This window comes from Ptychodera flava, chromosome 15, assembly GCF_041260155.1.
Source record: "Ptychodera flava strain L36383 chromosome 15, AS_Pfla_20210202, whole genome shotgun sequence".
NCBI lineage: Eukaryota > Metazoa > Hemichordata > Enteropneusta > Ptychoderidae > Ptychodera > Ptychodera flava.
In genome coordinates, this window is record NC_091942.1 from 12,735,306 (window position 1) to 12,975,598 (window position 240,293).

At 39.1% G+C, this 240,293-nt stretch overlaps 8 protein-coding genes across 16 annotated transcripts; 2 read left to right on the plus strand and 6 right to left on the minus strand.

Moving 5' to 3' along the window:
* Positions 1-9,988: 9,988 nt before the first annotated feature.
* LOC139151185 (cytochrome P450 1A1-like) lies at positions 9,989-12,973 on the minus strand. Its single transcript, XM_070723782.1, is given in 2 exon segments — positions 9,989-11,291; positions 11,294-12,973. Coding segments are annotated over 2 exon segments (1,557 nt in total). The 5' UTR covers positions 12,504-12,973; the 3' UTR covers positions 9,989-10,944.
* Positions 12,974-39,947: 26,974 nt separating this feature from the next.
* On the minus strand, positions 39,948-99,133 carry LOC139151241 (voltage-gated inwardly rectifying potassium channel KCNH2-like). 5 transcript variants are annotated; one of them, XM_070723895.1, is made up of 12 exons: positions 99,018-99,133; positions 75,181-75,284; positions 67,253-67,296; positions 59,236-59,583; positions 59,087-59,200; positions 57,178-57,577; positions 55,771-55,970; positions 54,285-54,537; positions 53,765-53,958; positions 43,366-43,486; positions 41,965-42,207; positions 39,948-40,908 (listed from the first exon to the last, which is right to left on the minus strand). In XM_070723895.1, the coding sequence occupies exons 3-12, from the start codon at positions 67,274-67,276 to the stop codon at positions 40,223-40,225; spliced, it is 2,583 nt and encodes an 860-aa protein (XP_070579996.1). In that variant the 5' UTR covers positions 67,277-67,296; positions 75,181-75,284; positions 99,018-99,133; the 3' UTR covers positions 39,948-40,222. The 5 variants fall into 5 exon arrangements, with proteins under 5 accessions (XP_070579996.1, XP_070579993.1, XP_070579994.1 ...); XM_070723892.1 differs by having other exon boundaries at positions 39,956-40,935; XM_070723893.1 differs by lacking the exon at positions 99,018-99,133 and adding an exon at positions 76,458-76,594 and having other exon boundaries at positions 39,956-40,935.
* Positions 90,679-134,739, plus strand: LOC139151240 (WD repeat-containing protein 90-like). Of its 2 annotated transcripts, none has more exons than XM_070723891.1 (39): positions 90,679-90,863; positions 91,560-91,651; positions 92,346-92,661; positions 93,593-93,887; positions 102,840-102,966; positions 104,867-104,926; positions 107,265-107,420; positions 108,486-108,545; positions 108,960-109,028; positions 109,569-109,679; positions 110,280-110,425; positions 110,824-110,881; positions 111,424-111,542; positions 112,219-112,380; positions 113,235-113,356; positions 113,917-114,033; positions 114,456-114,691; positions 115,052-115,191; positions 115,669-115,927; positions 116,404-116,571; positions 116,849-116,977; positions 117,892-118,025; positions 119,966-120,009; positions 120,768-120,905; positions 121,871-121,959; positions 122,479-122,664; positions 123,239-123,416; positions 123,984-124,187; positions 125,026-125,267; positions 126,144-126,288; positions 127,363-127,486; positions 128,217-128,394; positions 128,917-129,039; positions 129,491-129,716; positions 130,271-130,401; positions 131,209-131,385; positions 131,729-131,851; positions 132,313-132,397; positions 132,632-134,739. In XM_070723891.1, the coding sequence occupies exons 1-39, from the start codon at positions 90,851-90,853 to the stop codon at positions 132,784-132,786; spliced, it is 5,637 nt and encodes a 1,878-aa protein (XP_070579992.1). In that variant the 5' UTR covers positions 90,679-90,850; the 3' UTR covers positions 132,787-134,739. The 2 variants fall into 2 exon arrangements, with proteins under 2 accessions (XP_070579992.1, XP_070579991.1); XM_070723890.1 differs by lacking the exon at positions 90,679-90,863 and adding an exon at positions 90,981-91,041.
* Positions 134,740-136,998: 2,259 nt separating this feature from the next.
* On the minus strand, positions 136,999-165,780 carry LOC139151186 (transmembrane protein 114-like). Of its 2 annotated transcripts, XR_011556362.1 has the most exons (5): positions 165,370-165,770; positions 159,697-159,765; positions 143,897-144,034; positions 139,604-141,087; positions 136,999-139,511 (listed from the first exon to the last, which is right to left on the minus strand). XR_011556362.1 is itself a non-coding variant. In XM_070723784.1 (4 exons), the coding sequence occupies exons 1-4, from the start codon at positions 165,593-165,595 to the stop codon at positions 140,819-140,821; spliced, it is 702 nt and encodes a 233-aa protein (XP_070579885.1). In that variant the 5' UTR covers positions 165,596-165,780; the 3' UTR covers positions 136,999-140,818. The 2 variants fall into 2 exon arrangements, 1 of the variants encoding a protein (XP_070579885.1); XM_070723784.1 differs by having other exon boundaries at positions 136,999-141,087; positions 165,370-165,780.
* A 2,626-nt stretch (positions 165,781-168,406) lies between these two features.
* LOC139151187 (FAD-dependent oxidoreductase domain-containing protein 2-like) lies at positions 168,407-174,072 on the minus strand. 2 transcript variants are annotated; one of them, XM_070723785.1, is made up of 10 exons: positions 173,972-174,072; positions 173,537-173,589; positions 172,945-173,236; positions 172,251-172,551; positions 171,389-171,731; positions 170,749-170,994; positions 170,372-170,461; positions 170,008-170,137; positions 169,314-169,545; positions 168,407-168,969 (listed from the first exon to the last, which is right to left on the minus strand). In XM_070723785.1, exons 2-10 carry the CDS (start codon positions 173,547-173,549, stop codon positions 168,805-168,807), a joined length of 1,812 nt encoding a protein of 603 aa, XP_070579886.1. In that variant the 5' UTR covers positions 173,550-173,589; positions 173,972-174,072; the 3' UTR covers positions 168,407-168,804. The 2 variants fall into 2 exon arrangements, with proteins under 2 accessions (XP_070579886.1, XP_070579887.1); XM_070723786.1 differs by lacking the exon at positions 173,972-174,072 and adding an exon at positions 173,832-173,954.
* Positions 174,073-178,761: 4,689 nt separating this feature from the next.
* LOC139151188 (FAD-dependent oxidoreductase domain-containing protein 2-like) lies at positions 178,762-183,747 on the plus strand. Its single transcript, XM_070723787.1, has 9 exons — positions 178,762-178,850; positions 179,075-179,113; positions 179,336-179,631; positions 180,214-180,517; positions 180,691-181,033; positions 181,422-181,667; positions 181,938-182,127; positions 182,519-182,750; positions 183,244-183,747. The coding sequence occupies exons 3-9, from the start codon at positions 179,561-179,563 to the stop codon at positions 183,433-183,435; spliced, it is 1,578 nt and encodes a 525-aa protein (XP_070579888.1). The 5' UTR covers positions 178,762-178,850; positions 179,075-179,113; positions 179,336-179,560; the 3' UTR covers positions 183,436-183,747.
* A 2,628-nt stretch (positions 183,748-186,375) lies between these two features.
* On the minus strand, positions 186,376-215,350 carry LOC139151189 (voltage-dependent calcium channel gamma-7 subunit-like). Of its 2 annotated transcripts, XM_070723788.1 has the most exons (5): positions 215,182-215,350; positions 204,648-204,838; positions 192,849-192,938; positions 189,023-189,163; positions 186,376-188,546 (listed from the first exon to the last, which is right to left on the minus strand). In XM_070723788.1, the coding sequence occupies exons 1-5, from the start codon at positions 215,184-215,186 to the stop codon at positions 188,035-188,037; spliced, it is 939 nt and encodes a 312-aa protein (XP_070579889.1). In that variant the 5' UTR covers positions 215,187-215,350; the 3' UTR covers positions 186,376-188,034. The 2 variants fall into 2 exon arrangements, with proteins under 2 accessions (XP_070579889.1, XP_070579890.1); XM_070723789.1 differs by lacking the exon at positions 215,182-215,350 and having other exon boundaries at positions 204,648-205,783.
* A 4,036-nt stretch (positions 215,351-219,386) lies between these two features.
* On the minus strand, positions 219,387-232,418 carry LOC139152350 (voltage-dependent calcium channel gamma-5 subunit-like). The gene is made up of 6 exons (XM_070725487.1): positions 232,352-232,418; positions 230,862-231,092; positions 223,711-223,785; positions 222,694-222,774; positions 221,286-221,426; positions 219,387-219,848 (listed from the first exon to the last, which is right to left on the minus strand). The coding sequence occupies exons 1-6, from the start codon at positions 232,356-232,358 to the stop codon at positions 219,529-219,531; spliced, it is 855 nt and encodes a 284-aa protein (XP_070581588.1). The 5' UTR covers positions 232,359-232,418; the 3' UTR covers positions 219,387-219,528.
* Between the last annotated feature and the right edge of the window lie 7,875 nt (positions 232,419-240,293).

The window sequence follows — 240,293 nt, forward strand, 5'->3', positions numbered from 1 at the left end:
GCAATTAGACAATCTTTATTGACCTGACTTAAAACATTGTCTGATCAAGTGACAGGAGGTTGCACTTGAAAGTGTTAAGTACATTGAGATGAGACCCTTGACAGAAAATACAGGAAATATCTCAGGTTACAAAAGGAGGAATGACTTATATACCTTTCCCTGTGCCTTGAGTTAAAATGCCCCTGGAAAGCCAAATTAGATAGCGCCCTCAATCTTCTGACACAACATTTACTGGATTAACTGGTTTTATGCAGCACACTATTTCCAGGTATGGCCGCCGCACATTATTGTCAAACAACGTTCTGCCATGTGAAAATTTGAATTGTCAAAAGTTTTAGCTCCGAAGTGTTTTATCTTCGTTAGCCTCTCAATAAAAAGAGTAGCGATAAAATTATTTTACACCATTGCTAGATTGCTGTAGAGTTGCCAGTGGTACATATGGCAACGTAAAAGATCGGAAAATAATTATACAATACTGGATTCTACACTGCGACTTTGAAGGCATTTGTTGCGTATTAATTTCTAAGGAGTGATTTGTACGTCTGAATGTCAGAAATCGATCAACTTCCTGGGATATCAGGGAGCGAGAAATGACCCCCACGCTAATTCGCAAATTTTAGAGCTATCAATTTCTTTTTTCATTCTTGTTTGTACAGACACACCAGCTTTACCTGTCTCTTTGAAATCATCGCTAGGATTCCCCCAGCCCCAAGACACTCCGGTAATCACATTGTTTGCAAGATATATGGACAGATCGTTGAAGTTCATAGTGCAAAATGTATGAAGTGGTACAATTTTTGCGCCTTGTTTGCCACAAAAAGCCGAATACGGGGAAATTTACATTGGAGGATGAAGTTAAGCAGCGTCTAGTGTGAAAGTCTTGTAAATCTAAAATTGGTCCCAGTGGGCTTTACTAAAAGTCGCCTCTCGGTGGCGCCAATTACCTCCATGGCGTGCGTTATGATCTGTCACAGATGTTCGCACACTTTCAGAGTTTCTGCTTTCATATAAACGAGAAAAAAAACGCATGATGATACCCACGTTGATAAAATGATCGCCTCATTACAAGTGGCAATCATTCACGATGTAATTACATTTTTATGCTACCAAATTATTGTTTGAAAGTGGTGAACAGCAAAACAAGAGTGGATTTATGTAAGGGTAATAAGTGCAAATAAAATCGTCTGCAGGTCTGTTAAAAGTCAAGTTACAGTCTATACATAGTACGAATAGAATTTCAAATTAACGCCTCTTGTATTTTCTAGTGCAGTAAAACAGCTGTTATCTCTAATTCTCCAATTTTTGTTTTATTTAATGAGTCATAAAACAGGTGCGCTGCAGATGAAATAATGATAAAAGGTGAAATTCGGCAGCCTCCGGCGGGTCATAGTGTTCGTAAGACTTAAGAGTAAAATTGGTCCCAGTAGGCGTTATTAAAAGATGTTGCACTTCAAAGTGGTCAAACAAGTAGAGATTTAGCTATGGACAAACCCTCCTCCAGCCGTAGAACTATAATTTCTCATAAACGCAGAGGAGGGGCTCTCATCCAGGCCCAACTTTGGTACATGTGTACCGCGACAGTTACTACAAAGCACAAACTCAATGAATTCCCTTTAAATCTGGGATTAAAAGGTTTTTTCTACAAAACGATGGTTTAAAGTCGTGCCTTGGCAAAAACAGGGATCAAAAGTCTACATTTTATAATTTCCTCAGTCAAAAATCTACAAGGCGAAAAAGTCAAAACCGCAGTAGGGATGTTTACCCTTCCTAAAGCATCCCCCCAACGGGGACCACAGCACATCGGGAGTATAAATAAATTTTAAAAAAGTAAATAAAAAAGTATATCAGAAAAAAATAACAAATACATATATAAAAGATGTATAAGATCTTTAAGAGTGAACTTTCATTCTCCCTACTGTTGCACAAAGTCACGGATTTGGGAATTGAGTGGCTCACAGACGATCTCACGAGCCTGCTGCGGGACGGAGGATACAGGTGTGAATATTGCAAACGCCCTCCATCGGACAGATGTGATGGTCATCTAGGGTGAGTCGTATGTTTAACAAATGGTACCCGACAATTAACGATTATAATTGAAAGAATAAATCACAAATACTGGTAAGTGAATTCTGTTGTGCAGATTCCAAAGGCCTAAACGTTTTGTAATAAATGTCATAATGAGAAATAAAGACCCAAGATAATTCCTGTCATGCCAGCGTTGCACTAAATCTGCCTGCTCAAACTGTATTGTTGACTTACGAGCCTGAAAGCAATAGAAACTCGCAACTTTTACCAGTTCAACCATTTTACACTTGGTTAAAGGTGCGTAGTTTTACTGCACTTCTTTTCGTTAGAACTCAATATCGATTTCCCGATTCACGGTGTTCAAGTTGAATACACCAACCCTCGAAGCATGACGGAGACTGTTCTTGTGAATGCTAGTGCGCATGTACATATACACACCATCAGCGACCGCGTGAACCTCACATAACAAGTTATAGAGCACGTCTAGAAGTCGAGAAAATATCATTCAGCAGATCGCGATACAATTTAGACGTTTGATTGTGAAGTAGATTTTTTATTAAAGATTTGTCTCAACTTTTACTTGAAGTGGTAGAAGATGACGCAAGAGCGAGAGGAAAGTCCGAAGGCGGAAGAGAACATGTTATTTTGCTTTGAATGTAAACACTCCGTTCTATTTGCAACGGCTTTCAGTTTGATGGATCCTATGGTCAGTTTATCATGTGTGTGGTAGATACTGAAAGTGTGTCGTTGCTTTCTTTGTTTTACCCGTTAGCATTGCTGAAAGACATATTTTGTTGATACATCTTACAGCATGTTATAAATAATGGACCTTTAAATGATTTTTCGTGATATGATTCAAAACTCACCAAAATGTCATGTTCAAAGACGGTAAATTTGTCCGTTTTAAACGTCATATTGCAAACGGCAAAGGTACCGGGTTTTTTGTCAGCTCTGGTGTACACTAACATCTACTTTCCGATGCAAAATTTAGAGGGCGTGTATGATGTTATCAAAGATGGTTTTTTTAACTTGATGTCGGTTTCATGACGATACGTGTCAGTCATGTATGATAGAGGTTGCTACTACATGTAGGCTTTCTTAAAGGGAGGGAGTCGTCGGAACTGCGCCTGTGCGACTTTCTTGTTCATAATGTATTTCAGGCGCCATATCTAGATGCATCACGTCAACATAGATGCAACATTTAAATTTTAGGATGTAATCATTACAAACACGTTTTAATATTCATCATTTGCCAAGGTACCTTGGATACAGTACCTATATTGGTCGCCTGGGTCCCATACGACCTTATGAGCGCAGTTCCGACGAAGCCCCTCCCTTTAAGGTACGTGGTGCCTCGGAACAGACAATCAGACTCTCAAACTTTCACAATACTTTTTAGTCTACCACTTGTTAGGGCTCATTTTGAAGCTCGTAGAGTAACTAAAATTTTCAGCGGGCTTATTTTTCGAAAATCGAAAATTTAATTTTCCCCCGCATAGTTAACACAGAGAAAGCCGCCATTTTGAATTTTGAGAGTCGGTAGGTATTGGGTAAATTGTTTCTCTGGAACCAAATTTTGCATGGTGAAACTTGATTTTTGTTCATGGTTTTGAAATGAATGATCCAAAGTTTGGTCAGGGAAATTCTGAGCAAAAGTTGAAGGTTTTCGATTTCGATTTCTACCTTAAACCAGGGTATTGCTTTATTTAACACCGTAACAGACCACTAACCACCGTGTACCTTGGAAGATTAAGAAAGGTTTACCAGTTGAGTGATCTTGATAGAATCCATCAGATATCGGATTGTAAATTTTCTTCAACTTTTACCCCATGTCCTCTACTGCAGCCATCAACTAAGTTGCATACCGGGAACTTACAAGACGTGAGTGGAGGTTTGAGTGAAGACACAGACAGACAGACAGAGACGGAGAGAGAATTAGCATGTTCTCTCGCCATACTCACTGCTGTACCCAGTACGTGTTAGTCGGAAGATTCCTATTGCCGCCTCACCTGGCGCAGTCAGAAACCTGTAAACTGAGCAGGTCATGTCTCATGTCGCACTGTCATGTGCCGAAATTCTGTTATTCAATAATTGTTCAACCTAACTTTGATATTGTACTCGTCGTACATCTAATAGCAGTTACAGCATTGAAATGAAACCAAATACTTGTCGATATACTGAAGATGTGCCGCGATTATAACTATTTGCTGGGTTTTGACGTTGACTTCCACCTTCCATGCGCCGTTGACAAAGCTTTGAGAGTTCAAACAAGTTATGAAATTGGTCACGGCGCAAATCTAACTTCAGTGAGGGAGACCGTGATGTTGACAGAAACTGATAGACAAAGATAGAGGGCGCAATAGCAAGTTCTGTCTCTGATAAGGGGGAGAACCATTTGATTTCTGGGGAGGGGTATGGAGGAAGTGGGTATGGGAGCAATTTTTTTTTTTCCAGTCAGAGTGAAAGCAATTTTTTTTCTACTGTCAGACCTGCATCATTTTTTTTTCAAATGGAGTATCAGTGCAATTTTTTTTTATTTGTCATCAAGTTTGTAATGTGTTATACCACGTCACTGGTTCACAACTGTACCTATAAATAACTTGTTCTGTGCAAGTAGAAAGAACTAGCAGTTTGTATGAACGATGTCTTCCAACCATACTTCTGCTACTTAGTTTTTTTATGTACAAGAGGTAACTGGGAAAATATCCCTGAGGAGCTAAATTATCTGGGGAGTGCTGTACTCCTGACCCCTGTGAATTGCTTTCCTTTAAGCCATCAGAGTAGTACTAGGAACCAGAAGATTTCATAGCTGTACTTTAAAACTCATTATTTTATTTATGTTGTTCAACTGATATTCATCAATGTCTTGATGAGAAAGCCAGTGTTTCACATATCACAGGATGTACTATATATTCATTTTAAATTGCAACACACGAAAATAAAATGGAAATTCTAGTATATATTTACAACTTATATTATAGAACACTTTTCTGGCAAAATCAACTCTGATCAGTACTATACCTGGTTTTCTTTAAAACAGTCAATTCCTTTTAAGTTCTCAGGGAAGATGTTATCTTTTGTGGTCAGAGAAACAAGGCTCACACATTGTATTTCATTATATTTGTTGTTCCTCAAATTTTCATTGTCAACTTGTACATCTATCTAACATATTTATATGGAGAGAATAATATATTGGTTTTAACACTAGTTTATTGACTCCTGTCTTGTGGTTTTACATAAGTCAAATAGTCCCTTTAGATAGTGCCTATGCCATTGAGATATTGCAACAGAAATCGTGAAACATTTCTTGGGTCAGAAAAGGGAAGGAAAACATTGAGTGCACTGAGGTGTAAAGTAGACCTATGTAGTGCATGCTTTATATCATCAGTACTGGATTAAAAAAAAACATCAGAATAGCTTGCGGTAAAAACATTTGCGCCGCCTATGGCGGCGCGCCGGCAAAGAATACATGAGAATAAAGTTTCCAAATTTTGCTCATTTCAGGTGCATTGTGACAATTTTTTTTCACTTCTGTCAGTTATGACAATTTTTTTTCTCAAGCCATTACAGGATCATTTTTATTTCTTCCATTTCACCTGGTGACAATTTTTTTTCTCGAAATCCTCCATATCCCCCCGAAATCAAATGGTTCTCTCGAAATCCTCCATATCCCCCCGAAATCAAATGGTTCTCCCCTAACGTATATTAAATAGTTGGCAGGTTGGCATTTTCACATTAGCTCGACCTACAGACCGTGATTCAAGTCTAGTAACATATAAACTATTTAAGTCATGTGTTCTTCCAACATAGTCACGTGTCACGAGTCAACATAGTTGCGATCTGTTGAACAATAATTGGGGTGCCCTAACTTTTGTGCCGCAAGCAGCAGTATCGTAATTGTTTTGTATGTCTGTAGTGTTATCAATGTATGTCTAAGGTACATTCTAATCTCAGTGATCTTGAAGAGATATTACGACTACGTGCAATAATAATTATTGCGGCTTATGCCGGCCTGGTTAGTAAGGTACCTGGTACAGCTCCATTACCATAACTTCGCTGTGTTGTTCAAGGTCATTAACTCCACGGGAAATATCGGCATGCAATGTGGCTTCGCTTCTGGTTTACTCTCATGCCTGCGAACTCAAAATTTCAAGGTCTTGCCCGCAATCGTGTTCTAACCGTGGATTGGGCTATTTATCCGGTCGGTTGTCAAATGGTCGCAATTGAATCACGATAACGATTAAAACTAAGTCGCCCGGGCCCATTTTGTCGTTCAGAGGCAGTTTTCGAGAGTTTCCGTCAAACCGGAAGACTCCGTGAAAAGCCCTAATGTCTTTAAACATAGAATCTTCACGTTCAGTCATAACACACATTCTTATCAGTGGAGTCTGTCTATTTATGACTAAGATAGCTCTACTTTCTTGCAGAATTCAGTGAAATACTCGTGTAAGATCTGGGCAGTATTTCTTCATTGAAATATTTGTCCTTGTTGTCAGCACCACCATCGCAACAACCATCATTATTATCATCGTCGTCGTCGTCGTTATCATCATCATCATCATCATCATCATCATCACAAACACCACCACCGCCACCATCTTCAGTTATCGCCATAATACAATGACTGAAATAAATTTCCATCCCATGTCTCTATGTACTTGATCAGAAACGAGAGTCGAATTTAGTATACTACTAATTTATACCGCCTGCACAGTCGAGTACCCAGTACTGTGTTCAGTTCACAAATGCACTTGCAATATGTTTGTAGCTGTACGAGACATATAACACTGAAATCACCCAGGCCGTTTTGTAGAAAAGTTGCGATCATTTGATTTGCAACGGATATGTTTTCTTTCCAAACAATTTCTAGCGATGACTATTTGACGAAGATACGAAGACTGGGTACAAAGTCCAGTACGAGCATGCGTGGTGCAATCCAAACTCCTGGAGTCGTCAGGTCGACCAAAAAACCTTCGGCCAATTATGTCGGTGTCTGCTGTCTGACAGAAACCTTACTCGATGAAATTTACTCTTCGGTGAGAATGATGTTGTTTGCTACGGACGAAATGCGACCTCTGATGTGACCCTTTGACTGGAGAGCATTTATTAAACAGCACAAAGAGGATTGCGTGCGAACTAAACCTACTCTGGCAGGACATGGCGTGCGAAAAGATGTAAATTAAGCAAACTGCCAAAGAAGGCGCGACTCTTTCATGTGGGACCAAATCTACCGAATTTATGACTATTATTTACAGTGAACAAAAAGGTCCTGTGTTTACCCGGGGTGATGAATTCGGTGGCGGCTTAAAGGCACCATTCCGCCGGTGTGTAGATGTCAGAACTACTACCTTTTAACCATGTCAACGATGTATCTGCTGACTTCAAAGAACTGCACCACAGCCACCTGTGGGTCCATGCCTATATCTTGGTAAAATCAACGAAGTAAAGCCCTGAAGCGTGGAGCTATGTAAGGTTTGAAATATCAAAGCCTGTTTTAGAGGCGGTCTGGTTACCTGCAACTTTTAACCTGATCACTGTTGTGTATACGTAGTTAAACTACAGAGAATGACGGCTGTATGAGATGTGATATCAATTGTCTCCTGCATTTAGTCATACGAAGGCTTTTCTACCGTGGTGCGTCACTTTCAAGCACGTTAGCGACGTACATCTCATTTAATGTGACGATGGAGCTTTCGAGTTTGAAACGCAAAAATGAGATTCTAACTGTAATCCTGATTCGGCGAGAATTTATTCAAATGTCATCTACTGCGTACTTTACGTTGTTCCTCTCTTTGCCAAGCAACCAATGGCTGATTCTGTTATTTTGACTTTCAAGGTGTCGGTACACATTCAGTCTGGTCAGTGACCATGGTACCAGTGTGCTCAGCAGGCTGTGCCGTGAACGCAGAACTTGAATATTCAATAATAACGTTCAGTTACATTGCAAATACTAACAGGCCGAGTATTACATGCAGAAAATTGGACAATCCGACGTGTGTGCCTTGCCAAACAGAAGAAGGTACCTCAGCTGGTACATACACCAAAAAAGTAATCACTTTATCAAAGCCTTTGGTCAGCCTTTGGCAGCTTTTCTCATGTTAGTCAACAAACAATTGCCGGTGTCTGCCGTCGTAATGTGAGTTCACTATCTGACGTACGTAGAATAGGAGAGATTAGAGCGACCTTCGAACAAAGTTGAATTCAGAAAGTCTAGTGTATTGAAGAGTTCGATATGAGTAAAATAAATATCTTGGCATAAGCAGAGTGGTTCTGTAAGCTAATTTACACGAATGGAAATAAAGGCGAATATAAAATGAATAAATAAACAAACAAATAAATATCGGCGCGAATAAGATACTGGAAAACACACACGCAGTGTATTGTCATGTAAAAAAAATATCTGAATTGACGTGAAAAGTATAAACAGCCAGTAACTTTATACTGAAATATTACATTTTACCGACCCTGCACTTCATACAAGTCTTCACTTGTTCCGCTGACAACGTCGCCGTTGAGTCGGGAACAACGAATTAGCGTACCATAGCAGCATGACTTGAAAATTACTATTATCGCCTAAAGAGCAAGTTTGGAGCGGCAAACGTCTTTATACCGCGACACTCTGAACGAACGCTTGGTTTTGAGGGCAGGAAACAGTTGAAGGGCCGGACATGGGAAGGTTGCTTTATCGTGTTGCGATTCAGTCAGTGTGCAAAGATATGTCTACTTCGACCGTTGTCGTATGAAGTATTGAGAATGTGCTTATAGCAATGTAGGGTATCCGGTGTGTATTCTAAATAAGTGAAGTGTTTTAAGATAATTTTTATTGTTCCCCCAAATAATCGCAAGGTTAGCACTCGAGAGTAAGCAATTTCCTAAGTTACGAGATTCATTTGACAAACAAAAACTACGAGATATGTTGAAGTATGACTTTGCTCTATTCTCAAAACAGAATCTGGTCTAAAACAGTCGTGAATTTTCGTAGTTTCTTTGACCTGCCATGGGCCGCCAAAAAAAACTCTTTTGGTTTAAAGCGACATCCGCGTCTGAAACGAATCGAAGGAAGGTTACAATGTGCTACAAAACATCGTAATCTGAATCGGAAAGACTTTCTCTAAATCCAGTCACTGCAAGATCGTCAATTTTTACAAACATTTGGTTTAACTATATTTTGACTTTTGCTGATACTCGCTGATTTTGTCAGTGAACCAAGTTAACCAAGTTGATTCAACTATCAGCGAAAACAGTGAGATAAATGCCTTCATGGTACGTTTTCGAAGTTAATGCCCGTTCAATTTACAGTTCAAAGCAGTGGTGACTGTTTTGAAATCAGAACTTGTCCAATCAACAGTGTTCTTCTCACAACGGAGGTACGAGTAGGTTACTGAGGAGAGAGTTCGATGACAGCATTCGGGCGGAGATTGTTTTTTCTTCAAAGTAGGCTACAACTGAGTATCTCCACCAGTTCTTCTACAAACCAGCATTTTTAACCAGGGATTTATCACGAAGGTTTAGTTCAAGGTAGTATGCACCTCGAAAGTGAAAGACTTAAACTTTTGTTCAAACTTTCCTTAAGGAATCTTTTATCCATTCTCTTTCAAAATCAAGAATAAAAATCAGGGGTCACCTTGCAAAGTTTGGTACAAGAGAAACAAATAACCCAAGATTTACCGATATTTACAAAATGGCCGCCATCCCTGTGTTAACTCTGTGAAGAAAAATAAAGTTTTCGAATTCCGAAAAACTAAGCCGGTAAAAAGCTTTCTTACACCAAGAGCTTTAAAATGACACTCCACAAGTGGTTGATCAGAAAAGAATTGTAAAAGTTTGAGAGTCCTAATATCTGTCCCCGAGTTGCGTTCTACCTTAAAACGAATATTCAGACATTAAGATGGTCTCTTACTTCAGTATAGCAGAACCCTGTGTGTGTGTGCAGTGCCGGACAAGCAAGATCGTCACGGTATGCTACCAACCACATCAACAATAGCGAAGTTTCCCTGTTTTATTTCACTGTACAAATGGAAAGGTTAATTCAAAATTTTCATGATAAAAGAAATAAAAAATACCAACTATCATTAATATTTTATAAAATACACGATGGATGTAACTACGATATAAAAGTGAAACACAAACGTTATGTTGCCTGGCAACTTTTTTATGTGTAAAAAACTGAAAACAGCAAAAAACTGAATTTGTACCGAGCAAATGAAAAAAACTGATTCCTTACAAACGTCGGCATCGAGCACCCGACGGAGCGTCATCATGATGAACACGACGGGGCCGTGCGATCTTGGTAAAACTATCATTGCGCCATGTAAAGGCATATGAAATGTCATTTTCGAGTTAACCAAGAGTTCATTATATTCGGCAACATCAAAATAGCAGTAACGTTGAAAGATATGTCCATACGTATGAGATAGTGACAATCTAATAAGCTAAGTGTAAGGCTCCATATCTAAAGATTGTCTGCGAAAGATACGACATTCTCTTAAGGTTGTACACCCCCCGAAAATTAAAGACTTCAACTTTTGCTCAAACTTTTTTAAGCAAACTTTCAACTGATTTCATTCAAAATCACGAATAAATATCGGAGGTCACGATGCAAATTTGGTACCAGGGAAACAAATGACCCTTTATTTGAGATTCAAAATGGCCACCATCCCTTTATCTCTATGCGGGAGAATATAACGCTCGATTAAAAAAAAACTAAGCCGATCAAAACTTAATTTACTCAATAAGCTTCAGAATTGTAAAAGTGAGAGAATCCGAATATTTATCCTCAATGCGCATGCTCCCTTAAATGGGAATAATGGCATCGTTTAGAGAAGAGTTTAGTTTAACAGAAATCAAAATCCTCGGATTCTGTCAGCTTTCTCGTATTATCCAGGTAGTTTTAAAGAACCTGTGAAATGTTGTTCACGATTAACTCGCAATTTCTCGTCGCTTGACGTATACTTTGAACGGGCGTGGTCTCAGGGATAATCCAAAGCGACTGCCTTCCGCCACACCTTCCGATGTCTCTTTGAATTCACACTGGTGAATTAAAATGGCAAGCAAAAGAAATAATTCTAGTTTTGCCAGGTATTCACCGAGGCACTTGCGTCGCCCGACCGAGAATGTGGCGATATCAGCGGCAGCGTTCCTGTCAAAGTGTCCCTCGGGTGTCAAAAACCTCTCCGGGCGAAACTGCTCCGGCTTCGGCCACTTGGATGGGTCATGGTTGGCCGACCACAGGTTGAAGTATACGACAGTGCCTTTGGGAATATTAACCCTGCCAATTTTGTGTCATTCACAGTCGCATGCGGAAGACCAAACGGAGCGACAGTACTGTGGCGCAAAACCTCATACACGAACGCATCTGTATACGGCAACTTGCTTCGATCGGCCAACGTGGGGAGCCGATCTCTGCCGATAACCTCATCTAACTCCTTTTGAAGATCTCTCTGAATGTGCGCGTTTTTCACGAGATATTGTAACGCCCAGTGAATGCACGTTGCCAGAGTGTCGAAACCGGCACCAAAAATGTCTTGCACGGTGTATAGAACTCGTTTCTCGGTGATTCCCAATCGTTCGATCTCCCCCGGGTCCATCTCCTGGCTGACACGGAGAAGATTGTCCATGATGTCGCGTTGCACATTCGGTTGGTAAGTTGCACGGTGATCATGCACTCGTTTCTTTATCCAACCGGACAGTTGTTTTTGCATGTCGGCCAGGGCCTTCGATTTGGGATTCGGCAAAAGTCGGAGCCATGGCATGAAGTCTACGGGGTTTGCAAACCCGCCGACACTGTCGTTGAATCGATCAGCGAGTGTGACGACAGTTTTAATGTCTTCGTCGGAGTGGACCCGCCCCTTGCCAAATGCTATCGAACATATGATGTTCGCAGTTGATATTCTCGCGGCATCTTGCGGGTCTGAGGTATGCCCATCTTCATTGTTGTTGTCTGTGAGTGTATTTATCAACCGTTGCATCTCCACTGTCACCTTCGCTTCGAGATTTTTCAGTTGGTTGCCGCTTGTGTAACGCTTTAGGGCATTCTCTCCGATCCTGCGGTGAGCTTTCCATGTTTCGCCGTAACGACCAAAGGACAGGCTGACTCCATCGCTAATTCCCTTGAAGGAATCGAAATCTGGTCTGTCGGCAAAATCAGAAGACTGCTTCCCCAAGGCTTCCTTGATTCGTTTTAAACCGTTGACGATGACCACTGGTTGATTGCCGAGGTAAATTCGAAAGACATCGCCGTACGTTTGACGTAAGTCTGTCAGGGTGAGGTGCGGGCTGTCGCCAAGGCGAGGAAAATGTCCAATGAGTGGCATGGCCCAGGGACCTGGTAGTTTCCTGATTTGAGGGTTTTCCTCGTAGATGTACTTCCATACCGTCTTCAAGACAAGCGTCAACGTCACAAAAAGAAGAAAAGTGGTGATGTTGGCGTATAGCGTAGCCATCAGTCCAGGTGATGCGCGGTCGGTTATACCCAGCATGGTGTCTGTGCCGTCGTGACCAAGTGTACAGTTGTCTTTTGCTACCCGTATGGGCTAAATGATGGTTCGGATGAGACGATTGGCAACCGAAATGCACAACGGCTGAAGGTTCGTGTCTACTTGGAGCTGGTGGTACGTGGGCCGGAGCACTTTGACCCCTGGCGACAGCTTTGCGTGCAAAAGTCCCGAGCATCTATTGTTCCTCGAGGAGAATTGCGTGAGGGGTATCGCCCAGGACAGAATAGTTGTAGCGTGTGTTTACCGTGGGGTTGTAAAGCCATGCACAAAGCGGCCAACTTGATTGGCTATTGTGAATCGTCAGAGATACAATGACTTGGCCACGGAGTGTGCTTTTTATCAACTTTTTGGGCCCTCCGATTGTAACCGGACAAATGGTATTATACCATTCGGCTAGAACTGGTGCATTGTGGGAGATAATTGGCCTTATATTCGCCCCATCCGTTTTTTGTCTGCAGTTAAATGATCTAAGGTCGTCCTTTTCTCTACTGTGTTTAGGATCATACAATTACCATGCAGAGCGGTACAATCGGAGTATACGGGGGTTCTCACGTGAATTTTGACCCTTGACCTTGCGGTAACGGCAAGCTAAATAACTCTATTGAAACGCCTGGAGATGATTTATTTTTTCGGGCGCCGACCACAAAAGCCGACAGTGGCACTTACGGGATAGATATGCGGAGATTAATATCGCTCGGGCTTTGCTATGCAAGAGTGGTACTTTGCGTGTTAACGAATGTAAATTACCTGGCCCGGCTCCATACAAGACCAGCAAAGGGTTACCCGGCCAAGAATGTTTGAGGCGGTGTGGATAACGAGTACGGAGCAGTTTTCGAACTGGTTAAATCTCCGCGACAGCGAAACACTCCCTTTGCTCACAACTATCCGGCTGTCTACCCATTGTCGTCCTTCATTCGATGACAAAAAAAAATCGGCCAAAACTGCAGGACATGCAATGTTCCGTACCAACAACAAACCGAAAGTCCCTGTGCTAGGAGACTGAGAACAAGAACTTCACAATGTACCGCGACTTTTTTCATCACTTAACCATTAAGTCGGAAAAAGACCTTTTCTTCAGCTGACAGCTTCATACAGAACTCAGCACTTTAACCACTTCGGTGGTGACTTAAAATTGAAACTGCTGAATGTAAGAGTATAGGCGTGGCTTGGGAAAGAATCGATTGTTTAACGAACCTCGACGGCTTCAAATGAACTTTGGCATATATTCTAAGTTCATATTATCTTCACTCTACTGATACAATGTAATATTTTTTTTCTCTGACATACACATTGATTGAACGAAATTTTGCGATCTTTATTTATTTGAGTGACCAGTGATGGATAGTTCTCCTTGGATTTTTTCGACAATCATGACTTCAGTGAAAGAAACCGACCATTCATCTTCAAGTTGTTAACCTCTCAAGCAGTTTGCAATGAAACGAAACATTTTGACAGCTTTTGAAAAAGTCGGCAAAAGTGGTTAGTTTGCCGATCGTCCAGCGTTTTTGGTTTGTCCGGCATCGTTAATTCATCGGTTAAGTTTCAACTTATATTTTATGGAAAATTAGACAGGCTGTTCCTCCATCTCGTGACTCTACCTGTAGAAAAGACCAGACAAATGACTGTCATACACAATTAATTCCCTCGCCTTCAAGGCGCAGTCAGGACGACAGTGCTTACAGCGGTGGTACCGTTCGCACCGCTGACTGGAAAATGGCCACGGTCCCTGTCATCACATTGGACAAAATTTCTAATAGAAATGAGCTGAAAGAGACTTTCGACTCGACGCTATCAAGTAAATGTGTATGGACCTCGAACGATAGAAAACGTGCGTGGCATACATAATGTCGCGGAGAGCAAACTTGCCAGACTGTTCTGGGTGGATACCAACTTATCAATACGTCTTTTGTATATTTCTCTCACATTTTGGAGGATTCTCACTGACAGCAGTTGCGCATGACACAAGCCGGACAAAACTATATTCTTAACACTAAATGGACATAGAGAAAAAATCGTTCGTCTCATTTTTTATTTTACACTTGAAAGCAAATGGGTTTTCACATATAGGAATATGTGTTGGTGCGAAAGAGTGGGGAAATGATACAATCTTAGAGCTGTAATATTGTTCGTCGCATTTAAGCAAAGCCGATATTTCGTAGGGAGGGGGTAAGGGTACGGAGAGTTTCATGTCAAACGCAATAGTCTCGTCATTAAAGTGCTGTTGATTCACAACCCATTGGCCCTCTGATTGATAAAATGACCAGACTCATATCGTGAAGTAGGCGAGAGTAAATTTCCCAAGCAAATTATGTCACCAACACCACTCTGTTCGTGTAGTCTCACACCCATTCCTGACACAAGCTTCACTTTTCAAGAATCGGTCCGAATGAATCGCTTCAATGGAGAAGACCCTGAACTGTGGCATTTTTTCGCCGAGTTTTTCGTTTTAATTCTCCGTGTTTGCCGTAGTTTGACCCGGGGCTGAAACTTTGAGACAAGGTTATTGATGCTGACTCCTTTATGGGACGTTTCCGTGCCACGGGGCTATTAGCATGTCTTTACATACAGCCTATAATAACGTGTTGTGCGTATAGAGCCACAACACGTACGTTCTTTTAATATGTTGCCCCTAAAACCACTCCAAATAAATTGTGTCTGAGCAAATACATTTAACCCGCCAACAACAAGCCTGGTGCAGCAATGTTAGCAAACGAGGACTGACCTAGTTTTGGTTGACATCTTGCCTCTGACGACGTTATGATCGTCATAAAGTGGTTCGATCTTTATTCTGGAGATATGAAGTGATAACTCGAAGAAATGAATGTTTGTGCGTGTGTCGGTTTTTTGTACGTTCAATATTGAAGAGAAGTTTGCTGTCGGGGTGCCGTATCCCCGACTAAGGAGGCATACTGTGTTGGTAGATTGAAATGCCTGTTTGTGCATGTGTGTGAAGGGGGGAGTGGTTGAAATCAGCGAAATACAGAAACAGTAAGTTGAATGTCGGGAACGAGCAACCTGACAATGCCATAGCAAAAGATGGAAAGTTGGTAGTGAGCGCCAATTTTGCCAGCCTATTTCGGTCGTATTTTGATCTTTGCAATAAAGTTAGATATCAAGGTAGAACGCGCCTCGGGGACAGATATTCGGACTCTCAAACGTTTTTCAATTCTTTTCTGATCAACCACTTGCGGGGGTTCATTTTCAAGCCCTTTGAGTCAAACTTTCACCGTCTTACTTTTTTGAAAATCGAAAATTTTGTTTTTCTCCTTAGAGTTAACACAGGGATGGCGGCCATTTTGAATTTCAAATATCGGTAAATCTTGGGTAATTTGTTTCTCTAGTACCAAAATTTGCAGGTGACCCTGAATTTTATTCTTGATTTCGAAAGTGAAATGGTTGAAAGATTCCTTCAGCACACTTTAAGGGCGAAAGTTTCACTTTTACTTTCTAGGCGCATACTACCTTAACTGAGGTGTTTTAAATGTGTTTATCAAGAAAACGTATTATGATGATTTAACAAATTTCGCCAAAATATAGGACCTATCAAGTTATAATATGAAATCCAAACTTTGCGATCACAACATAATAAGGAAGACATACGCTTTCCAACATGTGCATGTATTGGAGTACAACTACATCTCCAAAGACATTGTAAATACAAATCGCAAAAATATCATACGGCAAAAAACAAGAGATGAAGGTTATTCTAAGGGACAACTTACGGAGCGGAATGACCGGCTTAGGTAGACGGGATATAAAGGATAATGTAAATGGCCAGCATATAAAGCACACTGATTGGTTCTGTGTGGGTGTGTGTACATAATCCACGAGTGATCAAAAGTACAGTCGAACCACATTCTATCGTCTTCGAGGACGAGGGCGCGACCCATATTCTCCATGGCAAGCCGATCCTTGCTCTGAACGGGTAGCACCTTCTCTCAAAGTTCATCGACACTCAAATCTGATGACATTCATCGTATATACTGTACTGAGTGTGTGTTTTTTTCGTCTTCCGTATCTCTAAACATGCGACGAAACATTAAGAGTCACCAACCTCGACAGAAACATGCATGATCAATATTTTGAAATAAAATCTGTCAATTTCCAGTTTTCTTCAAAGTTCAGTTTTCGCTATTAATACGATTTTTACAGGAAAGTGGAGATCACGTATCCATCAAAGAAAGTGATAATTAAATTTAACCAGCATTAGTTTATCGTAGGTCAACAAAGCTGTCATAATTCAAGTGCAAACACAGTTAACAGTGTCATTTAATAAATTGAATACTTAATCGTCAAGTCTTGTGTTCTAGACTTTAAAATTGACACATCATTTATGATCTAGAATTATAGTTGTGCCCGAAAAAATTCCACAAGTAAAAAAACGCGTCGTTTTGCTTCAATTTATTGGAGCGATGGTAGCATTGTTATGTTTTACATGTTCATTGGCCGACATATCTTTCTGTACCCTGAAAGTCATAACGTGGTCAAATTAGCCGGTAGGTCACTATCAGCATTTTGAAAACGCTATTTTTCTTGAAGTAACACGACAAATGTCTTTGCGTACAACTCCTCACACTCCGAACGGTGGCGTCGCTCTCAGTACTGATCACGATTACGAAGTTTGCAAAGCGCCACCATGACGGAACCGTGGACCCATTACTGGACATATAATCATCACCATCACAATATGTTCATCAAAACATCTGAGTTATTTGCTGTCGCTTTTCTTGTTGTGTACACGGATATTGAGTGACTTCGAGTAGGAACAATACCAAGCTGTACCATTGTTAAAAGATATTATTAATCCAGTCCAAAAACTAAGAGTGTTACGTTTTGTTGCTTTGTTTTTTGTGGCCTGTCTGAACTTTTTCAAATATCGGCGGATCCTTTGTGGATATGAGTTAGTTGAATGTCATGCGGAATGCTTTCGTTACCGACATGCAGAAATTCTTCTTTAACTTCAGTTTAACATGTGAAAGATACGTAATAAAACCGTCTCATACTCATACAGATGTGTAAAGTGATGTTAGGAGTTAGCGTCAGAAAATGTTGTCTCTCTCAATGAAGCAGAGGGGAGTACTCGGCCATGTAATGGCGTTTCTGGGTACTCCTAGCAAAAAAATACAAGGTGCACAGATGCGGACAAAAGATGCCAAAATGGCTGAATTTTCCTGGGTTTTTTTTACTGTCGAAATTCAAATAGGTAAAGTTACTTTGCAGATTTAGCTTCTATTCAAGTATGTAATTGAACTCGTTTTGACATATACAGCCAGCTAGCAGGTCAATTTTTGGATGGAAAGCCTCCACAGGTAGGTAAGCTTTATTCCAGTCCAAAAACTAAGTGTGTTACGTTTTTGTTGTTTTGTTTTCGTGGCCGTGTCTAAACTTTTACCAACATCGGTGGATCCTTTGTGGAGATGAGTTAGTTGACTGTCACACGGAGTGCTTTGGTTAACCAGGAAGATAGTCCGTAAAGAAAGTGGTACCCAATTTCGAGTTTTCTAACCTGAGCAAACCTTACCTCACTTGAGCTTCAGATTTTAAAGGTTCATGAATAATCGGTTTTAGCTCCCAGTATGTTATTCAATGTCGGTGGAAACTTTGTGGAGACTAGTTGGTTCACTATCATACGGAGAATTTTGATTATCCATAGTCCGCAAGGAAATTAATACCTGAGTTTGAGTTTTCCGACATACAGAAATTCCTGTTTAACTTGAGTTTAACATTTGAAAGATACGTGATAAAATCCGTTTCACACTCCTATAGATGTGCAAACTGAGGTGAGGAGTTGGCGTCAAAAATGTTGTCTCTCTCAGAAGCAGAGGAGAGTACTCGGCCATGTAAGGACGTTTTTTGTTACTGCCAGCAATAAAGAAGATCCGCCGGAGCGGACAAAAGTTACCAAAATGGCCGCATTTTCCTGGTTTTTTTCCCTCGAAATTCAAACAAATAAAGTTGCTTTGTAAATTAAGCTTTTGTTCAAGCATGTAATTGGCCTTTTTCGACATACAGCCAGCTAGCAGGTCAATTTTTGGATGGAAAGCCTCCACAGGTAGGTAAGCTTTATTCCAGTCCAAAAACTAAGTGAGTTACAATTTGTTGTTTTGTTTTCGTGAGTAGTAAAGTAAACGTGGTCAACTGGGATTAAGTAAGAATTTTACACCCATTTTATTCATTTATCTACATGAAGCGAAGGAAAAATTAACCATCCATGTAACTAAAGTGTGACCCTGACCTATATACGAACTCACGCATGCGCAACAGGGGTTTGGCGCAGCAGTGCATTGTCCTGAACTAAGCGGGCCTGCTGAGCATGTTTATACACGTTCCGAAGGTGGGAAGGTGGGAAATTCCGTGTGAGTCATCACCATCAAACTAGCCTATATAAAGGGAGTTTTACCCCCGTTGTCAGTCCGGCCGGACGCGGAGTCTAGCTGATGTTGAACTCGGAGTTCCTATCGGTGCGAACTAAATTTCATATCCATTCAATCCATAATGTCTTAAATATCTTTCCAGAGGTGGACTAAATCCTTCTTGTTTTTGAATTTCTAGCGCCTGATGAAATATGTCCTGAATAAGTTCTGACTCCGGTGCCTCCTCGTTCCGAAGGGTTGCGCCTTTTTCTTGTATTTGTGTAAGCAGCTGTTTATATGAACATAATAATGTTTATATTTCTCTCGTCTCTTTGCTACACCCGTTTTCCCTGTATTACATCAATAACAACACCTGGTATAGGAGTTAAGGCTAACAGTACCGGAACTGTTGGAATTGCCGCTATTACAGCAGAGCTTACAAGAATTCCCTTAGTAATATTAAGAGCCATATCAATTCGACCCATTAATTTATAACTTCGTCGATATGCAGCACTTGTTCTTTCTATGTAATCAGCCAATTGTTCAACGCTTTCAACAACTGAGATGTGCATTTTTACTGTATATGTAAGGCATGATAAAAAATAATTGTAGTAATATAGAAATACAATATGGCAGAAGGAGGAGAAGATATACCACTCAAGGATTTCGATGATACAAATTTGAATGATGATGATGACGCTACTGCTGAAACATACTTCATAGACGATGATAATGCCCTTGCAGAAGCTGATCCTTTCCTTGCTAGCCCAAAGGTCGATCGTTTGACTGAACTTAGAGCAGATGAAAAATTAAGAATGGTTAATAAATTCTTAAAGGAGAATAAAATTACTGATCCGGATGCACTAAATGTATTGGCTATGGAATCTGAGATTAGGGATGGAAAGCTGTATTATAAAAACCTCAAGCTGTCTAAAGATAGAGGAGGTGGATTTTATAAGCTCACCACACTAATGAGAGAAAAAGGAGGACATGAATTTATTAGAGATGTACTCGGAGGTCGCTCTAGCGCAGAGCCCGAATATGTGAAACGTACATTGCATTCTGAAGATGTGAAAAAGGATAAAATACCGGCTGAGAAGATGTCACCAAAAGACATGGGTATATACAAAGATAAACTGACAGAGTTACGGCAAGATGCTTCTGGTAATGCAGACAAAATACAAGCTTTTGAAAATAAAATCGAACAATGGAACAATCTAAACCCAGAATATAGAGCTTTTGTTGATGAATTAAAGATAGCAAATATGCGTCTTGATGAGCTTACAGTGAAAGAGAAAATCTGTTAGAGCAGACAGAACTTACACCCGAACTCAGAACAAGACTAGCTAAAATTGATGATCGAATTGAAGTACAACTTGATATGATCAGTGGGGCACGTGAAAGACTGGCGTCGACTAGGTCTCTTCGTGATGTAATTTCTGATCCAGAATTGTCACTCAGGCTGAAGCTGACAGAGTTATTTAAACGAAATGGTATTACAATAGCTGCAATACTGACTGCCCTTGGAATGACAATATCAACAATTGCCCTGGCTGTAACTAAAGGAGGAGGAGGAGGAGCGGGAGCAGGAACTGGCGGGTCTGGTTCAGGTCCACCCAAAGTATACACAAAAGCGAAAGAAATTGTAAAGCAATTTGGCGAATGGTTAAAAACATTGGCCACAAAAAGTGCTGCTGCAATACCAGGTTTAATCGGTTCACTTGTCAGTTTTCTATTAAAAACAGCAGGATCGGTGGTTGGATTTGTCGGAGAACAGCTATGGATATTTTTAACTGGATTAACATTAGTCATTATAAATAAAATTATGTATTAATATATGACACCCCTACGGTATCAACATGTTTGGTGAAAAGAATATTGCAAAGTTTCTTTCCAAAATAAAGACCTGTTTGGTTTCTCTGTCGAATTGGAATGGTGCAAACTCCGGCGGGTAAATCGACATATCCTTCGAGCAAATCCAGGTGTCCGACTCAAAGATGATAATCTATATCATAACATTTTAGCTTCGTGAAGGAATGTCAGAAGACTAACTTCTTTAAGCGACTAGAATTCATAGCTGTATTCCAGGATACTGAGGATGACCAAGAGGCTCATCATCTCCAAGAATATTGGGTCCTTCGATTGATTCGCGACACAGGCAATCGATTTATCTTTCAGTCAGACGGAAATATTTACGTAAAGATGTGATTTTTTTCTTCTAAGTCATTATATACACGAAGTGAAATGTAAGATGTGATTTATTTTCTTTTTTCTTCTACTATATACATTACACGAAAAATGGGGTACGATAGAACATTATCACCGACTTTCACCAACCGAATACCGAATGGAACAAAGTCAGAAAGAACTCATCACGTGATTGCTCATAATCCAAGTGAGGCAGATCCAGGCCAGACACTTATCATACGATGTCCGAAGTTAGAAAGCGGAGTAGTCCTAGTTCCAGATACTTTCAACCTGGTTTTTGATCTTGAAGTAATGGGATATGAAAATAACCGAGTAGTACAAAATGTTGCAAAAAATTTGGTGGAGCGTATGAAACTCACATTTGAGGGTCAGACACTTTTCGATTTGAATAAATATTACCTTATTGAATGTTATCGCGATCTCTTCAAACATAAAAAGGAGAGATCGAACATGACACTGTACGGAATTCAGAACGAAAATCTAAGAAAATTAGAAGCGGTTCGACCGATGCAGCTCAAAACGTCGTGGGTGATAATTTACTTTTCGACACATATAAAACAAAATATGCTATTCGTCTCACTCATCCCCTAATAACAGGTCATGGAGTTGCATATCCAAAAGCGTTAGGGAGTCATATTGAATGGGAAATTACGTTGGCACCCATCTTCCAATTAATTATCATGTATAATATTGCTATTTTTCCAGCCAATTATAAATTAAAAAACATTCAAATGGAATACGAAACAATTTCTGATCCCGAACTCGCGAGGTCAACTGCTGGTTATTACAACAGTGGAAAAAGTTACCTTTACGAGCATATACATTATTTTAGAACAATCCCATTCAAAGAATCGGACACAGTTATCAATGAAAATATAAATGTACCACGACGTAGCATTAGAGGTATTGCAATACTCTTCACTAAAAAACTGTATAATGAAGAACTGAACACTGAATTTTTCTTTAACCCATCCATTGAATCTGTGTCTGTATCAATCGAAGGCATTGCAAATAAAGTGTACGCTCAGAAGATGATACCAAGACAATTTTGGCGAGAGGTGCGACGGTATTTTGCTGAAGATAAAGATTGGTGTGAAATTGATATAGATGAAGTTGATTATTTGAAGAATAAATTCTGTCTGTTTATCGATCTGCGTAGTTTTAAAGATATTGAGTTTCATGGAAATGGTCTTAAAGTAATGAACACAAAGGACGGAATTCAACTTGAAATTCTGAAGAAAGACACCACAATTAGGGTTGGCGATGACGCTCGCGATGAAATATATTTGCCCACATTTATGTTATCAGTGATGCCCAGGTCACTGTTGAAAATAGTAGATTAATGTCTTTACAATTTTAAACCCGTCGTCCGTCCTATCGGCCATGTTTCTGCCAGCCATTCGCCCGTGTCTGGATTATATAACTGCACACGTTTGATATCATTTGGCGCCATCATGATTTTACTTCGCTTTTCACTACGAATTTCTCCAGCCTTTTTCCGTACAAACTGTACAAACTGTGCCGGCTCCGGCTCCTTCCCAGTTTCAAACAGATCCTTATAGTCTTCAAAGTTCAAATGTTTTCTTACACAAACATCTTTTATCCCTTTATTTTTTTCGTCTCCGAAGTTGGAGTTCGAAAAGCATACACTTTCGAGCGTATGCCGACAAAATCAAGAATAGGTTCACCATTCAACTCATCTTTAAATTTACCTATCACTTTTTTATTAATCTTCGGAAAGTTGGGGCCTATTGCGGAGCTCATCCCACTAGTATCATATATAGACTTCTCACCATTCTTTTCCACATCTTCCCGAACTATATCATTGAAAGTGCTGACGCGTGAGCCGTCCGGGTTCGGGAGGCGTTCGGGATCGGTACACTGTAAACAAAACTGTCAGTATCCATGTAGGCTAATCGTATTCCAGGGAACTGTTTTCGAAAGTAATTGTAATGCGTCTCATACATAAGCAGCTTAGAAAGTTCCAGTACTTCCCCTTACGAAAATAGTCTGTAGATATTCTATTGAACTCTGATATTCTATAGAAATTCTGTATATTTTATGGAAATCTGATGGAAATATGCTTCCATTGAAATTCAATTGAAAATTTTCAATACAATTCTGTAGAAAAATTTAAATTTTATAGAATTTTAATGTGTATAGAAACTTTAAATTCTATTGAAGTTTGCTGATAATTTTCTGTAGAAAATCTGCAGAAATTAAACATATTTTTTATGGAATTTTTCAGTTCCATAGCTTTTGTGGAAATTTTTTTTCTGTTTTTTTTTTTCCCACAGTTTACACTGTTTCAGACTTAAGTTCATGTTATTGCATGTTGGCATGAGCTTTGATAAGAACTCAGTGACATATATATAGCTGGTTTCAATATGGAAAAGGTAGTGACATATACCTATGGAGAGTTCTAAGCACATTCTCGTGTACCCTTTAATTCTGAAAAGTTTATTTTCATTTACACACACGTGCCAGGAAAATGTATACAGTTTCAATTGTACCATTGCTTTTGTACATTTCATGACTGTACACAGACCAACCTGACTCTCTTTGTTAGATCCTAGGTCAAGTGAGCTGGCCTGTGCCTTTGCTTTGTTATGCAAATAGTTTCCTGCCTTTACAATGGGCTGATTACATAATAGTGTAGCCACGCATTATTCATTTGAACTTGAGGCAGTCCACAGTGCACATGGCTCTTATGAAAAGTACTAAAGTTCAACTCCAAATTCCATGGAAAATTATGATCCAAGGTCCATTAGCAAGATTCTAACAGTGTTATGGAGAAGGGAGCTCACTAATATGTCACAACTGTAAGGATCCACATTGCAGCATCAACTGAAAATTACGTGAGTTAAGATACACAACACTTTAATTATGCACTTGGCTGAGTTGACAACTCAAAACTGCTAGACTGGAGAGGTAGGCCTTGCATTCATATGTGTAGTTGCTTTATATTTTGTAGTCCCTGTATGTTTCATCAAGTTTCGAACGATTGTTAATCATAATTCTTTTAGAAATAAACTACATGTTTATAATTTACTTGCTGCCTGATTTTTTGTGAGTTTTGCAGTAATTCATTGCATTGGTATCTATGGCAATATCATAAGGTGGTACTCCTTACTTAATAAAAGTTTAACACATATTGTTGTCATACTTTCTAAGAGATTGAACTCGTATAAGACAAACAAACTTCTGTAAAAGAGTGCAGAAATTAAATATAGTTCTACAGAAATTCTACATAAAAATTCTGTAGAATGTGGTATAAATTCAATATAGTGCTACAGATATTCTGTAGAACGTGTATCGAATTTACATAGAAATTCTGTAAATTCTACAGAAATGATACAGAAATTCTGTTGAATTTCTACAGAAAAAGGGGGCCAAAACTCCATTAAACTCTGTTAATTTCCATAAAGGTTCAGTAGAATTTCTGTAGAAATTCTGTATCACTTTAATTGAATTTTGTCATCAATTTCAATGAATTTCTACAGAAGATTTTCATAAGGGGCGGCGCCGATGAAAACTGGTTTTACATATCTATGCTCATCCGTTTTCAGTTCCAGTAGGGCACTGTCGCAGGAATCACCATCCTCTTCGGAAGTTATGAAAGTTATATGTTTCATCTTTGGATTATACTTCTGAATCTTTTTACGTCCACTATCCGTGCCGTTCCAGTCCGAAACAAATTTAAAGTCTCTGTACTTTCGAACATCCTCTATTGTCTTACCGAACATTGCATTATTCATCAGCTTATAGAAATTCTTTTCGAAATCTGTCCTCCCCTTTGTCCTCATTTTAGTGTTAAAGTCAATATATTTCGCGAGACATGGAGCTTCATCGAAAGCAAGCACCCGATAAATCTTTTTCAATCTCATTCCCATCCGAAGATAGAATTCCAGCAACTTGTAGTGTAAGACATAGGACTCTCTATCCATCACACTTGTAATCAGTCGACCGCCCTGCCTCGGAAATTCATAGTGATGCGGTGCTAATGGCAAATCGCTGTGTTCTTCATGTAATTCGGCTGGATATTCTAAGTCTACTTCTAGAAAACTTGGTGGAAAGGTGGAACCAGGTCCCCACCCTCCGGAACCCGCTCCCCATTCCTCCCACTCTTCCATCGTCATCCAATGAAGTCCGCCCGTAGGCATTGCCTGACTCATTGCCCAGCCGTAGAGATTGTTTGCATCGAGATATTTTATTTCGGTCACCGGCTTCTCTGGATCGTAACTAACGTAAGTATTCCCGCCGGCGGGGCCAGCGTAAGCCGGATGATTTGTCTGTAAATAATGAATATTACACTGGCTGATACCTCCTCGTATTCCCCGTTGTACGAAATTCATCTGCTCAGCATCTTGAATGAGCCCAAACTTATTACCCGTGTAAAGTAACATAGCATCCCATGTCAAGCCGGGCGCTGACATGTAATGGGCCGGATCTAACTTATATGCTTCTAAACATGTGTCACGGAAATTTTCAAATATATTTGCAAGAAGTAGAACGTCAGTCTCACAATAGAATTCCATATAATCACGAATCGTCTTACATCCAACTTCGTCCCATACTCGCAAAGCATGTTCGTAATCAGACTCAGAAATCCCCTCTTCCGTCAATTCGCTATAAAATTTCCCCTCTCCGGGAGCTCACCCTCTTCTAATCTGTCAACCGAGTCTAAATATTCGTAGGGGAAGAAACCTTTCGCCCTTTGAATGTCCGGGTATGAAAGTGGCGCCGCCGTCCACCCGTGGGTCTCCGGCACAGTTTTTGCCAACTTCGCCAATGACCCCATCATCAACTGAGCACTGTCCATAAACTTTATAGAAAATAAACGTCTCTTTATCTCCCTCTTCCCATCGACAACAATTGAGCACTAAAAATAAATGTTTTCGAGAGACCCATAATTCCACCATTGCTCGTCTTAGCTATTAAATTTGGCTCTTGTCCGGGGCCATCATCTATTTCATGTAACTTTTTCAAAATAAAAGAACCATCGTATCCCTTGAGGTTGTGAAAGTAGATAGGAATGGTTCTCGACGGGCGACATCCCTCGCAATAAAAAGTCACCTCCTCCTTCACTACTCGGTATCCTGCCGGCTCTCCACATGCAATACAGACTGGATCACATCCGTCGCGCCGGTAATTAGAAGGATCCCTCATCGGTATTATTTTCCAATAATACGATTTCGAATAATACTCGGCCCGTTCTTTCATATCCTTTAGAAATTCTGTAACACAGGAGAGACCTGTGAATGTTCTTTTACCATAAACAGTGGGTCGGCCTCGTTCCGAAGGGGTCCGCGATCCTCCCCACCCCCGTTCCACCATAACATACGAAAGACAAATTGGAATGTGCCGGCCGGTCCCCTTCTCAATAATTGCCTCAGTATCTGCATAGACGACGTAGGGGGCGGGGACCTTCTTCCGATGTCCTTCGAATTGACACACTTCCTTAGGAAAAACTGGCTGGGAGTCGTCTGTTCCACAGTACACCTGATGTATTTCTAATTCTTCTGTTGACTTAAAACCTCTTTTACAAACCAGGCAAATACACTTCCTTCTGCGCTCATTCTTTCGATTAGTACGAGAATTACGAAGGCGATTTAACGCAGTAATTGGTATGAAGTGGCACCTTCGGGCTTCGCCAACTATCAGTAAGATATTTGCTATTTGATTCCTATCACCTTCGGAACGGGCTCCGCCTTCCCCTATCGGAACGGTTCCGTCAGGGGCTCCGCTACAGCTACTATATAACACATTTATGCCGGACGGATCGGGATCATTTTCGTAGATCTGAAATACTTGAAGTTTGATGCCTGGATTTTGCTGCTCGAAGCGCCTGAATACAGTCAGATCGGCGGGCGTAGGAAAGGGAATACCTTCCCAACAGTAGTCAGCCATAAATGGGGCGTACGTATTCCATTTTCTCCTTACCTGACCACATTTCTTTTCACGAAACTCCGGATCGCTCAACTTTAAACTTGCTACGATGGCGTATTGAAAACAATTCTCGCTGCCCGAAGGTAGCACCAGATCGCTAACACAATGCTTATTTTTTAACCATCTGGGAAGTTGGACTGCGCCAGCCCCAGCCCCGAGTAAAACTTCTACTAGAATTACTTCAAAATTAAGTATCTCCTCGAGAACGAGACCAGAACCCTCAACATTTTCAATTGTATCAAGCATACGATCGTAGCGATCTATTAATTGTTGCCCCACATCCGATCCCGATCCTCTTACATCTTTTGTGTATGTATCATTTAATTTAACATACAATGAACGCGGTTGTGTATTACCAGTTTTCGGATCCGATAATTTGACTTCCATTTCGGTATAAACAGAGTACATCTTTCGTTCCGTTTCTTTGACCATACCTTCAATATCCACCAGCTCCCCGATATCCTTGACTCGCTTGACTTCAGGAAATTCTTTTCGTAAAACTGCTCCCTTGAATGCTGTATGTAATCGACGGGCCATAATAATCTTTATGATATATACTATCCTAAAAATTTTTAAAATGAAAAATAATTATTCTATGATAGGTCATCAAAATCCACTATAATATTTTTGTCAGCATTTATTTGTTTATATATCTCACCTAATCTTTCTAAGTCGACTAGTTCTTCCACATCTTGAATTTCTGGTTTATTAGGCGCAGCACAAAATATTAATCTCTCAACAGTGAAAGAAAGGCCACGCTTACTTAAGCGCGGTTTAAATGCTAAGAATTCTATCTTACTACCTTTTCGGATATTACGAGGTACAATAGCAGGATTTTCTCGGACTGGTAGTAACGGACTCACTGTTTTAAAACCGCAGTCAATTTCTTGAACCATATCAATACATGTAGCGAAATCGTGAGCCCCTCTCCCTCTCCCTCTTTTAAACTGAAATTTAAAATACCTCATGCCCGGCTGTGCCTCGCTCCCTCGCTTCTGATACACTTTAGATGGATTGTAAAATCCAGTAGTATTCTTGGAGTGAGCGGCCAGGCTTGCAGCATAACTTTTAGCAGTGCTTGCATCGAAACTTTCACCTAGGGTACGGAATATTATTAAATCAGTAAACTTTTGAAGACTCAGTTGCCAACTGACACACACCCCATCACATGTAGCTGGATCTCCTCCCGAACCATATTTAGGTCCGATGTTGAAAACTACTTCTAGCTCACTGTCTACGTATATGAAAGGATCTACATATTCACCAAATACTAATTTGCCTCCATCATCAATTTTGATGTTTTCTCCGGTTTCAAGTATTTTTATTGCATCTGAAATAGAAAGGATTGTCATTGTCTTATCGTATATATCTTAATAAAAAAAAAAAAAAAATTTTTTTCTATGATATAGTATCCTAAAATGTCATACATATTCATAAATGGACCAACTGGAAGTGGTAAGAGTTACGATGCAATAAATTTGGATCCGTATCACGTACCAGAATTTGACACTAGTTTTTCCAGCAACATTGCCGACTTTTATAATGGGCGCCACGTTTCGATTGTCGATTTTCAGAACCAGTTTATAGAACATACGCTTAGTTTACAATGTCAGGCTGGGAGGAGGAGGGAGGAGGAAACCTCCCCCCTCCCTTCAGAACAATACATTATTTGTGACTCTTCCATAATTCAACATCTGACTTTTTCTCGAATCCGGGGCGTTTCCACGGAGTCGGAAGAAAAAAAGATTGTTTCTAGAGCATTTGACCATTTACCCAGTTTCATTATCATATTCAAAGATATGCCTTGGGATTATTGCAGGCGGAATGTGTTGACTCGAGCCAGGTCGTACGAAATAGCCGCCTTAGAAGAACTAGAAGAGATTCACAATAAGTTCAAACAGACTTTCTTAGAAATTTGCCACGACTACAGACTTCCATGTTTGGTAATTCGGAACGCTCTTACCCCCCTCGTTCTCAAGAATATACTTAATCAACAATTGATACCGAGACAGTCGGACCAGTAGAATATCCACGAGCTTTGACTTTGGAATTGCATGGGGCAGCTCACGCGATAGCGGCAGCCAGGGATTTTTAATAGACGGTTTCAAGGAGGAGGAACTTGAAAAGCGTACTTCCCACCTGGTCAAGAACAACTAGAACAACCTCGAGTCTCACTAAAGAACCTACACAAACTTCTTAACGCTTGTGAATCTGTGTGTGCTTATAATGCTTCGTTTGACCTACGAGCACTTGACATTATGAAACCCTACGGTTCTGTAACACCGGACTTTGAAGTTACTTGTCTATGGCTTATGTCAGTTGTGTACATTATACTTCAACCAGAACTTATCGATAAAGCTGAACAAGGGGACTCGAAAGAACGGACTGTGGTAACATGAGAAGTCGTTTTGAAGATCTTGCAAACTTAATATGTTCAGGAACTGAGGGGGTACCACCTCATCCACATACGGCCGAAAAAGATGCAGTAAGTGAACATTACTTACGACAGTACATGATAAATACTTGGCCAGGTGGGGGGTGGAAGTGGGGTGGTAAACTGACACTTTCGGCTTTCAAGAAATTAAGACTTTTTCCATGGTACTTATTGAATAACTTTCGTAAATACTTACGTTAGTACTTACGTAGTACTTGACAAGTACCATGGACAGGAACTTACGAAGTACTTACGTAGTACCAGCACAGGAACTTACGAAGTACTTACGTTAGTACTAATAACATTTTCCTCCGGCTCCCAACTATTGAAACTTTCTGGATAACCGCGCCATTTTATCAGATAATATTTCTTTCCTCTAATTTTTTTCGTCTTCAAAATTCGTTCTACTCTGTACAGCTCGTCGGCTCCCCGGCACTCTGAAGTTCATCAGAATAGAAAGTGCCAAGTATTTCCTCTCCATTCAGATCTTTTATTTTGTAAACTGGTGGCGTTCCTAGTCCAGCTGCGTACACAACTTTTGAAACTACGAAAATCTCCTCTGTCCAATTGGTAAATATCCTTTCTTAAAAGTGGTCTTGTATTTTGTAATTCGAACCCGTTCTCCCGGCTTGAATTCAGGGTTAACTCCCCCGGCTGCCAACTCAGGACCGAATAGTGTATAAAATGCCTGCCAATCGTTCTCCTCTGTTACGTCCCTGGGTTTCATTTTGATACTTCCGTGAACGGTGTTATTGTAATTCTCGAGAAGTTGGGTAGAATAGAAAGCCATTCACGTGTCTGTCTGTATGTAAAGTATTTCCACATCATCGTCTTAAGAGTCCGATTAAAACGTTCAACGACGCTAGCTTTTTTGTCACTGTAGGTGTGAAACCAATGAATGCCTGACTCCTGGAGCCACCCCTGCATTTTCTGATTAGTAAATTCCCGCCCCTCATCTGTCTGAAGTTTGTCGGGCCTTCTCCCAGATTTCTTAATCACATCTTGTAGTGCCTTCAGAGTGTCATCGGCCGTTTTTGACTGTATTGGCCTAGCCCAGGCATATTTACTGAGTACATCGATTACTGTTAGCATGTATCGAATGTTATGATTCTCTTTTGCGAACGGGGGAGGGAATTCCACAAGGTCTGCTGCCACTGTGAGTCTATCGATGTTACAAAAAACGCGTCGGCCGCCCGTAGCATGAGAACGAGGTACCGGTTTATGTAGATTATAAGTTAGCTGAGTTTTTAACCAGTCCTTCACCTCTTTCTTGTGACGTGGAGTCCGCTGGCCCGTGCTGCGTCATACAATTTTTGTACACCTCCAAAACCAGTTTTCGGGTTGTAATATAATTCTCTAAGAGTACCTTCGGGGGTGAAACCTTCAGCTTCCATAATTGTTATATTATACGAATAATTTTATGTCGTACGGTTGCCGTAAACGAAATACTAGTTTACTGAATGGCCTACTTTTCAATTGCTTGATTAGGCCCACGGCTTCCCGTTCTGACACCTCCATTCCATATTCTTTTATAATAGTTTTGTTGTCTGTTTTGCTCGGTGTGTAAAATAGTACTAACATCTGTATGTTTTCCCTGAATGGTTTACTAATACTAGTATATTGTTGAGTCAGAACCCAGACAGATAATCCGTCGTGTCTTGCGCTGAAACCAAGTTGGACTAAAACATTACTGCGCTTCTTCATATCTTTGGACGAGGCGCAGTCGTCGAGTACTATTAAAGTGTTCGTGCCGGCCCATTCTTTATGCACGTAGGTTAATGTATCATCCACTGCATCGAGTCCGACTGGAAATATAAACACATTATCATCGGTGAAAATGAATCTTCTATTATACGCTTTATTATTCATGAATGTTGGGCAAATGAATATCACATATTCGAATTTCCTTAAGTACGGACCGTGAGGAGTCCAACATAAATTCTGTTTTGCCAGAATATGTCGGTCCAGTTATAATCATGTTGAATGGTGGGGTTACGTATATTGACATTTCCTCTGGATCTATATAGTTAGTGACTTTATTCCAGTACCTACAATAGTAATGAATATTGCTAAAGATAACAAACCAATTTTACCATATTCGTGAATAGGGTCTGCAGATGCTGCCCGTTCCGGGGAGGGGAGGGAGGGGACCGAATCCGAGTCGTGTCATTGTGAGGTGACTCTCCGGGCTCGTCCTGCCACTTCACAGGATCTCCCCCCTCCATCTCGTGTACAGCACTTTCTCGAACTTCCGTGTTTATATCACCGTTCACCCGAAGGACATAGATTCTGTAGCGTATTGCAATTCATTATTATAACCTGAGATTGCCGGGCCCGAAAGAATGACCATCTCAGACGGTAAGAGAAGTAAATTGGGCGAAACGGCCATATCAAGTTTGACACCAGTATTCATTATTGTGTCTTGATATCGCCTATAACTGATTACTTTGTCGGTATTACGAATTTCATCTTCGAGGAGAACGCCGAATTCTTTTCGGACTTGCTCTGCACTGCCAGTATCGCCCACAATGGTACTGCGAATATTTGCTTGTGCACCGAGTATGCAATATACGTAGGCTTCAAGGCTTTCATTGAGGCGGGCGAGACCGGCCTTTGTTAGTCCCGAGTCTCCCTTCAGAGGGATGAAACTATTATATTGTCCCTCCGATCCATCATTTCGGAAGAAATAGTAGTGTGGTCGGTCTTTGTCAGGCAGTACATGTTTTTTCTTTCCAAAAATGGTATGTGTATAGAAAACGCCTCCGTCGGCGGAGAGGAAAAAGTCCCGACCGTTGTATATCGCTTTTGGCTGTCGAACGGGACCACGATTAGTGTAATATTCATAACCATAACCAAGACCTTTATTTTGACCTTTTCGATAACGAAAGTCGGACTTCGTTGGACTTATATTTCCAAATTCTGTACATAGAAGTTCATATTGGACGAGATTGTACGGATTGTCGCCGGCTTTGAAGGTGGGGAGAGGGTCGTCTGGAAGTGCAACCTGCATTTCGTGAAGGATACGACGTATTGTAAAATATACATGGAAACGGCAGAATGATCGTATTTGGGGCGGAAATTTCTTATCGACGAGATGGGCGAATGATATACCGCAACCAGTAGTGCTGCACCATACGGCGAAATTTAATTGCTGGTCCCAGTATTCATTTGCGGACCGCCCAGCCAGACATTACTTTCTTTAGCTGATCGATGAGTGATTACGTTATCTTTGAACACATCCCTTGGATGAAAAGTAAATTTTTCTGTCGGCGTTACATATATTTCTAAGTCCATGAGAATAGGTTTTATTCCCCCGTCCGGTTTGGAAGGAATATCAGAATGCTGTACTGTTGGTATGCTCGTCTTATTTAATTGAAAAGCAACTGGGAATAAGTCTGTACTCATTATTCGTGTTTCTATATACAGATAGATTTTAATGGAGGAGAATTTTCCCGGATACCCTGTCGGAATCCCTACCGGTACGGTTCTGTTAGGGGTACTAACATTCCAGACCATGTTAATATTATATTTCGGATTCAGGTTTAAACGAATTTTTTATTTTTACTAAGAATAGATAACATACTGCAAACAATGGAGAATTTAATAAATCATCAGCAGCGGCAAATATGGCAGCGCATTCCGAAGGGGCTTCGGCGCCTTCGGACAATAATCAATCCATAATAGAGACAAACGTGAAAAAATACTCTGTGTCATCGCAAGTGGTCAAAGCAAGTTATTTTTTGGTAAGGAGATTACAGTTGCTGACGTAGAAAAATGGAAAGATGAAACGGTGGTTAAAGCCTTCAAAATGTACGAAGCGAATACAGTTCTCTTATAAGTGATACCATCACTCAAAGTTTCATAGATCTAGGAGCCCGTGCAATAAGTCAGGTAGTTCCAATCGATGATCGAGATAACTATGCCACTGATCTTAAAAAGGATTTTATTCTAAACAGTGAAATAAAACGATTATCAGGACGGATAGCGTACACGTGGGGGCCCCTGATTGCTCTAATTTCCACCGGTTTAATTACGGGTAAACATTTAAATTTTAAAAAAATCGGGCTTAATATAGTACCTGAAATAAATGGATTCAACTTCGCAAACGGTTCCGACTCAGCAAACGGAAACGACGACGGGGCCCACACCGCAAACGGAAACAACGACTCTACCACCGACACAGCGCAACATAGAGAAAGTGTCGTTACCGACGAAGCATCCAGGGAGAGTTGCTGCAGGGAAGAAATTAGTAGAATGGAACAGGCAAAACAGAGAGAAGAAACGCCAAGCAATGATTAATGATAGCGATGCGGTAGCGACAAACTGTATAAGCCTACCTCCTACAATGAAAGAACAGTGTGATAGCTCACGCGATAATAAATGGTATAATAAATGTTATCTTGTTTTAGGAATTGTGGGAGTTTCATTGACTGCATTAGGACTATATTGGGGGCGTGCTCGGCATAATTGTCCCGTTAATCGATCGAGTCCAGATCGTAAAGATCCTCCCCAAAATAAGAAAGCGGAAAAAACAGAGCCAGTAGCGGCTCCGGGGGCCAGCTCCTCTACATTGTATGAGATGGATTAACTCCCCATATTTTTTATTTTTATTTTTATTTTATATACTAGTCAGCAATCATGGATACTAAAACAGTTGTAAACACAATGTACGATGGTATTGTAATCGCAGGACTTACGATGGGATATCTTATGATCTCCAGCAAATTTCTAAAAATAGAGGTTGGCGATCCAAGTCGACCAAATTTGACTCGATTGGCAAAATTAGGCGGTGCGACTGCTGCCGCGGTAGCAACCAAAGATCTCCTTGAACAGAAAAATATTATTCCTGCAGAACCTTATACTTCGTAATGGGCACCTTCGGAATAATATTCATCGAACATTTATACTTAGTAATATATACATACAACGTACAACGATGATCATTTGGATTGAAAGCAAAACAGGTGAACCTGTTACTGTTAATTTTTACCCTTGTATTGACACGACACAGTTTACGAAGATAAGACTGCTAGAGTGCGGACTATATAATTCATGGCATAACATAACATCAACGAATAATGTAATAAAATATCAAGAAGGTGACCAACCGAAGAAGACTAAATCAATACGTCCAGGTAACTACAATATCGATACGTTAAACAAAGCAATCGGGTTGAAGCAAAAAATTAATTTTGAAAAACATCTGCCGACAAACCACGTTCTTCTAACTTTGGCTAAAGATGTTAAAGTTTATTTCAATGCTACAGGTAGCTTCGCCAACGTCGTTGGCTTTTCAGATAAGCCAGAGGACAACCCAGTTATAAAAAGTACTATGAGTCCGAAGAAAGTGGATTTCTTAACAGTCACTAAATATATAGTTCATTCAGATGTAGTCGATGTTACTGGAAATTATGTTTCATTTGGTTCGGGTGCCTCCGGAGGATACATACAGGGGAAAGTATCGAACTGTTTACAAATACTTCCCATCCGGGATACGAGAGAAATAAGTGAAAAGGTTACTTACGATTTTAAAAACGGAGCAATTTCTATGCCATTGAGAAAAGGGGAGATTACATGAATTCAATGCGTATCTGGATAACAGATCAGGATGGGAACATGATCGATTTCAATAACTGGCCAATTAGCTTTTGTATTGAATTATTGTAGTCCCGAAGCGGGCCCCTACCGGTGTAACCCTATCGGAAGATAAACCATCCCACGACTAATCCTCCAGCAATATAGATCATCTCATATTTCTTTTGCTCAGGGCTGGGTTGATAATAATCTGAGAATTGCGCTAACGCTTGCGCTGGACTTGACGTAGAGTTGCTTTGCACCGCTTCTGCTTCTTCCAGGATTTCTGCATCTGTATCTCTTAATTCTGCCGCAGCATGTGCGTCCTTTGCCTGATTTTCTCTTTCCCAGTCAGCCTGTAGTAATCTTTTTTCTGACCAGACGTTGCGATCATGTTCAAATTTTTCTAATGCTTTATCATGTCGGACTTTCTCTTCAATAAGAGCCTCACCATTCCCAGAAAGCTTTGTCCGATAATATTTCCTCCTGTGAATGCCGTTGCATTTAATACAGCACCGAGAACTGTCATTCCTATAGCTGAAGCCATGACTGTGTATTGTATATTACAAGGTATTATTTAATTTTCACTGTATATAGGTCCCTACGGAGTATGTCTGATCCAAGTGGCTTCGGTCTAGGTACAATTCGTATGCAAAATCTTGAGCTTGAAGATCTGAGTGATGTTAAAGTTAACAATAATACTAAAATGGCTGCTAATCATAATAAGGATTACGTCCTTCGTTATAAGACCGCGAAAAATTTTCGTTTTAGCCAATGCCGCGGTGCAATCCCACGAGCATGCTGTAGAATTTTCCGAACTTAAAGACATTGATGAAACTGTAATTGACGCCACAAAGGCTTTGAATGATTCTACTCCTTTTGCTCTGACATGGGATTCGGCTAGTCAGAAATTCATGCCTTATAATGTGCCGCGTAACATCTTAGATATATTGGATAGTGAAATTGCAGGAGGTGTTGCTGAACCACCAGGAACTCCGAATGTGATTTATTTTGATAGCAATGTAAACAAATACAAGTGCTAGATTTTCGTAGTTGGCTTACTCCTACGAATCCATACATTGCACTTCTTGGTATACCGATTCACCTTAAAATTAGTCCTCTTAATACAATAATGAAGGCAGATAATACACTAAGAAGGTGGATAAACGAGGGGGAGAATTATTGCTCGTATACAGCTAGCGGAGTTCCAGTTAGATTATTTTGGGACACAACTTTAAAGAAACTGGGTCTTAAAAGTGTCGGTGATGAGGCAGCTGAATTAACTTTACAGACTGTAAATCAACAGATGACTGATAATATGAAAATACTTCAACATGGTACAGTTCTCATTAGATGTGTAAAGTTAGCTACTGGAGATGAATTTGACGATTTGGTTGGATATTATGCTATGAAAACAGATAACAGAACAACTTGTGATATTATCATAAGTATTGATAAAGATCGGGGAGGGGAAATGAGTATTGAATGTTTTGTTGGTGGGAATAGAATAGAGAACGACTTAGGAACTACATTTGTACGTAGAGATAAAAGAGTGAACACTTTAGATATCAGTACCATTCATCTGAAACGTCTCATATTATTTGAAGTAATGGTCTTTCGTCATATTTTAAGTTCAGAGGAAATTACTAAAATTTTATCTATCGGGTGAACAAGTTCGCACCGATAGGAACTCCGAGTTCAACATCAGCTAGACTCCGCGTCCGGCCGGACTGACAACGGGTGTAAAACTCCTTTATATAGGCTAGTTTGATGGTGATGACTCACACGGAATTTCCACCTTCCCACCTTCGGAACGTGTATAAACATGCACAGCAGGCCGCTTAGTTCAGTACAATGCACTGCTGCGCCAAACCCCTGTTGCGCATGCGTGAGTTCGTATATAGGTCAGGGTCATACTTTAGTTACATGGATGGTTAATTTTTCCTTCGCTTCATGTAGATAAATGAATAAAATGGGTGTAAAATTCTTACTTAATCCCAGTTGACCACGTTTACTTTACTACTTTCGTGGCCGTGTCTAAACTTTTACCAACATCGGTGGATCCTTTGTGGAGATGAGTTAGTTGACTGTCACACGGAGTGCTTTGGTTAACCAGGAAGGTAGTCCGTAAAGAAAGTGGTCCCTAATTTTGAGATTTTTAACCTGAGCAATGCTTGCCAAACTTGAGCTTCAGATTTGAGCGGTTCGTGATATCTGCATGTCGGAACTCAACTCAAAGTACAGCAGTCGAACGCCTGTATGGCTTGTGCGAGAACAAGAAAGGTTTTTGCCAATGTCCGTAGCTTAGCTCCTGCAAATAGTCAATATTGCAAATTAACCATAAAAACAAGTGTATTATGTAAAAAGGAAAGCAGATGAGATTACTTTTGTAGATTTAATCGACATTACTTCACCATCCAATTATCCCAAATTAATTCCCATCGTGTTGATTACTTGTTAAAAAAATATTACGATCAAAATATTTACAAAGTTACAGGTTTTTCGTGTCCAGCGGCGATAACGATGTTATCACGAATCCTAAAAATAACACTTTGAGATAGCTTTGTAGTGAACCTTACAAGTTCTACCGAAAAGAGTTCGTTAGTCGAAAGGCAAGTAGTGAGTCCGCCTATTGGAGGCGCTGTTGATAAGTGTGTTTCCTGACGAAAGTCGATAAATGGGACAAATGCGCAGGTGTACGTTTGGGGCTATTTCTTGGTTAAATCACATAGACAGTCGACTGTCTATGGTTAATTGGACTAAGTATCTTCTGTTGGCTTTGAGATTTCATTGAGATCATGTCATATGACCTATATTCTAATTGTCCATTTGCTGGCTGGCATTTTGACTGTAAACAGCTGGTTCGTCGAATGTCGACTCCACATCCACGTTTCTCAGACTTACTGGCGACAACCTGAGGTTCCTTATCACGCTATTTGAGACGAAAAGAATGAAGGAAGGCTCGTTTTGAAAAAATATATATGTTCAGAAAAAACTTTGTGTCATGATATCGAAAATTAAAGCTACCTTTTTGAGAAACGTTGACACAGTACAGTTGAATTTATCACTCACCTATTTACCGTGATTGTTTCACAAGAAAGTCCTGAGTGTTGGTGATGGCAAAATACTGTTTGTACAAGATTTGATTGCATTATTCGAATCAGAGTAATTTAATTGGAGGCCTATTGCGAATGTTCGCACTCAGTCCGATGAAACTCCCAAGGACAATTCATTGGCTGTCCACCAGAATCGCCGTTGTTGGTCTTTGAAGTCGTAGTAAATTTTCAGTCGATCGTTTGACGATGTAGGCCAACGTACCTTTTTGGCAGAATTTTTTTTCTTCCAAGGGTTACGACAACAAATGATCTGCACTCCTAGGGAAAACAATCGATGGAATCACCGAGATAAACTTTGAAATTAACGGACTTTTCAGTGCGCGACATCACAAGCTGCTGCTACCACAATTAAACTACATACAAGTCATAGATCTAGCTCTAGCCCTTATCTTGTCACATCATAGAGAGAGCAGTTGGTGTTTCGCTCCACTGTCCATTATGGTCACATACATTATTTAGATATTGTTGCTATTCTCGACCGAATTTCCGTGGCGTCAGATAGATGAAATTATGATGTCCCTTTTATATTGTCTGTCAGTTGTCTTATTAATAGGTCAGACTAAAGTTTTATAACTCAATTCTATTTTAGCTAATTTTTTTCTTGAAGAAATCGTGAAATTATACAACTAAATCAACATAGAGGCCGCCAGGGAAAAAACTTGGTCAGTCACATACATAAACAAAGTAACGTTCACTATTGTACAAAGAGGGCACTCTTTTTCAGCAGATGATGTGCAGCTGGCTCGGAAGGTTATATCTGATTGGTCAATTGTCACTATTCACAACAACATAGGGAGTTCTATTGTGAATAATTCAACGATAACGGTAACATTCAGCTAACCAACTTAATAACGGCTTCCAAGATGCTGCACATTGGCCCGATATTTATGGCCGTACTAATGTACAATATGTTAAATAGGTGCACAGAGTACATGTGTGATATTGGTGTTTATTTTACTCAGAAATTCAGTTCAGGTAAATAAAGTTTCATGAAAGTTGAAGAATACTTACACATAGTAAGGAATTAATTCTAGAAAGCTCTCAAGTGTTCTTAGCTAAATATAGAGTAACCAAATGTCTTGATGATACTAGCATATGATCATGACATCCCATATGAAATTGATTTATTTATACCGTCCATGAAAATGACTGGAAACAATACGGAATTATCCAGTTAAGAAGGTCGGTCATGCACACGACCATAATCAAAATAGAAATCATGATAACCTGAAAGCAGATACTTTACAACCCGAAAGCAGATACTTTACAACCCGAAAGCAGATACTTTAAAGCCCTAATATCTGCCCAATGTCATAATACTTTCATTAATTTATTTCAAAACTAATGGTATGTCATTTTGCTGTACCTATTTCAGCCGGTAAGTATGACTTCTTGTGAAACAAAAATGAACGACGCAAACGCTGGGTCTCTAACAATCAAATAATGTCACGGTTATGGAAGCTGTAGCAATTCAATTACATCTCCATAGGACTTTGGGTACAGCTTTATAGAAAAGCTGAAATTGCTCCAACCCTTTTAAAATATTGAGGGTAAACTTGCTGAAGCACAGGTCAAAAATTACTAGCCTTACCTCAGCATTACATGTTGGATTGACCAGACTGGACAATTGGTCTCTTCTTCATTCAAGCATTTTTTGTATTTATGTGGCCGGAAAACTACTCTTATTGACAAACATCGGATCATTTTTTTTCGATGAATCAATCAATCATCAATCAATCAATCAATCTCTCTCTCTCTCCTCTCTCTCTCTCTCTCTCCTCTCTCTCTCTCTCTCTCTCTCTCTCTCTCTCTCTCTCTCTCTCTCTCTCTCTCTCTCTCCACATACAAAAGTTTATTCTCAATTATCTATACAATGGTCCGTAATCAGAGTATTAAATTGATTTGCATCGCTATCTTTCTGGTGTGTATACACAGTAATATTACTTTCTCCAACTAGTAAAGTGTTCGGATTGCATAGCAACGAATCCTATAGACACACATAACCGTTTCGATTCGAGACAGTGTTATTCGGTATCTCCAACGATAATTTGTCACACGTGAACCATTTCAAGTGGTCGTGTCTTCATTTAGACTGTCAGACGATACAGAGTCACTGACCTCCAATATTTCATGGTGAGGTTTCCTATCAACAATTCTTTTCCATATTTTTCCTTTATCGGGTCCTGGTCGCGTCGATAACGACGTAGTTTTCATCCTGGACGTATCCAGGGATAGTGACCCAGGTCTGTCCCTGCCCGATGCTTGCTGTTTGAGGCTTGCAAGTTGCTGTTGCTGCTGGCGTACTAGTTCAAAAATTTCCGCCATACTCGATCGCATTTTGCATTCGAAATTGCTCATTCTGTCGTTGAAATCGTCAAAGCGACGTTCAATATCAGGATTTGACACGAAATCGCTGACATCTTCGACAATGACGTCAGCTAATCGCGGGGCCCTGCCAACATTGGGGTCATCACTGTCGTGTACTCTCGCTGAGCTCGATAACGAGATGTTTGTCAATGACGTAGTTTCCGTTTCCGGTGCGCTGCTCGAGAACACTTTCGACGACGGGCGTCCTCCCGACGGCCCGGCCTGACTGCTGTCCGACTCCAATATGGTGTAATGGTGGTATTTTCTCTTCATAATGGATGGTCCCTCAGAGTCATCGGCGTCAGAAATTTGTTGATATCCACGTTTATTCTTCATCAGTGGGGACGTTTCCTCCGGGTCACTTCTCTCTTCATGGTGATACACGTCTGCCGTTTTTGCGCAAGAGAAAGTTCCTGGTAAATACAACAACGCAAATAAAAAACCAAACGTTGATTCTGAAAAACTTAAATGCCACAAACAGAAAAGCTTGATCGGCAAAATTCAAAGATTTAAACAAAAGTAGTCGTTTTCAGATATATTTTGAAGTAAGGCATTGAAGCGATTGTGATATGTATCATATGTATGTATGATTCGGGCAGAGACCATATATATATATATATATATATATATATATAATATATATATATATATATATATATATATATATATAGATATATATACTTAGAGTAAAAGACGGATATAATAATGGTAACGGCAATAAGAAACGCCAAACAGTGAATAATGTACGTTAATCCTGCTTGCGAAATACTTCAATTACTATGGAAACAGTATTACGCGCCTACATCAGTATTCATCTCTTTCCGTCCCTTAGGGGATCATCCAATAATCAAGCAATCAATCAAATTTGTCTTCATGACCTTGAACTTATCCCGGGAAGGTTGAGAAGATGAGGCTTCACTCCGCGGATGGAAACTTGATCACAAACAGTGGCATGTATTGACAATTCCTCGGGGTTATTAAAAGTAATATCAATTGCAACGGTATGGCAACATCGCTATACAGTACGGTAATTATTTGACCCCTGTTCAAGGAAAAGGTCACCCAGAACTGTCTGCGATCCCGCTAAACATATTTGCAAATAGGACAATGTAACCGATATCGGGGCATATTTCCTATTTTATTCCTTGAAAAGAATGCAACACTTGATGCATTCTCCAGATTTACAACTGAGATCAGGCTGAGAAGTTGACCTAAGATGAAAAAGGATTTATGATGAAGACTCAATCTTCGCAAACAAGTTACTACTTGTAAACCTGTCGAAAACGGGGTACAGAGTTTTATTCGGGAAGAGCAAACAAGGCCGTTGACATGTGTTAAAAATCTCCTGTAGAATATTTAAACACACTTGGTCAACTGAAGAGACTATTTGGTTTACAACTGAATAAGCAAAAAGAACGAAAGAACAGTGTGACAGAACGTACCCAGACCAGCAAGCGCCCCCAACGGTCCTGAAATACATTTTGGACTAATGTTCATTTTCAAGGGAGTGATGTCGCGCCCAGCTTTATCCGGTGAGAATTCCAAGATGCCAACACCGCTTTCTCGCCGCCTGTCCTTGCTTGCAGCTGATGATAAAGTTTCCTCCCTTGTAGCGGCACTTGCGACGTCGGGTACATTTGATTTTCGGAACGGTCGAGTTCGTTCGCTCCTGTCGTCATGTTCATCTGCAAGATAAACATTAAAGAACTCAAAATAGAAAGTAGTTCAAGAAGTAAAGAAAGATAAATGATTGTGGTGAAAATCTTGCTCTTCTGAAATCAGCCATGTGTTTGTGTGTATGGAAGCAGGGCCAGGAAAAGTTATGTGTCTGTCCATACGTAGTTACGTATGTATGCACGCACGCACTTACTTGTATGTGCAAGTACGCGCACATACATACAAGTGCGTGCGTGCGTGCATACATACGTACGTACGTATGGACAGACACATAACTTTTCCTGGCCTTGCCTCCATACACACAATGTTTTCACGTATGAGTATGTATGTATGTATGTATGTATGTATGTATGTATGTATGTATGTATGTATGTATGTATGTATGTATGTATGTATGTTTGTATTATGTAGTCATCGTCCGGTACGCCCAGCTTGGTTAGGTCGGCGTAGTCTAGTGTTGTTTCGAGGGAGGGTCTCTGCCTAAATAAACACTCTTGAATTGACCAACAAAATTGTTATCTACGTACGTGTTCGTGCATGCATGAGCACGGAGTAATATAGTTAATTTTTTGTATTCTTTGTTTGTCTATTAAGTTTATTATGTGTTTGTTTTTGTTTTTGTTGTTTGTTTGTTTGTTTGTTTGGGGTTTTTTGGGGGGTGCGTTTCCATTTGAGTCTTGTAGGATGTAAGATGTGGTGTCTTCGATTGAATCGACAATGCATCACCTTACAAACAACTGTAGTTATCTCAAAAGCCATCGGTTGTCGTAGCAATGACGATCACTTATGACGCAAGTCCGCGTTTGACACTGTAAGTCCGCTCACTGGAAATTCGATATATTCCAGCAGCAAATATATATGCACTCTTGAATTTTATTTGCCGGCAGATTAAATTGTGCGGAACAGCTCACTTCAGTTGATTCAGGAATCAATATGATTACCATATGTTGCATGTCAAGTGATATTCTAGACTGATCTGTCCTGTCCTCTACACTTTTCTCTGGTAATGTACGAGCCACAACTGCTCAAATTGACATGACGCCATCGAAAGCCCGGCGCCAATCAACATCAACGTTACAGATGTCTCGACCCCCTTTGTAAAGTGACGAGGCATTGGATAAAACAAAGTGAAACCAGCATGCACATAATTTGCAATGATAACTTGCCATGTCTCCAACCCATATGATGTTGTTCGGGGAGCTCTTCTATTAATGACACCCGCTTACCGACTGACTCGTCCCGGTAGTCGTGACGCTTCGAGTCGGCTCCCATCGATGGCATTTCCCGCTGTACACAAGAACAAAAGATACACAATTTCGTCATAAATGAAGCGAGCATGCTAAATTTCAACGATTCGAATACATATTTTTTTTGTAAAAATATAGTCGTGACTGCATACATAACGCGCATATCTTCACCAACGCCGCTTGGCAATGTCCTAGTAGCCAGCAGTATACGCGCCAGATTGCAAAACTCGCTCAGAAAAAAACCAGAAATTTTCACACATTCAAGAGGAAATTCTCCTCGTATGTGTAATGCAGTGTGTGACAACGATGACAGCGACTGTCCACGCTCAACGGGCATTCACTTCATTTATCGTCCACATCACGGTGGAGGGACCGTGTCCACATATATGTCGGTCAGTTTGATAAATAATGAATTGCTTGCCAACTTTCATCGCTTCACGATTGCTCATACACAATTAACGAACTCTATTGGGCAATCAAAGTTGTTCCGTTCAATACTGAATTCAACACACGCATGTGAGCTTATTATAGCTTACGACTATACTAAAAGAAACCCCGAGGGTTCGATGAATTCTAATTTTTTCAGTACATGGCCTCGGCCTCAACAATTGTGACTGATCCATCCGGTCCCTAGCATACAACAAGAGTAAGTTTATTGCACTATTTAGCTTAACAATTCAAACAAAGAGATGAGACAATGGAGAAAGCCTATGACGTCATTTCAAAAATTCGCATATTAACCCGCCAATCGTTTTACCCATCGGCTTATGCAAATTGCTCATTTGCATGATATTATGGATTACCGTAAAGTACAGGGCAGCCACTCTCTTTTGCAAATAATGATAAATAAGACAGGAGTGGTAAATTTATTATAAATGCAAAATATACTTGTTGTTTATTTGTCATTGTTCTACTATCGTCTTTCCTGACATCACGGTGCCTAACGACGTGCGTCATGTCAATCCGGAAGAATATAATTGAATAAATCAGTCGGCACGTAAGTGTGAATAATTAATGAAATACACGAATACATAATTAAATACATCATATTCATTACATATGTTCAAGTGTGTTACGCAACCATCAAACCCTTTTCATTTCTATCTCTGTATTTTATTTATTTAGATATACACTTATTTGTTATTTATTTATTATTTCTTTATTTGTTTGTTATGTTTTGCCCTTTCACTGCTCCGAAATTTCCGAGAATTAGACTGTTGCGTTTCTTTAGCGCCATGTTGTTGTCTGTTTGTCGCCAATAGCTCTATAGTTCACTTAGTTAATCATGGTCGGAATATAGAGTCAACGTCATCGAAGGTTTCTAACGCACGTCTGTATTCATCATATGTCGGCACGTTTCTCCTTCTGGTGACAAGTTTTGCAATGTTATCAGATTCACAGAAACAAAAACTTATCGTGACATTATACCTGCAACGCGAACTCCGATATGTGCCCCCGTAGCAAAATTGAAAGATTCATATCTGACTCAAGTAGCACAATATACGATACCACAGTCCGTCGAGACTTGTATTCGCTTGACATTTAAGCTCACATGGTTTCCTATAGACGAGGTTGATTTAAAATTACATCAATTTCACCGCCGAGCCAGTGTCAGTCCAACTTAATTCAAAATGGCGGGTTCATTTGATTTCAATATTCTGTAAAATCAGTAGGCTCTCAACCTGTCATGTTATGGTATTTATGACATGTAGATCGGAGAGGAAGGAAAAACGTCATTTGTCTTTCAGATTTCGAGAAGACAGGTATGAGATTAGTGATGGAATGTCCCGAACGTTACAGTAAATCACCGGCGCCATTGTGTCTGAATCAGTGACACTGAGATGGCATCGTTTGTAAAGCTGCGACGTCCACGTGCGACGGCGCCTCGCGTGTCTGGCAGATCGATTGTGTCATTAAATTATTTCAAGAACGCTACACTTTAGGACAAATTAAATGAATGATGGCGTGACACTAAGGTGTGCTATCCGTCACAGACACAGCTGTCATGAAACCTGTCGAAGATGCTGGGTTTATATAGATAGTATACGATAAATGTTTAATGGTTACAACCAATTCCCTTAAATTACGTTTGGTAAGACCCTGTGAGCCAAATATTTACCTGATCCTCAAATCGATTATTTTATTCATTAATTTGTCATTTGTTTGTTTTTTTTTGTTGTGTTATATTAAAGGGACATTAGCTGTAACTTTTGACTAATTTTTCACTACTCTGTTTCAATGTATCAACTACAGAATTTTACTATAATCCGATCATCATGACCAATGCCCGGTGTCTTGCTTGCCAACACAGCCTGTATATGTGAAATGACCATTGTTATTGTTGATAAATGTATTCTAGTCCGGACCTGAATACAAAATTTAAACAATAACAATGCAGATTATACTCATATAGGGTATATTTATGAGCTAAATATTAGGAATTTCTCCATGGTTCAGGGATTCAAACCAGAAACTGCAGATGATACCCAGAACAAACAAAATTTAAAAAATGACAAAAGTTACAGCTAATGGATCTTTAATTTTTTGCATATATTCATCTCCCGAGAGAAATTTCAATCCCAAATACAGCCAACCTTCGAGTGAACTCGTAAATACGCACAAAACCTGAACTTAAAACGTTGTCAGGGATAAGCGGGTAAATGAGATTGACGTTGCGGTATATCTTAAATATTTGAACTGCGATGAGTGAATGACCGAAATCCACTGTTTTTTGTTGATAGCAACTTTACCTGTATGCAAAACGATCGAATTGTTAGGTATACACCATATGGTGAACGTCACGAGTTTCACTACGCGCGGTGTGCGTTTAACCCTGCTACGACGCGGCGGATCCAGGATTCGGCTGTTTACCTACCCGAATTCACGTGCTGAACGCACAACTGAAGGCCTAACCGGGGGGATAACTTATTGGATATACAGGCTTTTGCGAGGGGCAATGTTTGAACAATGATCAAAAATCTAGGCCACTTTTCAATTAAAGAACATCACAGCAAAAGAAATTCATATTCCAGCGACCGTTGAGAGAACCAAGCTGTAAACGCGAGGTAACGGTAGAATATAAATTATTATGCTAAATTTATTTTTTTTTGGTTGACTACACACTTTCTCCACTTGGGATCTTGCACCTATCGTTAATCGCACATTGGTATGCAAGCTCTTCGGAAAACGATCAGAATTACAGAGGGCGGCTTCCTGTCCACTCACATAATTCCACCATTAAAGTAAATACAGGACTTACTTGCACGTTAAAACGGAGAGCGAAAAATCCGACAGAGAAGCGCTTCTGATTTACAACGCAGAGGGCGACACAATCTATCATTATTTTATCGCTTCTCTTAAGATCACAAGGAGTTGTGAATTCCAGTTGCAGAAGTCTGATTAAAACTATCGCAAAGGTACGGGACGCGGTTTGGGTGACCGATGGCGCATTGGTTGCGCCAGTTGGACGAACCATCCATTGCGACACACCATCGAGCGTCGGGAAGAGAAACGCGGAATGCAATATCGAAGACGTGATGATGCACCACGCTAAACATCATCTTAATTTCAAAAGACCACGCAGTATCTTCCCCATCAAGTCTTGGCACAGTCAAGAATCGCTAACCTTTAAAAAAACTTTTAAAAGGTAGGGTATCGAGTTCTCCGGAATCTAGATCGAGGAATTTTTATTTCAGCATTCGCGTTTTAATTGAACACGAAGTATGTAATTGTATCTGTTAGTCGTTAACGGATAGTAATGTATAGTTGTACTGGCAGTGCCATGACAAAGGGCGTGATTCGTGAAAATCGAGTAAATATCGACGTATGACTTGGGTTTCTTTTGATTAAAAAAACAGGACGAAATGAATTCTTCGAAATGCGGGAGGTAATATGATCGAAGTGAGAACCCTTTGACGGTACAACTCCGGGAAATACTGGCGGTAACTTAATCAAATGCAAAACGTTTCTGCATTTCTACCCCCACTGTGTGATCTTTTGGAAGTGGAGGTGAGAGGACGTGATCACAGCAACTGTTGCACCAATGATGAAATACATTTTCTTGCAGTTTACAGGTACCCTGGGTCAGAGCATGGTAATCTCCTAGCTCCTTAGAAATGCATCATTTGTATCCCGATGTTTGATTGGTTCGATGATGATCGGTCCAGGAGAATTGCAGTTTTATTGGCGTGTTTGTTTTGCCGCGTTGCTCGCCAAGGGAATGCGTCAACGGATGTCGGATTTGCGACAGGCGTACGCTGTAATCCCGCTTCGGCTAGCATTCATCGTGTGTACGTCCTGTCGCTTTCAGCAATGGTTCAATCTCATTTCATTCGGCGGCATTATCTTGTCAACGACTGCAGTTTTGCGATATGTAGATTTCAAGTAGATTTCTTTTCAGTCTTACGATTACTTTAGATAATGATCTAAACATGTATCTATGCCTCTAAGACTGCACAGACACTTAAGGTACCGTTCAGTTTTTACGGCCAGGGGGGGGCCGGCAAAATCCGGGGGGGGGGTCATCAGAATTTTGGAATCCGCAAAGGGGGGGTCATCGCTTTTTCACTGGTAGGAAAGGGGGGTCACCACATTTTCAAAAACATAATACAACAATAAAGTTCACTTTATGCCATTGCCATGATCGACCCTCTTTACCGGCGGGCCGCCTTCGGCGGCCCACTACAATAAATATACATTATGTATTACCCATGACCCTCTTAACGGGCAGACGCCTTTGGCGGCCCACTCCAATTAGGTTTACTTCATGCAATGGCCATGATCGACCCTCTTTACCGGCGGGCCGTCTGCTGCGGCCCACTACAATAAATATACATTATGTATTACCCATGACCCTCTTAACGGGCAGACGCCTTTGGCGGCCCACTCCAATTAGGTTTACTTCATGCAATGGCCATGATCGACCCTCTTTACCGGCGGGCCGTCTTGGCGGCCCACTACAATAAATATACATTATGTATTACCCATGACCCTCTTAACAGGCAGACGCCTTTGGCGGCCCACTCCAATTAGGTTTACTTCATGCAATGGCCATGATCGACCCTCTTTACCGGCGGGCCGCCTGCGGCGGCCCACTCCAATAAATTGACTTTATGTAATACCCCACGGCAATCTTAATGGCCGTGCGCCTTCAGCAGCCCTGTCCAGTAAAGTCTACTTTATGCAATAGCCATGATCGACCCTCTTTACCGGTGGTACCGGTGGCCCACTAGAATAAAGTTGACTTTACGTAATGGCCCATGACCCTCTTAACCGGAGGGCTGCCTTTGGCGAACCACTCCAATAAAGTTCACTTTATACAATGTCCATGGACATGAGTTGTCTATGGAAATGAAGTTAAAAATTGCCTTACAGTCGTCCTAATTAACAGACGTTTGCATGGATGTGGCTGAGAAGTTTGTGCACTGGCATCTCTGCTACACGAATAAAGTGCGCCGCGTACTGGAGTTCAAATCCAAACCGTGCGGGTAAATTTGACGTATGGGTTTTAGTTATTTTTAAGCGGGGGGGGGGGGGTCATCAATTTTTTTCGTCTGACAAAGGGGGGGGTCATCTTTTTTCACGAAAAATGCAGGGGGGTCTATATTTTTTTGAACACCGGCGACAAGATTTTGCCGGCCCCCCCCCCAGCCGTAAAAACTGAACGCTCCCTAAGAGCTTTTTTTAAATTTCGAACTTCGAAGCGCATATACTGTAGCAGTGATGATGTTCGGTGCTCAGCACTTTCCGGGGTTATCCTGAGGGACTGGACATAAATTACAGGGGGGGTGGGCCGGTGTTTTTCGAAAAACCGCTGCGTAAAAAATAGTGACCCTTCAAAAGTTCATGCACAAAAATTAGTGACCCTCCCCCTTATCCGTGCATGAAAATAAGTGACCCTCCCCTGTTACTCAATACCCCCCAAAAAACCGCAATGTGTTAAAGACCCCCTTCTGACTTGCTATACTTTTTAAGTCGCCCTCCCGAAAGGAAGGCAAAATGTGGCCGATAGAACGCGTTGTCCAAAAAATATCAAATCATATGTGTGTTATTCATGTAAATGTACTTTGCTTGAAGTGGCAGGTAAAAAGTGCATGCCTGTACAAAAAATGTAATTTTTAGATTTTATCAATAATGTTGATTCACTATACATGTAGTCGACTACAAGCAAACTACGAACGTGTATTTTCCAGTATAAAACTAGCTATATCTGTTCATATACAGATGTTTAATAACTGATATAGATATACTTGATTAGCATGGGTTGTTTACAAGTGCACATGTGAACAAGATATTTGATTTTGGAATTTCTGTCAAAATGTTGATCCACTATACATGGGAGTCTATGACAAAACTATACATGGGAGTCTATGACAAAACTGTCAAAAAATTTTCAGAATTAAAAATTTGCACTATTTGTGCATATATGGACCCTGAATAATTAACATAATTGTGCTTGATTAGAAGAGGGTGGTAAAATGTGCATCTGTGTACAATAACTTTGTTTTTGGAATTTCGCATAAAATGTTGATCCACTATACATGGGAGTCTATGACAAAACTGTAAAAAAAATTTTCAGAATTAAAAATATGCACTATTTGTGTATATATGACCCTGAATAATTGACATAATTGTGCTTGATTAGAAGAGGGTGGTAACACGTGCATCTGTGTGCAAAAACTTTGTTTTTGGAATTTTGCATAAAATGTTGATCCATTATACATTGTAGTCTATGAAGAAACTATGAATAATTTTTTTAAATACAAAACTTGGCAAATCTGTGTATTTATGTATGCTTGATTATTGATATTTATGTTCTTGATTAGACTAGAGTGGTTACAAGTCCATGTGTGTGCAAGAAATTTGATTTTGGAATTTCACCGAAATGTTGATTCACTATACATGACAGTCTATAGTGAAACCCTATGAATAATTTTTTTCCAATACAAAAATAGGTAAATCTGTGCATTTATGTACACTTAATTATGGTATTAATGTTCATGATTAGACTAGAGTGGTTTCAAGTCAATGGTTGTGCAAGAAATTTGATTTTGGCATATCACTTAAATGTCGATTTACTATACATGGCAGTCTATGATGAAACTATGAATAATTTTTTTCCAATACAAAAATAGGAAAATCTGTGCATTCATGTACACTTAATTATTGGTATTAATGTTCATGATTAGACTAGAGTGGTTTCAAGTCCATGGTTGTGCAAGAAATTTGATTTTGGAATTTCACCAAAATATTGATTCACTATACATTGTAGGCTATGAGGAAACTACAAATAACTCATAGGTTATCTGATCCTAAATTGTTATTCAAAAGTTGTTCGACCTGAAGCTTCCAGTTGTTATTGATGACACTATGCACTATTCTGAACAGTTTGTATTCTGTCAATGTCCTCAAAAAATTAAAAAATGTACATACAGCGACATGAACGTTTGACACCGACCTATACCCAATGTATTGTCAATGGGAGAATGATGTCAAATAAGTAATCTCCCAAATTGTTATTGAAAGAGTCATTATAGGGGACAGTTATGCACAATAGTGTTGAATAAGTAGAAATCATGACAACTTAAATCAATGTGGCTGCTTGGATCATCAATACATTGTTTATTATACCTGAAATTTGCGCCCGAAGGGCGCGCCGAAAATGGTAATGGCAGAAAACGAAAGTGCCAGGAGGTATTTTTCTTTTTTCAGTATTCCATAACGTGCACATGCAATTTCAGCTTTGATGCATGAAAAAAGGTGACCTCCCCATAGGCTTGCACAAAATTTTATGACCCTTCAAAAATGCTTGCGCGAAAAATGGCGACCCACCCCCAAAAACACCGGCCCACCCCCCCTGTAATTTGTGTCCAGTCCCTGAAAGACATGGAGACGCGTATTTATCTGATTGTGTATTGCAACTCTTCAAAATGTATGTTTCATGATGACTTTTAATGATGAAATGATGTAACCATGGCGAACAGTCGTCACCATGGAGATCGATATCCTGCGTATCCCGGCTGGAAATTTCCAGCCAGACAGGAATTTGACGCGTCGGTGTCATTTGATAAATTGCTCCTTTGTTGCTTGCGCAGTGTCTCTGAGACGATGGTTGTTTGAGAATGTAGGAAGATTAAGAAGACATCACGCCTTGAGCCTTGAGCCTAGGTATATGTCAAACAAAACAAACTCTCCGAGGCTTAGGGGAAAGACTCTTGATGCCCGATGGGAAGGAAAGATTTTGCTAATTTTCTCTCGTCAGCTTTCATTCCTATGATATGAATTTTCAACATAACACAGTCAGCAATACGGTCTTTGCTACAGTAAGAAATATTTCACTCCTCCGCTGTGTTGTCCGAAAACGGCTTTTCGTGGCGAAGTATCCACATTGTGAGGACTCTTAAACTTCCACAAATCATTACTGATGAGGAGAAATTTTCATTTATTGCATACATCTTGTTATTAATACAAGGACAGGACTTACTATACATACATCTTGCTCCATGGATTTCGTACAGCGTGATTGTTTGTTTGAAATTTGAATACTCAAATAAGCTTGTCACACAATATCAAGTGTTTTCGTTTAGATTCTTCCATTTCTAATAGTTTGAGAATTATTTTGTGAAGAGCTGACGAATGTTTTCGGTTTCTATTAAAATCTCACTTCGATAAAACAGCTTGAAATCACATGTGAATTTGTGATTGAATGAGGCTCGCTAATATATTTTCTTGAGGAAAATGTCAATCCACAGCAAGAGATCATAACGCCGATAAATGTATATATTCGATATTGTCGCAAACTAACAAAAACTTAAAGGGAGGCAGACATCGGAACTCTGCCCAAAGGTTTCCAGGGACTCCAACGACCGATTTAAATGCTGTATCTAGGGTACGTTGGCGATTGATAAAAGTTGAAACATGTTTTCTAACAATGAATATCATAAAATTTAAATGTTGCAATGATGTTGAAGTGATGCAGATATCATGCATGAAATACATTGTTTGTAAACAAGTTCCGACGACCGCCTCACTTTAATCATTTTATGTTTTCCTTTGTATAGCTGGATATTTAGGGCTTTTTGAATTCATTAACGAGACAAACTTTGCCCATTTAGCATTTTTTTATTATTTACCGAAACAAAACTGTGCGATGTATCAAATAAATATTCGGCAAGACTGAAAAAAGACATAACCCATAGGTGTTCAGTTGTTTTAGTTGTAGATACAGGATGGCCCCTGAGGAAACACCATTGTTCACATAATGGGGATTGGGCCCAGTGATGTGCAGGTGCGCCGAATATTCATGATAACACTGGAAACTAGAATTCTCATCGGAGCTGTACGCAGAAGGTGACCCGTCTGAGCATGATTTCAATGCTTACATCGCAAGCTTCACTTAATACCTGTATTTTCCCTTCAAACGCAACACGATTGGCAACTGTGTTTCGATGCCATTGGGCACGTATTTGACCTCATAGAGCACTTTGCGTACCGAGACAACATTCCACCCACGCTTCGTACATTTAATGCAGGCCTCAATGCGCTTATTAGGCTCTTAATTTCTGAAAACAATACTAATTCTATTATCTTTGCTAATTGTCTTGAATCTATACAAGCTAAATTTTGTTGCCAGCAAGGTAATATCTTACATTCCCTCCATGTGCAAGGTTATCTGCATGGAGGGCATGGTTGCATCATAAAGGTAATAAAACTAACTTTTTTTCGGTAAAATTATTTGTGGCCAGCAAAGTTGTCTACAGGGGTGTATCTAGCATCAACACCGTCAAAATACTTTCAATCTATAAAGTTGTCGATTTCCTTTAGTCTACGCGACTCTCTGAGCCGCAGAGATGATGCTAGACTTTCGGGTAATTCGCCGATTGATTTAGTTTCGACCCGGCAGTGGCATGGATTTCAAAACACGGCACATATTTCACAGAAATGTAGCTATGGTTACGCAAAATGGAAAATGGAAGTTCGATGTAACCATGGTTACCTGCATACTATGACCTACGCCCACTTAGTATTCCGCAGCATTTTAGTCTCAAATGCCACGTGTCGAATGGGATATTTTTAATGGCGTTCAGGTTCCTAATAGCAGCTTTAGTAAACTTTACCTAAGCTATGCTATCGGCGAGGAAATGTAATTAAAGAGAAGCAGATAAATTTTCGAGAGAAAAGCATTTCAGGGAACATTTCCAGACCCTAAATGAGGCCGCGCTTCCATATCAACTTTCTGAAAAGAAAATGCTTCACAGAAATTTGATTTTCGTATATCTGAGCAAACGCAATAACTATACTTTAATTGAATGCTACTCACATCCCTCAGGTCGAAGGTAATTTGCAGCCTGGATCCAAATTGCTGTTTAAACTCTGGGTACAGGGTAAATACCTCCAGCAGGTCCTCCCGCAGGATCTTGTGTAAATCGCAATAGGTTAATGCTCTGACGGTCGAGTTGGAACGGCCGGCCGTGTCGTGGATGCATACGTTTTCACCAAACACATCACTTTTACCTGCAGAGAGGGGGAGGGGGGTTAAAGGGATAACAGTTTTAGCATGTGCTGTTTTCATAATTGTCGTACCATGAATGAGTTACATTTTCTAATACTTGCGAAGCACTGTGAAATGCAAAGATGTTTGCGTTGTCACCATAACGCATTATGTACAATGTATAATATAATTGTTGACAAAGGAATACTACCCGGAATACTACAGTGTCAACATAAACATGACATAACTCATTACAGGCTGTGTTGATGCAAAATGCAAATTATATAATACAGAGTTTGTTTTTCTTCAATTGAATATTCCAACTTTTGCGTATTTTAAAAAAAATTACCTAGTATGGCCATGACCACATCATCGCGCAGAATTTCGATGGAACCCCGGGAGACAAAGTAGAGCGCCGTGAGTCCATCCCCTCTGTGTATCAGAGTATCGCCAGGACCGGCGTGTGTTGTACGGAATTGCATAGATAGGGCTTTCAAGCAGCCCTGGCTGGCTCCTTTGAAGGCCTTGCAACTGTTCAGCAAGTTACGGTTTAAGTGAAGGCATATCTCCGCTTGGAGAAATTCAGGCAAGTCTTTCATCAGCTGTTGTCCAGGAAAAATATAAGACGAAAAGGAACATAAACAATGCAGAATTGTCGATATATCACTGTACGATAATTTAAGGTAGTTAGCGCCTCGGAAGTGAAAGGCTGAAACTTTCGCTCAAGCTTTCATCAAGCGAACTTTCAACCATTCTCTTTCAAAATCAATAATAAAAATCGGGAGTCATTGTCCAATTTGGTACTAGAGACACAAATTACCAAATATTTGAAAAATCAAAATGTCTGCCATCCCAGTGCCAAAACGAAATTCCCGATTTTTACAAAAATAAGCCTGTGAAAGCCTTTAATTACTTCATAAACTTCAAAATTAGCCCCTACAAGTGGTAGGTCAAAAGCATATTATAAAATTTTGAGTGTCCGAACTCCGTCCCCGAGGCGCAATCTACCTTTAAAGGTATTCTCGACCGAGGGTCATCCGGGTACTTGCGGATTTTTGCGTCATTTTTACGTCACAGCACCGTGAAGGGGTTCGGATTTTTCAACCACCAAAACAATATTCAAAGTTTCAGTATACTTATATGACATAACTTTTAGTTCTGCTTTTTCTACACAATTTCTGTGTCACCTCGCTCGTATGCGTTTCACCTACTGACGTCACTCCACGGTCGAGAATAGTGACGCCATCTATGTTTGACCGCTGCCATATTGTTAGCGAGATATAGAAACTTTTCTACGGTATGAACTTAGCCCTCATACGGTTAGAACGCACCAACAGCATATATGTCACGAAGCAATCATACCTAAGCATGGGTAATTGCATGTACTACGGCTGTCAGGAAAGGCTTAATGGGGTTTCACTCTCGACACTTAAACAGCGGTGTTAAAATGTGCGACAAGTCTGCCTGGCTGCGTCTTCACCTGATTTCCTAGTGATGACGGAAGTTGTTGTCGACATAAACGACGCGAAAATAGGGTATTGAAGGCCAATATTGGCCTTTTTCCTGTTTACTAGTGAATTTTTCAGTCAATGCCAAGATCCTGCTTAATTTTTTCTTGTTCTGCTCATAGAATGAACAAGTTTGTGAAAATGAAATATATTTAATCAGGCGCAAAATGTCACCAGCCGAGCCCCTTCAAAATCCAGTTTGTTACTACTGTTACGAATTAGCTATGGTGCATGTCTAGTGGGACTACACGTAGTATCGGTCCCAAATTGGCTAAATCTAATAGTGATGTTTACTCAAATTGATCAGATTGAGACAAAACTATTTACCTCTGTCATGTCCATTCCATTAGTGTACGACCATGCATGCTCGAAGTATTCCTTCAGTCTCTGTCTCAGAGGGCTCGGTATCTGGTGAAATCTGATGAACTCTTTAACCAATCCCACCTCTTCCTGGTAGCGAGCCATGCCACGGTACAGCCTCTCGATGATGGCTGTCACGTTGCCAAAGATGGACGCGTACATCAATGCTGCAGTTGCCGGAGAAATGGTAAAAAACGTTGATTAGCCGTCGATCTTTTGTAGTAACGTCAAATGGCAGAACTTTTGTGTCTTACTTTGTTTACGTCTAGTGAGGTGTGCTTGTTTTGTTGTGCAATGAATCAACAAACAACTCTCTCAGTCTCGCCATATCGGAATTCAAAAAAGATATCCCTTATTGCCATGCAAAGGTGTTCACGAATATTCAAAATGTGAATTAAAAAATTATAATTTATGCAAAATAAAATGTGAGCTTGGCCAATCAAATGAAGCAACGAACATCAAAATAAGGGCCTGCATTGTTGACTTGATTACTCTCCATAGCCTCATGATAGAGTAAACATTGTTCGATGTTAAAGGTATACAGTCACCTGTAATCTAAATATGCCCATATATGGTCAAAGGGGCGTTCCTTGGTATTCAACATGCCCATGTGAGGGCGCTGTTTTTAAAAAGCGGCCTCCCGCTTAAAATGTGTGATTGGTTAGATTTTCCTTTTCCATGGTAACTGTGGCAAAATTGGAACAGGTGAGAGTATACCTTTAACAGCCTAACATTCAATATCTCAGATGGTTTGCCTTGCAAATACCACTCAGACCCTGTCGTAAAAGGATTCCATGCCATTGGTGGCAGCACGAGGAAAGACATTCCAAGTCGCGCAGCATTTGTAGAGTTGCAGGAATGGCGAATGTATTATTGTAAGCCTTAGGATAGGCGATGAAACGTATTTTATTAAAATTGTGAAGCAAAGTAGTTTCCTTTGTTTTCCACTGTCTTTTAGACTCTTTTGAATAACAACGAATAAGATGAGAACTCGCATTTCACCAACTTCATCATATGCACGCGTTTCAATATTATCTCGGTATACCTGGCGGCGTAACACATTTTTTCATGGAAGGACGATCTTTATTTCACACCACGAAGATACAGGCCCTATAGGTGTGAACACGGTGAATCCAATCACTCGAGGCAAACCGGAGTCTTGAGTATAAGCATCATGCTTGAGTTAAAAAGGGACTGCATCAAATGATAATATAGAGCCGCAGGGCGGGAAAATTGTAAACCGGGGTATTTCAGAGAGGATACATTATCCTACCTTTTTCATCAGAAACTGTGAACATTTAAAGAGACAGAATTTGAGCTTTTCCCTCGTAAACTTTTTTTCGTACGGCAGTATATAAATAGGAATATACTTACAACCTACAAGCATTGTTAAAATTGAGAAGAGTTTCTCCGCGTCCGTCGTCGGCGCGATGTTTCCGAATCCAACGGTGGTTAGCGTCGTAAGGACAAAATACAGGGACGAGACGTATTTATTCGTGATTGAAGGGCCGCTGGTCGAGCCGTTTTTATAAAACTCCGCGGTGCTGTCCGCCAGCTTTCCCAGCCATCCGATATCCGGGTCGTGCAGCGTGGCTCGTTCCATGCTACCGATGGCGTGCCACACACAGGCCAGCCAGTGAGAGATCAGCGTGAATGTGCACATGAGTAACATCAGCACGGCAGGGGCATACTGGGAATAGTTGCCGAGTTTTCGGATGACGCGGAGCAATCGAAGCAGGCGGGCTGTTTTCAGTAATCCCATCGTGGTTGTTGCCTGCAGATCAGAATGACAAAATGACCATAACATTACACAGTGTTTTAAGAACACAGAACACTAGTATGCGCCTCGAAAGTGAAAGACTTAAACTTTTTCTCAAACTTTCCTTAAAGAATCTTTCAACCATTCTCTTTCAAAATCAAGAATAAAGCTCAGGGTCATCGTACAAATTTTGGCCCCAGAGAAACGAATTGCCCAAGATTTACCAATGTTTGAAATTTAAAATGGCCTGTGTTAACTCTATGGGGAAAAATAAAATTTTCGATTTTCAAAAAAGTCAGACGGTGAAAGTTTTTCTTACTCAAAGAGCTTCAAAATGAACTCCTAAAAGTGGTAGATCAGAAAAGAATTGTAAAAGTTTGAGAATCAGAATATCCGTCCCCAGAGGCGCATTCTACCTTAAAGAAAAACATACAAATCAACTTACAAAAAATTTTCTACGCAAACTTATGATGTTTGGTTACAAATAGGCTTTGCACTGGAGGATGATTTTAAGATATACCTTGGCAATGGTGGGAGATCGACTGAAGTTATACTGATACAAGACAGTTTGTATTTGTATGTAAACTGTCAAGGATTTGTCTATTGATAGACGTAAGGGAGTAGCTATAGGCCTACGTGGAAAGATAAAACGGGAAAGGGTCTTTTAGTATACGTAAGGAAGTAGGCATATGTGGAAAGACAAAACATTGTTCGGAAGGATGAGGGGCAGGGTTCTGTGGGTGAAGCTAGTGGATGAGTGGCTTGGATGGATGGATGGATGAGTTGGTGGAAGAACGGATGATTGGCTAGCTTGCTGGCTGGATTGATGAATGTATAAATCGATGAATAGGTGATTGGATTGATTACAATTTGGTCTATCGATCGATAGATAGGATTAGATTGCCCAAGTAGTAGATAACCACGTCCCCCGACTTGCGAACGTGACATATCATTAGATTGAAACGATTTCGAATGAATCAATATACTCCATTCCGCAAGATCTACAGAACCAGCGCAACAAAAGGCACTTTTCAATCTACATTTTGTTATTCGTAGTAAGTACACTGTATGCACCGATAATCTAAAGCCGTGCGCTGTTCTTGAGCTCTACGATCGATCGCTGTTATCGAACCTCTTTTAATTGCTAAAAACCAACCTACACGGAAAGAGACGCAGCGCTGATGAACACACTCTCTAGCTGTAACTGTTGATGTTTTTCCGTTATTTTTATTCCGTTTGTAAAATTCTGATGTCTGTTTTTCTATTTCCTAAATCATGTCGAAATTCCTTGTGTTCAACTTGTCAACACAGTTTGCATGTACGTGACGTCATTGTTGACAATTGAATTTAGCCCGGACTAGAATTCACTTGTCAGCAATGTGATGTGTTGGGAATATCAGTACTTTGTATTACAATATAATCTAAGGAGTAGACAAAAATGTACATGTTTTGCGGAATAAAAATATGAAGATATTCACAAAAACTACAGCTGTAATTATCGTTCTGAGTTGTAAATGAACTTACTCCCTCTGTCGATGATCCAAACAGCAGCAAATCGAACGGTATGGCTGCCAGGGCGTCGATGGCAAACCAGCCTTTCAGGTAATGAGTGGCTATCTTCTTCGGATGTGAGATAACCTCGTGGTGTTTATCTTCTTCGGATGTGAGATAACCTCGTGGTGTTTATTGACGTAAGTCGTCCTGAAGTTGATGAAGATATCGACAATGAACATGCAGTCCACGATGAGGTCGATGATGACAAGCGGGTCGCCATAGCGATTCGAGACGCCCCCTCCTCCGCGGGTCTCCGGGTCCTTGTTCAAGATGGCCTGCACTTGGTCGTTCTGGATCAGGAAGGCCGCGGCGTACGGCGTGAATATCGCCGTGTAGATCACCAGCAGAAGCACGATCCAATCCCACACGGCTTTGAAGGGCGAATAGTGCAGGATTGTCAATTTATGTATCCTAGGCCGCGGTGGTTTGTATTCCGGTACGCCAACAATGTCAGCGATAACTGATGGCTGAGGATTAAGAGACACAGATAAAACAAGTATTATTTAAAAGATTATCATTCTGTAAAACTGAGATGTGTATATCGAAATGAATATTATGATTGGCAAAAAACATTGAAAAGGAATCATTACCGTACGTAACTCTGAAGAAATTGTATACATAGATACATAGATACATAGATACATACATAGATAGATACATCGATACATACATAGATACATACATAGATACATAGATACATAAATAATACATACATAGATAGATAAATAGATACATACATATATACATACATACATAGATACATCACATACATACATACATACATACATACATACATACATACATACATACATACATACATACATACATACATACATACATACATACATACATACATACATATACAGACATCCTTCGCTCGCTTTGCAAATCTGTGTCAGGCGAATACTATGAAAAATGTACGACTTTATATAGCTAATAAAGTGAAACCCTGGATGCAGAGATCCTCAGAGGTGTTATTACTTTGTGAAATGTGACCCGTGGTCTCTCTTAAAAGGCGCCTTTTAATATACCCTTCGTCATAAGCATTTTTACGGCGTAACTTCATCTCGGCGTGTATTTCTTGCCGTTACTTTATCTACTGGAAGATTAAACGCCGTCGATATACATCCGTGCCTGCATACCACCATCGGAACATTAATGATGTCTATCTTGCACGTGTCGTTACGAATTTAGCACTTGTGTTCATAACCTCGCCGGCAGTATAACAGAGATATTACAGACAGGGTATTTCTGGACAATAAGATCGAACTGTGAATTTTTGTCGGCAGAACAGAAGGTTTTAAACACCGACAGGAGGGTTGACTTAGTTTGTGTAATTAGTTCGTGTAACTCGAGTAATAGGTACCAAACATACTTGATGTGTTTTCATCTTTATTGTAATATATCCTGCATCGAGCACTGATAATATACAAGATATATGTATATATATATATATATATATATATATATATATATATATATATATATATATATATATAAAAACACAAGTTACTTCAAGTACAAAGTAAAAAAATCTGTTACTTACGTTTCATGCGTCCCGAAATCTTCAGAATCTTCTGTCTGAAGATTGCAGGATGCATGAAACTTAAGCAACAGATTTCATTACTTTGTATTTGAAGTGATTTGCGTTATTATCTATAACGTCAAGGTGTCTCTTCCCAGTTTATTGTACATTTAATTTTGACGGCCATGAACGCTCAAGTACACGCCGTGAAATTCATTTCAATTCGTAAAGGAGCATCTTCGGCAAGGGGTGAAAATTTCGACTACTCGCTAAATGCCACTAAACCGAAATGAGTTGAGCGCAACCAGTGAAGTAAAAGTTGGTCGGCTACGCGAATGAAACGGTTGCAACTTTGAGCATTTAAGCAACTTCGAGTATTTATGAGATATAAAAACAAGAGATGAACAAACAAATGTTAAATGAACGAATCGATCTGAAATCCAGTTGTGGAGAAAGTGGCGACGAGGCATGCATGCTTGAAATAGAAAACAATGACAGTGCAAGACGGTGCAATTAATGATTAACTTCAACAAATACACAAAGAAATTGAGTCATAAAATTTAGTAGCCTAGTTTTAACCCTGAACATTTCGGATAGTCTATCAAATACACACAGACGTTACACTGATTGAATGTATATGATAGTTGCAGCGAGAGGATCGTCTATAGCACGCTTTGAGAAACGTGCGCACGTTATTTGCTGCAAGCAAATGTGCGTACAAGGACTGTTATAGGAGACACGCGTATCAACTGCACGCTAATAAAATTATGTATATTGAGTGCGGGGCTCATGGTACATGCAAATTTACATATCTTGTTTTAACAATCATGTTTTCTTTCAAATACCATTGAATAGCTGTGCGTGAACAAGTACCAGAAATCCCAGTCGGTCAGCCAATTGTATACTTTTTGGGAAACATTTATGCCAAAGCATGCTTCAAGTTCACATGCGACTAATGCGAGTTTTTTGCAAAAGAATTCTAAATGGCCAGATTTGAGTTTCTCTTAAACACGATATCCATAGTGTCCTGTGCAAGTCTACGAATGCGAAAACAAGAAAGAGGCCTTACTGCATACGACGAAGCTAACATGGTGAAATGATGCGCCTGTTAATAGTAACCAGACTTGTGTACTAAGTTAGGTACCTAAGGAGTAACAAAATACCTAAGGAGTAACAAAACATATTCGGAGGAGATTCACATACATACATACATACATACATACATACATACATACATACATACATACATACATACATACATACATACATACATACATACATACATACATACATACATACATACATACATACATACATGCATGCATGCATGCATGCATGCATGCAAGCATGCATACATACATACATACATACATACATACATACATACATACATACATACATACATACATACATACATACATACATACACACACACACACACACACACACATATATATATATATATATATATATATATATATATACATATATACATATTCAAGAAGGAAGTAATTATATCATTTTATCATATTATAATAGTAAATATATATATGTGTGTGTGTGTGTGTGTGTGTGTGTGTGTGTGTGTGTCATGAATAATAGATAAACTGAACAAAGATGTCGACGGTGATCTTAGTGTATTTCTCAGATACATCATTTGTAGACATTGTAACAAATATATTCTGAAATTTTCTTTATACTTTCAGAGCAAAATTATTGATGGCGATATGGTCCTATTATTGTAAGTGTTGCGTATCTTCTATTGCTATGACTTGAAAATATACAGCTTCTCAAAGTCTGAAAAATACATATTCTCGGATCATCCAAGTGCCCATCAAGACGCCCCAGAAAGCCAGGGCACTCATTCATATTTCTCGGAATGAGAGCTCTTCAAAGGGTTCGGAGATTTTATAAATTAATATTTCGCAATATTTCTAAAGCGTCAGATGCAATAGCGGATATTACAGGCACCCATCTCGAGCGCCACTAAAATTATCAACTTCTTGTTTGTCCGCAAGGTATTGGGAATGGGAACACAATCTGCCGGATTGGGTTTCCGATGAGCAAAGCCGACACGTGGAGACAGCGGCGTGAATTTACGTTGTCTCGGCGTGAAGGCTTTGGAAGTACCAAGCAGTGTGGGTGTGTAGCGCAGTAGCGTTGAAATGTATTTGCAAAACAAACAGGTAGCTAGTGAATCGATATCCGCGTGAATTTTGAAAGTTTATTTTCGGAAAGACATAACGAGGTTTCAAGCAGAGTGAGTGATGCATTCTGTACAAGGCTGAGAGATTTAAACGCCGCAATACAGAAATTAACGTATAAATTGAAAATACTTCCATTGTTGACACTGATTAGAACAGCCGTGTTGATCGAATCAGCTGGGTACTTTAGGTGAAGTTTTTGGGTCACGGATCTATTTTGCAACCGATTCGAGGTTGAGTGATTCCCTCGCTCTGATCAAAGTGCACGCACAACTCGGATATTAATTATTGTTTCGTTCCTATCTTTTTTATTTAAGACTACGGAACAAAGCTTAAGTTACAATTTGCTGAAAACCCTTCAATCAATTTGCACAAAGTCGACTGTCTTTCCTGGGTTCAAGCCAAACCGCTGTGTGGCGTCGTCCCCTGGGTTCAGACGTAGAGAGATTGCAAATATATTCCTTATGTTTCCCCCATTGAGATTCAGAACAGCTCCTTCAAATAAGGGCCTGAAAATGGAGATCGAGTTTTACTAATCGAGTGGGATTTTCAAACCCCCGAGGCGGTCAAAGGTCACTTCCCTGGGAAGCTCACAGTAATCCCAGAAAACAATTTAGCTCGGCAAATGGGATACTTTAATTTATTGCAAACAACACATCGTGCTTGATTAAGCAGCGAGTCTACATCCGCATTAAAAGCAAATATTACTGTAAACCAACCCCTGCGAGTTGAGAAGCATGCTAAATATTCCGTTTGTAACCACTTGTGGCGAGTGGAAATATCTTTAGCATGAAGCCGGGGCATATTGCTCATACTGACGTATAGCTTTCGGCCGTCCGATAAAAACGCGCCACCTCCTAGATGACTAAATCAAATTTTTGCGGATAAGCAACAGCTTCTGTAATTTGCCAAGTTACATTTCCGGCTTAAGTCACAATCAACGAGGCGGGTATTATCTTGACGATAATTACAAGGCTAGTTATTGGAAACTTGGCAGTCTGGGCTTGTTCGCGATGACGTCATAGTTCGATAATCAAAATGGCAAAGTAAATATTTGTCCACACGCTTTACAAGACTTTCTGTTCTTCGCGAATAGGAATACCGAAAGTAACACTTTTTTTCAATAATATTGTGATTGAATCCATGAACTACATCATTAAGGGCTCTGACTGCTTTCTGCGATAATAGGCGCACGCGCAAAAGAGACAAAAGTTGCCCGAATTTGTCAGCAGCTGCGAATGTTCCCCAACGCGACACTAAATTGAGTGATAATCTTAAGCAATCGCAATTTGCTCTATGAAATTAATGTTATGGACGCATTACGTCCCGTGATTATATCCAGAGAGGCACAGGCAATTTCTTTAATTCATCAGCTGTCACGTGACTTTCTGTCGTCCGAGCAAGTGTCTCAAGATCCGTATGACGTCATCGCTGTCTGTGGACTCTAGACAACATGGAGTAATTAAGTTAAATTAATATTGATTTCTTTCTTTCTACAGGACATTGTAGTGCCAGAGTGATTAAATATTAGTTTATACATCGATACTTCAACGATCTGATCTATTTTGAAATATACTCATTATTTTATCTTAAAAAAAACACAAGAAATCTTGGAAACAAACTTTCAAAGACGTACTCGTGTTGTATGCGCGGGCTCCGATAAAATACCTCTTCGGGGCTCTCTTGGGTTCTCAATGAAAAGACGGGAAAAAAATCGCGTATTTTTTCGTGAAATATCTCTTCATAATCTGGCTTCCCAAATACGAAATAACGGATAATTGAATTTGTGTTTGCGTCCCTGTAGAAAATATGGCCTAATCATCTTTTATGGTAATAAGCTGATTCTTTCAATATCTTCCACGAGAAAAAAAAATTAGGAACATACCCTCAGGAATACATTGAACTGTAAGGTGGCCTAGTTTGATCGCATAATGACGTACGGCCCTTGCCTGAATGATCCTGGTCAATATTGAGAACTTGAGTCTTTGTCATTACACAGCGAGGAGAGTGGACACGCTTCACTGTTGAAGGGCGGCGCCGGCTTTCAAGACACATGCACGATTGAGGTATCGATTCTATACTCTTAATCGTTCTTCAGGTCCCTTCACATTGCATCGCTAATATCAATTTGTGACAAGTGGAGTGATATTCGTACCCTGGGCACCGTTTCAAGATCAATTCAGTTTCGATCGTGTCGCAAGATTGCCTGTCTCTTTTGTACGATTTGTATTTCTGACAATATTAATTCCCTCAGCCAAGAAGAAAAGAAGAAATCCCCGCAGTTGGCCAGGGATGAATAAACCGAGACTATTTTGATTTCATGAAGGAGGGACGTGATTGTCTCTCATATGCTTACTCTGGCAATCTTTATGCCTTCTTCCCTCTGCGGATATTTCTGACTCCGTTCGTTTGTCTATATCTTAAAGAATCTGACTGTGTCTGCAGGCTGTCTAAAGTCAAGGGTCACGATCATTACGTCCAATCGCAAAATGATGTCACTCATGGAAATTGGCCAAACATTGTTCAGCAAGAGAGCGTATTACTCCCACTGGGGCCACAAAAATAGAATATTCATCACAAAGTAATTTAATACTAGAATTCTCATCAATTTGCGATTATCCTAATGATGCGCGAATGCTTCTATTGTTTTACGACAGCGACCCGCCATGACACAAATCACGTGATCTCGCGTATTAACGTTGCCTTCATTCATAATTTTAACACGCAATTCTAATGTTTCTGATGTTGAACACGACCTTCGAAACAATTAAAGTCGCAGTCTGTACAAATAATGCCACTGAAATCACTGTCGCGTTTCGTGTCTATCTTGCTGTGGGGAAAATTTCTGTCACGGAACAAGAATCGTGCTTGGTGAAAGCGGACGCATTTTAAAATGCCATTGCCGCGTTGCTACATGCCACCACTCACACCATTTCAATTTATACGTTCAGCGTCCAACTATCATTACGTTTAAAATAGAAACACCCAATATAAGTCCGGCTCAGGATGGAATGCGAAAAATCTAACTATATTAAAAGAAACGGCACCACAGCCTGTCTGTCCTTGATTACGGGCAAAATGAGACGAATCTCGGCACGGGAACAGTCGCGGCGGGCCAAGCAGTTCAGAGATGTATTTAAAAAACTAGAAATGCTCACAGAAAGAACGGTTCGTGATTGACGTAGCGAGGAGGAGCCCTACTCCGTGGATGAACCCGAGTTTAAGTCTAATGTAGTTACGACGCGAGGTCAATACTTTTGCTGAGGACATTGTTCGCTAATTGGTCGTACTTTCATCCACCGTTATTGAAGTTTTTTCCCTCACAGTAAATGGGCAAATTCTAGCAATTCACAGTTTTGGATAATGACAAATGATTCTAAACAGTCCACTTTCGTGCAATCAGCGTAACCTGGTGAGAATGGCGCAATTACGAGCGAAACTTTCCGACTCGCAGACTCTCCAAGGGGTTTCTTGAAAACTTCACCGTAATCCAATCAAGACTATATCTCTTAACAGCGTTTTCAGTAATCACCGATTCCACCATACACGAATATACTAGTACCACTCAAAAACAGTAAAACACTTGAAATCTGCCAAGCTTCATTTCGTTCGTACCTTGGTGACAAGGCTGAACGAATTCAACGCCGTGATAAGCATTCCGCTGGTTAAAGCCATTGCCGTACACCCTCATTAAAATCATAACAGGAAAGCTGAGGTTACATTAATTTTTTACGCTTGATTTAATTCGCGACGGAACTTACTCGCTCAATGTCGACAAACATCACCTTTACATTATGCCACTTCTTGCACGGATGTTATCTTTTAATGCAGTATGTTGTACATCTGATTTTTTTCAGTGAGAAATTTTCGGATACTCGGTACTGTGTAAAGAGAAATGTCTGGCGACAGAGAGATTCTTCCAGTGACAGTTACGGGTTAAGTTTTGGATCAAAGGTCATGTAATCCGTCAGTGTATACAGAGTTCTACTCGATTTGTGCTTAGCGTTGATGGAAATCAAGTCCCACCAACGATATATCTCGTCGTCTTTTTATCATTAAACACAACACACCAAAAGCCTCGGCCAAAGCCCGGATCATTTTGTACAGCGAGCAAAAATGCACACTCCAATGCCGCCTTCTTCGCGTACGAAATCGTTCCATGCGATAGTGCTCATTTCCATGGCGACATCTTAGAAGTAGGAGCAATGTCATCGCTGGTTGTGTGCTGTGCAACGGTGATAAACGGCTACATGGGCAGAGACGGCAGCGAACACCGTGGAATGTTGACATTTTCATGTTTTCATCGCTCACAATAATTGTCGTCCCACGCTGCCTTTGTTAAACCGGGATACACGGACCTTTATCAATACTTAAAACAAGACAGGCAGGAAAGGGACATTTACTCACCTCCTTGATTTCAGAGATCGTCATTCTCAATTATTGACGGTAGTCTGCAATGAATAAGTAAACGAAAAGGTCAGATCAGCGCTGCAGGGAGTGTCACTTTTATCGGAGTTATGTGTTATTTCCAGGCTCTTTCCAGCACCACGTCCATTCGCCATGTCAACGAATACCGGCACATGCTCGCATTGCTAGATTTTTATCTTCTGTGTTGGCTCGCGATCGCGCACTGAGCATGCGCAGTGGTCGAGCTCTCTTTCCCTACTATTGACGTGTCATCAGTGTAAACCGAAAACCACTGGAATTTTCACCGCTTAAATGTTTCGAGCTACTCGACCTAATTATTGCTACTCAAGAACCCGTTTCTTCAAGAATTATTTTGAATAATTGATAACAGGAGAATGGGCAGAAGGGGGTCTAGCTGTCTTTTTCAGAATACACCTGATATGTTACACAGCTCTCAGTGGCGTATAAATTCATTTCAAAATCATTTGGAAATCGATTTCGATATTTATTTGTGTGTTCTCTTCGTCATCGCCGGGTACAAATTACCTAATCGATTTCATTGACGTGAAACAAAAGATTGTTTAACGTTGGCATGAAATTCAACATTTGAGGAAAAAACAAAGTCACCATTAATCAGTTTCATCGTAACTTTTCCACAACGAAACAAAAGCCGGTGACTGATTTTCTGGCCCATTTGTATTTGCACCACTTTCAAACCTCGCATGATTGATAGATGTACCTGATGAGTTGTTTATCTGTGATGAGGAGGGCAATGTCAAGTGTACAAACAACTGAGCTAATGAAAGCGTTTGCTAAATCACAAATTGAATGAATTCGGCTTGGAATATTTGTCACTGAGTGGCGTTAACTGACATCGTTGTAGTCATGGTAACATTCAAAGAGGTCGTTAAACTTGTGGCTTTCAAATATTGAAAGCCTTGTGACGTTGGGCGATAAACGGACAGTGACGTCGATTTACATCAAAGGTTTTGAGTTTTGGCTTCTTGTCTCTGTGCTTCAGAATGTAATCCTACAAGTGGTATTTCAAAGTTTCACAATCCATCCATCCATCCATCCATGCGCCTGCTAACATTCCATCCATGTGTCTACCAGCGATCCATTCGCCAATTTATACATCCATCAGTTCATCCTCCAATCCGTCCGCATATCGATTCATGCATCCACCCAACCCATATGTTGGACATACATACATACATACATACATACATACATACATACATACATACATACATACATACATACATACATACATACATACATACATACATACATACATACATACATACATACATACATACATACATACATACATACATACATACATACATACATACATACATACATACATACATACATACATACATACATACATACATACATACATACATACATACATACATACATACATACATACATACATACATACATAGTTTTGTACATATAAAATACACATACCATTTCTCTTTAAATTGTTGATACCTATTATCATTTTGTAGTTCATTTGCTTGACATTATACCTGTGCCTATCACGAAAAATATTAAATCGCCCGAAGCAACGACTTATTGATGTTGCATCTATATGCAAATTTAAGGTTCTTCTAATTGGGCATGAATATTGCATAATTGATTAATTTCTCACGGGACAAGGTCACGCTGACGAGTCTCGGGGTGAGCTAAATGCTAAGCAAATAACTCAAAGAGGAGATATGTGGAACGTAAAGGACAGAAGACTCATGCACACTAATTTATATCGTGTAAATGTCAAAAGTGATGAACCTCTAGGAAAAATAAATGCCTTTTGTCTTAAAAAAAACAAGGTTTTCAAGAGAAAGGTCAAACCGAATCATTGCGCGAGATGATATTCATCGAAGAGAATCTTTAAAGGGGCAGTCTTCAATCCCTGGTTCTCGCAGTAGTGGTTGTTGACATTGACTGTTTATGTGATTTTAGTCCCTTTGTTCTTCTTTGAAATTTGTACACAGTCAATTTGCTCAGAGATGAAGCTGATAAAAAACCTGCCCCTTTATAGAAAAATAGTTATATAGGTGGGATGTGTGCACGAAAATGGAGGAAAAACGCAGAATTATTGTTACATTGTGCGCCTGGTTTGAAAGTTTTGCTTTTTTAGTTTTGTTCGTTTTTGTTTCTTCGCTTTGTCGTATTCTAAGATAGCCTGGGCATCACGTGCCTCATCGAAAACTGAAAAAAACCGCATGAATTTGTAGAGAGCGGTATAGTGTCCCCGTAAATTTTAAATGACTAAAGTTCGTTTTTGAATTTCATTCTGGACGCGGAAAGCATAAAACGCCCGCGGAGGAATGGTGTCAATGCGAACGCGTTACACTGAACAACACCGTGAAACCGCTTTGTGTTTTGGGGATTGTGATGTTTTATGTGAAGTGAGAACATTTTTTATGTATAAAACATGAAACATGAGCTGTTCAGCTACCTACCCCAGCCCTTCAATTCACTTCACTCGTCCATTGCATCGATAAGAGGTTCTGAGATAATCAATACAGTATACTTTGCGGTACAGGTTTCTGTGAAAAATGAAGCGCGTTGCACCTTTTTGTCGGCATCCCTGTTAAGCGTTCTGATCGGCGTCTACAATTAATTGCAGAATTGATCGAAAAAGGGTTCGAATTTCAACCGCGCCGAGGGTCGAGCCAATTCGGTGGCGGAGAAACCCTGGACTCCTCAACTCAATTTCTCCATTTCGAGATGAAATCTGGAAATCTATCGCTGTGGAGTCGACGTCGACGCTTTAAAAAATAACAATATTCCTAGCGCCAAACATACATACCGAATACAGCCATTGGTAGGCGGTTCAAAACTGTTCTGCTTGTAGATTCGACGGACGCTTTGCATAAATTTAATAGATGGGGAACCACTCCCCCCCCAAACATTTAGTCAAACAAAAACCATTCCTGCGGGCTAGTCTATATTTGCTAGTTTCTAATCGAATAAAACAGTAACAGCTGCTCTATCTGCATCACTATTTTCTTTATTTTAATACGATTGATATTAAAAGCAGGTGACTGTTTTCACAAGTTAAATCGATGCGGTATTGAACATTGTAATAAAGTGGACCGCACGCTGCTGTTTACAGAAGTGATATTGGTTCTTAGCAGAATCGACAGCATTAACACGTAAAACGAATTATTTCAACAGAACCGTAAAATGGCTTCGTCCTCGCGTGCCCATGTCTAAGTTTCCACAACGTTTCGCTGGTTTATTTCGTTCGGCTAAATAGCCCTTCTTCTTCCAATAAACAGAAATTTGATTAGAATTTTGGTAACTAACGGTAATTGAGTTAACAGTTAGCCTAATCGAGTTAAAATGTTCTATTGAAACTACTCGCCGTATATTCTATCATTGAAATGGGATATCCATTTCAATGGCGCCGAAAAAAAACCTGCGCAAACTACAGGCAGGGGTGCACCAACAGAGAGAATTCACGCACGGTGTTGAAAAACTGACTACGCATGCGTGTGTGTGAATCGCTTGCGGAGCTCAATTATGGTTACCATTTTTTGCCATTCAACTCTGCTGTTGAGAGTGAGCCAAACCTCTTGCGAAAATGAAGCCTTTCAATTTGGATTGTAAAAAAAAGGGAATTTATATATATACTTGCGCGATTATAATAAAAATTTCCATTTTACTACTTGCGATTCGGGCTACGTTAAACGCGGTCTATTAGATATATTGAAGAGTCTAGTATCGACGGACGCTGTTCTCCGATCTAATAGACTCTCTTGCGCGAATAAATGAGAGTTAACACTATTCGCATGTTTTCAAATTTTCCGGCGGAAATGTTAGGAATGGGTATAAATAGACCAACCTCGCCATTTTTAAATGTAAACTGACGACCCATGACCGAATATTGCTATTTCATCTCGAGCAACACACGCAGGTAGTACGGCTTGATTGAAAGCTTAGATTGTTGAATTTTGTGCGTAAAGCTAAAACGAACTCGTCTGTTTAATGATAGAGTCAGGCACAGACGTAGGGAGCTACAGTGACTTTTTGGAGCCATTCTAATTCTGCCAAAACTCATTTTCATTCCCCATCTCTCTTTTAAGGAGAAAGAAATTACATCGGGAGACCAAGGGACGTGACCCATAATGAAACAAAAATACAATTTTTCAACATGTCGAGACTGAACCCACAAAATTCCCTTGTTCATCAATTTTTAACTCGTTCCTTATGATTTTTTTTATTCAAAGCTAGGACATTAAATCTAGAACATCCTTGTCTTCAGATATCGTAAACTGTTCATTTCGGCTAAAAATCGTGTATGTTTCCAGCTGCCAGTCAGAAACGAACACCAATCGAGGGAGCTGTCAATCACTGTGTGCGCATATGCGGTTGTCATGTTGCATTCGTTTCGGGTCAAACGCATGCTATTGTTGATTCAACCGAACGGAATATTGAAGTCAAACGTCATCGACTAGAAGTTCGTGGAGTGACATGTTCATGCGTATCGCTGTGCACTGATAAAGGTCGCTGATATTGCACGTGACATCGACTAATCTCAGAAAGCAGAGGGCCCATGAAATTGCCTTAAGGTGGAACGCGCCTAGGGGTCAGCTAGCCGGACTCTCAAAGTTCTACAATTCTTTTCTGATCTACCACTTGTGAGGAATCATTTTAAAGCTCTTGGAGAAAGAAAAACTTGAACTGGCTTAGTTTTTCGAAAACGCAAACCCTAACCCCCCTATTGAGTAAACACCGTGACAGGAATGCCGGCCATTTTGAATTTCAAATATCCTAAAATACTGGGTAATTTGTTTCGCTAGTTCCAAACTTTGCACGGTAACCACCGATTTTATTGTTGATTGTGTAAGAAAATGATTGAAACTTTCATCCAGGAAAGTTTGAGCAAAAGTTTACGTCTTTCACTTTCGAGGCGCATACTACCTTAAAGCTACATAAGTTTTTTGGCTATTTTTTCAGAACTTTTGTTTTGTGATTTCCCTACACTTTCTGCATTGAATCCCTAAACTGTAATTTAATGCCAAGTATTTAGCATATCAACACAGCCTATATGAGTATAATCTACATTGTTCTTGTTGAAAATTGTATTCAAGTCCGGACTGGAATTCATTTGTAAACAATAAATAATGATCACTACACACATACAAGCTGTGTTGACAAAAAGAATACTCGAAATTTTAGCATGACAAACGGATTAGGGTTAGACAAGGTAGTTGATATATATACACAGAAGCAGAATACTGAAAAAACTTGCCGCAAGTTACAGCTTATGTCGCTTTAAACACAAACTTTATGTAGGATCGCTCCTGAACACAATGCATTTATTTGCACGGTCACTTATGGCGCGCGTTCGCTGGTGACGAATTAAGATGTGTAATTTGCATTTCCTAAAAGTTGGACCAGTCGACTGTTTCGCCTTTCCGAGGCCGCATTGCAGTCAATAATCCCTGGTTCTCGAATAGTGGTTGTCGATATGACTGTTCATGTGATTTTAGTCCTTTGTTCTCCAATGAAAGTTGTGCACAGTTCATCAATTATTAGTCAGTTAGCACGGATGTAAAGCTGACAAAAAACCTGACCCTCAACGTATATACATATATGGAATAAAGTATTTTACCCCTCCGCTGATGGTGACAATGAGACAGGGCCTCCGTTTTGTTTCGCCTCCTCCCCTCTCTCTCTCTCTCTCTCTCTCTCTCTCTCTCTCTCTCTCTCTCTCTCTCTCTCTCTCTCTCTCTCTCTCTCTCTCTCTCTCTCTCTCTCTCTCTCTCACACACACACACACACACCAACCTATATTTCCTTCTGTGAAAATTTAAGAAGACGAAAAAGTTTACTTTCCTCCGAGCTGTCCCTGAGGGTACATCATTCTTTATGATCAACGAACGTGCTCTCGCTCCGTTACATTTGATCAATGTCACAGCTCACTAGTCGATGAAATTATCAGAAAAAAATCATTGAAGGATGTCACATTCCATCACTGAAACATCGATAATTTATGTCGAAAAAGTGCTGACTAGAACCCCTCCTGTAATTAACTTCCTATCAGGGATTTCTCCTAATGGTGTCATTATGTTTCGGATGAATAAATTCCTGTCAGCGTCCACAGAGTGGAAAATCGACTTAATTCTGCTTGAAAACACTCTGAGGCCGCCGCTCAATGTAATTTTCCACCGCTAGATCTGACGCAGGGGAGTCTCTCCTCGATATTCCGACATGTTTGTCTGGCGGTAATGAGATTTCGGATGAAATCAGCTGATCACGTGATCGAGTGCCCAATTTCCCCCCACCGCTTCGAAATCACCTGGCTTATCGTCGTCTGAAGTAATTTGACATTCCTTAAGATGTTGGCTTAATATGTTTGTAACGTCTGAATCACACGAGACGAAAGAGATGCGCGCATTAAGACAATGTTTACTCGTCAGAGAGTGAGTACTCAACGTCTTCCTTCTCATCCTAACGAGAAATGAACATCAGGGTAATGTAAACTGCGCACAGTGACATCAACGTATTCTATAGTCTAGCAATAAACGCAAAACTAACGTCAGACGCAGCTAACGAGCCAATCAAAATAATACACATCTCAGCATTTCGTTAAAAGTTGGTCGGGGTGATTCAATCTGATCGTCACTTCCCTCCTACAATGTGTTTGAATATTGCTTTCCCCTCCCGCTGACTTTCAATTGCGTGTTCCTCTTCCCCCATGTGCGCTTTCTACAATAGAAAAAACTTCCCCCGGTGCTTTCTATTTACCTCACAGTTAATCATCACTCCTGTGAATGTGTGGTGCGTTTTTCGGTTCAGATATTTTTTCCAGCTTCATCATCGCATCTTCTTAATGAACTCTTACGCTACACAAATCATCCAATTTTCCATGTCCTTGTCATTATTTGACAATCTCCTATGTAACCAACGTCCACCGTCTAATTTGGAATGTCATCTCTCCAACATTAAATGAATACTCTTCTCCACTTCTCCTCTCTCTCTCTCTCTCTCTCTCTCTCTCTCTTCTCTCTCTCTCTCTCTCTCTCTCTCTCTCTCTCTCTCTCTCTCTCTCTCTCTCTCTCTCTCTCTCTCTCTCTCCCCCCCCCCAAGAACCTCAACTTCATTCACTGGACACAGTTTTGAAGGTAGAAAAATGTTTCCAATACGACGGCAACCTGATGACAAAATTTACGGTGGAAGAGTACAAAGTCCACGGAGAATATTGTCCTGCTTTACCAGTGAATGTGACGAGAAGATTCCAATGATTTATCCAATTTCGTATCGTGGACTCCATACGCAATTCAATGACGTGTATGTTTATTTCTGTGAAATGTGACATGTTGCCGATGCGAGTTCGTAGATAACAAAAAAAGAAGTGTACATAAAGATTCTCAGCTGAGCATTTTATGATACCCTCGTTTCTACACGACGAGAAGAAAACGTAGAAGAGTTGATTAACGCCCGGACGTGTTTCTATAATCTGAGCGATCACTTCAAGTGCATACAAGGTGTTGTAAGCAGAGGAGATGGGCGTTAGTTGATATAATTTGTTAAATTCATGCGTGTACTGTAATAAACTTGCTTGTACTTTTGTCAATGAAGATATTGATTTTATTACAACCCATAAAATGCTCAGTTTGCACACTATCACCATTTTATTGCTGGGTGTGAATGTTTTGTCTCGTAAGCATATAAGCAACTGCGCCACGCTATGAAATTCGTCAGTTTGGATTTTTTTTCATTTCTCGGACCAAAAAACAATGTTTGCAAATGTAAAGGCAATTTATCTCCATTGAAATTAGATTGTGTATATTTTTAATCGCAATACCATAATACCGCAGCAGCACTGAGCAGGAGCATTACTATCAAGTTCACGTTTTGATATCTGATTGATCAAGAGATTAATGTAGGAATCTGATACTTACACCGCTATGACTATGGTTAGTTTATCTCGCCGCTGTCATCACTGTCACCGTTATATCCATTAGAGCATTGCCTTGTGAGAGTAAATCCGGAGTGGTTTTGAAATCTGAAATCAAAGAAATCACGCATTTACATTAGTTTGTGATCATATCAGCGCGTCGTGCGCTCCGACCATGCATCCGTCGATGATGATGATGATGATGATGATGATGATGATGATGATGATGAAATTTTACTATCATCGGCGCCGGCGATCGCTCAACGTATCGGGGAAAAGATATAATGTCATCTCGCGGTGGTGGACAGATCTTAGAGGAGTGCACACCTTAGCTTCCAATTAATCTAGCGACTGTGAATTGAATAGAGGCCGACTTGAGCAGACGTGCCTGCCACCATGTCGGGCCGCCGGTGCAGTCTCTTGATACGACACGTACGAAGACTCTAATGTGGGTTTTTTAAACAGATACATCTACTGTCAATTTAAATTCTAGAAACGTAGGCCCGCTTTTGTAAAAGATTCATCTCTTTTTATTCCGTCTCGGAGTGCGGCATGCAGTAACCAAGGTGCCCAACGCCTCAATCAAAGACTCGGAGCCGTGCGGTCGTTTATTTCAGCGGTATATATTACCACAAAGCACAGCGAATAAGATTTATTGTCCCGTTAGCTAAACTGCGCGAACTCCACCAGAATGAAATTGGCCGAATTGCTGCGTTTTTCTCATTCAAATCGGTGTGTGATGATACGTACACAATACTTTGCGAAGGACTCTCGTGGCGAGGTAAGTGGCCGCCAACGTGAGATCGTGTGTAGCAGGGAATTGTCATTGGAGTAAAACGAAATTGTTTTCAACGTTGAGAGAATACGGTGGTTCTCTTGAACAAAACGGGGAGTTCTATTAACACACTAAATTTTTCTCTTAATATCAGCTGCATCGGTGATTGAAAAGTACTATTGAGCTTCGAATGGACTTGAGACAGAAATATTTATTAATTTGAAAGCAGAATTTGTTCTGAGAGAAATCTCGCGAGGCATGGAAGCACTGCTGTTTATTATTTTCTCTCCTGATAAATTTGATAAATCAAATAAAAATATCAATCTAAATATAGGTACTTGCAGTGATAAATATCTCGATGTGGAATGTTGACATTTTCATTTTTATGAAGGCGCCTCATTTCAGAAATCACTCGAATGTCGAGACCGACCGTTATACACTACACATGCCGTGCGTTATAGAATGGACAGAGAAGTTACGATCATGTTCAAGTGTGTGCAACTCACCGCTTTCTGTACACAGGGCTGTCACCAACGAGGCGTAGACTCCGTCGAGAGCATTTTCAGCCCCAAGCTTGCTCTGAAAACGCGGAGAAACGGCTCAATATAGGTACTCATTGTTCGCAGTTACCGCACGAAACGAGGATCGCCCGATGTACGAAGTGGAACGAACCATTTTTCAAGTAGGTGAGGACATAATAAGCTATAGGCTGGTACCTTTTTTACCGATGGCAACATTAGCCTGGAGACATCCACGGAACAAATTGTCTTATTCACGAGCGCTGTTTAACGGTTAAGTGAATTTGATTGGTGTCGGTTTGACCTCTGACCTCTGAGTGTTTGGTTTAATGCGTTTTTAAAGTAGATGGTACATTTCCTGAAAACCAAAAAAGTGCACTGCACCACCAGAATAACGATGTTACCAGTTTCCTGATTTTTGTCAACGTCGTGCAAGTATTAAGCACCGGTTACGACAAACCACACTTGTTCTAACGTTAAATACAGTGTGTAAGTACTCACTATATATTTGCCATCAACATTCGAGGCAACATTCAATCAATACTAACAAAGATAAAAACCCCGTTACCCGGGAACAGGAAATTGTCATGGAAACGAGCTAAATTGAAGTTGAAACAAGGGCTCATTCGGGCATTAGTATCGATGGTTGCGATCAGTCCAGACTTCAAAATGTGCACTTGGTGGAGTGCGACATACAGACACTCTGAGTTTGGGTTGCTCAGCATTCCACATGCACGTATACAACAATTATAGATAGATTCTGTAGAGCGAAAAAAGTCGCTCTGTCCAAATAATTTCGCTAATTTTTGTTTCATCTGAAAAATATTTGTGTTGTTGTACTTACTGAAACATGTTGAATTATCAACCATCAGAGCTCTACCATCACCTCGCGTATATACATAACATGTTAATATGTTGATGTAAATAGACGATAACATAATTTCTGGTACGTACTTTGAATTATGTCATCAAAGCATTTATTTTTACACCTACAGGCTAAGCAGAGAAGGGGTAGGATCTAATGACTGTCAGTTTAACATGTTTTACTTAGCAGAGCAATATGAACAGTTGCTCGCATGAAAAATAAAATAAGCAAGACGATGTTACAAGGTAGTGAAATAATAAGCGGGTATTCGGAGAATTTCACATGGTCTAAAATTATCGTGTCTTCCGTCCTGTGAGAGTTCCATGATTTGGTGTGTATTGTGGGGAAATGCAGATTTATAAATCACTCAGTGCCATTTCGCATCAAGCGTTATCTTTCAGGGTATCACAGGTTGTGGATTACTCAGAAAATGCTTGCACCATCCGTTACTTGATTGCAATGGAAATCTCAAAAATCAACAACTCTATTTGAAACACTTGGCTCTTCCTTTTTTCAGCATTTCAGAAAAGAATGCGTGAATTAGCCAAGTTTTGCTGTGTGTCGTTTGTTTGTTTGTTGGAAGGTCACAGAAAACATTTCAAATTATAGATATATAAAAAGTTACCGACCGATTTGCACTGTTTGCTGGCAGCGTGTCATGGGGAAAAAAACACTTACTTTTTTCACATTTTTGACCCTGTGATTCCTGGTAATATTGCACGAATATTATCCTTTAATAAATACAGGATTATGTAAATAGGACTGATAAAAATCACTGATGATAAAGTAAAATTCATGGAAAAGGATCACCAAACAGTCAATTATGCATAAGTTAATATGTTAATATTAATATGTGAACAAGGAGGAATAAAGCATGGATTAGTGTGCGAATTTGTTAACGTTCTCGAAGCCTGTCTTAATAGTATCCCTAAATTTCGATGTGTTCAACGTCTCATAATTTAAATGTTGCTCGTCAGTTCTTTCTTAATACCTGTCAAAATTATGAAAGTGTCACTCTGCAAATATAAAAAGTGAATTGAACAAAATTTGAATCTTTTCACACAATTTAATGACCTGGGCTGTTGTAAGTAACAGCTAGACTGCCAATGTGACAAAAAGTTAGTATACAACAGCGTTATTAACGATAGGCAGGGTACACGGATTGGTTCTCGATCCATCCATCTTGCGCTTCTCACAGCGATGATAACGTAACACAGTCGCACATTCCGGTACAATGATATAATGACTAGATCCTCATATGGTTTCAACATGATTCCGGAACCTGACGCACTTGAAAAAAAAAACGACGGTTAGATTGCGCTGATCTGATTTCCAGACGCGAGTGCCAACACACAACTCAGAGGAGACAATAATAGACGAGTGCAGTTGACGCGTGTCGCCATGGTAACAATGTCATCCGTGCGGTGACCATGCGTGTCTGACGCTGTCATACTCTTCCTTCCGGTCATCGATTTGGATTCATTGCCACGTAGTAAATAGTCATGCTTCATTAATTTCTCTGGTAGTGTGTGTGTGCGGTGTAGCGACATTGATTGGTAATCATTTGTCGACATTCGCATTATTACATAGTGGGTTAATTTCCAATATCACATTTTACGCTTGACTGATCACAGCACCGCGTTAAAGTGGTAGAGTTTTAAACATTTTTTCCTGCGAAACCGATTTTGCTGATCTTGAACGCTTTATAAAACTTTCGAATTTCGAAATTTATGATCTGTTCTAATGTGCAGGCTCTTACGAATGTCGCAACGGTGAGGTTGTCATGGTGATGATGGTGCTGATGCTGATGCCGATGATGATGATGATGATGATGATGATGATGATGATGATGAAAATGACGATTTTTGCCAACGGAGTGCGGTCACATCTCTTACCTGAGGGGGATTGACAGTTTCGAAATATACGGGAGTTGTAGTCCACATTTAATCGCAGCTGCCATCGAACGGACCGGTGAGCAATCGGATGGTCGGTTCGACGTGTGATGCAAGCAAAGTTGCACGGCGATTACAAGAAAAATCTACCGATGTTTTGAGAGCTCGACGCCGTTTGCATTAGTCATCTAGGTAACCAATACACTTCAGTCAAGCACGGTTGTTTTAGTGGACATGGATCTTTAGAATAGCCAGTCTTTTTTTCTGTTCAGGTTGCCGACTAACTGCTCTGAAATGCATGAAAGTTATGAATAATTCACGTCACACCTCGCTGAGGTTTCACAAGCACTGAGTCTCATCTGAGATAAATTCGATTCGCGTGTCTGTAATTTCGAAGTTGCCTAGCTTCGAACTGCCAGCTAAAGGTTAAACCTGAACTCCGTCACATCAAAATGCGCAGGCAAAAAGAAAAATAGGACGCTTCCGTTTCGGTGACACACGAAGATTATGACACCCGAACGATGCTATTGCGCTGAGAATACTAATAAAGCAAGGAAAGAAATAGAATGGCGGTTTCGGGGTGATCAGAATCTGACAGAAATCCACGAAGTCTGTTCAATGTAATGTGTCTGTTTCTTTTCTGAGTAAAACCAAGTGCAGATAAACATTATTACTAGAGGACAACGCTGCGCGCAGAATTTCTTTCGGCTATAGCCGCGCATAATCCATGATTACATCACCATATCCTTGGCTCATCAGTGATATTATTATTATTATTAATTCTTTATTTCGGACAATGAGCATGTCCATATATATAAATGGTTACAGGATTGGCAAAAAAGAATGATACAATAAAGGTTACATCAAGAAATATTCATTTATGGGTTAGACCATGAAGACATATTTCTGAACACAGATTAGAAGACTGAATTTATCCATCTTTTCCTCAAGTCAGAAGTGAAGTACACAACATCATACACCTTACGTATAATTAGGTTCTCACTCATAGAAACCCTTTTCATCAAACTATTGATTTGCTTTCTAAGCAAAGCATCAAAAGTGTCAATCCTATTATATACAAACATAGTACTAGCACTGCTGCGTCTGTCATATCGTAGAAGTATGCGACCAGCATTGTTGTAAGCAACTTTCAATTGTTTCAGGGCGCTTTTATTATAGCTATAATATATAACTGGCGCTGAAACCGTGAAAAAAACCTCTGAATTTGGAGGAAGGAATCTCTAATACAAATACTTTTTTATTCTCTTTGAACATAAGATATTTTAAAGCGGCCACGCTCGTCTAAACTAGAAGAATTAAGCTGTGGTATGTTTCATAAAGTGGCGAGCCATGGAAACAGTTAAACGCCCGAGGGAAATTTTAATATTTCACATCGACACGCACATTCCCGCAGACCGTCATAATTTACGTTTCAATGTGAGAAACTATCAGAGACGAGATTTACCAGCAACTCATTCAATTTTCTGGAAACGTGACAATCAAATGAAGTTAGTTGTCAGCTAGGCTAAATTAACTCAATTTGAATTGCGTCATTGGCAATGCACACTGGAAAGACTGCAATGTATACTGCGTGCTTCACGGAGAAGCTGAGCGAAGTAAACAGTATCGATTTATGTACAACGAAGTAGAATATCAAACACAGGGAAGGGGGAAAAAAGTAAGTAAAGTTTACAGAGATCAAATGAACAGAGTAGCTTTGTCAATTCTGACATGGGATGGCAACTTACAGATTGATTGAGGCGTTCCCAGTGGATCCATTTGGACACCTAAAGCCTATCTTAACTGAAGTCATCCCAGGAGAGTACTTTTTCATTTATTACGTTTATTTCCCATGCGGTAGTTGGGGTTATAGTTGCAGGCAAGTTGCATTAGCGTCCTGGAAAGTGTTGTTGTCGGACATCCCTAATCCAAATTTTTCAGTTTGTTCACCTTGTGTGAGTCCATTGGCCTCAGAAAATGGGTCACGAGCCAGAATCAAATTTGCAAACCTCTATTAAAGGCGCAATATCCTTGTTTTTCAATAGATCGCTCAATCAACGCGGTTTATTAAGCACCGGAATCTCAAACGTCCATGCTCTATGACGCTTTATTACTTAAACCTCACTGTATTTCCCGTGGAACGGCTTTGCAAGCTTGTACTGAACCTTTCATCTCCAGTAGTAGTGGTTTCCACAGCTTGGGTGAAATATTTGAAAAGAAGTGTGGACCATTTGTGTGATATGTTCGTAGGTTGTCTGTCAGGGTAGAATGCGCCTCGAAAGTGAAAGACTTAAACTTTTCTATCATTCTCTTTCAAAATCAAGAATAAAAATCGGGGGGTCGCGGTGCAAATTTTGGTAGTAGAGAAACAAATAACCCAAGATTTACCGATATTTAAAATTCAAAATGGCCGCTATCCCTGTGTTAACTTCAAGGAGAAAAATAATATTTTCGAATTTCGAAACACTAAGCAGGTGAAAAGTTTCCTTACACAAAAAGCTTTTAAATGAACCCCCACACGTGGTGTGTCAGAAAAAAATTGTAAAAGTTTGAGAGACTCTAGCAGGTCCCTGCGGCGCATTCTACCTTAAAAATTTCTTATCGGAGAAACGGAGTGAAGAAGGAGAAGAAGACAAATGTTTCGTGCCATTCTGTGTAATAAATATCATAACGAACATTGATGATACTAGGGTCCCACCATGATAAAATCAGCCATTAACTCGAGAAATGTTGACCATAAATCACAGGACTATCAAATGTAACCTCGCTGCACTGTACTTATACGTTTACCAAAAACTGAGGCACAGTCCACCTTTACACTGGGAGGGACTGTCTGGCGTTCGTCTTTCGTGAAGACCGTAATATGAAGCTCTTTGACATATACGTCAGGTGCCAGAAAAATTCTTACATCCGTCGTCCCTTTTCCTTTCCTTTTTCTTTGTGCAAGGAGGATTGGATGCGTTATTTCAAGGCATTAAGTTCAACTAATACGTGATTTGTAATTCATGATACGAGACTGACCGAAGACGCTCAAAGACAGCGAGACCGTCTTTGCACGACGGATATATAACAAACATCATGCTGGTTATTTCTATAATATAACAATGGTATATTCTAGAATGTTTTTGTCTCTATTCGTCGATATAGCTAAGCTTATATAGTGTTAAGAGTTGAGTCACCAAATGAATCATGTACATGATGAAAACCGTTACATTCTATTCGCATTGGAATTCCCGGTTGACTGTATGTGATGCTTTCAGCTATCAGAAAGTACATGACATAGACTCGAGTCTTGGTGCCCTGGTACCAAGCCTGATATGGCTTGATTCTGCGCTTTAGCAGGTATTGGTATCAATAATGCCAAATGCAATGATTCATTTATCTGTCTGTGCATTGCAAGTGACCGTCGAGCAACTAACAGATTTTAGCATGCGCGGGATCCTCTTCCGACTGAGTATTTGGCATAGATACTTTGGTGGTGTCCAATATCGGAAATACATCATCGTGAGACGCTAAAAAAGTGGCGCGCGCGCGAATTATGGGAGGCAGCATTGCCCGATTATTTCGTTAAGAGCCGTTCTTTACTGGTTTCACAAATTCATTATTTCCGTTGAAAGCAAGAAGAAGCAGCTGATTTACTTCAAAGCCATTATTTTCAGAGCACGGGGAACCCACTTACAGTATTAAACTTTGCATATATCGGAAATATCAAACATTACTTCGCGAGATATAATCTCAGTTTAGGAACGCAGTCCTTAATAAATGTCTAGCAACAGTTTCCGGACATTTTTCATACTTTATTGGGCTGTAACCATGGGAACGGCTCATAATCAAAAGGGAGCATTCAATATTAATGATATGGAGGGACGGATATATTCTTGGGAAATTCTTGTGATTGTTTATGGCAAAAGCTAGACTAAAAGTATCTATTGCAAATTTATGGGTCCAAGAAAGTATGATTAAAATGCAGTTAATCCAGTCAAATGAGATACAGGCATGCCAATGTTTCAATAACAGGGTTTTATATTACGCAATGGGAAAGAACCAGCTTCTTGTATTCAGATAAGTTATTACGCCAGTGGCAAATGGTCTGACTGCTCCCCAAATAATCAGTCTCTGTGTGTGAGCACGCTTTTTGTCGAGATACATATCGATACCAATATCGATACATTGGAGTGAATATCTATCTGGAGCTAGTTTGTCCATAGCAACAAGAATATTAATAATGACACTTTATGCAAACTATGTTGCCAAGCTGCATACTACACGTTATTGGTCAGTTTGGGCATGGGTCGTCAGAGTGGTGTATAAAGCTACACTGAAGACATGAAACGCTGATAATCAGTTCTTCTTATTTCAGTATATTGGATGGGGACTTACACCATTTCCTCTTGTACTGTGCGAAGTATTCCACAGACAACGCAAAGAATGTTACATGGCCTATGTGCATGCATACTTACCATATATTGTAACTTCAGGGAGCTCATACCCGACTGATAAATGTTTGACAAGAAAAACAATTCGGTCGACCTAGCCTGATTATAAATTATTCATGCCAGAATGGCAGGCGTTATAAACATCTATCAACTAACTCAACAATCGCGGCTACTTCTCGGCTTATGACTAGTGTAGCGTGTTTTGAACACGCTCATTAATGATAAATGCTTGAAAGTAAAAGAATTACAAATGTTTTCGTCTCATCAGAAACACTGATTTTCTAAGTGTTTCCAGTGCTGTTGCTACGGTGACGGGTACCAAGGTTACCCGGAGTAATAAATTCAATCTTCTGGCAAGTGAATTAGGATGAAGTCCCGTCGCCCTATAAAAGCAAAATACGTCTCTATCCCATCGCAAGTACCAGCCTTAGGGTACCATAAAAGTAATATTTTTAGCATAGGTCACGCCTCAAAATTGATGCACACCAGATTAATTAGTAAAATGTACATCCGGGATATCTGCCCATCCTGCCACACACCGATCTCAACACGGCATAATTCTATTTTACTTTTGAGATTAAATCACTTTTTCCCTTCTATGAAAGCAAAATAGCAATCGAATTTATGGACGAAATTTATCCGTATTTCAGTATTTTTACTGGGAACAATTGACGATAACAGTAATTTTGATTTGTCAGGTGGGATCAATTGCACGCCGGAAAATGCAGACGATATATTTCGTGTCATCTGAATGAAGCAATATTTCTTATACGTTTTTTCCGGGCATTTTTATTTGATTGCAATCTTTTCAATGGTTCTCCTTAATCACTGTAGTCTTAATTCCCTCGGTTATTGCAGCACGACAGTCGAGAATTATTTCGCCAAACAGTCCTTTATATTAATTGTTTTTTCTCGCAAGAACTTTCTCTCGGCTTTTTTCTTCTGATATTCCCATGCGGGTAACGCAAATTTTTGACAGCGCTTTCATACAGTAGAGTTCTTTATTGGCAGTTTATATCGTTATTGGTAACATCATAAATGCTAACATGGTGATACGTTTCTGCACACAGAGACGCTCACGTGACGTCATTACCAGATGAGTAAATCTCGACATCGCACGATTCGTTCGTGACGACGCAACAATCACAGTAGTTTATGTCGTGTATTACTTGTGGATATCAATGGTTGATTTTTCGTTCACCGTGTGCGCACTGTGTACATATATTGTATAAATGTGACCAAAGTTAAATCGCTGACTTTGAATGTCTTTCGGAGCCGATATTGTATTAATGTCTGGCCGACAATTAGATCTGATAATTCGTTACGACCGCGGTGAGCGCCAATTATTTATTAGTCAGACCAACTGGAGACTGCAAAGCGTGCAGTTCAGTCCATTTGGCGCGATTTGCAGAACAAAAAAAAGTCCTTTTCTCAATCGGCGAGAGGAACTGATAAATGACAAACGATTTCAAACGTCAGTTTGACGGGCTGGCCATGACTGATGAGGTCGAAACAGCCATTAGTTCGTCGGCGGGAGAGAAATCTTGCACCTGTTTGGCTAAAAGAGTGGCGAATCGACCCTCGATTGCAATCAAAGTACAATCTCTGTGAAACCATTAGCACGCCTGATGGTCTTCGCTTTCTCGTCTTTGGTACCGAACACCGTGCATTCATTACACCCTCGATTGCTGGCTGGCGCATCGGAAAACAAATGTCCCGTTTTCTCAGTGTCTCTAATATCGAAGTAATCGACCCGGTCAAAACTGTGCACATCATTTTTAGGAAACACTCTTGACATTCTGATAAGCCTTGATACTAAGTTTTGCTTATCTCCTGATAGTTTGTTTACCCCCATTTTTAAGCTCAAGAATCGTCCGTCTATGTTACCGACTCGCTGAAAAGAGTCGGTTTCTCATCGCATGGCACAATATTGTGTGTTTTAATGTAGCTCAAAAATCAACGATTGTTGTCCCTCTGTGAGTAAGCCGACAGGAGGCATTGCGATATATTTTCATTCAGTAAGCAAGTCGCTTCCACCGGTTTGCCTTCATTTTCCAAATGACAAAAGCGGGTGGGAGAAAGTTCTCCGGTGATCCCACTTTCTCCAATATCCGCGGTTGTTATAGAGACGTGCTTTCAGATGAATGGAACTTCCAGCGTGCATGTGTTAGAGAACGTCAACTGTGGTGTAATCTCCCTTGACGCGAGATTTGCCAGAGTTGTACACACTGTACAAGGACAACGTGAAAGGAGGTTTAATCCCGTGATCAAAATGTCATAATGTTACATCGACGAGTGAAATTGCTGTAAACGAAAATTATGGCAAGTTAGCTCTGGCGTTCAGCTGTGTCGCCTGATGACCTTTACAATGTCTGTCGGGTATTAAATCGACCCCTTGTCGCTTCAATCCGTGAAACATGGCCCTTCGAAACAAGCAGAAACGACCCTGCATTGATTGATAACTAGGAAACAATTACAGCAACAAGATTTTTTTTCAGCCTTAGGCTAAATTTCGATCTTTAAAGTAACGGCGTTTTTCTTTGCACCTGATTTTGCGCCATTTTGACAGTAAATAGCTACACTTAAATTTTGACAAATCATATCCGGACGATTTCATTGGAATTTTTGGACTCATTCGGGTTGCGTTTGTGTATTTACTTTTCACGATCAAACGGCGTAGAACTTATGTCACTTTCTGCGGGATTTTTGGCGGGAAAGGTGTAGTCTGCTAGCGTTTTCTTATTGGGTCATTTTTGGCAAATTTTATGATATTAATTATGAACTGCATTACGGCAATCGCAACATCACACCTGGCCACTTTCTAATGGAGCTGCAAACGTTTCTGTGGAGTAGTTTACGCCAGTCTAGAATTTTTTCGTCGAATTCTCACAACTAATACCAGCAAGGGAAATGATCTATTCGATCCGAAGAGGTAAATGTTACCATAAAAAAAGGGTCGATACACGTCAATTGGGTTGCTCACCTTGCGATCGTAACCTGCCAGCTTACATCAACTCACAAGTGGCATTGACAAAATTCTATCAGCACAAAGGGAGTTTACTGACTACCGAATGAAGAAAACGGCGGCAGCAGTTGCACTTTCCACACCTGATCCCTCATTTTCTCTTATCTCCTGCACTTTATTTGAGTCAAAAGTTCAACCTGGGGATAATAACATAAAAAATGTACTAATACAGCATGCAATTAAAGCCCAGATCTGACACAGTACGGTTTACGATATCCGATATTTGACTGGCGAATAACAATTTTCAATCTGTCAGAACCGTGAGTATCATTCATTTCATAAGATGTATTGCAGGTAACCGCAGTGAATAGAATAACTCGCTCATACGCACCGCGAACGCACAGCGTTTACGACACCTGCGGTCATATCATCACGTGACACTTGAACATTCATCACAACACACCTACGCCGGCGCTATTATTAAATTTAATAGACATGGAGCCAAAGGCCATCTTTATGTCGCACTAACCGCAGAGTGAAACAATTTGCCGTCTTTAAAGTCAAGGAACATAATCCTACACAAATACACAATAACAGTTTCCTAAGATTTAAATACTTACGCTTGGGGCAAAAGTGAGAAACGCTGGTATCACGTCCGGCCATATTATGCTATTTGAGGTATGTTACTATTTGTTACCCATCAAAACCACGCTTCGGTAAGAAAATTACCACATAAACAATGTGTATAGTTTCATTTGAAGCCGATAAAAGCCGATGTGAAGTTTGTATGAAAATTGGGCAAATGAAAAAAGGGCTGTGTGTTGATAGATAATTTCCTCGCGATAGCTGTTCCTGAGACAACTGTTAAACTTTCCACTCGTAAAACTGACTTTATTCATTAATTAAACGATCACTACAAACATTGGTAAGTAGTTGATGAATTAACGCAAAGGGGCAAGTTTGTCTGTTTCTTGGGCGAATGTTTTATATATAGAACTCTGATTGTTCATGAACTTCATACCTTTTTACAGTCAATACAATGCTTGTATAATGTCTGATCTTCCGTAAGGATTCTTGCGTCAATAATGTAAAGATGGTCAAGAATGCAAATGTACAATTAACTTTCCAAAGGTCTGATTGCCTTATATTTAAACATGTAAGTACTGTGTATAATGACATAACATAATTTGTTCAGTTTGTGTTCGTATGTTAAAATTTTGTAATTGTTGAATGACTCTGCAACGACTGTACCTTACTAACCCTTTATGAATGTACTCAAACCATTTTACGTCCATGCTCTAACGTAGAATGCACCTCAAGGACAGATATTAGGACTCTCAAATTTGTACAATTCTTATCTGATCTACCACTTGTGGGGGCTCATTAAAGCCTTGAATTAAGATTTTCACCGCCTCAGTTTTTTGGAAATCGAAAAGTTTATTCCCCCTTTCCCAAACAGAGTTAACACGGGATGGCGGCCATTTTGAATTTCAAATATCGGCAAATGATAGGTAATTTGTTTCTATAAGCCCCTTATAGTAGCAAACTTTGCTCGGTGACTCCTAATCTTTATTCTTGATTTGGTAGAAGTATGGTTGAAGTTTGATGGACGAAAGTTTTAGCAAAAGTTTAAATCTTTCACTTTTGAGGCGCATACTACCTTATGACAAAATCATTACCATAGCCTGGCGGAAGGAGGATGACGCCTCGCTCAACCCAAGAAGTTTAGCACTGCCCCAGTAAGGAGTTACTGATACATTTTGGGTATTCAGGTCCTCTGTGGCGGTTCACATCGTCCATAATTAATTGAAAAGGCCCGCACAGCTAATCAAGGTTGACTCCGCGAAGCTCTGCATTTAATTTATTTATTCACATCCAGGGATTCAGGGCTGAGGTATTATTTTCATCACCGGAAATGTAAAGAAGCGAAAATAGACTTCAGTAAATTATTGTCAATTATATCTCAGAGCGAGGTCATTGAACAGACAGGAAAAGTAACGTAATATGTGGAGTTATGTACACCGTGATTTTATAAATTTGAAATCAATGTAAATTTCAGTTGTTATCGAAATTTTATTCTGACATAAAAGTTTATGCATTTTGTTGAAAGCTATGGTTAGTTTTTAAATTTGTCTGAGTTCAATTCAACAGAAAGATGAAGTAGTCATAATGTGCAGATGGGAAAAATCAATAAATGAAATCCTCGCGGTTGCAATGAAAACGATGGAATGTTTACATAAGCTACATCATGCCATGGAAATGTAACAGTTCTCTGAATACCAGGCCCACATCAAAATCCTTGAAGATGACGGTAATGATATCGAACGAAGTCATCTGCCTGTGTACTCTATAAACAGCCACGGGCAAAACGCATCCACATCACTTTAGATGGCTATTTTTAGAATTGAAAGCAAAGGAGGTTATTACAAAATCGCTACTGGCCATTAGCATACTCCATGGATGGAAGAAAAAGTGGTCACGTGAGAAAATACTTAAATCTTACAAGTTCCTACTATACAGCTAATGTCACAACTATAGACCCTATTTTCGAGGGTCTTTGCTAGAGCCGCGCGAATTTGGCATAAAAATTCTGAACACCATTTAGGATTCCAGTGCAGTAGAGTTCCAGTCTTGCGAAAGTGTTGTACAATAATGACAGAAATGTTCTAATTTTAGCAAACAATTCAACAATGTTCATATTTATGAATTCATCAATAACATAATCATTTTTAAACTTTTGTTAAGACGCAATCTTCCCCTGTGGGATACGAACGAAAACACAAACACGAATGGAAAAGGTTTTCCTCGTGTACTCTATCACAAATCCAACCGAAACGATCCTCTAGGTTTAACCAGTAATTAATGTGAAAGGATGTCTGTATTCAGTAATATTCACCGTTACCTCTTGAAGTTTTTTTATGATCTAGTGATTTTTAGTATTTCGCGCTATGTCGCATTTTGGGTACATGTAAGTTTTGACGTTTCGATAAACCTGAATACGTGTTTTGTCCCAATCTGCTACACGACAAGTTTTGCGGAGATACAGAACGTACTCGACAGTCTAAGGACACGATGTCAACTGCAATTCTTAGTTTGTCAGCTTTACGACAAGATCGGTATCTCAGAAAACAAGTCTGTCTTCAGAACGAATCAGGTTCTTTTTATCTGTTGTCTACGCTTGAGTCAGCCCCACGATTCATCCTCAAGCGAAATTTCCTTGTTTAGTTCGGAATCCAAGTTCTTTCTTATCTCTGGTTGGAAACTATCGTTTGCTACACAAAAACACGACGACCAGACATCCCAAGCGTTTGTTCATACTTCGTTTCAAAAACAGAGAGCACAACTTGAATCACTCCAAAGATCAAGTGTTGCTTCGATGCCAGTTGTCTTGCACTTTGCTTCATTAAGTCGAGGTAGCGACGCTGAGCACTTACCGAAAGAGGTTTAGACGCATGTCTACCCTCAGGCAAGACTGAGAAAATTAAAGAAAGTTCTGCCGGTTCAGCGTCTTATGCTTTACTTTTCGTCATCTTGACTTGTTTGGAATTTTCACAATTTCGGAATTCTTCCTTTGAAGGGGCAGTAGGTAAGCTTATAAGTATTTCGGCCTTAAGGTAGTACGCACCTGGAAATTAAAGAGACTTAAACTTATGCTCGAACTTTCCTCATCGAAACTTTAAACCGTTCTCTAAACAAATCAAGAATAAAAATCAGGGGTCACCTTGCAAATTTTGGCATATTACCGATAGTTTGAATTCAAAATAGCCATCATCACTATGTAACCATTATGGGGAAAATAAATGACAAAACTTCACTAAGAAGAACTCCTAGAACTTCAAAGTGAACCCCCTACAAGTGGTAGATCAGAAAAGAATTGTAAACAAATTAGAGTCCAGATATTTGTCCCCAGGAACATTCTACGTGAATCAGTGACCGTGTTCTCGTTACTTCAAACTCAACCGTGGCTGGAGCGGCTCCTCCCGGCGGCTCCGAGTCAGCAGGTTAGATACGTTTGTAGCAGAGTTCACAGGTCAGAGGTTACATTACCCACAATGCTCTGTATTTCGAAAATAAGGCGGCCGCTGTACAGACATGAACTCAACAACACGGAGGATCAACGACAACACTGTAACTTTCGATTGACAGTGCTCTGTTGACTGCATATTTTCTCTGGCGATCGCTTTTCGTCTCACCAGCTTTAGGGGTCATTAGAAACCAGCATTATGTCAAAATCACGTAAGTAAATCCAACTGTCCAAAGTGCGAATAACCTACTGTGGACACACTGAACGATTTGCTGTGTGTCACTGCGACAACACTATGTCTGTCACGTTCTGACATGCATTTATTCGTGTTCCGTGTGTGTCAACGTGCATCTATCCCCAGTCGTTAGATGTCAAATTTCAAATGCACAAGTAAGTTTGTTAGTCTTTACAATATCAGCGATTGCTATACAGCATTTCAGTTGAAATGGGAGCGGGTTCACAGCTCTTTCAATTTGTTGCAGAGTCCGGAAGTGCATTGTACGGTTTGAACTTACTGCAGAAGCAACCTCTGTTTCGAAGACACGTTTTGACTGCTGATGTGCATTTGTCAGTCCTTTCAGTAATCGGCTACTTTCATAATTATCGAGGCAGTTTTCTTTTATTATGAAAGCACTATGCATATATAAGACACCAGCTTGTTTTATCGCTGTCGTACATATTCGTTGCTTCGCCGTCGCACGTCAGATTGGCCTGACTGCATTACGAACAAACAGTGCATTGAACATGTTTCACCGATCGTGGTTGTTTGCAAGATTATTATGGCTGCTGGTAGGGTTGGTGCAAACATGGAGGTGAAAAAAAAAGACTTCCATGGCGCAATGTACTTTGTAAGACTGTATAAAGATTGCTGAAAGTTTTATGCTTTTCTTTTGTGGATATTTTTTCAGTGTGGCAACACCCGTATGTTAACGTTTTCAAACACCTGAATGTAGGAGAATGGAAGAAGTCAGCCAAAGAAGGCGAGGTTATGACGGTCATGGTGAGTATGTCTAAAGACGTGGGTTTGCCTTGATGTTTCATCAAAATGCCACATTTTCAGCACGTTCTTACCAAGCGCATTGGATAAAGTATGACCATAATAATATAGTGTTGATGGGGGCCTTATACACAGCCATCTTCATCTCATTGAAGAGATTGCAAAAGAAAGTAATTATCAAACATAACTTATTCGTTCATTTTTATTGAAATGGAAAAAATGAAGTCACAATCATCCGCACCATTCTATAGTTTTTCCGTTTTTAAGCAATGTTCTTAAATCATGCACCATACTATCTGTACATTACACCACTATCTGTGCAAGATTGTAATCATCAGTATGCATGAATGATAGTTTACATTATTTGCTACAATTTATCATTCCAACAGCACATGTGGTGATTCCCTTGCTTCTATGTTGATAACGATTGAGTGTAATTTCATCAATGCCACAAACAGTGACTCTTTTGAAGTCAAATTATTGACTTGTGTTTTTCCATCAAAGACAAGATTTTGGACGTGACACCTGAACTGAAGTAACAGTTAATTTATTCAGAAGCCACAAATGCAATTGTAGGACACTGAAGAGTAACACGGACTTGTTCCCATAATTACAGCACATGTTATGTATTTCAGGATAGTTTTCAAGTTACATGCATGTACAATGTAACCGAATCATTGCAATTTGTGTCTTGCAGGATAAACAACTGAAATGCACTGTGTACCGAATAACAGGATCTATACCAGCCGGGAACTACATACAGTTACCCAAGACATCAACACAGTCCCTGGGTTTGACCGGGAGATACTTCTACCTGATGTTCAAGCCTCTCCCGGGAAAGTACTTTGTGGTGCATTTAGACGTTGCAACCCAAGATGGGCTCATCGTCAGAATTTCTTTCTCCAATTTGTTCAAGGAATTCAAATCCACTTCAACCTGGCTTCAGTTTCCGTATGTTTGTAATCCCTCGAAGGGTTCCGTTGAAGGGTATACTGTATTGACGACAAGGCAAGGTATGATGATTCTCAATATTAATAATTTTGTATCAAAATATATTTGTGGAACATTATTTTGCATTTACCAGTCGAACACTGTCATCAGGAGATATTTTGTTTGGTTTTATAATTTTATAAGTGACATTGTAGACAAAATGTCACTCCAGAAAGTCAGCCATCCAATAGTCTTCACGATTGATAGGTAGAACATTATGCATATTGATGAGGCATGCTACTTTGTGTGTCTACTTGGAATCTCTTCATAAATAATGACAGGAACTTGTTAGTAAAGTAGATGTCAGATTTTTAAAAGTGGTACTGAGCATAAAAACCATTAATATATTGAAATATTTCAGTCGAAGCAATACGGAGCTTGATTTTCTGCAGTCTACTAGTGAAAGCCAGATGCAGAGATTTGCATCTTCACTTCTTCTGTGACCTGTTCCTTGTCCTCATCCCACAATCAGTGTCCCTCTCCTTTCTAACAGTATGAAAAGTGAAGAACTTGAATATTTCAACGTATGATTCCTAATTCCTATTTCCGTTTAATTTTCAGGGTTTTATGAATTTCAGTAATTATTACATCGGTCAGCATGAAGTTAAATCAACAAAATGTGATCTTTCACAATGTCTTGCTTGTTCACTGTCATATCTCTGTGAAAATCATATTTACTTGAAGTCATGTCTATTTTCACAAATGTTTCTTGCATTATCTAGTCAAAGGGACAAATATGACATACATCTAATCATTTTACATATACCAAAAACTGACAAAATCCATTCATAGATCCATTCCATTAAGATGGAAAATAGACCTAATGAATGGAATAAAGCAATAGGCTATGAATTAGCTTCATTCAAAATAAAGTTAAAATTCACTAATTCTGCCTTTGACCTGAAAGATTTGTATTACTTCAGTCATGATTTCGCCTGATTTTTCTGTCTACAGATCACCAAGGCCCAGCTCCACAGGTGGTCAGATGGACTCTACTTATGTTGGATTTCCAATACATTCTGTCAATGTACTTGAACCGCAAGTATTCATATCTGAAAAATGTACGTCTGTGTGCCAATATCATGGTAAAGAATGTCTTTACAAGCGACATGCAGTATGAGCCAGGTTTATCACTGAAGACAGCCAAGAGGACAGGGATGTTATCAGAGGGAGTGTCACCGGTGCCCAGGGAGATGGCCTTCCCAGTGCCTAAGCATCACGATTGGTATGACTTTTATGATCATATCAGGTGAGTGATTCTGTAACTTTTTATTAAATTTTGGTCAAAATCACACACACACAAAATTGGCATCAATAGAAATTTTTTTCACCAGCCTGGTAATGTAATTTTCTTTGGTACATGTTTGTAAAGTTAGCCGAGCAGATTATTAGACTGAAAAATTTTCAGAGCCATACGGCCCGTTATTTTGAATGTGATCGACATATAAGGAGGACGACAACACAAAACACAAACCAACAAACAGTGACCACATGTTACAATTTTGAGAAAATATTATTTTGTGAAAAATTAACAAATCCAAACATTTTCTGTACAAAATGTTTCGTACATGTATCATCAAATGATATGGTGACATCGCAGTGACCTACATTTTTTAGAGAGATGGTCTTATGAATTTAAGCCTTTGAAAGTAGATTTTGCCTGTGACCATCATGGGTATGTTTGATCTTTAATCCCTGCTAATCTTAATGTCTTTCATTTTGTTGGACACTGTCTTTTATCCTTGACATTCCATACACCATTTAGAGTTGTTATAGAAGTGGTCGTTGCTCTAAACCAAGCATATTTCCACTTTCCATATTCAAAGACTATGAAGTGCTACATCACTGTCCGTTATTTCAAGTCTAACTCCTGTCAGTGTATAACAAAATGAACTCAAAATGGTCAGTTTGTACATCAATTTTTTTGTTTAGGGGTTTTTTGAAATTTTGAAATTGCACCAATATGGTCATAGTGATTTGAATCTCTTCAGCAGCCGTATATTTTTGAACATGTTCTGAAGTAGTTGCAACTAAATTAAATATAGCACAGTCAAATAAGATATTTCATCATTTGAACTAAAATCTGTTTTAAAAAAAGCCAAGAAACGAGGCCAGTCACATCTCTCTGGATATGTTAACCTAGCTCTGCCCCAAATCTTACCGTAAATAATACAAAATAATTTGTCAGCCGCCTACAGTCTTTATTTGCCAGACGATTAGCTGGCATTAACTTCCCATTAAAGACTTGTTTCCCACTCGATTTGACTAACGGAATACACCAGCAGAGGAAACATTAGCAGCTCTTTACGCTCTTTTAATCCCCACAGAAAGCAATTGCTGTACTACGGCTCACTGCAATTAGGATAAAATTTGTACCGGGGAAAAAAAAAACGACATCACCCCGCTTATTCTTTCCCTCGACTCACCTCACCTGTGCTTTCACTCTGCCTAAAGCAAAGCGTTTCAACTCAAAATGAGTTTTAGTTAGCTATTTGCAGCTGTTTTATCGAGACGGTTTCTTCATACTCCTTTAAAAGCTTTTCTCTGTAACACTAAATTCACTCAGTTTCGTTCACAACCAACCAACAGCAGCGTGCACTGTAAGTAGTGAAAATTAAATGTTTCTTCCTAGGAATGGGTGCCTCGAGGCTAAATTCAAACTATACACTTGGTTCAATCACTGTAAAAGAGATTGCCCCAGCGAGTTCAATCTAGAACACTATTTAAATGCTCAGTTAAAATCCACTTTAAGATCATTCTCTGTGAAAATTCATTGTACTTTTAAGAGAGACAATAAATATGTGCACTTTTATACTGCTCTATGAAGATTTCCACTACCGTATACTGCTACTAGAATAAAGCGATTTCTCAGCAACTGTATATTTCTTCTTGTAAAAAAGAAGCTCTATTTGTATCTAAGTGACTACCAGTATATCACTATATCCTCCTTTTATATGCTGTTTTTCTGCAAAGAAAAGGCAGCTTTTGAACGATAAATATACAATTTTTTTTATTCATGACTGATGTGATTGTACGCACATTTTCAAAAGCGAGATATGTTTTGAAAGATTATGTCCTTTGTGAGAATTATAATTTCGACCATGACAATAACACTGAAGGTCAGGATCGGAGTCTGTATATGCTGCATATAGTTCAAGCATTTTCATTTACAAAGCTGATTTGTCATAATCACTGCATTACTAATCGTGCAATCAGTAGATCCATTGTACGACAGGTAATTTCATAAACTTTTTATTACATTGTTCACGTTCAGTTTTGTAGGATGCATAAAATAGAGCTGAACCTGACCCCTGAACCCAGTGAGTCTTTTTTTGTCATGCACAGGTTTTAAATATCCATGACCACTTACATTAGTTAGTCACTGAATTTCTATACATATGACGTGATGGAAACTTCAAGGTCTGTAGTTACCCTGATATGAACATTCTCACTGTCTGTCAAAGCACACATACACAGATATTTAGGTCATGGTTTTGAAATCTGATTGGTACTGATTTGTCGCAATGTTAACTGTAGCCAATGAAATGCCATGTCCATTTGGTCTAAAATTATTTAAAAATTACATAAAAATTCATAAAAATTGGTAAAATGTTGCACTAAAATTTTGGCGGGAAAAAATTACAGTGCTCAAAGGGTTAATTTTCTCAGTAAGCCAATATTTGGGAGGAAATGGCAAGTACATAACTTTCTGTACTTCTAGATTTTATTTGCTTTTATTATCAGGTGTATGGATAACATCTCGTATTTCTTCAGTTGTTGTTGCCTTTTTTCGTAACTTCTGTTGCTCCTATCAGTATCATTGGTATTCAATAGTTCATAGGAATGGAAGCACTGTTACTTTTACAGTCCTGCAACCATTCTTATGTCATACAGTCAGAGTACTCTTTACCTGCCTGCTGGACTACTTGGAATCACAAAATCCTTTGATCGCAGCAAACAAAATATATGAACCCTTTGAGTGCCAAAGTCAACTTTTGTAGCCTTCGTAAAATTTAGTGCTGACAATTTTTTTCAGATCAAGACAATTTCTTTTCAGATTTTTCCCAAAATTTTGATAAAAAATTGTAATCAATGAAAGTTATTTCTTTTTGCTCCAAAATTACCAAAAAAATTACAGAAAAATTCATGAAAATGTGTTAAATGTTGCACTAAAATTAGGTGGGAAAAATTACAGCTCTCAAAGGGTTAACACTCCCTGATGTCTAATCCTTGGCTCTGCTGGCTTTTGGTGCCTACACAATATGAACTCAGTGCAAAATTGACAAGCCATGGACTGAAGCAAATATCTTTTGACATAAGAAAAGTTTACATATTTCATGCTTGAAATAGGAATGGTACAAAGAAGTTTCAAGAATATTCGAAAATTGACTCAAAAGTGTTCAGAAATTTTGTAATTTTTTTACCCTTTCACCCCCAGTTCCCTGTATACAGGTCCAACTTTACCATAGAAAACAATGGATTTGGGAAAAACCATGGTGGTGAAAGGTTAGGTTACATTGTTATTCTCTAATGACTTTTCACGAGTTCACCCACTGCGACACTGATTAAAGGACTTCAAGATCGTTTTTTGTTAGTTCATTAGGCGACATTCCTGGGTGCGATTTTTTTCTTGACCCGTATGATACTGTTTATAGAAGGCAAACATCGGCATGAAATACTACACTCATTGACCGCATTGTGTGGACGCAGTGAATTCAGCCTTCTCAAGAGCCAAGCATTTTTTGCAGTCACGCAAAGCTATTGTAACAGTAACTTTTACCCGGTATTATTTCCCGCCTTACGCTATCGCAAGGCAATTAACACGCTAACAGGTTTTGCAGCACTGTTTGTACTGCCCTTTTTTTTCACAAAAAATATCGAACCAGTGAAAGGAAAACTGGATAAAAGCGTTGGATGTTAAATTACACGTACGCTGTGTAGTTTGGTAATTGGCCTCAAGTGAAATTTCGTCATTTTGTCGGTTTCTGGCAGGTTACTTAAGCAATTATTGCCTGTCGTATTCTTCCAGTGTGTGCTTTTAACAATAGACTAGTCATTTTCCAGTCTTGTTTGACAAATCCAAGGAAAACCGCAACGTCATCATCATTCAATTAACAGGCTTCAAATAACTGTGTGTTACTTTTGCCTTCATTTCCATGTGCAAACACCACTATTTTTAAAACATTACGGATAATTTGTATCGGCATCAAAAATGATATTGAAGGCGTCATGGATTTCAAAGGGAACATCAGCAATATTAAAAATGAAAAGATGACGAAAGCGCTGCTAACTTTAAACAGCTTTCCATAAATAATTGTCCACCTGAGTTTATTTTGAAATCGTGTGCATTTAAAATGACTTTATTTGGGCACCTGAATTCAGAGAAACTGTCAACACAGACACTTTTCAGAACAGACACTGCCTTGATCAGAAGACCTGTCTAATGCGGACTAAGTGATCAATACATAAAGCCCAATGAACACAGTACATTGGACAGAATGTCACCTCTGTAGTATAAACACTCTTGAAACTGGAGCAGCTAAAGCATTCAATGCTTTTCGGTGTACACACGATTTGCTATACAGTACATGTTAGACGGACAGCATACTTTTGTCAACTTTGTGTTTATAGACAGCGAATTTGTCCACAGTGCATTCCGTGTATACCTCTATCCCCACCACTAACAGTTATATATACAGTTATTGGTACTGCAAGCTAATCAAACCAAAATTTCTCAACTTGGTATGGGCAAAATTCTTCAGTCTAAACTTGACGTATCAGAAGGGGATGTGTTTGCCAACCATCAAAGTATCTGATTCTAATGTTTGTGTTTTTAATGATATCACTGAAATTTATATTCATGAAATGAATGGTTTGAAAACACTGGTATGCGACTGATGAATATGATGACCTCAGTTCGACCTCCACAGTGTGTCTTGTAAGGACATGCAAGATGCCTGACAATGTACATGCAGTGATTGTTAAGACACTGCTTTGTAAAATATCATTCAGCTTTTCTCAAGGATTAGTTCAGTCAGTCACAATTTCCTTACATGATCAGCTCCCTCGTACTTTGCGATACTCATTTCCAGGCCATAATCTGAGGCTTTATAGAATTTTAATTCTGAGTTGAAGCAACTGCGACTGTTGAAGATACATTGCAGTCACAAACAATAGGCCTTTGTTACTGAAATACCTGGGTTAAGGTTTTTTGTGAAATGAATAGTTAACTGTCCACTGACGTTGGTTGGTTTACAATTCACAACGGTGCTGTTCAAACTACACGAATATTTACGCTGTAGATAAGACTTTCTAGTCATAAAGAAGGCGAGAGTGTCATCTCAAGGCAATAAAAAACAAAAGAGAAACATAAACTTACCCAATCACCAGAAGGGTCTGTCATTAAAAAAGTGATAAATTCTACTCAAATCTTGATGTACAGGTAACGCGGACACTCAGTGGTGCACTGAGTGGAGCCTCGACGTTGTACCCGGTAATCAAACAGACAAACTTCATTATAAAGCCCTGCAGGCATTGTAAACTCACAGTTGCTGAATAGCCTGTGATTCTTTACAGCTACTCCACTTGAAAAGGTGAAAAGAAAAAATACCTGAGCAGTGTTTAGCTAGAAGGACGGTCTATTCACTGGTTTAAATGTGTCGGATTGAATAGCTATTGTATGCGTCAGATTGCCTAATAAAATAATCAGTTTTGCAAAGCGAATAGACGCTAAGCTGTAGTAGTTACGGTACTCAGTCATATCCAGTTTTCAACGAAGGCAGTTGCTGAATTTCTCATTTTCTGTTTATGTAGACTTATGTTCGTTCCCTTCAGCATGTACACACACACTCCAACAGATAAACATTAGCCGATGAATAAACTGCAGTTTGCCTTGATTCTCTGTCAAAGGACATGCAAATGGCAATTAAACACAAAACACAGTAATTTTCATGCACTACAATATTGTAAACTTCATCTGATCAGAATGTTGATATCTCTCTGTTCAATCACATGTGTGGGTTGTACACATTGCACAATCCTGCACTTGATAACAGTTGCAACGTTAATAACACCGATGTACTTTTCCAAAGGGTGAGTGAGGATGTCTCCGTTATAATCTCTCGTCTCCTTTATGATGCTGTGTACATATCCATGATTGGATATCTTTCATTCCATCATTCTCCGACCATTAGCGACGTCTTGCAAGAAGATATTTGGATGAAAAGATGCAATTTGTGTCTGGATTGTTGCCGCAATCGCAGTGATCTTGGATATTTATGGACAATGGGTCTGAATTTCTTGCCGAAACATGCCATCAATCAAGGCTAAGCATTCAGAACTCAACTCATTGCAGACATCAACATGCAATCACTCTGATTTTGTACTTTTTAGCTCCTATTTTGCCATACAGTATGTGAAGCACAGTGAACCTGCAGCATAATATGTCTGTCTGTCTGTCTGTCTGTCCATCAACTACAAAAACTGAAGAACCTTTATTTTGCCACTTTTAGCTCCTACAGTATTTTACCCTGCAGCATGTGAAGAAAAGGGAGCTTGTCACATAACATGTCTGTCTGTCTTACAAAAACTCAGGTACCATTGTGCCTCAACTCATTTTTAGCTTTGTTCTTTGTATATCATTTCTTTCATGTGTTGAGCGTTTATTTTAAAATTTACTTGGGTTCTCAATCAGTTCTTACAACATCTACTCTTGTCTGATCTCTTACGGACTTCACAACATTTAAATCCTGAATAAGTTTTTTAGCTCCGCTGTCAGCGACGCAGAGCTTATCAATAGGTTGATTTTCCGTCGTCGTCCGTCAACAATTGCCTTTTCCTCTGAAAACGCAAGTCCAATTGCTTTGAAATGTTATATGCAGTTCACTTGGGGTGACCTCACTGAAGTTTGATCAAATCGTGGTGAAATTTGCATATTTGTATTTTTGGGGCATTTTTTGGTGTTTTTTGTAAAAAAATCTATTTCTCTGAAATCACTTGTCCGATTGCTTTGAAATTTGATATGCAGTTTACTTAGGGTGACTTCAGTCAGATTTCTTCAAATCGTGGTGAAATTTGCATATTTGTATTTTTAAGGCAATTTTTGTCATTTTTGGTAAAAAAATCTTTAAAAATCTTCATCTTCAAAGTACCAGTCAGATAGCTTTGATATTTGGTACATATGTCCCTAGGGATGATCTATTTCAGATTTGTTCAAATTGTGCAGAAATATGCAAATTTGCATTTTTAGGCAATTTTTGCCATTTTTGGTCAAAAAATGTGTTTCTCAAAAAGTACTGGTCTGAGAGTTTTGAAATTTGGTATACAGCTTTCTATACATAAACTTAATAATATATATTGAATTTCTGATGAAATCTGTAATTTGTATTGGGGCAATTTTTGCCATTTTTGGTCAAAAAATGTGTATTTCCAAAAGTACTCTTCTGATAGCTTTGAAATTTCGTATACAGGTTTCTATAGATGAACTAAATGCTATTTATTGAAATTATGGTGAAATCTGCAATTTTGTATTTTTGGACAGTTTTTTCCATTTTTGGTCAAAAATGTGTATTTCCAAAACTACTCATCTGATAGCTTTGCAATTTGGTGTACAGGTTTCTACAGATCACCTTAATGATAAATGTTGAAATTATGATGAAATCTGCAATTTTGTAATTTCGGGGCCATTTTGCCATTTTTGGTCAAAAATTTGTGTATTTCCAAAACTGCTCATCTGACAGCTTTGCAATTTCGTATACAGGTTTCTACAGATGAACTAAATGATATTTATTGAAATTATGATAAAATCTGCAATTTTGAATTTTTGGGGCAATTTTTTCCATTTTTGGTCAAAAAATGTGTTTCTCAAAAAGTACTGGTCTAACAGCTTTGAAATTTGGTATACAGGTTTCTATAGATTAACTAAATTTGATCTTTTGAAATTATGATGAAATCTGGAATTTTTATTTTTGGGGGCAATTGTTGCCATTTTTGGTCAGAAAATTTTATTCTCAAAAAACTACTCATCAGATAGCTTTGGTTGACATGTTCTTAGGGATGATCCGATGTGATATATTCAAAGTATGATGAAATCTTCAATTGTGTATTTTTGCAGCTATTTTAGCCACTTTTTTCTGGCCACTGCATTGAGCTATCAAAGATTTCCACCTTCTTCATCAACATGTGTCAAAAATAGTTCTCTACATAAACTCAGCGGAGCTATATCGGCCGCTAGGTCGCTTTTTGTTAGATTGTTCTGGCCTCCAATACCCAACTAAAAATCTTGTACTGTCTGTGTCAGTTATTGAAATGTTCACACAGCATTCACCACTCATGAAAAATGCTTCTAAGTTCATTTTGATGGAGTGTATAAATGTGACAATAACAGCACAAAATTTTGGCGCGTACTTCTTGTTCATATCCAACACAATGGTGATCAACTTTGAGCTTTCTGATTGTTTCCCGTTTCAAAAGCGTGAATCCAAATATTGTACAGTTTTGAAGCAGTGGAAGACTGGTGACATAAGCTAATGAGGGTTAACCCTTTGCACCCTGGCTCCCTGGTGACCTATGACATCATGTGGACATTTTTGTCCGTGCCGGGTTCAAAGGGTTAAAGATGCGGGAAATTTCAGTAAAGTTGAATTAAACATGCTAGACAACTGCTGTCATTATACCAGAATAGTATGGACTACATGTAATTTCAAACATGTGGTACCAATTTTTGCAGAATATTGTAGAAGACGACTGGCTTTACATATTTCACTTGTCCTACTGGTACATTTCTATTCTCTGTAATGCATTTGCTTGTATTAGAGAGCACTTTAAATTCAAAATGGAAAATCCGGAGCATATGATCGCACCGTGTCTTACTTCAAGGACATCTTCGTAATCCAGGATCAGGAAATTTGATTCCACTGTTAAATGGTCTTTGATGTTAAATACATGTACATGTATAATTTCTGAGAATGTCAACTTTAAGTAGCCAACAGGCGGATATTTTACTCACCGCCATGTTTGACCCAACCCATTGTTATTGGTGACCCTGGGACTGTTTACAGCAAGGGGATGGGGGGATGGGGTGTGGTGGTAGGTTTAGCCAAATATTTATATACCTCTGTTGAAAATTAGTTATTTTAAGTCATATTTGTAAATTTACTAATTGTCTGCTGTTCTAATATTATTTTGCACTCTTGTCTTCCAGATTTCCGTCGGATGCTACAAAAGTTCCATTCGATTCAATTCAAATAGGTAGGGCAACTTCCCCAACTCTGTCTAGGAGTCCGCTAGGAACCATGGCTGCACAGAGAGTGTCTCCAACTCAAGTCAATGTAAGTTTTTGACAGTAATTTCATTGTGTGCATTCAGAGATTTCACTCCACGTGGAACCGGGACTTTTCACTTTCAGCGTACTGTATTATCACAAGGACTGGCGGACTTCTGTGTCTGTTTTGGAAGACATATTCAGAAGGTATCAAGGAACTTGAAGAGAGCAGTGATGCTGTCAAAGAATTTGCATGTAAACATATAAGGTAGTGTATTAAAAAGTTGCAGAATTACTGTCATATGTGATATCAATGCCTTGGAAATTTTGTGTCAAGGTCTCCTACTAGAACCCAATTCCTATCAATGTCGTACTTACCTTATTTTATATAAAAAGATATAACAGTTTTAAGACCAAGATATAAAATAATTGACGTATTTGATAAAGGTGAAATAATATCAAAGTATAATAAATAAGATTTTAAATTTACTTTAAATTTATTTTAACTCCATATGTTTTTGGCATAATATAAATTATCGGACCAATAAGTTTAAAAAACAAAATTTCTCTTTGTCTCATTTGCTTCAAAATTCTTATCCAAATTTAAAATTCCTATTTAAGTGCTTGATATTCAAATGTATGTGCTTTTCAAAGTTTATCCTATTTATTGTAATCCTAACCACTTGATTTTTAAACTTAAAAAATAGCTGTTTTTAGTGGTACTATCAAAAGTCAACCCATTTGTTTGATGTCATTGTCCCATACATGCATTTCAACTAGGTAGAATGCGCCTCAGGGGTCAATTTTAAATCTTACATATCTTCTCTTGCCCACAACCATTACAAAACTCATTCTGAAAGCTGTAGTTCAAATTTAGTTTCAACCACCATGGTTTAGTGACCATCGAAAATTTTCCAATAAATAATAGAGTTCAGTAAATGATAGAGTTTCTATAGACAGCAGTCACTGTTTTGAATTTTAAGAGATTTGCATCTGTTATCATTATGTTTGTATGGTGACAAGATGATTTAATTCTTGATGCGAAATAAAAGAATTATGTGTTCTCAAACAAATTATGGGTAGAAAGTTTTAAATTTTAATGTTTTACGAGCTTATATCATGTTTTAGGAGCATTAATGTATGTATCTCTTACTGGAAATCAAAAATCATTACAAAGTTTTTATTTATGAACAAATCCATTTTTGCATGATTTATTGTGCACTAAGGACAAATAAATATTAAATAAGAATTCTCAATACACTGATATGATAATTTATCAAATATGACTTCATAGGAAAACTCATGATAACAAGCATAAGAATGCTTCTGTTTTATTTTTGCTTTAATTTATTTCATCTTTTGTCTATGTGACAGATTTTATAATCGTAAAAAGACGTGAAAGACACATCAAATATTTAAATACATTGTAATGAAAGTCATTTATTACTTGATTTACTTAATTTTTTATCAAAAAACTAATCCCACACTTATTCTGCTGTCTGTATGGAAGGTGATCTGAATAATTTGTGCGATGGAAATTTTTGACAACATAGTTTCATTTTCCTTAGTCAGTACACGTACAGCATCTGTTGACTTGCTCTCAATTACAGAATGCATTTTCACCACAATCCTTGTATTTGCTGTGCTCATTATCCCAACAATGGAAATACGTAATTAATTAAATGCTGACATTTACAAGTGCAGCATCCATGATTAAAAAGCTGACGCTCATCATGACGGGTCAATTAACCTCAATTTGTAATTGATCAAACCATTATCTGTGTTAATGAGTCAATGTCAAAACCATCTGTGATGTACCCTTAATCTTGAAAGTACAATGACATAAATTGTAGGGTGGTCTTCAAACACTGATTTTGTTTTCATGATGAAATTGACATTCTCTCTCTCTCTCTCTCTCTCTCTCTCTCTCTCTCTCTCTCTCTCTCTCTCTCTCTCTCTCTCTCCAGGTGAGCAGGGCTGTCAGTGATAGAGTGTCTTTAATAAATAAATTGACATCGCCCAAAAAGGTGAGGATTTTGAGTTTTTTCCTGAAATTGGAAAGACTGTTGTGACCTTCTTCATGTTCTAAGCTACAGCAAGTACGACCACACAAACAGTTTTTGAAAAAAACAAACAAATTGTAGAGATGTAGAATTGTCCAGGACAAAAAGGAAAGAAATCAGCGTTGTCTTTTATTGTTTTCGGTCTGTTGTTATGGTTTTTCCAGAGCTTGGAAAAAACAGAGATGGCCAATTTACATAACAATGCATAATTTGCACATTATATTGTTGTAAAAAAACTATATTCTTTTGTATTGTTATTACGTATGAATGAGTTGCTTGAAAAAAGAGCGGGATGGCCCACTCCTCCATTATTGGAGAACCCTTGGGTAATGTTGTAATGAAAACTTTGAGACAAGATACATAAGCAACTCAGGTTAATTGAATTTTGCAGCAATACCATCAGTCATGGCGTAAATTCATTAGGGTGATTTTTGATGAATTAATGAGTGACTGATCACAAAGTACCGAGAACTCAGCAAGGCATCATATCGGAGATTAGACTTTTATTATTGCAGCAACGTTGCAAGACAAAAGTCACAAAAGAGCAGTATCTAATGTAAATTTAACAAGGGTTCCCAGGTAATGTTACCCAGGGTTCATCTTGGTATATCAATGCAGTCATATTCTACAGAGGACAACTAATATGATATTAGGTTCCCACAGCAGTTATCTAGCTTCCCAATACAATTATATACAAGTACAAGTATACAAGTAAACAATTGAGGACTCTATGATAAGATTGTCGCTGTCCCTTGTTTATGATATATGGGTACATATATATTGCCAACATGTACATTTAACATAGTAGTGTATGTATATGTACCTTTGTGTACTACATAGCAAGTTAGGCCCCAGCAAAATGATATTGGAACCCTACTGTAACATTTATGGGCTATTATATCACCATGCCCTGCCTGTCGCATTTTGACTGGTCGAGCTGAACCATGTGACTGACCACAAATAGACAGTAATGGTCTGTTTATATGCCCGTGAATATGAATAATAAGATTAACAACTCAAAGTATCGTAACTTTGCAGCTCAAACGTAAATCATAATCAATCACAAAATAAAATGGAGCACTTGTGGGCGAAGTTGAGATACTTTTTTCTGAAAATATTTCCAGATTTGCCAATATTTTACAGCGCGCATGACAGTGCGTCGCATATTGCTCAGTTCTGGGGCCCAGTTGCGTTCGCTCCAAAAATTTTCGCAAATTTTGACGGTTCTCTCCGGTTCGTTGATAATATAATGGAAATAACAGACTCCGCACTGACCATTAACGTTTATTTGTGGGCGCAGGCTTGAGGAAAGCCAAATTAACGGGCTCAGCAAGCCTTGCCCGTTAATTTTTGGCTTTCCTCTCGCCCTTGCCCACAAATAAACGTTAATGGTCAGCGCGTCGCCCGTTAATTCTATAACAACACTAAAGGTAGATTGGGCGCTCAAATTTTTGCAATGCTGTTCTGATGTACCACATGTGTGGGTTGATTTTGAAGCTCTTGTAGTACAGAAAGTCATTTTTTTTTAAATGAAAAATTTCACCATAGAGTTTATACAGGGATGGCAGCCATTTTTAATTTCAAATGTCAGTAAAAGTTAGGTAATTTGTTTCTCCAGTAACAAAATTTGCACGGTGACCCCTGATTTTTATTCTTCATTTCAAATTTAGAATAGTTGAAAGTTTCCTTGCACAAAGTATGAGCAAAGTTTCGATATTTCAGTTTCAAAGTGCGTACAACTTTAACATAAAATACTGTGTCACAATCCTAGCCATGTAATATCCTGTCTGACTGTCAAGCATGACCAAATTTAATACTTTGAAGGAAAAAGCCTTGGAGTGCAGTATTAATATAGAAACAATGATTGTTCTGCATTAGCGACCAGGGCTTTCTTCCTTTTAAAACAAAATGTATTCACATACCAAAGAAAAAAGTCAGTGAATGAATAAAAAAATAGGTGAATTTCAAAGCAAAGCAAATACTGTTCATATGAATCAGTCAAATATGCAACATTTTGGATGGAAATAATTTCAAGTGGTAATTATAATTAATAGACTGGCAAATACTGGACCGATGCAAGGTGTAGTACAATTTTATTTTATCCTAGGGGGTATGTTTATATTTATTTGCCATTAAAGGCACCCTTAGACAAGTATACATTCCAACCATAAGTAGATGTGGCCCAGTGTACTTCATACGAGCAACGGTCTCCCGTAAGAATGGCATGTTGATATTGAAAAGGTAAAACCGCGAAGTAGGGAACCACACAACAATAAATTATTATTTGTATTTTGTTTTGTAGCCACGTCGCAAGACTAAAGTCACAAAAGACCTGCCAGAAGTAAACGTTATAGCGGATGGACCTACCGTAGTCAAAGGAGGGGAAGGCGAAGTCCATGTCTTTGCACATCCGGAAGATGATGTCACTGTTCACCGACACCATAATGAAACAGGCTTGGTAAAGTTACCTTTGACTGTCCTTACCTTCTTGACAGCCTTATGCTGTCAATCAAGTGTTCAATTTGGTGTCCTGCCTTGCAGGGAGGTTCTTTCCCAGGCAATACTTCTACGATCATGCCCTCTTGAGGGCGCTGTTTATGACACTTGTAATATTGCGAGTGTGTTTTTCTCTGTCAGAGTGGCCAACGGGGACATGCATTATATCTTTATATGCGTATATCATGAACAAAAAATAATTCTTATTTGTTGAAGTACTCATTGCGGTATCAACTGTGGATCTGCATTTCTGTCTCAATGTGGACTGAAATTGATGTAGTCTTTAAGTTCAATCCATCAAAGCACTGTACTTTGATGTCAATTCGTACTTTTAGGTCTGTATTTTCATTGCAGCGTTACTGAGTTTACTTTCTGGGTTTGTATCTCCAGTGATCTCATTTTGCACATGAAACTCTCCAGTATCACTATCTACACATGCGCCAGACAGAGCCATATTGCTGATTCGTTGATGAGAACATTGAATTTACATGGGAAAAGTGCATGTGTAGACACGGTCCCTCTATATGGTTCAGTGTAAATTTGATATAACACCACCAATGCTACTCGGTTTGGCTGTATCTTTTAAAAAAATCTATTTGCTCATAAAAAGAAAATTCCCATTAACTCCTTTGTGATTCTGAATCTGTAGACACAAGTTCATAAACGTATACTGAACATGATGTTAGAATATACAAGTAGTTACAGCATACAGTTCATACAGTCATTGTAAAACAGAAAAACGCTTTTCCTTGCGGAACAATTTTACAAAGTAGCCATTTTCATGAACCACAAGACATGAGGCCCCCTAAGAATGAGAAAAACCAGAGTGTTTTATCCAGCAAGATCTGGCCCAGTGTTCTTAAAGTGTGTCACATTCATCATGCTGTAATCGCATATTCCCTCTGTGGGACTGTGCTGTAACCAAGGTGATTTGACTCATGCATAAATTATATTTTTAGCAGTATGGAAGTGTGTACGTTTTGTCGGTGCACAAAAGCATGACAAAACTTCCTATTATTTTTGAAAGGTTCATACAACCAAAGTGACTGGAAACACGGCAATTCCTCGTCATGAACGTGACTACAAGGTAAGCATTGCAATGTAACATTGTCTGTAGATAAATGGTGAACAGATATTTGTGTCGTCTATATTTGCAGGAGCCTTCTCTTTTCATTATTTGTGTGTATATTTGATGATAGCATTCCCACAAAGTACAGGTCCTAAAACATATACATGTATACTTTCCTTCTCAACTACTGGAAACTTTGGTGTGGTGACCATAACTACTGAGATATCAGATGCCACACAAATATCACCAGTCATGGAAAAAAACCAGTGTTGAGATTAAATTATTGGAGATGAGAGGGTGTTATTTTCTCTTGTCCAACATGCATTGAACATACTGTGTATTATTGAATTATAGTAAGTATTTTGCATAATGTAAGCCTGGTGATGACTTTGATAACATTGATCATGAACTTTATTCATGTTCACATTTCAGACATTGAAACCTGATCCAATCCTGTCACTCAGGAGAATAATCGGTTTTGGAGGAAGTACGTCTAGAGAGGTCAGTACTGTTCATTCCACTTTTCCTGAAAACGTAATCCTCTGAAAACACTCAACAACCCTCTCTTGCAGACAAAAACGCTCATTCTTCCTTAAAAGTAAACCTTAACTCAGTATTTGTGAAATTTGTTTTAATGTGGTCATGGCATCAGTTATGCTCAAGTTTCAGGTATGAAAAGATGATAGGATTTAGGTTTTTTTCCCGTAGCCATTTTGTCAGTATCGCTGTCCATTTGTCTGTCTTTCAGTCCCAGTATCTCTGCCAGTCTACTCTTTCTTTTTCTAATGCTCTTTTCCTTTCTCTCTCCTGTCGCCTCCCTTCCCCTCCTCTCTTCTCCCTTCCTCCCCCCCTCTCTCTCTCTCTCTCTCTCTCTCTCTCTCTCTCTCTCTCTCTCTCTCTCTCTCTCTCTCTCTCTCTCTCTCTCCCACCCACCCCTTGCAGAAAAGTACAAACAATTTGCAATAAAAAGGTCAGGTAAAACATGTTATCTGCTGCAATGAAAGTGTTTTTTTATGTCTGATTGTTTGGATATTTTGACAGGCACTATGGAGTCACAATGGTACCACTGTAGTCTACCCATGTCATGCTGTCATCGTTGCAATGAATGCGTTCAATGGACACCAGAGGTTCTTTCTGGGACACACTGACAAGGCAAGTAACAATCTATATCTTTGAATGTGTCTTTGGAGTAAATGCTTTGATAGTTACCATGGAAATTGTCTTTTTTGTACTGTCAGGTAAAATATGTAATGTTTTAGTTTAGGCTAGTGAATATTCTGCATTGATGATGATCATTATAAATTGATTTGCATACTCACACAATGCTCATTAATATACATTTGTTGTACTATGCATGAATGAATGGAACTATTTAGGAAATTGAACATTGGATGGAGTAAAAATCCGCAAAACATCAGTCGGATGACTTTGAGTTCTTGAGTTTGCGTTTGTCTGACATAGGATGGAAGCAAACCCTCTGTGGTCTGGGGTCTGAGATAACTAAATCTTCTCATGAACATGCCATTCAGCATGTCTGATGTGGCCAATGAATGTTTATCCACTCGTGTGATTAAAGACTGTATATACAGGCGTAGAAAACTAAATAGTAGGGCAGCACGTTTGGTCAGTGACCTTCACACTGGACTGTGGATACCAAAACAATAAATGGATTTGCTCATCTACCTTACATACAACTTTTTCTTGAAAGAGAATTCTCACCACTGAATGCTAAGTTCTGACATTTTTCTACAGGTTTCAGCCATTGCATTCAACGGAAGCACAAGTCTGTTGGCATCAGCTCAGACTGGTAAGCTGAGTGTGGTAAGAGTGTGGAAGTTTGACACAGGGGAGTGTCTAGCCATGTTCAAAACCCACGTACACTCTGTGTACTGTTTGAGGTAAGACAGTCTATTTATAAATTGCTTTCAATTCCCTGGATGCATGCTTCTTACTGTTTCCACTCATTTTGTCAATGAGCACATCTTGATGAGCAGTTTCTTATCAGAGCCCATCATTCTAACTAGAGATGAAATTTTACAAAAACTTGCCAGTATCAAATTATATAGTGTACAACACAGACATTTTGTTTATTTATTTTACATTGGTTTCTATTACCTGTAGGTGGATTATTTTGCAAATTTTAGTTTTAAGTCTGTTATCAACTCTGCAGTAGTTTGTTGCATTACCCCTCATTATATTCTAAATAATTTTTTACATATCTTTTTTAATGTACATGAAAAATATTGAAGTTCAAACATGTTGATAATAATATCTGCCAATATTTCGTCCCCAACAGTTTCTCTCACAGTGGAGGTGTTCTATGTGGAGTTGGTAAAGACAGCCACAATAAGAATGTGAGTGCCATTGCAGTATTTCAATCGTGCTTTATTAGTGCCATGTAGTCATAAAGTAAAGTTTTTCATCATCAGCTTGTTACATTTTTTTCATATCTGACTGTGAATTTTAGGATATTTGTCAAGGAAAAGTTCTTGACAATGCTAGCATGAGCAAATGTATGGAAAATGTTATCTACATACATGTAGATGGAGTGATATGGAGGGGGCAGGTTGTGTTTGATATTTGCCGACTGCTGGTTTGATCAAGTGATATTACACCAGTTCTACATGAGTAGTAAGCTCTGTACACGTTTTGTATATGTTGGTTAGTGGGTTTGTGTACATTTATCTGATATATATATATATATATATATATATATATATATATATATATATATATATATATACACACTGTATGTATCTTTTTGCCTGTTTTGATATAGAAATTGTGGGACATATCAATAAATATATATAATGTGCTGATGAATTTCATTATGATGTTTTATCAGTTTTCGGTGTAAAATAATTTTGTCATGATGAAATGTTTTGACTGTTCACAGATGGTGGTTGTGTGGAACACGACACGCGTCAACAGAAGCGGAGAAGTGTCGGTCATGGCCAAGGCACACACTGATGTTGATATCGTCAGAATGAAGATAGCCAGTTTTGATGATACAAGGTACAGTTGGCTGAGAAACAGTTTATGATGCTGCCCCATAGTAAATACATTTGTATATTTATGCCAACCTGTTTGTATAGAATGCATAAGCACCATTTCTGTTCAATGGTTCTACTCCGGAATAAAAAGGACGCGATGCGTTCTACAGACTCAGTACGCCCAAATAATCACGTGATGCCGGTACAAACAAACACACATGTGTACCAACGCATATGGAGATACACGTACGTCTATGGGCGTTTGCACACATGGCTTTGTTTGTACCGTGGTCGATTCGAATTCCGGGTTTGGCCAATTTCCAAACCTTACATCTCCATGTTCAAGTGCATTGGTCCATATTTGCCACCAGATACATTAGGGTTGAACCAAGCCAAGTGAGGTGAAAGGGGTGTAGTATCTTCAATTGTAACTTGTCACATTTTCAATGAAGACAAAGAAAATTTCAATTGACATTTCCTTATGGGCTGTTCCATCATCCCACTCATGTGTTCAGATGTTATGCAGAGTTCCTATGTATACATAGAACATGTAGATACCGAAATGAACTTGTTATACATGCATGTATCTCTCGTTTTTTGTCAACCTGGCATAATTCACTGGACTATAGCACATCTTCTTTTATCTCATTGGACAAACCACAAAAATTAAACGAGTTTCCTTGGCGGTGACTTTACAGAATGGTGTCGTGCGGCCATGACAATGTGAGACTATGGCGCGTCAGGAATGGATCGTTACGTTCAGCGCCTGTGAATCTCGGGGAATACCACACTGCCGATTTCACCGATATCTGTTTCGACGCTGCGTATCAACCAACTGGAAATCCCGTAGACAGAACAATGTAAATAAAATTTGCATTTTGAATTTTTTTTCTCTGTTTGCTATTTTACCTAGTTTGTGTATATTACTCATAAAATGTCATGCCTTAATCTCGCAATCCAGTGATAAATACAATCTAGTCATGAATATATCGTTTAATTTGTCTCCGCATGACATGTGAAATATTTACAGCGATGACACTCATTTCAAGATATTCATTTTAAGTCTTCATTGACTGCTGTTATTGTAAAAGACACATTTTCAAAAATATAAAAATGCGTCATTGTAGAAACTGATAAATTTATAAATTTTTTAATTCGAGCAATAAAAATGAAAAGCAATAGTTATAGAGACAGTGAGTTAAGATTATAAAAGTTATATACTTGAGGAGATGCTGTACTGTAAATCATCATCTTAGTTCAGTAGCAGGTACTCTGGAACTCACAAAAGTGGTAAATACTTGTTCAAATATTTTGCAAAGGGACATCAAACTACCCTAGTTTTAGTCATTATGTTTCTTCTGTCATTAGGGAGAGTGCTTATCAGTGGATCTACCTGCAGAGAATTTTCCTGATGAAATGTCAGTCATTAGCCGTTCTGTGGATGTAGCCTGAATATTTACATTGGCTGTCAGGGTGTTTTGTTGTGATACACACATCCTTTGTACAAATGGGAGTTCACAGTAACACACAAATCGCAAGCAAGTCCCGCTGTGGTCATTTGGGACTGGACATCAGTGAATGTCAACCAAGTCAGGTTATGTCTCCAGGGTCATAGCGTTTATTAGAAATCTCACTCCTTCGTCGACTGACATGTACGACATCTGTGAAAATGACTCCCCTGGCAAAGAAATGAATGATAAAATCCTCTTTTCAGATACGCCTGTACCAAATCGGGTCACATCTTTGAGATTGACTACTCAAGGGTGTCTATCGTACACGTCAGACGACTGCTCCCCATAGATAAAAACAAAAAAGAAAAGGACACATTTCATGCAGGTAAAGTACATTTGTACCTCAGTACAAAGACAAGAAGATCTTCAACTGCTCAGAGGCATTATGTACTCAAACTAGAATAACATAGAATACAATTACAATACCGGGGAAAATACGACATATAATTTCAAACTATTTACCGTTCATTTTACCTCTTACTCCACATCTGTATCGTACAACATCCTTCAGTTTATCAATTTAGAATTTTTATAACAGCAGAAATAATCTTATAAAAATTCCTTGCATTTTGCACATAAGTTATCACTACTAATGACATATTTATACAGTATGACAGGCTCAGATATATTTGAAGAAATCAAGTTCTCTTGACATTTAAAATTTGAGTTCTCTTGATGAAACTAATAATGTAAATATTGCTTTGATTTGCTAGTTTAATGTACATACACTTGTAAATAGCCAATCACACTCCTTGTTTCATCATTTCCATGAAGGTATTGGCATTTGTAAGTAACCAATCGCAGTCCCTGTTTAATCATGTACATGAGGACATTGGTGTTTGTAAGTTAACCAATCATAATCTTTGTTTCATCATTCACATGAAGGTGTTGGTATCGCCATCAATTGTATGTCAGTGAACCAATCGTTCTGTGTCACGGGGTCAGAGGATGGTTATCTACGACTTTGGCCATTGGATTTCTCAAATGTCTTTCTTGAAGCAGGTATGTACCTCACTTTACATTTCTTGAAGCTGTTTTCTGAACCATCATTATTGTTTGAAACCAGAGATCCTGGCAGATCTATATTGAAACCATCATTAACTTAGAGATACAATTTAAGATTTACGGTAATCTAAAATGCGTCATTGACTCTCAAACTTACACAATACCTTTTTGTACATCACTTGTGTGGGCTCATTTTGAAGCTCCTGACGTAAATAAAGTTTTCACTGGCTTGTTGGTTGGTTGTGTTTGTAAAAATTGAAAATTTTGTTTTCCCCATTGAGTTAACACAGGGTTTGCTGTTTTCAATCGCTTCTGTAGTCCTCAAATTTGTTATTCTTGATTCTGAAATAGAATGGCTTACAGTTTCAGTTATTTCCATATTGACAACGTTCTTTTCATTTTAACAAATTATTTTTCAGAACATGAAGGACCTGTGACAGCTGTGGATATAACAATTGATGGTTTACAGATCTTAGCTGGCACTCAGACTGGTAATATTGGTGTCTTAGACATTTCAACCAGACAGTACACAACAGTCATGAGATCACACACAGACTCCATAGCGTCGGTATCAGTGGATCCCCTCAGACGTCACGTCGCCACGGTTTCCATGGATCACACCATCAGAATCTGGGATCTTGATAATCTACAGCAGGTTTGTACCAAATATTTAACACGAAGATTTCAATATTCCCCATTTTCAGATGATGTTTTTTCATGCTGTGGTTTAGCTTGCTGTTGCTATGGGATGACTGTATTCAGGCAACCCTGTGTCAGACTCAAGATGGCATCCTGTGGCTTTTTTAACTTTCCCATTGAATAAGTGACAGCAAGTTTAAACTCAAATGTACTTTTAATTTGACATTAATTACTACTGATCTGGAACTACATATCACAAATGTATTCTAATTAAAGGATATGTGCATTTATGCTCTCTTCAGAACATTTCTTGTCTATCAAATATTGTCATAGCCATACTTTTGCTTTAACTTGTCCACTGTGTCTTGTCTTTCAGTTATTTGACTTCAGTGCTCCCAGAGAATGCCCCTGTGCACTGACATACCATCCGTCTCTCCAAGTCTTTGCCTGTGGGTTTGACAATGGCTGTGTCAGGGTGTTCAACGTAGCAACTACAAGTCTGCTGGCAGAACACAGGTAACGTCCACACTCATATGCTACAGTACATGTTTCCAATGTAGTCCTGTATTTTATTCTTGATAAAAGTAGCTCATCTTTTGGCCTTGCAGACTGAGCGTGGAAAGCATGAAACAAATATTGAACTTTTTTCTTGATTTTGGGAAAGGATTCTTTCATGTGTCCTGCGTATAGCTACATATGTACATGTAGAGCTGTACATTTATATTCATGAAGTGGTACAGTACACAATTCTTTTTTTTACGAAAGTCTGTACTCTCTGGAAGATTCAAAGACAGAATTTCCGTTTTCTTTTGCAATCAGCCTGAGAAAGTGGGATTAACACGAGTCTACAGTAACCATGTTAATGTTGACTCATGTACCCTTAAGCTGCGTCGGACAGTTGTACACCACCAAAAGTGTCAAAATAAAGTGTGAAAATATGCAGCAACGAGCATGGTGTTTTTTTCCTAGAAATGAATTAATTTTTTTTTACAGACAACACCGTGCCAAGGTAACTGGTCTGATGTACTCACCCAACGGAAACTACCTGTACAGCTGTGGTGCCCTGGGCTCTATAGCACTGTATGATGCAGAGAGTGGATACCAGCTGATCAGGTTGCTAGGCAACACAGTTGCCAAGGGTGAAAACTATGGTCCGGATGCCATTGCAGTTAGTGATGATGGTCACCACATTGCGTTCGTCGGGCCAACAGAATTTACCGTCAGCATTGTGGATGCAAGGTCACTCGATGAGGTATGTGTTAATTTGCAAAGTAAGGAAATACATCTTATGTCAGATTACACTGGTATTATGCAATATTCTTGTCTATATTACCATGGGAATAAATGAGATAAAAATGAACAGAATTCAGGTTTTGTATATTCCTGGAAAGTCCTTGAAAATAAAATTGATTCCTGGAATGAAACCTTGAAAATAGCATTTTGGACCTCAAAAAGTCTTTCAAAACTGCTAAAAAGTCCTTGAAAGTCCCTTAATTTTATGTGTTTTAGAGTGTGTGGACCCAGAATATTATATTTGTGTGTGTACATATTGGTAATAATAAATACTCACCCTATCAGTAAATATACTGTATCTTTCATTCAGATATAAAAAGACTTTTTTTCGCCAAAGTCTGAGAACTCAGGTAAAGAATCGTATCAGTATCACAAAAATCACAGTATGAGATATCATCCTTAAAACTGTGTGTTATGTTCAACACAATTTTTCAGGTTGTAAGAGTAGACATAACGTCGATGAATTCAGAGATGGACTCCAAGGTGCTGGACCGTGCCGTGAAAGTGTGGTACGCACCAAAGAAGACCAGACAGTTGCTAGTGGTAACAGCGTCCTCAAGATTATTAAAATTAGATGCCACTACAGGAAGACTCCTCAGTGAGGTAGATTTTGGACTCTTACTTTGCACTATGAATTCAGGCTGCGTTCTATGCTCCCGTTTGTAAAGGGTCTCAAAGTTTTAACATTACATTTACTTGACTTGACTTTGTCTGATTTGATTCATTGTATATTCAAAACGCAAATACAAAACAAATAACACCCCCCTCCCCCCGCACCCCTCACCACCTAGTCCTTATGAAAGTATGAACAACACATTCATATCATGTCTTGTTTGTTCCATGTTTATAACCAATAAAAGTTTTCATTGGATCTTGGCAGGTTTCCAACATTCACAGAGCTGGTTGTACATCCATTGATGTCTCTCCGGATGGAAAACACTTGGCAACGGCTGGTGATAAAGTCGTCAAGATATGGGATTACCATATGAGATTGGACTTGAACTTCCAGGTAAGGACTTCCTTGCTTTCTGTTGAGGATTTGATGTAATTCTTAACCCTTTCACCTACTTGGTTTGACCCAATCCCCATTAATTTTTGTGGTAAAGTTTGACCTCTAGAGAGGGAAATTGGAGTGGAAAAGGGTTAAGGAAGCATTTTGGACAAATATTGACATGAGTTTATCCATAGATGTTCTGAAGTTATGTTACACTCCAGTATCTGTGATTTGCTCAAGTTTTGTCACTTCTATTATATGTTTTGTGTGCTGGGTAATGCTTAGGTTTCAACCGATGATACATGTCAGTGTTTGTTTCTACCAATGCATACATTCTATGCCCGCTCACTATCATCAATGCAGTGCAACGTAACACCCAGGCTCCCTATGCCCTCTCAATGACTAAGCTAATGTCACTGTTTCACAATCGTCTGTGTTTTCATCTCTGATCCAATTGCACTCGATAATGTATAAATACACAAATGAAATTTGTCCGCTTCTAACCAATAGAAGGCTGGTTTCATTGCAAAATAGTTAACATGTGCTTGTTGCCTTTCTGTCAATGGGTACTGGCTGGTTTCTGTACCTTGGCATTGCGAGGCCCATCGTGTCATGAGCCCTCTCTTCACTGTTTGACATGTAGTGTGAACTTTGCAAGCTGTTGAAATCACCGAGCACACATGAAATACTAGGATGCTCCAACATCAATAAAATAATCTTTCTGAATCTGTGTGTTTGTACTGAAAGTGATCTCCTAAAAAGCATGTTACCAGACATTTCTTCTTGTAAATCTACTATTGATCACACACAAGGTAACATTGTTCATCAGGGTGATTTTCAGCTATGTATCATAAAATGTAACTATGGGTAACTTTAATCATATACCATAAATAAATAATTGATGAAAGTTTAATTGCCATTTATGTCAGGTATTCATTGGACATTCAGAAAATGTTCAGAAGTTGTGCTTCACTCCAGACTCGCTCTCTCTGATAAGCATCGGTGAAGCCATGTTTGTCTGGGATTTCTACGGCACTGGTCGGGAACAGGAACCGATCATGGAGTGAGTATGCCCCTGACATGAAAGTGAACAATTGGTATTCTTGAGATATACCATCTCTATCTTTGACGTCCTCAAGAGGTGACTGAATTCACAGGACATTGACCTATTCAGACATTATGAAATGCTCTCCACAGCTGACTTTTGGAGTAACTTTGATAGTGGTACAGAAAGTAAAATATTGATGGGATTATTAGGCACATCCGAATGTGATGGTTTTGCAAACTGTAGGTTGCATCATTACTTTATTCAAGTTTCAGTAGGGGTTTGGTTTCTGTCTATTTGCACTCTCATAATTTGCAATATTTGCTCATCTATTTGGTAAACAGTAACCAACCATTTCTGCACGTTGTTGAGCAAGAACTATTTATAGTATCTCCTACATTACAGATCATTTTTCATCCCCACGGACACCGTCCGGGGGGACTTATAGGTTTGGTCATGTCCGTGCGTGCGTCCGTGCGTGCGTGCGTGCGTCCGTCCGTGCGTGCGTGCGTGCGTGCGTCCGTCCGTTCACGCAGATATCTCTGAGATGCCTGGAGCGATTTCATTCAAACTTGATACAAGGATTACTTCATATGGCATACAGATGCACGTCAATTTGTTTTGTGATACGATCCAATATGGCCGCCAGGCGGCCATTTTATTATGATTTTTTCATGTACAGAGCCATAACTCAGGCATGTTCCAACCGATTTAATTCAAAGTTGGTACAAGGACATTGACCAATGTCATACAGATGCACGTCAATTTGTTTTGTGATACGATCCAATATGGCCGCCAGGCGGCCATTTTATTACGATTTTTTCATGTACAGAGCCATTACTCAGGCATGTTTCGACCGATTTTATTCAGAGTTGGTACAAGGACATTGACCAATGTCATAGATATGCACATCAATTTGTTTTGTGATACGATCCAATATGGCCGCCAGGCGGCCATTTTATTACGATTTTTTCATGTACAGAGCCATTACTCAGGCATGTTTTGACCGATTTTATTCAGAGTTGGTACAAGGACATTGACCAATGTCATAGATATGCATGTCAATTTGTTTTGTGATGCGATCCAATATGGCCGCCAGGCGGCCATTTTATTACGATTTTTTCATGTACAGAGCCATTACTCAGGCATGTTTGACCGATTTTATTCAGAGTTGGTACAAGGACATTGACCAATGTCATAGATATGCATGTCAATTTGTTTTGTGATACGATCCAATATGGCCGCCAGGCGGCCATTTTATTACGATTTTTTCATGTACAGAGCCATAACTCAGGCACGTTTCAACCCACTTTATTCAAAGTTGGTACAAGCTTATTGACAAATGTCATAGCTGTGCACGGCAATTTGTTTTTTGATACGATCCAAAATGGCCGCTGTGCGGCCATTTTATTACGATTTTTCATGTACAGAGCCATAACTCAGGCATATCTCAACCGATTTTATTCAAAGTTGGTACAAGGACATTGACCTATGTCATACATATGCACGTCAATCTGTTTTGTGATACGATCCAATATGGCCGCCAGGCGGCCATTTTATTACGATTTTTTCATGTACAGAGCCATTTCTCAGGCATATCCGCATGTTTTGACCAATTTTATTCAAAGTTGGTACAAGGACATCGACCAATGTCTAGCTATGCACATCAATTTGTTTTGTGATGCGATCCAATATGGCCGCTGTGCGACCATTTTGTTACAATTTTTTTCATGTCCTGAACCATAACTCAGACATGTATCAAGCGAATTCATTCAAAAGTATTTTTATCACAGACCTAATGAAGAGGACTCTATCCTCTTTGAGGACCTGTAATCAAAATACCGATTATCAAGTGGGGACTGTGTCATCAACGATGACTTTTTCATCTTATGACGGTCATATTTGTATTTTTTCATTTATTTATATTTGCTTGTTTGTCTGTTACTTCTATGAATCAGGGGCAGAACAACTGGACAAAATTACATCACTGGAATTGAGGATGGTAAGAACAGAATTTTTGAAGTCAGTTTTCCTGTGGTTTACAATGATTTGCCATTCCAAGTATATGTATCTCTACTGGCTTGCTCATACCATAAAATACTTTTCATAGTATTTTATAAAATTGCTGGTATTTCTATTTCTCACTAGGTACATATTTCGTATTGCCACAATTTGGATCAAAATCCTTTAATGTTTTGCAACAAGTGTCTCCTTTCTCTGCTTTTACATTAGCTTAGACGTTTATGTGAGATTTATGATGAGGAGCAACTTCTCTCAAGGTCCAATATACCTCACCTTGGGGACAGATATTCAGACTCTCAAAGTTTTGCAATATTCTTTTAGCCTACCACTTGTGGGTACACATTTTGAAGCTTATGGAATAAATAAAGTTTTCACCAGCTTAGTTTTGTGAAAACCGGGATGTCATTTTCTCCCATAGAGATAACACAGGGATGGCAGCCATTTTGAATTTCAAATATCAATAAATGTTAGACAATTTGTTTCCCTGGTACCAAAATTTGAACAGTGAGCCTCGGTTTTCATTCTTGATTGTTAAAGAGAATGGTTAAAAGTTTGCTTGAGGAAAGTCTGAGCAAAAGTTTGAGTCTTTCATTTTCAAGGTGTGAACTACCTTAGCATTAATATTACTGTAAGCTTTCATCTTTCATGCAAGAGAGTTAATTGTATCAAAAAGTCATGATATTTATTTTAATTAAAATATTCTTAATGTTTGCATTAACTTTTCTGTGGATACTCAAGACGCCAGGCAGAGCTTCTTCAAGAGTCCTAAAAGACACAGTTTAGAAATGTCTAACTTAAGTCCTAGAGGTCACATACCACAGCCAGCTGAACCAGTGATCATCAACGGTGTTGATGAAACCAATGGCTCAGTGCAAGGTAAGGCAATATACCATCACGTAGCATTCTGAATTTTAGCACCAGTCACTGTGTTATTGTTAGAGACATCCATCAGTATTATCAACTTTTTTTGTGAAAAAAAGCATATATCTACTCTAGATGTTTGTTGTGCCAAGTGTGTCTTAGTGTATATTCAATCTAGGTAGGTTTAGGCAAAACCGTTGTTTCTGGTCCTTGACATTCAGCAAAAGTGATGCGCAGACGTGTAATAATATATAATGTTCTTTCTTTTTTAATTCCTAACAATGCTGGTTTGGCACTATTGATGCAACAGTTATTGTCTTTTATTACTGGCTACATAATACTTCCGGTTTTTTTTCTGCATTTTTGGACATGCAAACAGGGATATCAAAGATAGCTTTACTGATGAGTATGTAACCCCCCAAAAAAGACATGATGCACAGGTTCTGAAATGACGAGCGCGGTGACCAGAAACAATCTTTTTGTTTTTAGCCTTATTTACCAATAAAAGCTGCATTATCAATAGTTCCTTAAATGTACCTGGAAACAATCGTCTAGATGTAAAAAGTGGCCAACATGTAATTCAAAATAACTAGATTTGTTTTTTTGCTTTGAAAAATCGAATTCGTGTACAACGTGGAACAATGTCGTTGCTTTACTTTACATTTACATGTTGTAGTCAAGAGTTATGCACATAAACAATGTGTGTCTCTGTCTGTGTTCATGAATTCAGCATCATATCGCTGTGGCAGTTACTGCTGATACCTCCACTCAGCTGCAGGCTCAATCATAAATACTGCCCTCTGGAGGTGTAGGTGAAACTCCCCCAGAAGCAAGTTCCGTAAATGTGTACACATATGAAAGACAGATAAGGATGTTGAACAGGTGAACATTGGAGCTGACGTTTTGCATAATGTAAAATATCTGGTGTATTCATTTTCCAATCCATATATGTTGACAAATATCTTGTGTCCCAATTTCAGATGAATCACAGGAGGATGTAGCTGTTCTGATTGGTCCAGAGTTGGACGACAAAGACGAAGGCGATCTGCTAGCTAGTGAAACAGATGATGTGAGTTCAAAAATTAAATTTGCTCCTGTCATCATCAGTTAACCAAATTAAATGAGTGCTGCAAGAGTTGTCGGTCGAAATTTGTACCAACTTTGACCACCTAAATGAACTCGAAAAGGATGCCTTAGATTTTTTTTATCAGCCCTAGATTTTTTGTTATGACTCTCAAAGGTTTTAGACTAGGATGAATCACTAGCCAAGAAATTTTTGCATCATAGAAAATGATCTAGAGCCCAACACAGAAATTACAAAGTGACACTGTTTGCAAGACTGATACGACAGTTGTTGATCACACAAAGTTCCAAAATATATACATCATAACAATAGGATTGTTAGGTCAGTTTTTGAGAGAATTACAGTTGCTTGAGTTGAACTATTGGCAATACGAGAACTAGACATTGCCACTAGTTCAACGTAAATGAATGTAATAGTTTGTAAGAGCCCAATATCTGTCCTGCATCCTTACAAGTGCACTTTCTTCTAATCCCAAATTAATGAGCTTCATCAACGTTGTTACAGGTGGACGGAGAACCTGCTGAAACACTGGGCACAAGTTCAAGGGTCAAACAGCACAGGCAGCTGAGGTCACCGGAGAAGGTGCTAGCTCCGGCTGATGAAAGAGCATCGGGGAAGGACGGCTCTAACCACAAACCTTATGTGATGAAACACTTCAAGCAAAGAGTCAAACAGTCACAGATGGCACAGGTATGTCTGTGTTTTCTTCTCTCAGTCCGATGTCTGTCAAGAGAATATAGTTTATAGCCACTCTGTTCAGTGGAGATAATGTCGGTTGGTTGAGAATTACGGAAAACAAATCTAATATCACATGAACATTTCATGAGAGAAGTCGTTCACTTTGTTTATAATGCTTTTCTGTGTTTTCTATATGTTGCTGAAGACTAACCATTTTGAATTGGCTCTATACTGCAGATAAAGCCCAATTTTGATATAGAAGCATGGTCACTTCCATTCTCAAGTGTGGTCAGTTTGACATTATTTGCTGATTTTACTGTATTTTAGGAACAAATTTCTACACAGGCTGGGTATTGTAGTTGTATTACAGTTCTTAAATTATGGTTTACATGTTAAATTTTGTCGTATTGAAAATATCAAGTCAAGGAATTTAGAACACACATGGTTTATGATCTGCCGATCAAAGTTACTGTACAGGAGCTGATGTTTGCAATAACCCTCTGTATCCCTCTGACAAAACTTGCTCTTTCATCGATGGTCGAATTGGTCATTTATTCCATGGAATAATTCTTTTTTGTGATTTCAGAGACGGTACACAGCTTCACCGAGTCAAGCAGGATTGAAACTGAAATCCGTGATTGGTTACAATGGTAATGGCAGGAATAATGTGGTGTGGCATCCAGACTCCGGATTATTTGCATATTCCAGTGGATGTGTCATTATCATCGAAGATTTGCATGCTGGTACACAGAAACACCTGCTAGGTAAATGATTCCTGTCTGTGACAGTGTGATTGGCACAAATGCTATTTAATTGGACTGTTAGCATGGATTTCCTAGTCTAAACCTTAATGTGTTAGTATGCTTCAGGTAAAACATTGAAACAGAAATGGCCAATTGCTGTATGAAACAACTTTACTCATTTACCTTTTGAATTTTGTCACTTGTTGGGGCTCATGTTGAAGTTCATGGAGTAAAAGTTTTCAAAGGCATATTTTTCAAAAATCAAAAAATAATTTTTTCCCAGAGAGTTAACACAGGGATGGTGGCCATATTGAATTTCAAATGTTAGTTGATTTGGATTATTTGTTTCTCTAGTACCAGATTTTAAATAATGACCCTGATTTTTATTCATGATTTTGAGAGGGGATGGTTTTAAAGTTTCAGTGCGGAAAGTTTTAGCAAAAGTGTAAGAAGTCTTTCAATTTAGAGGCATGTACTAGCTCAAAACAGAATGGCACTGTATTATTCTGCAAATTTTCATTAAAATTTCAGACTTTCACATTTGAGAGTGTTACTTCAACAATGTCTTATGTTTCCTACCCCCTGCAGGCCACATTGAGGAGATCTCAACCATGGCACTGCAGCATGATGCACAGGTGTTGGCATCAGCATCAGGAGCCCATGGATTGACAGCCAGCCAGATATGTCTGTGGGATGTGGCAGCCGGTATCTGTAAGAAAGTTCTGTCCTATCATGAGTATGACATGGTGTGTTTGGCGTATTCCAGAGATGATCGGTTTCTTGTGTCTGTAGGTGAGTACAAATAATATGGATATATGGCTTCTTGGTATCATTAACCATTTCTCCCCTTCCCCCCCTTTTTACACATGTAGAGATCCAACTTTTCGATAGAAAACAATGGAATTGGGACAAACTATGGTGGTGAAAGGGTTAAAAGGACTAAAACTGATTTGATCGGTTTTTCAATGTATTCACCAATCTTTTTCCACTCCTTGGAGAGTTTGGCTTTTCCAGTATTTACAAGGCTGTTTGTAGCAACTATCTGAAGTCAAGATTTTCTAGTCATATTAAAATTTTGCAATATACTGCCTAAAATGGGGACCTACCACCTAGTGAATAATGCTTCACGGATTATTGCATTTCATGAAAGTCAGGGAAATATCATCAAAACTTAGATGCAGTGTATTCTAAATGCTGCCCTTCTGGAATATCATGACCATGCTGACTCCATGTTATGGCGCCCTCTCTAGTTCACATAATTATCTGCCTTTGTACTAAATCTTTCAGAGAAACTTGGCAGCATTTGTAGCTATAAGGTAAAACTTCAGTAATTTTTTTGGATCATAATCTATTTTTATGAAGTCGGAGGCCACATATCATAATAACATCTGCAGCTTTTTAACCCTTTTACCACCATGGTTTCACCCAAACCCATTGTTTATAAATGGTGAGTGTGGACCAGTTTACAGGGAATTGGGGGTGTACAGGTTAAAGTATAATTGTGATTTGAAAGTCATATTGTGCTGATATCCACTACTGATTGTCAACTCAGTGGTTAGAATTAGACTAACACAATACTGAAAATACAATACTTGTTAATTCATATGTTATCTCTTCTTTCACCATACAGGTGATTATCGTGAATGCTCTATCGTTGTGTGGAACACAAATGACTACAGTGTAATTGCTGCGTCCAAGACAGCGTTACCCGTACATGAACTACGCTGGGATCCGTACTCTCCAAACGAGTTTGTGTCGGTCGGTGCACGAGGTACAGTCCTGTTCTGGTTGCTGGACGAAACGCACCAACAGTGCAGTCTTAACGTCCATGAAGCCGATGTACCGGAGGAATTGATGGATACCAATGTCAAGGTTAGTCTAGAAATACAAGGGATGTTAAGTGTCTGGCTGGTCACTTTGGTGTTTTACATATGATCTGACAACGTTGGTTGAATCTTGCTCGGAAATTATAGTTCCAGTAGCTCTTTTGACGCAGAATGACAGAACAGTGATTTGTCATAGACAGTGGAGTAGACTGTCTATGGATTTGTCAGCAGAGTATACCACTAAAATCAGACTATGAATCAGCCATATTATCTATTAAAAGCATTCTTCTTTTCACTGTACACTATTATGTATGAATAAAACAGTTATCACATCACTCTATATTGGTTTACAGAGATTATTTGATTACCATGAATTCAGTATCAAGATTTGCCCAAGGTGTTTATATAGTTGGCTATTCGACTTTGTTAACAATAGTAACATCTGACCTTACGTTGTATAAAACTTTTACGTCTGGCTGAATGACTGCAGAAGGTATCAGGATCATAAATGGTGTGTGTCTTCCAATGAAACAAACTTGAAGTGTACATGTATCTTATAGTCATTTTCAGATGTTAGGGAATCCAGAAGTCTGAGCCGTGCATCCAGGATAGCTATCCCAGTGACCATCCATATGCTAGACGGATATGCCCACCCCTTTGTTTGTCGATGTAATACATAGTACTTGCAACTGGTATTGCTCTTTGTGAAGTAAATGAACAATTCAATAGTAACAAGAATAAATGATAGAGAAATAAAGAAATGAATATGTAAATATACAATATGAATATGAAAATTATAATAATAAATATTTGGTTTATTGACAATTTTTCACGTGATGCATGCAAGTTTGGATTTTGATTATAATTTGCCAAATAAACCTGACTGATGTTTAAAGTTGATATCTGTGGTCATTATCTGCAGGCACTGAGTGATACTGAATTTACCAGTGTGGCGTATGGTGGGGACAATGTACTCTATGTTGGTAGTAACACTGGTGTTTTATCAGCCTGGGACACTAGACACAATACCTGCTTTATGCATTGGGATGCCGATTCTGCAGAAATAAGTAAGAATTTCTATTTTTTTAATTTTTTTTGCGCACCTACAATTAACCTTTTGCTCAGTTTCAATGTAATTACAGGTCCCTGCATTGAGGCAGGTACTTCACAAAAATGGAAATTTGAATATCAGGAGCCTATATATTTGTCAAATAACATCCATTCTATAATAACTTGTGCTGTAGATGGCTTTAATGGGAAAGCAGAAATTTCACTCAAATTTGTTTTGATTTCACCACTGTCTGATTTGATAAAATCCACCACATTTTAATGTTGTATGCAGATAAGAATGGACACTGAAATTGACCTAAATGTTATCACACTTGTGTAATTGGTTTGTAAAGTTGTTTCAAATTTACTACAGGATCGGTAACTTTAGTTGAGTTGCGGCAAACTAAAGACGGATGATAGTGTTGTTTCACAGTAGGCTTCCACTGTAATTGTTGAGATAAAGCAATAAAGTAGGAACTGATTAGTGTCTGTGTGTGTAGGGTAAAAATTTCCTGACTTTCTACCCCCTACATTTTGACAACTTTCTCACTTACTACTTCTGGCATATGTACACCTCTTTTCCTGTAGATCATGAATTTTTTGCCAAAGAACTTAATACAATGCAAAGGCAACAAGAGTCTAACCAGACTTTGACTTGGCTGTGATACAATGTAACTCGAAGCAGTGGTACATAAGGAATGTAATATGATTCTGTGTATGTGAAGTACACTTCACAGTGCACTCCCTAGTGTGTGTGTTTATTTGGGTCAACAAAAGCTCTTTGATTTTCACAGCAGTTATAACAAGTCAGTGCAACTTCTGGGGCAAGCTTTGGAACAACTTTACAGACCAATTACACAAGTGTGCCAACATGAGATCAATTTCAGTGTCCATTCTTATCTGCATACCAGTGTAAACTCATTGGTCCATCAATAAAATGATGAAAAATTATCAATTCCATCTTGTCTGAGAATTCTATTTCAGTAAGTTGCATCATCAGTATTATTAACATGGAATAAAGCCCAATAAGTAAGGATGAGAAATCTGATGTTAACTTCGGTTTTTTCATCCATTGTTGTCCTTCTCTCTAGCTTCCATTTGTTGCAAGTTTGGCAGCAGCCATCTTATAACAGGAAGTGCCTCTAGGAATCTACGACTCTGGTCAGTGTATGGAATCAGTGAAATGAGACTAAATCCAAGCAACATGTTCAACAGGTAAGATGGATATCTGTCATTTGTCAGAGTCTGTGGGGGTCTGTCTGCCTGTTCATGAGTATGCATGTGTCTATATCTTGTCTGTGCATGTTTCTACCAAATATTTTCTATATTTCTGCTACCCATTTCTAAACCTAATATCTCTGCTAGTTTGTCTGTCTAGTTGTCTCTTTGTGATTAAAAGTGAAATATTCTGGTTAGAACCTCATCATTCCTTGCATCCGGAAGATGTGTGTTATGCCACATGACTTATTCAAATTTAAAATGTCTTGTAATTTTCAAAAACATTCAGATCACTTACCTGTCTAGCATAATCTTAAACTGTTCACCTCCCATTGCCTGTACATAGGTCCCAACTCACCATCGATAACAATTGATTTGGGTGAAACCATGGTCGTGGTAAAAGGGTTACAGTGGTATATCTCTCCACAGCTTAAAAAACACAGGGTGGCCAATTTACACACAATCTGTAATTTGCATATTCCTTTGTTGTGAAAATGTATTATTTTGCATAATTATTAGCATATGAATGGATTGCTTAGTAAAAGCAGAGGGTGGCCGCCCCTCAAAATCCTTTGCCGAGAACCAAGGGTTAAATACAGCCTTTGAGTAAAAGTCATCTCAGATTGAAGGAGTTGTAACAACAGGGTGGATAACGTAAAAGAGCATAAACCACTGCTTTCAGAAATGTTTGATTTGTTTCAATGGTTGTACATTAATGTTATTTCAGCACACCGGGGAAAGGTCTTGTCATGGAAGATGAGATGACCCTGGACGGTGGCATCACTGGTGCTGGCTTTGATGACACAATGGACATGGGAATTGTGGGAACCACGGCCGGTACGCTGTGGTACATCAACTGGATTGAGAGAACCAGTATTAGACTTGTCAGCAGTCATATGAATATGGTAAGTTGTTGGAAATTATACCCACCACATTGTTACAAATCATGCTTCACAGAAGAAAATAATCTTACAAAGTATAACATTTCAATACTCAATTTTTCTTCCACATTTAGATAATTGTGAACCCCTAAAAAGTTGACTAAAGAAACATTGAACGCTTCCATCCGGTATATGGATCCATTGTGAACAATAAGACTAGTCCAAATCACTGTTGCTAAAGGGGTTTACCTGTATTCTTCGACTGTGTACTGCATTTGTGCTACCATATACTTGATATATTTTCTGATTTGGTTTTTAGCATATGTCTCATGAGGACTGCTATTATTGGTATCAGGGTACCCATTCATGGCATTAGTTCTGCTACAATTTTGAACAAAAAAAACACTGCAAAGTGGTGTGAGAAAGTTTACACCAATATTGGTACCGGTAGCATGTATGGAATATAGCTCTCTAGTTCCTTATAATGACCATGTGAAATGGGATATGACATTCATCGGACATATTTCAATTTTTTTTTCATCACAGGTGAATGATATAGTATTCAATGACAGTGAGCAGTACTTTGCCAGCTGTGCTGACGATGGCAGTTTGAAAGTTTGGTCCATGAATGACATGGAACAGAAACTGCAATTCCAAGTGGCTGATCAGGTTAGTGTAAAATACATGTGACATACCACTGCCATGCTACAGTTTGACAGAGTCAGAATTTCATAATCTTTATAGCCCTGATGCAGGTTTTATCATATACTTTTTATTTAATGAAAAATATGTGACTAAAATAATATTCCGTAACAATTCTCATACAGTTTGTACAACATTGATTAGTTTGTATGAGTATTGGAAAGCATGCCTCACAAATATTACTCAGCAAAGACTGCACAGGTTTGTTCATACCGCTACCTTTGTACATGTAGATTGCTCTTTCCAGGTACTAGAATTGAGTAGTATATCTGCCATTGAAATGGTTCAATGTAAAACCACTTACCACTAGCCTGAAGTCATATCTTCAGATATAACAATTTCAAGTGAAGAGCAGTTATTTCTGTCATTCAATGTCTTTAACACTAAGGTCATCTATTAAAATTTCTGTTACCTCAAGGCATGTACATGTTTAGCATTCAGTCCTGATGGCACCGCCACGTCTGACAGACCAGCCGAAGTCTCTCAAAGCACCGATCTTGACGTAGCCTCAACCTCCCCACAAAAGGTTGCCGCCGGCTACAGCGATGGAACCGTACGGGTGTTTGATTTGAAGAAAGTGGACATGATACTGAAGATGCATTCACATTCAGTAGCTGTCACAAATCTGGCGTTTTCACCCGACGGTGAGTCCATGATTAAACACTCATGATTGGAGCAAAATGTGTACATCCTGTTGATTAATACAAAGTGGTAAGAGTGACAGGTAGTGGACACAGACAGTGTTTCACTTTTGAAACCATTCGTAACAATGTTGAGTAACCTAGGGAGTCAGTAGGGTTATGGTTAAAGGTATACTGTCACCCGTTCCAATTTTGCCACAGTTACCATGGAAAGAGAAAATCTGACCAATCACAGATTTTAAGCAGGTGGCCACTTTTTAAAAACAGTGCCCTCACATGGGCATTTTGAATACCAAGGAATGCCCCTTTGACCACATATGGGCATATTTAGATTACAGGTGACTGTATACCTTTAAGGATAGAATACATGCAGAAGCTTAATGTTCCATTAAGGTGTTTAGGTAAATACAAAAACGATGACTCCATTCCTTTACAAGAAAAAGTCACTCCAATATGATTTCTACCTGCAGTTATGTCTACCACTCTGCTATCCATCAGCGTTTGCATTATATAATAATTCTAACCTCTCTACATCATTTATTTGTCTCCTTACACAGGAGCAGTGATACTGTCAGGGTCAAGTGATGGCTTGATAGCGGTCAGTAGTCCTACTACCGGTATGACCATCAGAGTGATCAGTGACCACAAGGGCGCTCCGATCACAGATATGCACGTCACATCAAAGCATGTAAGTCTGTCTTTATTTTAAGCCAGTCTTGTTTGATTCAGTACACATGACAATCTCGTTACTCATGACAATTTGTTCATAAGACACTTCTCGGTGAATACTTTTAAATGGTGTTATAGTCAGTGATGTTTTCACTCTATCTCATTCACAAAATTTGCATAAGAGGAAAACATGAAGCAGAAGTTGTATAAAAAACACACCCGGTAAATGAAAATGACAATTTGTATACCTGTGTACACTTGACTCTTTTATCCCTCGGTATTGTTGTAGTATTCATCTAGATGAAAAGTTGTTGCCATTGGTTTATAATGATAATTTTATGTTAGGATAAGTGCACAAGTATTAGAAAAATAAATACATGCCACAAAATCCCATATAAATAATAATGATGACAAAGAGGACAGAAAAGCAAGACAACAGTACAACAGGCAGGGACACAGACTAAGACAGAAAAGGGAAAAAAGCATTACAGTGAAACAGCCTTTTAAAGTACACTGACTTTCTAAACATTGCTTGAAACTTTGAATTAAGGAACACATCAGACCTCAGAATCCTACTTAACAGACTGTTTTTACTATTTTGTGATCTGACGGTAAACTTGTAAAATAACTTTCATTGAAGAGCTTGTAATAATGGAACGCCATTGAAGACGCACATTTCGCTGGCACTGCAATCCCGAGGCAAAGTCATTAAATGTACAAAAACCATAAGCTACAAATAATTGCCAGAGAAATAGTACTGACATAGACACAGCAAGGTGTACTGTTCATAATGACCTTGTGTTATTTCTGTTCTTATTTCAATCAGGAAATGAGCGACAGTGGATTACCAGCCACCACTCTGTGGCTCGCTGCCAGTGCCGATAGGAGAGTGAGTGTGTGGGTTGCCGACTGGTCCAAGGATTCCTGTGAACTGATGGACTGGTTGACATTCCCGGCTCCGGCGTTTACTCCAGATGGTACAGCCATCAGGAAAGGAGACATTGTAAGTGTGTTGCAATTAGATATCATACAACTGTGAATAGTCAAAAACCAATAAAAAATTCACCAGATCAGACGTCTGCTATATGGTGGAAATCTACCACGATTCTTTAACAACCCCAATCAGGGTGAGTTACTCTTTACACATACCAGATGCATTGCAGTTTTTGTATTGTAACATTTATACAGTGTAAAGAAAATTTCGAGTCTTTTGCCTTCTCCATATTTGACAAACTTACAATGAATATATATGTAAAATGATATGGAAAGTGGATGAAATACTTCCAGAAAATGCTGAATACCGGAGATGAGGTGACTTGACATCTCTTTGTAATTTCTCCAAACAGTCCAGTTACAGGCTGCTGCCGCCCAGTCTTGCCAGGTTTTCTCCGAGCGAACCTGACATCATCGTCTATGCCGGATACGGAATGCAGAAACAGATCCAGTTCTACAGTTTGTCGCAGAGAAAGGTTTGTGTTCAAATGTAATCCAGGGTCCCACACAACAGTGTTTCTCATTCGAGGTTTCACCATTCAGCATGATAGTCAAAATTCACAAGTTCAGTCTTCATCAGGAAACTGAATATTCCCAGACATCTGTACCCCCAATGACCTTGAAAACTAATAAGTGTTGATCGGGCACATCTGCATTGTGTATATTTGTGTTACACAAACACAGCGTAAAATCTCATGTTAGTTTTGAATTGTGAATCAGTTCTACCTTATGTCAGATGTGAATGTTGAATCCCAGAATGCATTGCTGCCAGTGGGAATTCAAGTAATGCAAATATTGTTTTCTGACTAATCTCAGCAATTGAAAATGTACCACAAGAGCCAGGGCCTGACCAGCTCAGCTGTGACTAGGGATTAGAATTTTCTACATTTGTGGTCAATGCAATGTATATTCTTTCCTATTATGTTACTTTTGTCAGGTGGTTCGTACAGCTGCCCTTACTCACTGGGCCACAGACCTCTCCATCTCACCGTCAGGGCATGTCATTGCTACTGGAGCCAGTGGTAAGTTATACCCAAAATAAACCAGATTTCCATGTGTCTTGGAAGGTATTCCAGTTTCGTTTATTACTAATACAAATTGCATAAATAGATACATTTATTCAAGAAGTCAAAAATAAAATGTATGGATACCGTACAAAAGCAAAGATTTCCCAGTGTCTTGGTGGGCATTTTAGAAGCAGTAAATTTATCAACATGGTGGTCCTAATCACAATGTGTCTGCTTTTCCATTCGCAGAGCGGTTGGTGAAACTTATCGACTACTACGAGGGGAGCTTCCAAGACTTTACCGGACACAACGACTCTGTTCATCTCGTAGCTTTCTCACCGTCTGGTAGATTTCTACTCACCGCTGGATTCAATGAAATCATCATATGGGAGCTTGCTGTGTGATTTGAAAAAAATTGAAACAACAACGCAACCTTCTTCCAAACAGCCTTATCACTCAGTACTGTTTTAAATTTTTTTTTATTTCGTACACTGCCTTAATCCGTACCAAAGAAAGTTTAAAAACAGTTTACAACTTGAAAGAATTTTCCAGAAAGCTGATTTTTACCAAATATCCGGCTTTCCTTTACTTCAAAATTCTCACACAAATCTTTTTATACCTTTTTGATATATCTGCTATTTATGCAAAACTTCACCAATTGTTGATGTGTTGAGTCTCTCCATATTACAAAAAGACAAATAGGTCGGCCATCCATACATGTTGTAGAATAGTTTGGCAATCAAAGCCAGATGTACATATCATGATTATATTTTACAATAACTGCCCAATCAAAATCTTCCCCACCTTTCCTCTCTATTATACAAAACAGAAAAACTAAGCTGTACTGTAAATCCTAGGGACCATGGCTGTACATACTTCAAGACTATTTTTTACCCAGTGATTGAAAGAAAAAAAACATGACTTACACATTGTCCCATTTCCTACTTAAAACATGGCAGCTGTGTTTATTAAAATATCTGTTTTCTACTGTCTGTATGTTTAAACATTTTGAAGTCATTGTGTCCACTAGCTTTGAAAGTTGATGACTTGTTAGATAATTCTAATGGAAGTGTTTATGTTTATTAGTTTGATATGTGTATTTTACAAGACAAGTTTATAGACAACTTGCCCCAAAAATCTTTAGCTACCGTGGCCTTTTATAGTGCTGGACAGTTGTCAGTTGGTCAAGCTTGGCCAGTGTGAGTTTAACCTGTTCACCCCAGACCCTGCCAACAGGTCCACATTCACCATTGAAAATAGTGACTTTGGGTAAAACTACGGTGCTGGGAGGGGTAAAGTTAGTGGAGTTATGTCAAGCAAAAACTGACAATATCTCTTTTAGTCGTGTAAAGTTCTATGTCTGTGCAGAGCCAACCCCAGCCCAACCAAAATATGAAACACAGTGTAGGGTAGTAGACTTACACTTGTAAGATATCAGTACAGAGAAATATATGCTAAGGTCGGAATTTTGCCATGTTCATGTGCTGGATTCATGCAACAAATGATACAAAGACTTCACTGCTCTCTAGCTCTGCTGTGAGCAGCGTCATTTGTGTGTTTGCTGTGACATTAACATTTACTGGCCAAGCCTCATCTCCAATGATAAACAAAGTAAACCATTTGAGCTGCTATAGAGGGCGCAAAACAAGCCCCCCCCCCCCCCCCCCCCCTGAAAAGAGTGAATTTGTAGGTGATTATTTTAATCATTTGCACAACACGGTTGGAGGCTGAATTGATCATTCATGATCGTCAGGCTATGAAGATTAAGTTTGAAAGTTTTGCAAGACTGGAGTTGTTCATAGACTCTTTAATCAGATTGCAGCACGAGTCGTTAACCAAATATAGGAGATAGTTAGAGGACATATTTCACTGTATTGCACATGTTACACCGCAAGAAACTTCTCACGCGAAAGAAAATTCTTGGACGCATACTCAACTGTTCAGCCCAGCATTCATGTTGCCAAGTAAATGACACTGCTGAAACTAAGAGATTTTTTTGTCAAATAGTGATCATGAATGCAAAGACTTGTCCTTTTGTATGTCAATTATTATTTTGTTCATGCAGAATAGCGCCTCCACTCACTCCTTGTAAACCTAATTTCAATAGAGTACTAGTATGTATATCTGTACTTAGTTGTTTGACCTCAACCTTGCTTTCACTGCCAAAGACTGGAGATACACCAAAGCATTCTCTTTTCTCTTTCAACTATACATAATATTATATTTTCTTACATCTTGTTGTAAATATGATTCTAATCATTGTCTGTGTTATGTAGAATGTACATGCCATTTTGCCAGTTTTTTGTATGATTTTACAATGAATAAAATGCAGAGGACATATGGTTTGTACCCTCAAATACTGTTGACTTTATATTATTGCCACGGAAATTATCGAAGCTCACCCTTTAGATGACTGGGATATTTTAATATTTTAAATTTTTACTGAACAACTTTCTCATTAGTTTCTATACATGAATGTAGAATATGCGCTTCAATGACAGGTGATGGACTCTCAAACTTTTACCATTCATTTTAATCTGCCACTTATGGGGGCTCATTTTGAAGCTCATGGAGTGAATATAGTTTTCACCGCCATATTTTTGTGAAAATCAAAAACTACTTTCCCTCCATAGATATAACACTAGGGATGGCGGCTATTTTGGATTCAAATGTTGGTAGTAGCAAATTTTGCACGGTGACCCCTGATTTTATTCTTGATTTTGAAATCCGTATGACAGTGAACTAGTGACTTACCCCCCTCTACTGTCTATGCTTATCTCCACAAACTTTCCACCAACATCGAATAACATATTGGGAGCTAAAACTGATTTCTCACCAACCTTTTGAATCTGAAGCTCAAGTTAGGCATTGCCAAGCATTGTTCAGGTTATAGAATTCAAAATCAGGTACTACTTTCTTTACGGACTATCTCCGTCAGTAACCAAAGCACTCCGCATGACTGTCAACTAACTCATCCATACAGAGGATCCACCGATATTTGAAAAGGTTCAGACGGGGCACAAAAACAAGCAATTTTCTGCACTCTTGATTGATAGGGGTCACTAGGGGTCATCGACCTTACAAGTATACTGGAGTGAAAAGAGTTTTAGGCATGCAAGGCTTTGCTGTTTTTGGTCCTAATTAATTTTGGGAAGATGCCCGATGTTTCGTAGCTAAATGTCTTTCACAAAGAAAGTAAAACGCTTAGTTTATTCACTGCGTTAACCTGTGGAGACTTCATCGAAAACTTGACTTGCTAGGTGGCTGTATGTCGAAAAAAAGGTCAATTATATGCTTGAATATATGCGAAATCTGCAAAGTAAATCATTTATTTGAATTTCGAGAGACAAAAAAAAGACGGGAAAATTAGGCCATTTTGGGACATTTTGTTCGCTTTGGCGGACTTTTTTTCTTGGGGAACCAAAAAAACCCTCACATGGCCGAGTACCCGCCTCTGCTTCAAGAGAGGGACAACATTTTCTTACCCTCACTCCTCTTCTCACTTCACACTCCCGTAGGAGAATAAAACAGTTTTTATCACCTATCTTTCATATGTTTATCTCAAGTTAAACAAGAATTTCTGCTTGTCGGAAAACTCAAACTCAGGTACAACTTTCCTTGCAGACTATGGACATACCAAAAGTACTCCGAACGAGAATGGTTTAAAAGTTTCCCAGAATGCTTGGGCAGAAGTTCGAGGCTCGACCTACCTTAATGTTATGTCATGATTCCACATCGATAACGCAAAATAAAAACAAACTGTGTATCCTGTAAGATGCCTCCTAAAATTAGAGTACATAGGTTGAGAGAGTTTTTGTTTAGTTTTCTTTTTGTTGGCTGAGATCAATAAAATACGGTAAACTTTAGAGGATTTACTCGACAATTTTGATTTTTTTTCGAAATAAAATGTCTTGGGTCGGCGGATTTTTCTACGGTTGGTCGGATTGCCGGAAACATCTAACATTTATATTTGACCGAAGTGCGTTTAGATGATTCGGCTATAACATGTTTGTTGGCAAATTGTATATGCCCGAATGTATTGATGTATGCACTCATGTATATTTGTTTGTTTGTTTGTTCTTGTTGCTGCTGCTGTTGTTGTTGATCAGATTTCGGGAAAGATTCCTGTAAACTTCCCCGTTTCCATGTAAATCCTGTCATCATGATTTATAGGCACTCCTTTGCAGATACCCTCATAACCATCCGAACTTGTGTCAACTTTGAAATCGATGAAACATTGACGGTTACATGGCGCAGGACGAAGCACGAGGAACAACGAATACAGGCATTGTGGCGATCTAGCTTTGCTATTTGCGTGATAAAAATGTACATTATTTTTTTATGTGTACTTTGTCAACACTAAATGTGCAATGATAAAGGCATTAAAAGATGTATTTGTACTATTTGGGAAAACGGTGATTAGATTGCAATCAGTGAACCCTGTTGACAAACATACCACCATCGCTGATAAGAAACACAGTCGCTTCTTGTGGTTCGGTTCGGTTCGGTTCCCAGTTAGTAAGCATGAGAAAGATCTTTGTAATGACTAATACAGGGGCCTTTGCCGTGAACCGAACCATACGCGACCGTGACCGTAAACGACAAGACACGAAAAGTACAAATCTGCAATCAGAGTTTATTGAATCGAAGAGATTAAACCTCGAAATTGAAAGTGAAGTACAAATGTAGAAAAATACAATGATAGAGAATTATCAAAATACAAATGAAGATTCTTATAAAAGAAAAGAAAATACAAATGAAAGTGAAACGTTAATATTGCTAAACTGTAAGAATCTAGCATTCTGAATCAAGGGTAACAAGACATGGCAAGACATTGAAAAGGAGCACGCAAGTTCGTCATTCAATCCGACTATATACAATAGGGACATGGGGTGTTATCGCGCATGCGCACAAAACAATTCTTGAAGCGAGAGTGCTTTAAAGATGATCTACACCGGGAGAAATTTTCATTCCGTCTGGTCAACAAAATTTGATAGTTTGTAATTTTGTGCATTCATAACGTCACGATGACAAGAAATAAAGTAATCGATATGAGTTCATTCGTTAGTTCTTCGAAAATGAATATTCATTCAGTTGTCATTTTGCAAAAAATTCGGAATTTTATCGAATTTACGAAACTGCTCGATCACACTTTCCGCTCAAACATAGAGTTGTATTATAGACCCACAGCGAAACCCTAGGTTAAAGACGTTCACAAAACGTTCGAGCAACTTATTATAAGCTTTCTTGCGATTTCGAGGGAAATTTAAAGGAGATTTTAGAGAAGATTGGAGCATTATTGTATGTGGGACATTACGTTCTGTTGTAAACGGAAACATGCCAATAGTACTATGCTACTTTGCAAATATTTCGTAAATATTTTAAGATTTTACAGGGACTCTCTGCGGCCCGAAAGGTTCGATTCCTCGCTAGTCCGTCGCGCCATTTGACGCACAACAGGCGCTATCATTGGATACAACAGTGGGAGGGGGTACGAGGGGGGAAGGTGTAGAACATTCTCTTAACTGAAAGGCGGTAAATGCTTATCCCCGAAATACAATTGCTTGTTAAATTTCCAAATCGTGAGAGACTTCTTCCGAAATGTTGTAGTAAATTAGAAATCGGTTGATCGACCCGAGTCCACGTACCCCTTCCCTTTACTGACGGTATCTTCATTTGTGAAATTCAGTGTACATAAACATTATGTAATAGAAGACTAATATCTGACTGAGTTCGATTGAAAACTAACTTTAAAAAGGGACTTTAGACTGTGGGAACTTCCACACTGATTCCACAGTAAGGAAAATGTTACTAAAGCTTTCATACAGTGGTTGAGTATCCATTTTACTATTTTGCAATATGTCGAAAAATAAGGGTCCATTGTTGTTTACAGAAAACATCACAAAAGGATGCAGCAAAAAGCTCCATGCACGATGCTCTGATATTACAGCGTCAGATGTATGCTTTCATTTCCTGAGAAACGGTTCCTCTCCCTAATGATTTTCAAGAGAAATACGGTCGGAATCTTGGCACGTAGTTGTAGAGCCAATTTCAAGCTGTAGAGGGCGCCCTCCGAAATAAAAAGGGATAACTACCAAAGCATCCTGTGAGGCGACTCACAGAACCATCATAATAAGCTTTAAAGTTCCAAAAGTTGTATAGCCATAAAACAAAACTTGCCTGGCTTTTCTTTTCATTTAAAAAAAAATCGAGTCCCTCCTAATATAATCATCTTTGCTCATATTAACTCGTTAGACTTTCAAAAACCTCCCACACTATACCTACACTAATATGTTAATCCCCTAATGACGCAAACCTAAAACAAACTATAAGCTAAAAGTCACGAGCGTTGTACCAATCAAGAGAAACAAATGAATGTGCCTGTCTCAGTAATTCGTAGACAAACCTCTAAATTCGATTTTAAAGAAAAAGTGATTATTGTAAATGTGTCTTACGAAATTTTACCCCTTGTGCAGTAGTCAAGGAAACACGTTGGAATTGATTATAAAATACAAGGATTTTGCAAGGATTTGGTGAAATTGGTAAAGATTTATGATATGATCGGGAGAAAGATCAAAAATTTGCATAATCCGGAGCAGACGACAAATTCTCACAGAGCGGTTACTTTCCGTATCCAATGGAGATATTGACGTCACGCCGATAAGTAGAAATTGATTGCTACAGGTAACTTCTATTTAAACAAGAAATGTTAATCATCTTCAATGTACATAATGCGACTGTTGAGAAATATTTCGAGTAGAAAATTTGACAGTCGTTATTACTTTTGTCGATTTATTTATTGATTTGAATTGCTGAAGTGGATGGCGAGTGTGTAAAGAGACGAATGGATGAATAATTTACATCTTATGGTGGATGGACTATATGTTTTGATGGATGGATGGATGAGTGGGTGGGTCGGTAGATGGATGGGTAAATGGATGGATTAATAGATAGATGGATAGATGGATGGGTGGATGGATAAGCGGGTTTGTGGATAGATGGGTTAATGGGTAGATAATGGGTCACGTTAGATAGATGGATGGATGGATGGGTGGGTGGGTGGGTGGGTGGATGGATGGATGGATGGATGGATGGATGGATGGATGGATGGATGGGTGGATGGATGGATGTATGGATGTATGTATGTATGGATGGATGGATGGTTGGATTGATGGATGGGTGGGTGGGTGGATTGAAGGATGGATGGATGAATGGATGGATGGGTGGGTTGATTGATTGATGGATGGATGGATGGATGGATGGATGGATGGATGGATGGATGGATGGATGGATGGATGGATGGATGGATGGATGGATGGATGGATGGATGGATTAGTAGTGAATGCGGGTAGGTAGTTGGCTGGTCATGAGTCGGATAGATGGATGGATGGATGGATGGATGGATGGATGGATGGATGTAAGAAACATTTGTTTTCATCTATCAGTATCAACTAGTTAGTCTATCTATCCTATATTATAGTACTACAGAAAAGAGTAAAATGCAATGACATTTACTCCTATTGGCCTTCAATGATTAACATTCGGTTCGACCACGAACACGTGAATACACATCTTTTGAGACTCTTTGACGTCATCTCATTTTTTTGCAAGATTAGATGAAAAGCCGTCGTCTTAACCATTAAATTATTATGACATAGGTATTGAGAATGATTCTGGAAACCATGGCAACTGTTGCCGTGGATCTGCGCGTATTCCGTTTGTCCCCGTAAGCATGGACCTTTTTTATCTTAAAGACATTTGCATTATGGGGTGGAAGAGAATGCTAGAGTTGGTTGTGGTAACTTAACACGCACAGGTGAAGATTTCCACTGATGAAACTTCAACACAGTAGCTGTAAACTTGATCATTTGTTTTTCATTTTTAACGTATTCCTCATTGGATTTTTATAAAATCGCCCGGTGAGACACAAACTGCATTCATTGTCAATGGTGGTTGTCTGTGCAAGATACGCGCCGTAGACGTTTTCGAACACGTTTTCAAGCCATGTGGAAAGTTACCAAATTCTTCATACCTTCACAAACCTGATAACCCTGTCAACTTTACCGCGACTGTCCCTCAAAGTTATCTATAACACTAGTTTAGCTATGACGTGAAATATTAATTACCTCGATGACGTCATGAAGGTATACATTTTCCTCACCGACTCGGCATTACTTGCTTTCTCGGCTAACTCTACACGATTGCATATGTGAGACGGTTTTGAAATGGCAATTGTTGGCATAAGTCTAGTCTTTGATTCATTTTTAAGGCCAGCAAAATATCAGCTTGACATTGCAAGAGAAAATCTTGAACTTACGAAATATTAAATAGAGGTAAACAAACGTAGTGTCTGTCAGTAGTTTCTGGTGAAGAAACCCGTGCATTTAGACGAAAGTATTGTTGTTATATTGTCGCTTGATGGCGGCATACACTCCGTTACAAGTCGTCTACCTGTGATGTACCATTGTCGTCATTCGAGTCCGTGTCCTCTTCGTCACCAGGTACACCGTGAGTCTTTTTCCGCTTCCGCGACAGGGCGAGGAAGACCACGCCGGCGACGAGTACCAGTGTCAGCGTCACCCAAGCAAATCCAAAGGACCAGCCGTAGTGGGACTGAACGGGCCTCTTGATTTCATCTTGTACGGACTGCAAGACTGGTCGCTTGGCCGCCTGAAATAGCTGAATGCAGGCCAACACAGCAACCACTGCAAATCAAAAATTCGAGGATTCGAAATTAAAGTTCATGTTATATTTTATAAACACAGCAACAACATATTCGTAATTATTATCCTTACAAAGTGCGATATAGAAGTCTTGAAGTGGCTAAACTACAAGGAAGAAATAGAGGAATCATTTCAACACGAGCTCGATGAATGAATGACTACCGATAATATTTGCCACAAATGTGTAAAGATATGATTGAATCTAAATTGCACATGAAACGCACGTATGATATCTTCTGATGTGTAATTATCTGAGAAGGTAAGCGTTAAGTCTCCAAGAGGTTATCTCTAGCATACTTATTCTGAAAAATTCAACTAAGGGGACTCGTATCCGTGACCCTGATTGTTGACACCCGGACGATATGCTGTCAATGATACCTGAGTTTCATCGTTACGCTTAGGTAAATGGCAAAACGAGGTAAAGTCTGTCTGCGCGCGTGCGCTGAATCCGAAATTTACAGCTTCACGCCGATTACGCGATTTATGATTCTCGTCAGTTGACACAATAAGAAAGAGATTACAAATTCATCGTTTGCAAGTGAACTTGTGTGACAGATGGGTGGAAATGGGGAAACTTCGATAAAGTCGCTCTCCACGACTCGCTGCGTGAGTCTATTTCTGTCAAAAGACGTAAGCAGCGAGTTGCGGCGTAACTCGTAGCAACCAAGAGGAGATCGTAAAAATGGGAGATAGTTATCGAACTGTACGCTTTTCCATCAGATGCCTTCTGTTTATAGTCTCGACAAATATCTGGTATTTTCCCAATATCTTGATATCCAAGGAGGGTATGGCGATGCGGGTATGCGTAATTTCCCACAAGTGCAATATTGCGTTCGAATATTTGTTTTATGGAAACGTGTGCGGCATGTCATTCATGAATTATAAATGTGTAACATGTGCGAACATGTGCCACGATGATTTGTGTGTTTAGGTCTAAACATTGCATCATGGAGTGTTACATTTTGCCGACATGGGATTTGGGTATAGACAGCGATGATAAAACAATACAATCACGAAGTTCGTGTAAATTTAACTCGCTGTTTTATCGTGTTGTGTTATGTTTTATCGTCAAGGTAAATGTCACGTTATTAACAAGCATTTATTTACCTTAAATAAAATTAAGCTAACGGTTTGATTTGGGCTCACTCGTTATTATGTGTTTCCAGACATTTTCGTCATACACGCCATCAACTACAAAATACGTCATCCAACAGGACTGTGAGTTTCGAAAATCGAGCGATATCTATAACGATAGCGTGTACCATGCATGCAGGCAGATTCTCAGTACTGGTATCTAAAAATTTTTACTTTTTTTTGTTTTTGATTTTTTTTTTTTTTTTTTTTTTTGCAATTTCTTTTTCAATTTGAAATATTTATCAAAATTGAAATTTAAAGACGTTGGGCTGTGTCATCCAAAACATTGCTTGATGACCGCTGATTTTTATTCTTGATCACGGAAAAAGAACATTTCACAGATTCAATGACCATCCAAAGAATGGGCAGTGGTTTAAACATGTTAATTGTCAGGGGGGGGAGGGTTATTATTTTAAATCGAAAATAAAAGCATGTGAGATGTTATTTTTAAAGCACTTTGACGCGTTGCCAACCCTCCCGTTAAATGAATGATTAACTAATTAACAACTAAGACTGACGTAGAACTGATGCTTTCACTATGGGTCGATAGATAGCCCCGGCGGGTCATTGACCTTTGGCCCAGTTTCATTGCTCCCCTAGGATTCGTTGCGGGAGAGCAGGCGAACTTCATCAAGAGAACGTGCTTGTTGGTAGTGCGTGGTTGGGATAAACTTGCTCGCTCTTATATTGACTCAAATACGTCCATTTCTTGATTCGTTTTCACATTTACTGTAAATTTGCTATTGGGTCCTCGATATGGGCATTGTAAATATTGTCGAGTCATTATCACTATATTTGCATACTCAGTGCTCATACCTTGCACAAATTAACCCTTTGAGCGCCAAAGTCTGTTTTTGTCCTCCTTATAAAATAAACCCCAGTCAATTTTTCTCAGATTTTTGCCAAATTTTTCAGAAAAAAAACTAGCAAATGAAATGTGATGTCCATTTGGTCAAAAATTATCAAAAGATTATTGCAAAATTCATAAAAATTGGTAAAACTTTGCACTAAAATTTTGGCGGGAGAAAATTACAGCCCTCATAGGGTTAAAACCCTCATCCATAGCAAATGTAGATGTTGCATGTACTGGAGATATGAAGTACCAGGGGCGTATCGACTCGATCCTTTATACCTCAGTGAAGTCCCCTTTTTCCTAAAAAAGGGTTCGAGATTTCACAAAAGAAGCACTTTTTTACTCTCAACCACCCGTGAACATATCATTAAACGATTTAACGTGATTTTTATTCGCAGCGAAGTATTGATATGGCAGTCGACTAGTTTCGCAGATGAATGCTATTAAGACGAAAAACGCAGACGGTGATTTGACACGCAGACAACAAAGTTGACCTTTGATCTGTAAATGTAGTCTCCACTTTTGATAAAAGTCTACTACTAACTGCAGAGCCTCACTAAAAGGGCATATCTAAACCACGGTTGCTAAGGAAAAGGCGATTAACATGCATTCTGTGCCAATTACTGTTTTTAGACCAACTGTCGCACTAGCAGGCTTGTCCGTAATTTGCATAACTGAAAATATGAAATTGACAAATTAACACTTTATAGTCGCAGACACTTTTATTTCGAGTGCGTATGCTGCAAATGGACAATGTGTTGCTGAGAGTGGGTCGTAAAATAGTATTTTTTTAAAAATCCTTACCTGATATGAGAAATAATATGCCCGTCAATCTTGTGATCATGTACTTGTTTTGTTTATAAGCGTACACCATGAACACTTCTCCCAGTATCATGACAGACAGAGCGACGATCGACATCGCGGTTTCCGACCGACGGTAGTCTGCAGAAGAAAACAGAATTACGCGTCGTTAATGCGGCGCTCATGTCAGCAAATACGCGCGAAACCATGGTGATTTACGAGCGCGCCAAGAAAACCATTGTGATGCGGACGCGCGGGGGAGAGCTTAACCAGAAATACTGATTTTACACCGTATATCTTTAATTCATGAAATGAATATTTAATCGCGTTATCTAAACACAGCATCATATATTTATGGTTGGTGGAGAGGAGATACGCGAATTGAATTACAATCGTTTTGAATACCAAAATCCCCTGATTGTTGCTGAGAGCGTTTTTGAATTAAAAACATTTATGCAGTTTTCATCACTTATGCATTCTGTGGATTTTGAAAATCATCCAGTGATATGAACCCCCAACGGTGTAGTTTATCGTGTACTTCTCCTGCTAATCGAAGTGAGATCGACGTGAAATATTTGCCCCTTGGGTAGCTAAAAAGCTTTTTGTAATTCTAGCTTTCAGAGGCTGAGATTTTGACACCACGACTTAAGTGTAGCTTAAATCCTTAGAAAGTCTCGCCGGAAACGACGATATTTCAGATTTTAATTCCATTGACTTAAACGAGTCCAACTTAAATTGAGTTCGTGCTGTGTCGTAGATTTTGAAGACGTAATTTGGTAAACTTTTCATTGCACTCTGGGCAGCATGTCAAGGTAATGTTGACGTGAATTTGTCCTGGAGTTATGGGCAAAAAGAGTCCGGTTATTACGTTTCTGCGCAGTCTCCACCACATTCAGGGACTGTGTGGTTTCAGTAAGCCTCGTTGTGATAAAGCGTATAGGATACATTTCACTCACTCGGTACTCATTTTGTTAGAGCCCATAGCTTTAACATTTCATTCGAGTTTGTGAAACAGGATTTCGAACAGGGTTTCTATAACAAAGGGGTTGTGTTGACAAGCTAAAAGTATGTATTTTGACACACTCTGGGAAGAAAAACAGAAATGTCCATGTTTTGTGGAAAAAAATTAATTAAAATACTACCCAAGTTACGGCTATTGTCTCTTCTATGATGATCGCCACAAAAGATTTCCATAGAATATTTCAGATTAATTACTTAATTATTTTCCTAGTCGGAGAACATTTCAATTAATTTTTCTTATGTATTGAAAATATCTCTTTTTGGACCTCAGACTGCTTTACAGAACTTTGTAGCTGTCATGAGTATGACAACTATTTTATGAAATTACTTTCTGGCAAGTAGGGCCTGTACCTCTTTTTAGTTAATCTAATTAGAACCAAGGTTGTGCTTAATTGAACCAATATCAAAGAGTCTACATTTAACAGGCACTTTGCAGTGCTAATTAGAGAGATAAAAAAAACGAACAAATTCGATCATCTCTTTTTATTGATTTTTAACACATTTATGCATGAATACCTTGCCAAGTATTATTGGTCGATCACAATGAATTACAAAAAGCGTGAATTTGTCTATTAATTTGCAATTTCAAGAGTAATCTCTGATTAGCTAAAAACTCGCGATACATTAAATTTCTTTTAGATGCAACCTTTGCCATTTTCATTGTCATTTTGCATATCAGCCGTGACCTGGTCGCAAAAAGTTGCAAATGCAGTAAGACTACGCATGCGTAATACAGCGTCGGTGCTCTGACTTCGGCGGAGAATTGCAAGAGATGTGCCTACGTGACGTAACAATTTTCTTGAGATTGTCTCAAAAGGCTTGGTAAGAAATCCCCTAGTTTAAAAAGGTACACAATAAGTCAGCTACCTTGTTCTTTAAGGGTTTTAAATTCGTCACACGCTGGAGTAACACTAGGCCTATAAGTTGCATGAAAGAGATGAATTTCCATGCAACGTAGGCCCTATCTCGATAAACAGCTTTGGAAATATAATTTTTCTGATTATTTTCTTTCCTGTTAACCTCTGCGTAAAATATCTACAATTATATAACTCCTGAAAATGCTTCGGATTGTCATAGTTACATAAGATTGTACGTCAAAAACGGAATATTTCTCTACCGTATTTAAGGTAGAATGCGCCTCGGAGATAGATATTCGGACTCTCAAACTTGTACAGTTCTTTTCTGCTATACCACTTGCGGGGATTCATTTTAAAGCTCTTGGCCTAAGAAAACTTTTCACCATCTTAGTTTTTAGAAAATTTAATTTTTTTCCATAGAGTTAACACATGGATGGCGGCCATTTTGAATTTAAAATATCTGTAAATTTTGGTTAATTTTTTTCTCTAGTCCCATAATTTGCACGGTGACCCCTGATTTTTATTCTTGATTTTGAAGAGAATGGTTGCAATATTCCTTGAGAAAAATTTGAGCAAACGTTTAAATCTCTCACTTTCGAGGCGCACACTACCTTAAAGGCGAATTGCCGTTCGACAGACACCTAGTATGTAGTCTAAATTCCCTGGTATTCAACGATGGATTGTATTTCATCTTTCTCGCAAATCCGTCGGCGTCTTCACACGGCCCGGTTGTTTATGTTTCAGGCGGGTGTGTTCGAGGCCAGGGATGAAGAATTGCATCTAAAGGATTTAGAGTAAACAGTACAAAGTGCCGTGTTATCCAGCAGGCACCATGGGTACTCAAATTTACGTATATTCACATTTCTGTAGCAATGCGAGTGTGCTCGAGTGTTTTGTGTATGTGAAGTATACGTGAGGGTACAGACTGCACCTTGGGGACATATATTTTGACTCTCAAACTTTGACAACTCTTGTTTTGTGCTGCTACTTGAGGGACTCATTTTGCAGCCCGTGAAGTGAATAAAGTTTTCAGCGTCACATTTTCAAAAAAATGAAAAATATAATAAAGAAATGGCGGCCATTTTAAATGACGGTAATTTTTACATAATTTGTTTCTCTGGTCAAAACTTTGCTCGATAAGCCCATGATTTTCATTTTTTGATTTCGAAAGGAAGCGGTTAAAAGTGTCCTTGAGTGCAGTTTTAGCAAAAGCTTGCTTCTTTTAATTTCGAGTCGCGATAGTTTCAGGCACCGAAAGTTGCAATACTATTGCTCATAAAATGCACGTCTTCATTTTGTACGGCTGCGAAACAGATCTGGTCGTTACTTTCGGTCCCCCACAAAAGCACGGCTGTTTGACATTTGGTCAGCAAATGTGGAACATGCTTCTTCAAGTTTCGAATACTCTTTTGGAGTCGTCTGGCTTGTAATGCGTTCTTGTGTTGATGTCAACGACCTGAACTGCGCATGAGTTGCCAAACCAGAGAAAACAAACTCTAGTACCCATACATACTTTCGCCAGTTTAACGAACACCTAAAAGTGTGAATTTACTCCACTTTGTCCGAGATTTAAGTCGTTGCTCCTGTCATGTCACCAGTCAACGGGCCACACAGGCTCCGAGCCACCACGCGGCCGGTGCAACTGCAGAAAGGTCAGGAGGTCAATTTCGACTCGTGACAAGATTGAAGAGCGCGTTCTGTATTTATCGTGTTCTCGTTTAAAATTGAGGAAAAAAATGGGTTTTGCGGATGAACCAGAAACCGACATCTAATTGATGTTCACCCTGAATGAAGTTACGCAAACAAAGAAGGCGACCTGAGGTGAAACGATCTGTTTAGGTCACTACAAGGTCAAACCCTTTCTGTAAACACATACCAGCAAGTAATCAGTGATCGTGTGGCTAACCCTGCAAATCTTTTTTAGCTATGACGTCACTGCGTCTCCCGGATGTGGTTTGGGCGCACCACTGGGCATATCCTCGCATGATTTAATGTCTGTTTCAAAGGAAATGGACAACATACTCATGACGTATTACTTAACGAAATAACATTTCTCAAACTTGGTACGTTGATGTTAAATTCCTTCCAAAGGACAACAGTCTTCTAAAGTTTCGATGCCCCGAAGGATGCACGGTCAGCATTCAAATTTGTGTAAAAATTTCACATGAATTTAAAATGAGGTAGGGTGAGTGATTCTGTTTAAAGATGAACACTTAACTGGTGCTCATTGCGGAGTACATATCAGCGAGACGACCATTTATCATGCAATGTTGAGAAGCTGTGGGCAGCTGGGAATACCGAACGACGAGAATGGGACTGTATTACGTCGGTCATATTGCCCTCTATCGTTGTTTAATGTCCAAGTCACGTTATTTCTAAACGGTTTGCATTCAACTCACTTGTTTCTCCTCGCCTAGTGTAAACATTAACGAGTATTTCACATACAACAATTTCGAAAGAATGAAATCGTGTTCTGATGTTGAAAATGTCGGGGCCCACGAATATCTCTGAGCTGTGAACTATAACCGAACACGGCGTCGAACAAAAAAAGAAAACGTGGTAGCGGAGTTTGAGATCAGAAAAGACACAGGTCATACATTCCCGGGGTAGACATTACTATGATCCCGGGGTAGAGATTAAACTTGCCCTTCTGTACTGCTGTTTGGTCGTGTAATTCCGGAAATACCGCAATCCGACATCCGATATCCCCCGTAAGGCAAGCGCAATATCATTGCGCAGACATATTCGTGATGAGCGAATATTTTTGTGCCGTATGCGCACTCCAGTGAATATTTCCCGGTGTAATGCGCACTCATGTCAAATTGATCATTGACTTGCATGCTCATAAGACAGTACAGGAGGAAAGATGGATATATAGACGCTACTCATTTCGAGGTACACCGAGCCCGTGTTTAAAAACCCGCAGATTTATTTGACAGCCACAATGCCGCCCTGTTGACCAAAGTACACATTGAATTATATCCTGGAAACTTCCCACGCCGATCCATGAGTTAGTGTTTACAATACAGAGAATGATTTATCATTCCAGGCGTCTCGTTCATTAATTCCTACGGTGAATTATTGATTAAGAACGGAATGATCGATATTTTTGCCGGCACGGAAAGGAATCCAACCATTGAAAGCTGATAAGGCAATGTTCGGATCTATTTTTAAAATATCTCTTGTGATCATGACGTAATTCCACGCTACTTTTGCATGATCCGTCCCGAGATGAAACGAACACCTGAGCAAAGCCGCAAAGTTCTCAAAAAAACTCAATCCCGATTAAGTGTAGTAGATGAGATAGCAACTTTGCATCACTTTGTTCGGCGATGCCGAAACCGTATAAAACACGATTGGAACTATTACGGGATACTTGGATTTTCATATTTTTCAAATTTCTCAAAATTGTCAGGTGCCCTATAGCTGAATGAACGAGTGCATAACTTAAAAAGAAAAGCAGATTGAGCTTACGTGTGCAGATTAGCCAGACATTACTTAACCATCCAATTATCCCAAATTAGTTTCAATCAATGTTGTTAGTACATCGAAGACCATAGTCATGGAAATTTATATTTCGCATAGAAAAAACAAACTGATAAACATTTCGATCAAAATGTAATATTCCGTTGTGAAAGAGCCGAAGTCTGTATTTTGATGTAAATTTCAAGCTCAGCCATGTTTAATACCCCAGCCCTACAGGCTTTGAGCAACAATGAAACGATAGACTCTTAGTTTTCAAAACCATCGCTTCCATTAACTTTGTCGCCGACACATTCATCGAAACCAGAGGTCCAAGTTCATAGAAGTAAGTGTCTGAATACGATGTGTACTTTGCTCATCAACAGGAGAAATGTAACGCGATCCTGACCTTGGCACGTTTCGCTCGTCGACAAGCTAACAAATAAACTTCTGTCTCGATGAAATTGTGTATCCGGGAAACATGGCTTGTCTGTTGAAAGTGCGACTGCCGGCGAAACAGCCAGGATTAAACCCGACATATTTGTTTCTTTGAGCAATCATGGAAGTACACGTATCTGTGTGCTACCTCCATCACGTACATGACGCTGTGTTATAGGTTTCAGACTGATCGTTTATTTTCTGACGGATCCATGTGATAAAAACACCAAGTTTTCACGATACAGATGAGCCGTGCACTTATCTTCACGAGAATTATTGGCTTTTATGAACAAGTTTTCGTTCCAAAGCACAAAGGGACAAAAGGCCAGCACGCTATGTTCGACACTTTCTCCCTTTCTCGTAAGTGTATGTGAAGGGTTTATTACAACAGAAACTGGGACCATGTGATCATCAGTGTGTGACGGACTGCCGCTGTGAATTTCGAATATCCTGCAGGTGACCTCTCATCGGATTGTGGTCTTGGGGTTCAGCGGCTCGGTGGGGAGAAAAAAACGCGATATCATACGCTACCAATATCATATCATCCATTATCCACTTCGTGATTGCACCGTATCAGATATCGTTTTAGATAAACTTGCCATAACCTCAAATGTCTTCTCAGTTACAATCTGGGTAAAGATAGCTTGAACAGAGAAATACAACAGTTTCAGCGGCAATGGTAGCCTAGTCCCTTGCCGGAGTATTTTTGCCGTAGGAGATTTTTAGCCTTCGCCTGAAAATCTTCGAAAGCAAAAAAATACTCTGGCAAGGGACTAGACTATGGCAATGGTGGAACTGCCGCCAGTTTTAATAGGTGCATTTCTCGATAAACCATGATCAAAATGGAGGGGTGAACCTTTGGGTTCTTGGAGCTCATGTCAAAAAGTCGGAAATTCTCAGGACATTTAAAAATAGTGCTAAACTGTATAGATGAGAGTGTCTGGCAAAATTAACATAACGACATGGAATTTATTATAAGGAGGTAAAGAAAAAAACTTGATACATGCTCCGTTGCTATAAGTTGCATTATTAATGAAACATAATTGTAAACACAGTCCCTCCATCACATAGTGGGGGAATGCGTTAATTGTAAAGTATGGAGTTAATAACCCACATCAATTAATCTCTTAACCAACTAGTTTTACCTCATTTCAACGATCCCGCTGACGTCGACTCTTTAATTTTTTGTTTGTTTAGGTATAATACCCGAAATAGTTCATTAATGATGAAATCAAACGTTTTGTCAATGAGCCTTCGATCTACGTAACGAGACAATAACGTTTTCGGTGGCTCTGTATCATTAATTGTAGAAATATGTAATGTCTACATGGACCGTTGCTCTACTCGAGGTTTACAAAATTGTTTTTCAGCTTGACACTCCGGCGTACGCATGCAACAGGCAGCTTTAACTTCCGTACATGCTATTACATGTAAAGCTGTCTTGTGTTGTACTACTAACACACAGTAAGTGAGCTTTATCTGTGGTGTGACACCCCCGGACATTGATGGTCATTAATTTTTGTCATGGTGTGAGTGTCTGAAGGTCTCATCAGCTCACTATGTCAGACTTATATGTATATGTATATATATATATATATATATATATATATATATATATATATATATATATATATATATATATATATATATATATATATATATATATATATATATATATATATATATATTATAACCCTAAGACGCCGAAGGCGATAAATAGCAGAGGTTACATAATTTAACATGGGTGATTTATATATACGCGTTTAGGAATCTCTGAGACCTTTTCAGCTACAGAAGACGATGCTCAATAAACGACAGGCATGGACTGTGAGGAACCACTGATGCGTACTGACATCCAACCACAACAATGAATAATTCGTGACGAGTTATTCGGATGGCATGGGATACTTTATGTTTGTCAACCATTGAGTCCACAGTGGATTTTCTTTTTTTTTTCTTTTCTTTTCCTTTCTTTTTTTGGGGGAGAAAAAAATGTGCATTTTTTCCATACGATAGATACCTTGTGGATAGCATAGCGTAGCTGTACTGATATCAAACTGTAGCATAATTTTTATATCGTTACATTGTACTTGTCAAAATATAGTTTAAATTTGCGCATTTTTTGGGCAAGTTCATTCAGAATAATGGCAGTTTGTGAGTCAACGCTATATTCAGGTATTCCCGACATGCAAATGAGATGCCCCCGCTGAAGAAACAGAAACAATGCAACGCGCAGTGTATCTTCAACTTATAGCTGTATGTACAATTCAATACTGTTGCATTTCTACTGTGATAGATTGCGATTAGGGTTTCCGTTTGCAGTAGTTGCATGATCATTTTTTCCTGAATCTTTTACTTTATGTTTGCATTCGCGGGAAAATGCCAATTCACCTCAACATCAGCAGCAGAGGGACAGATCTGACAACAAGATGAAAGTATTGTTATCAGATTCCGGCAACTGTAAACCTAGAACTTTGCGATTCGAGAAATGTTTAAAAAAAGGTGCATACTTTGAATTACGACCTTTGAACTGTGAAATCCACTTCGGGTATTCAAGACGGAGGCTGCCAAGTTGAAGCAAAAGAGCTCACTGAAGTATACTCCGAATGCGAACTACGCCATTCCAATGTGACGGAAATGGCTAATGATGTACACTTCAGCATCGCGAGTCTTGAATACACAAGGGCAAAGTCACTGTGTCTGTGAGATTCAATTTCTTTTCTACTTCAAATCTCTGTTCACAGTGAAGCAAAGCTTACAGTATTTGGTATATACCGTATCCGATATTATTTAAGGTTTGTCGTTGATATTGAAGATATGGCAAAATGCGAGAAAAAAACGCGATATGTGTTCTATGGCATTGTGATCCACTGTTGGCAAATAAACTGCAGACTATGATATCTACAGTCAGCCACTGCGCATGTGCATTGGGTTGTTACAACAGCGGCACAGAAAATAAATAATTGACCTCAAGTTTTCTTCAGTTAAGAGCTTCATTAAAATATCCAGTTAACAATCAATCTAACCATCCGGGTACCATATTTAATGACAACGCATCTACGCGATATAATATCTGTTTTCTCTGGGTCCTGTCCCGTCGATACTATCTTTGCTTAAATCTCTCTTGGGACATTAGGTTCGTTTCGATGACGTCAGAGAATACTGGTCGGTGACGATGAACCAGTGAAGCGAGGGTCGAAATGGTCTCGTTCTGTCGAAACGACTTAATGAGAAAAAACCTAGTAAATCATACGAGGTCGGAGAGTCTTGCAAAATAGCAATGTCAAGTGGAAAGGACATAGCTGAGCAAAAATAACTTCCAGCCACGGTTCCTCCACAAAAGGGCCGTTTTTCAGCCAAGTCAACGGGAAACGATAAGACAGCCAAATGCTGTTGTTTTTTCTAAGCTCTCGCTGCTTTGCAAGAGTATAAGCTTGATATTGAAGTCTACATTTAACGGAATATTTCATTGCCTTTATACGAGATCAAGGCCATTGTTTGAAATACTCGTAACTAAGCCGTGTTTACGTTAATGTAGTATGCGCCTCAAAAGTAAAAGACTTAAACTTTTGCTCAAACGTTCCTAAAAGAACATTTCAATTATTCTCTTTCAAAATCAAGAATGAAAAACAGGGGTCACCGAGCAAATTGTGGAACTAGAGAAACAAATTATTGAACTGTTTAAGATTTACCGATATTTGAAATTCAACATGGCCGCCATCCCTGTGTTAACGCTATGGACAAAAAATAAAATTTTCGATTTTCGAAAAACTAAGCCGATTAAAAGTTTTGTTATACCAAGGGCTTTACAATGAACCCCCATAACTGGTAGATCAGAAAACAATTGAAAAGGTTTGAGAGTCCGAATATCTGTCCTGGAGGCGCATTCTACCTTAAAGGTACCCCTCAGGGACAGATGTTTCGGAGACTTGGCTGGTCTGCTGCTCTTATGTGCACTCGTTTGGAAGCAAGTTTTCGCAGTCTTGTTTTTGTGAAACTCGAAAGCACAATCTCTCCCATTACAGAGTAAGATTTTCAAATACTGATTTTCAAATTAGTTCACTTGTTTTTATAATGCCAAATGTGAATTATAACATCAGATTTTTCTTCTCGATTATGGAGAGAATTATCTTAAAAATTCTCGCGGAAAGTTTGAGCGCAAGTATAAACACATCAACTTTAAGGTGACTACTACCTTAATTTACAGAATCGTTTGCACTACTTTACGCATACTTAGGCTTTCATTGTATGTGATGCGTGATATACAAGCCAAGATGTCGGCTTGCTACAAACGTGTACTGCATTTAATGCAGAATGTCAATTTGATATATCAGACATCAGTGTTACATTCTGGTATGGCTCCTCCATATTCAATTCCGAACAAACTTGCGTGTGTGTCTCGGATATGAGCGTGCTTATATATTAGCGTGTACTGTCATCAGGGCCATTGTACACATGAACGTGCAATCTAGGGGTCTCACAGAGTCATTGCGTCAATTCTGCTGGCCGTATGAGAGCATTATCGGGGACATAATCGCAGGAAGGTCAACTGAGCTAATGGCCGATGTCTTATTCTAAGGTATTTACGTTATTGCCCAGTTACACTTTATCTGACTTACTATCTGAATTCGAAAACAACATTATAGTAGACCGAAGTTCAATTGGTTTATCAGTAAGGCAGCAAAATACGGGAATGTTTTTCTTACAACTGGGAGTCAAAGAAGCAATGGATCCAATATTCGATACGATTTGTACTCTGCATGTCCTGTTTACACAAAAGATGTGGGCTTGTAATATGACGACTGGACCAGAACCGATTATTTGTAGTTTCAGATTTTAGATTTAAATTAGCTAACATTTTAAATGGCTCATCAATTTCTACATTTCAGAATCCGTTGCTGTGTTTTGTTATTATACAGACACTCGAATCTTTTTATCGAGTGTCCATCTGATTTTTATCTGTCATTAAGTATGTCATTATGTCTATTTCCTGTAAAAGCAGATATCCACTGCCTTGAAGAAACCTTCTCCCAATTGCTCCGTCGTCCAATAGGCCATTCGCATGACCCACGTGTGACCTTACATCCAGGCAGGATTTTTTGTGCCATGAACCTGGTTTAACTTTCAACGCTGCAACAGTAAACCATGCCGTTCAACTTGTGCAATGAGCATCGGCCAAATTATCATGATGTAAGGTCACACAAGGGTCATGAAAATGGCCTATTACCGTGCTCTCATTTTCATCAATACTTCGCTGTACAACTTGATCATACGATCAAGCCCCCGCACTGCCACTGTGCGAGGCCACAAACATTTTGCAACCACACACTGAAGCAAGTGAGACCAATTTATAATTGATGCCGCGAGGAATCTGGAAGAAACAGCAAAAGTACAGCGGGCAATGTTTGTCCAATGCGAGTAAAAGAATTCTAAACATGGACGATAAACCATGGAGTACATTGCATTATGGATGACAGAAGAGGTGCGTGTCTGGTTGAAGTGTGAAGTTATAATCACTGCTGTTTTTACAATTGCATGGTTACAAGTAGGAAAATATAAGGGGGCCGAGAGAGACTAAAACACGCGCATGACAAATGAAACAATCCCGTTCAAAGTGAAGGGGGACTCAGTTCTATTCCGATTACTGTGCGCAAACTCGCACGAACTACAATCCACATTCACAGCATGGAACTTGAATATGCATGACACTAAATCGACATTCAGAAAATGTCAGTCGTTCACAACATTGCACGTAGTTTAAACTTTCGACAGTCTATATCAGCTATTTATCGTGTTTAGGGGGTTTTAATAGGTAGTTATTTCTTCTACAATATTTTCGCACTTTCAAACTTTCCGCATATTCAGTGAAATCACGCAACGTGTTCCGTTTCGCCATGCGCGTGTTTGAATTATCAAATGGTCCCTGGGACGAGGCCGTAGTGCGTCTTAGAAATTTTCGTAACAGTCTGGTATCATTTTACAGACGAGGCGCTCTTGCAGCAGTCCAGAAGTTGTCTCCGTTACCCAGATTGCACTGCGGGGCTCTCCCGGTGCAGTCTGGGTGACCGAGACAACGACCGAAATAGTCGACGTCGTCTGACAAGGGCAAAGTGCGCATGATCTCTGAACTTAACACCCATCCTCTGTTCGTCCTTGTTCGGTGGAAAAGCGAAGAAGCGAAGATGCACGGATGCAGGGTAAAATTTTTGTTTTGATGACACGTGACTCGTACTTAAAACATGCAATTCCGCCTTTTGATTTAGCAGGCAATAATTGGCATCTCCTGAACGAAATGGGCGAGAAGAATATGCCACAAGAAAAGTGAGTGTATCCTCGAACTTTAAATGCGGAATAAAAATCTAAAGAGGCTATGCTGTAATGGCTACACTGAAAACGAAACCTTTTCACTTCAGTCAATAAACCAGTTTAGGTCCCTGAGAAATAATTTTCAATCAAGCGCTTTCTGACCTTGCGTTACTTGTTCACCCAAAATATGATGTTGAAAATCCAATCAAGAAAATAAAGCATTAATGTGTTTTGTTTGTCAGACAAGAGAAATAATCTTTGAAGTTGGTTTCAATTTCGGTTATTTGCCTAATGATCTGTCGTATGATAACTTTGTTGTCCTGTGACGGTTTCTCTCTGTTATTTGTTTTTGTTTAATCATTATCTTACTTATATTCATGACTGTAATTTAACCACGGCTGTATCGTTTGTAAATTACCTGAAACAAACGATTGTGGCGGATTATGGCGTGGACCAGATCTTCTGACCCAACGGCTTTAAATGTCATTTTACATAAACCATTACAAGCAGAGCAGCGCGTGCCTAAATGGCGCAATTTCCGTGAGCATGGAAGAAAACGATGGACTACTCCAGTACAAGTTTTCCTCGCTATTAATAGAAACGCTTCTTTTGATCCGTTTTGCCACATTTGCGACGAGCTCTTTTTAATGTACTTCGATATGTGTATGCATAGGTTGATAGAATATTACTTCCTTCTCCGGATGCCCCGCGTTACATCAATTTCACTGCAATTGTTGCAGTAATAATGCATAGCATTCTGTCAGTCGCCTACACCCCACCGCATCAAGGCGTAAAAGGGGACATGGGCTCTTCCATTTGGCGAGCGTCACACTGAGCTGGCGGATTACAAGAGCAAATATTCGATGATTAATGTAAAATGAAAGCATTATGACCCATTGAGTATTAGATAATTATATATGAGAACGCATCATTATGAATATATGTGAATTATGAGCCAACGCAGTTTTTGCTGTAACTATCGAATGCCGCGGTGATCATAAATGGTCGACATTGTATGTAATTACGCTATTCGATTGAAAACTCTACATCATTTACAAATAAATGCCAAGGTGTCGCTTTGTCTCATTCCGTGCTGTTGGACTGAACGACGGAGAACCTGTTCAGGGTATACCACCAAAAGGCAGCACCCTTCAACGAACATCTGAGCTCTCTCGCCATCTCTGCAAAATTGTCAGTTCTGTCAATTTTCGCCGGAGCTTTATTTAAAGATCCCTTTTCTGTCGGATGATGTGTGTTCTATGAGTAATTTCACACCAATTAGTCGTCAGTCGACATTTCGAAAATAAATATCATTACGAGGCCGGGCTATGGAATGCTCTTTCTATTATTAGAAATTAATTCCAGCAATATTTAAGAGAGGAAAAAATGAGCGGCGAGAATTTTTTTCTCCATTGGGTGGCTGGTCTGTTGAGTCGTTCAGTTTTGTAAATAAGAGAGAGTATTCCGCTTGAGGGGAAAAAGTTGAAGAGCGCATACTATTTAAAAAGCAGCACATCAATTGATGGGATACTTTGCCATGGTATTCCGGTGCCACTGACGTGGAATAATTAATTCCGTTAATGGATCTAGATCGCGCAATCTATTTACGGGTCAAATTTACTGCTGGTTCCATTTCACGTTAGAGTAAGTTGCAAATTTAATTCCGCTATGATGTCTTCGCTCAGACCTTCCAACCTATCATTATATCTATATTCGTACTCCTCCATTTGAATTTTTATTTTCAGACGAACAAACCTTGCCAGGGCAAGTCCGATGAATTGAAAAATGATGCTGAACGTACTCTTCAGGGAAATAGATGACGAGTGGGTCACGTGACGAAATCTTGAATGGAGTCCTGTCATTAATGGGCCCTTTGACTGTCGTCTTCTAGTGACGAAATGCGTGGACGGTCGTTGATTACAGAAGAACCTTTACGTACATGTACAGCAACATTTCACACGTACTGCGACAGCCGGACGTCATTACGCCATTATAGGCCGTGTTTGCTTGTAACAGATGCATTAGGGTATAGCGGGAAAGGCGAATTTCGTCCCAAAATTCTTATATTTGCAATAATTTAAATTTGTCGCAAGTTAAAATAAAGGTAAATGCCATAATTTTAATTGTACATTAAGTTATGATGAAGTGTGGAAAAAAAACGTGTATTTTGTTTTATTCCTTTCGGAACTATGAAATCCAACGACCTTCAGCTCGATATCAATGTAATTTTCAAAAATAAATACATATGGCGTCTGTAGTCGACATTTTAAAAGTATTAAGAAGACAAAAACCGATGGTATTTCTCAAAATTTGCAAGGTCATGAGACGTACTGACTATAGAAGAACGGTTGCACTGTTTAGTTGTCACTGTTGCTGGGATTAAATAGGTAATGTGTTCTTAGAAAATGTAATCAAGGTCAGATATCATTTACACTCATCATTTATTTGTCAGTGAACTTTAATGACGTCAGGCAAATCGCAGATATCGGTTTGATCTCACTGTCATAAAAATCGATCGCTGATTATGCTTTTGTTTTGTTTTTGCTTATGCTCGATGAGCCTTAATTTCAATGACCGTGAACAATTTAGTAAAGAGCCCCCTTAGCTTGTAACTTTTTCTGTATTTTCTGTTACCTTTGTTCCATTCTAAAATAACATGGTACTCTGACACGCAGAGAGTAGAAGCCACATCTACTGTCTGTGCTGAAAATTATTCCGAGATCCGTTCAGCTTGTCCATACAGACTGTATATGTAATGTCTGATGTTATTGATGACAACGGAATTCAGTCCGGACTAGAATTCACTTGTCAACATAAACATTGTGTATAGTGCCAGAGACAGTTTTGTAGGGGTCTATGATTGTATACAATGCATGCATTTTGTCAGCAAGACCAATACTTTGTATCCGAAAACACGCTGCATCCGAAAACACTTTGGGGAGACTGAGAAGAGTGATAACATGTTCTGGTTTCCTGGAATAAAAACAAGTACTATGAAAAATTACAGTGATCGTCTCTCACAGACGAATATGCAATTTACATGATCTCGCCTTACACTCGTCACGTGATGGCTCAATGTTCACGTTCCCGATAGGAATAGTATGATTGGTTCAGCCATAAACAGTGAAACGGAATCCACTGTCTATGGTTCAGATAAACAATAGCTGAGTTAATAATTTGAACACTGCAGCGTTTGAAATATGGACACATATTAAAGAACGATGAAAATGACAATAGTGTCAGGTCAGGGGTCACGTCAATATACCTAATTGAACATTTCGTATCAAGCTACTGATGTTTCGCGAAGCATGCGATAGAAATTCATCGGTTTGAAACTGAGCGAAGTGCGTCGGCGGAAGTGCATTTTTTGAATACTTAGAGTGAATGAGATTTTACAGCGAACCAAATTATTCAGGTAGACAGCGTTTGATTATAGCGAGGCCCGAAGGGTCTCACTTCTGATTAACAGTATTGCATCACGACGACTATGATGATGATGATGATGACGATGATGACGATGATGATGATGATGATGATGATGATGATGACTTGACGATCAAACGATCGATTAATTGATCGATTGATTAATGACTACGGCGATGAAGACGACGGCGACGACGACGGTGACGATCGTATCGCCCCATGCCACTTTATATTGGCCGTTAAAATTATAACTTAATATCACAGATATCGATATTGGCGCAAACTGAGATATCTTACCCAAAAGAATATTGCTGTTTTCTTCATCATCCTCCGTAGGGAACAAATTTATATTATTACAGGTAGTTTCTGAAAAAAAGAAACGTTTAAAACAAAAATAAGACATGTGAAATTTCCGTCCCAAACGGTATCTATATTATCACGTTGAAGCCGTTTACTTATCCATGCCAGAATATTGTTTTCGAGCAAAATTATAATTGTGTGTGCCACGTTTCATGCTTTTGAATTGCCTTGAAATCAAATGTATGGAAAACGTTTTCCCAAGGAATGGGATTTAATTGTATCGAAATCATATCGTGGAAAAATAACTTTCATTCCCAGGCATTGCATGATGGTTTAGATCCAAATGATATCGTGGATGAAAGATTTGGATAAAAATAATACACTCAATGCCTTGTAAATGTTCGAGGTACTGCCTGCAGCGATAACCCTTGCAGGAAATGTGACAGGTTAATTTTCCTATCATGCTTAAAAGATGAACATATTTACAAAAAAAAAACCCAGACTCAATGGCGAATAAGTTCAAAGAAAAGATTGAAAGGAAGATGAAGATGGTGTGATGTGACTTTGATTGACAGATGCAGAGACATATACGTACCTGGGTACTGAGATAAGAGCACTATTTCACAAACAAACAACGGGAAATAAACAACAGCTATGAATTAGAAAGAGACGAGAGAATACACAACGCTTGTCTGTAATAGACGTGTGAGAGACACACAGGGGAGCTTGGCAGTAAGAGGTAAGAATGAAGAAATGTGGGGTGGGATCGGACCAAGTACTGTTGAATAGACGAGGTGCTGTGGTGTTGTCTAGTGAGTGGAATGTTAGAGGAACATGTCCCTGTAGGGAAAGATTCAAATTCTCAAATTAAAGGGACAAAGTCGGCCATTTTTCATGAATTTTGTTTGATGCAAGATACTATTTACATTAATTGTTTGGCATGTTGAAAGATACTGAATGAATGGTGACCATGCATATATTCGACCCCGGTTTTAGACACGATACATGAAACCATGGCGAAAATGAATTGATGGTCATCACCATTAATTCATTTTCGCCATGGTTTCGGTTAATTTGTATAAAACCGGGGTCGAATATATGCATGGTCACCCATTCATTCAGTATCTTTCAACATGTCAAACAATGTAAGTAATATCTCGTATCAAACGAAATTCATGAAAAATGGCCGACTTTCCTTTAACGATTCTCCACTAGCCTAAAGCTTGGCTATACAGTGCTAGACGCGACGTAATGAATATTCCGTATTTAGGACGGTCTAATTGACAATAAATCATTTGCATAACATTTTAATAGCGAAACAAGGTTTATTAATATAACACTAATCCACCTCGTACCTTGCACTAATTGTTTCAGTTTGCTGTAAAAACCTATAAATTGACTGTTTTCTATACAGTTCAAATATCAGTAATTTGGAGTAACTTGCTTTGCACGTATGCAACTCTCTGATTTTATTTTTGATTATGTAAGACCCGTCTTGAGTGAAGGGTGGGAGAAGGAGGGGTGGGAGAAGGAGAACATTGCCATGGTGGAAAAATACTAGTAATAAACGAGGGGAGAGTGCGGGGGTGCATCCTGAGTAAATGCTGAGTTTGAACGATGGGTGGGAAAAGGGATACCAGTTGAACAGAGCCTCGGGGACAGATATTTGGATTCTCAAAATTTCAACACTTCTTGTCTGGTCAACCACTTGCGGGGTCTCATTTTAAAGCTCTCGGCGTAATTAAACTTTTCATCGTGTTAGGTTTGTGTGAAATAAAAAGTTTTTACCATGGAGTTAACACGGGGATGGCGGTCATTTTGAATTTCAAATATCGGTGAATGATAGGTAAATGTGTTTCCCTTGTGTCCTAAACCTTGCACGATAACCCATGATTTTCATTCTTGCTTTATGGCTTAATGTTTCGTTGAGGAAAGTCTGAGAAACAGTTGAGGTCGTTCAATGTCGAAGCCCGTACTACCTTAACAGATCGAAAGAGATATCAAAAGTGAGCGGCTGAACGAGTCGATGAGTGAACGGACGGCGATACATGCACGCGATAGATTGAATGATGGGGCAGATGAGGACATAGAGAACGAGGTACGGAAGGGCAGCGAGGCTGATGTTCGGAGAAATTGTGGTTGACTGGTTTGACAAATGGGTAGAAAAGTAAACTTGTTAGTGGGTGGCTCGGTAAAGACAGGAATTAATGTAGACAAAACACACAGCAAACCACGCAGGAGAATGGAAGGGCGACGTGTACCCTGCAAAGGTTAATAAACAGTCATGTTGCCGATGACAAATATATAGCACAAAGATGCAAACAACGGGATATCTCGACTGTTCATGACCCAACATATCGTTTTCACAATTATTTATCTTTTTTTATGTGATAGCCATCGCGATATTTATTTAAAAAAAAAAAACTAATCAAAACAACCAAACTGTACAGCGCTTGAGCTTTAGAGGATTTTACTATTATTCGAGGGCCTTATTCTACAAACACCTGTGATTTCAAGACAATCTCCGATGAAATCCATGGAAACTTAGTTCCTTGATTAACGGAAATTACTTCGATGTTTCGTAAAATTTCTAATAGTTCTAAGCCATCAAGGTTTTGAATACGGACACCGAAATCTTGAAAGCAGAATTTGAATTTGTGGTCGATAATATGGAGAAATACATTTAGACTAAGAGGTTTCAAAACTTCCAGTGGAATCCTTCGTAATATGAAACGCAATATAAACATCAAGCAACCGAGCACACTTGCCATGTTCGGCCTCGGCGCATTCACCCTGGCCTTCCAAGGTTCATTTCGCAGATGCTATAGCATTTAGGGCATGTAAACATTTTCTGTAATTCTCGACACGAATGATAGGCCAGGGATAATTGTTTGCTCTCGCGTAATTGCTGAACCGTTTGCCGAGCCTCGTCATCGTCGTAAACCGAGGGCCTCTTTCCGGCAACACCTACATGCGTTACCGACTTGATTTTTTGCTTGGGTTCGTGAAATAATCGCGAGAACAGTCTCATGTTCTGTTGAATGCGACTCAATGTAACCGATGTCAAAGGTCAGGTCAGCGCACAGCCCCCTAACAAATTACGCACATATATATTTTAACATATCGTTAATGAACCGTATACATTTATTAGGAGGATGGTTATATATTTTGCTATGCACTACCGTTCTATGACAGGTTTGTGAAATTGGTAAATTGCTCTCTAATGACAGTTTGATCAATGACTAAAAGTGAGTATTTGAAAAACATACAATATTTTGTAGCATCGATGATTTTCCGTTCATATTATTTGTTTTTCCTTGGCCGTTGCATTATTTTCGTGTAGCTTGGCCGCTAGTGTACATTTTCCGGGATATTTAGATAGTAAACGTACTCTGATCGTCGTATTTCGAGAGTACGCTTCTTGAGAATGAACAACATAGATAGGGACATCGATTGGCTCTGGACTTGTCCGGGGGGTCTTATGGTACACATTGATGACATTCTCAGTCCAGTGTAGAGGCCACGTCGGTGTCACGTGAGTGGCGATCGCAACTGTCGTCATCTGCGTTGATGAATTATTGTCTACGGCTGTCACGTCAATTAATGGGGTTGAGGATGACACCACCTACCGTCGGGGTCGACATTTGTTTCACGATATCAATTACTTGTAGCTACCGTGATGCACGCGTCGGTGTCAAAATCACAGTCGTTTGGAGAGCTATTCAGCGCTGGGACTATTCGCCCCATAGACGAGTGTACAGATTTCTCGCTTCTGTACACTCGTCTATGGGGCGAATAGTCCCAGCGCTGAATAGCTCTCCAAACGACTGTGCTCCCTGTCAACGTCACCGCCATCACCGTCACTGTCACCCATCATTGCAACTGTCATCTCTTGCCGTCCCGCCACTGTCTCCATTGCTATCATTTCATAACCGTCAATCTTATCCTGTAGCCGTTACTGTCCTACAATACTGTCACTGTCACCCCTCACTGTCACCACAAACATCACGGTCATGGTCACTTTCATCGTCACTTCATCCGCGTCATCCTCCGATTCACATCAGCCATCGTCCCGAACAAATGAACGCGAGCAAAGTTTCAAGTCGGAGAAGTAATGGAAAACTTTTATGACAAGTTGACCATTGACCTTTATTGAAGTCAAGGGTATTGCAAGGTCGTGGCTATGACGGCTTTAAAAGGTGTGCTGAAGTCTACATCAGCACAGTAGCATCCTTGCTGTCTTTCAACGTAATTCGATAATGCTGCGACGCGGTGGACGCAAGTTAACGATACGATATCAACCTTGACCTCATAAATGACTGTCATAGCTGCTTCTCCAGAACCCATGTTACGTACAAACACCGAGACAGTCACTCATCGTCCATCCAACACTGTGAGAATAAATAAAGCGAAACCAGTTGATCTTTGCGAGGGCTGCGTCAGCACACTTCGATATGATTAATTAGTTCCAAACAGATTGTGCGTTTATGAGTTTATTGGCTCACAGGCAACTATTGCTCATGTCTATATTAATCATTTGTAATATGAAAGATGACGCTCACTGTATATGTAATGATGAAGTACCCGTTCATTAACTGTAACATCTGCCGCAAATTCACTGTTGTCCCGCGTTCACTCGCAATCAATCTAGCTCTTCATGATTAGCAATGCCTATAAAAATTATACACAGCGGCGTCCACTCAATATTTATATCGATAACAATATGTCAACACTGATGGTAGCGGTCGTCAGCGGCGGCCCCTGGCCGAGCGGGGATCAGGTCCGCGGCTGTCATTTTTTTTTTCGTGAAATACCGTACTGAGACACAGAAATGCTTACGATCGAATAACGTGAAATCTATCTGCCATAGCCGAAGACAATATACAGTTTAAAACTACAACACCACACCACGCTTACTGACTACATAACGCCCGAAACAAGTGGCCTGTTTTGACGGAGAGATCAACACCAAGAAAAGATCTGTATGTTGAACACTCCGACCTTCCGCTTGTGAATTTACACATATGTACATTTCTCAATGGCACAGGACTTTCAAAGGAAAAAAAATTCGGGGCCCGGTTAGGGTGTCCGTTCGGAAAGAGTTCGCTGCTCGCAAAGGCATCTCCCCTACCACTGAACAGTTCAACCAGCAACATTTTACACAAATTTCTGGTGTCTATGGTAATCATACGTAAAAAAAAACCCAAACAGAGCGATACGTCACGATGCCGTATTTGCCCTGGACTCCGGGGAAAAAGATATAGTTCCACGCATTAACGCGATCGACCCGTAATACAATACACCGTGTTTATTTCACATTCAATGAAAGATGATATGATCATATTAGAAAATCAAATTTCATACAGAATCAATAATGCTACGGGCAGTGTTGTCGACTAAAGTCAAGTACTTTCAGTTCGTTTTCCTAGGGGGTTTGCGTCCTTTCGCATGTTTTTTTTTTCTCTTATGTAGTTGATGTAGTAAGGTTACAGTGCAAGCGGTTCTTGTTAATAAGTAAACGTGATATTCCGCGAAGTAAATATTTCCTTACAGTGCCAAGCCTTTAATGATTCCCATCTTGACGTCTGTTGATGCAGCGACGTAAAATGTCAAATGGCATTAATTGGATTGGGAAGAGGGAACGTTTCGTTTCCTTCACAACGCACATACCTGTCTTGTGATTTGCCGTGTACACCCGAGTTGTGCAGACTTCCCAGAGTCCAACCCTCCGTGAAAGGATAATAGAATGTTCGGTTGAGTTCACCGTTTCTTCGTCCAGAGGCATGTCGATGAGCAGCCAGTAATCGGTACTGACGGCGATGATAAACACCAGAAGGGCTAGGCAGGCCAGCACGGCCGCCACAACGAAGGCCCGCCACTCCGTCTTAGTTTTCATAGTTCCCGGCCTGCTATGTCTCTGTTTTCCCGTACAGCGTGCTGTCCCTCAGGTGAACATCGGAGCGACACTGGTCGTGTTTTGGAAGCGTCGGTCCGCGTACATCAGCATGATGACAGTAGGAGTGAAAACGCTATAGCGGCCCGCCAGCACAGTGCGATGTGTATAAACAGAACATTTCTAACGCTCATTACGCATGCATGAATTCAACACATATGTTCACAGCCAATCAGAGGGCCCTACGGCGCTGCCCAACATTCAGCACACTTCGTCGGCGCATATTTCATATAGGTTTATAGATGAAGGAACAGAAGATGTTTCATGTGAAAATCGACAAGTGTTTCCGACATCGAAGGTGACTTTGTTGCCTCGTCAGATAGTTGTGCGACAAGTATGGATTATTTCTTCTATAAATGCTGCGGTACTAGAAGATTCACTCTCAACGATGCGCTGACAAAAAGGACAGCAACTGTCCTGTAAACACTGGTGGGATAAACGCGTGACAACAAACAAAATGGCACGTCTCATCAATGAGCAGGTCCTAACTGAAGGCGCGAACGAACTGATGAAGGAAAAAGCGTCATTCAGACATTGATTTCATCCCCTCTTTCCATCAACACAAGCTGTTGCTAGGTAACGGTCACGTGACAAGAAGTGTCCCGTTCAATTCGTTCAGCTCTTGCGGAAGCATCGCATTTCTTGGTGTAATAAAGTAATGTGTGAAGAGCAACTTGCGCGTCCCAAGGAACCTTTCACTTGAAACGTGAGAGAAGGGGTTCAGCTGTGCATTACCACTCGATGAATTGTGTCACCGTCACCTGAAACATGTCGTCATGCAATCATGTGTTTAAAAATATATGCCTGTGACAATGCAACCCACATATGCAATAATATTAAGTAATCATAGCAATAAAATAAATTATGTATATATGCATGATATTGACATAACAAAGAAAAAGATCAATATAATGTTATAGCGTGGCGTGCAAGTAAACGGGTCTTGATAAGATGGTTTAGAGCGAAGGTACATAACCAGAGGGAAACTGGGGTTTATTTTCCTGCCGTACTTCAGTGAAAATGTAGAATATCCGACCTTCTGCCCTTTTTATGAACTTTCTTTGCTTTCCATAATCACTGTCTTTCTTTTAACCTACTTTAAAACATAGACCCTGCAGTGAGAATGGCCCGTCCTCTCATGTCTCGCATACGGTGTATTTCCCACGGAGGTGAGAGGTCGTGCACACTTGGAAAACATGAACCCACTCGAAAAGCTGTTTCTACATACGTCATACGCCCCTCAATTAGAACAGGTTGTCCGAGCGTGCTTACTTCTGCAAATTACCCTTTGTCAACTAGATCTGAAAGTCATAATTTGCGATTTTTGCTCGGCAATTACACTGTTTAACGTGAATTATTATTTACCCTTCGCTATTTCAACCTTAAACGTCTGAGTGATAGGAAATTTAGCCGGAGGAAACTTGTGAAACAATTTTATTAGGGCAAATAATATCTCTTTCTCAAAGTTTTCACTCGGTCAGAAGGCCTTCATTAATAATTAATTAATTATCCAAGGTAGCTACCGACAGTATGGTATTAATGCCAGAACTTGTTCGAGTTTTGTTCAAATAATTCATTCTGTCTCACCTAAGACGAAGGTTGGGTGTGTCTCAACGGATTACCGTTATCTTACTTGGTGTACCGGGCAAAGTACGGGTATGATCCCACCATTATTGAAACGCCCATTATGAATCACCCTCTGGAGCAACTGTGCTACAGCTGAACGAAATTTACCTGACGTTGTTTGTTATTTGATGGAAGACAAAAAAACCTGAGGGTACACTCTAACACTTTGTTGGGACACTTTTGTGTCACGGAAGACCACTGTCGAGTCAAAAGTTATATAAGAGGAATTCAGGCCAGGTTGACGCAGAACGTCTTGAGGTAACGAAACCAACCATGCTATCATAGAACTATCTCTTGAATTACATAATAAACCTTTCAGTGCTTTTGATTATATCTACTGTTCAGCTCTACAGTGGTCGTTCAATGAATGCAGAATCGCGGACATGCTAATCTCATGCAATGTATTTGTCACAGCGCCCTCTTGCAAGTAACTCTTACTACCTTTCGAATTTGAACAGTTACTAATGTTCTTTTGGTTACAGCTTCATCAAAATGTGCCAAAAAACAATTTCAATTGCATGCGTTTTTAAATCGGCAATAACTGTGTACGTGTGCAATGCTTGACAGACAGTGAAGGATCAATTTCGAAGTTGATGCAGGGGATTTCTATGTAAGGTTTCATTCTCGACTTACAACAAATGTTTGAAGTTGTGAAATACTTCTGGATGAAAAGAGTGACCATGAATGCATCCAACATCAAGAATGGAAAATATTGACGATCAATTATCAACATATGCGGAACTCTTTCGCTGACGAACTGTGAACACAAATTCTTACTTCGCTTACTTTTGATTGTGGTGAAGGGGACGGGGACCAAGGCACATAAAACAAACGAATAAGCATACAAGTTTTCATAAAATATGGTTTGCAGCCTTTCTCAAAGACAGAATTGACTAACTGCCTATGACACATTGTGAAAGGTCGTGAGGGCATACGCCGATCCCTTTTTTATTCTAATTTTAGTAGCAATATAATAAATTATTTTAATTACCCGTTCTCTTTGGAAGTGGTCTGACGGTGAAATTGTATTTCAGAATAGTGAAACAGTCTGCTTTTGCTAAATTCACAACAGTACGTCACTGTAACACATTATAGACACATACATAAATTACAACCAAGCCATCTGTATACATTAATGAATCATTCTTTTTATTTCCAAAAATGAATCATGCAACATTTCAACATTCCTTCATTTACATCATCTCTATGTGTAATGATGCTTGCTCTGTTATGTTCGTTGTCATGGCAATGATCTAACGCTCGCATGGTAAAGGAGAAACTTTTATGGAAAAGCTTTCATTGGCATAACGTAAATTTTTAAACTGAATATATGTCACAGCACAGAGTTAGAAGCAGAATTGTACATATGAAACAAAGTTCGGTATTAGGTGTATTGGTGGCACGGTCCAGCAAGACAGAGTGAGTCTCACAGTGTTGTCACGCGTCTGAACTTTGACCTTGACATCTACCTTTTCTTACAGTCATTTGACCTGCGTCTTCAGAGGGGGATATGAGCGTTTGGATGGTTAAAAATTGACAAGTCCAAGGCTGCATTCAGCAGTCACCGTCTTCATGGCCAATTCCTCCTGTTTCTTCATTTCGATCTCTTCGGCGGTCCAGGGTCTGTAATTCTTCTTCCATTCCTCCTCGGGGAAGAGTCTTTCGTAATGATCGCCACGCCCAACGCCAATCTGCAGGTAAAGAAAAAATCAGAGGGGACAGAATCAGTTACATGTCTTCTTTGAATCAGCATATGGCGATAGCATGGCCTGTATGTAAATATTGCACCAAGGATAAATTTTCTGATATCATAAAAAAGCAAGGCAAGAATACGATACTACTTTGTAAATCTTATTTGTTTCTGATACCAGTTTATTCTGCAAACACTGTCTCAACACAACGGATCAAAGTGCCAACAGACGATTTGACGAAGAAGCGAACGGCGTTGCATCGAACAATATCATGTGTTCAACAAATACAGGAATTTACGCACGACGTCACAGATACAACCTCATTCGATGAATACACTACACACCTGTCTGTTGAGCAGATTCTTCAGTTTGTTGCTGAATCGGTTTGGGTTGTTATCGCCCTCGAAGATCTTCCTGTCCGCTCTGACGACCAGAGAGCCGCCGACGTGGAGCTCTTCTTGCAGTTTGCCTCGTTTGTAAGCATAGTAGACACCCTGTGGGAAGGCTGTGCACTTGCAGTCACGGGGGTTCATGTCGCCGGGCTTGAAGAATTCGGTCGGTCCCATCCTTGGAAATCTGGAAATAATTTTAGGCAAGTTTTATCATTCATGCCCAGGCTTGTCCTCGTCCGAGAGATATATATTCATTTGTCCATGGATTCCGACAAGTTTTGTCCGGCGAGAAGGTGAGTTTATATCCAGCCGAAGCGAGTCGGGCCGACGTTGTTTTTCGTCGACACGTTCACACATTAGTGACAAGTGCCTTGTTAGATGAAGTTTAAGTGTCTGATGACACCTGTACGATGATCACACTTTGTTGTAAATAGAGTCTTAAATTAACACCTTACAAATTGATATCTGATAAACCCTAAATATTTCACCACTGGTAGAACGAGTTTTGAGGGTTTTTCGTTTCCGGGTACAAATTTTAGCTCGCAACTGTGGCTGACTGAAAATGAAGTACACCGTCTCAGATTCTTTCATTTTCCGGGGTTTTTTTGTCACGTGATTGAGGAGGCGATTTACAGATGTCACTTACTTGTGATGACTGTCTTCAATTGTGACGATGATAAGGTGTTCCTGGCTGGTGAAGTAGTCTTGTTTCAATACCCAGGCCTGCGGCAATTCGTAGTAATACTCGACTGTTCCGGCCATAGTATCCTCGCCCGCTAGAAAATGTCAAAAAAGAATGCCAGTCAGGGAAATTTGGAATCGTATTGTATTAGATTTCATCTATCACAAGTGGTGGCTTGGTTCTCAAACCCATTTTCCGATGTGATATGAAACTGGAAGTCAGTGCGCATAAATATATGCTCAAATCATGTAAAAAATAAGTGTGCAGAAATGCTACTAAAGACAGCTAATGCATAAACTAAGTTGAAGCATCTGTGGTTCCGACTTACTCTTTGCGCCTGCATCGGGTTTGAGAACGATGACGTCACACAGGTAGCCTTGTCCCATCTGGTAGAGGGCAGAGGTCACACTGACTCGGTCTGAAAACAGTATTGGAAGAAAACATGGTCATGTTCACGTCGCGTTATATCGTTTTCAAATGTGTATAATGAAGTTTGAATGGATTGGACACCGCAATAAAGCTGTATAGGAAGCCCCTGGCCAACATATGAATGACGACCAGAGCCGAAATAATGATAGTGATGCGTGCAACAGAGCCGCGGATACCTGAGGGATTGATTCCGATTAACGTTTGTTGTTAGGTTTTGTATTTATTATGAGTATAGCTTAGGGTCATGCAAATAAAATATCTGAATGTTTCACTTACGGACAGCGAAATTTGTCAGCTCCTCAACATCGATTTTCGGGAAAATCTTCCTCCAGAGGTCGCCCTCGTCGTATCTAGCGTGTAGCATGTGATACAGAGAGCGCACGCAGTAGCGGAATCCGTGTATGAAGCCGGAAGCCGCTCTGCGATCGCGAGACTGCATCGATGTACCGATGAAGTAGAGGTCGGGAATCGTCGTCTGCCAGTGCTCGTCGAGCACCACGTACTTCCCTTCAGTGTGAGTTTCTGTGAGAAAAAAGTATCGGTCAGGAGTGGTTTCGTTTGCGTTATATTTGCACACCAGTATATTGAAGGAGAAATACTGCCATCCGGATTGGTCGAGAAGTGAAACGTGTACTATTCGCAATATAGCACGGTGGGAGTAGGCACGAGCTCTTACCTAGAGAAAAAATCCCTTTTCGACTTTTCACGCCAGAATTTCAATAGCAACGGGTATACCACGATGTTTTGACTAGTTCACTCCATGTATGCACTCACTATCAACCGTGCATAACACGTCAAAAGTCTCGTGGTAGATCGTCGCTGCGTGTTATTTTCACAATTGCAGGATGTCGCTTGTCATTTTGCAATGAAAGTCTGACTATGCAAACTGAAATGTTATGGAGAAGTGGATCCTTACCTGGTGTACAAGAGTCGTCGAACATACTCAGGTTAATGAACTTCCATCCTGTGGCCAGGATGACCTTATCATAACCTTTACTGGTGAAGGTGGCAGTACCCGGTGGGCTCCAGTGGGGGAGCTCCATGTCGAAGGTCTGGGTGTAGGTGCCGTCTTTCTCCTTGATGAACTTCTTGGTGTCGCACTGACGGAGGGCGTGTAAGGACTTCAGGTGATACATGTCGAGGATGTTGTTGTTGACGGCACGCAGATGTCCGACGAAGTGAGTGTCCCACGACAGCTTGACTGGTGTGCGCGTGCACATGTGAATCATGGCGGCGCTGCCTGCCAGGTGATCGGCCGTCTGTCAGAGTGAGAGATCGAAAAAAAAACTGATCAGTCAGATTGCCACAATAGAGTCAAACTTCGTTCGTTGATTATCGAAATCGACAAAGATTACATGACCCAATTTCCTTTAACCTCCATCAGGACAAATACTATACCAGTTGTAACAGTTCATCATAAGACACTGGCAACAGTAAAGATCTTTGGGGTGTTTTTCGGGAGGGGTTGAGTGGAAAGAAAACTCCAATCCGCATTCTAATGACCATATGTTATAATCACTGTATGAACATGGCACTCTAAAACCGCCCCTGGGATGTCCACTCATGCATGCATTGTTTCTCAACTCATGGATATAGTATAGCTGCACTACCACGCTACTTAAACAAAAGTTTTTTTGTGTAATCTCCATATGCGTTGAAGTCTTAAATACTTGAGTCTGAAATTTCATAGGATAATATTTTTTTTATTATTAAAAAATTAAAGATATGACCGGAAAACCAGAAACCGGTCCTCATAAAGCAAATGAAAGCATACGCACCTCAAATGCGCTGTTGCCACCTCCCAGAATAAGCACTTTCTTGTTTTCATATTCCTTGAGATCGATATCGTGATCCTGGTAAGAGTCCACGGTATCGACGCCCTCAATATCCGGCATGTGAGGTAGAATGGGGCCCGTGCCAACGATCAGGACCTTGCAGGTGTACTTTTTGCCGTTGTCGCTGGTGACAGTGTATCGTGACTTGAACTTGCTTTCCATGCTGGCCTCTCGATGGATATTTGAGACGTTGGTGTTGTAACTGATCTTCAAGTCGAATTTGGCGGCAAAGTCCTGAAGGTATCTGGTAAAGAGGAAATCACAGATCAGTATATTTGCTCGCACATGTCCTTACGAAAACAATGGTCATTAGAAAGTAAGCTTCGAAAAACTCCAAATATGGAGCCGGGGTACCTTCATATAACAAACATTCCCTCCGTGAACAGACTGTGGCTCTGAGTAACCGTTTCCTACATCTATGACCCAAATGACAATATGTATACACATAGTTGCAAGATTTGATCTGACATGCGTGTTCACTGATCGTCAGATGACACATGGAGCTATAGAAACGGATTCGTTTCTAGCTCTACGGATGACACAATTAATCTACGATAGCCATGCTTTGTCAAACCCCATCCCCCAAAACATGCTATGTGAGATAGTAATAACAACCTCAATGGTTTAAAAAACGTACTTGACTAAGAGACCAGCGTCGGGGAACAATTCATCAGTGTAGTTGGTAAACAACATTTCTTCATCATCACTGAGCAGCGAGTTCCAATCATGGCGGAGGTTGAATTCCTTCTCGGGGAAGAAGTTGTATTTCTTGTTGATGGAGATCAGTGTGCGGTGGCGTGGGTACTTCTGGAAGAAAGCTCCGGCCGAATCGCTCCTCTCAAGAACCATGTAGTCCTTGCCGGCCCTTTCCATGAAATAGGCCATTTGGATACCGGCCGGCCCGGCACCAATGACGATGTATTCAAAATCTACAAAAAGTTGAAAAAAAAACTTTGTAGTAGTACATATGTATGTATGTATGTATTCAAAAGGCTTGGCCCCTGTAGATGTATGTTAGATGCAAATAAGTATTGATATTAGCAATAAAAAGTGAACGACTAACGAAATGGTTTAGCTACTGTCGTGTCTGGGAACAAACAGTTGGAATAAAACACTAAGCTGCGTTTTTTGTTGTACCGTCAGTTATGTAGTAGACGTTGACAGCTGTTTCGGTGTGAACAAGTCCCTTTGACTCAAATGTAGTGAACACGTATTGCGTATGAACATACCTGTTTTCTCCATACTGTATTTGGTTTATCAGAGCCTGCGACACAGCTTTTTTCTGCAGGGAAGAGAGCAAAATACGAAAACTGATGAGAGACGGCACACAATTATTCAGAAGGGACCGAACAAAAGGAGAATTTGCCGAAACAATCTGCTATGCGCCGACTCGCGATAGAGGAGTCGGTGGTCGATGACAAGATTATGCAGTGTTCATGTAAACAAGCGCATCTTCGAAAAGAAAAAAGCTTAGTTTTTATCATCATGGTTTGATAGAATAACAGCAGAAATATAGAATCTAACTTCAATGGAACAATACACAGTTTCGGCTGTCTATGATGGAGATATAGGGCTTGACAAATCCTGTCCTGGATTTATGGAAAGATGTTGAGTTGCAGCTGCTGGCGAGATAGTTATACAGCGTGTGGTGAGAGTCACCTTACCTGGACCGCTTCTTGAGTGGGACAGTCGTCGTCTGTGACATTCACCGGGCTGCCGATCAACAAAAATGTGTTCTCAAGCCCGAAAGGTTACATTTGAATAAGCGGATTTGGAGTCGGCCAATCAAGCGCCGGGCTCCGCTTTGATTGACGTGCGGTGTTTAATCAGACGAAGCATTGTCAGTCGAGGAAACATTTGCATGATTCCAAATGTCAACGTCTTAGCACATCGTGTCACTTATCAAATCTTGCAAATGTGGTATTTGGAGAGTCCTGGGGTCATCTTACACAACCACAAAGGTCTCGATATCACAAAGTCTACGGGAGGTCAATTGCCGATTTTTTTTCTCAAAAAGTCAAAATAAAATCATTTCATAACCGCCATAGATCAAATATACAATGAACTATTCATTTCGGTTCCATATTATCATATTGCCACTTAAGCATTCCAGATACCAGACAATGAGAAATAGAAAAAATAATGTGTTTCGATTTACTCGTAGTTTATCATTCTTCTACATTTTTCACGGAACTGAGCAAAGAGTTATTTATTCGGCAGCCTGGCATATGAAACATTTTTCGAATATTTTTTTTTTTTTGCAGCCATAACGTTTACAAAACTCGTTGACCTGTCATTTAAATGTTCACACATTTAGTTTTGTATGACTTTTGAATTTCCTTTCACATCGACAGGTGTCATTTATCTTTCAGAGACTAACGACAAAAAAATCAAGGAAGTCACTGTTTTTACTTCCATCTGATATAACACGTGCGATATTCACATGAACCTAACCACCAAAATCACTGGTATGGGGCTTCGCTTAGAGTGCCCTGCCGGCCTTGCTTTCTTTTCGCCTCTATGTTCATATCAGTATGATGTATGGTTTCAATAAAGATCAGGAACTGAGTCGCACATTTTTTCCAAACCTCTTCGTTGTATGTAAGACAAGTTGTTGTAGTTGTCAGGTAGAGTGAGTGCGTTACTTCATTAGCTGCATAAGTTTGCATTGTCGCATGCATTGTCCCGCTCACGCTCGGGCGTACGCGGAAGTACCGGTAAGTTGGTGCACGGTCCTAGGGTCTATGGGTTCACGGTATGTACCGGTACATTCCGCTATTACGTGATCACAGCACTATCAGTGCGATAGAGGCTGCTGAAGCTCAGTCCCTCCATTCACTGTTGCTGAAGTTTATTAATTCGATCTCATTTATTCGATGGTAACCTCTCAGACTTGGGAGGGAGGCGGGCGGGGGGGGGGGGGGGGGTGGCAAGTCCAGACATTTAACGGATCATTTGAATTGAACAGTAAATATTTCACATTTCCTCTTGTAATTCTCCTTTTGTATCGGGTGTAGTACTTTTTACGTTCCTTGTGTCACAGCAGTGGTGATGGACTCCACCACAGATAATAAGTAGGAAAATTGGCTGCAAGAATACCTGAACCACTCATGACGTCCATGATGAGCCACCTTATAGTATTTTATACATGTTTCTATCTTTTTTCCTATACTCGCGATTCGACCACTGGTCAATGACGTTGCTTTCATAATGTTGGAATCCGGTCGATGACCGAAAGACAGCTAGACTGACATAAAATCTGAGCGCAGAAGTTTTATAATATGTTATTTTGTGAATGGTCCTGTGCAGGCGACTGGTTCACTGATAAGAGCAAACACAAATACTGGAGCGTTGCTTCAGGGTCTTCGTATGTTAAGGGAGAACAGTTTGATTTCTTGAGGGGGTGAGAGAAATTGGTATGTTGGCAATTTTTCCCAACCGTGATGGCATAGTTTTTCTGTTTTCAGTCCCGCCTCAAATTATTTTTCCGTATGGCATTACATTTTTTTCTCTGCGACCAATTTTTAAAATGCGGTTCTTAATTCCACACTCATGTCACTGGTTCAAATCTGCACCTATAAATAACTTGTACCAGTATATAGATTTCTTGTACAAGAAACTACTGGTTTAAAACACATTCTGAGCTGACTGATCTTGGGAGTTCTGTACTCCTGATCCCTCTGAGTTCCTTTCCTTCAGGCCGTCATAATAGTCACAGGAGCCGGGAGTAAATTTCTTGCATTGGAAGGATGAGCAATTCAAATATGTTACAGCATGTAGTACGAATTACTGCCATCAAGTTTCCAGTAGATTGACGGTGACTGTAGTTTATAGTAGTTAAAATGATTGCGCAGTAGTATCATGAAAGTGAAGGGATGGTGTAGTTGTCAAACTCAGAGTACCTGAACAGCTGTTTTTCATCAAGTCAGGACAGTCAACTCATTTCTAGGAGTTTTCAGAAATGGTGTCAAGTTCAATTTTTCGTCAAAAGTGGAACTTGTATTTCATATTGGATACATTTTGTTGTATTTTAAATTTATGAAATACTCGTTTTTCTAAGAATAAACGCAGAAATATATTAAGAGAATAATATATTACTTTTAAAACTAGCTATCTTTATCCTGTCAAGAGTTTTGACAATTATTCAAAGAGCAAGTCAAATATTCCCTCTAATTTTAACACTGTCAGTCTGATAGTGTGGTTCGTTTAAGTAATATTGCAAATAAACATAGAAATGGGTTTTTTTAAGGATCTACCATTGCAAGAAAAAAATTTTGTACGATGAATTTAAATCAGACTTGTGTAACACTAATGCCTGCAAAAACATAGGAGGATATTTAAAATCTTAGTGGCGGGCTTCACCAGAAAACATGGGGAGAATCAGATATCCCAGTTTGCTGATTTCAGCACATTGGCACCAGAAATCGTTTTTATCAATCTCTGCCTTCTGGAACGATTTTTTTCTGAAGCTATCACAGAATAACGTTATTTTTCTTCTTCACCTGCCGACAATGTTTTTCTTCAAAAAATCACCTATTCCCCCCTCCCTGGAATGAAATGGTTCTCCCTTACCTTGACTTTTCGTCGGAAAAGTGCGAAGACTTTATTTTCTTCTGACCCAGATAAGGGTGCCCCCTTCAAACATAGTGCTCGAACACGTCTTCCTTCCCAAGTTTGCCCAGTTTTTGCCCAGTATTTTTTGACAAAATCACCTTGTTTTAACAGCAATACCTTCTACTATCACTCCACTCAAAATCAATGCCTTCCTGACGATGCGACACTACATTGAAACTGTACTACCATTTTGTATTGAACGTTTACTCATGGAGCTACCTCCATGGTTTACTCAACAACCGTCAAGTTTGTATGTTTTGAAGCATGTTTTTGCTCTTACAACTTCGTTGACTTCGCCCAAATTGTTCAAGATTTCCTTTCATTGTTTTTCAAGCCAATATCTTATGATACGCGGCTTCTCACGAAGGATTTTCGATCTACAAACATACTGCTTATGGAACATAACAGGATAACGCCACTACAAGCGGCAAAGATCCAAGTTGTGTAAGTCTTATTTGAATATAAAAGGTCAATGCCCTGGCATCGGCGAAGCCATTGAGCATGGAGTTTCTACCTCCAGGCATTGAGCTACCTCATGAATGGAAAATAAAGCCACGGGTACCGAAAATCGCTCGTCCGTGAACATATCCTTGAATTCTATTGCGGCGGAGGACCCACGAAACGTGGTACGAAAAAAAAACACTACCCGGTTGCATTCTGCTAAGATTACATGTAGTAGTGACAGTGCAGTAAATTAAACTTATTCCTTACTTGTCAGGATATACGAAATTTACATGAGTTAGTGTGTGTGTGTGTGTGTGTGTGAGAGAGAGAGAGAGAGAGAGAGAGAGAGAGAGAGAGAGAGACCCAAGTGTAAAATTTACTGTCCCTGCGGTTGTTTCCTATTCCTTATACTATGTATCACAGTGGTTCTACCGTTACACCTGTTGTGACAGAGCACATCGTTGGATTTCGCGGCGAAATCTCATCAAAATATTGCAACGGTGGTTATGCCCACAAACACGGCGAAATCTCATCAAAATATTGCAACGGTGGTTATGCCTACAAACACGGACCTGAATAAGGATTGCTAGCGTAAAGAGAATGCCTTTGTCGGTGTTTTTTTCAATATCATTTAAAAATAAACCTCTCGACAGAGTCTCGTTGAAATTAATTTTTTTGTCTTCGATCTAATGAAGAGGATTAAAAGTGGTCAGACAATGGTCGTCATTTCTACGTCCATGGACCAAATATCTCCCAAAAGAGTCCAAACATTTCAGCGATGCAAACAGATTTGTTTCTTATTATACGCCTTGTTAGTTTCTTGTGCCCTGTGCAATGGACAAACAAACACATTCCAAGGCGGTAGAGGTCATGACATTTAACATTCAAAAAAGGTGTCTGCAACAATGACAGTGGTGTGAACGTGGCCGATCCTCGGAGCACGCCGTTCACGGACCAACCCTTACCCCTCCCCCCGGGGGGCTCCTACATTGCTGTTGTGTGGTATAGCGGGTTTGGCCGTCGATACAATGTTTGCAAAAATTCAAAAGTTGTGCAGTTTAATAAACAGATTCCAGATTCTAATTCCTAGCTTGCCATGTGCAACCATGGACGTCCAAAAACGACGTCCTTGGTGCAATAGGCACATGAATATATCTCAGATGGGATGACACAAAGGTCGTGACATTTAACATTTAAAAAAGGTACGCACAACAATAGCAATGGCTTGAGTAAACGCTCCCAAGATTATCGCCCCATTACGTTCACCTATCTATTGTCTCATCAAGCGCGTTGTTGTCTGATTGGTCAATTTATTCACGAGGTAAATATCTCTTGGGATCCACCTATATTTAGTGTCAGCTCCGCCCATTTTGGCATGAATAAATTAGAGACCCTACTTAAGGCTTACCATTCATAGCACCAGGTAGTTCCACTCTCAGACTCGTCTCTGCCAGCGGTATCTCCTTCACTGTCTTCAGTTTGCAGGTTCGTACCCGCCCTGAAAAGGGCGATTGCTGAATCCTTTTTAGTGGAAGTTTCATATCGTAAGTTTTTGTTCTAATCAAAAGTGTTTTTCATCTGCTTCTTATTGCAAATCTAGTGTCAGAACATACGAAGCTATTTGTTCATTGGCAAGAAAAATTGATAAATTCAGTCTGTAGCAACTCTTTATAAATTTTAATAACATTTTAACCTCTTTGAATTTTCAGATTTGCTACGGCAATATTTCAACATGGCTACAAAAACAGGTAAGTTCACGATACTTAACATAACGTGGTTTCTAAACGACTTCGCTAAACTTGGTCTTGTGTACTTGCAACTCGAAGCTCAGTGCACCATTGAGTACCGTGTCTGTGATGCACAGCGACGAGCGACACCAACTCAGAGATCGATTGAATGGATGAGAGCAAATCTCATTCAAGTGCATTGGAAACTTTCAGTTCCTCACTGTCTTCCTCTATTCCCGACAGATTACGAGTACATCGTCATTGGTGCCGGTCCAGCCGGTGTGCAGATCTCCTACAACATGAAGCGACTGAACATGGATTACTTGGTGGTCGAGAGAGCCGACGGCCCGGGATCATTCTTCCGCAAATATCCTCGTCACCGCACGCTGATCTCTATCAACAAGAAATACAACGTGTTTCCAGAAGCCGAGTTTAATCTCCGCCACGACTGGAATTCACTGGTGAACGATGAAGTCGATGATCCTCTTCTATTTACCGATTACACCGAGGAACTTTTCCCGATGCCGGGCTCTTGTCAAGTAACCGCACTTAGTTTATTTTTTTCTGCTAAAGGCAATGCAATACATCGATTAATCGATGCTCCGAAAGTGGAGCGGTTCCTTTTCTAAGGCCTCTCCCATCGCAACCCGAGAAGACGCGCCAGACTAGGTGGTTCCACTCCACTATCTATGGAGGGGAAGTGCCTCTCTGACTGGTTAACTTCACTCAGTTACCTAACTCAGCGTCTTCTGACACCGCCCCTTCCTGAAAGAGGAGCTGTAGAGATCTAACCATGGGGACGTGAAGAAATATTATAAAAGAACACGGTCCCTTTTCAGTGATCTGTGTGAATTCATGCCTCCGATTCTGCTCGTAAAGTCAACACTTCAGGTCAATTTCTGTACACATGATATCACCCCATTTCGCCAGTTATTGATCATTTTCATAGATTTTAAGTTAGTAGCGCTAAATTCTGTTTGTCGGTGATGACACTTCGAATGTCGCAGTGCAGCATTATGACCTCGTACCTCGTATGATATATCGTTATCTTTCGTATAATATAATCCTAACCACAGTTGCCCTTCTTCCTGACAAATTTGGCGATTCTCTCTGATACACAGGTACATTGAAGATTTCTGCGACAAATACAAGATGAACATCAGGTACAACACCAACATCGTCAACGTGCACAGGGAAGACATGGACGACGGACACAAGTCTAAGTCCAAGTTCACCCTGACAGACGAAAAGGGCAACACCCTCACATGCCGTGTGTTGATGGTTGGGACCGGTCCAATTCTGCCACACAATCCAATGATTGAAGGGGTCGAGATCATGGACTCGTACCAGGAGCATTCCTTGGATCTAGAGGAATACAAGAACAAGAAAGTTTGCATCCTCGGAGGTGGAAACAGTGCCTTTGAGGTGAGTAGCGCGCCACCTAGCGACTACTTATGACTAAGTTCTCAGACTGCGATGGTTGACTTCTCTCAATTCGCACAGAAAGTAAAAAAGTTACGAATTTCGGAGTGATAGCTTTCAATCATTAAAATATTTGATTCAACATTTCTTATTTTTGTTCATCCTAAACGTTGCAGGTTGCTGACCATCTCGCGGGCTCCGCAGGTTTGATTCACATGTTCAATAGACATCCCGTCAAGTTCGCCTGGGATACTCACTTTGTGGGCCATCTCCGAGCCGTCAACAACAACGTCCTCGACATGTACCACCTGAAATCTCTCCACGCCCTGCGCAAATGTGAAGCTACAAGAGTCTGGAAGACGGACGACGGTAAATTCAGCATCGAGTACGACATGCACCTTCCAAACTGGGATCCTCCAGGCACTGGCCGCTTCGTCACCAGTGGATACGACAAGATCATCTCCTGCACCGGATGGAAGTTCATCAATGTCGGAATGTTCGATGATACCTGCACACCAGGTAAGATTCGGTAAAATAGACTAGACTTGAGAGGTTAAAATAAAACCAATGGTAAAAAACCTGTACCCAGGCTATTTCTTAATTACACTTTCCAACGGCGAGAAATATGAAGTGATACCAAGTGGCCAGATACAATTGTGACATTACGATAAACGAAAACGTTTTTTTTATGAGCGGAATCGTTTCACAGAAGACACTTTGATGCAATCAACGTTATTACTAGCTATATAGTTTCGGTTCGACAGTGCTAGGCTAATACTGTAATCAATGACACTTTTGACAAATGATCGACATGTCGACAATCAAGACACTAAACCTCGCCTTTTCTCGGTATTTCTCGGATAACGCAAGCATGTACACTCAACTCTTCCCGCCTTCTCTCAATCAGAAACACACACCGAAGGCAAGTATCCTGTCATCGACGCCCATTGGCAGACCACCGTCAAGGATCTTTACATCATTGGCACAGCCATGCAGGCACGTGACAGACGAGCGGCTTCCGGTTTCATCCACGGCTTCCGCTACAATGTGCGCACGCTCGCCAACATGCTGAACTTCACATATGACGGAAATGACCTGCCAAGAAAAGTGTTCAGTCCAATTGACCAGGAGGAAGTCTGCACCTGGGCCATAAGTAAGAAAATTCGTTCTATAGCTCCACCTCCGATATTGTTAAAACTACTCGTCACGTTCGCTATTTTTCATCATTTTCTCTGAAGTTCATACAACGTACACATGTCCACATTTTGCAGCACGAATTTACGAATTTTTTACAAGTTTCACCTTAAAAACAACTACTAACCTACCATCCCCCACTCTCTCTCTCTCTCTCTCTCTCTCTCTCTCTCTCTCTCTCTCTCTCTCTCTCTCTCTCTCTCTCTCTCTCTCTCTCTCTTTATCTCAGAGCACGTCAGCGTAGTGTCTGCCCTCTATCAGATGGGACAGGGATTCTTGTGTGACGTCATCCTCGTCAAAAAGGACGAAGACAAGGTAGAATACATCCGGGAAGTTCCCCAAGCCTGGGTTACAGGGGAAGACTGGTTCAAGAAGACAAAACTAGCGATCATTTGCACCATAGAAGATACCATTGCCAAGTAAGTATCCCTTATCGATTATAATAGCATGAAAAACACCTGCATTTTGTCCTTCGGCGAAAGATCTTTTGTCGTCGGAACTGCGCTCAAACGTCGTATGGGACCCATACGACCAATGTAAACACTGTATCCAAGGTACGATGGTGATTGAAGAACATGTCTATCATAATCTGCGTCGTATAATTTAAATGTTGCAGCTATGATGATGAGGTGCATCTAGATATCCTGCAGGAAATATATTATTTGTAAACAAGAAACTCGCACAGACGCAGTTCCGACGGCAGTTTCCCTTTAAGTACTTGGTCTAAAAAAATTTCACAGCCCAGTTGTCACTAAATTGTTTTCGTGAGACAAATGTCGTAATGCACGTATCATTTCATTTACTCTGCAGATACCCAGAGTTGAAGGCCACAGAGTTCTTCACTCCAGGCGACGCCAATGTCTCCAACTGCAAGTGTTCACCATTCCCACAAGCCGTGTACAGGGTCTTCAAGGAAGGCGAGATGGTGGAGGAACTCTACATCGGTGGATCGCTGGTCGTCCGTGCAGACACACGAAACTTCGAAGGCGACACGAACCCCGAACGATACATCAACAAACTGAAGAACTTGTTCCATCGTCATGTAAGTACCGATTAGTTTTTTGCCGAATTCTCTCGCAAAAGTGTACCAAAGTCCTAAAGACCATTGCAGTTGCGCGACAAATTGACTGCTTTGATGTAAAAATTTCCTACTTCAGAAAAAATCTTACTTCCACTTAATTTGAGACTGGCATACTGCTTGTGACCTGACCTGCGTCTCAGCCTCGCTGGCAACAAGGAAACAATACATGTCACATAAGTTCAGGACTATGGTAGCAACTTAAAAACCTGCCTCTTATTAAGACAGTCGTCTATTAAAGTTTTCGATCCAATTTTGCCAATCTAATACTGACTTTCCTTTTCCTATTTTGAATTTTAAAAACCCAACTAGTATCTACCTAAATAAAGACAAAAAAGTGGTTCCGCTGGTAAAGGATTTTTGTATATAAAGACAATTTACATAAATTGTAGATATTTTTGGTTTTTAAATTATACGTAACAACTAATGATACACATTTTATTTTTCCCGTGTACAGACTGGCATCGGCAAGGATGGTTTCTACGAACAGCTGTTCTCAAAGGAAATGTGGCCCAAAGTGTATCGTCCATGGACCCAGGAGGAAATCGACGCACAGACCAAGGTCGAAATGGACAAGCTGAAGAAGGCCACTGACTACGAATGCAGTATGTCCGTACTCAGACCCAAAATTGACATCGCCGATATGTAAATAAATTGTGAACTCTGACCTTCATGACGACACCATAACAAACACAGTGTCGTTTGAGACGAGAACTCTCTTACGCCGAACGAGAACAATGCATCGTTTTCTCCTATGTTCGTAAACAGCAGGAATGTAAATTTAAGGATAATAACCGCTGGATGAGAGAGTAACAATAACATCTGAAAACGGTTACGTTGCTAAGTTGAAAAGTTGCAGACTTTTTTCCAATCAGCTGATCACAGTATCTGTCTGTAATGTGAATGCATCGATGACGACTTATTTCTTTTAAGAAATAAAACACACTTTAACATTCAATAATCTGTTGTTCTAATCTCATTACTGTACATCTTTACTCAAAAATTACGGTATAATCTTATTTGGGGGAACAGTCCCCTTTTTTAAAACTTAAATTATTCTAACAATGTGGCAAACGAAACAAATTTACGTCACTGTGAATGTTTCGAGCGAACGAACAAAATTACTAAGGACTAATATGCAAAAATTGGCCATTTATCTAGAAAGAACACCAAGTAAAATATCAAAAATATCAATATATGAACGCGTTCGGGACACATCCTTCTCTTTCATGTCTTACAACGCTTGAAAATTTCGAGATAGCATTTCTTGAATAGCCCATCTCTATGTGTCTCTTCTCTGAACGCTGCCCTCTACGGAACACGTTAGCAACTCGCAAATTGTACAGTGACATTGTATCATTTGCTCTTCTCCTGTGGCAGAATCGCTTATAAACTGGTAATGATTCATCATCATCATTTTTATCTTCTTCTCTCTCCCTCTCCTCTCTCTCTCTCTCTCCCTCTCTCTCTCCTCTCTCTCTCCCCCCCCTCTCTCTCTTTCCCTCTCTCTCTCTCTCTTCTCTCTCTCTCTCTCTCTCTCTCTCTCTCTTCTCTCTCTCTCTCTCTCTCTCTCTCTCTCTCTCTCTCTCTCTCTCTCTCTCTCTCTCTGCCAGACTACCTCAATACGGAGCTGTGTAATTTTTCCTAACATCGGTCAAAGGATCGTCGTGTTACCTCAATCCATCCGTTACTAGTCAGACTGGAAACGCCACTGGTGTCTTTTACGGCAGTTATCACCTTTGTTTTCGCTGTTCACGTTTATATTTAAGCGTCTACTTCATCCCTTAAAATATTTTCTCGTTTTCCATGACGTTGATATGCCATTTCGTAAAACTGGCGATTGCGTTACCTTCAACAGACTCCAATTGTCTCAAAGGGGCAGTGTTCAATCCCTGTTTCTCGCATCAGTGGTTGTTGACATTGACTGTTTTAATATGCGATTTTAGTCCTTTTGTTCTCCTTTGAAACTTCTGCATAGTTAGTCAATTTTCTCAGAGCTGGAGCTGGTAAAAAACCTGTCCCTCCAAGGTATTTTGTACACTGCACATACAAGTGCCAATGAGAACAAGGGGCGACATAATATCTACATTGTAATCATCCAAAAAAGATGTGAAATCAAACATAAAATAATGAGAGTGATCAAAGGCTTCTTCATTACGAAGTTGACTTTCTTGACTGAAGAGGAACATTAGGAATACTTTCACTCCATTTTGAAAACTATGGAATCAAAAATTTACCCGACTTTAGCAGGTCGTTCACATCTCCATGATGACAAAACTAGGGTTGGCAAATTCTGAGACTAATCCAGATCACGCCAACGTACCCTCCACAACACGCCTTGTCCATCCAGTATGGGTAATTCACACCTTTAGACAATGGTCGTTTCTGGACCGGTGATGGGGGATTTGTGTTTGCATGAATTAAAAAATCGGAAAGGTAATTTACAATAAACTAGCAGAAACGAGGAGGATAACACATGATAAAACTATCATGCGTTATACCTTCTAAACATTACGCATGCTCATTCCTTTTACTTTTCATATAACCATCGCGATCCAATGACTGAGGAGGAACACATTATATCACTGACCACATTCATAGAACCAAACAGTGTTTCCGATCGTTCGGTCTATAATCGACAGGGCCTGCTTCGATTGAGGTGAAAGTTAAAGAAAATAAGAACCAAATTTTAGGGGGAGGGGAGGATATGAGTATCCTTGCTTCCCCAATTCGAAATTGTCATTCATCATAATGTAATCATACGGCGTATCTAAGGCAAATTCTTGACACTTTTGTCAAAAGTAGGTACCTTTTTGTCATGAGATGAATTTGGTTTACTGAACTATACAATCAAGACTTTGCTTCACGCACTGTGGCGTTTTTACACCTTGCAATGCGTTCTTCAGATAGATTCTAATAATATGTGACCTTGACCTTTCGGGAATATTGACGGGGCGGAGAGGGATACCTGTGAGCGAGAGGAACGGCTGAAATTCAGCCAGCGTGCGTTGTGCATGATAAAACGACTTCAAGACAACCGCTGTGATATGATTCGCGTAGCTACACCGAGCTTCCGAACAGAATCATGCAGACATATTTACACATATTATTCATGTTTTTTTTCCATAGAAAGTAGAAGCGAGACTGTCTGTTTTTCTGGTTGCTGTTCATATTTGCTCCTACATCCCACAGTCCTCAGGGACTGTATCGCTCTGCAGTGTTGGACTTGTCAGATGGGATAATGTAAATGGCTAATAATGATCTCCAACCGTCGGCGAGATGTACTCGACGAACACCGATCAAGCACCAGGCAGGCAACGAGAGTGTTTCATATGCTGCAGGAAAACACAGACGAGATCTCGTACTTTTGGAGGAGGAGGACCAAGTCTCGCGATGGCCGAGGGTTAGTTGGATATCTACAGAGTTAGGGCTTACATAAAAATCAGTAAACTTCATATACTCATTCTTATTCGAGGCTTCGTTTTTCACAAAGCTAAAAGCCTACTCGTACTTCGAGTTCGACTTCGCGAGATCTCGCAGTGAGCGGGAAATAGACTGTACTTCCGATAACAGACGACAACAAAACACATTGTTATAAGAATGACACATTTCACTTTAATCTGTAAAATAGTCTAAAGCAACTGCATTTTCAAATACCGGCGAAAACACACTGGTTCCATAACGACACTTTAAATTAGTAAAATATTGAAACATCTTTTCCATATCGTGTTGAAAGACTTTGCAAATTAATACACACATGACAGTACAATATTGTGATTAAAAACTAATGAACCATGGGACTTTGTGGTAACATAAATGTTTATACATATCGGCTGTACTCAAAATTTTGGTCACCATGGTGATGTGATTTCGAGCTAGACACACGACATCCACTGAGGTCACCAAAGTCACACAAAACGCAATTACCGGGATTAGTTCACAGGACGGCAAATCATATAAAAACGATCTATCTCCGACAAATTTAAACTGTGGTTTACCCTGACTACTGGAAGGATTATTGCTTATAGGGCGCCAAAATGCTCGTGAGCTTTACAGCCACTAACTCAGAATTCTAATAAGACTTTACGGTCTGAGAAAATGACGCCATGAATTTTACATACGGAGTGTTAGCCGATGTGGAATCGGCCGATAATTTCAAATGTCACCGAAGGTTAACCGAATGCATTACTTCTTAACGTCAGTGGCAAAAAGTAGCAATCCCATAAATATAGATGACATTCGTTTCCTGCCCGCAGAGAGTTGGATAAAACAAACAAATCATAACGAAAGTGGCTAGGTCACAGTCGACGGAAACTCAGGCGGGATTTACCGTTGATAAAATCTTAGTGGGCAAACAGGGACTAACAACATTACTTCAAAGTTGGCCTAGTTTACCACAAGACCCTAGCTCGATCAAGCCTTCTCTTTGGAAGTGGCTTTTGAATACGAGAGACTTTCTGTTATACTATGTTTGTGATAAATTAAGAAAGACGTTTACAAATTTGAGTGTTTGTTATAAAAATGTGCATAAATTTAACCACATCAAAACTAGCATTGAACGGAACACTGACGTAGAAAAGAGTGATGAGTGTGGGGGTAAGGGTCCGGGGACAGAGGGGAGAGAGGGAAGGATATTAGCGAGAAAAGGGGTAGGGGAGAGGCGTTTGCAAATGGCCGAAACGTTTGCAAATGGCCGAAACAAGGAAGGCATCGGACAGTATTGCCAACGATGGAATGTCAGTGGTAAGTTTAGTGAGAGAGGTGAAGATAACATTTCGGAGTCAGTTACATCTTCGTCTTTCATTCGCATCGCGATAAGTGGTCTGTACTATCAGCATCTTTCGTCTCCCGCCCTGCTCCATTTTAATCAAGACAAGTATCTGCAGTATCTGCTACACGGGTAGAGAGATACAATTCTGTCAAGGTGTAATGGCCGGGGCATCCATAGGTACATTTATGTCTTCGGATTGAACGTTTCTCGTGTGACCTTCGGTCAGGAACACCACAACTCACTCTCTCTAATTGCAAGAAGTCTTAATTATTCAGACAAAATCACCGTCCCGGGGGTCCTTTCGCCTTTTTTTTCCGGATGAAATGTACTGAGCAGTCTAGTCTATATTCCACGACTTTCGGAAATGGAGGGTTTCAGTGCGCCGACGCTGTAGGGTATCACGTCCTGTGGGCATGAAACCTTAGCCAAACAGTCGTTGATCCGTCGATTAAAGATATTGATAGGACAGCTATCGTATCACACAGGGGTTGTCTTACGAACAGTTTCGAATGAGTACGGACGCGACAGGCGCCCATCCTGTTTGTGAACTGGTCTCTTCGGCAGGTAATTTCCCTCCGAAGCGTTCAGCAAACTCATGGAAAAGTCAGTGGTGGAGTCCGTCGTCACGTTCGGATCCCCGAGCTCCGCTGTGCTGGAATCGTATTGGCTATAAGTGAGCGATTGGCAAAGATCTTGCGTCTTCGAACCCGACCACGATCTGGACCGCAGTCTCGGGTACTCGTCCACGTGATGGGTCCGTGCCTCCAGGTGCTTCCTGATGGTGTGTTTGTGGCGTGATATGTGTAGGTAAACCAACAGGACGCCGGCGAGCTCCGTCAGCGTGAAAGACGACACGGCCAGCATGAACGACCAGCCGTACTTGTAAAAGAAAGTTTGGTCACTGTACGCGCTTTTCGGACGAGCTTTACTGCCGTATTCGTCACTCACGTTGGAGATGTACATGAGCAAGCCGACAATGCTGCATAAACCTAACAATAAAATACAAGAGTTGTTGTTAATTTTGACGGAGACGTTTTGAAATCTGACGTGGAAATGATAATATTCTAATTTACACCGGGATTTTTTTTACTAAAACGACAAAATGACGTATGGCAAGGCAAGTGAAGCGAGTTGAAATTAAACTGGCAGACTGACGAAACCTGCCACATGAATATTACATATCTTGTAGAGGTACAATAAACATACATCCATGATGCACTCGGCTTCTATTGGATAACTGAGATAGAATCTGCAAATGAAACATTCAGGAAAAATTCATCCCCGGAGATATAAATATTGATGGTGGGGTATAAATTTCCTTCTTACTATCTTGCACGTCACCACGCATGTCCATGCTGTCGTCATCGTTTTTTTTTATCTTGTGGTGACAAAATTTATTCGCCGCGCATGGGGAAATCATTGGTAGTACTAGTATTCCATGCGTACGCATGCGCACCGTGCTTACCTGCTAGGACGGATAGCACTCCAGCAGTGAGTGTCAAGTGAAGCCTGTGCTTTCTGAAGTGAGCCCAAAAACACACAACAGTCGCAGCAAATTGCAAAGCCAAGGATAATATTGGAAAGGCACTTGATGCTCTTATGTAGTCTGTTGACAGAAACGCATGAAAAATTGATCAGAAAAAAAGAATATAGAATAGAAAAAAAAATATATTGAACAGTTATGCGATTGTCATCACATACTTTCAACTCGTTTGGATGATACATGAAGAGTAGTTGAACGAAGAGAACAACAAAAGTGAAATATCCTAGCAGCCAGTATACGTAGTGATCATTTATTTTCCATAAACTCATCGTGGATACAGCATCCCTGTATTAAAGCCCCAATAGCCGAGAATATGTTATAAACCGATCTCAAAATATCCCTGAGTTTTCTTTGAATAAGACTCATTAAAAACTGAAAAAAAGTGTATAACACTGTCATAAGTGTCGAAGGCGGCATGTAAATTCAAACATCATTTTAGATTTCCTGCAATTTTCAAAGACTAATCATGTGAACAGAGAAAATAAAGATTACAACAACAAAATGTTGACCATCGTGTGTTGTGCATTCAAGTAAATTGCATTATGCTTGTTTCCTTTATGATCACGATGTGTATGTGCAGGAAATACTGCATTTTTGTACTTTTCCTTGGGCGTCATTTTATGAGTGCGGCACCCGTTTATTATTTAACCTGTTAAAACGCGTAGGCATGGTCCAAATCATGATATCCGCAACCAGCGATACTTCTACACATGGTACATTTACACGAAACAACTTTGGTTTGAAAATAAAATAATGAAAATAATGCATAAAATTCGCAGCTTTACTGACTCTCTCTAACTTCTAAAATACTAGTTTGATATACTACCTTTCGGGGTCATTTTGTAGCTCATGTATAGTAAATAAACGTTTCAAAAAAAACTTCAAAAAAGTCCGTTATTCAAAGTATCCTTGCGGGTAATTTGAGAAAAAATTTAACGCTTTAAATTTCGAGGCGCGAACTGTCTTAATCATCGGCGGAGAGAAGCTGCCCTCCATGCATCGAAAGGTCGTATACATTGCAAAATATTTTAATGAATTAAGATATCAAGATTAAAAAATCTATGATATAACTACTGTGCAGGGTATTATCCGAATGAATTTTGCCATCGATGGAAGTATAAGACAGCCGCCCGCAAGCAAAGTGGGGCACAGTTTTGCCTACGAAAGGAATTGTTTCGGCTTGGCAGAACAGTTCTCCTTCCCATGGGGCCGCACTGTCCTTGGCAAACGCCATCCACTGACAAAGCAATTTTTGATTTTCACACCATTGGAAAATGATTATTGCACGTTAATATAAGTAGACTTGTTTGCCAGTAGGCATCTCCGGGTGAAAAAATGACAGTGTACGTCCTAAATGGCGCGAATTAACAATAAATTCACGTGATCGGACTTTTACATCTGGGCGTTATTGTGGAATGAATTATGGGTGTGTAAACTCAGCACAGTACTTAAGGTAATATCGGTTTATATTGCTTCAACAGTGCATTGTACTTTTAATGGATAAGGATGCAGGATTTGAAATTCTCTGTGTGTCCTAGGTGAGCTATATGGTAACATTAAATAAATGGTTTGTAAACGAAATCAAGATTTTGAGAGCATTTGTCGTTCTGTCAAGCTTGGAGAGCGACAACAATGCGAGTCTTTCAGAGGAGAAACATCAATCACTTCTCGTCCTCGAGCACTTTCACGTGTCTGATTGACCGCAATAAAAATTCTTCGCCGTTGATTTTTTGGTCTGTCTTCTCTTGTGTCCTAAGTTGTCTAGGATATTTTCCAGTTTTGAAAATGACCTTTAGGATACGACCATGAAAATTTGAAAATCTGACGCGGATATCAAAACTGATACAGTATGTATGGCTTGTAAGGATGAGTGATAGAAAATTTGATGTTTTCCTTCGAAAAGAAAGTTTCAAATCTGCTTTGTCATTTCGTGTCGTTTAGACAACGATACGAAAAGACGAAGCTAATGGCGCTCATATAAATTACGGCGTGGATCTGTATTTACGCTACAGCACATAAAATGTGCACATCGCCGACAATATCGCTATTACGCATGCTCGACGCGTGCGCCAGCGCCGCTTGAAACGGCCGTCCACCAAACAGCGAGTTCGTCGCGTTCAGTACATGTAACATCAATTATGCACTAGTCGAGTTACTTCCCATGTGCTTGATAGGCGTCACATCGCTTGTTTTGAAAAGGTCAGCCCCTTAATTGAATTATGCAGAGTCCACGCCTGTTTGCCTTGAAGAATCTAATAAACTCCTGGAGGAATGTCGCTTCTCGGTTCTTCAATAAGAACTTTCCGATCATTAATAATCCATTTTTCGCAAAGGTGCAGAAGCTCGCTTGGTAAACCTACAGAGATATTCTTCTAAGAACTTTGTTGATTTGATCCGAGTTGTCTGATTCCGTATGCGGTTCGTGTATGGGGAGTGGAATTTCCCATACATCGGTGTAATCCTGTGTGTGTGCGCGACATTTCCGTTTGATGACGTGTTGATTGGAGCGTCACGATTCTGAGACATTTAACCTCCAGGGTGCAGGTAAAACAGAAGTACTTCATTTCAACAAGACGTGACATTTTCCGACGTGAAACTCAAGTCAATGCAATGTTCACTTCAACGCTTGAGTTACCAACGATGTCAGAGAGATGACTTATTGTAAAAAACACCGGGGGTGGGGGTGGGGATGGTAGCATATACAAACTACACCTTCTATACTTAAAGGTACACTGTCACCTGTTCCAATTTTGCCACAGTTACAATGGAAAGAGAAAATCTAACCAATCACAGATTTTAAGCGGGTGGCAGCTTTTTAAAAACAGCACCCTCACATGGGCATTTTGAATACCAAGGAACGCCCCTTTGACCATATATGGGCATATTTAGATTATAGGTGACTGTATACCTTTAAGGTAGTATGCGCCTCGAAAGTGAAAGACCTAAAATCTTTGCTCAAACTTTCCTCAATTAAATTTTCAATCATTCTCTTAACAAATCAAGGATAAAATTAGGGGTCAACCAGCAAAGTTTAATACCAAGTCAGAGAAACAAATTACCTAACATTTACCGATATTTGAAATTCAAAATGGCCGACATCCCTGTGTTAAGTCCATGGAGGAAAATAACTTTTTCGATTTCAACAAAGAGAAGCTGGTGAAAAGTTTAATTAGTCCTTGAGCTTCAAATGAGCCTCGAAAGTAGAAGACCAAACTGGAATAATTGTTGAAGTTTGAGAGCTGAATATCTGTCCCTTGTAGGTGCATTCTACCTTAACACACGAACGCTGTTTTCACGATGAGTATTGAAAACAAATGATCATTTATTTTTTAGTTACTTTTACTTTTACTTTTATTGCCAATTCCAAATATAAGTATAAGTATACAGGTATACAAAGTATACAATGACGAGGAAAGAGGCAAGTTGGAGCCAGGAGTAATAGCTTAGAGCTAATCGAGCCTGGTCCCATGTCATCATGTGAATGCTCATCAGCAGGATATTTCATTTGTGTTGTTCTGCTTGTTCTAGTACTTTCATGTATCATCGAATCGAGTTGAAAGTACATGTATGTGGGAATTGAAAACATTGAGAGTCAAAATATCTGTCTCCAAGGCGCATACGAGTCATTTCGAGTATCAATGCCGATCACTGTCATAGCCCCCCCCCCACACACACACACACACACACACTCAAAGTTCAACTCTGCAATAAAGCTCGATGTTATTCAAGAGCAAATCACACAACTTACCAAAGATTCTGTCGCCTGGTTTCTCTGAAGTGTCGGAGACCTTGTCCGCCGGGAAATGATCAATCGTCTTACAAGATGGAAAGCCATTATCTACAAGGTGAAAATAACAGCAAAAAACATAAGTCATTAACTGAAGTGAAATGAAAAAATACGTATAGCCGGTAATCCGTCCAACTCTATCTCAAATCCAACAAAGCTCTTCCATCTTCTAAAGAGGTAAGTATGAATTTATTGAACTAAGGCATTTGTGTGGGAGGGGAGGAGGGGGCACAGTTGACAAAAAAAACTAATATATATACATTATATATATATATATATATATATATATATATATATATATATATATATATATATATATATATATATATATATATATATATACACAAACATATATTATATATATATATATATATATAATATATAATATATGTTTGTGTGTGTGTATATGTATGTATATAAATATAAATATATATGTATAGGATAAAGCCCGAGTACGAGGGCTCAACCGTCCCCTTTGACAATGTAACATGTTTAGGATATGAATTAAAACTTTATTTGTGAAATAGCCTTCCAATATCATGGAACATCCTATAAATACCCTAGGGCACATTAGTTTATGTTTGTACCACCGCAGATTTTATGTTGCAGCTGGTTTCCGCTGTGTTACCAAATTTGAATATTAGGGAAAAAACGTACCAGATGTCTACAGAATATGACATGTTCACTTTTGATTGGACAGTACTTTACTACGGCGCTGTCAATCGTTTCTGGAATTTGGTGACCAAGGCTTCACGAGTAAATAAAACACCCTGAATTGAGCACTCTGATTGGTCAATCAACAGTAGATAGTTTTTAAATATATCTATCTATCTATCTATCTATCTATCTATCTATCTATCTATCTATCTATATATATATATATATATATATAATATATATATATATAATATATATATATATATATATATATATATATATATATCTATAAATTATTCTGACTGGATTAGAATAAAACTTTCCGACATAGGAGGCCGTAATCCATTCATGGTTGTCATAAATAAAGTGATAAACAAAAATCGCAACCGTTGCAAGATCAAAAAAAAAATGATGACACCTTTTTCGCACATCGGAAATTGTGCTTTCTGATCTCGTTTCCTCGTCATTCATGCAACAGAACACGTTGTATCATCGATATGTGTCGCATACTGCGTGACCCAGTGAATTGGAAAGCTGCGAGGTACGGGACTATTCTTGCGGTTGAGCGATTCGAGTGTGCATAAGAAACGGAAGCTGCGCGACGGCTGACTGAAGTTAGCCGGTCCGGTTTGCTAGGACGAACATCAACTAGGCCGACCTCGGCTACGCCACGTCAGCTGGAAAATACACGCACACCGCCGAGAATTCTAATGATGCCGGTACTTCAAAACGACAACCTTTAGGTTTCCTGACCATTGTGACATATCCAGGGTACAGTACTGATTTATAGTTTACATAAATAATTCTTCGTGTGCCTGCAGGGATACATTAACGTCAAATTTACAGTACCGTGGACAATTGTAATTGTTTATCGATTATCCTGCTTACTGAAGGAACTTCAGAATAACATTATGTAAAAAAAAACAGTTGGATAAAGTTGCACTCTTTCTTACGGATGAAACTTGAATATGAACAAATCATAGAATGAAGAAAGAGAGTTCATAAAGCGCCGCGTCGCAGACATATTCTTAAAAATACAAAAACCCAGTATGCATCTAGAAGTTGCCATTAAAAAATTATGAATATCATATCATCTCATGCATAAAATATCGAAACAGCAGACTAGGATGAGGGATGAGACACGACGACTCACGTTATGAAATAAAAATATTAAAACCATCAATTTGTGTTGGGTAACTTTTCAACCCCACCCCCCCTCTCTCTCTCTCTCTCTCTCTCTCTCTCTCTCTCTCTCTCTCTCTCTCTCTCTCTCTCTCTCTCTCCTCTCTCTCTCTCTCTCTCTCTCTCTCTCTCTCTCTCTCTCTCTCTCTCTCTCTCCCAGTAACAATGAGGAGAGTGACTTTGGTATGCCCTGCACAATGAATGTACGATATCATGATATCGTTTCTGTTCATGAAATCGTTTTTACGAATCCTTGCGTTGTTCGGCTATGGCTCCGAGGGACTGCCTCTGAATTATTCGATGGGATAATATTAACAAAAACCTCAACAGACCTATTTCTTGTTGGTTAACATATTGCCATTCTGATCGAGCTGTTTCATAACATGCCCGTCTTTTATTTTCTGAAATTCTCTTATCAGAGATGTTTGCTTTGAAAAGTATGAACTTAAATTATTGTAGTGCTGAAATGACAATGCCCGCAAATGTCAATATACTCTTGTCAATATTTCTCTCGGTATTTTTGTCGACTCATTTCAGCTCACTGGTTGGTGAGTTTCCCAGTTGGTATTTTAAGAATGTACAGAGACTTCAAACCGGCAAGATGCAGATATCCAAACTATCATTGGTGCCGTGGACCCACTATTGTCCAATCTACTGCATGCAGTCGAGGATTTAGTGTACATGATGTATGTCATGCATATCATTTATAAGTTAATGTATGTTGACCATGAAGGCAGTGTCTCACTGACCTTTTAAGTCGATTCTTTATGATTCAATGTAGTTTGACCTTGAAATTTTCACAGTGCAGAGACGGTCATGATCAAAAGTGTGTGATCTGTCTGATCGAGCTTTGACATATAATCCTGTTTCCACCATTATTTAAAAGCAATAGAGACTGCGTCCTATGACAAGCGGTTGTTTTGCGATATACATCCATAATCACACAACAAAACATGATTTGAGTATACTTTACTCGGGAACTACTCATTTCGCATTTTATTCTCTCTTTTTTGTATGAGTTCTTGTAAACTGAGATTCTTGACTAGCAACCAACGGTAAAACCCCTTCTGAGGTCCATCTTTCACACTCCGTCATGATTAACTTTCACTAACGTGGTACTCAGATTATTCCGTAGAATCAAAGAGAAGCTAAGCCTTTGATTTAAAAATAAATCTATTCTATTGACAATAAATAGAGTGGATTAGCATTAAGGTAGTATGGACATCGAAAGTGAAAGTCTTAAACCTTGTTCAAACTTTCCTCAAGCAAACTTTCAACCATTCTCTTTCAAAATCAAGGACAAAAATCAGGGGTCAGCGAGCAAATGACTCATGACGTTACTGAAATTTGCCGCTATTTGAAATTCAAAATGTCCACCGTCCCCGTTAAAATTCTACGTGGAAAAGTTTTCGATTTTCACAAAAATTAGTCGGTGAAAATTGTATTTATTCCATGAGCTTCAAAAGCAGCCCACAAAGCGGCAAATCAGAAAGGTATTGTAAAAAATCGAGAGTCCGGATATCTATCCCCGAGGCGCATTCCACCTTTAATGCATATTGTTCAAAAGAAATACATCTTTTGATGATGTGTGATAACGATGGACTGTGTGGTTGTGACAGTATGGCTTTCAGTCAAAGCGAACCACGTGCACAGCACAAAGGCGGTGTATGTAACTGGGGCAGATCGCCATCGATGCATCTAGACACGCTGCATCACATGTAGCGAGATAATTAAAGTTCTGCGCTTCTCCTCTCAAGGTTACGAATGAGCAAAGTTGTAAATGTTGTCGGTTTGTATTCACTTCGCGATGTTCAAGGTGACGTTGTACACCGTTTGTTAACCGTGTCACAGCTTTCAACGCCGATCTGATCGAAGTTTTCTCTTTGCTCAGAGGCGTGGAGAGGATCGCCCGTGCTGATTACGTAGACTCCGGTAAAAACACTGTATACTCGCTGTCTCGAAATTTGCAGGCGACAATGTCCTGATCAGCCGACCGTTGTTAATTTCGTGAAATGTACAGCTCGGTTGTGAAATGAGACTTTTCAGGGATGCTATTCGACATGTGAAATTATGGGCAATCGCAAGGGGAAACAAAGGTTATTGTAGAGAAACGTCATTTTTCGTGTTTATACAGTTATTCTTCCCAGTTCATGTTAAGATGAAGCTAGGCAGGTCGGTTTGGTCTGATCTCATTTCATCGATTATGATTGGTTGGAAGGCAGTGGTACGTCATCACGTTATTTTCATGTCATCGCTGTTTTTGTGTGTGCGAATGATATTTACACAGCCAGAGGTATTAAAAGTGACTTGCTGGCAGATATACGCAACAACGACCAACTAATGGGAGTAACCTTTAAAGGGCCAGTAACTGTAACTTTTGATAATTTTTTCGCGATTTTTGTGTTTAAATGTCAACTGCAGTTTCTTGTTCTACTCCCCAAAGCATGTTGAGACACGCATGCAGTGTTCAGCCTTGTCAACTCCTTCGGTGAATGTGTAAACTGCATTGTTATTGACTGTAGAGAAGTGAATTCTGGACTAGAATTCAAATGTAAACACTAACAGAGCGTATAGTCGCTATGTTTGCAAGTTAAATAGTAAGTTTGTGAAGTTTGGAAGAAGAACAAAAGATTGCCATAAAAATATGCAAAATAAAACTTTAAGAAAAAAATCATCAAAAGTTACAGCTACTTGACCTTTGACACGCAGTATGTTTTTGATTTGTTTTGTTTTTCATTTTCACAGTAATCAGTGCAAATTTGAATAAATCTTAAATTGCCATTTCCTCTCGATAGAATCCCCATCAACGATAATGTATAATCAAAATTAATGCAATCTTAGGAATTCCTATAAATTCGATCACAAATATTATATTACAATACCCAAACGTGCCAGTCGAGATGTCCTTGGTTTTACTATGCAACATGGATTCCCAGAAATCCATCTCGATAATGCACGGCTCCGGGACTGATCACATATTTTCGACTTTAATGCATGGCCATATCGACTCATCTGTCCTGCTCATCCTGTGGGATCACAATTTGCGTGTTGCTAAGAGACGAGTTTGCCGGCTTACCACTTTACAAGTAGCGAAAACAAGCCAATGTAAGAGAGACACCGCTGCAGTTGCACAGAGTGCCGTTGAGACACATGATGCTGCAGATATACAAGAAGAGCAAAGAGTACAGACATCGCCATGGATACAGAGACAGTGTCATGGAAACGGCAACAGCCGCGATGCCACAGATAAACAGGGATTTATACATAGTGGTATTGTAAGCGCGGAGCCACAAACAGACAAACAAACAACAATAATTGCAATTGACATATAGAATTTCATAGATAGGACACATAGGTAATACACATTTGATTGCATACACCTTTTACACGGGTTATCACACAGTGTGCATTCAGATGTCACAAATGTAGAGGTTATAACTAAATACTTACCATAAATGCACTGTCACGGATATTCTTATTCGGTATCATAGTAATATATTGTGTCACACTAACACACAACCTCTGATTAAGTCACAGATATAAAAACAATGCCACCGATATAATTGACTGTGACCAGAATCACAGTCACAGTGTCATGGGCACACGCTGACATGGCCATATACACACACGTATACATTGAGGTACTCGCAATAGCATAGAGATATGAATAAAGCGCCATTGTAACATACACGCAGTCATATACAACGTATAGTTAAAGGGAGGGGGTCGTCCCGTCTGCGGCTGCGTGGCTTTGCGTTGATAAACACTGCCGCTTCCGAGAAATTGGCCATAATGCCAAGCAACCGTGAAGCGAATTCATCATTTGATGTAAGTTCACAGTTCATCAGTGTTGTCGCTTTTCAATCACTGCAAGACTTTGCCAAAGGCACTTTGGTGGAAGCTACTTCGGCCGTGGTTACAATTTCGGTACAGCCGCAAATTTAAAATTTTGGGCGACACGTAGCACCTCACATTTTCACATACAGTGAGTGACCTAGTAACGCAACTTGCCGTGCATATGCGCACAGCGTCACACATGCATGGGCAGTTGCATCGTACGTGCAGTGCAAAATATCCACGAGAGTCACGAGGGAACGTACAGATCAACACACGAGGACTGTGATTAAGCCAACAGATAGATGCACGATGTAATGTCCGTACACCAGTGCCAATTTGAAAGAGAAAGCATGAATACACACAGAGCCGGGGATACACTCATCATGTTAACACGCACATGTTGTCCAAAGCATTAACTATAAAAGAAAGCTACTGATACATAGTTTATCGGAAAGTGGTCGAAGTGATACGCCGAGAAAATTTACGACTAAATGTCGTAAAGTTGGTATGTCGTAAAATCAAGATACGGTTTCGACAGAAACACTTAATTTCTGGATTAGTTTGTCGCCAGCAAACCAATATTATCTAATCTTTCACATGAAATTTACTGTTTGAGCACGGAAAGGTTTGTTTCAATCTTAGATGATGGCATTCTTGTCACGTACTTGACCAAGACCTTTACAGGCAACAAAGAAAAGATTTCACTTTCTTCCGAAGTTGACTCATTCAATTCATATGATAATATGCTCAAGATCAAATAAACTTGACAACAAATCCAAACTCGAACCGGAGTTTGCCAATAATTTGACGAGTGATGAGGCCACTTTAAGAAAATTATTTGTTTGCCGTCCTGTGATTTTTGAAAAACCTACCAGCCAGCCAGCCAGGGGGAAAAACAAACACAGAAAAAAATTCACAAGTGTATTAACATAAGTTCAGTTTTAATTTGGTTTCTTTTAGAAAAATAATATTTTATTTGTAATAGTGTGAACATTGTGTTTGTATTCTTAATTTTCTCTGAAAACTATGGCAAACAAAGAATTTTATTTCAAGCGCCTGATGCAAAATGTAACCAGAGCAACACAGACTGTTCCCACGGAGTACGAATTGTAATATTTCACTGAAAAGGTTAATTCAGAACACTGCAAAAACTTTTCTCCTAATCATTTCACGTTTATAATTTCCCATCAATGTAATATGTTCAATTTACCTCGAGTGGAAACGTTCTCGACCGAACAGGAAAATAGAGGTCATTGGTCACCATTAACGAGATTTTACGAGACTGGGGAATAACTACAATAAAGAGAATATCACTCTATATAAATCATTCGGAAATTACTGTAACAATAAAAAGACCTTGAATGATACGAGAGTAAACTCTAGTAATTTTGCAGACTAAATGCAAGTGGGTTTCTGGGACGCATATTAAACAGTGCTCATAGATAATGTAAGCAGAAATTACGTCCAAGTCAATCCAGACACACACACTGACGTATGTTGAGATAACATGTACGATACTTGTTTGCCGCTAATTCCAAGATAAGATTAAACAAGATGACCTCCCTAGACTGGATTCTATTCTGTTCTGATGCAATTGCTTCACTTTTTAACCTTCTTCTTCGGTTATTTCGAAAGGTCATGTGTCACGGGAGTTGACAAAACGGATGCGTTCACTTCAAATTGACGTTTCTCGGTGTTTGTCTAAGAGAGAAAAATTCTATCTTTGTCTCTGACGCACAGTCAACACAAACCTTTTGTCTCGGCATAGCAACAACGCTGAGAGTTTTCAGCGATCTATTAGGAGAAGGGGGCACTCCAGGTTTTAAATTACTGAAAACGTTATTATTGGTTTTTATCATCACTAGATGCCCTCATGTCAAACTGTCAAATTGCCTTCCAAAGTTGTTTTTTCTACAGTGTTCGGGTTAAATCAACTCAGTGAGCACATTATAGGACTACCTTCCGGGAAACCAATTAAGACTCTGCCATTATATGTCTTGTATTGTGATTCCATTTATTGTGATTGGCAGCTCTACCAAATAATCTCGTCAAATGCATATGGGAAAATGCCGAGAGAGATATATATAAAGCAATTTTACCAAGAATCAGCTCCTATATATACACCGGAGGAACGACTTTGATGAAAATTGGAGTCCGGGAGAGCCGCCGTGACTTTTCAATTTTATGAGAGCAGACAGTCGGAGTCGGTAGATTTTAGCAAATACGTAAATATAGATATTTGCATAGCCAGGGTCATGACCTCGATATATGTCTGTACGGTGTCCTTATTCCCTAATGGTGACTGCAAAGCTTGTTAACTGACGTGTTCATTCCATCCCGGGGTACACCATTGGCTTCAAGCGTTAAAAACACCACGGCTTTGATGTCAATGTACAAAGGGTCACAATTTTTGATCTTAAACTACTCGCAAATGGCCTGCGTGTATCTTGAAACTTTAAAGAGTCCGTTGTTTTACAATAATGGTTTACTACAAAGACGACGTGAAACATTCTTTGCCTTGCTTTCTAACAACTCTGAAATCTAACGTTTTTAATTAAGAAATGCAGAATAGTTAAAAAGAAGACGGTACTTTTCTCAAAAGCTTTGAGTGCTACTTTCGCTTGAACGAGGATGTGAATTGTAAAAGACCTATATGGATATCGAAATAAACTTAATTTATTCGACATGTCAACTCAGTAACAAAGAAAAATGAGAAAGTATGTCTTAATTATTTGAGTAAGGAAATGAAAAACAATGAAACCAGTTTTACGGTGGCAGTAAAACGCGACGCTGGACAAGAACGTACGACTGAACGAAGAGGGAGCAAAAAAATGTGTAACAGAGTACGCCAAGTATAAATCGTATTTATACAACGTCATCTAATTGACATATCAACTATTCCTGACATTTGGTAATTTGCCACAGTCACATGGCCATACATCACTCCATGCCCGGGCAAAATCGCGATAAAAGTGCTGTATTGCCCCACTTAGGGAGCTGTTTCCGCTTCTGACATGGGCGACCATGTTTGCAATCACTGATAGCACAGATAAGAAAGTGCAGTATACATGTTTTTTTTCCCTTTTCTGCCGATTTGATTTACGCATCTCAAAATGGAGTCGGGATAATTGGACTGAAGGCAGTCTTGTTCGGTGACGCACTACGAGAAGTGGAAGCTGATAAACTGCGTTTTTAAGCTGGTCTACCGATAAAAGCAGGAGTACCCGTATCAATATGGATGAACTTACAAGCCCTGGAATGACACTGATATTACTTATGTCTACTTTTCATCCACTTTTCTAAATCCCCGACTAGGATTTTTATACCTTGTTCGCTTGATGGACCTATCTGATGTGACCTTTGACCTCGGTAAATCAGACGCCCCGATTGTGACAGCTTCAATGGTTTTCACCTCAATAATGCTAGTGTAGCTGTACTGTGGTGTATATCCCTTATCGTCCGGCGAACGAACAGCAAATGAAATACAATTTTACAGGTTTCCTCTCGCTAAAATGTTCTGTGTCGTCTTGAAGAGTGCAGTGTATATTATTAATACGGATGGTTTCAAAATCTCTTGGAATCTCATTATTGTTTAATTACCGAATTTGGCACTCCATACCTTCTTTACATCTAGCTATGACGGGTTTTCCTGGTCGTATGATTCGGAGTAAGTCCTATTGTCACTTTTTGCCGCTTGTGAGGGAATAATATAAAGTAACATTGATCCACGTCGGGTCGGATCAAAGGTCAGCACGGCCTCTTATGGATGTCCGGATCGTGATTTTGAAAGGTATTATGATAATTAAATGCTTTTCAGCGTTCTGTACGGTCATCATTCGCGTTATTCTTTACACAGTAGCCTGTTCAGTATCTTTAGTAAGTATTTGTTTTGGGTAAATTACGGTATCTAACCGATGAACGGCGTACTCCGATCTTTGTCGGTGTGGTGGTATTTATAGCTGTCATTTTGAAAGAACGAACGACTTCCTATTAACAGTGGGGCTGTTTGTCATGATAGTCCCGTAGGTTGGCCTCAAACATGCCTCCATGCATTCATAGATGTAAATCGCCGTATCATTCAGTTGCAGCTCTGATTTATATTTTTTATAGAAAAAGACATGACCGCGTAATATAAATGAGTCGCATCGTTTCAAAACTGTTTTCAGCCAGTACCATATTACCGGTGAGGTGAGGTCATCCGTTGTAAATGAAATGCATGTAAAAAGCAACGCGTACTCAGCTATACTTGATAATGCAATTTGTTGACATTGCAGCTGGGGGAAGCAATCTTGAAATGAACGACAGAAGAGCGCGTAATTACCGGCGAATGCGCCATTACGCAGCGTAATTGATGAACTAAAACAACACCTAGTTATTATAGCGACGTAAATTTGAGTAAATTGATCCCAATCCCGTCGCATTCATGAATAATTGATCCTATTGATTTAGCGTGATTTGGACGTTCTCGTTACCGCTCTATTGTTTACACTTGGCTTTCACAGCACTGTGAATCATACCGCTGGCTATTGGAGCCATTATTAAATTTACCCGTTTTCGTATTCATAATTATTGATCACGAATGGATTCCAAATACCGTGTTAAATTGCGTCCACCGCCTTCCCTTTTCACTCGAAGACAGCGCAAAATTTTATAATATTCCGTTTTTACTCGCGGAAATGCCACGACCTCGCGTCTTTTGTCGGGTAATAATTACATTGGTTATCGCGCTCTTGCGCGGGTATGGTAGTGCTGTGCTGCCGCGATTTACAAAGCCCTGCGCGAGATATGGCATGTGACAGATTGTGCAAAGACATGTCTTGATTCTCTGAAAGCCGTTAAGCCTGACAATGAGAGAAAAATACCTTGGGTAGACTTTTGTGTAATCTATATTCAAACAGGAGAACTCAGCTCTTTTCTCGGTAGACTACGTGCCAACGTAAATACGTTCATCTGCAAATGTCCTTACACATCGGGTTTTTTTTTTTTTTTTTGCAAAAAAAAAGAAACGATCGTGTAATAGCTTGTCAAAAGCTGATGTTATTTAAAAACAAAATTAAAAATATTACACTTTTTTCGGAATTGCAGGCGCAACCATAATCGCCGGCGTGTGAACATGTTCAGATTTTTGATAACAAGTTCAAAGGGCAACTTACGTTGATTGGCTCACAGATACGTTGTATAATATCATAAATATTCGTGTCTAGTACATTTCAAATCTGGCCTTTCTAATATATCCACACATTATATATATATATATATATATATATATATATATATATATATATATATATATATATATATATATATATATATATATATAATATATATATATATATATATATATATATAATGTGTATATATATTCGTGTAAATTTCAGCTTATTTCAACAAAATTATTATATATTATTCTATCCCATTTATATACAATCACAGTTCACATCTGGCCTTTCTAATATGTATAAACATTATATATATATATATATATATATATATATATATATATATATATATATTATTCATGTCTAGTTCAGCTTGTTTCTTCAAACACAAATATTATTCTATCCCATTTTATATACAATCACAGTTCGAATTGATGGCTAATTTACGCCGCCGCCAGTACAAAGCACGCGATAGTTGCAGGGACATCTGATGTACAACAGATATGTGACAGTGTACGTGTAATCGGATTTCGTCGGATCCCTTTCACTGTAAATACACCATTACTGGAAATCAGAGCCATCCGCACGCTCTGACGTCAAAAGCCAGAAATGTCAATATCACACGCTCTTCCCCGGAACACCGAAATAAAAAACTTGTCGGTTCGAGAACCGTCGCAAACCCCAACATTTTAGGACATGGTTGTTTTATACAAAAACTAATATTATAGCACGCAAAGGAAAATGCATGGGCATCGTATAATGTTTAAGTTTTCAAGCCTGGCAGGTATACACAGAAACCCTCGAAGGAGCTGAGGGCATTTGTCAAAATCACCGATCGTTGCCTCTATTTATTTTTCAAATATGGCCATTGTTCCCCCCCCCCCAAATTAAATAAATAATTTGAGATTATGACCCAGTTACTTACTAATCTTCCGACAACTTCTCCACAGTCCTATAGTGTCTTCTATGATTGTCGTTGTTTTGTTGGCATTATCGTCGTCTTCGTGTTTCTTGATCTCCTTGGTGAGCACCCAGTAGTCCGTAGCCAGCGCGATGGTGAGCATGATTACTGAAGAAGCTGTGCACACACCAGTTAGGAACATCAACACCCTCTTACTGTTACAAGAACGAGCCATGGCACACAGGTATTAGTATGTGACTTGATATACATCTATCTCGCGGGTACGGTTGTTGGAAAACCCTGAAAAATTTCTCTGGCGTAAGAGCCGGACTTGAATATATGTTCTGATGCTCATGCGCACCCGGGCCGTCTCTTTTCCCCCAATCTATACAGCGATTTTGCCGCCAATCCGATGTCGTGTGCTGAGGAATATCGCATCCGTATTAAAATCCAGATCTGATGTGTTGAAATTTAAGTGCGATATTTCAGAGTTTGTATGCTATATTTCTCGACCAGAATAAAAAAATGACACACACTTAACGGCGCGAAGTGAAAAAAACAGCGTGGGAATGAGACCGGCTCATTCATTCTGGGATCGGATGCAGATCGCTGCGAGTAAGTGGCTGTATATGGGCGTTCCGCATGTCTACTGCTAGCTCCTCAATTAGCATACATTACTGCGGTGTCCTCGTGCGAAACATTTGGTAGAATGCGGAGAGAGAAATTTATGAAAGCCATTATGGTATTGAATCTGAAATCTTCCCTTATGAGGGTTTTGGTGAATCGATAACAAATTTGCAGTGGGTTTGAAACGTAGATGAGCAATTTGTCGAGTTTCCAGAATGCCACAGGTGCCGCGTGATGTTTGAAAAATAGAAGATTTTATGATTTACAGGTCGAAACAAGTGTTGATCGTTTGTTTATTTTTCTCGTAAAAATCACCAACACCAGAAATGATAACGATGATTATGATGGTGATGATAAAAAGATGACGACGACGAGGAGTTTGATGACGATGATGATGATGATGATGATGATGATGATGATGATGATGATGATGACGATGATGATGATGATGGTGATGATGATGATGATGATGATGATGAAACGGCGATGACGTTGGCGACGAGGACGAGGACGAGGACGACGATGACGATGATGATGATGATGAGATGATGATGATGATGATGATGATGATGACGATTATGATGGTGATGATGGTGATGATTACGACAACAAAACAATTTGCTATGATGATGATGATGGTGACGACGACGAAAACAAAAACAACAATAAAGATGAAATTTTTAAAGACAGCGATAAAAATGATGATGATTACGACGACGATGATTGTGATAATGATGATGTGATGATGATGATGATAGTGGTTTTTGTAATTACAAAAGTGTAATTATTATCATTGACAGCAATAATTACACCGGGGTAATCTAATCAGTTACATCTAAAATAATTGTTTAAGCAAGCACACTTTTCAATTTTAATACAAAAATAGAAAATTTTCATTCACTGTAACAAAGATTGATTGATGTAGTTAGTAGTAATAGAACCTACATTAAATTATCGTTTCACATGATTGTCTCTAAATCGTATTGTGGATGGAATTTTTGTGTCACGGATACTTTGATGCGTTTCTATAATTTCACCGAAATAAGATATAGGATGATGCAGACACCAAAGTCAAAGAGTAATATATTTTATAAGATTAACCGGAGAGAGAAATGTTAAAATCTCTAACCACCGTGCACTCCGGTTGTGCCAAAACTTATTGTTACCAATGGTGACCGCGGACTTCTTTAAAGAACACTAGGGCGTCAACGGATTTAAAATAGGCTTGCTATAGACACACATTTGAAAAATGAATGTACCACGTCATTGACTTTGTCTTTTTGATCCCAGGTGTCACTCTATGGACCGGACTTAAACTCTCTTCAGGTGACCTTGTATTCCAACGACAACGACCCGCATGTTAAGCTTTGACATTGTAATACCAATTCTAATCAATGTCGATAGTCTCTAAAAAGATTTCTAATTAAGATATGGTTCCTGTGTGATTCCGAGTCAACGCATGCATCAGGGAGTCGACTTCGCTGCTGTAGGGAGCAAAGTATGTTTACACACGAATATCTTCATGTACAAAATGATGTAAGTGCAGCTTTCAAAAAATATACTGTTGTACTTTTGTAGTTACATTTGAACTCTGAGGTCAACAATACTGGCAAACTGTGCTTCCTTCAATCGAAAACACGGCACTTAATCTCAACAACTCTGCGTTCGTGGGGTGGTTATTTTTCGTAGATTCGTCAAAAAGATTGATTCAAGCGCATCCTTGAACACGTCAGAGGCAAATCAATCATTTGAATCCAAGCGAACGTTTCAGCCTACACGTACTCTGCTAATCTCTACAACACATCTACTTCTGGTGAAGTGATAAATATTTGATGATTTTGTGGAAGAAAGACTTGATTAAATGCCAGTTCTCCCCATATGGTAGTTTTCAAAAGAAATTAAAGGAAATGCGGTCGGTATTTATGGAAATATAATCAAAGAACCATCACGATTTCGGCTTTGTAAGGCTTTGTAAGGAACCGTGTGGTTTTATTTATGAGAGCATTCAAGTGTGTTTGGGTTGTCGGCAAATATTATCAGGCAAAATCGAAAGGCCAAAATTTCCGCCTGGCGAGATATTGTCTGGAATTATACATCAGCGATATTTACAGTTTACGGGTGGATGAAGAAAAGGATCTTCATGTAAACGTGATGTCTTCTGGGAAGTATTTCTGTGAGGGTACATTTTGAAATGTGAACTTATTTTATGAGATCATGATGTCATTTTTACTGTTTTCCAATTTTTGTTTGTTTGTTTGTTTGTGTTTTCATTTTTTTAATTTGACGAAAGCTTTCGTTAAGCAGCGAATCTGGTGGACATGTTCAAAAAAACAATAATTCAGTTTTCTTTTGCAGAAGCTTTAAAGCTAAAATAGCGATCATGCGCCGATCTTGCAGATCGAATGTCCAAAATGAAAAAAATGACCTACATTTGAACACAGTGCTTTCATCAGATAAAATGTTAGTCTGACCTCTGACCCAAGATGATTGGCCATCATTGTATCAGTAACTTCCATTAGTGCTCGTCCAACGTATCGTGTTCCGTCTCATGCTTTTGAAAAATGAATTACACGGGAAGGAGATCGATCGATGTTGCCATGGAGATAATCTTATACTACATAATTATAGTTGGCAAAGCTCGTCCATGATGGGTAAATCACTGATTTGACGATTTCTTTCTTTTTTTTGGTTAAGTCATCTCCAGCTCACAGTCGGTGATTATAGAACCGTAAAATTTTCTGCCCATCAATACACGTCACTTCTTTATCCCTGTGCATACACCTCGTCGACCTAAAATATCTGTTATCCCCCGGCAAATATCATTTTTCTCGCTCCCCTCTCCACATATAATCCGTCTCAAACTGTTATACCAGGGATTTCTTTGTAACACACGCATGTGTGTGGTCATATGTCACGTGATGTGGACGGTAGAAATGATATTGATGATTTCTACGAAGCAAGAATATCTATATACCAATAATTCGAGAATATTTCAGTTCTAGTGCGGAACAAAGCCTATCCTATTGAGATCTGTTTAGAATATTGTGTTACAAGAGTATTAATCGGATTTGTCGGTAGAAAATAATGAAACGTGTTTTACAAACGGAAAGAACGTACGAGAAAAACTGAATTGTTTGTTTCATGAGAGTTTTAATGCTAATAAGTGTATGACTGGCAATGCACCACAATATCCGTGTAAGTTATTCGTACTTCAGTGTAATGTTCATTCTTATCAAGATTGTTGTATTCCAAAGTCAGTTTTAAATACTGGACAACGGAGTTTTCATCACCGCTACAAAACTCCGGAACTCTCTGCAAGTGACATAAGACACGCTCCTAATATTATACAGTTTAAGGTGAACCACTTAATTTTACATATACTTTTCCCATCATTGACATTGTTGTATGTATTGAACCCCGATGAAAATAACTCATTGAGTAACTGGCGGCTCATTAAAAGTGTAAATAAATAAATAAATAAATAAATAAATAAATAAATAAAATAATACTGCCATGCCAATGGAGCTGTGAACAGCGATCGCTTTCCAGGAATACTATGGTATTTCTTGCATGAATTCAATGATTTTCATCTCGAGGTATATGACACAATTTTATTTACAGAAACAAAACATTGCGATCATAAAGAACTGAAAATATTCTAGACCGAGGTTTTTCTTTTTGTCATTTCCTCGGGTTTGTTTAAAAGGACGAAATCGAAGTTTAACGACCTCGCGGGATTTTTTTCCGAAGTAATTACTTCAGTCATCAAAATCACCTATCAGAGCGTTAAGTGGAGACCGTAAGCTCCTTTATGTTTGTATAATACGTTTGTAAATCCTTGCAACATCCACGGGTGATAGTAATGACACTGAACACTGCCGATATACGGCTCCAGGGGGAGTCCCTGCTGAATTTTCAACCCTTATTATGTGTTTCGGTTCTCGAAATGTGAGTCCGCCAGTGCCGTGAATGTGGCAAACCCGAAACAAAGGAGATATATTTTGTACCCTCGGGATCAGAACTGATAACGTTCCGTTGTAAAATTTAATATCATTTCAAACACTTTAAGTTGAGGCACCTCGATCTAATCTCGGCAATTTCTGCTTTAAGACAGAAATTTGTTAATCGGGAACAAAACTGACCCGAAGACCACATAGTTCTTGATTAAGACATTAATAATCCATAGCAGACGGAAAGCACGCTTCCATTTAAAGATAATCAGCATATTTTCAACGGAAAGCTATTACATTAAACATATGAATCATAAAAATTGGACGACATGATAAAATAATTTTCCCAGAATATTGATATTCACCGCCATGTCTGGGACACATGATGTTTAATTTATGCTTAATGCAATGAACAACGGCTACATTGCGGTACAAAGGTACTTTAAGACCCTTGGGGCTAGTTGTATGGCACCGCACTGGAACGGGGGACTGTTCGATGCACAATGTAGTTACACGGGACACGTTTATTTTGACATAAGTATAGTATCAGGAGAGTCTAGCGGTTTATAATAGAGATAAATAATTAGATAGCTGTCTGAAATCGAAAGAATAGATGACCTAGGGTCAGATTCATACATATGCAAATCTTACATTAACATATTCGAGGCATTGTTACGATGAAACACTACCCTAGAATAAACTCCCTCGAATATGTGTCAGTATCAATTTTTTTGGCGATGCTTTTGTTAGCGTTCAACTGAGCAGCTCAGATGCTGTAAAAATGTCAGTCTGAAATGGGCATAACCTTTTTTTTTCGAATACATGAAAAAAAAAACATATTTCAAAGATGTACGATATATCACGTGTGACGAGATCATTAAACTTTAAGCAGAAATTGCAGTAACAGATAACAGAACGTACAGGAATCAATAAAATGTCAGACATCAAGTTCCATTTTGACGCTCGTCATTCTATCGCAATGGAGAGTTATATTTTACATATTATGTCGAGTTTACATCAGTACACAGAAAAATGAAGCTTAAAGCTTTGATAATTAATTAATTTTCCCATTTGCATTTCTCATTTTTTTGTTGAACCGGCATAAATGAAAGTATCACTTCACTCTGAAATGAATATGATATGCCGCATTTTATTATTTTATAATTAAAATAACAAGTAGATAGTTCTTCGTGGTCATCTTTCAAATTACATACAATATATGATACACATACTCGTATATATATATATATATATATATATATATATATATATATATATATATATATATATATATATATATATATATATATATATATATATATATATATATATATATATATATATATATATATATATATCAAACATATATAGATGATTTCTCGGGAAATTGAAGTGCTTGAAGTAATTGATGTCTATATGTACGTGATATATATATATATATTATATATATATATATATATATATATATATATATATATATATATATAATATATATATATATATATATATATATCGGAAATCTTCAGGGTGTAAAATAGTAATCAATACGTATATTGCAGAGTGATTTATCATATATATATATATATATATATATATATATATATATATATATATATATATATATATATATATAATGTTTTCCATTATATTTCGAAAAAAATGTCGACATAGTCATGAAATGTATGATTTCATTCCTCATGCTTCTCATGAATGTGTAATGTATCACAGAGCGAGTAAGGTGAATGCGTATATTTGTCGCCAAAATGTGTCAGCAACCGACAGTAGCTTTGGGAGTTTTATCACGGAATTTATCAAGATATGGATCCTGAGAAGAGAAATACGCCTTCACGCTGTCAGGAACACTCAGTTTTTTTTGAAAATGATGCGGATGAGGATAATGGCGAAGTTAGATGAACTGTTTCATTTTTAAACACCGGCCTCGCGCATCTTATCTTATCACGCTGGCTGTGAGGGTCACAGGCAACCAGGCTGAACAATGCTACACATTTACATCAAAATATCAACTTTTTGTATGACTCCTGTGAGCGACTGAGGAAAATCTCTCTTCAATAAATAACGACTCTAAAATAGCAGATTTTCCCCATTCAAAAACTATTTGCATTAAAAGAGCCAGAAAAACATAAGCTCGAGATAAGATTGTAACTTAATTCGGTGACGTCATGCAAACGTAAAATTTGAGCAATGACGTCAACCAAAGACAAAGGCTCGTCTATTGATTGCGAATCAACCGACGCTTCCGTTTTTGAATGATTTTGTTCGTCTGTATGGAAGGAATTTATCAACACGATTTATCTGTCTTTGATACAGCATTTTCAAATCCTGTCGCTATGCAAGGATCATGTCTGGAGGTGGTTTCAAATGGCTCACAGAGTGCCTAGCAACGCTGTTACCATGCCAACTAGACAATACAAACAGATAAAACAAAAGTATCTTTGATTTGTTTTGAAAAAAGGTCGGATTACATTAAATACCGCATAGTGAATTTTCATTAAAATCGTGCAATGTCTTCTGGCCACAGTTACATGCCTGCCGTGGGCTTGTTTTACGATGAAGGGTAGTTAATATCGATCGCGTTCGTTTCCTGTGGGATCACAGTGCTAAGCTTATTAAAACATCAGATAAACGAATCTGTGGGCATTCATTGGATTTTTCTTAATGTATTGCTTCACTCTGAAGTCATGTCAATCAAAGCACTTTGCATCCACTAATCCTTTTTAGGGTTGAAAATGTCAGTTTTCCATATTTCTTATCAGTGATGGAAATGAAAAACGATATCGTAATTTTTTAAAATGTGAAAAACATACAAAGAGATATCATCACACGAGTTTTGAGAATTTCAATTCTTGAATTAAGATGTAAGGTTTTACGATATCAGTATTCGGCTCTGGCATTCAAATGAGGGTTCTTTCCGTTCCGTAGTTGCTGGTTTTTACGGTTTTCTGCTCTCCAACTATTCGAGGGTTTTCAAAGCTTAATTTAGCTGTAACTTTCCATGTGTTCTTTCACTGTATTGTTCTGTCTGCCGATACTTATTCTCTCATTCTACTCATGTTGAAATACCTGCATCTAACTTGGCGATACAGCCTGTATATATGTTACATCTGATGTTAAAGTCGACGGCCTAATTGTAGTTCGAGACAGAATTCATTTGTCGACAAATATTGTGCTCACGGCGTTGTATTTGCGACGCTAATACTGATGCTTTTAGAAAATAAGAAAAAAGCTCTTGTTTTCTACGACAAAGACTATGATAAATATTGTCAAATGTTTCAATTGTTGTTTTGGAATTCGAATTTTAGGATTGTTTCGCTGAAAGATAGATGTAGCTATGGACACTACTCTCCGATGGCAGGCACATGTGTGTTCACCACGATGAGATGGCCATAATGGCGTTCTCAGACACCTTTATGGCCGTCAAGACACCTCTTATCAAGAGACACTTCAGTAACTATCTAAATCCCATTTTGAGGCGGCAAGACAGGTATATAAGACAGCCAGCAGCGTCAGCATTCATTCAGCGACTGGAGCTCACGGGATGGGAGAGGGGGGCGGTTGGTTCCACTTCATTCTCGGAGATGCTTAGGAATATTATTTTTTCTAGGCATGCGCAGACTGCACTGTCAATTCTTGTTTTGGAAACATTTGAAAATTGCGCGCGTTTCTGTGTACAAGATGGCGGTACTAATGATGAAAAGTCTGGCTTGGTGGCCTTCAGATACTTTGACATGTCGTCAATAATGTCCAGTCTTGCAAATCAAAACGCAAGGGCGCTTTATTTGTACTTCTTTTGTCTACAGTAAACAAGGGGAACAAGTAATTTCATGGGCATGCTGAATACATTGGAGTGAAATTTTCCATTTTAAGTCTCGAGACAACTTTTTATCAGAGAGGCATCACTGATGTTGTAAATTTATTTAACTTGGTGAATTTTGCTGCTCCTGTGGTGTAGAGGATCGTTGAATTTTAACCTCACAGACACTACTAACCACAGTACTGTTGTTTGATAGAATTCAAAAGGACATCAAATGAAGGTGGAGTCCGCTTCTGCATGGGAGTTTCCCGACACTAAGATTTTTACAATACTTATCTGGTTTGCTATTTTTTTTGTACTCTTTTGAAGCGTGTTGAGTTAATGAATTTTTGGCCGTCTTGTTTATATATATGTGAAAAACACACAACATTTAATTTTTCTCCAAAGAGTTAATATAGGCTACAGCGGCCATTTTGTGTGTTAAATATCAGTAATTTTTAAGTAATGTGTTTCTGTTATCCAAACTTTGCACGATGACCCCTGACTTTCTTGAATAAGAAATACAGTGGTTTAAAGCTTCATTGAGTAAGGTTTGAGCGCTAGTTTACAATCTTCATTTCGAGGTGCGCAATTACCGAAACCCCAAGTTTTGAAAGTCCATCAAGGAGTGGCCGATATCTTGCAGATGCCGTGAGTGCTACAAGACGCTATCGTGATAATCTCGACACGTTGTGTTCAGCACCATTCTGGTGCAAAAAAACTGTCAATGTCTCGATTCTTACGACATTGCAATAAGCATTTGGATAGGATGCTGATGAACAAAGAGTGACAGAAACCGAGAAAAATTACATTGAACGACAGTTTCTCGTCCAGCTTTTGACGAGAAGTCCCCCATGCATATATCTTCTGTATCAGTTTGTGCAAAGTTGGAGAAGACTGTCCAACGCTAAGATAACTTACATAAATATTATACCTGTCCGCGTCCGTGCATGATGAAATATCACCTTGTCTAGATTAAACAACAGATGTCACACTCATATGGGGAGAGAGGTTGCGGAGTCTCATTGTACAAATAGCGTGGTGTGCCGAAAAATGACGTCACGAAGATTCCTCTCTCTGCAACGAGGTAGAGTTTGAACAAAAATTGACATACATGTCGACTCGATCTTTTGACGATTGTAGATAGGCGGACACTCGAAAATATATCATTTCATGCTCCATGCACGTAACATGTATAATTTATGTTTATAGATACTTGACAGCCATCATTGTAGTCATACAAAATACGGCGACAGTTTTACTTCACTGCGTTTTTATGATTTTAAAGATGGATTAGATGAGTTAGTGATGGAATATTCAGAATGTCTTTTCCCACCTCACACTACACCCCTCGTCATCATTGAAATGTAATGGAGCTGGTGTTAATATGTCTAACACGACGGTGATAGGCACAAGGACAAGCGGGAAACAGAATGACAGACATGTGGAGATAGGACGTGACAAACGGGGACAAAACAGAGAACACGCAGCTGAGACATAATGTCGTTCACACCCAATTCAGATACCATCGAAATGTACAAAACATGTTTGGATGCCGCCTAACAGTCTCAGAGCGCGGCAGTGCACAGGAAGCCCAAGCATCGTGCCCACGTTTTTATCAATGTTTACAGTTAAACAAATACACAATGACAATCAATCCAGAGAATATGCACAGAATAGAGCGGATACTGCAGAATGATCTCTGTGCATATTGCCGGACAGATAGAAAAGTTCGCGACGCCATGGTCAAGTCTATTATATTTCTCAGTTTGCCTGTACAGTGCATTTTATATACCCCATGGTTAATGTTTGCGTTTGAGTGAAAAGGGACCATATTTCTGTCTGATAGATGATGTCTATCACATTAGAATTCTGTTCTAACCGATAAAGTACATGAACAACCTTCGGGTGCATTGCTAGTTCTTCTGCTGAATTTTTCACAAACAAGGACATTTTAAAAGCCCCACTTGCATCGCTCAACACCGCAGACCTTCTCTAGTCATATTTTCGACTCACACACTGCAGCGCACTTTGGGAATTGCGACGCCGTGGTAAACGACAAAGCAAAGACATGTAAACCTACGACAAATTTCACCCGCCAAAAAAAGATAGATAACCCGCGCTTTTTAGTTAGAAAAAAAGTACAACAGAAAGCGAGGGGATTACTTACCTCATTTGGAGTTGTAGCCTCAATGTATGTTTCACAGACAACGAGGAGAAGGAAAAAACTTAAGACTGTAAGAAATGAGGCATGTCTACATGAGTGCACGCTGCTACAGCGAATACAATGGTGAGGTCAGTGCAGTGAGGGAGAGAAGTCGTCATTAACCTACATTTTACAAATTAACTCCTTCACTTGTACCGCCTACTTTCCATTCCGTCTCATTTGTCATGCAAATGGCTTGTCACGATTCGCTTGAAAAGGAGACCTTATGATTTCACTTATTCGTTGGAGTTCCCGACCTGTGAGCGGTTGTTTTTTTTCTAAATACAAGCTTATTATTAGGAAGATTGAGATCAAATTTTATGTTTGTCTCTCTGTTTTCTCTAAGAATTGCTTAAACTGCTTACTTTTTGTCAGTGTATCGGGACGGACGGCCATATTTATGACACGTGTATATAAGTATTTACATACTACAACGGAAATTATAGCTTGGGATGACATGAACATTTCAAAATCCCCCGGCGTATTAGACCCATTTCGATTAAAATTGGATAAATTTGGTACATGAGCTCAAAGCTGTGCTGATGTAGAAATCAACATTGTTATAGAAGTGGACAGGTGCTATGATCATAATGGCTAACTAGCGCCAGGTGTTTTTTGTAAATTTGGCAACATAATCATATATTTAAGCGAATGTCTATTAGTCAGGCGGCGCGTGTCATCATCTGGCCGTTAAATACTAAGGGCGACGACATTTCCCAATAGTTCATCGTGTGCATGCAGATTTCTGTTATAACCTCGTGAGTGCAGGCAAAACTCTCAGTTTGGCTGCATTCACAAACACCTCGGGGTGGGGAATTGACGGGGGACTTGAAAATATCAAGGGTATGTTGTGGAGCACTTGAAATGATTTGGGGATTTAAAGAGGGACTTGAAAGAATACTGTCTCTGACTGATATGAAATATGTGTTGGGTTGTCAATTTAAAGCCATAACATTTGCCTAATTGTGGGGTGATTTTGTTTAGTGTATCTATGGCAGTTTCTTGTTCCACTCCCTGAAGCGTGATGAAAATTCCAGCTCAGCCATATGTGTACAGTCAGCATTGTTATTGTTTAAAATTGAATTCAAGTCCGGACTAGAATTCATTTGTCATCAATAACAATGATTACGGTCTTTACACTTGCACATACAGCGTATTTACCAAACAGAATTTTGTTATTCTAGCATGCTTTGAGGAGTAGAACAAAAAACTGTAGTCGATACTTAGAACAAAACATACTTGATTGGCCAAAAGGTACACTTAATGTCCTTTTATACATAATTGCGTCCAGTTTTCCTGAAAAGTGAGGGAAGTCGTTCTGTTTCAAAACCTTTCTTATGTGATCGCAAAAGGGAAAATAGCTGTAATGTTTACTTTCATTTGTGGGTTGGCTTGACATTGCACAGACAAGCACTATTATTGTTCATTAAGAAACTTATTACAGCCTAAAGTCAAAATTTAACAAGACTTAAACAAATAAATATATATATATATATATATATATATATATATATATATATATATATATATATATATATATATATATATATATATATATATATATGTACTTATATATTACAGATATAGCAAGTTTTGTCAGGGAAAATATTTAATTGTTTACCTGTAGACTACCATGAGAAGTGAAATAATAGTTTTGGGTGAAATTCCAATATCACATTTGTTGTCCACATCTGGACTTCCAAACACCCTATTTGAATCACGTACAGTTGTATCAATTGTCAAAGACTTATAAAATCACAGATTTAGTTAGTTTAGTATTGTAAAAATATTATTAATAGCTTTCTCATAGACTCCAATGTATAGTGGATGAACAGTTTGGATGAAATTCCAAAATAAAATTTCTTGTACACATATGCACTTGTAACCACCCTATTCTAATCAAGTACATTTATATAAGTTAACAAACTCGACAAATTGCGATTTTTATATCGGAAAAAATGTTCATAGTTTTCTCATAGACTGCCATGTATAGTGAATCAACTTTATAGATGAAACCAAATATAAATTTTTTTGTACACACATGCACTGTTCTCCTGCCACGTCTAGCAAACTACATTAACAGGTGTTATCAAACATATATAAATGTACAGATATAACTTGTTTCTTATGTGAAAAATGTTAATAGTTTGCCCAACAGACTCCCATGTGATATTAAATTTATTTTTTCGGGCGAGGCACTATATCGGCCACATTTTGCTTTCTATAGTTGCTCAAAAACTGGTGACCCTCCCCAAAAGGGTTGCGTGAAATTTCATGACCCTTCAAAAGTGTTTGCGCAAAAAATTGCGACCCACCTGTAATTTCTGTCCTATCCCTTTTAGAGGGCTTTCAAAATTATAGCAAGTCAGAAAGGGGATTTGAACACATTGTGAGTTTGTTAGGGGGAGGCCTTTGAAAAAATATGAGAATTTTTTTTCTCCAACCCGGCCCCCTCCAGAGGTGTTTGTGAATGCAGCCTTGGGGCCAAGCCATCTTGCGGTCGATGTGTCTAAATCAATACGCCTTCGCTGATTGGGTTACTGTGTTCCGGTCTAATAATGCAACGCCTCCGCTGATTGGGTCACTATGGTCCAGTCTAATAGAATGCCGCTGTCAATGATCGGGCATTTTGGTTCATTTCATCAAGACATGTGAACAATTTAGTACTTTCCCGCTACCAGTAAACACAGTCGAACTTCTTCGGTTCAGTACAAAGATATCTCACAACGAAATTTTCAATCATCGAGAATAAACAGTAGTAACTACAGGATTAGGTTACAAGAAATGTTCTCGCGAATAGACCATCTTCTACGAGAGAAAGACAATAAAGCTAATGCCAATTTAACCTAATATAGAAACCTAATATGATTGACGTCATTCCAACGTCATCTTCGGTGTTGTCAGGCTACACAAACAACCATATCAGAATAAGCCAGGGCAAACGCAATGCACTTTTGGGCACATATTAGAATAATTTTTTTTACCAAAAACGTAAACCTTTTTGGACGTTTGTTACTTGTGATGGTAACTTTATATGACCAATTTACGAGACTAACACATGAACTGACGTCAGAACGGCCCTTCAAATGCACACGCTAAGAGACTTTTAAACACACTAACAGGGAATTACCTTTCTATTACGTGTCTGCATCCGATTGCAAGTCGTGTGATACCTTGGACGTAAACATGGATTGGGTAGAACAGCCTGAAATTGGATTCGTCTCACATATAATCTCTGCTCGTTTTTTTTCAGGGGACTGGAAACTTTCGGACGACGAAAATGTAGTCTGAGTACCTCCATAAATATTGATTTTACATGTAGTATACGTCCTTAACATGTCATCCTCATGTCTTGAAGAGCGGCTGACGCTGCTTGCACTTGGCAGGTCTCTTCAATCAATCCTGACATTGGACAACCTTGATAATGACACACATATATGCAGTACTACAAACACCCTAACATACACAACAACCAACTGCCTCCACCCCTAACCACCACGTTAAAATATAAACGTAACCATCCGCTAGCATAAGTTTTCTTCCTTTTTTTTGGATTAGGTCATATGCCAAAGATGTATCCATGGTGAGTGAACAGCTCTTTATATTTGAGTAAAATTGCAAAACATTATGGAAACGTATTACAATACTTTCTTCTTTCCGGCAAATAAAATTTCAAGATAAAATGAATCCTTGAGGGCGCCATTTTAACACGAAGATTGAAACTCCCTCGCTGATGAATACAGCAAGTAATTGTTTTAAGTAGCAAGGAATAGGGTCAGAAAAGAAAAACTGAAGAGATAAGTAAAACATTACATATTCGCAATTTGATAGGTGATCAGGAATTCCAAATTGAAGTTACGCCATTGCACACGTCACGATTACTACTGATCATTCCAAGAGGCCTGTCTTGTGCAACTTATACAGCGCATGTCAGTGTTGCATTTCAATGGTCCTTCATGTGAAGTCTTGTTTTTTCCTTCTCCAACAATTAAGTAAAAAATTGTGATCGCAAAATGGAGAAGACGATTGCTGAAAAGTTATTGTTTTAATCGACATCAGACATTGCAAAGAATTGAAGCTACCTGTTTGATATTCGGCATGTACTGATTCGTGCACATAAATACACTAATAAATGCAAAGTGGCATAAAATTTTCATATTCCGCCCGATTTTACAGCCAAGCATCGCATTCAGTGTCATGCTATAAGATGAAATATTCTTCAATGGGCTATGACGTTGCTTATTTCTAACTAAGATGAACGACAATGTCTCCACTTGTCCGATAGAGGTCGTGCTCACTCAACATCAGCGATCACGCCGGTATCATGACTTCTGGGCACCGTTCCACCAACCGGTTGGAGACGGCGTTCTCTTCCGTGTTTCTCTCGCTGTACCTCCGACACCGCACGATCTGCTTCTTTCCTTCGTTTTCGTCGCTCTCTTTGTGTCGCTGTATGTAGAGATACATGCACATCACCCCGCACACTTCGCTCAGGGCAAACGACAGCGCCACCAAGATAAACGAGTAGCCGTACTTGTATCTGTAAACGTGGCCTTCTTGGTCGGGAATGTCACTCAACACGTCGGTGATGTTGGTCAGATAGATGATGATCCCAACCACTAATGTTAATCCTAAAACGGACAAAAATATCAACAATTTTTATGGTTTTCGGTTTTCATTTGAGCATTACCGTACGTAGATGAACTGTTCTTTTCGAGGTCAACCATGACGAGCTGTTTCACACTGTCGGATGCACAAAGGTAGCCGTCTTATATGTTTTAAATTCAAATGCGTACTTCTCGCCCCCACCACGGTCACGAAAATTGACCGTCATCGATGAATTTACACTTTAGATCGTTATAAATCTTCATTTTGTTGGACGTATCTAAACTGCGTTTCCGACATTGTGAATCATCCTGCAGTTTATCAGTGGAACAAACAGACCCAATATTTAATGGCCCGGATATTGAGTAGGAACCAATGATTAGAAGAATACGTGAATGTTCTACCAATCAACATCAAGGTACTTTTTGGGTACTGCAATTAAGGTACAATCGGTTTAAGACAACCACAACAAGTCGTTTGTCATCAGTGATTATTCTCAAAACTATGACGGTGCCATCTGCAACTTCTTTGTGACATAGTCCACAGTCACCTGTGTTCTAAAATTCCGCTTTGCACCTATGCGCCCCATAGATGTGTATACACACGCCTGACAGGCACGATTTAAAAATCCACAATTTAAAAAGTGCATTTCTTTGATCATTTCCTTAATCTTTCTCTGCGGTATGGAACACTTTGCATAACGCTTGTGAATTTCATGAGAATTTTTTCCAAAATATTAACGTCGGGAACAGTATGCACTTTATTTTGACATGAAAACAGAAATCGAGGCTCGATATGAGCGGAATATTAAAAGGACACTTTTGTCCGTTTAAGAAAAATTATACTTTTGTCTCTTTAAGATTATAGCCAAAATCCGTCGACAAAATGAGCATTATACGAGAAAAGCTTAAACGGACAATATCGCTGGTTCTACGTGTTGTGCACACCTATACAGGTTTAACTTGCCAGACTTGTCGCTATCTCATTTAGCATGCATTTCTTGATCTTTTTGTCACCGCCGTATTTAAACTTTAGACGTATATATTCGGACTCTAGCAATGTTTATAATACTTTCAATACAAATTGACTCACTTTGAAGCATGCGTAGTAAAGAAAGTTTTTAACGTTATGTTGAAGTCCCGAAGAGTTACACACAGGGGCCACGGCCATTATGAATTTCAAAATGTTTCTCTGGTACAAAACTTGAATGACGATCCATGATTTTTATTCTTATTTTTGATAGAAAATGGTCTAAAGTTTCCTTTAAATTTTATGGTTTCAAGGCGTGTACAATATGTAGAAAGCCCAAGTTTATTTTGGCGACATATTTTCAGCATATTTGAAAAAGTCAATAAATACATGCTCTTTCAACTAATACAAAAGTCACAAAAATGTTGTCCAGAGATAGCGACCGTGTCTCTTTGATCAGAAACACAGACTCTGAACAAACTCGACACCCTTACCGGCTGTTATGTATATGACCCCAGCTACGAAAGTCCAATGTTTCCTGTTTGGGTCTCGCAGGGCAAGAATTCCTATGACAGTTCCTATAATCATTGAGATGAGACTAACACAGGGAAAAGGCGCGGCTTCTCTGATAAGGCCTGGCGAAGAAAAAGAGGTTCAGATTGTTACGGTCTGCGTATTGGACAGAATGTTATCTTGGAAAATGTTTATATCGATTTACTTACGGTGAAAACGGTCAATTATATCCTTGATTAATAACTCTGTAGCTAGAGACAAATCCACAATATTAACTTTGGTATCATAAAGCATATCTTGTGATTCAAGCGTAGATATTTTGAACACTGGATCTGGTGAAATATATTAAAACGCCATTAGCTGAGAATTTTGATGTCTCTGACATTATTTTTGTTCTTTTTGTAATATTAGCTTACTGTCTCTTGCTCGACCTCCAAAACCATATGAAATGCTAAGTGTTCGACTTTACCCCGCTTAACAATGCGTGCGGTGTCCACTATTGTTTTTTTTTTTTGAAACTTTACTTCAGGACCAGAATTCATTTGTCAACAGTTACACAGCATAGTGTACAGAATGAAATGTGTTTATAAGGCTAACACCTTGTACTTCAGCCAGAGCCAGTAGCTGTAACTTCTGATGATTTTATTTTTTATTATTTTTGTTTTGTACGTCAAATGCAAGTTCTTATTCCACTCCCAAAGTATGTTAAATCATCTATTTAACTTGTCAACAGAGCGGTTTTAGGTATACGAGTGTTATTGGTTACGTTTGAAATTCTAGTCCGGACCGGAATTCACTGTTAAGGTAGAATGCGCCCCGGGGACAGACATAAGGACTTTCAAACTTTTACAATTTTTTTCTGATCTAGCACTTGCGGGGATTCATTTTAAAGCTATGGGTGTAAAAAATATTTTCACCGGCTTAGTTTTCCGAAAATCGAAAATTTTCACTTCTCCGTGGAGATAACACAGGGATGGCGGCCATTTTGAATTTGAAATATCAGTAAATCTTGGGCAATATGTTTCTCTTGTACCAAAATTTTTACGGTGACCCCCGATTTTTATTCTTTATTTTGAAAGAAAATTTTGAAATATTCCTTTCGGGAAAGTTTGAGCAAAAGTTTAAGACTTTCACTTTCGAGGCGCATACTACCTTAACATAACAATGCAGTTTTAGATGTACAGGCTTAGTTAACGTCGACAAGGGGAATACTGAGTATCTTCAATATGCTATGGGGAGTAAAACAGGGAACTTTCAAGTTGACAAAATAAAGATCGTGTAGATTCATCCAAAGTTACAGTTTCTGGCCCTTTAATCAAATGTACATGATGTGATCGACCTCTTTAACATTGAACTTGTTAAATGTTTGATTTGGCGTTGGTTACTCACGTGCAACGGCAGTAGTGGTGTCTGAATCGATCATAGGGATCGGGGTAAAGTATTCTATTGTCTGACAACCCATATCTGCTCCTGGAGTAAAAAAAAAACAACATACGATTATTGAACTCTCTTCGATCGATTTGAGGATGAATCATATGAACTGAAATGGTAAAAAGAGCTTTTTAGAACGTTCACGCAGCATCGCGTGTGTGTGATTTCATTTCATGCGTAAAAGAGATGTAGGTCATCAAGTCGGCATGCTAGAAGCATTTCATGACGTCACTTCTCGTAAAAAACAGACAACTTTAGCAACATCAACTTTGCACCGCCACTTTCAACCGTCCCGAGGCTTCGAAATTGCTTTCTAAAAGCCGACATGTTACAATGCATGCTTAAAACAGACAGTGGAGACATTTTGAGAACATATTTCAAAATATACTAGTTAAATCAGAAATCGTGCTTATTTAAACATTTTGGAATACAGAAGTGGCGGTGCGTGTAGGTTGAAGCTAAACGATATAATAGTGATATAAAACCAAACGGCGATATACAGTTTAACGAATGATAAACAAGGAAGTGGTTAGTTAGGTGGTTCTAATAAATGTGAGAGAAATGACATTTTTCAAAATAAAAATAAGTAGTATTATATATTAATAAGTTAAATGCTGTTATGCGGTGAAAAACTATGAAAATGAAAAGTCGAGCTGCGTTTTTTTCTTAAAAAGATGCGTAGTTCTCTAAAATGATTTATTAAAAATGGCGTACGTCGATTATTAGATATTAAAAGAAAAAAAACAGCCCAGCCATGAAGAGTACGCTAGCCTTAAGCACATCTATGAAAAGTTCTAATAACAAGAGAATTAAAGATGATGAGCAGATGAACTATTTCTTTCTCCTTGATCGACTTGGATGAGATCAAGTGAAAGCAAGCCATCGTCACCGTTGATTGTCTGGTCGATCGAAAAGAAAGTGAAGTTGAATTTTGTCAGATATGACGTAATTCATGGGTATTCTGGTTATTTTTACCGTTATTCATACGCCTTGTCTTTTCCGTTTTGTTGCTAGCTTTCCAAGATTCCAGGGGTTTTGTCGAAACGATCACTTGGATTACAAAAGATAGACACAGAAAAAACCCGGATTAGGGAATGGCATTGTAAAGTAACAGCATGTAAATGAGCTAGTTAATCTAAGAAGAAGAAACCATAAAAAGAGTACCACGTGAAAGGTGTAAGACAACTCTATTGGTGTGCAGCAAGGCTGAGTTCAACGTCATGTGATCTGACCTGATTATTCTAGTTGATCGAAGCTGTGCTAATAAGGGGGCTAACGGCTCTGCTGTCACATATTTCTCTGTTGTCAGTTGCAGTGATAACTGGACACGGTTGCTCTTTCACAAACCGTGTAGATGCTAGTCACCATAAAGCTAGAACTTGAGAGACACGTAAATTAAACAGTCCGTTGCAAGTATTGTTCTCGAGCCATCTGATAATTATCTCTAGCTTTTACACTGAAAAATCATGAGCAAACGATGCAATCTATCATTCTCTGCTCTTCAGTGCAAAAAAGCACCCCATTGTAATAAAAGACCACAGATGGGTTGTCTATGCAAGTTCTATCTGCCATTTTGACAGTGCTCACATCTGAACTACTGTACTTTTATGGTATACAATGGCGCGTATAGTAGCTGCCCAAACAATAAATTCAACTGCAGTGTTGGTCAGTAAATACAGGAGGGTCAGTTTTAAAAGTGTTTTTGTGTCATTTTATAAACTGTAAAGATTTAAGGAAGCTGTATGTTGGTGACCACATTTTGCGGTGCATGCCACGATATCATATGTACAGTCAAATTTAGCCATACCTTAGTTTACAAGTATATACCGAGCAGACACACGCCTCTTTTAAGCAGACATTACATAGCATTTGAAATAAAATCAGGGAAATAACTTAAAAAGTAGCCTATATTGGAATACCAACACACAAGATAACCATATAATTCCCTCTATACATTTGTCTTTAGCCCCGTCCTTAGCAATGCGTGTAATTGTCATGGAAAGGTAGCAGGTGTTTCACTCAAGTCCCGAGGACAAGCAACGTGTGCTTGTGTACAAATTGAACCGTTAGACAATATTGTCTTTGGCAGTTTGATGTTTTTTACACTTATTGATTCTTAATTGGCAAACGTTGTCGATGGAAATTTCATTCTCAAGGGTAGAGGACGCCTTTGGGGATACTTGTTCCCTGCTATAATATCTGTTCGGAGCGTAAAAGACATTTACGATTTTCACAGTGTTTTCTCTTGAACTGCTAAACATTTTGAATAGCGTGATCATCACACGCCAGTCTTTACTTTTTAAGCGGCTTTGTCGTTATTTGCAAGGAGGGAGCAATTTTGAACAATCTCATAAGCAACGATCTTTTAAGGTGTATTTGAAAGATGTCCACGTTTATATACGCCACCCAACGCCGGCTGAGCAAACTTTAGAAAAACCTGAAGCTACGCACGAATTCAGTTTGTGAAGTTACATCGCTGCTCTAATGGCCGAGACTGAGTGGAAGGACACTGATGCCAAGTGTCAATTTATTTCAATCTATTTCGCTCCAATAAATGTCGGTTTTTGTACGTTTAATTTTTAAAAATAATGGCCAATAGCCTGTGTATTGTCACATTCACAGTAAACTGATCATTTCCCCATACAGCGTCATTAGGTTTTTTTTTTACTTTTAAAGATTTTCTACGGTCTTAAGTTTCGAAACATTGACTAGAAACAAGAAATTTATTGGGTATAATTGTCTCATGCTCGTGACCTTTTTGTTATCTGAAGGAATGGAAAGTGAACATCAATTAAAGTCATTAATTGATAATAATTGTGGAAAAGGTTATTATTATATTTCACGGTAAAATTCACATTTTAATTAGTCCCCAGAGAAATTGCTTAACGCCGATTGTGACACCGCACAAACATTAGTAGTATCACGTGACCCTCACAGGAGAGTAGCAAGACGTACCAGTAATTCGCCACGAGGTATTGGACAGATTACATCGCCAAAATATTACAATTCATCGCAAATCTACAGTTTTTGTGGACTCTTTTATAGACTACAACTGAACGTGGAATGCTTCCCCATTTCAGTTTATTGAAAACAGGAAGTTGAATTTTACCGTGAGTTGACACAGAGAATGGAAGCCATTTTGAAATTTCTATAATACTGAAAAATGTAGGCGAGGAAACATGCTTCTTAAAAAATATGCTCGTTAATCCTTCGTTTTAATAAATCTTTGTTATGAAAGAGAAACGTTTATAGTGTCCTAAATTGCAGCATCAGCAGAAGTTCAAAACATTTAGTTTGTTTGCCGGCACATTTGTTTGTTTTGAGTTCATTTCTCATCAGGTGTGCACTACATGAATTGTAAAAGCTACCTTCATGATGATTGCATCACTGCATGCCCTAGTCTCGGTTACCCAGAGTATTCTTCGGGCTCTCATCAGGCCGACCCTGCACAGAGAACTCCGAAGTGCAGTCTGGGTAACCGAGACTATGCATACCCCTAGACTGATCGAAGCGCTCGACTTTATCAAAGCTTTCACTGATTTTGATTGTCTCACGCCGAATATACCGAATATAAAACACTGCCCTCACACATATTATACCGTGGGAGTGTTACAAAGTCATAAGGTGGAACCTTACTGCTTGTCTGACAGCTGACTGTTACACTTTATTTCACACGGAATGAAGTTCAGACTTCACATTGATTGTGACACAAGTTCCCGGCCCAGTGACAATTATGGCGTGATTTATTGCATGGTTGTACAGAGTAACTGCCTTTTGGAGTATCAGAGTAAAGAGATGGTTTATACTTTTTATACATGAAAAAAGGGAACCGTGATATGTGTCTCAGTTTCGAACACTGATGGAAGATCACCAGTAAGATCCAATGGGTTAGAGTCAGACTTTATTGTCACAATGCTTTATCAAATGCGGCTTTGCTCTCTTCAGGATTAATTTGACTTCATATAAATGTATATCGCTTGGACATTTATTCCAGCTAGGTCGTCATATACGACTGTACTCCAGTAGACAGCCAACATTGAAGTACATAAGGTCTCATTCAGTACAAATGTTCTCGAAGTTTCATTTTTTTTAACTGAACGTCACAAGAAGACTACATGTTGTGCTATTTTGGAAAAAAATACCTTGAGGTGATCTCTAGGTCACTTTTCGAGTGCAAAATAACCTTGAGGTGACCTCTGGGTCACTTCTCAAGTTGATACGCATGTCTTTGGTCTCAGTCTCTTCATATTGTCGCACAAGCTGTAATAGTCGAATCTACGCTTTGTGCCTCTTAAGGTCAACGATTCGCTGTGTTCCTGCACGGGGGGTATTTATACTAAACACAGAAACCAGATTTTTTCCACTAATCGTATAATTACAGTTGTCAAAGAATCGAAACAAAACTAGCAGTTAGAGGCCAACAAGAGATCCACATATTTGTCGGCCAATGAACCCACTTTCTATGCTGCCCAAGAAACGTTCGGTGTTAATAATGCAGAAATTCAGGTCGACATAAACGTGCATGACGAGGTCACCGGAACGCAAATGCAATGATAACAATGTAAATTGATGGCTCTGATGAGTTATGCTGACACCTGACTGGAATTAATGAACTTTCGAAACGCACATGTGAATACAAACTCTGCAGATGCTTATCTCCGTCCTGAGAATTTGAAGGAATGTTATTCTGAGCGAGTTCGGGATTATCATTCTCATAATGGATAGATAAGTAGTGTAAAACACAGACCAGGAGAAGAGATTCCGAGAATAATTGAATTATTGCCTCCGGAGTAAGAAAATCTACTTCCAGGTTTTGTTTTTGAATTGTCAGAAGCGCTGAGTAGACCAACTTTGTTAGTTGAGTGCTTGAACGTCGGCACTATAGACGTCACCCTCGAAGTGAAATCATCTTTGTGCTGAATTGAGCTGAATGTACCGGTACCTCACCACGTGTCGGTAATTACGAATAGTGTAATACAAAGACTGAAGAGGACTCTTCAAGTTCATATTTATAATTCACGTAACCCTGCAATGTATATCTATTAGAGTTAAAATGCAGCACAGTTTTTTTTGGGTTTTTTGAACACTCAAAATGTTTGCCGTCATTTTCTTGTCTGCCGTTTGTACACTCATTTTGAAGTCCGTGGACTCAATGAATTTTTCCCCGACTTGTTTCTGTGAAAATCAAAATATCAATTTTTGCCTGACAGAAGGTTAAAACGGGGTATAACGTTCATTTCAATTTGACTGTCAATTAATATCAACATTTTCAGGCGATTTGTTCTTCTTACCAACAACTTTGCACGGTGATCTGTTATCATGTTCTTGATTGTGATAGAGAACGCTCTGAAGAATCCACGACAGAGGATAAATTGAACCTTTTAACATGCCATGTTGTGTGATGCGTAGACTTTGAATACCGGTCAAAAGTCTTAATTTTGCAAAAAATGTTTTCTTTTTTCAGAGATGTTACTAATGTTTTAGATAGGTGTTTATAATATATATATATATATATATATATATATATATATATATATATATTATATATATTATATATTATATATATATATATATATATATATATATATATATATATATATATACATGTTACGATAGGTATATACGATATATTGTATATATACGGTATGTATGTATACACTTACATACATACATACATACATACATACATACATACATACATACATACATACATACATACATACATACATACATACATACATACATACATACATACATACATACATACATACATACATACATACATACATACATACATAGCATACAGTTTACAGGCTGCAACGTACAGCCATTATGTTTGGGGACCTTCGTTTACATGATAATAGTAGAAATTTCAGAAGGCAAGGGTATTATAATGTTTCGAAAAACAAGATCGCTAGTGGGAGGTATTGTTAATATCAGTTTGAGTTTCAGCACACGTTTGGCTTTATATATCATTTTAAACCATGCAAGCAATAGTGTCTACACAGTTTATATTTGCTTTATCTTTGAGCGATTGATTTAGATTTTCTCTGCAGTGATGTGCTATGTTAAGCCATGCACAACTTAAGCATACTGACCTTGTTCAATTTTTCAAAGCCGAGAGCTATTAAGACGGATGATAAAAAACACACCTAATGCTATATATATATATATATATATATATATATATATATATATATATATATATATATATATATATATATGAAAATTGTTTCCTTATAATTGGTATATGTATTTTCTACAGCCTGTATGTCTGTTGTAGCATTCTGCAGATTTGCGGCGGTAGAGTTTGACTTCCGAAGTCATTTAGATTCATTAGCTGTATTTTTAACTTTTGGATGAAATATTCAGTTTTCCCATTGCGATCCAAGATCATATTACAATACACGTATTCGACTTGCCGAAAAGCGCGCGCGCGTGTGTGTGTGTATGTAACTGTTTGTGTGTGTGCGATGTCGACAATTGAATTTTACACCAGAATCCATTTCTCAAAAATAACATTACACATCGTATGCGACTGACAATGCTAATACTGATTCTTTTCATGTCAATCGACTTCAAAGAGACGCACTGGAATGTGCATTTGTTTTAAGGAAGGGAGATGTTATTGAGAATGTTATCAAAAGTTACAGCTATTGGTCCTTTAACATACAAATATTGACTTTTCAATATTTGCTTTCATAAAGTAAACACGGTATCGATTTGAATAAGTGAGGGGAAATGTATTTTCAAAGAATCAAAGTATTTGGGCTTTGCTCAAATATATCATGAAAATGTTTTGTATCGTCCGATCCATTTTATATGTCATGGGGTAGATTGCATCTTCTTGTTTAACCAGTTCTTGATCGGTAATCATTTCTGTTCTTTAAATGTGGGATGGAAAATCGTAGCATCAAATTCCCAAAACAGACATTTTTCACGAGGAAGATATTACGGTAAAAAGCCCAGAGAGATTAATCGCTTCGTGCATGACGATCGATGCAAGACATTTCTCCGTCTTGAGAAGGTAGTATTAAATATTTATGAAGCGGTCCTACAACCAGGACGATCCATCATTGTGAGCGCTAAGGCTCGTGTTTGGGCAAAAATCTTTGTGTTCTTCTATAACAGGAGTTGTTCCCTGGACTCGTGTAAGCTTACAAACATTTGATGTCAAAAACATTCTCAAATTTTGCAAAACAGTTTTAGTAAAAGTGAAACTTGTAATCAAGAGGTTGTTTCTATGCAATCTGTTCCAAAGATTTCGCTTATAAAAGATCGTGTTTAAATTAGAAAGTGATTATCTTTGCAGATTTGCACTCGTAATAATAATAAAATATTTTTTAATTTGTCTGAATTTTGAATTGCTTTTATTTTTCTTTAATCAGAATGATTACAATTCGATGGAATTCATCACCGTTTCCTAGGACTGGTTTATTCTTATTTGTATTACGACTATTTTAGACGATGCCGGCGCGGTAATGAAATCTCTGTCAAGTCGGTAACCAATCTCGAAAAAAAGGTAAAAATTTCCCGCTCGTTTGCGGGATGCTGCTTGTCGTTGTGATAGAATTACTTTTTTCCAAGGACTGCGGCTATACGCCGAAGTGTCTGATATGTTATGATATGACATGATATATCCGAATGCCCCACATCCTTGCACAGGAAGCTGTCTAATTTATGGACAAATTAAGCATTCGTGTCATTTCGTCGGCCATATCGTCAGAAAAGTGGCGTCGCACATGTGAGTTTGCATATCGTAGAAGATAGAAAGACCTTGAATATTTCTGTCAGGCCTTTTCCCATAATTTGTAAAAAGTTTCATTTGAGTACCGACATCAGTTTGTACACTCGTGGTAAAATGTCAAATTTTCATTTCGAAGGCTAAACAGTGGAACGCCTCCGCAATTGCGAGGACGGCGTGTAACTGTAAAGGTGACATCCGGGGAAAGTTACATATTTGATTGAGTGCGTGTACAAGTGATCACGCCCATTCCCTGAATGGACACGTTTAAGGTATACACTGTATAAGTGAAGTTAAGTCTAAAATATGGGATTGTAAAAACCAACGCTGTGCGTGTAACTCTTGTATTCTAAAGGGAGCATTTAAGAAATAGAACACTTACCTGATAGTGGGCAGAGTTTCCACAGTCCTGAGTGGGTCAAAATTTTCATGACAATGGTTCCGTTTGGGGTACTCATTTCGTACTGCTCCATGGAGTGTACCCAGTGATTCGTAGCCACACCGATGCCCAAGAAACACAGGCACACGGCGTACCCGACCGTTGTCGCGAGTTTTAGCAGGGTTCCGTTTGTGCAAATGAACATTTTAGCTCGGATGTGGTTCGTAGAGAGCTCTTGGAGAAGAATGAAAAGAGTTTTAAGTCAGCTCTGCTCAGAGAAGGCAGTGATGTCAAATAGAGAGTTCGGGATGTAGACAAACCTCTGACGTAATAAACGAAGAGATGTTCTGCTTCTACACTGTCATGCCAAGGACACACTGTTGTACCACTTAAACACTGTCAAACAAAGATGTAAATTTTCGTCAAATAACTGCCAGGTTGTCGCACATCACGAGCGATCTCGTGCACAGTGTGACTTCACAGAGCAAACAACTGCTCTAAGTGGCCTTGCTGCACTTTGAGGCACCGTGCAAAAGGCGAGGTATATAGCATCCAATCAACTGAAAATGACTGTTCTTTCCGCTTACAATCACTACAACAAAATGAGTTCATTTCAGCGTGTAGGGTCACCATTAAGGCCGAACTTAACAGCAAGGTGATAAAAAAAACTCAGGGGACATGAATATAACGGTGAAAGCTAAGATCAATCAGCGTGAGACGTCTATCAGACGGTAAAAGGGGATAGCAACATCAGGGATGGGTGACAGTAAGAGGGAAAACTGTCACTAAGACGAGAACTTAGACTGTGCGAGGGAGAAAATTTCATTTGTGTTTATGTGTGGATTTACACTTCATCTCGACAATCAGTTTACGATCAGGGAACAATATTTACGAGTTGTGGCATCAATTGAGATGCACACCATGAATATAAAACATCACAAAGGTTTTAGCTAAAGCTCTATTCCCACCGCAAATATGAATCAAGGGGACGTTCTGTAATCTTTGGATCAATAATATTGCTCTAGGAATTATTTCCCAAACGGCATGATTTTGGGGGGAAATCACATTGTAATACGCTGTCTAATTCAACATAAGACAGCATTTTAGATACAAATAAATTGATATCAGGTTCATGTTGGGTTCAGATCAAACGAAGAGGTACACTACACGGAAACAATTTTATGTAAACGATAACAATTCTTGACTAACTGACAAAAGTCCCCCTACTGGGAACAACTGTCCATCATCTGGATCGTACGTCACGAAGCCTAAATCCCCCTCTCGGTCGCACAGACGGCCAAACATCTTATTAATCAATTAAACCACTATCATGGAAATTCGAATCCCGGCGTACCTCTGAATGTTGTTTTAAGGTCGGATAGCTCGGTTATTTGTGGCCTGTTTCGCCCACTAGTATCTATCATGGACAACTAGAACCTAATCAAGTAGTAAAATAGAGAAGAAAAAATAATACATAATGTTACCACAAGCACCTTGCATGGGATTTTCATCAGAGCCGTCTAGGATTAGTGTAGCGCCATAATAGGCATCCTGTTCCGGTGAATAGCTTAAACCAATTACTTTAATGTATCAGTGTTTTATAGCGCCTCTCTCAGAGCTATCCCCGAGAGATTCCCCATCTGGCGTGTGATGTCATCTTTCTGTGACGTCGAGATGAATGCTGTAGATAACTATGCTCGTATGATTATCTGTGTTTTGTTTCAACCTGTGCTGCTGCTTAATCACACTGCAGGCATCTATCTGCTGAACATACCAAATGAAGTGACGGGGAGACTCGGTGTGGGTTATGCGACTCAGTGATATGTGACATTGTACAATTGCGATGTCAAACGTCCGCTTTAGTTGCGAATCCAGTTGAACAATTTTGCTTCAGTCTAGATATTTTTCAGAGCCGCATAATATATTTGCAAGCAAATCCCATGCGAGATATACGCGGTCAGTGACTTGCATCAGTATAAAAGGTGAATATCACATTTGGTCTTTCCTTTCTGACTCAGAATTCCCATCATTAGGGCCAGTGATTCCTAGAATTAGTGGGGTAGTTGGTAACGGTGCTTTAATAGAAGCGCTAACGCTATAGAACAATGATTGCTTGGTGTTGAAGGCATCTTCGTTATCAGCACTTCAACGGTGAATTGAGCTCAACAGAAAATCGATCGTGCGGTCACTTCATAAACCCTGCAGCTAGTTCCATGGTAATTGTCATCTAAGAAAAGAGCCACGTGATTACGTGAAAGCACACCGTGACGAAGTTCTTGTGACTTTAACAGCTTATATATATATATATATATATATATATATATATATATATATATATATATATATATATATATATATATATATATATATATGTATGTATGTATGTATGTATGTATGTATGAATGTGTGTGTGAATGTGTGTGTGGAGACAGAGAGACAGATAGACACAGAGAGACAGAGACAGAGACAGAGAGACAGAGACAGAGAGATACTCGATTGGAAGAGTACGACTACACGCACAAGGGACGAAAACACAAATTAAACAAACCAAGAAATAGTTTTTGCTATTCGTGTGATATAGAACTTTCTTATGGAACGTTTGAACAAAAATAAGTCTTTCAATTTTTCTTTGAATGTTTGATCCACATCAATATGAATATCAACAATGCCTTGGAAGCTCAACTTGGCAGAGTCATATAAAATCGCACCACTTTGTTCATTCATTTGCTCATTGCCAACAGTTGTTCATTCGTCAGTCTACGTTGGTCACTCATAAACACCACTGTGACAGTCATCTTAGTTATTGAAACAGTTTCCCATCGACAGCCCTGTCATGGTAACCAGTTGTTGGCATCAACCACACTGTAGTTATGGTAACCACCCATCGGCAGTACCACCGTGAAAATTGCAGTTATGGTAACCGACTATCAGCGATGGCATCATGGACATCCCATCTACTTACAGCAAAACTTTCACCGCCACTTCCTGTCACAGTCTCGGCTATAAGCTCTACATAACTGACTCTCTCAATACTCATAATGATTCACTTTTCTAAAAACTAATCATGATTCACCGCACCACAATCAGTGATAGTTATTGAACAAGATAAACCGAGACTTATCTTTTCAGGGTTCAGCGACGATTTCCACGTACATATGACGGACATTTATCATTTACTTGCTACATGTTCATGTCTACCTTGGAGATGATGAGTTTTCTAAAGCTTCCTCAAAAGAAATATACTAGTATCTACAACAGTGAGGTCCAAAACTCGATTACGGCAACGTGCTCTTCTTCAATTTCCATCGGTCTACAGCCTGAGACATCAAACCCAATCGCAGCATTGAATTTCTCAGTATACTGCAGACACGATCATTTCATGGACCAGAACATGGAGCATATTATCAAAGCTATGTACAAGAAAGTTTGTTTGTTACCAAACTATTACAGAATACCGTGTATCTCGTTCACTTACAAAGCCTTCCATGGTATCACTTCTGATTAAATATCTGACCTGAATGACTTAAAAGCCTCGTCCCACATTAAAGCTCAAACAACAAGTTTCCGCAACGTGCCACGGTGCAAACTGAAATCAAATGAACATTCTTTTTCCAAGGCAACTCGTCTTGTGGGCGATGCTTTCCTACTAGAATTTTGCAAGTCATCTAGTTTGGGTAGATTTTAGGGCAGCCGTGTAATAAAGTGTCAAACCTTTGACAATGTTTTTTTAACCGTTTTTATTCTCGAGATCTCCCAGTCTTTGTTAAGAGCCTTTGAATAGTAAATCATAGGATCTCCTGTGCTTTATAGACGCTTTTGTTTGACTGATTGAAATGCATGAAAGTATTAGTATTGCCTGGTCTTTACGAGGCGCTCTCTCTCTCTCTCTCTCTCTCTCTCTCTCTCTCTCTCTCTCTCTCTCTCTCTCTCTCATACCATGTTATAGGAGGCTTTATTATAGGCATTGTATTACATGAACATTCAAGTCACATTTGAATAACCCTCACACAAGTTTCGGACAAAACATCAGGCACCCTGCTTTTCTATGGCAGATCGAGTCAAAGCGTAGAGCACCGGATGGCTTTTTGTCGTTTCAGCAAATGTCTACATTCTTCGACATTGAACATATATTGCCAATGTTTGAACCTGGGAATGGCACAGCAGTAAAAAAACTACTGATGGTGAAAAAATATATAAATGTGAATGTTGAAGGAACTCCACCGTGTACAGGCCATCAAGTTCAAAATATACTGGGCTGCATCTCTCAAGTGATAAATCCATATTACCTGCTTGACACTTTGAGTAGTAAAAATAGATCAAAGGTATTGTAGAAACTGTGTTTAAATGTCACGAGGACTGTCGTGCATTTCAACAGCAACGGACATGGGGTAAATATCAACAAATGATTTACATTTGAATGTGATGAAAGTCAGCGAGCACGAGTGGCTGATGAAATTTTCTTTACAGGGGTGGTAGGTCATAAGCTGTGCGTGTTCAGTTTCTGATGTTCACAGAAAGGCCATTGGTTGTTTGTGAGTCAGTGTGACGGTACGTATTGGCCTCAGTAGAATGAAACTCCTTCCCACTGCCTTTGGTTGAAATGTCACAACATCTAGCTCTTGCAATTGCAGCGAGGTTAAAAAACAAAACAAAAACAAAAAAATTAAAAAACGATAAAAAAACCCAACAGAGACAAGATCCATCTCCATTTGTGCTGTTCTCTTGCTCTAATCAGTTAGGTTATTTGCACCAAAGTGACGCTAAATGTAGTCGTTGACCGTATCAAACTGTGAAACTGCTCGTTTGCACTGCAATCATCACAAATATGACATCAAATCAAATCCAGCAATCATTATCATTCAAGGTAAGTATATCACCACTTCCAAGAATCAAACAAACAAACAAACAACAAAAACAACAACAACAACTGGCAAAATCAATAGTGCAATCTCGAACCACTAGTTATGTGGTGTTACCAGGTGTCCGGAATGGGTAAGCGTACGCTGCTAGAATGCTACACCCGTTAAGATTGAAAAAAAGAAGTACGGTTATTCAGCTAGTTGCCAAATTACATTGTGAGTCAAAGCCAGGAATACTGTCTCTCATCATCTGACTAACAGATTTGTCATATTTTGATATAAGATCTCCATATCTACCATCGAACTTCTGAAATGATCTAGCCAACCTACTTCGTGAAAATCCTTGTCTCACTAGCTTTAAGACTAGAAAGCTGTGTCCCACTTGAAAGCCTTCATATGAATCACAAGCTGTACAGTATCTCAGGAGTTGTGAAATGTATACACCATAAGCTGGACCCGACGGAATATTACTGGTTATGTAGGGAAAGTTAATGATTTCAAAATTAAAGTCGTCCCTTTTGTCATACAGCTTATTGTGCAATTTATTTTGTCTAATATAAAAGAGCACATATCAAGATGTGGCACAGAGTTCACACTTTCTGTTGTTTCATTTATTTCTAATTCATCTGGAACACGATTGGAACTAATTGGGGATAATTGGATTTTCATATTTTTAAAATTTCTCAAAAGTGTCAGGTGCAAAATACTTGAATGTTGCAATAATACAAATTACTCATAAAAACAAATGTGTAATGTAAATAGAAAAGCAGATGAGATTACATTTGTAGATTAAATCGGTATTACTTCACCATCCAATTATCCCAAATTAGTTCAAATCGTGTTCTGGATAGATGTGATGGAGGTAATTAGAAATACCAGGATTGTTCAAACTAATCAGATCATCAATAATATATCTATGGGTGTTATTCAAACATTTTACAGCGCTTTTAGACCCAAAACTATGTCTTTTAAACACGATTGGAACTAATTTGGGATAATTGGACGGTGAAGTAATGTCGATTTAATCTGCAAATTTAAGCTCATGCGCTTTTCTTTTTAAGTTATACACTTGTTTTCATGAGTAATTTGTAATATTGCAACATTCAGCTATAGGGCACCTAACACTTATGAGAAATTAGAAAATTATGAAGATCGAATTATCCCAAATTAGTTCCAATCGTGTTTTTAAGAAATGTAAATCACCTGACATTAATTTTCGTAAAATGAAATACTGCTATCAATAGCATGAAGTATGTGAGTGGTTGCGAGGAACTTACATCTAACCCAGACTATGACCTACACTCTTTCATAGGTTTGGTAAAATTGCATATACCGTATTATTCTCTCAGAAACCTTGACTAAAAGCACAACGTGTTCATTGCAATGGGAATTCTCTGTCTCAGCTGCTGATGCTGAAGGTAGAGTGTGCCTTGAGGACATACATGCAGACCATGAATTTTTTACAACACTTTGCAGGTCTACAGTTCGTGTGGACTCATGTTGAAACTTGCAAAGCAACTGAACTTTTTGCAGTCTTGTTTTTGTGAAAATCGAAAATTTAATTGTTCCCCATCGAGTTCACATGGGGAAAGCCACCAGTTTGAACTTCACGTGTTGGTAAATTTCCGGTAATTTGTTTCTCATATACTAACATTTGAATGGACCCCTATCCTTTTTCTTAATCTGAATGGTTTAATGTCTCATTAAGAAAAGTTTGAATAAGCAACCTATTGGCCGATACACCTCCGCTGTGATATTGTAATGTTTAAAGAATTGTATGTTAAATGTCATCATCTGAGCAAAAATGTTTTTAGAGGTGATTTGTCTATAGATCAAAAACAACAAAGTATTTCAAAACATTAGAAGAAAATTTTTGAATTTCTACAGATATTGGTAAAAAATGCCCAAAAAATACAATAATGCAGATTGTGGACCTGAATACCAAATTTCAAAGCAATCGGACCAGAAGATTCTGGTTTTTACCACAAATGGCAAAAACTGGCCCATAAATACAAATTTCGCCATGATTTGAACAAATCTGACTGAGGTCAACCCTGGGTAGCTCATAGCAAGTTCAAAAACAATCAGACTTGCAGTTTCAGAGAACATTTGACCCAAAACAGGAAAAACTCCCCAAAAATACAAATTTGCAAATTTTGCAACCATTTGAAACAAGCGACCTAGCGGCCGATATAGCTCCGCTGTGTTTATGTAGAGAATAATTTTTGATACATGTAGATGAAGAAGGTGGAAATCTTTGATAGCTCAATGCAGTGGCCAGAAAAAAGTGGCTAAAATAGCTGCAAAAATACACAATTGAAGATTTCATCATACTTTGAATATATCACATCGGATTATCCCTAAGAACATGTCAACCAAAGCTATCTGATGAGTAGTTTTTTGAGAATAAAATTTCTGACCAAAAATGGCAACAATTGCCCCAAAAATAAAAATCGCAGATTTCATCATAATTTCAAAAGATCAAATTTAGTTCATCTATAGAAACCTGTATACCAAATTTCAAAGCTGTTAGACCAGTACTTTTTGAGAAACACATTTTTTGACCAAAAATGGAAAAAATTGCCCCAAAAATACAAAATTGCAGATTTCATCATAATTTCAATAAATATCATTTAGTTCATCTATAGAAACCTGTATACCAAATTTCAAAGCTATCAGATGAGTAGTTTTGGAAATACACATTTTTTGACCAAAAATGGCAAAAATTGCCCCAAAAACACAAAATTACAGATTTCATCAGAAATTTAATATATATTACTTAGCTCATCTGTAGAAACCTGTATACCAATTTTCAAAGCTATCAGACCAGTACTTTTTGAGAAACACATTTTTTGACCAAAAATTGCAAAAATCGCCCCAAAATTACAAAATTGCAATTTTCATCATAATTTCAATAAATATCATTAAGGTGATCTGTAGGAACCTGTATACCAAATTGCAAAGCTATTAGATGAGTAGTTTTGGAAATACACATTTTTTGACCAAAAATGGAAAAAATGGCCCCAAAAATACAAAATTGCAGATTTCATCATAATTTCAATAAATATCATTTAAATAATCTGTAGGAACCTGTATACCAAATTGCAAAGATATCAGATGAGCAGTTTTGGAAATACACATTTTTTGACCAAAATGGCAAAAATTGCCCCAAAATACAAAATTACAGATTTCATCAAAAATTAAATACATATTACTTAGTTCATCAATACAAATCTGTATACCAAATTTCAAAACTATCAGTTGAGTACTTTTTGAGAAATACCTTTTTTGACCAAAAATGGCAAAAATTGCCTTAAAAATGCAAATTTGCATATTCCTGCACAATTTGAACAAATCTGAAATAGATCATCCTAGAGGCATATGTACCTATTATCAAAGCTATTTGACAGTTAGTTTTGAAGAAGAAGATTTTTAAAGATTTTTTTACCAAAAATGACAAAAATTGCCTTAAAAATACAAAGATGCAAATTTCACCACGATTTGAACAAATCTGACTGAAGTCACCCTAAGTAAACTGCATATCAAATTTCAAAGCAATCGGACAAGCGGTTTCAGAGGAGAAGGCAATTGTTGACGGACGACGACGGATGATGGACGACGACGGACGACGGACGACAACGGAAATCAACCTATTTGATAAGCTCTGCGTCGCTGACAGCGGAGCTAAAAACAGAGATAACCCCTAGAAGTCTGCATATCAAGCTTCAAAGCAATCAGATGAGCCGTTTCAGAGAAAAATCGCCAAAAAACTAAAAATTAGCAAAGTTTACTGCAATCTGAACAAACCTAACTGAGGTCACCCCAAATAACCCACATACCAATTTTCAAAGCAATCAGACCTGAAGCAATTACAGACGATGGATGGTTAGGCAGATGACAACAGACAAGCCTATATGATAAGCTCTGCGTTGCTGACAGTGGAGCTAACAAAAGCCCAACTTTCAATATTGAGGCACATGCTACCTTTAAGTTTTGATATTACCACTGAAAGTGATGATTGTTGTACAAATGTTCTTCTCGCTGACAGAATTTCCTGGATTGTATATAGTTACCATCACAAGTGTCTCAGCACATAGTTCTTTAATTAGACTATGGATCGCAGATATTAACTGAAAATGCTCACGTGTTTCATTATATATTGCAGTTGTGTAAAATTGAACCTTTGCCACATGTTTGCAACTTCATTGAAAGTATTATGATCAACATAATGAACAATAATCACTGCCGATTAGGTCATGAAGTATACAAATATGTAATAAGCTGAAATAAAAATATTAAAGTTCTTTGACTGCTGTCATTGTATCACCACTTTATATAGCAAGTGTAATTACCATTGGCCAAGTCCTTCAAGCCATATATGCCGAGCTGTGAAAGCTCATTAGGTATGCAAATTATAAATTAGCTGACATGAAAATGTGAAATGACTTTTGATATTGTTTTAACCTGGTATAATCATCAATGTACATAGCATGTTTTGCCAACTTTGATCAAGTAAATCTCGGTATATATCCCTAATAAGCAAAGTTCATTAAATATGTAAATTAGGAATTGGCTT

Bases quoted from the DNA above. Each gene is read 5' to 3' on its own strand.
- LOC139151241 (XM_070723892.1), bottom strand. From the start codon at position 67,276: ATGACGATCTCTGAAATCAAGGAG. The intron at 54,538-55,770 runs GTAAATAGTTTT...CCTGGACAACAG, and splicing joins ATGGAATGGACATGACAGAG to CTGATGAAAGACTTGCCTGA. The intron at 53,959-54,284 runs GTAATTTTTTTT...CCCTCTCTGCAG, and splicing joins TGTGGTCATGGCCATACTAG to GTAAAAGTGATGTGTTTGGT.
- LOC139151240 (XM_070723890.1), top strand. From the start codon at position 91,020: ATGTCAAATTTCAAATGCACAA. The intron at 116,978-117,891 runs GTAAGGACTTCC...CATTTATGTCAG, and splicing joins GATTGGACTTGAACTTCCAG to GTATTCATTGGACATTCAGA. The intron at 128,395-128,916 runs GTAAGTTGTTGG...TTTTCATCACAG, and splicing joins TCAGCAGTCATATGAATATG to GTGAATGATATAGTATTCAA.
- LOC139151186 (XM_070723784.1), bottom strand. From the start codon at position 165,595: ATGAAAACTAAGACGGAGTGGCGGGCCTTCGTTGTGGCGGCCGTGCTG. The intron at 159,766-165,369 runs GTATGTGCGTTG...TCTTTTTTTCAG, and splicing joins CACGGCAAATCACAAGACAG to AAACTACCTGTAATAATATA. The intron at 141,088-143,896 runs GTAAGGATTTTT...TTTGATTTGCAG, and splicing joins CATATTATTTCTCATATCAG to TGGTTGCTGTGTTGGCCTGC.
- LOC139151187 (XM_070723785.1), bottom strand. The intron at 170,462-170,748 runs GTAAGTGAAACA...TACTGTTTTCAG, and splicing joins GCTGACAAATTTCGCTGTCC to ACCGAGTCAGTGTGACCTCT. The intron at 170,138-170,371 runs GTAAGTCGGAAC...GACATTTTCTAG, and splicing joins ACCCGATGCAGGCGCAAAGA to CGGGCGAGGATACTATGGCC.
- LOC139151188 (XM_070723787.1), top strand. From the start codon at position 179,561: ATGAAGTCGATGATCCTCTTCTATTTACCGATTACACCGAGGAACTTT. The intron at 179,632-180,213 runs GTAACCGCACTT...TCTGATACACAG, and splicing joins CGATGCCGGGCTCTTGTCAA to GTACATTGAAGATTTCTGCG. The intron at 180,518-180,690 runs GTGAGTAGCGCG...TAAACGTTGCAG, and splicing joins GTGGAAACAGTGCCTTTGAG to GTTGCTGACCATCTCGCGGG.
- LOC139151189 (XM_070723789.1), bottom strand. From the start codon at position 204,858: ATGGCTCGTTCTTGTAACAGTAAGAGGGTGTTGATGTTCCTAACTGGT. The intron at 192,939-204,647 runs GTAAGTAACTGG...TTCACCTTGTAG, and splicing joins GAGAAGTTGTCGGAAGATTA to ATAATGGCTTTCCATCTTGT. The intron at 188,547-189,022 runs GTAAGCACGGTG...TTTTATTGTTAG, and splicing joins AGTGCTATCCGTCCTAGCAG to GTTTATGCAGCATTGTCGGC.
- LOC139152350 (XM_070725487.1), bottom strand. The intron at 222,775-223,710 runs GTAAAAATAACC...TTTTTACTCCAG, and splicing joins GACAAGGCGTATGAATAACG to GAGCAGATATGGGTTGTCAG. The intron at 219,849-221,285 runs GTAAGGGTGTCG...TGTCCGTTTTAG, and splicing joins GGTCATATACATAACAGCCG to GATTAACATTAGTGGTTGGG.